Source organism: Engystomops pustulosus, chromosome 4, assembly GCF_040894005.1.
Source record: "Engystomops pustulosus chromosome 4, aEngPut4.maternal, whole genome shotgun sequence".
Classification (NCBI taxonomy): domain Eukaryota; kingdom Metazoa; phylum Chordata; class Amphibia; order Anura; family Leptodactylidae; genus Engystomops; species Engystomops pustulosus.
Genome location: NC_092414.1, coordinates 183,935,265 through 184,184,353, shown reverse-complemented (window position 1 = coordinate 184,184,353; position 249,089 = coordinate 183,935,265). Strand labels below are relative to the sequence as shown.

Sequence of the window (249,089 nt, the reverse complement as noted above, 5' to 3'; positions counted from 1 at the left end):
GAGGGGACGGGGCCTCGTGTGATAACGTCAGGGTAGTGGGTAGCCAGGTAAGTATTGAGAGGTGCTCACCTGGTGGCCACTTGTAAGGTTGCAGAATCAAATATGGGGATGTCAATCATCCTTTATGATGACTCCTCCTTCAGGTTACCTCAGCAGTTCCCAAGTGCTCCAGTGACCGGTATCCAACGGAACCGTAAGCATATAGGTATAGGCAGAAGGAAAAAATGGGGCTATGAATGGGTGTGCTTGTAACCAAGAGTAAATTACCAAAACACATTTATTAGAAACGTCTAAAATGAATTCAAAAAGTCTTTTTTTGTAGACAGGGCTAGATTAAGGGTCCCAGTGGTATGGAGCACCTCATTTAGGATGGGACCCCCCAGCTCGGCAGCGGATGCTCCCCCCTCCCAAAACAATACATGTAACAAGGTACCACAAACTTAGGCTACAGTCACATATGTCCGGTGCGCAGGAGAAGAGGAAGGGTGACCCCTCCCCTCTCTATAGGGATGTACACGGCACCACCGCATAATCGGGGGAAGATAGGACACGTTCGATCTTTTCCCTGTGCACGGAGCGGTATGATGCCAAACATGTGCAGCACCATATCACACCATGCACCATTTGCCATCCAGGGAGACGTCTATGGCTGCAAGCTCTTGGCCTCATATACTTCCCATGTACAGACATGGGAATACGGCCTTAGGCTACATTCACATTGCCGTATGGGGGACTTATATACGGCCGACGTATATACGACCAATATACGCCCCTCATTGACGGCAATGTGTGCACGGTGCCCAATGGGAGCGGTATGGTGCAGCACACGTGCGGCACCGTATCGCTCTGTATCCCGTAGAAAGATACAACATGTCCTATCCTTCTCCGGAATATGGCTCCGTGCACCATATATTACTATGGAGAGGGGCGGGGGTGAGCAGCGCTTTGCTCTGGTACGGCGGGCAACGGCAGTGTGAATGTAGCCTTATACTGTTTGAAATATCAGGCCGAGCTCTAGAGATTTTAGAAACAATTGTTCTGGATGCTTGGTATATTGAGCAGACGGCAATCACAAATAACATCACCGCACTGCAATTGTCCGTGACTTTTTGATTTCAGGGGAAGCCAATTTATCTCCATTAAAGATGTGGACAAACATTTCTTTTCTGCTATTGTTTTATAAAAAACAATGTAAGTTCTAAAATTCCTCTGAAATATTAATTGCTTGCAGTATAGAAATTCTAAAAATGAAATTGAAGAAGTTTACCATAATAATATTTATGTGTGTAGCACTATACAAATCATAGGGGACAAATACAAATATAATATTACATTACAGATTAATATCAGTCATATGGAACGATAGGAGTGAGGGCCCTGATCACAAGAGCTTACAATCTATGAGGATGAGGGGGTGACACAAGAGCTTACAGTCTATGAGGATGAGGGGGGACACAAGAGCTTACAGTCTATAAGGATGAAGGGGTGACACAAGAACTTACAGTCTATGAGGATGAGGGGGTGACACAAGAGCTTACAGTCTATGAGGATGAGGGGGTGACACAACAGCTTACAGTCTATGAGGAAGAGGGGGTGACACGAGCTTACAGTCTATGAGGATGAGGGGTGACACAAGAGCTTACAGTCTATAAGGATGAAGGGGTGACACAAGAACTTACAGTCTATGAGGATGAGGGGGTGACACAAGAGCTTACAGTCTATGAGGATGAGGGGGTGACACAACAGCTTACAGTCTATGAGGAAGAGGGGGTGACACAACAGCTTACAGTCTATGAGGAAGAGGGGGTGACACAACAGCTTACAGACTATGAGGATGAGGGGGTGACACAAGAGCTTACAGTACATTAGGATGAGGGGGGACACAATAGCTAACAGTCTATAAGGATTAGGGGTGACACAAGAGCTTACAGTCTATGAGGATGAGGGGGGACACAAGAGCTTACAGTCTATCAGGATGAGGTGGTGACACAAGAGCTCACAGTCTATAAGGGATGAGGGGTGACACAAGAGCTTACAGTCTATGAGGATGAGGGGGTGACACAAGAGCTTACAGTATATGAGGATGAGGGGGGACACAAGAGCTTACAGTCTATGAGGATGAAGGGGGCACAAGAGTTTAAAGTCTATGAGGATGAGGGGGTTACACAAGAGCTTACTGTCTATGGGGATGAGGGGGAGACACAAGAGCTTACAGTCTATGAGGATGAGGGGGTGACGCAAGAGCTTACAGTCTATGAGAATGAGGGGCGACACAAGAGCTTACATTCTATAAGGGATGAGGGGGTGACACAAGAGCTTACTGTCTATGAGGATGAGGGGTGACACAAGAGCTTACAGTCTATGAGGATGAGGGGTGACACAAGAGCTTACAGTCTTTGAGGATGAGGAGTGACACAAGAGCTTACAGTCTATGAGGATGAGGGGGTGACACAAAAGCTTCCAGTATATGAGGATGAGGGGGTGACACAAGAGCTTACAGTCTATGAGGATGAGGAGGTGAGACAAGAGCTTACAGTCTATGAGGATGAGGGGGTGACACAAAAGCTTCCAGTATATGAGGATGAGGGGGTGACACAAGAGCTTGCAGTCTATGAGGATGAGGAGGTGAGACAAGAGCTTACAGTCTATGAGGATGAGGGGTGTGACACAAGATCTTACAGTCTATGAGGATGAGGGGGTGACATAAGAGCTTACAGTCTATGAGGATGAGGAGGTGACACAAGAGCTTACACTCTATGAGGATGAGTGTTGACACAAGAGCTTACAGTCTATGAGGATGAGGGGGTGACACAAGAGCTTCTAGTCTATGAGGATGAGAAGGGTGACCCAAGAGCTTACAGTCTATGAGGATGAGGGGGTGACTCAAGAGCTTACAGTCCATGAGGATGAGGGGTGTGACAGAAGATCTTACAGTCTATGAGGATGAGGGGGTGACACAAGATCTTACAGTCTAAGAGGATGAGGGGGTGACACAAGAGCTTACAGTCTATGAGGATGAGGGGGTGACACAAGAGCTTACAGTCTATGAGGATGAGGGGGTGACACAAGCTTACAGTCTATGAGGATGGAGGGGGTGACACAAGAGCTTACAGCCTATGAGGATGAGATGGTGACACAAGAGCTTACAGTCTATGAGGATGAGGGGGTGACACAAGAGCTTACAGTCTATGAGGATGAGGGATGACACGAGAGCTTACAGTCTATGAGGATGAGGGGGAGACACAAGAGCTTACAGTCTATGAGGATGAGGGGGAGACACAAGAGCTTACAGTCTATGAGGATGAGGGGGTGACACAAGAGCTTACAGTCTATGAGGATGAAGGGGTGACACAAGAGCTTACAGTCTATGAGGATGAGGAGGTGACACAAGAGCTTACAGTCTATGAGGATGAGGGGTGACACAAGAGCTTACAGTCTATGAGGATGAGGGGGTGACACAAGAGCTTACAGTCTATGAGGATGAGGAGGTGACACAAGAGCTTACAGTCTATGAGGATGAGGGGTGACACAAGAGCTTACAGTCTATGAGGATGAGGGGTGACACAAGAGCTTACTGTCTATGAGGATGAGGGGGTGACACAAGAGCTTATAGTATATGAGGATGAGGGGGTGACACAAGAGCTTACAGTCTTTGAGGATGAGGGGGTGACACAAGAGCTTACAGTCTATGAGGATGAGGGTTGACACAAGAGCTTACAGTCTATGAGGATGAAGGGGTGACACAAGAGCTTACAGTCTATGAGGATGAGGAGGTGACACAAGAGCTAACAGTCTATGAGGATGAGGGGTGACACAAGAGCTTACAGTCTATGAGGATGAGGGGGTGACACAAGAGCTTACAGTCTATGAGGATGAGGAGGTGACACAAGAGCTAACAGTCTATGCGGATGAGGGGTGACACAAGAGCTTACAGTCTATGAGGATGAGGGGGTAACACAAGAGCTTATAGTATATGAGGATGAGGGGGTGACACAAGAGCTTACAGTCTATGAGGATGAGGAGTGACACAAGAGCTTACAGTCTATGAGGATGAGGGGGTGACACAAGAGCTTATAGTCTATGAGGATGAGGAGGTGACACAAGAGCTTACAGTCTATGAGGATGAGGGGTGACACAAGATCTTACAGTCTAAGAGGATGAGGGGGTGACACAAGATCTTACAGTCTATGAGGATGAGGGGGTGACACAAGAGCTTACAGTCTATGAGGATGAAGGGGGTGACACAAGCTTACAGTCTATGAGGATGGAGGGGGTGACACAAGAGCTTACAGCCTATGAGGATGAGATGGTGACACAAGAGCTTACAGTCTATGAGGATGAGGGGGTGACACAAGAGCTTACAGTCTATGAGGGGGTGACACAAGAGCTTACAGTCTATGAGGATGAGGGGGAGACACAAGAGCTTACAGTCTATGAGGGGGTGACACAAGAGCTTACAGTCTATGAGGATGAGGGATGACACAAGAGCTTACAGTCTATGAGGATGAGGAGGTGACACAAGAGCTTACAGTCTATGAGGATGAGGGGTGACACAAGAGCTTACAGTCTATGAGGATGAGGGGTGTGACACAAGAGCTTACAGTCTATGAGGATGAGGGGGTGACACAAGAGCTTACAGTCTATGAGGATGAGCGGTGTGACACAAGATCTTACAGTCTATGACAGCGATGGCGAACCTATGGCACGCGTGCCAGAGAGGGCACGCAGAGCCCTCACTGCTGGCACGCGCCCCATCCTCCCAACCACTGCCAGGTGCGGACAACCACTGTCCACACCTGGTTGTCATGGCTGTTAGCAGTATCGGAGCTGCGCTCCGATACTGCTAACAGCCATGACAGAGCAGGGCGCTGACACTGCCTGCTGTCACTCTGATCACTGCAGCGCACAGGACGGTAAGCATCCCCGCGCTGGCAGCGAAATGATGTCATTACGCTGCCAGCGCTGGGCACCTTACTCCGTGTGCGCTGCAGTGATCAGCCGGAGGAACGAGTCTGAGGTGAGTGTATTTATTTTTTTAATTCAGCGCATCCATCCTGCCCGCTCCCGCACCTCCCATAAAACTCCGCCCGCAACCGGGCCGAAACTCACGGCCCAAACTGCGCCCGCTACCACAAGACCCCCCCCCCCCCCGCGCGCGCGCCCGAACCCCAGCCTGTTATGCCCGCTACCGCAACCCGCCGCCCCCCCCCCCCCGCAAGGATTCTGGCCGTTCTCACTCCCCCCCCCCTTCCCCCGCTCAACTCCGGTCACTGCCCCCCATCACCCCCTCCCCTGGAACTCATGCCTCATAACCACACTGAACCGAACTCCAGATGCTGCACCCCGACCCCCCCCCTGGAACAACAGACACCTGAGCAAGAGTAAGTAACATATGTATTTTTATGTATGTAATTATGTATATGCATATTATATTATATATTTATATGTGCATTTATATATACCTGTGTGAGGGATTATTTTTTGCATAACATATTTTACTTTTAATTTATTATTCCATGTCGTGTACTGGGAAGCTGGATTTTAATACTTTCGCTGTGCGCTCCAAATCATTTGTCTCCTTTATTCTTTGGTTCGGTCCTATCACAGTGATACCAGATTTGTAGGTTTTATTGTGTTTTAATGCTTTTTCTATAATTAAAACAGTGTACGAAAAAGAAAATAGTTTCGCCATCTTGTGACGCTAATAACGTTAGTGCACGGAGCTGGGGAGATTTGGGTTTTTTTGCTTAATGAGCCGTTGTTTTCATTGCTACCATTTTGAGGACTGTGTGACCTTTTGATAACTTTTTATTACTCTTTTATGTGATGTAAAATGGTGTAAAAGTGGCGTTTCAGTGTGTATAGGACTGCTGGAATCCGAGCTCAGGCAGTCCTGTGTAAATTGATTCTAAACTAAACCGTCAGTTTTATGGTTAAATTGCCGTACTGGCACTTTGCGATAAGTAATAAGGTTTTGGGTTGCAGTTTGGGCACTCGGTCTCTAAAAGGTTCGCCATCACTGGTCTATGAGGATGAGGGGGTGACACAAGAGCTTACAGTCTATGAGGATGAGGAGTCGACACAAGAGCTTACACTCTATGAGGATGAGGGGGTGACACAAAAGCTTACAGTCTATGAGGATGAGGGGGTGACACAAGAGCTTACAGTCTATGAGTATGAGGGGGTGACACAAGAGCTTACAGTCTATGAGGATGAGGGGGTGACACAAGAGCTTACAGACTATGAGGATGAGGGGGTGACACAAGAGCTTACACTCTATGAGGATGAGTGGTGACACAAGAGCTTACAGTCTATGAGGATGAGGGGGGAACACAAGAGCTTACAGTCTATGAGGATGAGGGGGTGACACAAGAGCTTACAGTATATGAGGATGAGGAGGTGACACAAGAGCTTACAGTCTATGAGGATGAGGGGGTGACACAAGCTTACAGTCTATGAGGATGGAGGGGGTGACACAAGAGCTTACAGCCTATGAGGATGAGATGGTGACACAAGAGCTTACAATCTATGAGGATGAGGGGGTGACACAAGAGCTTACAGTCTATGAGGATGAGGGATGACACAAGAGCTTACAGTCTATGAGGATGAGGGGGAGACACAAGAGCTTACAGTCTATGAGGATGAGGGGGAGACACAAGAGCTTACAGTCTATGAGGATGAGGGGGTGACACAAGAGCTTACAGTCTATGAGGATGAAGGGGTGACACAAGAGCTTACAGTCTATGAGGATGAGGAGGTGACACAAGAGCTTACAGTCTATGAGGATGAGGGGTGACACAAGAGCTTACAGTCTATGAGGATGAGGGGGTGACACAAGAGCTTACAGTCTATGAGGATGAGGAGGTGACACAAGAGCTTACAGTCTATGAGGATGAGGGGTGACACAAGAGCTTACAGTCTATGAGGATGAGGGGTGACACAAGAGCTTACAGTCTATGAGGATGAGGGGGTGACACAAGAGCTTATAGTATATGAGGATGAGTGGGTGACACAAGAGCTTACAGTCTATGAGGATGAGGGTTGACACAAGAGCTTACAGTCTATGAGGATGAAGTGGTGACACAAGAGCTTACAGTCTATGAGGATGAGGAGGTGACACAAGAGCTAACAGTCTATGAAGATGAGGGGTGACACAAGAGCTTACAGTCTATGAGGATGAGGAGGTGACACAAGAGCTAACAGTCTATGCGGATGAGGGGTGACACAAGAGCTTACAGTCTATGAGGATGAGGGGGTGACACAAGAGCTTATAGTATATGAGGATGAGGGGGTGACACAAGAGCTTACAGTCTATGAGGATGAGGAGGTGACACAAGAGCTAACAGTCTATGCGGATGAGGGGTGACACAAGAGCTTACAGTCTATGAGGATGAGGGGGTGACACAAGAGCTTATAGTATATGAGGATGAGGGGGTGACTCAAGAGCTTACAGTCTATGAGGATGAGGAGGTGACATAAGAGCTTACAGTCTATGAGGATGAGGAGTGACACAAGAGCTTACAGTCTATGAGGATGAGGGGGTGACACAAGAGCTTATAGTCTATGAGGATGAGGAGGTGACACAAGAGCTTACAGTCTATGAGGATGAGGGGTGACACAAGATCTTACAGTCTAAGAGGATGAGGGGGTGACACAAGATCTTACAGTCTATGAGGATGAGGGGGTGACACAAGAGCTTACAGTCTATGAGGATGAGGGGGTGACACAAGCTTACAGTCTATGAGGATGGAGGGGGTGACACAAGAGCTTACAGCCTATGAGGATGAGATGGTGACACAAGAGCTTACAGTCTATGAGGATGAGGGGGTGACACAAGAGCTTACAGTCTATGAGGATGAGGGATGACACAAGAGCTTACAGTCTATGAGGATGAGGGGGAGACACAAGAGCTTACAGTCTATGAGGGGGTGACACAAGAGCTTACAGTCTATGAGGATGAAGGGGTGACACAAGAGCTTACAGTCTATGAGGATGAGGAGGTGACACAAGAGCTTACAGTCTATGAGGATGAGGGGTGACACAAGAGCTTACAGTCTATGAGGATGAGGGGGTGACACAAGAGCTTACAGTCTATGAGGATGAGGAGGTGACACAAGAGCTTACAGTCTATGAGGGGTGACACAAGAGCTTACAGTCTATGAGGATGAGGGGTGTGACACAAGAGCTTACAGTCTATGAGGATGAGGGGGTGACACAAGAGCTTACAGTCTATGAGGATGAGCGGTGTGACACAAGATCTTACAGTCTATGAGGATGAGGGGGTGACACAAGAGCTTACAGTCTATGAGGATGAGGAGGTGACACAAGAGCTTACACTCTATGAGGATGAGGGGGTGACACAAAAGCTTACAGTCTATGAGGATGAGGGGGTGACACAAGAGCTTACAGTCTATGAGTATGAGGGGGTGACACAAGAGCTTACAGTCTATGAGGATGAGGGGGTGACACAAGAGCTTACAGACTATGAGGATGAGTGGTGACACAAGAGCTTACAGTCTATGAGGATGAGGGGGGAACACAAGAGCTTACAGTCTATGAGGATGAGGGGGTGACACAAGAGCTTACAGTATATGAGGATGAGGAGGTGACACAAGAGCTTACAGTCTATGAGGATGAGGGGGTGACACAAGAGCTTACAGTCTATGAGGATGAGGAGGTAACACAAGAGGTATAAGAGCTTCTATAATGGTCCAGCCATTCTTTATAAGGGAGGAGATTATACACTGATTTGTAAAGCGCTGCAGAATTTGTTGGCACTATATAAATTAAGATTATTGTCATAATTACACTGGATTAGAAACTATTTGACATGCAAAGAAAGACATTGACATGAAATACAATAAAAATATTTATATAACAACTTTTTATTGGGTCCAAATGTACAAGTAAAACATGGTAGCGTATATGTCTTATCGACACAATGTACATCAAAGATAGGATCCATTTTTTTTTTCTTTATACAATCATAACTGTTTGAAAACTGTTTTTATTGAAGCACAAATAAAAGTACATTACATTATATTGTATGTCGTGTGCCTCTTTTTCTTTTTTTTTTTTTTTTTTTAACATATAACATTGTTACATTACAGTGCTTCTTTTGTCCGAGTCTCCTGTGCTGCTCAAGCGCAGTACCCAGAAAACCGCGGTTACATCAGTGTTATTGCATAACATTTTAACAATAAAACCAATAACTAGTAAGGCCTTAACTCGGATACCTGCCATTAGGGAGATGGATCATGACAGGATGGTGGAGGGGGGGGGGATAGAGGAGGGGTGGGTTATTTGTTGGAAAGGGGAGGGGGAGAAGCGTAAAAGTGCAAGATAATGTAATAATAGTCTCCGGCTGATCTATACCTATTGTTTTGTGTTCCCATTGTCTTGTTCTCTATGAATTTTCCATGGTGCCCAAGTTTTCAAGAATTTACTTCTTGTGCCGTTTTCCCAATGTGCCAGTTCCTCAAACCTATGTATTTCCTCTACTTTTTCTTCCCACAGTAGCATTGTGGGTGGATAGTCTTTTTTCCACAGTACAGGAACTAATAGCTTGGCTGCTGCCAATAAAAGTGCAGGTAAAGAGTGTTTCCTCCACGTAAATGTTGTACTCGGGGCATGTAATAAAACTACTGTAGGCGACATTGGTATGTTCGATGAGCATATTTTATTGATCTTCCCAATTAATTCCGACCAAAAGGGTTGTAATTTGGGGCATGACCACCAAATATGTGCCATATTCCCAGAAGTTTTCCCACATCTCCAGCAATGGTCAGGAATCTCGGGATTAACCATATGTAACCAGGTTGGGGTTTTATACCATCGGGAGATGATTTTATATGCATTCTCCTGAATCCTTACGCATCGTGAGAAACCCCTGGAGTTCTTTAGTATCGCCTTACATTCCTCTGGTGTGAAATGTTCCCCTAATTCCATTTCCCATGCCATTAGGAATGAGGGTTTCTGTATCTCCTGTATTTTCAAAATTGCGTCATGTGCCAAAGAAAACCCTCCTTTACCTTCCCCCTGGCTGGTGCTTAATGTTTCCAACCAAGTAGGGTCTCCTCGATCGCCTAATTGTGATAGGTATGTTTCACAGGTATTAAGGAAATCTTGTTTATGAATGAAGTTAGTGAGAGATAACCCTGTTTTCCTTAACAAATCTGCTTCTGTTACGTTACTCAGTCCCTCAAAGAAGGTTTGTAACGTGTACCCCTTGAGGTGTGTCCAGAAGGAGTTTATATTTTCCCTATTTGGCTTTAGCAGAAATGGGAGTAGGTCCAACGGCAATAGTGGGCTAGATGGGGAAAAGAGTTTCTCTACTTCATTCAGCGTTCTTAATGTGGATATTATACCTTTATGGAGTACACTGTTCTCTCTTTGGATGTCCCTACCGCTGTTGAATATCCACATTTTTGCCCTGTCCCTTTCTGAGAAAAGATGGTTTTCCAATTGCGTGTATAGAGAATGGTTTGGTTTCTGCGTAATCTGGAGCCATCCAGCTAGATGATTAGCTTGGTAATAGCGCCAAGGATCTGGCAGCCCAATGCCTCCCCTAGTAGATTGCTAACATAAAATATCTCTTCTCAGCCGAGCTCTTTTCCCTTTCCATAAGAAATTGGAAAAAAGTTTATTAATCTTATTGAAGAAGTGTTTGGGAAGCCAAATAGGCACTGTTTGTAGCATATATAGTATTTGCGGCAATATGAAAGTTTTTAAGAGGTTCTTCCTACCCCACCATGACATAAAAGGCACTTTCAATTCAGCTAGGTGTTTCTGAATACGTGTGAGTAAGGGGTTGTAATTTAATTCCGCTAATTTCTTTGGGTCCGCGGCTAGTTGAATGCCGAGATATTTAATACTTTTAGAGGTCCATTTGTATGGATACATTTGCTGTAGCGGTACTGCAACTTTTGTTGGGGCTGACACATTCAATACCTCTGATTTGGACGCATTTATTTTATAGTTGGATAATGATCCATATTCCTCGAATATTTCTCCTAATCTTTTAAAGGAAGTCTGAGGATTGGTAGTGATTACTAACAGATCGTCAGCGAAAGCTGCTGTTTTGTGTTCGAACTCTCCAGTATTAAGACCTTCTACCAAAGGGTCTAAGCGAATTTTCCTCAACAGAGTCTCCATTACTAAGACAAAGAGTGTGGGCGATAGGGGACACCCTTGTCTTGTACCGTTAGATATGTTAAAGTACGCTGATAGGGTTCCATTCACTCTAATCCTTGCCCTAGGAGAAGAGTACAGTGAAAGAATTGCTTTTACAAATTGGTCTGGTATCCCAAAGTGTAGTAGGCTTGCTGAAAGGAAATTCCAGTTAACCCTGTCAAAGGCCTTCTCGGCATCAGTGCCGAGAAGGACCAATGGCAAGTGTCTTTTTTTTGCTATTTCTATCAGCTTGATCAGACGACAAGTATTGTCTTTGCCCTGTCTTCCGGTGACAAACCCCGTTTGCTCTGGGCCTACCAGAGATGGTACTAACGGTGAAAGTCGTGCTGCCATCGCTTTTGCCCACCATTTTAAATCCGTATTTAGCAACGATATGGGCCTGTAACTGCCGCATATTAAGGGGTCTTTCCCTTCTTTTGGTAGGATTGTTATGTGTGCTTCCAGTGATTGGCGTGGTAATGGGAGTCCTGATAATGTAGCATTACACATATTGGTGAAATGTGGAAGGAGGGTGTTCTTAAACTGTTTATAGTAAGATATTGGTATTCCATCTGGCCCTGGGCTTTTCCCTGATACTATAGAAGAGAGGACCGTTTCTAATTCTTTCTCAGTGAATGGGTCTATAAGTTTAATCGCTTTTTCTTTAGGAAGTACTGGGAGCTGACAGTTAGTCAAGAAGTTGTTTATTCTTCTACCCCATTCGGCATCTCCTATTTGATCTGGTGTATCTCTTTTTATATTATAGAGTGAATTATAGAATTCCCTGAAAGCTTCCGCTATTTTGTCTGTTGTCATGTGAAGTGTCCCATCTTCCCCTTTAATTTTATGGATGTATGTTTTTTCTCTTTCCTTTTTAATTAGGGCAGCCATCAATTTGTTTCCCTTCTCTCCATGTGCGTATTGTTTATAGCGCGCTCTTTGAAAGTTTTTAGCTATTTTCACATTTAGAATGTTCTTTATAGCGTTTCGTAGCACAGTTATTTCCTTGAGCGTATCGTCATTTGCCCTATTTTTATGATCTTTTTCTAGAGCAGAAATTTTATTGAACAGGGTGTCAAGTTGGGCATCCCTGCTGCGTTTAACATGGGCCCCTAGTGATATCATCTCACCCCTTAATATTAATTTATGAGCTTCCCATAAATATGGTATGGATATATCTGAGTCTTTATTCTCATCAAAATGGGTTTTTATTTTATTTTCTATCTGTGCTGCGTATTTAGGCTCAGTTATTATAGTTTCATTCAACCTCCAGTTCCATTCTCCTCTTGGAAGATCCATAATTTGTAGTTTCAGTATAATAGGTGAGTGGTCAGACAACACCATTGGGTCTATGTCCGCATTGATTACCATTGAACTATGTGCAGAGGAAAGAAAGAGATAGTCCAGTCTATGGTACGTATGATGCGTTGCTGAGTAATAAGTGTAATTTTTACTTGATGGGTGTAGTGTTCTCCATATATCTGTTAGTCGCAAATTTTCAAGGGCTCTAAATACCTTAGTTAGTTTCCTATCTGGTAGAGGTCTACTGCTTGTGGTGTCTAGCTGTTTTTGCATAACTATATTCAGATCCCCTCCTGCTATTACTATGCCTTCAGAAAACATTTGTAGCGAATTTAAGGTTTGGGCAATCCACTTGTGTTGCCCAGTATTCGGGGCGTAAAAATTTGCTATTGTTACTAGCGTGTTACCAATTGTACCTTTGACAAATAAGAAACGGCCTTCAGGATCTGTCACCTCAGCCCGGAAGGTAAAGGGTGTATTCCTTGCTATGCCAATACTGACTCCTCTAGCCGATTTGGTGTATGGGCTGTGGAACCACCACTTAAAATCCCTGGTACCCATACGTGGGGTGTTAGATTTCCGGAAGTGTGTCTCTTGTAATAGTATTATGCTAGCTTGCCGCCTTTTAAGCAGTTTAATCACTTGGTTGCGTTTTTGTGGAGTGCCCAATCCCCTTACATTATGTGAAATAACAGTGACATCCGCCATCATATGGTATATCCTACCTTGTACTGCCTGCTCTTGCCCCCTCTATAATCTAGAGTATATTCAGTTTGACAATAGATATAATAGGTTTGCCGGTTTAAGAAGTACAATAAAAGGTTGGGAATATTGGGTTGGGAGTGCCTTACAACTGGGTACAACAATTTATAGACTCCTATCAAGAGGAGTGTTTTTGGAAGATAGTGTGCATGCCTTTTCCATTTCTTTTTAAAGACTTTTAACTTGAGCAATAACCAGGGGTCAGGTCTCATATCAGTTTCCTCTAAAAGGGAAACTAATGGGGGGGGAGAACCAACCAACATTCTTGGCTTGTATGTGTAACAAAGAGTTCCACCTCGGAACCTCCTTCTTTTTTTTTTTTTTTTTTCCTTACTAGGTTCAACATATATGCAAAAACAACTAGAATTTCTTAATTGCAGACTCTGAGAAGATCGTTTTTCAGACCTGTTAATTCAAATAAAGATTATCTTATCTCTCACCACCTGTCAGTCTATATTCATGTGGGAGCTTTCTTTGCCGACTTCCGCGGGGTGGCGTTGCTCTTTTTCCCCACCGTTATCCAGGATAATGACTCGGGGATTGCCGGTATCTGGATATCTTGAGAGTATGGTAGCCATGAAGGTATCTCCATTTGCGTGATTCCCAGCAGGGGCCAAGCTGACGATAAGTCCGATGGTGTTCGTATTATGATGTTTCTTCCATTCTTTGTTATCGACAGCCCAAACGGAAACATCCAGCGAAAAGGTATGTTTGCTGCTCTTAATGCATCTAACAGAGGTTTCAAGATTCTTCGTTTAGCCAGTGTGGCTGGAGCTAGATCCTGGAAAAAGAGAATTGAAGTCCCTTCATATTGGAAGTCACCTCGTTCTCTGCTCGCTTTCAGGACCGCCGCTGCATCTGTATAGCTTAGGAAGCCACAGATAATGTCCCTGGGTGGCTCTCCAGGTTTCGGTTTAGCTCGTAGCGCCCTATGGATCCTCTCAATTCTCAGTGCTTGCGCACGCTCTGGGCCTAGCAATGTTGCAAACATGGCGCCTGCTGTATCCTGCAATGCCTCATGGGTGATGGATTCTTGCAGACCTCTTATTCTTACATTATTCCTGCGGCTGCGATTGTCCTGGTCTTCAGCACGCAGTAAAGCATCATTAATAAGCTCATAATGTACACTAAGTGTTTCTTTCACTTTTGAGTCAAAATGAAGCATTTCTGTTTGCAGGTTCTCAACTTGCTCCAATCTATGCCCCATGTGCTTAATGTCCGTTTTTATTTCTGCCAGGTCTTGGGCAATCGGACTCAGGGCTTGAAAGATTATCTTTTTAATAAAACTTCTCGAGGCTGGTACCTGGGTAGTTTCAGCTCCTGCGTCAGAGAAACCGCCAGCACTCTCCGCTTCGGATTCATCCTCAGCCTCATGGCTCTGCGATGTTCCGGGCGCCATCTTGGGTGCTCGCGCTGGTGAGGTTAGCTTTTTCCTCAGATATTTTTCTATATCTGCTGGTTGCCGTTGCCCTTTCCAGGGTCCAGTGGTCTCTAGGGTCTTAGATTTGTCCGACTTGCCCATTTTGAGTCAAGTCTGGTGCCTGAAACAGGTCCCGAGGTGGAATAGCAGCGAGGAGCTCACAACTACGTGTCCATCTCCGCTGCGGCCAAGCTCCGCCCCCCAATAAAAATATTTATATATCTTCAAAACCCTTCTGTCTCAGAGAAGATTTTGTTCCCATAAAACATGGAGCTTACTTTGTGCAAGAGGCTGATATGTCCATATTGTGTTCAAAACAATTTTCCGGAATAATCTGCCATAAAACCTTCTACCTCTGTGGTCTTTTTAACACCTTTTTGACAACATGTAGAGGAGGGTGAGGACTCACCAGGGATGATGATGAAGTGCGGGTCCAGAGGGGTTTCAGCCTATGCTGATGATGTTGACAAGTTTGATGGACATCCCTTCCATAGAGGCCTCCCCATTCTTAAAGGGGCCGTTTACCTCCCTCTAGCCCGCAATCGGCTCTGATAGCTTTGTTTTTCTTCAAGTCTTGACCTGAGCAGACGGGAAGTCCTCTTCCTGACCTTTCCAGAATATTGTCCCTCTCACTTGCAAGGTCTAGGTAGCAGTGAGCATTGTTTGGGAAACTGCAGATATTCTCACCATTTCATGTACCCCAATGGGTTACAGAACAAGGGGGTAATAAGTTGAGATGCACCGGGTAAGTTTGGTTCTGTCTATGCAGAACACAAAACCTTGTCCTGTTACCTTGAATTGTCAGAAGTCTCCCAGTCTCTTTGTATCTGAGGTCAGTTACAAGTTTAGCTGCCAAAATATAATCGACTGTCATCCATCATTCACTGGATATTTTTCCAAAGATAGATGTGGAATTGTATCTGCTAATGGGATCCTCAGCTTTTATTTGTCTATGAAATATTTCTCAAAAGATATTATGAAGGGGAAAAAAGTACAAAAAAGCAATAAAGCAATGCCATCATGGCTGATGCTTTACTCAGGTCCCAAGGTTCTTATGTCACCTTCGTGTGGTGTAATATATAGGGGCTTATTTACTAAGGGTCCGAATGCAGCACTTTCGTCGGGTTTCCCGAAAATTTCAGTTTTGCGCCAAATTGCCCCGGGATTTTGGTGCACACGATCGGATTTTGGCGCATCGGTGCCGGCTTGCCTGTGACAGAAATCGGGGGGCGGGCCGTCGGACAACCCGATGGATTCGGACAAACCGCGGAATTTAAAAAAGGATTTGTGTCGCCAGATCAAGCACTCACATGCACCAGGAAGAAGAAGGTGAACTCCGGAGGACCTCTGCACACCAGCAACACAGGGATGAACTTGGACGCACGATGTTAGTGAATCACACCAGACCCAAATCCATGTCGGACAATGCACCGCGGGATCACAACGGGACCAGGTATATAAATGTGCCCCATAGTGTCTCACTGATTTTCCTAAAAAAACATTTTAGCTTTTATTTTATCCATGCCCTTTATATGTGTATTGTCCAGCAGCCCCCCTTATATGTGTACTGTCCAGCAGTCCCCCTTATATGTTTACTGTCCCAGCAGCTCATCCTCATATATATGTATTGTCCAGCAGCCCACCCTTATATGTGTACTATTCAGCAGCCTCCCTTATATATTTATTGTCGAGCAGCCTCCCCCTTATATGTGTACTATCCAGCAGCCTCCCTTATATATTTATTGTCCAGCAGCCTCCACCTTATATGTGTACTGTCCAGCAGTCCCCCTTATATGTGTACTGTCCCAGCAGCTCATCCTCATATATATGTATTGTCCAGCAGCCCACCCTTATATGTGTACTATCCAGCAGCCTCCCTTATATATTTATTGTCCAGCAGCCTCCCCCTTATATGTGTACTGTCCAGCAGTCCCCCTTATATGTGTACTGTCCCAGCAGCTCATCCTCATATATATGTATTGTCCAGCAGCCCACCCTTATATATGTACTATCCAGCAGCCCCCCTTATATATGTATTGTCCAGCAGCCTCCCCCTTATATGTGTACTGTCCAGCAGCCCCCCTTATATGTGTACTGTCCCAGCAGCCTCCCCCTTATATGTGTACTGTCCAGCAGCCCACCCTTATATGTGTACTGTTCAGCAGGCCCCTTCATATGTGTACTGTCCCAGCAACTCTCACCCTCATGTATGTATTGTCCAGCAGCCGACCCTTATATGTGTACTATCCAGCTGCCCCCCTTATATATGTATTGTCCAGCAAAGGCCCCTCTTATGTGTGTACTGTGCAGCAGGCCCCCCTTATATATGTATTGTCCAGCAATGCCCCCCTCTAATATATGTACTGCCCAGCAGCCCCCCTCTTATATGTGTACTTCCCAGCAGCCCACCCTTATATGTGTATTGTCCAGCAATGCCCCCCTCTTTTATATGTACTGTCCATAATACATAATCCACTTTCACTAATGTAAACCCTTGGCATATGTGTCCGTGTGCCTGAGACTATAACAATTGTATCAGAATAGGGAACCATTTTTAACTCTATTTAAAAAAAGAATCATTTCAAGCGATTCTGTAAACTTTTAAGGATGCGCACCTTGATTTTATTACTTGATCATGAGATTTTGATAATGAAGGAATCCATCATTACCTGCTGAACAAAACGAGGAACAGTGTCACAGTGTCTGCTGACCGATCCTAAATAATAATCTGGGAACACATTAGACAGATTTATGGCATTCATTTAATTGCAATTATCCGCTAGAGAGACTAGGACCCGCTTCTGACTGCTTTGTTTTCCTATTTTTAAAAAAGTTTTATTAAGATCCCTACTGCACGTTTGTTGTCCTTGCTATTGTGCTTATAAAAAATATATAAAAAAACTGTACAAAAAAAACTTGAAAAAAAAAAAAAGCTCTCTACCGCACAATCCTGTCTCTCGTTAATACGATACACAGTACAAATGACACATTTAAAGGGAACCTGTCACCAGGAGACCCATTTTTAGCACTCCCCCAGTCCCCACAGAGCATAGTACATACACTGCCAAAGTGTTTTTGTATTAAAAATAGGTTTTACAGAAAAAAAGATATTTTATATTGTACCTTTCATTAGCATGTGCTGTGTGACTAGGCAGTTGCCAAAAAGGAGGGACTGGAAAGGAGCAGTCCCCCCCCCCACCCGTGGGAAACAGCTTCTCCATGTGACCTTTTCAAATATATGAAAACACCCATCACTGGGCTTAGCGACGCCCCCTGCTTCTCTACAGCCAATCCCGAGTGTGGGGAGTTATTCATATATTTGAAATGGTCACATGTTTCCCAAGGGTGGGGGGGACTGCTCCTTTCCAGCCCCTCCCATTGGGCAACTGCCTAGTCACACAGCAGATGCTAATGAAAGGTACAATATAACATATCTTTTTTTCTGTAAAACCAATTTTTTATACAAAAACACTTTGGCAGTGTATGTACTATGCTCTGTGGGGACTGGGGGAGTGCTAAAAATGGGTCTCCTGGTGACAGGTTCCCTTTAAGCTTTGTCTGCAGTATCAGGCATGAATTATGAAATAATGCTTAGATTTAGTGGTGAGTCCCTCTTTTCTCCATTTACTTTGGTTTTCACCTTGAAGTTTCTGCTGAATTCCATCTTGCTAGCAAGTAACACCTAAGTGAGGAAGCCAATTATATAGAAACTGATATAGAAGCAGAGAGAGGGAATCAAACAAAAGACAATGGGCAACACAGTGGCTCAGCGGTTAGCACTACAACCTTGCAGCACTGGGGTCCTCGGTTCAAGTCCCATGCAGGTCAACATCTACAAAGAGTGTGTATGTTCTCTCCGTGTTTGTGTAGGAGTCCTCTGGTTTCCTCCCACACTCCAAAACATATTGGTAGGTTGATTAGATTTTGAGCCCCATGGGGACAGGGACTGATTTGGCAAACTCTGCGTAATCTGTGTGCGCTATTAAAATAAAGGAATTATGATTATAATTAAAAGACACAGACCACAGAGTTAAGAGTTTTTGGTAAACACATAAAGAAAACAAGTCAATTAATAACCAGAAATAGTGAGGGAGATCTGTGCCAGAATTCTGGAGTAATTTGCACCTGAAATGTTGTGCTCCACATTTATTGAAGGTTTCAGACCCCATGGATTCCTGATGTGGGTCCCACAGCAGCTATGGGGGGCATGGCACTTGCTCTGGTATGCCCAGTGGTGGCCCCAGCCCTAATTGTGGAGCAACAAACTAGACCAACTAATAGGAGATACAGAGTATAACTCGCCAGTCTTATACTGCTCCAGATTAAGCATCAGACAATATGGCGCAGAAGAGAAATGTCTAAAAGCTGACACATTAATACACTTCCCCCAATGTTAGTTTTCATGCACACCCCTCCCAGCTCCTTAGTGTGCATGGAGCCTTACTCCTAACTACATACAATAACCCACTGCAACAAGCGCGTAACTAGGAGATTTTTTTCCTTCCCCCCCTCCCCCTTCACCAGATAAAAAAAAAAAAATAATTCAAAATTGTTAAGGCACGTTTAACAATCACACACATTTACGCACTCATGAACACACATTTCTATTATATACACACATAAAGTTTTAAACTCACGCACTCATTTTTATATACTCATTTACACTTACGGTTTACGCATTTATGCACTCATTTATACACCAATACATACAGCATATACAAACTAATACAGAATATACACACATACAGTATTTACAGATCCATACATATATACACACTGCCGTATATACACATCAAATTTGCATATCTACTGTATTCATACATATAGTGTATATATACTAATATATACAGTATACACTCACCATTTATATACATGCATGCAGTATAAAAGACACTATATACACACACAGAGGGTCATTTATCATATGTCGGTGCTCGTGCGCCAGCATATGACAGACATGCCGCTGCCGGATACATCAAGAGGCCAAGTCCTGGGCAGGGCCTGGCATAGAAATAAACACAGCCAGTAAATTTTCACATCTGAAAAGCCACCGGCTGCAGGGATTGCGCAGGTGCTGGGAAAGGAATGCCCCGAGCCAGCCCACTCCTCGTTGTCCGCACCCCAGTAGCGTGAAGGAGGGGATTGGGGAAATTAATTGCACATGCTAGCTATAAGCCAGCATTTGCAATTATTTTAGGGCTTCTACACCACTAATACTGCATATACATACACACACCATATACACATATTAATATACATACACACACACCATATACACACATATTAATATACATACACACACACCATATACACACATATTAATATACATACACACACACATCATATACACACATATTAATATACATACACACACCATATACACACATATTAATATGCATACACACACCATATACACACATACACACATATATATATATATATATATATATATATATATATATATATATATACATACACACACCATATACACACACACACACACATATATATATATATATATATATATATATATATGTGTGTGTATGGTGTGTATATATATATTACATATATATATATATATATATATATATATATATATATATATATATATATATATATATATATATACTCACCGGCCACTTTATTAGGTACACCATGCTAGTAACGGGTTGGACCCCCTTTTGCCTTCAGAACTGCCTCAATTCTTCGTGGCATAGATTTAACAAGGTGCTGGAAGCATTCCTCAGAGATTTTGGTCCATATTGACATGATGGCATCACACAGTAGCCGCAGATTTGTCAGCTGCACATCTGTGATGCGAATCTCCCGTTACACCACATCCCAAAGATGCTCTATTGGATTGAGATCTGGTGACTGTGGAGGCCATTTGAGTACAGTGACCTCATTGTCATGTTCAAGAAACCAGTCTGAGATGATTCCAGCTTTATGACATGGCGCATTATCCTGCTGAAAGTAGCCATCAGATGTTGGGCACATTGTGGTCATAAAGGGATGGACGTGGTCAGCAACAATACTCAGGTAGGCTGTGGCTTTGCAACGATGCTCAATTGGTACCAAGGGGCCCAAAGAGTGGCAAGAAAATATTCCCCCCACCATGACACCACCACCACCAGCCTGAACCATTGATACAAGGCAGGATGGATCCATGCTTTCATGTTGTTGACGCCAAATTCTGACCCTACCATCTGAATGTCGCAGCAGAAATCATCCCAGTAGATCAGCAGTTTCTGAAATACTCAGACCAGACCTTCTGGCACCAACAACCATGCCACGTTCAAATGCACTCAAATCACCTTTCTTCCCCATACTGATGCTCGGTTTGAACTGCAGGAGATTGTCTTGACCATGTCTACATGCCTAAATGCACTGAGTTGCCGCCATGTGATTGGCTGATTAGAAATTAAGTGTTAACGAGCACTTGGACAGGTGTACCAAATAAAGTGGCCGGTGAGTGTATATACACATACACACACACCATATAAACACACATATATATATATATATATATATATATATATATACACACCATATACACATATATATATATATATATATATCATGAGTTTGGGGTGGGTAGGAGAGTGCGGGCCAGCATAGGTGGGCAGCTCTGCGTACAGCACAGCAGACGGGGCCCGGGAGAATGGCACTAATAAATCTTGGTATCGCCGTTCATCCTGGGCCCCATAGCAGCATGGGCCCCGTAGCAGCCGTAGTGGTTGTTACGCCACTGCACTGCAAAGTTTGTTTAAGTGTGAAGTACACTTTGATACACTTGTGGAAATGAATGGAAATAGTATAGGAATACCTAAAATACCTGAAATAATATTCCTCTATGTAAGAACCTTAAAGGGAACCTGCCACCGCTCTTTCATAAAAATTGATCTAAGATAGGTTCCCATAAAACCCTTGGCCCAATGGCACCCGTTTTTCCACTATCTGGTAACTATGCAGCGAGTCGAGTTTGGCAGATCACCTCGGCTCAAGTCCATGACCTTCCTCCCTGCATGTCACCAAGCACGTGCCTCTCTCTTTCCTGTGACACACATGGGAACCTGCCTAAGATGAATTTTTATGAAACAGTGGTGACAGGCTCCCTTTAAAGGGGTTTTCCATCAATATTGAAACCCCCAGGAGTCAGGGTAAAAAATAGAACACATTTTTAGCCCGGTCCGATTCCCGGTTTCCGGGTCGCTCCTAGTACTTCCCATTTTGGGCCCGTGCTTGAAGGGTAAGTTTGTCCATAAATATCGAAATCCCACAACTGGTTTTGGAAAATAAAATTTGGCATGTTAAATTTGACTTTCCCAATCCTTTTGTTTTCAAGTATAGTAAGTTGCTCTAAGATGTGTATTGACAGTATGTGGGGCCAAACTTTAAACATGTATATAGGGTGTGAGACACTGAAGGGGTTAACTGTGGATGGGCGGTATGTTTCCCCTAGGTTTTGCTTCTATGCAAGGCCTTAGTGCTGAGGTGGGTTTGTCCAGCACCTTGGACACAGGTGATGGGTGCAGACTAATGAGGCTACATAAAATGACAGCACCCCGCTACCACGGTCTCTACCGGGCCAAATCTTCCACATATGGTGGAGGATGCGGGCAGTTCAAAAAGACATACACCTGAAAGGCTTGCTACATCCTGGAACATTGCATGGCCTGGGTGAAAGTGCAGGATAAAGCCAAGATGGAGGACTTTATTAAATACCTGCAAGAGGAGGCCAGAGCTAATCGGCAGCAACAGCAGGAAGAGTCCCTGGCTAATCGGCAGCTGCAGCAAGCCATGCTCCAGCAGCAGGAGGAGAGGTCCCGCCAGCAGCAAGCCATGTTCCAGCTGCAGGAGGAGAGGTCCCGCCAGCAGCAGGAAGAGTCCCGAGCCATGTTCCAGCTGATGATGGAGAAGTTTTCTGGCATTATGGCAGCACAGCAAGCGACGACTACTGAGGGGTCCCATACTGGTCTACAAGGGTACCCGGTTGTCCAGCGTTCCGCACGGGCTGCAGTACAAAAGGCTTTACAAAAAATGGCGACGACCGACGACGTGGAGGCGTATCTCACAGTGTTCGAGCGAGTAGCTGAGCGAGAGGAGTTACCGGCTGAGCAGTGGGCAGATGTCCTGGCACCGTTCCTGACCGGCGAGTCGCAGAAGGCTTACTACGACCTGAGTGAAACGGAGGCCCGTGAGTACCCCCAGCTAAAGGCGGAGATTCTGGCTCGTCTTGGGGTCACCATTCAAGTTCGCTCCAGCCGGGTCCACCAGTGGGCTTACTCAGAAAAATTACCCCCACGCTCCCAAATGCATGACCTGATCCATCTTGTCCGGAAGTGGCTACAACCAGAGGACTGCACCCCAGCACAGATGGTAGAGAGAGTGGTCCTCGACAAATTCACCCGTTCTCTGCCCTCTCGGCTCCAGCGGTGGGTTGGACAGGCCGGTCCCACAAAAGCTGAGGAGCTTGTGTCCCTAGTAGAGAGGTATCGGGCTACGGAGGACCTTCTACTTACCTCTCCGACACGAAGCAGTGCCAGTGACAGGGTCACCAAACCAGCTGGTAAGACTGCTACTGTGGAAAAGGGGAGACATGTCAGGTTGGGAGGGGGTTCATTGGGGGGCGTGGATACCCAGAAACCCTGTGAGGCTCGTGACAGAGGTCATGGCCGTATCCAGTGCTGGCGGTGCCATGAAATGGGCCATATTGCTGCCAACTGTCCACTGTCAGTGGAGCCAATGGACTGCAACCAGACCCGGCGAGTGTCACTGTTTGCCCGGCCAGTTCTGGCGGCTGAGTCAGTCACGGATGCAGAACCCCAAGTATGCATGGTCACAATCGGTGGTCACACAGTGGAAGCCTTGCTAGACTCGGGGAGTCTGGTCACCCTGGTGTGGGGAACTTTGGTTGATCCGGGACTATACAGTGGGCGGAGAGTGGGAGTGTTGTGTATACATGGGGACACTCGCGAATATCCCACTGCTGTCATCAACCTACATACCCCTTGTGGTACTGTTACCCATGAAGTGGGGGTGGTGGGGACCCTTTTTCATGAGGCTATTATCGGCAGAGACTTACCGGTGTTTTGGGACCTCTGGAGACGAAGACCCACCTCAGGTGCTGTTGCAGATAATGGACATCAGGTATGTCCGGCCTTGGCCCCTGAACCCTTTGAGGCCGATGTACCCACACCAGCAGTAGGGGTGACCCCATGTGATGAATTCTCTCCCCTAGAGGTCCTAGCTGGTGAGGTCGAGGGCCACGAGGAGGTGGCCGACATGCTGGACCTTGAGATTTCCCATGAAAATTTTGGGGCTGCACAGCTACAGGACCCTACCTTGGTTAAGGCACGGGAGAATGTTAAGGTGATAAATGGGGTACTCCAAATACCAGGGGCTGATAAAATATACCCCCGAATGGTGATTATTGGGGAACAGTTGTACAGGGTCGACCAGATACGGGGTGAGGAGGTTGAGCAACTGGTAGTACCCCAATCTCACCGTAGGCTGGTGCTAGAGTTGGCACACAAACATGTGCTGGGAGGGCACTTAGGTGCTGAGAAGACCCGAGAGAGGATCCTGCAGCGATTTTTCTGGCCCGGGGTGTGGGAGGAGGTAAACCGGTATTGTAGCTCCTGCCCTGAGTGTCAACTTACTGCCCCGGTCTCCCACTTCAGGAGTCCTTTGGTCCCCCTACCAATCATAGAAGTGCCCTTTGAACAGATTGCAATGGATCTGGTTGGCCCCATAGTCAAATCCTCCAGGGGGCACCAATACATCCTAGTTATCCTGGACTACGCTACGCGGTATCCCGAGGCGATTCCATTAAGGAACACCTCCTCCAAAAATATTGCTAGGGAGCTGTTCCAGGTGTTCTCCCGCACAGGCCTCCCCAAGGAAATCTTGACTGACCAGGGTACCCCATTCATGTCTAGGGTAATGAAGGAGATGTGCAAGTTACTACAGGTAAAACAGCTCCGCACCTCTGTGTATCATCCTCAGACAGATGGCCTGGTCGAGAGGTTTAATAAGACCTTGAAGGGGATGCTTAAGAGGGTGGTCAGCAAAGATGGGAAGGACTGGGATTGTTTGTTGCCCTATTTGATGTTTGCCATACGGGAAGTTCCCCAGTCCTCCACGGGTTTCTCACCCTTTGAGCTGTTATATGGCCGTTCCCCACGTGGGCTTTTGGATGTAGCCAAGGAGACCTGGGAACAGGAGAGGACTCCCCACCGTAGTGTGATAGAACACGTCTCCCTTATCCCTTATGCAGGACCGCATAGCGGCGGTAATGCCCCTTGTAAAGGAGCACATGACAAGGGCACAAGAGGCCCAGTCTAGGGTCTACAATAGGTCAGCCAGACTCAGGACCTTTAACCCAGGCGACAGAGTGCTAGTTCTGGTGCCCACCGTGGAGAGCAAGTTCCTGGCCAAATGGCAAGGACCATATGAGGTCATGGAGAGAGTGGGGAAGGTAACCTACAGGGTATCTCAGCCAGGGAGGAGGAAACCCGAACAAATATACCATGTGAACCTCCTAAAGCCATGGAGGGAAAGAGAGTCCCTGATGGCCATGGGAGTAGAGAAGGCGTCTGTCTCCAAGAAGGGGACACCAGAGGTAGGTGTACCCGATGCCAAGGTGCCTGAAGTACGGATCTCGGAGTCCCTCTCCAGGGCCCAGATTCAGGAAGCGAAGGAGTTTGTGCTCCGAAATGTGGATGTGTTCTCTAAGTTACCGGGACGTACTTCAGTCATCAAGCATGACATCATAACCGAACCCCACATCCGGGTACACCAAAAACCCTACCGGGTCCCTGAAGCGCGCCAGCTTGCCATATGTTAGACCTGGGGGTTATCGAGGAATCTAAAAGTGACTGGTCGAGTCCTATTGTGTTGATTCCCAAACCTGATGGTTCCCTACGGTTCTGCAATGATTTTAGGAAGTTGAACGAGGTGTCCAAATTTGACTCCTATCCCATGCCCAGGGTTGACGAGTTGATAGAACGACTTGGACAGGCTAGGTTCTTCTCCACCCTTGACCTGACGAAAGGGTATTGGCAGGTACCCCTGACTGACAGGGCTAAAGAGAAGACCGCTTTTGTTACCCCTGATGGGCTTTTTCAGTACGTGGTACTCCCCTTTGGGCTACATGGGGCTCCCGCCACATTCCAGAGGTTAATGGATCTCGTGCTAAAACCTCACCGGAGTTATGCCTCGGCCTACTTGGATGACATCATAGTCTATAGTAACGACTGGGAGAGTCATCTAGCCAAAGTACAAGCAGTGGTAGACTCCCTGAGGGCAGCAGGGCTGACAGCGAACCCCCAAAAGTGTGCACTGGGTCTGGAAGAGGCCCGTTACCTGGGGTACCGTATTGGGCGAGGGGTCATCAAACCCCAAGTAAATAAAGTAGAGGCGATCCAGCAGTGGCCACGACCTTTGAGCAAGAAGCAAGTGAGGGCTTTTCTGGGCATAGTGGGCTATTATCGCCGATTTATCACCGATTTTGCGACAATAGCGGCACCCCTGACTGACCTGACTAAGGGTAGCAGGGCGGTGATGGTAAAGTGTAGTGAAGAGGCTGAGGGGGCGTTTCAGCGACTTAAGACGGTTTTGTGCGAGGGACCGGTACTGATCACCCCTAACTTCACCAAGACCTTTATTGTGCAGACTGACGCTTCTGACGTGGGCTTGGGGGCTGTCCTGTCCCAAGTAGTGGGGGGTGAGGAACATCCTGTAACATTCCTGAGCCGCAAGCTCACACCTCCTGAAAAGAACTACAGTATAGTTGAGAGGGAGTGCTTGGCGATCAAATGGGCTCTGGAATCCCTGAGGTATTATTTGGTAGGGCGGCAGTTTACACTAGTGACTGATCACTCTCCCCTAACCTGGATGAGTCAGGCCAAGGAGAGGAACGCCAGGGTCACAAGGTGGTTCCTCATGCTCCAGAATTTTAAATTCACGGTGGAACATCGAGCAGGAAAGCTGCATGGGAATGCCGATGCCCTATCCCGTACCCACTGTCTGATGGCCAAAAGTGTTCGTCCCCACAGGGTCAAACAGAGGGGGAGGGTATGTGAGACACTGAAGGGGTTAACTGTGGATGGGCGGTATGTTTCCCCTAGGTTTTGCTTCTATGCAAGGCCTTAGTGCTGAGGTGGGTTTGTCCAGCACCTTGGACACAGGTGATGGGTGCAGACTAATGAGGCTACATAAAATGACTCAGCAGAGTTGAGTGTGTTGTCTCTCTGTGGAAGGAGGCTGAGAGGACACAGCCCTGACCTCTGTGTCTGGAGCAGCCACGTGATCTTTGTAAAGTGTGAGTTAGTGGACTACTTGTATAGTTAGCACCCTGACGGGTAGGTTTTTGTTTGTTTATTCAAATACCTGAATGTAAAGGCTGGTTTATTTTGCTGCAATAAACGCAGGCAAGACCTGTTTGGACTGTATCCTGGTGTCACTGTCTTGAACTGCATCACAGCACCCCGCTACCACGGTCTCTACCGGGCCAAATCTTCCACAAGGGGATTGGAAGAAGTACCTGGGTAAGTGGTGGTGAACTAACCCTGTAACGTCTCTGCGGGCTAAGGCCATGCCTACAGCAGATAAGACAATCTAGAACCTAACTAACGGACCCTCAGAGACCCTACAAGGTGACAGCAAAGACTTACTTTGTCTGGAAGCTGCTGGATGGTGTAACGGATGTTTAACGGGAGGTCAGAGACAGACCAGTGTTCACACTAGTACACATAACAGTGTCAAGTCAATAACAAACGTCTGAAACAGGGAAAGTGAGATCACACCAAGAAATACACAACACTGATTGACAACAAATACAGACAAGCAGAGTCAGACAGAACCGGGTCAAAACCAAGATTTACTAAAGGCACAGAATCGAAAAAAGCATTAGAATGGTTGACTAAAAATAGCTGAAGTCAGATACACAGAATAGCAAAGATAGCAATAGCACAAGCAAAGGCAAGGAGAAGGACTGCAATAACCCACACCCTCTAAAAGAACTGGGCAGAATATAAAGGGAGTAATGGACATTGCCCCCAGCACTGACTGGTTCAGGCGTCCATCACTCAAGCCACAGCTGCAGACAAAATGAGTTAAAACTCAAACCCAGCTTTCCCTAAGGAAAGATCCTGAAAGGGAGCTGTCAATAACAGTCAGCTCTGGGTATGGTTTTCAAGCACAGTAACCTGAATTCTGATCCCATTCAGAGCAATTAGCGAGTTCTGACACTACATTAATGGGTACAATAATCACTGAATCCCCCTCCCATCTTAGTTGCCCTCCTGGATAATTTCTACCTTACTTCTCATTACTCATGGTGTAGGTAAAGTTCCTAGGACGATCTGGATTCCATCCTAGGAGTCTTTGTTTGCACACTTTATCGTAAATGTTGTAGACAAGCTGCCAACTACTGCGTTACACAAAGTAATCCACCATCGGTTTGATCGCCTTCCAACAACTAACCATGGCACTTAAGTCACTCTCCGCATTCTACTAGAAGTAGGAATGGGTTGTGAATTATTAATTTTTTTGCTGATTGTGGGGGGATGCTTTTTGCAAAGTTGCTCGGAATATTCTGGTCATTGAGCTAAGAGAGAAGTTCTCGTAATTTACTTCCTATTCAGATTTGTTCTTTTTACCTTCTATGTATCTAATTATAGAGGGAGGAGAAATGAGTCAGCAGAATATTTCTAAGCTGCGGTTCACTGCAGACAACCCAAAGATACATTATATACTATGTATACTCTTCCGGTACGAGCAAGATGGAGCAGAAATAATAAAATCTCACGTATCCATTGTAACTATAAACCATGAATCCCCTTTCAGGAGAATCAACCCATGTGATAAAAAGCAGATTCCCACTTGGAAATAATTGTCATTTCATCTGAGGCTTATAATGAGGTTGCATTCTGCTAATTAATATTATTGATCTGCACAAAGAGGAAGACCTAGGAAATTGACAGAAAAACATTGAATTGCGTGAAGGGTTGCGCTATTTAACCCCTTGTTGAAACAAACTGTGAGACCACATACGGATAAATATTTACTTTCCATTGTGCCCTGAATACATAATAGGAACAATATTAGGAAAAAGGGGACATGAGGAGGCAGGGCACCACTTTATTCTTGTACATTAGGACACATCTAGTTTTCCGCACTGGTCGAGACTATTGGCCTTTGGAATAACCCGCAGATATATATTAGATTGTCATTCAATCTTGTTCAAAATAATGCCAAAAGGGTAGGCCTCTTGTAAGTGTGTTATTGTGTTAGTAGGAGGAGTGACCAAAATCTTGGACTTCCCCCAATATCGATCTGGTGCAATTCCATGAATACTAGGAACATTATCTATAATTACTATGATCCAGTACTATAAGAATCCAACTTTACTTTTAACCATTGCAATAATCCATTATATTGGAGGGAAAATTAAAATATAGTAAGAACTGCAGGGCATGTTAAATAGTAGGATGAGCTGAGTGTGGGGTGACCATATCACTTATTGACAGTTATCTTTGTATAAAGTTAGATATTTAGGGGTGAATCACTCATAGAATCACCCCTTTTAATCCAGGATGGCTTCTACTTTGCTCCTCCTGCTCTATAACATGCTGCTCGCAAATAGGAAACTATGTACAACCTGCTCATTCTCTCATGCTCTATAACAGGCTGCCTGCAGACACTATGTACAATCTGTTCATTCTCTCCTGCTCTATAACAGGCTGCCTGCAGACACTATGTACAATCTGTTCATTCTCTCCTGCTCTATAACAGGCTGCCTGCAGACACTATGTACAATCTGTTCATTCTCTCCTGCTCTATAACATTCTGCCAACATCTCCAGTTCATTCTTCTGTATATAATTCTCCCTGTAGATAACCCAATTTGTTACAATTTGCTTAGCACTTGCTGCTCTATATACAGTAATACATATAATGCTTGCTTTGGGACATTTTGTATTATCAGCTCAACTCCGCTTGCTCTATAACATGCTGCCTACAGATAGGAGACTTTTTACAATCTTCTCAGCTGTTCCTGCTCTATAACTTGCTGCTGGCAGATAGGACACTTTTTACAATTCGCTGCCAGTAAACAAGACAATGGGGGAGGTTAATGGTAAAAAATGCTTTGCACCACATTTAGCAATGCGATTGTATTAGACAGTTTATTTCTTAGACATTTGCGATAAGTACCTCAAAGGGGCGTGGTCTCTTAAAATTGGGCGTGGTCTCCAGGAAAATAAATTATTTGTTGCACCAAGGTTTGGTACAGTCAACTAGTCTAATGGATGGTGCAATTTACAACTCAAAAATTTTGAACTACGCCACATTTATCATTCAGCGTCAGACATGGTGATAAATCTAGCCCAGCAGAATATTGATCTAATCCTTTCTGCACTAGTCTTATGTGCGACAGATGAATAAATATCCCCAAAATGTAAAACCAGCTACAAAAATTATGCCTACAGATAGTGATCTGTATACAATTCTAAGCTCTTCCTGCTCTATAACATGCTGCCAACTGATAGACAAATCTGTTCATCTCCTACTGCTCTGTAACATGCCGTCTACAGATTTCACTGCATTTCAATGGTAATATTGAATTTTTGGTAAAAAAAGGGCAAACACCTCCATGAGATGGACACCACATACCCCATGTATTGGAAGCATCCTGTCCCAGAAATGTTAGCGTTTTCATACATACCAGTAAGTATTCTAGTTTCAGTATGACGCCTGTATGTCAGCATATTTAAATGACTTAAGGCATCAGAACCGATAATTAAGTCTTAATTATTTGCAAACGCAACGCAGAGAACAAGCCCCGCTGAGTCCAAATCTGAATCCAGAATGCAGGGGGAGAGAGGGAGAACAATCATTATGGGGCCAGAACGGGACATCCATCCTTATAAATAAGGAACGAGGTACAGGGAGACTTCATCAGTGTGAGCAATGCCGCCTCACGCAGGGAACATACACTTTCCATTAATGACTGCTAATTAACAGCTGCTATTAAATCATTAATGCAGGAGATAGGAGAAAACATCGACTTCTTATCCACAAACTGGGAATTTAACTATTTTTCTATGTGTCTTTTATTAGAGCCAGTGGAATGAGTCTCGCGGTGACGGCCGCATTGAAATTAATTTGCCTCAGCTTTGTAGAAATCAATAGCGAGAAGTTATTAATTACAGATGGAGAACGTAATAAAAGCGAGCGGAGTAGAGAGTGAGCAGAACCTGGAGGAGAAACTGCATGATTGCCGGATGATGGTTTCACAGGTTGGTGAATATTCACACCTTCATTTGTTGCAGAAACTTCTTCACCTAAAAGTCTGTTACCTCCTTTGCCAGGATCTAGACCGCATTTGTTTAATTACCGAGGCCCCAGGAGGTTGAATGAAGTCAGACAGGTACAGGAGATGAAAAGATACAGGAGATGAACTGAAGAAGGTGGTAACAGAATAGTCTCAGAGCAAGTATCCACCTTGTACAGAGAAGAAGCAAGAGATCTGGAAACATACAAGAAAAGGCAAAGGAGACATCAGGAGGCTCAGTCTACACTTTCTATAGCAGTAGCCCCTAGACAGCAGGCAAGTTACATAGCTGCTGCTCCAATGCATGTTTTAAGGTAAAGTGACCTGTAGTAACTCATAGGTGATGTTCTGCCTTGTTGGGTACAGAACTTCAAGGTGTCTTTTCCCATCCATGACTTACACCCTCATGTGTCTTCAACTCCTTGTCGCTCATCTCTGCACAGTACAACTAAAAACTCCACAGTCACTTACAGTTTCCCCTCGATAACAGGATTACAACATTCTTCTTCACAATGTGTGCTCCACACAACTTAACTGACGACACTGTGCCCCCATAGAAATAAATTACAATAAATATTATGTCCCCTTGTAACACCTTCAGTACCATCTGTCAACCAGAAAACAATGTTTAGCCAAAACAAGGGTGTCAGCTAGTTATTTGGGCTATATAGAAACCTGCCACTGGCTCTATTTGTAAAAAAGAGGTGACAGGTTTTCTTTAAAACCAGTTGACACCCTACTGGACACCCTACTGGACAGTGCTTGTCATCTAAAAATCACAGATTTCAATCTTGCTGTGATGAACATCTCTGGGGATCAGAAGACCTCAGGATTTGCTGAGACTCCTGAGTAAGGAATCATCTTCATGTTATTAAGCTATCACTGTGTCCAGGGCTGAGCATCTCCATGACTTATGGTGTCTGAACAATGTTGTAACCCTTAATGTTTCCTCAGATTTTTCTAGAGTTACCCTACAACATGGCAGTGGACTGGTTCTCAGTCAGTGGGGTGTTCCATCTGTTGGTTACTAGGCAATACGCATTCTATATTGGTCCAGTTGATGGCACAAAGAGGAACAGTTCATATCTGGCACACATGGCACCTGGCAGAAAAAAAACAAGGAATAAAAATAATAAAAAAGACATTTAATCTTCAGGAACAGTTCATAGTTACTTATAGTTAGCCCTCTATAACATTTTTTTTGGGGGGGGGGGGGGGGGGGGCAGAAAATACCCTTTCTCCACCAGGGCTAAGGTATTTAAAAAGAACTTTTATTGCATTTATTTTAAGAATGCCTACAATGGAACATGTTTAAAATATACAAGCAGTATTTTCCGACCCTGTACAGCTACGACTAAGGACCATACTGGGTCAGACTATGTGACTTTTGAATATGTTTTTACTTCTTTTTTTCTAACAAAATTCTAGATTTTGTATATATGAATTTTCCCTGGATGCAATCGAGAGGTGGGGCATATTGACCAAGCAGTCAGGCAACTCCGCCTCCTGACCGCCTTTTGTTCTGCACTTCCCACATTTGCCTCCTCTTGCTGTCATCAATCTCTAGTTGTTCGGATATATCTTGTGCAGTGTGCACTAGCAAAGCACAAATATTAACACAATATTAACCCCTTACCGACCCCTTACGTATGATGTATCTGTATGTCACAAGTCGGCTGCAGGTGTATGGAGTGGGCTCACAGGCTGAGCCCTTTCCATACGAGGTGGGTATTTGCTGCATGTTGCAGCAAAACCCCATTGGTAACACCTGCAGTCGGTGCTGGTACCGATTGTGGGTCACAGTGAAAATGCAAAGCTGCCAGAGGCATTTAAAACCCAGCGGCGCGTGGGCCCAGCCATGTTGGATTCGATCATCGCTCCTGTGAAGTCATCGGGGGGGTGGTGATAATTTACCATAACAGGCTCAGATCATACTAAGATCTGAGACTGTCTAATTTTAACTAATCAATTACAATGTACGATTTGCACATTGTAATAGATGATGTGTAAAATCCCCATATAACGCCATACTGTAGTATGGCAGTATATGGTAGGATCAATCAGACAACCTAGGGTTAAAGTACCCTACGGGGTCTGAAAAATAGTAAAAAAATGTAAAAGAATTAAATTTAAAAAACCTTAAAATTCAAATCACTCCCCTTTCCCTAAAACTGATATAAATATAAATAAACAGTAAAAATTATAAATATGTTAGGTATTACCACATTTCAAAATGTCCAATTTTTTCGTGGTGTTTCGCCCAAAATAAAAAATTCCAGTTTTTTCCTATTTTAAAAAAGAATTAAAAAAGTAATCAAAAGGTTGCACAGTCCTCAAAATGGAAGCATTGAAAACATCATCAAAAGTCGCAAAAAATTACACCACACACCGCTTTGAACACCAAAGCATATAAACGTTATTAGTGCCAGAAGATGGCAAAATGAAGATTTTTTTTTTTGTACAGCAGGTCTTAATTTTTGTAAATTTATGAAAACATTATAAAACCTAATGCAAATTTGTTATCCCCATGATCGCACCGACCCAAAGAATAAATTGACATGTCATTTGGGGCGCACAGTGAAACCCGTAAAATCCAAGACTACAAGAAAACAGAGCAAATGCGTTTTTTCACCAATTTCACTGCATTTGAAGTTTTCTTTCCAGCTTCCCAGTACAGGGCATGGAATATTTAATACTGTCACTATGAAGTGCAATTTGTTATGCAGAAAACAAGCCCTTACAATGCTCTCTACATGGAATTTTTGAAGATAAGGAGTGAAAAAGTAAAATGCAAAAACAAATAAAAGGGCCTGGTCGTTAAGGGCTTTTCCTATGTGGTAACATTTAATTAACATTGCGCTTTTTTTAATGCAGATGTCAACAGCAGTGTAATTAACTCCTTTCTGACCAGGCATTAAATGCTTTAATGGTCAGGGCATTCTTAGCGAGTTTTCATACGTATAAGGGCCATAACTTTTCTTTTTGGTGTAATACCTTAAAAATGTTTGCAGCTTTTTTCGCGTGACACATAGGGATAGTTAAAAAAAAAAAAAAAAAACTGTTTACAGACCTTTTTTTCATTTTTCAAAATGACCATTATAGATGTATTCCCTAGTGTGTGACAGTCGTTTTTATATACCATATGTAAAGTCTCTGGCAACCAGGCGACTATGGGGATCAAACCTTGGAAACCACTTTACATAGAGTGCCCTCTGCTTAAATATTGAAATGTCTGCAGTGTGGCCTCATTTATTATGCAATAGTCAGTGACTATTACCACTATGACCATGGCCTCACTGTGCCCTTACATGCTCATTTGTATGTTCTCTCTGTGTTTGTGTGGGTTTCCTCCGGGTCCTCCCGTTTCCTCCCACCCTCCAAAACATACTGGTAGGCTGATTAGATTGTGAGCCCCATTGGGGACAGGGACCAATTTGACAAACTCTGTGCGGCGCTGTGTAATGTGTGTGTGCTATATAAATAAAGGAATTATTATTATTATTACCAAACCAGATCTAGCTTGCCAAAGGTCGAGATGACCGAAGCATCATAATTTTTGATCTGTACCATACATATATATCTTCTTATGATTTGTGTATTAGGGGAAAGTCTATAACTTGTGAAAAATATCTTCATCTTTGTGTGCCATGTCTACTTACTGTTGTCATCCTCCTAGGCCTTGTAAGGAGCTAGTTTTCTACATTCCCTAACATTTGTTCCCTTTCACCGCAAAGGTATAATTTAGGAGGTTGCTAAATTCTCTTACTAGGAGACCCCAGGGAGTCATGTAATGTAGTAGGATATACTCACTGTGGCCTCAGGCTTCCAGCATGTAACCTCAGGATTTCTCCTAATATGGTGAGAATTTGTACAAAATTCTTCTTGTTGGTCATTGTCTTCATAGTAGGTATTTTGCTGTTATTACATTACAAGTAACTGAATATGAGGTCATATGATCCTGTGAGTCCAGCAGACGGGTTCATCGTATTCTGCAGATGCTATCAGAAATTATATTTAATCAAAACAACATTTCCTCTGGATTTCTCTGTGAATCTGTTATTGGCTTTCCTTCTAGTTATTAGAAGCAATGAAGAATTTGTCTCTCGTATGACGGTTAACCCGGTGAACATTCAGCCTCTAGAAGTGGCCACTTTTAAGCTCCTTTACAAACAATGGGGGGAGGGAGTTTCATTATTGACTTTCAGATGGAAAACTGGCATATTTTATTTCCTTTCTGCGCCTTTTGCACCATATTTAATAAATATTGGCACCACAAAATTGGTGCTTTTCCGACACTCACAAATTGTTCTTTTTTTGGGCGCAATTAAGGCACCGCTTGGGAATCTGAGGTCCGAGTTTTATATTTCTATTTCACCTTCATGAATGTGGAGACAGTTCTAACACTTTTTACATTTACAATTTCTTTTCAAATTTCCTAAATTTTTGGTTGTGCCATATGCATAAGTAAGACACCCGGGTCAAACAGGTGTAAATGCCTGAACCAGGGTCTAGAACAGGGGCCAGGAACCTTTTTGGCTGAGAGAGCCATAAGCGTCACATATTTTAAAATCTAATTCTGCGAGAGCCGTACAATGGGGCTTATTTACTGAGGGTCCCGTGGCCGCATTTTTGTCGGGGATCACGCCACCCCCCGCAGAACATTATTATACACACGCCACCCCCCGCAGAACATTATAATACACACGCCACCCCCCGCAGAACATCCCAATACACACGCCACCCCCCGCAGAACATTATTATACACACGCCACCCCCCGCAGAACATTATAATACACACGCCACCCCCCGCAGAACATTATAATACACACGCCACCCCCCGCAGAACATTATAATACACACGCCACCCCCCGCAGAACATTATTATACACACGCCACCCCCCGCAGAACATTATAATACACACGCCACCCCCCGCAGAACATTATTATACACACGCCACCCCCCGCAGAACATTATTATACACACGCCACCCCCCGCAGAACATTATAATACACACGCCACCCCCCGCAGAACATTATAATACACCCGCCACCCCCCGCAGAACATTATTATACACACGCCACCCCCCGCAGAACATTATTATACACACGCCACCCCCCGCAGAACATTATTATACACACGCCACCCCCTGCAGAACATTATAATACACACGCCACCCCCCGCAGAACATTATAATACACACGCCACCCCCCGCAGAACATTATTATACACACGCCACCCCCCGCAGAACATTATAATACACACGCCACCCCCCGCAGAACATTATAATACACACGCCACCCCCCGCAGAACATTATAATACACACGCCACCCCCCGCAGAACATCCCAATACACACGCCACCCCCCGCAGAACATTATTATACACACGCCACCCCCCGCAGAACATTATAATACACACGCCACCCCCCGCAGAACATTATAATACACACGCCACCCCCCGCAGAACATTATTATACACACGCCACCCCCCGCAGAACATTATAATACACACGCCACCCCCCGCAGAACATCCCAATACACACGCCACCCCCCGCAGAACATTATTATACACACGCCACCCCCCGCAGAACATTATAATACACACGCCACCCCCCGCAGAACATTATAATACACACGCCACCCCCCGCAGAACATTATTATACACACGGCACCCCCCGCAGAACATTATTATACACACGCCACCCCCCGCAGAACATCCCAATACACACGCCACCCCCCGCAGAACATTATAATACACACGCCACCCCCCGCAGAACATCCCAATACACACGCCACCCCCCGCAGAACATTATTATACACACGCCACCCCCCGCAGAACATTATAATACACACGCCACCCCCCGCAGAACATTATAATACACACGCCACCCCCCGCAGAACATTATAATACACACGCCACCCCCCGCAGAACATTATTATACACACGCCACCCCCCGCAGAACATTATAATACACACGCCACCCCCCGCAGAGCATTATTATACACACGCCACCCCCCGCAGAACATTATTATACACACGCCACCCCCCGCAGAACATTATAATACACACGCCACCCCCCGCAGAACATTATAATACACCCGCCACCCCCCGCAGAACATTATTATACACCCGCCACCCCCCGCAGAACATTATTATACACACGCCACCCCCCGCAGAACATTATTATACACACGCCACCCCCCGCAGAACATTATAATACACACGCCACCCCCCGCAGAACATTATAATACACACGCCACCCCCGCAGAACATTATTATACACACGCCACCCCCCGCAGAACATTATAATACACACGCCACCCCCCGCAGAACATTATAATACACACGCCACCCCCCGCAGAACATTATAATACACACGCCACCCCCCGCAGAACATCCCAATACACACGCCACCCCCCGCAGAACATTATTATACACACGCCACCCCCCGCAGAACATTATAATACACACGCCACCCCCCGCAGAACATTATTATACACACGCCACCCCCCGCAGAACATTATAATACACACGCCACCCCCCGCAGAACATCCCAATACACACGCCACCCCCCGCAGAACATTATTATACACACGCCACCCCCCGCAGAACATTATAATACACACGCCACCCCCCGCAGAACATTATAATACACACGCCACCCCCCGCAGAACATTATAATACACACGCCACCCCCCGCAGAACATTATTATACACACGGCACCCCCCGCAGAACATTATTATACACACGCCACCCCCCGCAGAACATTATAATACACACGCCACCCCCCGCAGAACATTATAATACACACGCCACCCCCCGCAGAACATTATAATACACACGCCACCCCCCGCAGAACATTATAATACACACGCCACCCCCCGCAGAACATTATAATACACACGCCACCCCCCGCAGAACATCCCAATACACACGCCACCCCCCGCAGAACATTATTATACACACGCCACCCCCCGCAGAACATTATAATACACACGCCACCCCCCGCAGAACATTATTATACACACGCCACCCCCCGCAGAACATTATAATACACACGCCACCCCCCGCAGAACATTATTATACACACGCCACCCGCCGCAGAACATTATTATACACACGCCACCCCCCGCAGAACATCCCAATACACACGCCACCCCCCGCAGAACATTATTATACACACGCCACCCCCCGCAGAACATTATTATACACACGCCACCCCCCGCAGAACATTATTATACACACGCCACCCCCCGCAGAACATTATTATACACACGCCACCCCCCGCAGAACATTATTATACACACGCCACCCCCCGCAGTACATTATTATACACACGCCACCCCCCGCAGAACATTATTATACACCCGCCACCCCCCGCAGAACATCCCAATACACGCGCCACCCCCCGCAGAACATCCCAATACACACGCCACCCCCCGCAGAACATTATTATACACACGCCACCCCCCGCAGAACATTATTATACACACGCCACCCCCCGCAGAACATCCCAATACACACGCCACCCCCCGCAGAACATCCCAATACACACGCCACCCCCCGCAGAACATCCCAATACACACGCCACCCCCCGCAGAACATCCCAATACACACGCCACCCCCCACAGAACATTATTATACACACGCCCCCCGCCACAGAACATTATTATACACACGTCACCCCCCCGCAGTACATTATTATACACACGCCACCCCCCCGCAGAACATTATAATACACACGCCACCCCCCGCAGAACATTATAATACACCCGCCACCCCCCGCAGAACATCCCAATACACACGCCACCCCCCGCAGAACATTATAATACACACGCCACCCCCCACAGAACATTATAATACACACGCCACCCCCTGCAGAACATTATAATACACACGCCACCCCCCACAGAACATTATTATACACACGCCACCCCCCGCAGAACATTATTATACACACGCCACCCCCCCGCAGTACATTATTATACACACGCCACCCCCCGCAGAACATTATTATACACACGCCACCCCCCGCAGAACATTATTATACACACGCCACCCCCCGCAGAACATTATTATACACACGCCACCCCCCGCAGAACATTATTATACACACGCCACCCCCCGCAGAACATTATAATACACACGCCACCCCCGCAGAACATTATAATACACACGCCACCCCCCGCAGAACATTATTATACACACGCCACCCCCCGCAGAACATTATTATACACACGCCACCCCCCGCAGAACATTATTATACACACGCCACCCCCCCGCAGAACATTATTATACACACGCCACCCCCCGCAGAACATCCCAATACACACGCCACCCCCCGCAGAACATTATTATACACACGCCCCCCCCCACAGAACATTATTATACACACGCCACCCCCCCGCAGTACATTATTATACACACGCCACCCCCCGCAGAACATTATAATACACCCGCCACCCCCCGCAGAACATTATAATACACCCGCCACCCCCCGCAGAACATTATAATACACACGCCACCCCCCGCAGAACATTATAATACACACGCCACCCCCCGCAGAACATTATAATACACACGCCACCCCCTGCAGAACATTATAATACACACGCCACCCCCCACAGAACATTATTATACACACGCCACCCCCCGCAGAACATTATTATACACACGCCACCCCCCGCAGAACATTATTATACACACGCCACCCCCCGCAGAACATTATTATACACACGCCACCCCCCGCAGAACATTATAATACACACGCCACCCCCCGCAGAACATTCTAATACACACGCCACCCCCCGCAGAACATTATTATACACACGCCACCCCCCGCAGAACATTATTATACACACGCCACCCCCCGCAGAACATTATTATACACACGCCACCCCCCCCGCAGAACATTATTATACACACGCCACCCCCCGCAGAACATCCAAATACACACGCCACCCCCCGCAGAACATTATTATACACACGCCCCCCCCCACAGAACATTATTATACACACGCCACCCCCCCGCAGTACATTATTATACACACGCCACCCCCCGCAGAACATTATAATACACCCGCCACCCCCCGCAGAACATTATAATACACCCGCCACCCCCCGCAGAACATTATAATACACACGCCACCCCCCGCAGAACATTATAATACACACGCCACCCCCCGCAGAACATTATAATACACACGCCACCCCCTGCAGAACATTATAATACACACGCCACCCCCCACAGAACATTATTATACACACGCCACCCCCCGCAGAACATTATTATACACACGCCACCCCCCCGCAGTACATTATTATACACACGCCACCCCCCGCAGAACATTATAATACACCCGCCACCTCCCGCAGAACATTATTATACACACGCCACCCCCCCGCAGTACATTATTATACACACGCCACCCCCCGCAGAACATTATAATACACACGCCACCCCCCGCAGAACATTATTATACACACGCCACCCCCCGCAGAACATTATTATACACACGCCATCCCCCGCAGAACATTATTATACACACGCCACCCCCCCGCAGAACATTATTATACACACGCCACCCCCCCGCAGAACATTATTATACACACGCCACCCCCCCGCAGAACATTATTATACACACGCCACCCCCCCGCAGAACATTATTATACACACGCCATCCCCCGCAGTACATTATTATACACACGCCACCCCCCGCAGTACATTATTATACACACGCCACCCCCCGCAGTACATTATTATACACACGCCACCCCCCGCAGAACATTATTATACACACGCCACCCCCCGTAGAACATTATTATACACACGCCACCCCCCGCAGAACATTATAATACACACGCCACCCCCCGCAGAACATTATAATACACACGCCACCCCCCGCAGAACATTATTATACACACGCCACCCCCCGCAGAACATTATTATACACACGCCACCCCCCGCAGAACATTATTATACACACGCCACCCCCCGCAGAACATCCCAATACACATTTGTTAAAGTGTCTGCGCCAGTTTTATGTGGCGGCTGCTCTGTGTCCCACAAGACTGCTAGACTGCTGTTACTGCTAAGCCGGACCATGCGCCACATTTATTACTGACGTGCACCACAATTTTGTCTTAGGTCCTAGCTATTATGTATCTCAGCTGCTGCAGAACCTCACATTAATGTAGAAATGCAGTGGTTGGGGAAGATATGAGGGGATGATGCAGAGGGGTGTGTAAGGTACACTTAGGAGCTTCATAGCTGCTCCTGCACACAGGACACTAAGGGGTTAGTGCAGAGTGTGAGGAGACACTGGGGGGAGGGAGCACTTATCTCTGGCTGATTCCCGGCTGCTAACTCCTTCTCCTCAGGTGCTGGATGTCTCTGAAGTATGCAGCTCTCTGGTCTCCTGTGTCTGAATCTCCCGCGCTGCTACATCCAGCCCCGGGATTGGCTCCATACAGACAGTCTCCTCCCCTCCCTCTCTCACACACGGAGGAGACTGCTGCAGGGAGGGAGAGAGAGGCGCCGCCCCTGAATTAACCCCGCGGACCCTGCGCTGCTCTGCCGATTACATCCAGGGGCATTACTACAGCCAGGGGCACAACAGGAGCCAGATATGGGCCCCTGGTCTTGACAGGCAGCGCAGCAGATGCCACGGCTGTAGTAATGCGGCCATCAAAAGAGCCACATCTGGCTCGCGAGCCATAGGTTCCCGACCCCTGGTCTAGAAGAAGAGAGCAGAGAATACTTTTTTTTTTTTTTGCAAGTAGAAAAGCTTTATTAAATACATACAATCCCATTTCAAATTACAGACATTAAATCTTTATACCTAATTTGCATTGTTTATCATACGCGTAAGAATACAAAAGAAAAAGACAAAGATATCTATGTACATATCGTTTAGCCTACGTATAGGGATCCAGAAAAGAGGAAATTATCTAAGTACCCATTTTGCGTCATTTAACATACGCTTAAAAGTAAGAAGAGAGCAAAATATTTATGTACATATTTTACATCATTTATCCTACACGTGCAAATACAAAAAACAATATTTCCCATGCTATACCAATCTCCCCCACACATCCCCTTTCCCCGCTGGCAGAAAAAAAAAACAAAAAAAAAAAACAAAAAAAAAAACAAAAAACAAAAAAAAAACACATACCCCAAAACAAAAATAACCCGCAAACTACCATTTGTCCCATATTGAAGCCCTCTGTCTCTCCGATGATCTATCACTAATCCAAATTTGTTCATATTTCTTAATTTGACCAGTGAGTTTAAACCAATTATCCATTTTAGGTTGGTCCTGGGATCCCCATTTCCGGGCAAGACATACTAAAGCTACGTTTAACAATTTTGTTATTAATTTTCCATATTGATTCTTAATCGGTTGGCTCCAGATTTATGTCAAGGGATATTGATATTTTCTTAAAAATCTCTTCCCAAAAAACCTGTATAACGGGACATAGCCAGATTACGTGAATAAAGTCTGCATTTGCTGCCTGACATTTCCAGCAATTTGCATTGTTCCCGATACCCATTTTAACCCCTTCCCGACGCGCGCCGTACTAGTACGGCGCGCGCCAGGTCCCGGTACATGGAGAGGGCTCGCGGGCCGAGCCCTCTCCATAGCCGGTAAGTCTTTGCTGCATATTGCAGCAAAGGCTTACCGGTAACACCTGCTAGCACCGATCGCGGGTGTTTTCTCCTCGATCGCCGCCGGCAATGCTGCCGGCGGCTTCAAAGAGATGGCGCCGCATGGGCCCCGCCATCTTGTTGTGGACCGCTGCTCCCCGATGACGTCACGGGAAGCGGCGATCCGTCGCCATGGTAACCTCGGGTGTTCCGAACACCCGAGGCTACTTCGTTTTAACCCATGTATTACAATGTGCTAATTGCACATTGTAATGCATGGGGAGTAAAATCCACATATACTACCATACTGTAGTATGGCAGTATATGATAGGATCGATCAGACAACCTAGGGTTAGAGCACCCTAGGGAGTCTGAAAAATAGTAAAAGTAAAAATAAAAAAAAAGTTAAAAAAAAAATATATAATAAAAAAACCTAAAAATTCAAATCACCCCCCTTTCCCTAGAACTGATATAAAAATAAATAAACAGTAAAAATCATAAACACATTAGGTATCGCCGCGTACGAAAATGCCCGATCTATCAAAATATGATAATGATTTTTCACTATGTTTAACCCCGTAACGGAAAATAGCGTCCAAAGTCGAAAATGGCATTTTTTTGCCATTTTGAAAAATATAAAAAAATTAATAAAAAGTGATCAAAAGGTCGCACAGTCCCAAAAATTATAGTAATGAAAACGGCATCAAAATTCGCAAAAAATGGCACTATCCACAGCTCCGTACACCAAAGTATGAAAAAGTTATTGGCCCCAGAAGATGGCAAAATAAAAAAAAAATATTTTGTACAGGAGGTTTTAATTTTTTTAAATGTATGAAAACATTATAAAACCTATACAAATTTGGTATCCCTGTGATCGTACCGACCCATAGAATAAAGTAGACATGTCATTTGGGACGCAGAGTGAAAGCTGTAAAATCCAAGCCCACAAGAAAACGTCACAAATGCGTTTTTTCACCATTTTCACTGCATTTGGAATTTTTTTCCCGCTTCCCAGTACACACCATAGAATATTAAATGAAGTGCGATTTGTTACGCAGAAAATAAGCCATAACACAGCTCTTTATGTGGAAAAATAAAAAAGTTATAGATTTTTGAAGGTGGTGAGTGAAAAATGGAAGTGAAAAAACTAAAAAAGGCCAAGTCGTTAAGGGGTTAAATAACTGTGCCGGTGTATAATATAATTGGTGAATAAAGAAAAATTTTATCAATCTATGATTCCAGTTAATGGAGCTTTTCTTCACATTTTTTTGGATCTCACTCCATTCTTTCTCATTCAGTGCCCCTATAACATTTTCCCACTTATTTCGTGCCTTATATTTCAAGTGGCTAGTGAAACTATTTCTTATATATTTATATATTTTTGATATGATTCTTTTCCTATTACTTGTACTTCTAATAAGTTCCAAGCATTCGTGTGTTTCTAAGTTTAACTTGTATTGGTGAGATTTACTCTTAATTATGTGATCTGTAATGTAACCAATCCCCTTCTTTCAAACCGTGTCTTATTTGTAGTGATGTGAAGGATAAAATGTGGCCGTCCTCAATAACCTGAGAGAGATATCGAACCCCGGCTTTCAACCAGAAACGTCTGTCTGAGATCCTCACCTCCTCTTTAGATTTTACAGTCGTCCAGAGAGGAGTTTCCTGTATATAACCTTGTATACTCAGGATTTTCTTAAAACTTTTCCAGGCTTTAACTAGCGTCTTCACCAATACCCAGCTCTTATATGGTTCCTCTTTCGTAAGGGGGCTCTCTAGTAGTAGTAGATCTATGTAGTTCCAACATAGATTCTGGTTTACTCTCAGACAGCTGAATCAACTTTTGGAACAAGTAGTTATCTTTCCATCCCACTAATCTTCCTATCTGTGCAGCTAAGTAATACCCTTGTAGAAATGGTATCCCAAGACCTCCTTCCCCTATTGGTTTATATAGCATCTCCAGCTTCATTCTTACTCGTTTTCTTCCCCAGATTAGCCCATTCAATATTGATTCAATTAACTTGAAGAAGGATTGATCTAACCATATAGGTGCGGCGGAAAGGGTGTATAGAATCTGGGGTAGGAGGACCATTTTTATCAGGCCGATCTTATCTGCTTTGGACAACATAAGTCCATTCCAGCACTGTATTCTATTCTTCAGATTTTTTACTAAAGGGACAAGGTTAAGATGATAGAATTCCTCTATGTTGTTGGAAACCTCTATACCTAGGTATTTAAATCTGTCAGTGCAAGTCAGATATCTCTCTTTACTCACCCAATCTTTCACTTTATTATCAAGGGGCATAATATTGGATTTGCCCCAATTTACCCTTAAACCAGAGGCCTCACCAAACCTTTCCACCATACTTATGACTTTTGGTATTGTTTCTGGGGAATCCTGAAGATATAATACTACATCGTCGGCGTAGAGGCAAATTTTGTCGCTAGGCCCTCCAGCTCCTCCACCTATTATGTCTCCCGATCTTCTAATTTTAGTCGCTAAGGGTTCGATGTACAGGGCAAACAAAAGGGGGGAGAGAGGACAACCCTGTCTCGTACCTCGTGACAATCTGAAGATTTCTGACTCTTTCTCTCCTACTCTAATTCTAGCTGTCGGGGCTTTATACATGATTTTAACCATATTAATAAATTTATCTCCTAGCCCAAATTTCCCCATAGTACCCCAAAGGAAGCTCCACTCCACCCTATCAAACGCTTTAATTGCGTCCATTGAGAGGATGGAGCGGAGACCCCCCTCTCCCATCTCAATGGCCGCCTGTAACCTATGTATGCAGTCCCATGTCTTACGACCCGGAACAAAGCCATTTTGGTCTCTGTGTACTATTTCAGATATCACTTTCTGCAACCTTAAAGCCAGCAGTTTTGAAAAGATTTTTAGGTCTGTATTTAACAATGAAATTGGCCTGTATGAGGCTGCATCCATAGGGCATTTATCTTTCTTTAAAATCAAGGCTATGCCAGCTTCTGCCATGGAGTATGTCGTATTTCCCTCTAGAATAAGTTCTTCAAAGACATTGGTTAAAATAGGTAAGAGTGTTTTACTGTACTTCTTATAGAGGCTAAATGGGATACCGTCAGGGCCCGGTGAGGTGTCCTTGCTAAAAGATTGTAAAGCCCGTCCAATTTCCTCCTGAGATATTGGCGCATTTAGTTCGTCTTTTTGTTGTGGAGTTACCACTGGAAGGGGGATCTCGTTGAGGTATTCCTCCAGTCGTTCTTCGCTAATACTGGTATCTTCTGATTTATATAGTTCCAAATAGAAACTACATAATACATCTAGGATTTTATTGGGGTCCCTGATAATACTTTCGTCTTCCCCTTTTATTGCAGTAATAAGATTTTTTTCCCCTTGATTTTGTATTTTTGCTGCTAAATACTTCCCAGATTTACCACCTTCAACAAAACGATTCTGTGCCTGGAAGAAGGATTTGTGCTGGGCTTTCTCTGTCAAAAAAGTGCATAGTCTGTTCCTTGTGCCCGTGACTATATCTCTATTTTCCTCTGATGGACAGTCAATAAAGGCATGTTCTGCCCTAGCCAGATCTCTATTTAAACGATTTTCCTCCTGGCCAAATTTGGCTCTAGCCTGTTTAATGTGTTGTCCATATAGCATTTTTATATGAAGTTTTAATGTATCCCATGCTATACTTAATTTTACTGACTTAGAGTTTATTTTCCAAAACCATTGTATCTCTTTCTCTAGATCCAACTTAGGGTACAAGATTGTAATCCAGTATGGATTCAACCTGAATCTTCTGTTACTATTCTCTTTTTCTTTCAATATTATCATTACCGGGGAATGGTCTGATATTGTAATGTTTTCATAATTCATTTTTCGGATCATATTGAAAAAGGAAATATTTGTCAAACATAAATCAATTCGAGAAAGAGTTTGGTGGGATCTACTGCTGCATGAGTAGGCTCTCCTGTGACCATATAATTTCCTCCATACGTCCACCCACCCTAAGTCTTCACATAAATGTGCTAGTCTACTCTTTCTTTCCATGTTTATACCAATATTCTGTGAGGCTCTTAGTCTATCCCGCCCTTCCTCCATAATCATATTAAAATCCCCCATAACCAACAGAGGACAGTTACCATGTTTTTCAACATGCTCCACTAATAGGCGTAGAACCTCGAATGTGGCCGGGGGGGGGTAAATAAACAAAAGCCAAAATAACATTTGATCCATTCAATTTTCCGTGGATAAAGATATATCTACCAATTTTATCTGCTGAGAAGTCGTTCACTCTCAAATCCACATCCCTATGTACAAGCACTGATATACCCTTAGAGAATATATTACCAAAAGAATGAAATTCTCTACTTATCCATTTTTTTTTAAATCTGTGGGCCGTGTCTGGGGTCAGATGGGTTTCAATTAAACACACTATTGCTGGTAAATACATACGAAAAGGAGGGTGGTGTATACCCCCTCCTAAACCCCACTTGGTAGGTATAACAAAGAGTACAAGGAAAGTGGAGGACCAATATAAAACTTAGCTTTTAATGCAAAATATCCTTAAAAATATTAAATACAAAAATAGATGTGTCAGTTACCAGTGTTCGTGAGGATGATGCCGTATAATGGGTGTAGGCACCGATGATGCAGAGTGGCACTCACAATTTTCTGGGTATATGTGGTTCTGCAGAGGTTATCCCATTGCGGGATGCCGAATGTCATGCAGAAAAGATACCGTCTGTGATAATGTATCGATGCTTAAAGAAGATGTGTGGTGCGGAAACTCCGAGAGAATGAGACAATGGTAAGAAGGGGTGGGGGTGGGGCACTCCAGGGTGTAGAGTGCGGGGTACCCTATAAGACCCTAGTATTAAAGATGAGTGGTCCCTGTCCAACCCTTCGAACCTCGCCACGGAGCCGCAGCCCTAGATGGCTGCCGCCCCGTCTGGAGCCTATCCCTACCAACGGCCCTCTGACCCTAATACAGGGGAGGGGGGAGGAGGGGGGGAAGGAGGTGTCCAGAAAAGAGTCTCTTGTGATGCAACAAGTACCCGACCTATCTAGAGGGGAAAGATAGATGTGTCCTCTATTGTGAAAATGGTGGGTATTAATGGCAATAGGCAGGTAAAAAATGTGTAGCTGCAGGGTCACATCTGGTCTTGAGACCAGATGTGACCCTGCAGCTACACATTTTTTACCTGCCTATTGCCATTAATACCCACCATTTTCACAATAGAGGACACATCTATCTTTCCCCTCTAGATAGGTCGGGTACTTGTTGCATCACAAGAGACTCTTTTCTGGACACCTCCTTCCCCCCCTCCTCCCCCCTCCCCTGTATTAGGGTCAGAGGGCCGTTGGTAGGGATAGGCTCCAGACGGGGCGGCAGCCATCTAGGGCTGCGGCTCCGTGGCGAGGTTCGAAGGGTTGGACAGGGACCACTCATCTTTAATACTAGGGTCTTATAGGGTACCCCGCACTCTACACCCTGGAGTGCCCCACCCCCACCCCTTCTTACCATTGTCTCATTCTCTCGGAGTTTCCGCACCACACATCTTCTTTAAGCATCGATACATTATCACAGACGGTATCTTTTCTGCATGACATTCGGCATCCCGCAATGGGATAACCTCTGCAGAACCACATATACCCAGAAAATTGTGAGTGCCACTCTGCATCATCGGTGCCTACACCCATTATACGGCATCATCCTCACGAACACTGGTAACTGACACATCTATTTTTGTATTTAATATTTTTAAGGATATTTTGCATTAAAAGCTAAGTTTTATATTGGTCCTCCACTTTCCTTGTACTCTTTACACTATTGCTGGTAGATGTTTGTTAATAACATCGAACATTTGTATGCGTTTCAGTGCGGCTCCAGTGATAGGCCGGAGAGCAGAGAATACTTTAGGGAAGCGACGGCAAACCTTTACGCAACCGAGTGCCCAAACTAGAATGGAAACCCATTTATTTATTGCAACGCTGCAAACTTATTTCTAACTGTACTGCCACAACTTATAATCATATTGTTATCTTCAGGATACCAATACCATTGATAAAAGAAGGACAAAGTGGTATTATTATTGTGACCAGTGGTGGATAATAATACCGGTGGTTTGGGCAGTAGCCCAGGGCCAAAGCCTTCTAGAAAGCCAATGGCCACCAAACAACCCACCAAATGTTAAACTAAGAAAGACCTCTCCCCATGTAATTCTCATATATCTATTCCTGCTCTCAATACACAAGTACACAAGAGCCATTTCAGTACTTTCAAGGTCCTCAAAAGGTCATGAAACCAAGAAGTTGATTCTTGCACCATATGTAGGATATGAATTCCGGAACTGTAGGGGGATATAATATTTATACGACCCAGGGCCCTTGGCAGTCTTAATCTGCCCGATTGTGGCATCCATCCAGGGTCCACTGAACAGGAAGGGTTGCAGAGCCCAGAGCGTAAACTCCATTCATAATCCAGCTCTGTCGACTTCTACATTTCTCTTGCTGTCCCAGGTATCCTAGGATGTGGTGCTTTAAAATAAGGCTGCCTGAGTCTCCAAGAAGATCCCTTAAGTCTTGGCTGGCAAACTATGTGCTGGGGCTAAGGCCTGGGTTCCCGAAAGAGAAGACTCTGAGAGCCATGGGTTCACCACCACTTCCTTAGGGTATATGAAAATGGTATTTTTAATTTAGATGCCAATTGGAAGATGCATCCAAGCCAGAAGACATCAATATTTCAAATCTTATGTCTTGGAGCAGACGTGTTAGGGTTTCCAGCTGCTGAATGTATAGTATATATAAATAATTGTGACATGACCTTGTGTTCAATATATGAACTGCTTTACCCCATAACCCACCAGTTGAAAGAAAATGTGAATTGATTGTAATCTTAGCTAAGAATATGGAGAACGTTTGGATAACTCCCGGGATGGTAACATACATCTCACTTGAGATCTTACATTCCTATGTCATGGTAGGACTCACCCATTGAAGAGTATTTACCAAAACTGAGGATACCTTGTTTACAGTTCATTGAACCGGCAGGGACAATGTAAACTTTCCAAGCTTTAATTTTTGTTATTTGCATGCAACTTATGCCTGAGCCTATGATACAAGGTATGCTCCTTTAGGCCATGAGTTCTGTGGAATGTTTCATCTTTAACGCCCTTGCTAATGATAGGAGGTTTGCACTAACGATACATGGCCCTATCATATGGCCCTAGCCTTATCGTTCTTCCATGTACACGGATCAGTCGTTTTGGATACTTTCCAGAGAAACAGGTTGTGTTTCTACCAAACATTTCTACTCTGGTTTCATCTGACCATATGACATTCTCCCAATACTCTATACTCTTCTGGAACACCCAAATGTTCTCCAGTAAACTTCAGATGGGCCGGGATATGTACTGGCATAAGCAGGGGGACACATCTGGCACTACAGGATCTGAGTCCATTGTGGCATAGTTTGTTACTGACGGTAGCCTTTGTTACTTTGGTCCCAGTTTTCTGCTGGTCATTCACTAGCCCCCCTCCCCCTCGTGATTTTCGATCACCATTCTTGTGATAATTTTGACCCCACAGGGTGAGATCTTGCCAGGAGATTCTGATCGAGGAAGATTATCAGTGGTTGAGCAACACGGTGGATGAGTGGGTAGCACTTCCTGCAGCGCTGGAGTCCTGGACAACATCTGCAAAGAGTTTGTATGTTCTCTCCGTGTTTGCGTGGGTTTCCTCCGGGTTCTCTGGTTCCTCCCACACTCCAAAACATACTGGTAGGTTGTTTAGATAGTGAGCCCCACGGAGACAGGGACCAATTTGTCATGCTTTGTGCAGTCCTGCTAAATATGTAGACACTATATAAATTAATTATTATTATTATTATGTCTTCCATTTTCTAATTATTGCTTCCATAGTTGATTTCTTCACACCAAGCTGCTGCCTATTGCAGATTCAGTCTTCCCAGCCTGGTGAAGGTCTACAATTTTGCTTCTGGTGTCCTTCGACAGCTCTTTGGTGTTCACTGTAGTGGAGTTTAGAGTGTGACTGTTTAAAGTTTTGGAAAGGTGTTTTTTATACTGATAGCAAGTTCAAACAAGAGCCATTACTACAGGTAATGAGTGGTGGACAGATGAGCCTCTTAAAGAAGAAGTTACTAGTCTGTGAGAGCCAGAAATCTTCCTTGTTTGTAGCTGATCAAATACTTATTTTCCCTCATAATTTGCAAATAAATTCTTTAAAAACCAGACAATGTGATTTTCTGGATTTGTTTTCTCACTTTGATTCTGTTAGTTGAGGTTCTACCTATGATGTCAATTCTAGGCCTCTCATCTTTGAGAGTATGGGAGAACTTGCACAATTGTTGGCTGACTACATTTTTTTTTTCCATTGCATATACGCCCTAGTTGCACAGAAATTAAGTTTATAAACGTTATGATGGTGGACAACTTCAGACGGGACATATCCACCACATATGCAAGAGATTAGCATGTGTGCCCCATCAGCTCCAACATCTATTTGATTTTTATGGATACATCTTAGCAATTTTGTTCTAATTTTGTACCATCCCTATTGAATTATGAAAAGTTTGACTTGGTGGTCTGTGCATAATGGGGCACATTTACTAAGGGCTTTGCGCCAGTTTTCTGGTGGACACTGCACATTCTTTCTAGTGGAAACTGGTTGCATAGGTATATAAAAGTGTCTGCACCACATTTATGTTGCACACGACAATTTGGGCTGCTCTAGGTACCATGCAACAAAAATTAGGGGGTGTTCCAGTACTCCGTCGGGTCATGGTTTAACATGCAAAGTCTGTTGCGCGCCCTATGTTAAAGGTGCACCACAAAAAAAGTTGGTGAACTCTGTTGGGCCAGTGCAGGGAAGCGACAGATTCATGATTTCTGGCGCACGATGTTAATGAAACTGTTAATGGAGCACTTTTAGTGCAGTTTCCTACATTCTTAGTGAATGTGCCCCATTTAGTTGCAAAGTGAATGTCTCCACATTGTGAGGGGATATGAAACATTTAATTTGTTCTTCCAGCAAGTCATGTATTGCTGTTTCCCTGTGCCAAATCTGCTAATAAGATCTGAACATACTACAGATATTCCTCCCTTATGTTTATCTGATCTTAAAGAAAATCTACCTTCAAAATCAGGCATGGATAAACCAGGGACACCTACTTATACATCCAGGCACCGTGACTGTGGTAATCTTCTTATATTCGTCATCCATGGCCGCCTCCATTCTAAAATAAACTTTTAAAATTATGCTAATCAGCCTGAGTAGGAATTACCAGAGGCTGTTTAGCTTCACAGGCGGTTAATTTTTATGGACCATCTATCTATTGTTGGATAGTCAGAAAATTTGATACAAACATCCCCATCCTGGTTGTGCTGAATGGTGAAACACTTGCTGTGGTGCGCCTGCTGTTGGTGGTGAAAGTGAGAGAGTTCCCAGAGAGTCCAACTCATCCTTCTTCTCCTTCAGCAAAGCGTCATCTGATTAAAGGTTAGGAAAGACCTTCAGGTTTAAGACACTTTTCCGCTGATTCCATTTCTGGATTAGGCTATAAGAAAACCTACAATTAATCAAGCTTTTCAATTTGTAAAGAATCAAGTTTAACCAAGATGGAAATTCTGACTAATTTTGGCCACTATAATCCGAAAAATTGGAGGCTCATAGCCACCAATCATATTGTCCTGCGGTGCACAGGGGACGTAACTAAAAAAACCGTCATAACCAGCGATCATTTCATTCAACCTGTGCCCTCATAGACTATGAGATTAGGGATTATAATACCTGCTACCCTCAAAGTACATCCTGTGAGAAGAGATGTCTCCTCTGCTCGAAAGATAAAATAAATAATAGGAAATCTATAATTTGTGAGATATTCTGGAGGGAGTTACAACTATTGTTAGCTGTATCGTAGAATTGTTGCCAAGGGCCAAAATCCATTGTAGTTTGCTGAACCAGCCTGGTGCAGGGCTAAGTGGCATTTTGTTACCCCTGATTATGCTTGTCAGGCTTAGAGGTTGTGGATCCTCTGAACCACTGCGGACGATGGCACAAGCCACTACCTGGGACCGGAGTCTAAGTGGCACCCGGTTTTCACCAGAGCCCGCCGCAAAGCGGGTTGGACTTGCTGCGACGTGGTACCACCAGGCCGTTCCACAGGCGTGACTTGTCCGCAGTGGCAGCCAAGGTCGAGGTACAGAATCGGCAGGCAATCTCGTAGTCGGGGTCAGGCAGGAGGTCAGGACGGGCAGCACAGGTTCGTAGTCAGAGTCGTAGCAACAGGTCAGGGCAGGCGGCAAAGGAGCGTAGTCAGAAACGGAACCGGGGTCACAACAGGAAATCTCAAGAACAGCACAAGGCATCAAATACAGCTTTCTCTAGGGCGCAAGGCACAAAGATCCGGCAAGGGTAACAGGAAGAGGCAGGGTTAAATAGTTTAAGGGGGAAAGACCAGCGCCAATTAGTGGCGCGCTGGCCCTTTAAATTTGCAGAACTTGCCGCGCGCGCCATAGCTGTTGGGGACGCGCGCGCACAGCCGAAGGGGACGGAGCTGCCGCAGACGGAGCCGATGCCGGCGGGACAGGAGCCGGGACCCGTGAGTAGCGCTTGCGCTGCGCTGGCGGGGGACCAAAGGCACGGGTGAGCCCGCGACCCGCGACGGGGATCGCGGGACCACCCATGACAATGCTGAAGTTGGGGGTATATGATTAGCCACCCCACATCCCGAGCTTTTTTTAATTTTTGGTTTATTAAAGAGGACAAAATACTGAATGATGCACACTGTTGTACAACTAAATACACACACACACACACACAAAAATAAATAAATATACACACACATGCACATAAACAGAACGAACACCAAGCTCAGTATTGTGTAGCGAGTGCAGAATTGTGAGCTAATTTGGCTTATTTACGAAGGGTGGTTCTGCGGATCACATTTTCGTCGGCTTTTAGAAATTTTCGGGATTTGCGCCTCTGTGACAGCTATTTAGAAGGGGATTGTGTCGCGACTGGATTTTGGCGCAAAAATCCCGGACTGAGCTCGAGATTTAACTTCTAAATTGTGTTGCAAGCCGTGCACTTACATACAACGGGAACAAGAACGTGAACTCCAGCGGACCTGAAGCGACAGGGAAGCGACAGATGCAGGAAAATCATGTGCCCAATCTTTGTTAATTGTGCCAAAGTTCAGTCTTGTCTGACAACGCATAGCGGGGATAGTGCAGGAACGGGTATGTAAATGTGCCCCAATGTGTAATACCAGCAGTTACTCTAAATCCAGCATCTCATACGTGACGTCTTTAGTCAGAATTATTTTTCATCCTCTTCTTCTATATGGAGGATGCGTCTGCTTCTTCCCGCTAAAATTTTGCTCTGAAGATTTAGAAACACAAAAATTTTGGTTCCATATTTTACCGTCATCTCCTATACCTTCTTATGACAAATTTAAGTGTTCTGTTGTTTCTAGAGTTATGTCCTACGGTAGCCATTAGTCACTGTGCCTCCCTCTACTAGCTACTGGGCTGTCGCTAGTAACCACTGGGTTGCCCCGAGTAGTTACAATGCTGCCCCCAGTAGCCACAGTGCTGGCCCCCGTAGTTCTTTAATTATTAGCCACATTACTGTCCCCAGTAGTCACAGGGCTGCCCTCAGTAGTCACAAGGCTGTCGCCAGTAGCCAGCAGTCACAGGGTCACCCCCAGTAGTCAGAGTAGCCACAATTAGTTACAGAGCTGCCCCCAGTAGACAAAGTGTCGCCCCCAGTATCCAGTGCAGTCCACATTAGCCAGTGCTGCCCCTATTAGCCAATGCAGCCCCCAGTAGCCAATGCTGGCCCCAGTGGATACAGGACTGCCCACAGTGGCCATCAGTCACAGGGTTGCACCCCAGTACCAACAGTGCTGTCCCCAATAGTCACAGGGCTGTCCTCCAGTAGTCACACTGCTACCCCCCAGTATCCACACTACTGTGCCCAGTAGTCACAGGGCTGCCCTAGTAATCAGTACTGCCTCCAGTAGAACAGAGAAGGTTGACGTCAGGAATGTAGATTATTCCTATGGTCATGGTCAAATTGAATGTTTCGGTTGGAGGGTCACTTGAATAATGCGCCTATAATTAGTGATTTCCCAGCTTTAGTCTACATATGATGAACCTTCGTGATTTGTATTCAGCGCAGGTCCCGTTTTCTCTTTGTCTGCAGGTTTCATGCTGAACATGTTTTACCCTGATTGGTAATGGCACAGTAATTTCTTAGAAATGCAAAATATTGAGTTTCCTACTAATTTAAAGCTCAGGCTTTTTAATCAAATCTAATTACCAGAAAACGAAAAAAATAAATACAAAGGATAAACAAAAATAGGGACAAGGGAGAAAGAGCAACTTGTGTGAGCACTCAGCTCCATTGTTTTGCTTGATGTGTCTATGTGCGGGCACCCATTGCTTGTTTTTATATATTCTCCGCTTTCCAAGAGTTATATCGGCAATATTGTATGAATTGGTTTCTTAGAAATTGGAGTTCTTAACCAAGGCACATTTCTAGGGTTGTAATAATAATTCTTTCATTTATCCAGCTCACACAGATTACGCAGCGCTGTACAGATGTTGTCACATTGGTCTGATCCAGGGCTTGGCCCAATGCATATGTAACATCTGTATCTGGGCAACACGGTGGCTTAGTGGTTAGCACTACAGCCTTGCAGCGCTGGGCCCTGGGTCCAAGTCCCATCCTGGTCAACATCTGCAAAGAGTTTGTATGTTCTCTCTCTCTCTATGTGTTTGCGTGGGCTTCCTCCAGGTCCTCCAGTTTCCTCCCACACTCCAAAACATACTGGTCAGAGTTGCTGATTTCAGATCTTTATTTTATTGTATTTGCTTGGGTAAACATGAAGTTAGATTGCTGTCTGGTTTGAAATTGATTGCAGTGTATCACACTCTTGTTCTCCTGCAGTATGCTCTGGTCCAGCAATGGTGGTGGTAAACAGGGCCGCATCTACCATGAGGCGAGATGAAAATCTCACCTCAGGCGGCAGAATGCTGAGCCCTTTTGGGAGTGGCGAAATATGGCCCGTTGCTGCCCGAATCGTTCACCAGATAAATAAATCGCACTTGTCTCTTTAAGAAACAGGTGTGATTTACACACGCCTTTCCGGCTGCTTACGTCACTCCTTTCTTTGCAGCATTACAGGCGGGAAGATTATGCTGCCTGGAGCATTGCTGGTGTAACGGGTCATTGTGGCCCAGTGTCACACACTGGATCAGCACCAGCCACTACATAGACTTCACTGTCAGCCGCTCTCCACGTCCTCCCTGAAGCTGCCTGAGCCGCTGGGGATCCTGGAGCTGGACGAGGGGCAGCAGAGAGTACACCCGGAGGCTCTGGGAGGACCGGCGCTGCTCTCTGTCATCTGTCAGGAATGAGATCTGCTGCTGGAGCGGAGCCCACAGAGAAGATGGATAGGGAGCTGACAATGGCTGGTGGTCAGAGCTGCTCTATAAGTCATGTTTTATAAACATGTGTGCCCAGTGTCTGTATATACCTTCCAGACTCTGTATATACTCCCAATGTCTGTATATACCCCCAGTGTATGTTTATACCCCCCAGTGTCTGTATAGAGCCCCCAGTGTCTGTATATACCCGCCGTGTACCCTGTTTCTGTATAAACTCACCGTGTGCCCAGTGAGGTCAGTTGTGTTCTGAGGGGTATATAATATTTATTATAATATAATATATATAATACAAGTATATAGCCAGCCAGTCCCCCCAGTATATAGCCAGCCCACCCAGTATATAGCCTCCCCAATATACATCCAGCCAGTCCCCTCAGTATATAACCAGCCAGCCTCTTCCCAGCATGCAGCCAGCACCCCTGTATATTGCCAGCCAGTCCCCCCAGTATACAGCCAGCCCCCCTGTATATAGCCAAACAGCCATCCCTGCGTACAGCCAGCCAGTCCCCCCAGTATATAACCATCCAGTACCCCCCAATATACAGCCAGCCAGTCCCCCCTGTATATCGCCGGCCAGTCCTCCAGTATATAGCCAGACAGTCCCCCCCCCCCCCAGTATATCGCCAGCACATCCCCCCTGTATACAGCCAGTCAGCTGCCCAGTACAAAAAAATACGACGCTCCCCCACAGCTCCGCTACTTGATGCGGTCAGTCCAGCTCACAGACTATGACGTCATAATTTGTGCGATGCCGGCGCACGGGGATATTACTACTGGCCGGACTGGATAAAGTAGCGGAGCTGTTGGGAAGCATCGGAAAGGTGAATACATGTTTGTTTTTTTTTAATTTTTACACCAGCCCCACCAGTCCCAGACCAGCCCCTGACTAGTCAGCTCACCGGGATTTCCCCTGGTGGGTCAAATGGCCAGTCTGCTCCTAAAGCTCATGCTGGCCCCATGGAAACCTACAATGATAGTTCAAAGTTCCCTTCCTTCTTTCAACTGTATTGATGTCCTCAAGACACCAATATGAGTAAAAGCTTTGGCAGTCGAGGGAGCAATAAGTTGCTGATGACATTGCTGCGTCAGCACTTTGCCATAAACAAGAGTGATTTTGGCTGTAGTATGGGCACTCGGCCTCTACAAGTTGGCCATCACTTCCCTAGTTTATCGTCGATGTTGTCTAGTCTCCAGTGTATCACCTGCAGCATATATCACAGTTAGATTTTCCTATGTTTGTTGCTATTATCCAATACATTATTTTGGTTTTGGTTACTTAGCTTGGAAGAAATGCTATTTATATCAGTAGATGATTGGATTGTCTATTATTTTATTAACAAGCAAGTTTAGTAAGTTTTTGTTTTGCACTCTACAACTTTGCTCATTATGTAGAGTTAACACATTTCTGAACAAACTTTAATTGCTTCTTTTATACCGAATAATCATTTTATCAAAATCCCTAAACAACCTTTACCGGACCTCATGCTGGAGATTTGTGTATTAATTTAATGCAGCTGCTTGTCCAGTATTGCAAAGTAAAAAGGATCAGCATTTTTCCTATTGTTCTTCTCTTTATACCAAGCTTTTCCATGTATTCTGTATTGTACCTTATGCTCATTCAACCCTTAGCCATAAAACCACCAACAAAATCAATAAAGACACCCACTGGACTGAGACCAGAAGGGGCAAAACTAATAAAAATAGTCATGTCCTCTGTTGCCGGATGCTCACGTAGATACATATGAAAGCCCTTTCTACTCATACATTGATAAGGGAGTCTGCAAAATCTGTACTCCAGCATTTGTGGTCACATGACTGCAAATACGGTAGTCAGTAAATAGCAGGTAAGGGCTCATTCAGACGGGTCCATTGAGCATCTGCAAAAAAAAGCGGATTCATAATGTCCACATTCAGTCCATATTAAATCCGCATCCATTTTTACACATCCGCAGAAAAAAAACTGATGGGTTTCTAATCAACATTTTTTTTTTATCCCACTTGGTTTCCTTGCAACAGTTCAGAAAAAAATGGACCACATACAGATGTCATTCATGTGCCCTAATTTTTTTGTGGCTCCATTAACCTCTATTGGGGACCCTCATCCGCATGTGAGAGAAAATATGCTGCAATTTTTTCTCATTGTCTACACATCCTTAAAAAAAAATTGATTTTTGAACAGACCTATAGGAATCAGTGGGTTAACAGGTTAACATGCCAACCACAAAAAATAAACGGATAGCATATATATCTCAAAAACGCTCAAATGAGTCCTAAGCTCATAAATATTTCTCATCACATCTGGGGTTTGACATTACAAGTCACATTACTGCCAGGGGAGGGGGATCCTGGCAATTACAATGTAACCAGCCCCCCACCAGTGATGTGACTGTAAGTATCTGACACTGGGAGGAGTAAACAAGTCCCTCCCTGTCTTGTGGTCATATGATATTGGGATAGGATGTCACAGGAAGTGATCCAATGATGCAACTTCCTGCATCACATAAATATGGTCTCTATTTAAGAAACTTGAAGCGGGGAGACATATATTAGAAGGTTACACACTAAAAATGGGCTTGTAAATGCACCAAAAATGCACTTGTGAACAAGAATTTGTGTGGCTTCCACTTTGACACAGTTGCCCCTTGTCCTACCTCTCCACTGCTCAATAGATTGCATTTTTAAAAACTGTTTATTTTTATGATTCATTACAGTATGACCTTTACCTGATGTGAAATTTGGCACCATAGTTGGCATCATCCTCTTTAAATTTATAGCACTGCTGCTTAGAAGTTAGGGTTAGGGTAAAACCAGTTAGTTAGGCTAATACCAGTTAGTTAGGATTAGGGTAATACCAAGTTATGAAACTATATAGTGTAATGATGGTATAGACACAGGAACTGCCATGCAATGAGTTTTATCTGCTGGCGTGTCCAGGCTTGGCTGTAATTTGAGCCACCTAATGTCCATTCTTGCAAAATATAAGTAGTTAGACCAATGGTAGGGGCTTCTTCTGCCAAACTAACCTAAACCAGGATAGTATATGAAAAAAGTCTATACAGGCGGTCCCCTACTTAAGGACACCCGACTTACAGACAACCCATAGTTACAGACAGACCCCTCTGACCTCTGGTGAACCTTTCTGAATGCTTTACTATAGTCCCAGACTGCAATGATCAGCTGTAAGGTGTCTGTAATGAAGCTTTATTGATAATCCTTGGTCCCATTACAGCAAAAAATGTTTAAACTCCAATTGTCACTGGGGCCAAAATTTTTTCGTCTGGATCTACAATTATAAAATATACAGTTTCGACTTACATACAAATTCAACTTAAGTACAAACCTCCAGACCCTATCTTGTACGTAACCCGGGGACTGCCTGTATATCAGAAACAGTATTGTATAGTATTAGACCAGAGAGTGATCACATGGCCATGTCCCCTATTGTAAGAAAAGTAAAAAATACCTTTAAAAAATTGAAATGTAAAATTTTCACCTTTTGGAGGCGTGGCTTTAAATATCTGTCCAATATTTGCTAAAATAGTATGAAGTTGTAGGACACATCCTTTTAAAGAGAAGTGGTCCAAATCTATTGTGAATTTATTCAGACATTTTTAGAAGGAATAACAGGAACAGCAAAACAGAATAAAAATGAAAAAAAATATTTTAAAAACACTTTTTTAGTACACATAAGATGTATTTCAAAATTCTGCCTCAAAAAAAGTTCCAAAATTCATGTGTCTTGATAATAAACAGGCACATCCCTTTTTATTATTTAAATTTTGGTATATTTTACATTTTTAAATAGAAAACCCTAATTAATCCAGTACAGTGGATCCCAAAACATTAATATTTTAAAAGAAAACCTGAAATGCAGAATTGAAAAAAAAAAGAGTAAAAAACATATGTTACCATTTGGGAAACAAGATGAACTAATAGAGAACATTCTCAGAAATACTTAAAATAGGTGTTTATGGGTAAAAAATATCTAATAAAATATTCAGTAGAGTTTTCACACATGATGAGACTTCAGGCCCAGGATAGATAGCGAGGAAGATACATGAAAGGGCCTCAGCACATATGTTATTTAAAATCATGTAATGCTGTGACCCATATATGAAGCCCCAGTGGCCCCAATAATTCTGGAGTTATAGGGACAAGGGACTTTGTTTTTTTCGAAGATTCATAAGATTTTTTTTTATGTACCAATGTAATAAAACTTTAATTTTTAAACATAATCTTCACAGTAAGTTACTATGAAAAAGTGGAAGTCAAAAGTGAACTGTGCCATCATGTATGTGTATGTCAGCAAAGATTATAAAATACATCATTGCTAATGTGTCTCTTAAAGGGATTTTACAAGCTCCCATTAAGATGAATGACCTATCCAATGGATATTAGTGACTGTAGAGGATTTGTGGCACCAATACCCATGCTGATTTATACAATGGGGCACATTTACTTACCCAGTCCCTCAAAGTTCCCAAAAGTGCATTGTCCATCCGGAATGCACTTAGATCATGCGCCCGATTTCCTGCATGTGTTGCTTCCCAGATCAGGTCCACCGGAGTTCACCATCTTCCTCTCAGTGCAAGTAAGTGCTTGGCTTGCAACACAATTTTGAAGTTAAATCCCACGGTTTGTCTGAATCCGTCTGATCGTCCGATGACCCGCCCCGATTTGTGTTGCATGAAAGCTGGCGTGATCTTGCCAAAATCTGTGTGTGCCAAAAACCCCTTTAAAAACCCTGTCCCAGCAGCGCAAATCGGAAATCTTCGGGATGTCCAAAGAAAGTGTGGTCCGCGGGGCCCTTAGTAATGAGCCCCAATGTTGTTAAGCCGGAGGAACACAGTTCTTCCTGTAGTGTATTGGTGGTCCGGCTTCACACCTTGGGCGCACCAACTGGCTCATTAATTTAGGGATTAAAATGGACAGAAATAATGAAAGTTGGTTGGAAGTCACAGGGCATTTCTCTACACCATGCTGCCAGAAGATTAAAACACTTGGTGCAGGCGGTAGATTCACTTTAATGTTACGGGGTCACAGCGGCGGACCTTAGCGAGGAAGTGACACATGCAGGAAATTGGACGCACAAATCTTAGTGAATCGGGGCAGTGAATCGCACCTCGGGGATAGCGACGGGATGGGTAAGTAAATGTGCCCCATTGTATTGATTATAGAACTAGTCACCTCATTGGAGAATGAACACATTTGTGAACCCTTAAAGGGGTTGTCCGGACTTTACAAAAATGTATTGCAGGCCTGGGAAGGCTATAAAACACTAAAAATCTTATCCTTACCTCCCCCAGCACCCCCGTTGTTCTGCCGTGACCGCTCGTTTACAGAAGAAGGCGCTCGATGAAGCACGCCTCAAACAGCATCACTTTTAATGTGTTTCAGCCATGCGGAAGTAGTCAGAAGGGAGCGCCTGCCTCTGGGAACAAACGGGAGCACAGTAGTGATGGACGGTGAGCACCACAGGAGGTACAGATAATATTTTACAGTTTTATAGACCCCCCTCCCAGGCCTTCGATACATTTTTGAATAGTAGCCCGCACAACCCGTTTAAGGCTCCTGTGTCTGGCTGCATTCGGACCCTCTGCGATCTCTCACGTCACATCCCTAAACATATTGTAACAGTTAATGTTAATGTAATGTTAAATTTAGTCCTGCGCATCTGTGTCATCTTTGCATTGTCAGCAATATTTCAGTATACAGTGTGAATCCTCTCATCCATCTGCTCCTACAGTATCAAGCAGTTTGCCCTATGTACTGTAGACAGAGATACCGTAGGATAAAATAGAATGAATTATTTAATTAGCTATTTTGTCAGTCAATGAATATTTATCTATTTTTTTTTACTGAGGAGATTTATCAGAAATGTCTGAGGTAAAAGTCTTCTAGTTGCCAATGGACACCAATTAGAGCTCATCTTTAATTATATAAACAGCTGAGGGAAAATGAAAGCTGATCTCTGATTGGTTGAAATGGGAAACTAGAAAAGTTCTGCTCTCAGACTCTTCTGATAAAACTCTCAGACACCTGGAGATCCTGGGGAGAAGGGAGATGCAATTGGTCACTGCTTCTCTCTTCTTCGCTCCTCACAGCATCGAGCTGAAGGAACGTGATGCATGGAGGAGCAGAGATGGCGTTGCCCCCAGCTCTATAGACATGGTAGTCATGTGACCGCCGGGTCTGAAGGGGTTAACAGAGCTGCTGGGTCTAATTAGATCTAGTACAGCTCTGATCAGAATCCCCATTAACAGGTGGTGGTTTTCCCCTGTAACTATTGCTCTTATAGATGCTTCAGTTACAGGGGAAAACTTGTAAAACCAAAAGAATAAAGTAAAATTAGAAAAAAAAGGGAAAATGTCCCCCAGGGGTCTTTTATGACCTCATGGGGGACATATAAAGTAAAAACATGCACACACAAAATATTAATAAATATTCCTAAATTATACAATGACATTTCCCCATATAATATAAAAAAATCCCCCGCTACACTGCCATAGTTGCCCTGTTTGCCCAAGACAATACATATTATATATCGAAATGACCAAAACAAAATATGAAATTCATAAATAATGTTCATTTCGAGTTAATTTTAAAATAAAAAAAAAACATGTGCTATAAATGAGAAGAAAATACTAAGAATATAAATGAAAAATAAAATGTAAACTATTATGACATTTCAACTAGCTCTTTGTGTCCCAAAACAAACATCACAAAAATTTTGTAGGTAGCACACAAAAAAAAAAAATGATGGGCCTCAAACCGCCACTAACGAATATTCGCTAAAAATGCCCGATCACTAGAGCCTTTTCAGGCTGTGTCATTGAGGGGTTAAAGTGGCTTTGGCCCTTTATTAAATGTTTTTATGGTCTACTTTCAGTCTTGGTTTCTTTTTCAAAATTCTTCAAAAAAGTCTCAAAATGCATAAAAAGTCCCAGCACAAACACCAGCAGGGAACTGGAGTATCGTAACTGGGCTTTCTAATTTGGTGTTCTAGTCATTTTTAAGAGAAGTGTTACGCGCGTTTTAATGTACCTTTGTGAGTATATACAATGAATCTTTTTACCCCTTACCTTGGTGATCTGCACAATCTGTCCATAATTTCCAATAAACAGTCGACGATGAACCTCGGGCACGGGGTCCATTTTTCGATCAAGTGAGTGGAAACGGAGAGAAGAGCAGTGAATCAAGGGGAACCTTTATTTCTAACCAAATAAGAGGTGTAGAGATTTCCCATCAATGTGTAGATGAAAATCGGATATGGAGTAGAGCACTGGCACTTTTGACTTCGTTTATGGGACTTCTTACTAAAGTTCTCTATCATAAATCTGGCTTTGTGTGGTGTTGCACGGTGTTGGACTAGCAGTAGTTCTATGCCTATCCCACATTACAGAAGAGGTGGAAATAGTCCTGTGAAAAGTGGCTACTTTGAGACTTTTTTACTCCAAAAAAGCCCAGGGAAACCAAAGATAAATAACCCCCATTGCCTTGGCATTGTACTTTGTGTCTTCAAAAACCATGAATTCTCCATATCACAGTTTTAAGAAAGGAGAAAAGGTCAATGGTGATGTGAAGGAAGATGTGTGTGACCTCGTGTGCCGGGTGACATGGCTACGGGCGTACATGGAGGTTATGCATGGCTGATTCTGTGAAGTGTTAGCACATACTATTTTAGATTGATGCCCCGAGCTACAGCAGACATTTTCCTGTTTCCAGTTTCATTTAGACGCTCGGTGCTGATTCTGCACCATGTGAGCCGAGACAGCAGGGAGTTAAGGACTCTTTTTTTTCTGTTCAAACTATCCAGAAGGTTTGTTCTTTGTCATCCTGAAAATCCAAACAAACCTATAAATTTAGCCAAAATTGTAAATTTGATAAAACTGACAAAACCTCATTGATCGAGGCTTCCAAACAAAGTTTACATTGGGGAATTGTAATATTGTATTTTCTATCCCAAGTCCTCTTAGCACAGCAGATATGTTTTTGCTGCTGGCCTACAGAACCAGGGGGTCAATTAATGAATTCTGAATATGTTCTCCTCATAAGTTGTGTTACTTTGAAGGGGGGTATAGATAATAGAACCAGCCAATACTCTCTCCACAGAGAAGTTGGAGTAAAGAAATGTTTAAATTGTTGGATTTTAACTCTCATCCTCAAGGGAGATAATCCACCATGGATGTCTGGTAATTGCTTATTCCCCTCTCCATTTGATAATGCTACATTTAAATGGAGGTTGGGAAGAAAAGCTGTTGGCCAAATGAGTACTCAGAAGTGTTAAGTGGACACAAACCTCAAATTTCGTCTCAACTCCCCTAGGCATTTACTCTTTAAATGCTGCTGGCAAAATTTAAATTACCCAGGGCATCGCCATATTGGGGGTATGATCGCTCCCCGATGATGTCAGGTTAGCGGTGGATAGCGTGGCACCCAAAATTGGTGCCAGCACTGATCACTGTTGTAACTGGTTGATGTCCACGTTCAGTACCTGAACCAAAACAGCCATTTCCAATTCGGGTTTGGCCGAACTCAGATGAACCTGAATTTCAACGGGTCTCCTCGTCACAAGTGCTCAGCATCAGTTTCTAAAGTGTGTTGTAGTTGTTATGTTCTCAATGTCAAAAACTGGGCTCTCTAGTGAATGATCCTAATGAGTCCTCTCTCAGATATAATATAGCAGTCTGCAGTTACTGGGAAAACCCTCTGTGCAGAAGGGTAAAATGAAGGATGGAGAAAATTAAAGTTTACAGGAGATGTACCAAGTTTAATTGTTACAATATGTCAAGGTCCTACTGCTGGGACAACAACCAATTACAAGAATAAACCCTTGCTAATCTCATTAAAGGACATCCACCACCAGGATGAAGGATTTCAATCCATCTTATTGGATGGAGTTGCAGCACACATGTTCCACCTGCTTCAATAAATTAAAGGACATTAACCAGGATGAAGGATTGTAAAACAAGTACACTGACATACTGGTGTGTGGCCCCTCTGACAGGATCCACTCTTCTTTTATCTTCTTATGCCTTTGATTTTAAGAAAAAAAAGGGGCTTTTAAAATTAAACAAATAAGCTTGAGGGGCTCCAGGCTCCATTAAAAAACTATTGAGATTGGAGCCTCTCAAGCTCCTCTGCATAATTTTAAAAGCCTTTTTTGTAAAAACCAGGGAATAAGAAGACAAAAGAAGAGAGGATCTTGCCAGGGGGGCACACACCAGTATGTCAGTGTGCTTGTTTTACAATCCTTCATCCTGGTTAATGTCCTTTAATTTATTGAAGCAGGTGGAACATGTGTGCTGCAACTCCATCCAATAAGATGGATTGTTGGACATTGTGGAGCACAGCACTCGGCTATCATCAGCACATTTCATAGACAGTGAATGGAAGTTACGGAGATAGCAGATTCATGTGTTGGAAATTTCAAGTGCTCCATACGAAAGGAACATCAAGAGGCTTATCTGCCCCTTCATTTATTTAGTAGGAATGGGATCCCCGTTCTCACGTCAGACCCCCAGGATGAGATTGTTATCTCCTATTTTGTGAAACTGGCATGGGCTTTAAAGTTGGGAAATAGGAAATAGGTTTCTCTGTGTAAAATAGAACAACACCTAACAATTATAATGTATTTGTCAGTATACGTGTTGAGCGGACCCGCACCTTCTGTGGACGGTGCTGGCAAGGGCCCACCCCAAAATGGGGGCTTGCAGCGCTGTCGGTGAGTAATTACTGGCATGTGTGTGTGTCATCAGTAGTTAAAATGCCAGATTTGATAGATTTATTTGACATATAAAGTGAATGTAAAAATACTGCCATTGACATTGTATAACTTTTTTTCATAACTGTTGAAAAAGACCAAGGAACTTCATTGATTACTGTATATTCTTCAGTCTTGGAGGATGCATGTGACATTCTTATTCTCTGTTTGCCTTTGTCTTGTGCCTTTTCCTTTTCTTCTGTTTAGGTCTACTTACCGAAAGTGTATATATGGACTCTCTCTTCTGTGATGGAATGTCCTTAGGTTCCCTGAGCCCCATGGGTAGAGCCTGGTATCGTATACAGGCAGTCCCCGGGTTACATACAAGATAGGGTCTGGAGGTTTGTTCTTAAGTTGAATTTGTATGTAAGTCGAAACTGTATATTTTATAATGGAAGTTCTAGACAATTTTTTTTCTTTTGCCCCAGTGACAATTGGAGTTTCAAAATTTTTGGTGTAATTGGACCAAGAATTATCAATAAAGCTTCATTACAGACATCTTACAGCTGATCATTGCAGTCTGGGACTATAGTAAAGCATCCAGAGAGCTTCACCAGAGGTCACATGGGGCAGAGGGGTCCGTCTGTAACTATGGGTTGTCTGTAAGTCGGGTGTCCTTAAGTAGGGGACCGCCTGTACTATTATGCTGCAGTCATGGTGTTATGGATGTTAATCCCACCGTGGTATCTATGTGTGTATTTCTTTGGAATTTGATGTTGAATCCGACTGGGACTTATTCAATACTCACTCTTCACTCTTTCTGGTTAGTAATCGATCCTCTCCAGACTACAAATGCAGCTGCACAGAATTTTATAGATTTACAATGTTTGGATTAATCCCTCCAAATAGATAACACAACATAGTGTAGTTGAAATAATTCACCTTTACTTCTCACAAAATAAACCACACAAATGTCACTCGGCATAGAATAAAAAAGTCCCATCTCGGCAGCCTACAGAGCGTACAAAACACAGAGAAGTACCTTCTAGCCTATTCCGCTTCTGTAAACCTATTGATTTGTCAGAAAAAGCTTTTGATTTGTAAGAGGTAGATCCCATTTTTACAGTAGATGAAAGTATTGAACACAAGAGCGCAGTGTAAACAGTTGCCAGTTTTGGTATTTGCAAAGTGGTGTTTTTACTAAAGCATCATGAATACATCATGACCATCACTGGCCATTGAAATATCATCATGGGGGGAAAACTTTTTGTATACGCTCAGCATATACGTAGGGAAAGCTCCCTGCATATACTCTGAGTGTACACATTGACATATACTGGCAGATGGAGGTGTAGTTGTTGCCTACGTCTCACCAATATACATTGCATCCGCTGGAAAAGGCAGCAAGCTACGTCTTTAGCAATTGTAGCCTATGGGGAGTGGATTTCACCCCTCCTCTAGGCTAGCTCAGCAGGAAGGGGGGACCCGGTGATGTCACTGTCCATATAAGGACAGTGACATCACTGGGGAAACACCCCATAAATCAGAAGTAGCCAATCTTTGGTTGCTGCCATGTATACTCCGTCCCCTGCATCAGACGGGAGGAGGAGTCCCCTGGCGACGTATCCTGGTGTATAAGCATACAGTGGGATACGTCTGTGCCAACTTCTGTATGGACAATTGGGAGTCCCCCGGACGTGTCCTTACAACATATGGCACAAAACATGACGTGAACCCAGCCATAACTGTGTGATGCTACTAGTATAGGAGTTTGTATTATCCCTGTGGAGTTTCTGTGTAGTATAGTCTGGGCTTCATCCAAAAAGATTAGTGAATAATGGTGATCCAATAAGAAAACAAAAACACATGTAATTCATAAATTTCAGTAAGGAATATTGCTTCGTAGCAATGGCAACCGGTTGCCATATTTAGCTAAATCCCATTGATTCAAATCGGAACTTGGGTCCAGGCTTCCTGGATCGAAGCCAGAAAACTTGGTGAGCAAATTGAAAAACATTGGCCCTCAGCTCCGTAATCAAAAATACTAACCTCCTTTATTAAGACATATTAAAAGCGACTATCTGTGATGCGTTTTGGGCAAACGAAAAATCCCATGCTCTGAGTCTTGCTGTTTAGTATCGATAGTCATGTCGCTGTATTTTAATTAAGGAAGTTACTATTTTGATTTACGGAGCTGGGACCAATCTTTTTCAATTCGTTTACCTAATTCATTAAGTGGCCACTATGAGATCCAACTGAATAGAAGGATGCCAGGAATTTTCAGAAGTAAAAAAAATCTAAAATAAGATAAAACTGTCTGAAATATATATTTTGGGACTGAATTACTGGAGTGCAACTTTAGATTGGTATAGGCAATTGGATTTTAAATACTTTCAATGTATTATGCTTTACATCGGCTACATTCCTACGGTATTGTCTTCAACTTCAAAAAGATTAAACAGTAATTTATCAAAGTACCCTTCTTGTGCCATTTCTGAATGATATATTTGACTTTTTACACTATGTACATGCTGCATATAAAATGATGTAGAACTTCTAGTAAAAACAGTTTTTGATATAGACACTCTATTTTTTGGGACATAATTACTAGAGTGCAACTTGGCATTGGATTTTAGATTCTTTAAATGTATTGTAGTTTACATTGTAGATGATATTAGGACCCATCAAGATCCATCTGAAATATGTGTGATTGTCATCCTCGCTTTTGTTATATAGTAATGGCCATCTAGTGCTCAATGGGCCGACAAAGCCTGCAATGGAATCATTTGCAACTGAATTATTCACCAGATAATTAGGGCTATTATCGGCCAAGAGGTGCTTTTATACCACTGGTGAACATATCAAGTGGTCAATGATGCTTTCCTAATATTCCTAAATACATTTCACAGTGCTGCTTGAATCTACATTTAGATTGCAACCACAAAGTGGCCAATCCTGATCTAACAAATAATACATGGTCTCCATTTAGAAAGAACAAGGCATCTATGTTGAATGTATCATATTTACATCTCATCCGAACCACGTCTATAATTAATTCCAAAAAGTTTGGAAACCACAAAATATGTAACACAAAAAATGAGAAAAGTAAAGAAAGAACAAATTGTGCTTTGGTTTTCATTCTATCGTGTTCTCAAGTGCTCAAGGGGTCTCCTCTTTTGCTCCTGGTAGGGTGCCATTGGGTGCCATTGTGCTTTTCCCTTGACCATTCATGTTTTCCATTCGCTTAGACTCGGAGGGCCTTCTTGTTCTCATCTTATCAAGCTCTTTGAGGTCCTCTCCTGTCACGACAATATGAGGAGGTTGTCACTCTTCACCCATAAATATTAAAGCTATGACTAGAATGGATACATATATAGCTTCATTATTGAAAATTGAGCTGGGAATTATTGGGAATCATATCTGTTCCTGACCAACGCAGCATTTTTCAGCCTGTACAAAAGTGGCCCTGGTTAGCCACCTAAGCTACACCTTAAAACATCTAACAAAAAGCACACACAACATATCAAGGACTACAAACATATTATATTTGACAAGTAATATAATATTATCAGGAAAAAAAAGAAAATCTATCACTTAAACCCCCCCCCCCTGTCCCAAAACTGAGATTACTTTTTTGCGGATCTTAAATCCACTAATCCGATCATCAAATATGCAAATTAATCCAAAGTGCTTTGGGGTGAGCACTTCAGATGCTTCCTCTGACCTGCTTGTTCTTCGGAGGTTGGCCACTATGGTGTAAAAATAAAAGAAATATCCACTCATCTCTAGTTGTGGGCTCTCCTCTCAGGTCTGTGATGTCATATATTTTGGTCACATGACTTGATTGAAGCTTAAAACCATTTGAGTAGAAGGGGCTAAGCCACGATACCAAGCACGGTCACTACACAATGTACTGCACTGTTCTTAGTGAGCAGCGATGACACTGCAGTAACCTACTCGTTAAACAGCTCATTGGTGGGGTGTTGGGTGTAGGACTACCACCAATTGGATAGTGGCGTCTATCCCTTTTAAAGACTACTGCTGCTACTATTGGTAACTTTATAGTCTTTATTAGGAATGACATATTCAGGAACACTTACAGCTCCTCTCCCTTATGAAGGTTTACATCATAGAAGCAGTTAATGGACACTAATGCTTATTTTCTGAACTGGACAGAAAGTGCACATGCAAACCCCAGGGGGGTCGTTAAACAGGATTTTTGATTTTTCTAATTTCAGTCCAGTATCCATATGCTTAGCATTTAGCCAGGCATCCTTACATATCAATTAGGAGTGATAAATAATAATAGATTGGACAAATTCACCTGGTATTTCTTTTAAATGGGCTGTCTACAAGGCTTGACCCTAGGAAAGTCAAAATCCAATCAGGTCAATGAGTCAATGAGTCCATTTTAATTTCACGGAAAGAACTATTGATCCATCCATTTGACATTTGGCCTGTTTCATTTGCTTTTGATGGGCTACAGTCTAAACATTCTCACTCTCTGATACGTTCCTTTGATATCTCATTTGTTTCAAGTGGGCACTCCTGTAGTTAGCATTACTGCTGGCTGCCATTGCTTTCAATAATTATCTAGGTCATCTCTTTTACACAATCTATTTTAAATGGTTCATCTTCAAGACAAAACTATAAACACTTTAGCAAAATTGTACTTGTGCTACCTTGACTGCTCTTTACTGCATATCAGGAGATCACCTGCTTTCAATGCAGCTGCCTGACACTGAGTGTATTTAACACACATTGAGGGATAAACAGTGATGTGGAATATGTTGGAGCCATATAAATAAAGATGTGTTATGGTATTATTATTGTCTCGTAAATAGGTCTAGTAAAGCCAAATAGGTAATAGATTCCTGACAAAGTGTGAATGGTCTTTCCTCTTCTTTAGGAGATCAGAACAACTGAACCTTTCTGGGTGACTGGGACACTAAACCAACTACAGGTGTTTGTGGACCTTTGGTTTAGTAGCCCAATCTGCCCTGTTATGTTGCTCTCCCTAATAAATCTTCATACTAACCTAGAGATGAGAGCAATGAGGTGCATCTGACTCATATCTTGTGATGTATTGAAGCCGATGTAGTACCTTCAGCAGATGGGCAGTGTAGCTGTACAACATCAATTTCATTGGATCACTGCCCAGGTGCTGACTAGTGATTAGTTGACCCAAGGTTTGGCTGTACTTAAAATTTGAGCACCCACCAGTAACACCCATCATGAAAGAAGGTGGCACCATTTAAATCATAGCAGTGCGTGTGCGAGGATTGACGGTCCATGTGTCATCATCAGGGAGTGACAATCCTTTACAAAATAGTGGCGAATGCGCACCACCGAGACATAAGTCCAGGCACACACTATATTGATTAGAATGTAGCCGCCAGCATTGATGGCAGGTGTTTTTGGTGAGAGGGTTGAGCGAAACCAGGACTGGACCCAAACGGGTCAAGTGCGGGTTTGGGGTCTACTTGACACTACTCCTGACATGGGGGAGCACATAGTAAGTAGTTTGTTTTTGTTGCTGGCATGGAACACCAAATTAGAGAAATTTGGGAGACTAATCCATGGGTCCATAAGGTTCAGTGTCCAAAATGACCCTGACAGGTTCCTGTCCCCTGTATTGTCCCCTTACCCAGAAACAGTATTAATGTAATGCAGACTCTCTGTAGACATGATCCATGACTTGTGGACCTGTCATCCCAGTCACATTGTGTGAATGCTGGCAGACAGTAATCCCAGGCCGCAGTTCCCTATAAATATCACTTATAAATACATTTGCTTCAGCAGGGTCACATTAATACACATGTGTTAAACGCTATGTCAACCTGCATTAAGGATCTGAACAACTATGGTTGGCCGCGGTGTGACACAGAGACTGCATGGAACGTTACTTGACAGTATATTGTGACAGTATAAATAACTCCCACGTCTCCTGAGATCTCTGCACCCATTTCATTTCTGCTGTCAGATACTGTATATTTGTTTAATCGGTTGGCTGCAGCTTTTTACAGTAAGATTCATCCGACCAGGTAAAACCAAAAGGCTTGAAATTGTTCCTACACATATAGTCAGGCACAAGTGCTAATAGGATGGCGGCTTTATTTCGCTCAAGGCTGCTATGTGGAAACAGCTAGGCAGGAGATATATCTGCTCTAGTTTACCTTCAGGCTATTCCAGAGATGTTAAAAAGAAGCTACACATATCCCATATATAATTCATCACAGAAATGCTCATGTAGATGATGCTGTTGGTAAAGGAAGGTGAAGCAGATTTGTGTTGTTCAGATGCTTTCTGTTATAGAACATTTGTGCCACCCTTATGGACCCAAGCAAATAGATAATCACATTCACAGGACCTGAGCTGGTTTCATATTTTGGACCAATGGACACTCCTTTAGATAATTGGGTCCTGAATTGCTTTTTAAATAAAATTAAATTTGTATAAATAATGTAAAATGTGTTCATCTGGTTAATTTAATTCTATTTTAGATACATAGAGAAACAAAGTGGGGGACATGTATTATCGAATCTGCTTGTTTGTTTTGGGCACAGAATTGTTGCGGATCATTTATAATGAGTTTGCGCCAGAAAGAACAGATGTTTCCGACTATCCCGACTCCTCCGTCTTTTTTGGTGCAAGTGGGCGTGGCCTAACTTTTCCATATTATCCGTCACATTTATGTGTATTTTGTTGCCACTTTTAGGCACAATTTTTGGCACAGAATGGACCAGGAAAAAAATGGTCAGAGAGCAAAATTAAGGCGGAGTCCATGTAAGATTTTGGCGCATATCTCATTGATGTCAGCATTTTTATGGCGCACAACAGATAATTACCGTCTACCCATTAATTACTTACAGCCATGCGCCACTTTAAAACATCGGACTGTGCTTTCCGGAGACTGATCTCTGATGCCGACAGTCATGCTTGCGCCAGAATTAGTAAATCCCCCCCACTGTGTTTCATATGTTATATTATTTTTATTTTAGGATGCATGACACCTTATTACAATATATTACAATATTATTTTTCATTAAGTAGAATGATTGATTTCTAATTACTGATATATTTCCACTGGTGTCATGACTTTCCATGGCTTTTCCCCTATCCCCTCATCTATATTTAAACTGTTCTCACCATTCTCTGGCCCAGATTTATTAAAGTCCCTGCGCCAGTTTTCTGTCAGACTTTGCACATTCTTTTCAGGGCAAACTTCTTGCACATGTATTTAAGAAGTGTCCGAGACAGAAATGTGATGTGTGCATTTGTGTCGCGGCTGCTCTGTACACGACGCAACACAGTATTCTGCACATAAAGGAGCATTCCGGTAAACAGTCGCAAGCCCCATGTTAAAGGTGCACCAACCAAAAGTTGGTGTACTCTGTCGGAATAGTGCAGGGGGCACCAGATTCATGAATCAGGCATACTTCACAAACACGGTTTTTGATAAATGTGGGCCTCCATATAGCATTGTTAGATTATCCATATTTTAATCATCTCCCCAACATCCACCTGTACCACCGGCCCATACATATACAAAGTAAAGCTAATAAATAAAGCAAACAAAGTTTCGGATCCACATGACCTTAACTAAATGTCTGACAGAATTTCTATGCATGGTTTCTAAGAATGGTTCACAAATAAATGTAGCAACTTTTGCCATAAATTAGTCAAGTTTTGCCACATTTTTACAACAGATTATCGCAAATGAGTAAATCTGCCATAACCTACTAAGAAGTATGGGAGTATTGGTAAGGTGAGAAGGAGTCAGGAAATAATCATGTAGGTATCAAGCACCAACTTAGTTTATTATTTTTGGAGATGCTTTTTGACTACCACATCATTAGGCCAGAAGTAGTAAGCGTAGTGGTGTTGAGCTGATGCTGTATCTGTTACCCATCTCTGCCATAACTCCCTCTAGCCTGGTAAAGATGCCTTATGTTGATACCTTATAGCTATGTGATTATTTCCTGACTCCTTCTCCATTGGGGTTCCTTATGTTACCCTGTTTTTTACCAATACATCCAAACTGTGATCACATCTGGCCAACATCTGACTGCAAGCCCAAGGGATGATGTAGCAACCAACGTCCAACCTATTCCACACGAGGCCTTCAGCTTGCTAAGGGAGAAGGTTCCTATTTCTTCTCCATCCCTTTCAGGGCAACAGGCTCATAATACTCTATAAGGGACCATTGTTTTCCTTTTTAAATTATTTATTATAACCTACAACATGAAGTCCAGGGCTCCTAGTTACAGACGGACATCTCTGCCCAGTGTGACCACTGATATCTTACTGTACTTTAGTCCTGGCTGCAATGGTTTGAGTTATCAAAATTGTGTACAATGAAGCTTTATTGTTGATCCTTGTTCCAACAACAAAATTCTATTGTCCCTGGGACAATAACAGTAGTAGCACAATATTACCGTTCCAGAGAACAAACCTACTGAACCCTCATACCTGCTTGTATTTGCTGAAATGGTTTAAAATATTTCAAATTTCATGTCATTTGTCTGTTTTCGCAGTTATACAACCTTGGAAATTTCCTTTCCCGTTTTTTTCTTCCCTGACAATACAACATTATCATTCTCTAGACCACGTCATGAAACAACATGTTTATTTGTGAAAATACTGCTTTTGTCTGAACAGTGAAAACATTTACAGCGTTTTACAGATATAACAAAAGGCAGATCATACTCATATACAGCACATCTATATGAAAGCTCATGGAGCACAACTTACAGAGTTATATACTGTGTTTAGCAGGAAGGCTGCACAACATTTTAAGCCTGGTTACTAGGCTGCAAAAAATACACTCCCCTCCCCCCCAAAAAAATCCCTTAAATTCTAAGGGTATAAACACACTAAAAATGAAAGCAGTCACCATCTGATGGCCTCGTTCTGTGCTATATACATTCCCTTTAGAATGGGACTTTCCACCACGGAACACTGGATTCATCCCATCACCCGAACAAACCAACCCTGATGAGAATGTTCCATTGCACCATAATACAGAAGGTAAGGGGTGGCTCAAGATGGATTTTATTCACATAGTTTTTTCACATTCATATTCAGTAAAATACCCTGTTAAAATGTTTAACACTAGAATCATCTGAAGACATTGAAGAAACATAGGTTTCACGTCCACCAAATATTCAAAAAAGTTTTGAAAAAAAAAAAAGGTTTTAGAACCACAGTGTGAAGAACAAAAGCCGCAGCGTAGCATTTGCAAAGAGTCGTAACAAAACGCAGTGTCCTCTGAATACAAAATATACATCTATAAAGAATATATGCCACTTGGATCAATCCTTGGGTTTGGCCATGATGGTGTCTCATGTATATGGAAGCAGCAGGAATGTGTGTAAATACAGGTGTGTTTTTTTTTTTTTTTTGTGTGTGTAAATTATAAGCTTTTGGCACTAATAATAAGGTAAAAAAGAGACACGGAGCATTGATAAATCCCATCACAATATACATGTCAAGTAACTTAATATATACATTAAAATTATAACAGTAGCAGTGGTTCATATAACTATATCTTATTATATTAAGTGTAACTCTGCCTGAAACCCGAGAGTTCAGGTCACCTGAATATCTTTTATCGTAATCCCACTGCTCTGAGAAGCGGAGATGTGAAAATAATGCTAGAATAGCAACTCAATGGGCAGCGAGTACATTTTGACTCCGTAACCTCACAATGTGGTGAGTTCATTAAGGGAACTTGTCAGAAGAAACTGGCCTAATAAACTACTACCACTACTACTGGCAGCTTTGCATCTTACAGATCATGTTTTTTTTTTATAGCCCAGCATAGTTACATTGCCCAGAAAATCAACTTTAAGGTGAAATGTAAAGTGGTTGTATAAAGTGAAGAAAGCGGAGAGTTAACACTGAGGTCAAGCTCTCCCTGCCTTTGAACACATCCTCCCATGAATTACATCATCAGTAGATATGGATAGTGACGTCTCTGGGTGCATGATCATCAATTACAATGAAGGAGGCATTCTGAGACAGGGAAAGCTTGAATTAAGTGTTAAACTCTCCTCCTCCTTGACTTCATTCCAAAAATGTATATTCACTTCAAAGTAAATTTTCTGGATGATGCCACCACAATGGACCACGCAAGAAATATGACCTTGAAGGTGTTCAGCTGCTTGACAACATACTGGTAGTGGTTTATTAGGTATATTGATGCTGACAGGTTCTATATAAAGTTCCCCCTGGCTCCCATGCTCGTATCCACTAATAGGTTCAGCCTCTTAGTGGATAAGGTGCAAACTCTGCCAGTTTAGACCATGTCTGATCTGGAAGAGTTTTATATAAAATGTGGCTTGTCGGGCGTTCACACCGCTGCCCATTCTCCGCCCACAGCACTCCCCACCCTGAAACCCTCAAAGGGAGAATGCAGTTTGCAGAAGCCCAAAAACTAGTGGGTATCGGGAGATTCATGTGATTTCTCCGATAGAAAACTGATGGAGAAGTATGATGAGTCCCCCCCCAAAGAGTCATAATGTACACAAATAACTCCCCATATCTCAGCTTCATGGACTGCCAATGGGATAAGAGCAAAGGATACCAGAGTTAAGCGTTAATATATATTAATATATAAGTGAATATATTAAAATAAAATATTTATATATTCTGTATCATACGGTATATTGCACATTTGTTTTTTCTTATTTCTATTTATTTTTTGTATAAGAAGACAAATTCTAATTTCAGGGATTTTCCTCCTTTGGTAACAATACCGATGTGAAGTGGAAATAGGTAAATCCACCCACAAAGTAGTGGTCCATACTTTTACCATCACCATGGATATGTTGGCATTGACCAGATTGTGCTATCGGTTGTTTGTTATTTATTATGGTTAATGGGGATACAAATGCCAAAATGATATGTTATTATACAGCACTTGTTATTTTATAGAACTTATTAAGATCTTATTAAGATTTTTGAAATTTGGATCAGTAAGTTTATGGATGTGGAGTCCCTCACCTACAGTATTCCTAAATGAAAGAGGCAAGAATGATAAGCTGGATGGCGTGCCACTGTTTTTATGGACCCTTGTCTGTTCTTCAAGTGGAGAGTGAGAAGTAAAAGAACATCAAGGAGGGAAAGTATCACTATTTTACTCCATATTGTTTTTGGGATCATTTGTGACCATTCTGCTCCATTAATCTCTATGGAGCTGATGGAGAACGCTGAGTGCATCGAGATTAATGGAGCAGAATGGTCATGTGAGGCCGTCTGCTCAGAAGGACCCCTTGTTCTTGCGATCAGCACTGATCAGCAAGTTAGGCCCTATCCACAACTTTAGTTAGTGGGAAAACACCTTTAAGACTGGGTGCATCCTGGTATAGAATTGCGCAATAACCTGTGTTAGGAACTGGCATGGGCTATAGCTAATGCACTGGCCGGGGTGTCAGCGACCGGGCACAAACCCATTCCGCTCCCCTACTCACTTGGCATAAAGGGGGAAGGTGGAGTCGCAATTGTGGCCTTGTGAACTTTCCAAGGTGTATACACCACTACAGGCCTTGATAGATCCCCTCCAATTGAGTAATTACACAAGACCAATAGCCAAAAACGCACCATTTTTTTTTTTACAAAAGTTCTTAAATTTGTGCATCATGAAGTCAAAAATTGCTGGATGATAAATTCCTCCCATAGACTTTTTTAGCGCAAGAGAGCAGCTAAAGGCTGGTCTAGGGAGTTCTAAACCTTTCAGTCCATGCACCGATTCCTTAATCCCTTGTGCCACAAACTTACATCCCACTGAAAAATATAGAACTGTCCCAGCACCGACCTCCACCAAAAAAATGAATGCCCCTCTCTATGTTTCAAATGGACTTATTCATTAAATGTAACGAGTACGTACTGTATGTACAGTAATCGACTTATGACCGGCTCCTGAGCTTAGGCCTTTTGGCATTGATAGTCCAAATGGGGTCACAAAAACTCCAGGTTTCCCATTTATGCAATAATAGGCCACGGTCTCTTGTTTTCTACTTGACGAATGCCGTTTTATAAGGTCCAGCATTACAAGCTATGAGCAAAACTGAAACGTTTAGTTAAAAAAAGTCAGTAACCCTTGGAGCCTCTAGATATCACTGTAGTTTCTACAGACAAAATAATAATATGCCACCAATAAACAAGCCGAATTATGTAAATGATGTGAAGAGTTCAATTATATTACATTTTATTTTTCTTAGCTTGGGTACTTGTTGAGTGACACTAAAAGTATCTTCTAGGCGTTTTTATTTTTCTTCTTCAGATATACTGAAAAAGTCATCTACAGAGAGAAACAGGTCGGTCTATCTGAAGAAAGTGATTAGTATCCGGACTGAAGTTCTTGTTTAAACAGTGCGGAACATCGGTCATTAAAGTGTTTATACACAACTTGGGCTGACCCCACATGTGTCACCGGAGATGAATGATCCCAACACTTCATTGGATAAGAATATTTATAGAATCTGGCACACAGGTAGCTTGGCATGGTCTGTTGTTTAGTTAGCACTTTGAAAATTTTGGATGAAATTTCCAAGCCTACAAGGTGTAGAATTACATGTTGTGTATTTAGCCACCTACAGGTGAAAAAACTCTTATTTTCACAACTCAAATCCCAAGTGATAAGGATCCAAGAGCTAAACACTGTCATAGAGAGACAAACCTCAAGTGAGCTTCTTGTAGGGAGCTCTAGGCATGCTGCGGTCCTGTCTACTCTATATAGTGACACATATGGATTTGCTGTATATACCATATGTACTATACTTTGTATGATTTGTGTTCTGTAATAAGTCTTCCCTTATAAAATTGATGAAAATTTAATAAAAACTGTATTCGGAAAGGAAAACTGTCATAGATAAATAGATGATACGCTGATATATGGCTCATATCCGTGTAGGTGACTTATACTTTATGGAATAGTTATTGGTCTTTAGTATCTATGTCCAAAATGCTGCAGTTGAATGGAGAGTGGAACTTTAACCACCTGCACCAACTCCAACTCTTTGAATAGTTTACGAGATGTTATTCCACTGATTCCAAAGACGTTGTGAACACTAATGTCTCCTAATTGCTCAGGAACGGTTGGTCCTCTTATCTCTAGTCTTTAACATTGGGACTGACACTATGAAAGTACTTTCTCATCTACATGTTCTAGGCTGTAGGGTAGGATTAACTGAGGCGAGTGTTATATGGCTCTGTGGGAAAATATTTGGCTCAATTTATAATTTTTTTATAGACAATATTCTATCACAATTAATTAGACCCTATCATAGGTACTAGGAATACATAATTCTTGCCCCGGGAGCATCTAAATACTTTAGGTGGCCTCACTGACAATCTTTTCTATATACAGTAAGCGTGCATACAGAGATTTTAGTAAATCGCTGATTAGAACCTCCCATTGGACCCATGAATCAAGAGAAATAAATAATAACATTATCCCTCAAAAGTCTATTTCAACCTACACAGCAATTCTTTCTTACTGCCTGCAGTGGCCAAGGGATAATCAAAGAACATCCTAGAAGAACCTTCGTGATCTCAACAATGTGGGATTTAGGGTAAGTAGGTGATCAATTATATTTAATACGAGAACTAAAATTTTAGTTTTAAGCTCTAAATTTCCATTTAAAGTTTGATTTATACCATATCATACCCCTTTCTTAGGTTTAGCCTCAATTACAATATTTGCATCCTTCGGTTAAAAGACAAAAATAGTTGTCTACATAAGAAAATCGAGTAAGAAAAAAGGGCAAAAAGCATTTCGTAGCTGTAATATTTATAATATATTGAAAGAGAACTGACCACTCCCTGAGGTGCAAAGATTTTTTAGATTTCCTAAGGGGATTATATAATATAGCTGGGTGGTAAATGTAAACAGGTTACAAGTGGCTGCAAAGGGTTCAGTGTCTTCTAGACCTAAAAGATTTTACATAGGATAAACCTAAAAAAATATCCTGTGGGATGTAAACATCTCTCAGTAACAAAATGAACAATGAAAAAAGGCTGAAATTGTAAACAAAATCTATTTCACTTTGTAACCAGGGCAAAGATGGAAAAAACATGATAGTACCCCATAGTAGGGGTTAAGCAGCCTAGCAGAGGTTCGAACCACGGAATGAACACCTAGGGATACCCTGGTGTGGGCAGGACATAACTTATGATAAATTATTGGAATAGAAGCTGGATGAGTCAGACATGGTCTTACAGACACTGCGAGAAGAACCATTGGAAGTGAGGTCCAATGACAGACGTTTGCTGCTCTTCCCATTCTCTTCTGCTTCTTCGTCGTTGGCACTTAGGACGGACGATACGGTGGTTTCGATACGACTTATTTTGTACATGCTGCTCTGGGTCTGAAGGTAGCGTGTAGATTTCATTTCCAGACCTTCATACTCACCCGCATGGATGAACGGGCACCATCGAAAGACGTGCTTAAAGCCTATACGGAACCTTGGGATAGAGAAAGGTGGATGTTATTTCTATGTGCATTTCCTGGGTCATAGAGTGTTCCCAATTATTCATAGAACTATTGATGCGAATGTGTTCTCTGTGCTTACTGGGGATAGGGTAATAGTTTATCGAAATGTATTCTGTAGAAAAACAAATGATAATAACACTGAGATGATGATGTTTCCTCTTCGGTTAGCATCATGCAAATCCAACCATCAACAATTTAAGACCAGTAGGCCCATAGGTTATATTCCTAGCAACCAGTCTGCCATGGATTACTTAGCTACTTTTCTCTTTTTATAACTCATCTATGAATGTCATAGATTGGAAGAGAATAGGGTGGTTCTTGACAGATTCTTTAAATAGAACCCGTCACCGGGATCGTACCCAAACTTCTATCAGTACTTCATGGTGCTCCACCCTGTTTATGCCCAAATGTCATCCCATGAAAGTAAAAATTAAAGTTTAAACCAAAATCTCATTGGTTATCAATATCTGATCTAACCTAGTACCCCCACAGATCAGCAGTCCTTAATAAAGGGGTATTCCCATCTGGGCATTTACATTTAATTAAATTCATTTGCCTTATGTAAACATTTCTTCAATTGGATGTTATTAAAAAAAATGTTCCTGTGTGAAGATAATTTCTCATAAATGTAACCATGTTGTCCCTTAGAAACGAGATGGCTTCCTCGGATACGACCACCTCACACACCACATTTTGGCAGCGGTGACCAGACATGCGCTATTGAGCCCTACCTGACCTCCTCGCTTCAGCCATCATTACCACAGGATGGCTGTAGGACCTGCAGTAACTCCCGGACATTTCATATACAAAAACCTTTTGTGTCTCTGTGCAATCCCTCCAGCAGAGGTGGTTGTATCCAAGGACACAGTCTTGTTGCTAAGGGACCATATGACTACATTTATGAGAAATTATCTTCATATAGGAACATTAATTTTTAATAGAATCTAATTGAAAAAATGTATATATATGGCAGTTTAATGAAATTGGATGTGAATGCCCAGACGAGAATACCCCTAACTGATACACAGAGAATGGAAAAGGAAGCAGACAGCGCTGAAAGTTGTTTGAATGAAGGTGGAAATTTCCGGCACTGGCTTTGGTGAATGACTCATTATGATTAAGAGCTGATGTCTACGGCTCGAAACGCGTCGACTTTATGCCATTTTTTCATCATGATGAACATGTACTTTTTCATACAAGAATAAAGATTTTTGATTTTTAACTATTAATTAGAGTCATTCACCGAAGCCAGTGCCAGAAGCTTTTATCTTCATTCATGCAACTTATAGCCATGGGACTGGACCAGTTATAGGTCCACACTAGGGAAGAAGCAATTACTGGATTGCAACATTGGATCTTAATACCTTTTTCTCTTATTCAAGACAGTCCTGATCTTTATGTAGTGAACGTTAACCGATCTGCAGTAACCTGGATTGACCACTGCACTGAGAACAGCACTGTCTGTGTCCTGTTCTATTCTCTCTTTATCAGCTGGGGGTGTGGGTGCTGGGTGTTGTTCCCCTACTAATCTGACATTAAGGATATTTGGATATTTCATCAATATTTTTTGCACAGAAAACCCATTCACCAGATTTTACTCCATTAAACTTAAGATCCATTATGCATGAAATGTCCTTTCTAGAATGCTCTCTCTTTCTCTCATGAGAAATCTTGCCCATTTACCTATTAAAAAAATGACTTCCATGAGAAAATGAGCAGTCATATTTTATCTGAGATAAGTCCATTTTAGAGGCTACAGAGGGAGTGTCACTTTAGATGCCTCTATCTATACAGTAGCTGGAAATTTGACCTTTAGATAAAGAAGCAGTTTAAGATTATTCCGTTAACCATCTTTGATGGTTCTTAAATATTAGATCCTAGATTCTGTAGAAGGGAAGATAGAGGCAACCTGCAGCCTCTAAAGTTGACTCATCTCAGGCAAAGTCTCCCCATTTTCACATGACTTTGGAGGTGAATTTTTATATACAAAGAGGGAATTCTAGAAAGGACATTTCATACCCTTCATGAGGGCGGTAGCAGTTTAATGGGTTAAAATCTAGTGACATACAGGCGGTCCCCTACTTAAGGACACCCGACTTACAGACAACCCATAGTTACAGACGGACCCCTCCGCCCACTGTGACCTCTGGTAAAGCTCTCTGGATGCTTTACTTTAGTCCCAGACTGCAATGATCATCTGTAAGGTGTTTGTAATGAAGCTTTATTGATAATCCTTGGTCCAATTACAGCAAAAATTTTGAAACTTAAATTGTCATTGGGACAAAAGAAAAAAATGTGTCTAGAACTTCAATTATAAAATATACAGTTTCGACTTACATACAAATTCAACTTAAGAACAAACCTCCAGACCCTATCTTGTATGTAACCCGGGGACTGCCTGTAGTCCCTTTAACTCATATAGGGACATTTGGGACCCTAATCGACAAGAGCTTTGTGTAACTTAGCTGTAGCCCAGACCATCACTACAAGAAGCCTTACAATACATCAAAAAGTTTTATCTATAAAGTGAAAATTGCAAAGACAAAAGGAGTTTTATTTCCGTGTTGATTTGACAATACCCAGGGAACATTGGTTGCATTGAAAAGGAAAATGAAAACCTGGGGTAGGTATCAGGTTAGAAAATGACTTTCAGAATGGGCCTGAAGTTTTACAGAAACGATAATGTGAGAACAACTGCTCCTGTAACAAAACATCATTGTGGCCTGCAGTAATGGATGGCACAAAGCAAAATGCATTTTCTCTATGGCAGGTACCTGGCAGGACCAATTACTTTTTTATATCCCTGGACTTACAAAGAAATAGTTTATATGGCATATAAAATGCCCATGTAATACCATCTCTGTTATTTATTACCTTACCATATAACGGCTATCTGCTCCCTCTATAGACCAGGCCAGTATTGTGCTGAGACTGATGATAAATTGTCTAACATTTATTCCCCGCTACATGCTATATGTTCCCTATGTTTTTTATGAGTCCCTTCTACTTAAATTGTCTTTATTATGCCTCCTAATGTTGTAGTATTATATTAGATTCACCTACAGAAACAGCACCACTCTTAGGGTTATGTCTGCTTTTACCATTCAATCCTATGGCATAGTCAGGGGCGTAACTACAGTGGTATTAGCCATAGCAGCCACTACGGGGCCCGCAGTGTCAGTGGGCCCTGGTATCTGGGGTATTGGATGTCTATATGCTGTGTGTTTGATGTGTATATATGCTATATGGCTATATATGGTACAGTATGTATGTGTGTATGTGCTGTATGTGTGTATGTGTGATGTATAAGTGTGTATACGCTGCAATATGTGTCTATACAGTACTGTGTGTATGTGCTGTATGTGTGTATATGTGATGTATATGCAATATGTGCAATATGTGTCTATACAGTACTGTATGTATGTGATGTATGTGTGTATACACTGCAATATGTGTCTATACAGTACTGTATGTATGTGTGTATGTGCTGTTTGTGTGTATATGTGATGTATAAGTGTGTATATGCTGCAATATGTGTCTATACAGTACTGTATGTATTTGCTGTATCTGTGCATATGTAATGTATAAGTGGGTATATGCTGCAATATATCTCTATATGGTACTGTATGTATGTGTTTATATTCTATATGTATATGTGAGTTTTGTATACTACATGTATATATATGCTGTCTGTGTGCATGTGGTGTGTATATGCTGTATGTATGTGTATATAAGTATACACGTGTGTGTATATATATATGAGGGTATAAATGTGTGTGATTGTAACTCACATTTGTGTGTACACAAAGATGCATATTTTTTTAAAGGGGGTTCCACGTAGACGACTGTTATGGGGCCCAGCCTCTCCTAGTTACACCCCTGGGTATAATGGAACTGTTAACATCATATTTGGTCCCTTTATATGGCTATCCTGGAAAGTTTTGCTTATGTATATAACTAACATACTGGGGCAGATTTACTTACCCGGTCCATTCGCGATCCAGCGGCGTGTTCTCTGCGGTGGATTCGGGTCTGGCCGGGATTCACTAAGGCAGTTCCTCCGACGTCCACCAGGTGGCGCTGCTGCGCTGATGTTCCCCGAGGCCCGCCGGAATGCACTGATCTACACCGGCCTATTCCTAGTGAAGGTAAGCGCGAGTCCCGCGACCCTTTTTTTTTTTTTTTTAAATGCAGCGGTTTTTCGGAATCCGTTGGGTTTTCGTTCGGCCACGCCCCCCGATTTCCGTCGCGTGCATGCCAGCGCCGATGTGCCACAATCCGATTGCGTGCGCCAAAATCCTGGGGTAATACAGGGAAAATCTGCGCAAATCGGAAATATTCGGGTAACACGTCGGGAAAACGCGAATCGGGTCCTTAGTAAATGACCCCCACTGAGTGGAGCGCAGATGCAAGTGATCCACATGTGCTTCATTCACTTCTTTGGGACCTCTGGAACAGCCGATCCATTAACCATGCGAGAGGTCCACCAAAAATAAGGTGGAAAAATGTTAAATAAATATTTCTCCATACAGTGAAACCAAAATTCACCAATGAAACCATCTTCACACTTATGTGCATGGACCTGATGTTTAGCCCATTATATAGAAATTCTAATACTATACAATACATCGATAAGATATAGACTACACCCACCTGTCATTCAGACAACAATAGATGATGGGGTTGTACATGGTGGAGCTCATGGCGAGCCACATAATGGCCAGGTAGAGTTGCTGGTAGAACTTCTGGTTTGTGTGGCTGAGGGTTTGCAGCAGGAAGTAGATATGATACGGCAGCCAGCAAACTGCAAATGTGCAAACCACCACAATCATCATCTTCACTACCTGCGGATCATAGAACAAAGCAGTTGTTACCGGATAAGCCTACATGACTTTTCATGTGTATTCATAAGGCGTAAGACAATTTCTGGTCAATATATGAATTGTGTTACCAGTTTTACACTTTACAGGTTCTGTCTATCAATTCTCACTTCTACCTGAGCTGGTGAGTGGAGACTACAGTAGTTTTGATGTCTCCCATACACAGCATATGGTTTTTGTGAAAACCAGGGCATAAAAAACAAAGTGAAGAGCAGATCATGCCAGAGGGGCACACATCAGTATGTAAGTCTGTTTAGTTTACAATCCTTAATCCTGGTGGTAGATTTCCTTTAAGCCAGGGTTCCCCAAACTACGGCCCGCGGGCCACATACGGCCCGCAGACCGTTTTGATCTGGCCCCCGATGCTTGCCGCGCCAATGCCGGGCCCCCACGGCGTTCCACAGTCGGGCAGGAGCCTCCGTCCGTCCGGACAGGAGGCTCCTGCCCGTCACTGTATAGTGCTCGGTGCAGCCGGAAACGGCCGCTCGAGCACTATTACTGGAGCGATGTGGCCGGAAGACAACCCCGGCGCACATCGCTCCATGAACTAGGCTGCGCGGCTGCGCGATGACGTCATCACGCGGCCGCGCACCCCTTCCTGCCCGGACGCGGCAACAAGATAGAAGACTTAGGTGAGTACAGGGTTTTTAATTTTTTTATCAAAAAGGGCAGTAAAAAGATTGTGGTGGCCGGGGGCCAATAGTTAGTTATGAGGGGCAGCTTAGGAAATAATTAATTATGAGGGGCAGCATAGGAAATAATTAATTATGAGGGGCAGCATAGGAAATAATTAATTATGAGGGGCAGCATAGAAAATAATTAATTATGAGGGGCAGCATAGGAAATAATTAATTATGAGGGGCAGCATAGGAAATAATTATGAGGGGCAGGATAGGAAATAATTAATTATGAGGGGCAGCATAGGAAACAATTAATGGTGGGAGGCAGCATAGGAAATAATTATGAGGGGCAGCATAGGAAATAATTAATTATGAGGGGCAGCATAGGAAACAATTAATGGTGGGGGGCAGCATAGGAAATAATTAATTATGAGGGGCAGCATAGGAAATAATTAATTATGAGGGGCAGCATAGGAAATAATTAATTATGAGGGGCAGTATAGGAAATAATTAATTATGAGGGGCAGCATAGGAAACAATGGTGAAGGGCAGTATAGGAAATAATTAATTATGAGGGGCAGTATAGGAAATAATTAATTATGAGGGGCAGCATAGGAAATAATTAATTATGAGGGGCAGTATAGGAAATAATTAATTATGAGGGGCAGTATAGGAAATAATTAATTATGAGGGGCAGCATAGGAAATAATTAATTATGAGGGGCAGCATAGGAAATAATTAATTATGAGGGGCAGCATAGGAAATAATTAATTATGAGGGGCAGCATAGGAAATAATTAATTATGAGGGGCAGTATAGGAAATAATTAATTATGAGGGGCAGCATAGGAAACAATTAATAGTGGGGGGCAGCATAGGAAATAATTAATTATGAGGGGCAGCATAGGAAATAATTAATTATGAGGGGCAGCATAGGAAATAATTAATTATGAGGGGCAGCATAGGAAATAATTAATTATGAGGGGCAGTATAGGAAATAATTAATTATGAGGGGCAGCATAGGAAACAATTAATAGTGGGGGGCAGCATAGGAAATAATTAATTATGAGGGGCAGCATAGGAAATAATTAATTATGAGGGGCAGCATAGGAAATAATTAATTATGAGGGGCAGCATAGGAAACAATTAATGGTGGGGGGCAGCATAGGAAATAATTATGAGGGGCAGTCTAGTAATTAATGGGGGGAGGCATATTCAATAATTAATGAAGAGGGGTCCCAGCTTATTTAATAATTAATTAGCCCAATTAATTAATTGGGTCAATATATAAAATAGTTCACAAGGGGGTGCAGTATATTAAATAATTAATTGAGGGGGGGTACCAGTGTATTATGGATGCGGTCACATGTACCGCTATTTATTTTTAAACTTTAGTCCGGCCCTCCAACGGTCTGAGGGGGGAGTGAACGGCCCCCTATGTAAAAAGTTTGGGGACGCCTGCTTTAAGCAAATGTGTATTTAAAGCGTAACTAAACCATGAAACATTATTTATATGAATATTGAATAATGAATAGTGAAGATGATAATAATTAACTTTGTAATAAAAGAAGAAAACAAATCTTCTCTGTTCCTTTTTCTGCTTCTTCTTTCTCCTGTATTGAGCAGTGTATTTAAAAGCCTTACCAGGCCCATACATCTCAGACAGATAAGGACTGAAGGTTAATTATTAACTCTTACCTGGCCTATTTCAATCAATGATTCACCTCTGTAAGGAGATAAAGGGGCTGTCCACTTTCAGCAAATAATTGATACTGTTTGTGTAATGAAAAGTTTTACAATATTCCAGTATAGTGTCTGAAAGTGGACAACTCCTTTAAGTCATAAGAAAGTTTATCAGGTGTCAGTTTGAGAATAGGAGTAAAGGCAGATTTACAAAAATTGCTTAAATAAAGAAGAAAAAAGGGGAAGAAGTAGGACACAGGAACAGGAGCTTTAATAAAGTTTATAGCAGAGTTTAATATCATCTTCTGCACCTTTTGATTTATGCAAATTTTGCTAAAAGTTTAGTTAAACTTTTGGTGGCAAAAAAAGCTTTAGTTTATATTTATACATTTTTTTTTACAAAATCTTAAGCATCACGAAACTGAAAACCACATGAACATTAAAAAGGGGTTAATTGAAAGCAGCAGTGGAACATATGGCTATCTGGTTGATGTCTGTATTGCGGTGACCATGTGTGTCGTCAGCGTTACTGTATTGCTTACCTTGCGTTTGGCAACCACCTGCTCATGGTATCGGTCTGATGAATCTCCAGGGATCTCACTGGCCCAAAGAGTCATGCCAATGAAGGTGTACGCACACCCTATTACCAGCAAAGGCAGCACGTAGATGAGGCAAAACACAGACACCTGGTACCTATAGAGAAGACAATATATCAGCAGGTAAAAGGATGATGTTTCTAAGATGATACATATGCACAATATCATAGACTTTTATGAATAGTGCACATTGCGTAGATGTATATATAGAAGTATAAGAGGGTTGAATCATTTTTGCCACAATTTCACAAAAAGTACAGTCAAAATTGCCATCGGACTGCAGTGTGTAATCTTACCATGAGGGTCCGTTCACACGTTCAGTTTTTCAGATTCTGTTCTGAAGCCGGAAGAAGGTGCAAATCATAATGGGTGACATATCAGTGAGTGAAGCGGTTCCACCTATTTTTTCACCTCATTCCTGGTTTGGACAAAAACTGCATCGGAAAACCTGAACGCGTGAACGCACCCTGACACCGTAACCTAAGAGAAACTGCAGCAGAAAATTTGCTTTGTATAAACAACAGGATGTAATTCCAATGAAATCAAGGGGAGATCTTGGATATCTGGATATATGTATGTCATAATTAAGAGCGGGCGTTCGGCTCGAAACGCGTTGACGCTTATACTTGCTTCTACGGATTGGTTATGATGTAACCCAAATAAAGCTAATTGATGTCGGGAACCTGGCTGGACCGCGATTATATTCTTCAGATCTGGATTTTTCACAAGTTCTAGCACTGAATTTATAATTTATATTGGACTCCTCGTGACCGGAGGACATGAACTGAGGACAAAGATTTGAAAGTCAACTTATAAAATCTTGATGGTCTTTACTAAGGATTACAATGTATCTGCCATTTCACTTCCATAGTTTATATCAGAAGGCATCTGAGTACTAAGACCACCATCAAATACCTACCTTCGCCAACCAAAACTTCTGTGATATCAGAGTTCTGAGAAACATTTACCCCATTGATCCACGTATTACACCCATTGCACATTGTTTACACAGTGAGTAGTCATACACAGACAATAACATCACAGTAATTGAGTATAAATCCATGTGTCCAGCACATTCCTTGAGTTGGCAAGCGACTTCAGACGCTGCTTGTGTGGCAACCTCTAAGAGCTTTTACTGACTGATTATGTTACTGGAAGGGGCGACACACATCCGAGCAGACACTTCTGATAAATATACAGTCTTATTTTCTACCCGGCAGACACAAGGCAGGTCCCAATCTGTTGGATGCATTGACAATATGTTATTGCAAGAGATAAACAATTTAGAAATTGAATTTTTTTTTTAAGAGCCAAAAAAACAGGATTGGATGATTTAATGGTGGTGTGTCCAACTATGTGGAAATGGCGCCCACATCAACACATCATTGTGTGCCAACAGCTAACGATACACAAGGTACACACAGAGCTGCCAAAGGATGCTGCCTACAAACACCATACAACAAATATGTGTAATGGATAATATTTCTGTCATGCTCCCTATGGTAACAAGACAATGATCAGTACACAAGGCTTCACTTCATACGCTGTGGACACCATGTGCAATGGACCATGAGCTTAATAATTCATACCCCAGATACTAGGGGTGATGGCTTCAAGAGTAACCCTCATTTCAGATGATGTTTGATATTGTGTGGGGGTGAGTTTTTTTGAAAATCTTTCTATCACACCTTATTAAGAAATTCTCCCTAGTTTGTAAAGAAACAGACTACAATAGGCCCCTTAGTTACTCCTACGTTGTTATCTGTCTACAGGAGTGAAGACAGGTCTCTCTCTCCTCTCTTCTGTTGTTTACAAAGCTGTGAGTGAGTGGTAACCCTTGCTGCTCTCTCCCTGGCTCTAGTATGCTATGGGCACTTTATTCAAGCTGAAAATAAAGGGGTTAATCCTCCCATCTCAGAGCTGTTTAAATAAACTCAGGGAGATTAGATGTGATCAGACAAAAGTGTCTGAGGGCAGAAATGTTCTAGTTGCTCATGGAAACGAATCAGATCTCAGCTTTCATTTCCCCACAGCTGTTTATAAAATTAAAGCTGATCTCTGATTGGTTTCCACGGGCAACTAGAACATCATTAACATTTTTATGTATTTGCTTTTATGTATTGTGAACCAAACATACCTTGAGAATGCTGTAGCTACACTGATGCAGAAACATATCTGGTTTTTGGTTTTGTTTTTTCTCAATAAACAATTGCGCCGTCATCTTTTTGAAGCCGCCGACATCTTTGATCTATGCTAGCACCGGTTGCGGTTGTTACTGGTAAGTATTTGCTGCAATATGCAGCAAAGTCTTACTGGCTATGGAGAGGGCTCAGACCGTGAGCCCTCTCCATTCACCTGCAGTCGACCCATGACTGTCGGTAAGGGGTTAAACAAGATATGTTTCTGCATCAGTGTGGTTACAGCATTCTCAAGGTATGTTTGGTTCATTATGCATGAAAACAAATGGTAGATTTACCTTAAGTTAATTTCTGGCATCAAAGGAGAAGATGGGGAAATAAAACAAAGGAATGGGTGACATTTGTGGACAAAGCCTTACATAGCAGTTCAGGTAGGTAGATTGTGGTGACTCTGCACTAAAGCTATAGTGCTAAAGGTGGGACAAACTTAGACTAGACAATCTAAAGATGCAAAAACATACAAAAGAAAGCCAGACTTCAGTACTGCTTCAGAGCAGATACACACATTTTATTCAATATAGCATTAAAATGGGAAAAGCCATATAAATAATGAGTAGACTGTACTGGAGAGACACATTAACATCAGAGGAGCATGAGTAATCCAAAAGATGTGCATTATTTTGATTAATGCAAAATGATGGGCTACTAGAATGTTACATTCAATGAGTATTTGTCATATCAAAGGCAAAGAGTAAAGTGCAAATACAATAATTATACATCGTGGGGGATATTTATCAGGACCTCTGCGCACCGCCAGTGGCGCAGAGGCCCTGAAATAATTGCAAATGCTAGCTTATTGCTAGCTTTTGCGATTATTTTCCCCAATCCGCCACCTTCACGCCAGTGGGGCGTGAAGGGGAGTGAAGGGGGGGCGCGGCCGACCAAGCGGGGGGTGCGGCCGGACGGGAGCCTCTTGATGTATCGGGCTGCGAATTTGCAGCGGCGGGGCGATCATACGCTGGCGCACGAGCACCAGCGTATGATAAATATCCCCCCAGTCCCTTATAGGGGACGTAGCCTGGACAGGACAATTGCATAAACATTAAAATGCCATGTGCAAAAACTTAAAGTTCTGGGAGCCTGTGTCCTCTCAGATGACACCCCGATGCGTGTTTCGGCACAATGCCTTTGTCAAGGGGTAATGTCAGCCAGACAGGGGTAATCTAAAGATGCACTACATGTACCATCCAGCATCATTCACTATGATAAATTTATCACATGTAAGATACCGGCAGAAGTGCAACAGGTGCAGTAATTATTTTTCATCAGCATTATTCTAAATGTTTAGAGCACCATCTATTCCATGGTTCTGTACATTCAAGGTTGATATACATTACATTAACACCTTTAGGTCGCAGCTTAAAATGGCTTTCAGGAAACAGCACTTTTTTTGTTTTTCCATGCTCAAAATTCAAAAGACATATTGGGGGTCATTTACAAAGGGCCCGATTCGCGTTTTCCCGACGTGTTACCCGAATATTTCCGATTTGCGCCGATTTTCCCTGCATTGCCCCGGGATTGTGGTGCACGCGATGGGATTGTGGCGCATTGGCGCCGGCATGCACGCACCAGAAATCGGGGACGTGGCCGAACGAAAACCCGACGGATTCGGAAAAACCGCCGCATTTTTTTAAAAAAACTGTCGTGTGAAGCAATGTGAGCTATGACCCAGAAACCTCTGTCCTTGACTGTCCTTGAATGCACTGTGTATAGCAACAGTAATGAACCCAAATAGATACAGAAAACAAATAAAGTGGTCCCCTACTTAAGGACATCCGACTGAAAAATCTTCTATGTAACCTGGGGACTGCCTGTAAACACAGAGAGATAACAAAAAAGTTGATCAAACTGGGTCAGAACCAAGATGGCAGCAAGGTACAAAAACATTAGGCAAGAGAATCATCAGAGAACAGGCAGAAGTCAAGGAAACCATAAATAGTAGTTCCTTTTAAAATGGTTTTCAATCATTTTTGTTGAAACCTTCTTGAGATGTATTTCTTTTTTCAGATCTTCACCAAGATGAGATGAAACATAACTGGACTCCAGTAGAGCCCGTGTTCAATCTGCACACGGGCTCTACAGGGATGTGAGTGACCGCTACCTGTGCAACTAGTATACCCTAAACATAAACTCTAATGCATAGCAATGTATTGTGTATGTACCTTTTAATTGTTATATTGTTTAATAAAGAAGGGGGCCAGCTTACCAAAGTGAGAGAGCAGCACAGGCGGATAACGGGATGAAGAAAGGAGGAGTTAGAAGTCAGTGAGCGATTTTCTGTGATGAGTGCTGCAGAGTGCTCAGTGGAGCCAAGCAGAGGCAGAGTGATTCAGCACAGCTAGCAAAGTGCTGTGTCTGGGCGGAGCACATTGAGGAGAATAGCTCACCAAGGTGGTTGGTGTCCCTGCAGTTAAAGTTCAAGTATAAAGTGTGAGAGTCATGTCTTTGGGCGCCGCCATCACCACAAGACAAATTACCTCCTCCTCTATCCATCCCCTTGTTGGGAAGGGTTAAACATTACAATGACCACACCCCCTATCTCCCAGGGGCCCAAGTCAGCGTTTATCCCTACCAGTCCTTTCCCCCTTTTTAGTGAGCACTGTAGTGGCGGCCCCTGGTGCCCCTGCTTGTAGACAACCTTGGCCTAGTGCAGTGGTGGCAAACCTATAGCACGGGTGCCAGAGGTGGCACTCAGAGCCCTTTCTGTTGACACTCAGGCCTTTACCCCAACACAGAGTTTGCCATACAGGACTCAAGGTTTCCTCCTGCAGTCCAATGCTGCAGTTTAAAGTGACATCCTTGGCTGCAGGAGGAACGAGAAGGTGTGGAAAGAGAGAGAGTATTTTTGGAGCTCCTGCCACGGGAACCCGGACTGTATCTTTTCAGGGAGCCCTGGAGGGAAGCTACAATCCATATTTCTATTATATTGGTGAACTCAGGACGCCAATACGATTGAAATCTGTGATAGCGCAGGGATAAATAAGTTACTGCGTAAATTGTCATGTTGGCACTATGTTACATATAAGTGGGTTTTGGTTGAAGTTTCGGCACTCTGTCTCCAAAAGGTTCGCCATCACTGGCCTAGTGTGTCTTAAAATCTAGACATTTTCCAACATATCACACCATATCATGTCTAGTGGTGATAGGCTTTATATATTGTATTTCTGTATGAATTCAAGGGCTTTCTGCTTTGCTTTAAACGTTTTTTTCTTCACGTGTCAATTCTATGAGGGCTTCTACATTCAATAAAATTTTGTGTAAGAACTATTAGAAATTCATGAATCAAATAAAACACATTCCAAGAACCAAATTTGACCCTGGAGACATAGATGTATTGGCAGAATACGGTGCGGTACCATATATTGTATTGCTATAAATATGCAGTCATTTCCACCCACCACCAGTCTCAGAAGATGAATGGACCTCTGGAGGCTATAGAGGCAAGGACATAGCAACTATCTGGAGAGAACACGGCCTCGACTGCTACAGCCAACTGCTTCCTTCACACATTTTACTATCCATCCTTTATGTGATGGAACTAGAAGGAGGTAAATCGATGTCTTACTACAAATATGTCCTACCTCAGATTTCCCAAGATGAGTTGTAAAAGATGACAGCCATTTCAGAACAAGCCCAAAATAGTAAACAGTTTAGCTTTTACTCGAGTCTCAGATGTTATCCTAAGTTTTATTCAACAAAGCTGCCCCCCTCAGAACTCTCATCTGGGGACATCTCGATTAAATGGGGAAATTACAGAAGTGAATGTTCTCATTACTCAAGGAAGTCTCAATATACTTATTTCGATATTGAAGTCACCAGGAATTGGTTGATAGAGGGAGTATTAATGGGAAAAATGCTACTCTAATCTTGTCTCACCTAAAGAACGCATCAATCCTATGGATCATGGACTGTTGGCCATGTAGGCATGGGGGAGGGAAGAGGACGGAGGGCGATGAGTGAGGAGCTGGGGGGAGGACTCCATATGACAGGTACTCGGTCCATTGCAGCTGACACCCCCATTACTCGCTCAAACTTACTGGCAGAGAACCAGATACATTTTGATATACTATTATTAGTTACAAGAAAGGGGCAGCAAGACTATAAAAACATTATTAGAATCTTTATTAAAATGGCTATTGGGACCTGTCATCAGGATGTCATATCCTGAGGACGGGTTCCCTATAACATAAAACATTTCTGGTCAGATATTGAGGTCATTTGCCTAATTTCCTTAAAATTACCCAGAATTCACATCTATGGCTTAAGCAGCCTCCTTAATGCAAAAAGAGTGTTGGATTCTTCATGTAAATCCCAAGCACCCAGCTGTCTTTGCTTTCTGGATACAGCCACCGGGAACGGCTGTGAAGTTTTCATGGGTGATTTAAACATTTACTGATCAGCTTTCCTGCAGTTTCTTGAGAGGTCTCTGGCTTCCTGCACAATAGAGGGAACATACACGGGAGGCTGAGCGCCCGCCGCCCCGGGCACCACTGTCTTCACCCGTCATTAGCACAGAGACTGTGGAAATGTATACAGAGCTGATAAATATTCCAGCTTTGCTACGGCGGCAACTCTCAGGAGGACCGATAGCTTTGCATTCCATTATCATCGATTAAAGGCCCCCAAATTTCTGATGAGGATGTGAAAAAACATCATTAACATTAATTATCTATATCTGCCCTGCGAAGACGAATGAATCACCGATTGAATCAGTTGTCTGATCGGGCTGTGAGAAAAAGCCCAGGAAATAGTGGAACACATGTGGAAATTTACTTTCATTGTAATTTATAATGATCAGATTCAGGTATAATATATAATCCTATCTCAATTTAGAAATTTGCTGAAAATAACTGAATTTAAAGGGGATGGACACTATTATAAAAACTTTACAAGGGTAAGTACAAGACCCTATTAGGGTCACCCATGTAGTGCTTACCCTGGTAAAAAGCCTTTGTTAAAAGCCTCCAGGGTTGACAAGTCAGGTGACTAAGCTTGCAGCATGACTTCCTGTGACATCCTGTGTCCTGCTGGGTTCGGACGGAAAAAGGGGCCCTTGCGGTGATTACTGCAACTCCATTATACCATTACTCCATTATAACCATTCCCATAGCAGTGGTTGGCGGGCGTGCAATGGACATCCACATTACCTTCTGCTATGATAGTGGCTATGATGGAGGGAGGTGTGCATACCCCTATGACTACACAGACCCCTCCATCCACTGGAAACCAGTAGTTGCAGACATTAATCACTGTACAGCCCCCTCCATCTGCCAGAAGGCAGCAGGACATGGTCTCAGCTGCTTTACAGTAACTTTACCAGGGTAAGTACTATAGGAGTGACCCTATTAGAGTATTGTACTTACCCTTGTAAAGCTTTGTAACAGTGACCAACCCCTTTAAAGTGGTCAAGAAATCTACATGGTTTTTCTTCAAGGAAAGGGCTTGTTTTAAGAGTGAAAGACATAGTGATCATCTCCTGATCGTAAGGCCTGGCACTTGTGACCACCAAGAATGACTGCCAATACATTTTAATACCATCTATTCCCAATGAACCTCTAAGCTCATATACACACAGACAAACATGCATGCTTGCACAACCATTAGACATGTGGCTGCGGCTTTTCTTGAGAATAAAAACTTGTTGAAAAATGTTGAATGTTGTCCTGCCCGATCTTTTCTTCCCTCAAATGAACCAAATATAATATCAGAATTTGTTTTCAAAAGGGAAGACCCATAAATTACTCTCATTCCCAAAATACTATAGTAGTAGTTTTCTGATCGATAAGGTTCAAACTAAAGTAGGGTCAATTACATGGACCCTGCTGGACAGGACATGGATTTCTGATGGATTTGTATTAGAGGGAATCTGTCAGGTAGTTTACCGCCCTGAACTGGTCCCACCAAGAGCAACATTGAGTACTCACAGATCCTACAGTGTCCAACCCTAGGAATTCTCTTGATGATAAGTCAAGTTATAAGTTTTAAAACCTTACATTGGAATTTGCGAATTCACCGTAACTAGTTATAGGGATCGGGGGCAGCTTCATCAAAACTTGGCTGGAAGTTCTGGAGAGCATCAGGTTAACATCAGACAATGAGAGAGCTGTCAATTTTCTCTTGCAAACTCTCACCTCTATTTGTGTACTCTGGACCCAACAGTACTGAAGCATGGAGCTGTTAGTGTTTTTAAGTATACATTGTGACGGGGGAGCACATTACTGGGGGGCTGTGGGGGACATCACTAGCCCCAAATCAAATAGAGAAGGGGCGGGGGACTGTAGGGGGATTTTATTTCATTTTTAAAGGATGCAGAAGGAGGCGATTGGCCCCTCTTTTTTGGGCAGTTACTAAAGGAGGTGGGGGGCCGGCTTGCAGAGCCCACCCCGTGGTTTTAAAAGCATTGGGGGCACGTGGGGCGGTCCTCTTTCTATCTGCCTGGACCATGCGGCGAGAAGTCACCCACCCACCCTGCCCTCAGGTTATATTTCTTTTCATTTTTTCTCGGCATTCCGGTTTCTGGCTGTTTTCTCTGTCTTTACAGATGTCACAGCATTGGCGGAGTTTCACATGCCCGTAGGCAAAAGGAAGGCCCCCACATGACGTCTGCCGTCCAGCAGCCGACATTTCGGGCGAAGGTTTTTTCTACGAAGAATTGTTTTTTCTTGTTTTCAACTGTTTTGCACTTTAAATGTTTTGTTATTTATTAACTAAGTTTTTTTCCAAAAAAAATAAATGCTGTGGCCTACCCACATACCCACAACAATTTGATGGTCCTTGTCGTTAAATATCAGTTTATTTTGGGGGCATGGCAAATCCCCGGGTCAACAGCCTCAGTTTTTATGGTGCTGGTCTACAGGTCCCTACAGTCTTACTGGGTCATGATTGGTTCAGGCTTCTGCTTTCTCCTCCCTCAGCAGCTTAGCTTGCTCTGATTGGCCCCTGTGCTCTGGTTATTGTACTATTTGATTGGATTTCTTGCTCTCAAACTATACAGCCAGTAAACCAATACAACTTTTAGTGTAATAAAACTAATTTTTTATGACACCTGCCTGTGTGGGGTTATTTCTATGTTCCTTAATAACATTATATTACAATAATCAGAGACTGTTTGTAATTTATGCAAAATAAGATGGAAAAGTATACAAATCTTAAGCAGCGGATGTGACTGTTCAAGGGCCTGAGATTTGGCAGGATCAGATTAGTTTGGGGTTATCTATTAACTCTCAATCTTGAACTGTCAACTTCTTATGAAGGAGCAAACCCAAAGGTAATGCAGTCCTCCTCACCTACAGCCAATTGGACGGGACCATGGGCAACTACCATCCTCCATAAGACTTAAGACTTGCATATGACAGAAGACTTGTTTTGACCATACTCACCCTAAGTCAAACCATCATTTTTATCAACTGAACCGTGCTGGTCGCCCTAACCAGAAGTGCCACGTGTCTGATGCTGCAATCATGAGGAGGGCAATTCAGCATCAGAAATGTGGTACTTCTGGAAATGACGTTCCTGAAATAATACTGCTACCAGTATGTCATCATGATGTGGAAACAAAACAACTGCATATGGTCACATGAGGATGGAAGGCAAGAAGTGTATGTTTTATATGTTTTATTGGTTATCCATATGGTCCAACTGGTAATGAGAAGAAATACCATACAAACTGCCGTATAACCACTGAATAATACAGAAACACCATCACTCAAAGAACTGAGCTAGTCAAAAAGTTACAAGAGTACATCGCTACTGACAAGTGTGGTTGTACCATAGGTAACCCAACAATTATATCTCCTGCAAAAGGTTGCCACAAATGCAAAGAATTGTATATAGTGTGGAAAAGACGAACAATCAATGAACCAAAAAACAAAGATTCCACCACATTGCAATCATGAAAGAATTAAAAGATTCAATTTTATTTTGTTTTACATATATCAAAAAGACATGAATACACTTAGACATATGCTCAGGGGGTCATAACCCTGGCTAAACACGGCAGGGGTTAGGGTCCGGCAGCCGAAAACCGGAAGTGCCGCATGGGTCCGAGATCTCGCGAGCACGGAGGGTTTCCATGGTCGCGAGATGCCGGCCCTGTTGCGGCCATTCCGGTCCGGCCAACGCTCCGCCCGCACATGCGCACTCAGCGGACCGGAATGGCCGCAACAGGGCCGGCATCTCGCGACCATGGAAACCCTCCGTGCTCGCGAGATCTCGGACCCATGCGGCACTTCCGGTTTTCGGCTGCCGGACCCTAACCCGTGCGCATGCGCCAAAATCAGTGACGGCGTTTTTTAATCACATAATGAACGACACATGGTAGGTACCTTTTTGATTGGCTAGGACATATCTTATATACTGCCACCGGGTCAGCCTTTTCATCACCCCCAGATGAAGGCTTGACGGCTGAAACGTACGTCGTTGTCGGCGTGGGGCTTCTCTACTTATGGGTAAGGTCTGATATACTCAGTCTTCATATTTCATTTTTCACTGATAATTGCAGTATTAGGACAATTTTCCTGGTCCTTCCCATACAACACTTTAATGTATGACATTTCACTTGAATAATACAATTATACATGGTTTTATCCATACCCCTGCCGTGTTTAGCCAGGGTTATGACCCCCTGAGAATATGTCTAAGTGTACTCATGTCTTTTTGATATATGTAAAACAAAATAAAATTGAATCTTTTAATTCTTTCATGATTGCAATGTGGTGGAATCTTTGTTTTTTGGTTCATTGTACCATAGGTAGTATAGGAAAAAAGTGAATTTTTGTTTCCCACTTTATTTTTTTGAACTCAAAGATCTAATACTTTTTCTATGTAAACAAAAGACATCCGGGGGCATTCATTAATAGTGTTGCAGGATCTGTTATTTTGGCGCGTGAATTTTACAGGAATTTAGACTGGGATCTTAGATTTTGGTGCATGGGCTTCATGATTAGGCGCACGGCCGAAAAGGTTCTAAACTGACTTGGTAGAGCAGTCTTAATTTGTCTAATTGTGCACCAAAAAATGTGGCAAAAAATGTGTTGGGAACCTATAAGCACAGGAAAAGTGTTGAAATTTCCTAATTGAGCAACCAAAAAAAAAGGCATTAGTGTCGGCAAAGGAGAAATATTGTGGAACCAACACTTCATAAATATGGTGCACAAGGCGGAGCAAGATCTACCAAAAAATCCACAAAAAACTGTCAGAAAGCCAATAATAAATGCCCCTCCAGTGATGGCAATGTTTTTAAAAAATCTGTGTTAGGCTATATTCACACTGCCGCATGGGGGACGTATATACGGTTGACGTATATACGACCGATATACGTCCCCCATAGACGGCAATGGGTACTGTGGGGCAGTGTACAGACCTCTGTAAGGTGTAATTTTTTTTGCCGGATGAGCTGTGATTTAAATTTCTACCATTTTCAGGACTGTATGAACTTTGATCACTTTTTATTCAAATTGACATGCATAATGCAGCTTTTACCCGCTGTGTATGGCGCGGGCTTAGCCCCATGCAGCCTTAACCGACGTGTGATGTACATATACGTCACGTCATGAAAGGTGTTAGAGGTTTGCAGCTGTCATTACACTTTTTGTAAAAAAAAGATTTTTTTGATGTCTCATTGCTATACTGGCCCATATTTATCAAAAATAATGCTCTGGAAATGTGTGCCATTTGATTTTTGGTGCACTGTGTTCATAATGCAGAATTGTAGCGCACGTCAGCAATAAATGTGGCGCACGGTGCTACTTAGCAGTAACATGTCCCTTTTGGTGCCAATTTTTCAGTATTGTTGGACACAGTGCAGCCGCAACACAAAACAGGCGCAGACACTTTATGCAAGCAGTTTGTGCGTTAATCAGACAGAAAACTGCCACAAAACGTAATAAATATGGGCTACTGCATGTTATTTTATGCTATTGCAGTATAAAATATATTTTGCCCGTTTACCGATAAGCAAAGAAGGAAAAGGCTGCAAATAAAATGAATAACTACTACGTGTCCTGAACAAGATCTCGGACAGATAATCAAATGATAGAAGGAGATTTGGAACAGTGTAGAGATGGGATTATTCCAGGTCTGTGGAATAGAATAAGAAGTCTTCGCAGCTTTACCCACACGCCATGCTGTGTCGCACACTCTGAGTCTTGTGCACATTATCGGATTAGCAAAAGATTACAGTAATTAACAGAAGGACCAAATTAACCACGCTTCCAGCTGTTTGGAAAAAGAGAACAGGGCATTGAAGGGAGTAATGTGTCACTTGGATATTAGGATGCACAGTAACTTCTATTAGGGGCATGTTCGATATTACAGGCACTCTAAATAGACTTTGTGAATAGACTTTAGCTGAGCTTATAGGGGGAGATTTATCATAAATTCCTTAGAATAGAACTGTTCTAGGTGCCCACAGCAACCAATCAGAGCCCAGCTTTTCCCATAGCAGATTATAAAATTGAAGCTGTGCTCTGATTGGTTTACATGGGCAACTAGAACAGTTTTACCTCAGACACTTCTGATCAATCTCCCCCATAGAGTTTGTGTCATAAGAAGTCGCTTTGTGTCACCTTATAAGCAGGATTTCACTTGCCATTTTATGTGCAAAATTGGGGTTATTGCATAAGGTGATTGCCAACTGCATAACTCCACTTACTGTGCACCTATTTATCTCAATTTTACATGTAGACACCAATAGGGGCATTTAATGTATTGGTGCACGGACTAAAAGGTTTACAACTTGTTTTTAGCCACTCTAATTTTGCCCCACAAATTGTGCCAGAAAACGAGTCGGAAAATATAAGCGCCAGAAAACTTTGATTCAAAAGTGGTGCCACAATTTTGTGCTAAAAAAAAGTCTAGAATGTCGTAAAAAATTAACATTGTGGCAGCGACACTTCATAAAGTAAGGCGCAAGAGTAGAAGAAAGTTAAAAACAAAAAGACACTGCCAGTTTTCCGTTTGAAAGGCGATAATGGACACTGTGGATGAGATTGTGCTACATCTTCCACTAATTGCGGTTTAGTAAATCTTCTCACCTTCCCTTTCTGTATGGATAGTGATATGTATTTATATACCTAAATTTTATCTTTTTAAATGAGGCAGAAGTGCATTGGAGGCCTTACTAGAGCCCAGAGAGACTCTGGGATCACATCCCTTGGGCCTCCTCCGACTCTTCTCTCGGATGACATCATCCAGCTCTAGGGACCTCCTGCGCATGTGCGCTACCCTATTCCTTGCTGTCTTCTACTCACTGCTGCTACAGCTTTGCACAGTGCTTAGCAGACAGCAGGAGGAGTGAGATGGAGAAGGAAGTAATAGAATTGCTGCAGCTAGCCATAGAGGGGCTTTGGTAACACCTCCCATTTACTTAAAGATAAAATTAAGTTTTAGAACAAAGGAAACTTTTGATCACTTTAGTAAAGGTATGGCTGCAATGTAAATATTTACCTCTATAAAGCAGTGGTGGAGCTTTGTAGGGGTGAAATTAATTTTTAAGGGGTTTTCCCACAAAATAAGTTAAGCCCTATCCACAGGATAGGACCTAACTTGCAGATCGGTGGGGGTCTCAGTGATGACACGCCCAGAGAGCACAAGAACGCTCCCCAAGATGAATGGAGGAGGTGGCCGCACATGTCCGTTCCGCTCCATTCATCTCTATGAAGCTGATGGAGATTGCTGAGCGATGCGGACATGCGCCTCCTCCTGCTTAATTTGTCTAAGGGAGGTATGAGGGGTCTGACGGCGGTACCTTGGACCCCATCGTCCCCTGCGTTCTTATGATCTGTGGTGATCCTTAACTGATTAGCAACTTGTTTGGTGGGAAAACCCCTTTAAGTTGTAGTTTACCAATAAAAATCAATTTAATGTAATGCTACATAGAATATAATAAACACTAACAAACTGACTGAGCTCCTAAAGTCTATATAGTGCGGAGGGGGGGGGGGGGGTAACCAGTGCTGAACAAAGAATGTTTCTTATTTGTATTGCACAAATGTATTTGTAGTAGCCCCTGGTAGGCAGAGAGTAGAAGAGTGGTCTAACTTGTATCACCTGCAAGCTAATGGATACCCCTCACTAGCAGATGGGATCCTTTTTCCACTTTAAACATCTTGGCACAGCCACATCAAATTACAGAAATATTAGATTGGTGAGGGTCCTCTTCCAAGGAAAATTGTATCCATTGTTTCCAGCGACCTAAGATTGCAAAACGCGGATTGGATACCCTCCTAAGGTATGTCATAAATTTTGGGGAAAAATGTAAAGTCCCAAAAGTGAGTAGGTTAAGCATAAGACCTTATAGTATAATAGTAATAGGGTCAATAGTAATCCAGACAAAAATAATCAGGATAGACACAGAGAATAGGCATGCAGCATGCACTTGCCTATATGAGATCTTTATTGTGGCAGTGAAGTAGTTAATCTTATTATAGAGAAGGCTTCCTTACTGCACTGCTCTCCCCAGGCTGCACTAAAGTGAAATCTATCTACCAACCCCATGTGACAGATATTGTACAAGAAACAGAAAATGCAATTTATATCTAATGTGTGAGGATCTCCGCTGCAACAAGGAAACTCGAATATTCTGATGGGGCCACTTGCAAACCTTCCTGTTCTACTCTTCTACAGTCTTCTGAGAAGGTGGTTCAGTACAAAGAACAAATGGTTCATCTTACAGTCAAAGATATAACAACATTTCAGATTTCTGAGGACAGAGATACTGATGACCATTCCATAGTATAGGTCAGTGGTGGCGAACCTATGGCACGGGTGCCAGAGGTGGCACTCGGAGCCCTCTCTGTGGGCACCCAGGCCAACACCTAGCCACCATTCAGGACTCAAGACTTCCTCCTGCAATCAAGAGCAGCCCAGGACATGCCACGTTCAACGTAATTATAAAGTGACTTGAAGTGCAGGAGGAGCTAGGAGGTTTGGACATAGCTAGATTATCATTGTAGTCCATTTTCCAGACCTGTGATTCATCCTGTTAAGGGAACCGTAGAGGGAAACAATAATAATCCAAATTGCTCCTTCTTTCTACTGTATTTGTGTTAGGATGCTAATACATTTGAAACCTGTACGTTACTTTAATTTGGCACTTTGTGAAAAATATGTAACATCTGCTTGTAGTTTCGGCACTCGGTTCCTAAAAGGTTCGCCATCACTGGTATAGGTGATCTATATATCCGATTGGTGGAGGTCCAATTCATCAGAACACTGCCATCTCTTTACTGTAGACCACATATGATGCCATACATTGCACAGTGGCTGTTCTTAGTATTGCACCTCAGCCCCATTCACAGGAACTAGGCCATGGGGCCAATGTAGGTGATGTAACAGGATTGGGAAGTGAAAGTGGTACTTTGCCGAGGCATTGTAACCACTGACAGTGATCAAGCAGCTATTGAAGGTGTGGACTATTAGATCACCCTGATTTAATATTGATGCAGGATCAGTATCTGTAAAAATATATGCTGAAAGTTGCCCATACAACTACATCAGTGTAGACTGCCATGCGGAAGTACCAAAACCCCCGCTCTAAAATTTGGTTGTCCATGGATCTGACCGTAAATCTTCTTATTATGGTTGGACTCTTCTCTTGAATAGCTTCTCTTATCTGCACACAGCAGTACTCTCTGCCTCCTGCCACTCCCCCTGCATTATAAGACCAGTTCAGACACACTACAGACACAGGCACTTCCTACCGGCAAGTAGCATCTTGCAGAGACTGGCAACAGACATGTAGAGGGGAATTTATTACTGCTTCTATGCCAGTTTTCTTGCATAGAAGCAGTGAAAGAATGACATGTAGGTGAGCATGTAGGTGGCATGGAGAGGTATAGCGGCCGTCCGGCAGAGTAAGCGAGCACGGGACAGGTTTCACAGGTTTTTTTTGCGCAAATTTACGCTAGGTCGGACCTGACGTAGTTTTGCCAGATGCTAGTAAAATGTTCAGAAGCTAAATAAAAGTGTAGATAAACCTGTACCCTGATAATCAAAGCACATTGTAAGCACACAACATCTCATAGTACTAGAGGAATCATGAAGTGTCTGCTTAGCGAGTCCCTTTCCATACTCTGGAATCTTACACTGGCCATCACTGAGTGATAGGAGCTAAAACAGCAAAAAATCTGAGTAAAAAAAAATAAGGGGGTTAAAAATGATCTTTATTGTGTAAACATCACTAGGGGATTAAAATGTGAGAGCTTTCTTTCATGGGCAAAACCCTTTAACTCCCATATCTAATAAGATCAATGTCCTCCAGCAGGTGATGGTTATCCAACATAGAGAGTGGAGACAATTATACCAGTCTAGTTGTGACAACATCTATACATTAAAGCACCCCACCCCAGGCACCTAAAACTAACTCCATGAAGACACACAGTGATTGTATATACATGATAAGTTCCTGCAATATACCAGTACCTGTAACTCTCTTCTCTGATGGTAAAACTACATCCCTAGGCTCATAGTAGGGAGAGCCTTGGCATTCATCATATGGCAGAAAGGTGGCCACACAACATAGATATGCTCATATACTTTCCCACCAGGAAGGTTCCCACTTCTTCCTAATATAAAAGCATCCATCAGATAAGGGACACAATAACTGGAGAGATATGAAAATCTGTCTTTATTTTAATTTATTTTTCTCATTTTTGTTTCAATCTGATTAAGATTTAACATTCAAGATGCATTCAATTTCGAGCTCCCCGCAACGTGAGTCAAATAAAAAGTCTCATCTTGTTGTTTGTATCTATGAAGTCATTGTTTTTGCTGAAAGAATAGGAAAATTAAAATATTTTAGTTGAGGTAAAATTGTTCCATGTTGTGTGTGAAGGTGCATCTATCCATGGGATGGGTAATAAATGTATATACAATGTAGATCTTACTACTGATTCCTCTATGGATCCCCTATGTAAATGATGGAATGATCCTTGTTCCATTTATATTGACTTACAGGAATAGGTGTGTGCTGCTTCGTAACGTAACACTTTACCCCAGGCTTGTCTCTCAGACCAAACGCTACACAGATGCCTCCAGTTTGTGCCAATCACTGCACTGGTTGCCATTCTACTTCTGAATACAGTTTAAAATAATAATCCTCATCCACAAAGTTCTGCACAATGCTGCACCACCCTCTCTCTGTTCTCTCATCTCAGTCTATCACCCAACCCATGCTCTTCGATCTGCCAGTGACCTTAGCTTATTCTCTTCCTCAATTTGTACCTCTTACTCCCATCTCCAGGACTTCTCCTGAGCTGCACCAATTTTCTGGAATGCCCTACACCGGCTATGAGACTAATACTGAACCTCCAAAGCTTCGAATGGGCTCTTAAAACCCATCTCTTTAGGCAGGCCTATCACGTTGCATGCAACTTCAACTATCTTCACTAACCCATCCTGCATCCTTCTTCCATTTGTTAACTGTTACACACCAGTAGTCTCTTGGACCCTGGACTTTGTATATAAGACGGTGGCTGATGGTTGGTTCAAGCAGTAGAATTTGTATTTATTAATTTATTTTATTCTGTTCCCTTATAAAGAATGTCTGGACCATTATACAAGCTCTTATGCCTCTTGTGTCACCCCCTTCACACTCATGGACTGTAAGCTCTTGTGTCACCCCCTTCACACTCATGGACTGTAAGCTCTTGTGTAATCCCCCTCATAGACCGTAAGCTCTTGTGTCACCCCCTCATCCTCATAGACCGTAAGCTCTTGTGTCACCCCCTCATCCTCATAGACTGTAAGCTCTTGTGTCACCTCCTCATCCTCATAGACTGTAAGCTCTTGTGTAACCCCCTCATCCTCATAGACTGTAAGCTCTTGTGTCACCCCTCATCCTCATAGACTGTAAGATCTTGTGTCACCCCCTCACCCTTATAGACTGTAAGCTCTTGTGTCACCCCCTCATCCTCATAGACTGTAAGCTCTTGTGTCACCCCCTCATCCTCATAGACTGTAAGCTCTTGTGTCACCCCCTCATCCTCATAGACTTTAAGCTCTTGTGTCACCCCCTTATCCTCATAGACTGTAAGCTCTTGTGTAACCCCCTCATCCTCATAGACTGTAAGCACTTGTGTCACCCCCTCATCCTCATAGACTGTAAGCTCTTGTGTCACCCCCTCATCCTCATAGACTGTAAGCTCTTGTGTCACCCCCTCATCCTCATAGACTGTAAGCTCTTGTGTCACCCCCTCATCCTCATAGACTGTAAGCTCTTGTGTCACCCCCTCATCCTCATAGACTGTAAGCTCTTGTGTCACCCCCTCATAGACTATAAGCTCTTGTGTCACCCCCTCATCCTCATAGACTGTAAGCTCTTGTGTCACCTCCTCATCCTCATAGACTGTAAGCTCTTGTGTCACCCCCTCATAGACTATAAGCTCTTGTGTCACCCCTCATCCTCATAGACTGTAAGCTCTTGTGTCACCTCCTCACCCTCATAGACTGTAAGCTCTTGTGTCACCCCCTCATCCTCATAGACTGTAAGCTCTTGTGTCACCCCCTTATCCTCATTGATTATTTTAATGAAATTTGACTTCTGAATGGTAGCATTGAATACCAAAGGAAGTCTTAAGCCGTTCGCCCACGAGGGAGTTTGGTCTGAGATATGCTCCCAATGTGCCTATGGGATTTCCTGGTCTCTACCTTGTACTAGACGGAACGCATATGTTCACATCAGTTCAATGGTTCGAGGTTTGTTCCGTCTAATCCCAGATGACGAAGGAGCGAGTTTCTCGGACCGAATTCACTCGTGGGTAACAGGTTTTACAGTTAGTTAGTTATGTGTGAAGAGGGAAAAAGTGAATATAATCAGTTAAATCTGGTTTTGAGATAAAGAACTTTGGGGGATGTAGGAAAAAAAGTAGAAAATCACATTCATTTTTCATGTGGCTAAAACTGTTATGACATTTATACAAAGTTACCTTGCTGAGCTTTATACTGGAAGCCGGTGTACTACTGAATGTATACAGCCATTACATTCAGTGTATCATATACATCCCTAGACAGACTAAACATTATTAGCCGTGATGACCATCTGAGATTAGATGGCCCTCAAAAGAAAATGGAATATGAATGGAGCCACATTCACATGACATGAAATGCACAATCCATATTAATACAGGCTTCAGGAAATTTATCGGGAAGGAGAAGTGCTGCAATCTTCATTCTGATAGGTAAGTACTAAGATACTCCGACCTCTCAGTAGATCTGAAAGTGTGCTCCACCAATCCGTCTCCATATGGTTGGACCAGGTCAGACCTGGCAGAGATATCAGCTATCTTCTCGAGAGAGACTATAGTAGATATGCGGTACAACTTAGGCCATGCCCGCTTATCCAAGACCACACCCTTTTATTGAAGGCACACCCTTTTTGGTGCAACATTACCAAAAGTGGCAGTTTGTGACGAAATTACGCAGAATTCTGAGAGATAAATCTGCCCAACTTTCTTTGTTCCCCATTTGATGTCTGTTCGGGCAATTTACCACACTGCTTAGAAGGCACAGTTTGTCTTTGATTGGAAGCACATGGGTTTTAATGAAACCTCTTTTTTTATTTTTCATTAAAAGGGAAAATAAAGATTTTCAGTTTTACAAGATGGGGACAGATAAATGTATTTTTTTCATATCACTATAATGTAATCTCACTGACAGGTCTGTCATGATGTGCTTCTGTCTCTAGTTGGTGCTCTTGTGTCTCTAGTTGGCACTCTTGTTGGTGCTTTTCTGTCTCTAGTTGGCACTCTTCTGTCTCTAGTTGGCGCTCTTCTGTCTCTAGTTGGCGCTCTAGTTGGCGCTATTCTGTCTCTAGTTGGCACTCTAGTTGGCGCTCTTCCGTCTCTAGTTGGCACTCTAGTTGGCGCTCTTCTGTCTCTAGTTGGCACTCTAGTTGGTGCCCTTCTGTCTCTAGTTGGCACTCTTGTTGGCGCTTTTCTGTCTCTAGTTGGCACTCTTCTGTCTCTAGTTGGCGCTCTTCTGTCTCTAGTTGGCGCTCTTCTGTCTCTAGTTGGCACTCTAGTTGGCACTCTTCTGTCTCTAGTTGGCGCTCTTCTGTCTCTAGTTGGCACTCTAGTTGGCGCCCTTCTGTCTCTAGTTGGCGCTCTTCTGTCTCGAGTTGGTGCTCTTCTGTCTCCAGTTGGCACTCTAATTGGCACTCTTCTGTCTCTAGTTGGTGCTCTTCTCTCTCTTGTTGGCGCTCTTCTGTCTCGAGTTGGTGCTCTAGTTGGCGCTCTTCTGTCTCGAGTTGGCACTTTAGCTGGCACTCCTCTGTCTCGAGTTGGTGCTCTTCTGTCTCAAGTTGGCGCTCTTCTGTCTCTAGTTGGCGCTCTACTGTTTTGACCACACATATTTGCAGCTCTCGGCATCTTAAAGGACCAGTGTGCCCCTTTCTCACAGGGACACAAGTTCTATTGTCAGTCTCTACGTTTGGCGTTTCGTATTGTCAAGGTGCCCAAGTTATATCACACTGACATTTGGTGTCCAGTGACGGCTATGAATAGTAGTTCCAATACAGGTTGTTGTTCTACAAATGCTCTATAACATGCTGCCTGCTGATAGGACAGTATGAGCAATATGCTCCGTTCCTCCTGCTCTATAATATGTTGCATGCAGATTGGAAACTATGTACAATTTGCTCAGCTTTTTCTGCTTTATAACATGCTGCCTGAAGATAGGATACTATGTCCAATCTGCTCAGCTTCTCCTGCTCTATAACATGCTGCCTCCAGATAGGACACTATGTACAATCTGCTCAGCTTCTCCTGCTCTATAACATGCTGCCTCCAGATAGGACACTATGTACAATCTGCTCAGCTTCTCCTGCTCTATAACATGCTGCCTCCAGATAGGACACTATGTACAATCTGATCAGCTCCTCCTGCTGTATAACATGCTGCCTGCAGGTAGGACACAATGGGGGTCATTTACTAAGGGCTAATAGTTTTTTTTTCGTTGTGTCTCCCAAATTTTTCTGATTTGCACGAAATTGCCCCGGGTTTTGGCGCACGCGATCGGATTGTGCCGCTTCGGCACCGGCATGCATGCAACGGAAATCGGGGGCGTGGCCGCCGGAAAACCCGACGGATTCGGAAAAAATGCGTTTTTAAAAAAAAAAAAGTGTCGCTTGACACGCACTTACTTGCACCAAGAAATAGAAGGTGAACTCTGGTGAACTCCAGCGGACCTCGGCGCAGCAGCGACACCTAGTGGATATCAGCGCACGGACTTTAGTGAATCCCGGCCGGACCCGAATCAGCGTCGAAGAACCCGCTGCTGGATCGCGACTGGACCGGGTAAGTAAATCTACCCCAATGTACACTCTGCTCAGTGCCTCCTGCTCTGTAATATGCTGCCTGCAGATAGGACACTATTCACAATCTGCTCAGCTTCTCCTGCTCTATAACATGCTCCCTCCTTGTAGGACATTGGGAGTCATTTACTAAGTGCCCAAATCGCGTTTTCCCGACGTGTTACCCGAATATTTCCGATTTGCGCCGATGTTCCCTGAATTGCCCCGGGATTTTGGCGCACTCGATCGGATTGTGGCGCATCGGCGCCGGCATGCATGCGACGGAAATCGGGGTGTGTGGCCGAACGAAAAAATGTGTCACGAAAATTGTACTTACCTTCACTCAGCCCGGCTCGGTGTATTCCAGTGCGTTTTGATGCTCTTCAGCGCAGCAGCGTCAACTGGTGGACGTCGGAGGTACTACCTTAATAAATCCCGGCCGGACCCGAATCCAGCGCAGAGAACGCACTGCTGGATCGCGAATGGGCCGGGTAAGTAAATCTGCCCCAATATGAACAATCTGCTCCATTCCTCCTGCTCTATAACATGCTGTCTGCAGATAGGACACTATGTACATTTTGCGCAGCTTCTCCTGCTCTGTAACATGCTGCCTCTAGATAGGACACTATATAACATCTGCTCATCTCTTCTGCTCTATAACATGCTGCCTGCAGATAGGACACTAAGTACACTCTGCTCAGCGCCTCCTGCTCTGTAACACAATATTGCTATGGGTCACAAGCTTTCCTAGTTATGCCCCTGAAGTTCTCACGCTCTTAGTTTTGACAATAAGCCCGTTTCTTGGAGACACTAGTATTTAGTGGTTTGCATGTTGTGTTGTACTGCTTCCTATTGTGCAGGGACTTCACAGGACAGGAAGGTGGGTGGTTGCTAGGCAACATGACCTACAACAACCAGCAGAATAGAATAAAAGTGTCAAATGAGTAGCAGAATATACACACTTATAATTTAATATTTCCATTTCATTGATTTCTACCGGCGCTCTTCCATGTGCACCAAAAGGCTCCTTTCTATATATATACTATAGTTAGGAAACAAACTGGTTCTATGTTATCAGGAAACTGGCGGCTGCAGAGATTTGCAGCTGATCCGTATATCCTGTAACACAGGAGCGAGGATACAATGAAGGAATAAAGTAGAGCCATTTTTTCTAGTGTTAGACAACCCTATAGGTGTAAGCCTCTCTAGCCTAGCTGTATTTCTGACAATGCCACCTCCCCGCTACCCCATGGGTTTGGCCATAGCAGAGAGAACATTCCCTTCTCTCCCTCGTCTGTTCTAACATTTCACTCCTTTGTGAGCAGCAGTCTGTGCTCTTGGCGCCCAACATTTCTTTCTTGCTTGGATCACAAAAGTTCAGGATGAAGAACGGCTGAAGGTGATTAATGGAAACGCAAAACCTGCAAGATCATGGATAGCTCAGCCAGGCGTCTACCAGCTTCAAGTATGAAAATTATTTCTTTATAGAGGATTAACTTCTGTTGTGTGAGCGCTGAGACCCCCACTGATCACCAAGTTAGGCCTGATCCCGTGGGGGGATCTCTACCTGAAGAGGTCGATATTCTACTTTTGAGTAGAATGATAAATAATACTCAATGGGCGGTCATTTACTAAGGGCCTGAATACCGTTTTTCCGCCGGGTTACCCGAATTTTACCGTTTTGCGCCTATTTTTTCCTGAATTGCCCCAGGTTTTTGGCGCAGATGATCGGATTGTGCATGCAACGGGGGGCGTGGCCGTAAGAGAAACCAACGGATTCAGAAAAAACGCTGTATTTAAAAAAAAAAAAAAAGCGACACGCACTTACCTGCATCCACTGGTGAACTCCAGTGAACTCCGACAAACTTCATCGCAGCAGCGACACCTGGTGGACATCGGGCGCTTACCTTAGTGAATCGCCGAAAGACCCGAATCCTCCACAGAGAATGCGCCGCTGGATCGCGAATGGGGTAAGTAAATCTGCCCCATTATCTCACACCATACAATTATACTAGCTCCAGGAGACAACCCAATGATATAGTCATGGCGACAATCCCAATGCCATGATCCCCCGATGGCTGCATGCCACAATTTATGGTTGCTCATTCCATCTTATCCATATCGTGTTATCTTGATTGAATAGGAAAGGTATGAAAGAACATATCTATACTTTCAATATAGCCTTTTATAAGTATTTTTTTTCCACTTAGGTATAAAAAATGTAGAAGGCACTTGCACCATTACCCGCCCTTGGCACTACCAATTACAAAATGGCAGCATTTATTCACACCACAGCAGTTAAGGAATTGAGTTGCCTTACTTACTGTATCACTGGGACGATGCACCATTAAAGGTTTTTTTCCACTAAAACAAATCTGAGATCTCCACAGATCACCAAAACGAGGGGTCCGTCAGACTAATGGAGCAGACGGCTGCGCATGACAGTTCTGCTCCATTAATCTCTATGGAGCTGATGGAGATCGCTGAGCACAGCTCGGCAATTTTCGTCAGCTCCATAGAGGTTTATTGGAGCAGAACGGTCATGCGCAACCGTCTGCTCCATTAATCTGACGGAGCGACGAGGTGTCCGAAGGAGGTACGTGGGACCCAATTAGACGCCTCTTTTTTTGTAATCTGTGGGGGTCTCAGCACTGATCAGCAATTTTGGCCCTATTCCATGGATAGGGCCTAACTTTTCTTTGTGGGAAAACTTGTATAAATGACATCTACCCTCAGATGGAAGATGCTTACAACTCACCTACCCGCCCACATCGCCAGTCGCTAGTCAACTTTGTTTTGCATCTTTAAAAAGTGCCGGATTTCATAGAAATATAGTCTTTTTTAACAATGGGATGTAGCCTGTGACGCTCTACTGAGTGCCTCTTGTCTCTGCCGATAAGTCATTTACACAAAAATGCATCTTAAATATATTAAAATGACCATGTGGGCAATTTTTAACAACAGTTTTTGACCTCTTTAATCAACATTTCAGGTTGTGAATGAAGCAGCTATCTTTTCTTCTTTCCCGCTTTCACAGCAGGACGTCCCAGCACAATCTGATGCCCAACTATAGAGGAATTACTGTGTGAATGTAGCATATATACTCTTCTTAAATGTGTTATCCATAGCCTCCTTCCTTCTAAAATCAACTTTGAAAATTATGCTAATGAGTCTAAAGGGCTCTTGGGGTTGTTACCTGAGCTCTACAGTGCTCTGTCTTCACAGGCGGTCTCCCCCTCCTCCTCTGCTCCCTCAGCACTTCCCCCTTCCTCTGCGTCAGAGTATGTTTCAGCAAACAGTGGGAGGAGGAAGGTAATCCTACACAGGGTAGCAGAATAGAGGGGCTCTGGTAACAACCCCCCAGAGCTATTTTGGCTCATTAGCATCATTTTCAAAGTTGATGTAAAAAGGAAGGTGGCCACGGATAACAAATATATGAAGATTACCACAGTCACGGTGCCCGGATCTATGGTTCAGGTAATGTTCTATGAATCCTCAGTGATAGCTTTTACAAAGTATAGAACAGAATGAATTTGCAATTACATTACTCCATCACTAGATGGCAAATATGCTTCAGAGGCAGGGTTCTGGAATTGTACATTGATGTACCATGTGCCCGTCACAGCAAATCAAATTTATGATAGAAGGACCTTTGCCCATTGAATCCCATATGTTTCATCCTAATCTTGCATACAATCTGTAAAGCCTGCTCTGAAAAAATTACTGATCTGCTGACGTGTTGCTATATGCTACATGATATGTAATTTTAAGGGAATGTGTCACCAGTTTTACCATAAAAACTGGTGACACATTCCCAGCACTAAGGCTACATTCACACGAACGTATGGGGGACGTATATACGGCCGACGTATATACGGCCGATATACGTCCCCCATACACTCCTATGAGCGCACGGCACCCTACGGGAGCGGTACGGTGCAGCACACGTGCGGCACCGTACCGTTCCGTACCCGGGAAAAAGATAGGACATGTCCTATCTTTTCCCGTAATACGGGGCCGTGCGCTATAGGTTGCTATGGAGAGGGGCGGGGGTGAGCTGCGCTCACCTCCTCCTCCTCTCCCCGTACACTGCCGTTGCCCGCTACGGTACGGTACGGGCGGGCAACGGCAGTGTGAATGTAGCCTTAGGCTTTTCCTCACACTGCAGTGCTCTTAGCTCTCTACATTGTACTGCCCCAAGCTCCTCCCTTCAATTCAAAAGGTTGTTACTTTTACCTAGAACAGAAGGAGAGGGCTCTGTAGCAGTAAGCTGAGCACAGCAGTGTGAGGAAACTTCAACAGTTTGCCAAGTCCAGCTGCAAGCCTGGAATATAAATGTGCTTTTCACAGTTCTGCTGCTACTAACACACACACACACACACAAACGTATAGTTACAAAGATCTCCAGGTCCAATACCTAACACTTTCCACAGCTATGTGTGGTCAAAACTACTGTACCAGCTCTTCAGGGATGTTCACCGTGTGTTGTTTTGCATGATCATATCTATGGACAGATTTGTTTAATTTACAATATGATAGTAATACTACTACTTATAATAATAATAATTATAATAATAATAATTTGTAGCATATATAGTGGAAATATTGTGAGAAATGAGTAAGATTAGGAGAGAACTTGCAATGTACTTGGTTACTGGTGACAAAGGGATTCCAGTCACCTGCTAATAGACGTAACTTCCATACACACATTACATCTAGTGTTTGGGTAATAGGGTAAATACTGACATCACCTGCTGTGGTAGTGCAAAGGTTAAGTGGTGAAGGCTGCCTGGAGTCTATTCTGGGCTTGTTCCTCCAGTCACACTCCAGTGGCCACCTGTCCTTTATCCGCTATTCCTGGACTTCGCAGGAACATCCTCAACCGGCATGAAATGTGTTCATAGACGGCTTTGCCAAGTGGTAAATGGGATTGTGCCGTATAAGTAACTCTTTTTCTTATGACCTTTATGACCCCTAGGATATCGTTTCCAGCAGATAATGGTCACACAGAGGTTCCTACAATGAAAACTGGTGATTGTTCACAGATGCCACTATAGTAGAGAGTATTAATATGGAGGATTACGCCTGTGATTAGCGGCTATGCCCAGAAGGAGGGCAGGTTTAGCTATGACTCCCATAACATTGCACAAGAAATGTAAATTAATCTTTCCCCTTATTTCAGTAGAATACAGTCAAGATCAACACAAAATAAAGCCTCTTCTCTGCAGTCACACCAATGGCAACCAATTTAACTTGTGATATTCCTAGTTTATACAATGGAAACAGTGGTGTAACTATAGAGGTCACAGACCCATAAGCCAGAGGGCCCCCACTTCTGTACAGTACTTTAATCTTCTTTGACATGTAGCAATTTAAGCAATGTAAATCCTTGAACCCTGCTTTGTGGACTCTTACAAGCCACCAGGTCTCTGTCTCTCCCTATGAGAATATTAAAGGGGTTGAGCCATTGATCATACTTATTCCCTATCCACAGAACAAGGAGAACTTGCCATCTCCAGTTCTACTGGCTGCAGAGGAATCTGACAGCCGAGACCTCCTGAAATCATCTGAATGTGACATTGTAAGTACGGTACTCCTTAACAAACTGTCCATCCTCTTCTCCATTGACTTTCAGTTCGGTGTACAGAGCAAACAAAACTCGTTAGTCCATAGCAAACAAGGAGAATTTGTGTCTGTTCTGTTGATTGAGGGCAATCAACTCCCTAGGAATCATATATTTATTACTAGAGATGAGCGAGTATACTCGTCCGAGCTTGATGCTCGTTCGAGTATTAAGGTACTCGAAACGGCTCGTTGCTCGGACGAGTATTTCCCCTGCTCGAGATCGAGCATTTAATTAAAAAAACACAGTGAAGAACAGTGAAGAATAGAATAAAAACAGTGAACACAGTGAACACAGGATCATTTAAGTGAAAAAGACAGTGAAGAACACAGTGAAGAATAGATTACAGATGTTCGGCACATCTGCTTACTTGTCGGCAGCAGGGAGACATCGGGCAGCGCTGGGAGAGACATCGGGCAGCGCTGGGAGAGACATCGGGCAGCGCTGGGAGAGACATCGGGCAGCGCTGGGAGAGACATCGGGCAGCGCTGGGAGAGACATCGGGCAGCGCTGGGAGAGACATCGGGCAGCGCTGGGGGAGACATCGGGCAGCGCTGGGGGAGACATCGGGCAGCGCAGGGGGAGACATCGGGCAGCGCTGGGGGAGACATCGGGCAGCGCTGGGAGAGACATCGGGCAGCGCTGGGGGAGACATCGGGCAGCGCTGGGGGAGACATCGGGCAGCGCTGGGGGAGACATCGGGCAGCGCTGGGAGAGACATCGTGCAGCGCTGGGAGGGACATCGGGCAGCGCTGGGAGAGACATCGGGCAGCGCTGGGGGAGACATCGGGCAGCGCTGGGAGGGACATCGGGCAGCGCTGGGAGAGACATCGGGCAGTGCTGGGGGAGACATCGGGCAGCGCTGGGAGAGACATCAGTGGAAGAAGAGGAGCGGATCCCGGGACAGCGTATCACCCCGACAAGTAAGCAGATGTGCCAAACATCTGTAATCTATTCTTCACTGTGTTTTTCACTGCGTTTTTCACTTAAATGATCCTGTGTTCACTGTTTTTATTCTATTCTTCACTGTTCTTCACATCTGCTAACTTGTCGGGAGATAATATACGCACGGAACAGTGAAGAATAGATTGCAGATGTTTCCATACATCTGCTAACTTATCAGAAGACATTCTTTTTCAATTAAATAACACATTTTATTCCCGAACCATGGTCCCTTTGAAAAATGCTCGGGTCTCCCATTGACTTCAATGGGGTTCGTTATTCGAGACGAGCACTCGAGCATCTGGAAAAGTTTGTCTCGAATAACGAGCACCCGAGCATCTTAGTGCTCGCTCATCTCTATTTATTAGTCTATTCTGTGGATACGGGCTATATATGTTTAATGGAACAACATCTTAACCTTTTTATGTCAGAGGAATCAGAAGATCAGTACAGAGTTAAGTAACAGAGGCTAAAGAGAAACATGCAGCAGCAAGAGTTTCAGTGTTCCCCTTTTACTCCATTCACACGAATTCAGAGAGTGTAGTGTTATATAATAAATGACCTATAATTTACAATATCCGGAAGAGAATACGTATAGGATAATAATTCGGCGAAAGTTTAAAGATTGGGTCAAAAATTCACTGTAGAGTAAATAATGTAAATGTATCTGTCACTTGAAGTACTGTAAAAAATATCAAAAATATCCACGGAGTAATTATTTTAAAACTGCCCTAGTGCAAAGCTCTATGTCCTATAACCAATGCACCAATACCGTGCTACTACTCATGTAGCACTATACAAAATAGGGTCGATAGCTGTTTTTACAAAGGGCATGTGTCCTCCTAAGTCTAGACATTCTTCAGAAGTAGTAGCCAAAATTAAATGAGGAGATAAGGTCACATATCGCATTATCATAACTGCAAATACAAAAAATAATCCAAATCTGACTCTGACATTTCCTATGCAAACATTCAGGTAGCAAAAATGTTTAATAAAAAATGTAGATAGACGGGAAAAATAGCAAAGGAAAAGGCTATAAGATGGAAGGTAAACAAGGGGAATGGACGGTGGGATTTATTAGACTCAGGAAGGGAGGGACCTTCCTCGCTGCAGAAGTGTTTGGAGAAAAGTCTGATGTAAACCATACGTTATACTGAATATAGGGAGGAAATCATTACTCAGTATGGGAAACTCACTGTATATAAGACTGCTCCTTATATATGCATCCTATTTACAGAAAACCTTGTCACCTAATAAATTGCAACGTTAAAGGGGTTTTCTGTGATTTACTCTTTATTGATCACCGATCCAGGCGAGGAGTATAAGCTCTTCAACGTAAACCAAGCTCATAGCCAAGAACGGGACCATAAGTTTATTCCTGTTTACCTTAGATGACCTGAAGACAGGAAATATCCCTTTAATGTCTGAATTAAAGGAGAACTTTCAGTGTAATAAAAAATGCTGTGATGTTTATCTTGGTGCTTATCCAAGTCAGATCACAAATTGTCTCCTGTGTACTCCTGACACCTGTGTACTACGCATTGTATGCTAATGTATACTCTACGTTTGACTCTACGTTTTACTTAGGTAAGATGTGTTTTAGGCCGCATTGTAGACCAAGCAATTATACACTGGTGTGTGTGTGTCCTGAAACATGGTCCATTCTTCCTTTACGCTTCTTATCTTCTTTTAAAATTATGCAAATTAGGCAAATAAGTTGTTATTACCAATTGCTCTCCGGTATGGGGTGTGTTTTACACAAAGTTTGGAATCGGTCAGTGTCATACTGTGTAGGACTCACTCCTAAAAGTGTAAGCCCTCAGTTATATGGAAACCTATACATTTCTAGGAGGAATAACAGAGGAATAGTATAATGCAGAGCTATCGTTATAAATCCATGTAATTGCTACTAACTTTTCGACAAAGGTTCTATAAATGAACAGTGAATATACTTATCAGAGTGTTTCCTTCTCCACTTACTTTGGCTTTTAGCATCATCAATTTCAGAAATTAGAAAGAAGCTCCATGATGGAGGAGGAGGGAGCGGTCTCCACCCAATAGATCAGAGTGCATAGCAAATTTGCAGACAAAGACAAAACTATTAAGAATCAAATATTGACCAGAAATAGAGTTATTCCTCATGTACATACACAGCAATACTAATTTCTGCAAAATTTGTTGAAAGATGAGCTACACTAAAACATTTTTTAGCTCTAGTGTCCCTTTTAGTAAAGAATAGGATACATCTATCAGTCCTGTAGCAGGGACAGGCTTTGGCGCAGTACATGGGATGATGTTTTTTAAAATGTCACCCGGCTTATGATAAATGTCTCTAGGACCGTGTTCAGACAGCTGCAATATGGTTCTGTCTTTAGGAAACGTTTCCTTGCCTTGTCCTGATGAAAATCAATCCTGTGCTTGGCAGAAAAGATCCTGTCCTGTCTGAACGGGGCCAAATATTAAAGAAGGTTTGGATAGAGGCACACACTCTACGCCAGGTCTGGAGACAGGTCTGACATTGATAAATACACACACAGCTGCGGGTAACCAGCCATGCTTCTGGTTGACATTTTGACAGACAAAATGCCCATTTTGACAGATAAAATTAAATGTAATTTGTGCCACAGCTTGATAAATATTGTGCACCCAGCCCGCCGCAGCTGTGACACTTTAATAGATTCGCTCTATTATTTCTCCACTTTGCCCGAACTTAAGACTCATTCATTTTTTTAGGCCTGGCATCAATATCCATCTTCTTCTGTTCCCAACCTGGCATTTCACACCTGGTAAGTGTCATGTCATTTAATCCCAGCTCCGGTGCCAGGGCCGTGACAGACGATTGTTGTTCAGAGACGGAGTGTAATGATCTTTGTTGTACGGCAAGTTCACAGCACATCGGAGGATATATATAAAAAAGAGACCCAAGTTCTTGGCAGTGCTACAATACAACCTGCTGCCTATGGGGAGCGAACACCTTATATATACACAACTTTTGTACTACAGACATACACAAGCCTAATATACAGTGGGGTAAATACAATGCATACACCCAGTAGTGGATTATAACATAGGTGGTTTGGGCGGTAGCTCAGGGTCCCTGTATTCTAGGGGGCCCATGGCCACCCAAACCACCCACCAAATTTAATGCTACCTACTCCCATGAAATCCTCATATATCTGTTCCTCCTCTTGTTACAGTACACAAGAGCCATTTCAGGACCTTTGAAGCCCCCTCATAGATCCTGTAACTGCGTACTGAAAGTGGGCAGAAGGGACGCATCCTCCATTCCCCAAGAAGCTGATCCTAGTACCATATGTAGAAAGTGATTCCAGACTTGTAGGTGCTATAATATTCATACAGCCCAGGGCCCATTCTGTCCTATTCTGCCCCTGTATACGCCCAATAACATCCATCCATTAGATACTGACTACTGTTACTCTAATGAAATGTAACGTGCAGAATGGTTGTAACTGGCACTGGGTTGTGGACTGACGGTGCTACTTTGACTGAAGACTAACCCCAAAGGAGTTGTATAAGTAACCCTGTAAATTTATCCGGTTTAACCCCCATTCAGGAACCTGTCCTTTACTGCTATGAGGTCACCAGGTCTCTATTCTTCGGGTTAGTCCCAGTATGGATGACAGGTGACCTGGGAGAACAGAAATCAGAGGTAGAGTCATATACAGGCCAGGGTCAGGAACATAGTGATAAGCTGAACAGGAATGGAGGTCAGAGGCAGAGTCATATACAGGCCAGGGTCAGGAACATAGATCAGCTGAACTGGAACGCAGGTCAGAGCTGAGGTTCAGGAACATGGAGATCAGATAACAGACTAGGTCTGAATAAGGGGACCTAAAAGTGGTCCACAGAACAGGTTTTGCAGCATAACACAATAGTGCTTCTGCAACTGTGAGGCTCAGTTCTCGTCTTCCCCCTTAGGTCTGGTTCACATCAGCCATGAAAAAGTGTAAGTATTGCGCTCATATAAAATACGATAACTGTTATATGCATCTACAAAGCCAGTCTTTTCTCACCTTACACAACGGCAAGTTTGGTACATTTTTTGGACGTTTATAAAGGGTGGTAATTTTGACTACTGTATCTTGGCATGTGCCATCTCTTTTTTCAGTGTCGCTAAAAACGCACATTGTTAGTCTGGCGTCCTCTAGGAGCTCATCCATGCTGTAAAGGAGCTCTCTCCGTTATTCATATAGATTGTGTGCCGTCACAGCCAGGATACTCCTCCCACTTGTCTCCTGATCACTGTATTTTTGTAATTGTACTTCCATTTAATCTCATTGTAATGTATGTGAACCCCTTACTGACTGTACAGCAGCATGGAATTAATGGGGCTCTATGAATAAATTACAATATTCTGCAGCATGGTGGCTGTTCCTGTCTATATAATTGCTCTGTAATAAATCTCTCACCCCGCCGTAGCCCACCTGCCACATGACAATGGTCCACTTCTCACACACTGAAAGGTATTTTCCCAGATGGTCCAGGGAGAAGCACTACATGAGGCCAATAAATAATTTCTGAGTGTCAGCTGTTGCGCCAATGTGACCCAGTTTGCTGTAGAAATCGTATACTCAGAACTAAAACAAGAATATCCCTTTAAGTAACGTAACACATATAATGATCTGGTGTTCGTTCCCAGGTCTGTGTGAGATGATCCTCTGCCGCATCCTCCACCTCCACTTGAAGACATGACTCTATCTGAGCCTCTTTCTGTGTGGGATCCTGTCCAAACCTAAACAGAGCAGATCACAACTTATCTAATGGGGACAGAGCTGTTTTATGTCCCGCAGTATTGCAATGGAACAAATGTCATTGTAATTGTTCCTCTGGTGTTCTGCTCCATATCTCCCATAAGTATTCCAGTGATCTATGTACAGGCAGTCCCGTGTTACGTACAGGATAGGTTCTGTAGGTTGGTTCTTAAGCTGAATTTGTATGTAAGTCAGAACTGTATATTTTATAATTGTAACCCCAGCCCAATTTTTTTTGGTCTCTGTGAAAATTGGATTTTAAAAATGTTGGATTGTCATAAGAACCAGGATTAATAATAAAGCTTCATTACAGACGCCTGTGATAACTCTTACAGCTGATCAATGTAGCCTGGGGCTAAAGTACAGTAAATAACCAACATCCAGAGGTCTGTTTGTAACCAGGGGTCGTCTTTAAGTTGGGTGTTCTTAAGTAGGGGACCGCCTGTATTTAGTGGACAATTTATATTTACTGTGCATCCGTGATGCTCCATTCCCAGTGATCTCTATCCTGAAATCGATTAAGACCTGGATTCATTGACTACCGTCAGACTACCGCAGAGATGTTGCAATGTGAAGGACTATAATGCTACATATCGGGGCAGACTTTGCTCAGATGGGCATTTAAGATCCAGGTTGAACCCTATGGTAAACTGTACATAACATAGGCCAGATTCACCCGCAGAATACTCATGAAAATCCTCCCTCCACTTTAAGCACATCTCAGCAAATAATTAATATTGTTTTTTGTAATGTAAAGTTATTCAATTTTCCAATATACTTTCTGTATCAATTCTTCATGGTTTTATAGATCTCCGTTTGCTTTCATTCTACAGGAAGCTTCATGGACACCGGGCCGTGATCATGTGATGTCACACAGGTGCATGGCTTATTATATCACAGAGTAATCAAAGCTATGTGTTATGACGAGCTGTGCACCTGTGTGACATCTGTGTAGGTTGGACTTGGGGGATCTGCATCTCTTTCCAGACTTATGTACTATGATACTATGATATCACATGACCGGTGTTTAGTGAACAATGAAGCTTCCTGTTGAATGACTGCAAGCAGAGATCTATAAGACTGTGAAGAATTGATACAGAAAATATATTGGAAGATTTTCTAACTTTTAATTACACAACTAATATTAATTATTTGCTGGAATTTGCTTAAAGTGGACAACCCTTGTTTTGGTCTGTGAATCCTGGACTGTGAACTGTCTTCTCCAACCACAGTGGAGAAGACAAGATTCCTAACCTTACAAACTTTCAAATGTAACCTGAATACCCTGAGTACTCTGTCTAGCATTGCCTACAATATGCAATAACTGAACTGCTCTGCTTCCTCACTTCCCATATAGATTGTGAGCCATCACCTTGCAACTTGTCCTCCTTCCACTTGTTTCAGATTTCTGTAGTTTTGTTATTTGTACTTGTATTTGTTCTTGTCTCAATGTAATGTATGTGAACCCCTTATTAATTGTATAACACCATGAAAATAATAGAGCTCTATAAATAAATTAGAATAGTAATAATGATATATAGGATTCCCTTCTTCACTGCAAAACAACAGCGCCAAATTGTAATCCTGTTAAGGGAAGAAGGGACTCCTTGTACCATATATCACTATGATGCACGTTGTCCCATCCTCTGCACTGTGGTCAGTCCATGAAATACACTGCAAGGTCTGGGATACATAAACCAGTCATGGTCATCTGAAAGAGCCTTGAGACAGGAGCAGAATTATTAATTAATTATTAAAAATTATTAGCAGCATCCGATGTGGAACTACAGTACATTGTTCTGGAATTGAAATCATATTGAATACTGTCTAAATAGATTGATTGTGGATCCTGGATGTGCATATGGGTGTGTAGTTACAATGGGTTAGCAGCTATTGTCTACTCAACAAGTGATCTTCTGTAATATACTACACTATAATTGCAGTGTAAGTTTTTTACTCCCAAAATGTTAATTTTTAATGCAAATTTGATCTACGAAATTCAACATTTACATTGCAACAGTAGTGAATAACCCTTTGGGTTACAATTGAGAAGGCTGCAACAAAAACCATCCTACAAGCTTTTAAAGGACATCTATCACCAGATCAAGGATTGTAAACCAAACATAATGGGGCAGATTTACTTACCCAATCCTGTCACGATCCAGCGGCACGTTCTCATTCGAGGATTCGGGTCTTCCAGCGATTCACTAAGGTAGTGCGCCCGATGTCCACCAGGTGTCGCTGCTGCGCTGAAGTCCGTTGGAGTTCACCATCCGTTGCTGGGTGCAGGTAAGCGCGTGTCAAGCGACACTTTTTCGGTTTTTCCTAATCCGTTGTGTTTTCCGTTGCGTGCATGCTGGCACCGATGCGCCACAATCCGATCGCATGCGCCAATTCGGGGCAACTCGGCGCAGATTGGAAAAATTCGGGAAACCCAATGAAAAAGCGATTCGGGCCCTTAGTAAATGACCCCCAATGTGATACTGGTGTGTGCTCCCTCTGGCAGTATCTGCTCTTCTATTAGCTTCTTATGCCCTGATTTAAAAAAAAAAAAGGCTTTTAAAATTATGCAAATAAAACTGAGGGGCTCCCAGCTCCATATGAGTTAATGGACCCTGGAGCCCCTCAGGTTTATTTGCATAATTTTTACACTTTTAGCACTTTTTTCTTAAAAAACATAGCATAAGAAACTAAAAGAATAGCAGATCCTGAATGGGCACACACCAGTATGACAGTATGTTTGGTTTACAATCCTTGATCCGATGATAGATGCCATTTAAACCAAACCTACAACTGAATTCCTATCATAGAGAATCTGGAGCCACATTTGGAGCCCCAACTATGAAGACGGTGGATCCACTCTAGTGAAGATAGTCTCCCATCATTAACATTTTACCGTCATTTCAGCATATTTATATCCATATCATGTCTTAGTAGTGTTATTTCTATGGGAAGATGAATAGTAGAGCAGTGAAGCATTGGTAATGTGCCCGGTGCAATATACAGAAACGCTCCATGAGTCACTTTGCATCCGGAATAAGGTGCAGCTATCCAGACAATATATGAGCGGTTCACAATGGCGGCATAAATCACCGCTCAGATGACAGGGTGTACAGATGACATGGGTCACTGAGAATTTACAGGTTTGTTTTTTATCAACGGTGTGGATGAGAAACACAGGGGAGTGTGAAGATGTATGGGGGAGTGTGATGGAAGATCAATTATTCAAAATCTATCAATCTGATAAATTCCCAGAACAAGTTATAAAATCATATGACAAAGAAATACAAGGTTATAGTAAGATAAGACAATACAGATGTATAAGAAGGTCACAAGTCGTTGGTGTCTTGCTGTTTTCCCCATTCATAATGTACAATGATTTACCATTGACAAGTGTTTCTGATGGTTGAGTTACTGTAATGTGCTGCCCATGGACAAGTCCTTTGTAGTCTACAGGACGGAGCTGTTCAAGGTCACATAGAGCATAAAGACATATTAATATGGTGCAAGATGTACACTAATGGTGGGAGATGAAATCCAAAGATTGTACACCCCACTTTCAGTAAGTTGTAACATACACTCACCGGCCACTTTATTAGGTACACCTGTCTAACTGCTCGTTAACACTTAATTTCTAATCAGCCAATCACATGGCGGCAACTCAGTGCATTTAGGCATGTAAACATGGTCAAGACAATCTCCTGCAGTTCAAACCGAAAGAAGAAAGGGGATTTGATGCCTTTGAACGTGGCATGGTTGTTGGTACCAGAAGGGCTGGTCTGGGTATTTCAGAAACTGCTGATCTACTGGGATTTTCAGGCACAACCATCTCTACGGTTTACAGAGAATGGTCCGAAAAAGAAAAAACATCCAGTGAGCAGCAGTTCTGTGGGCGGAAATGCCTTGTTGATGGCAGAGGTCATAGGAGAATGGGCAGACTGGTTCGAGCTGATAGAAAGGCAACAGTGACTCAAATCGCCACCCGTTACAACCAAGGCAGGCAGAAGAGCATCTCTGAATGCACAGTACGTCGAACTTTGAGGCAGATGGGCTACAGCAGCAGAAGACCACACCGGGTGCCACTCCTTTCAGCTAAGAACAGGAAACTGAGGCTACAATTTGCACAAGCTCATCGAAATTGGACAGTAGAAGATTGGAAAAACGTTGCCTGGTCTGATGAGTCTCAATTTCTGCTGCGACATTCGGATGGTAGGGTCAGAATTTGGCGTCATCCTGCCTTGTATCAACGGTTCAGGCTGGTGGTGGTGGTGTCATGGTGTGGGGAATATTTTCTTGGCACTCTTTGGGCCCCTTGGTACCACCTGAGCATCGTTGCAACGCCACAGCCTACCTGAGTATTGTTGCTGACCTTGTCTATCCCTTTATGACCACAATGTACCCAGTATCTGATGGCTACTTTCAGCAGGATAATGCGCCATGTCATAAAGCTGGAATCATCTCAGACTGGTTTCTTGAACATGACAATGAGGTCACTGTACTCAAATGGCCTCTACAGTCACCAGATCTCAATCCAATAGAGCATCTTTGGGATGTGGTGGAACGGGAGATTCGCATCATGGATGTGCAGCCGACAAATCTGCGGCAACTGTGTGATGCCATCATGTCAATATGGACCAAAATCTCTGAGGAATGCTTCCAGCACCTTGTTGAATCTATGCCACGAAGAATTGAGGCAGTTCTGAAGGCAAAAGGGGGTCCAACCCGTTACTAGCATGGTGTACCTAATAAAGTGGCCGGTGAGTGTACGTCCATGGGTGATGGATGGGGAGCCCGTGGTGGTACAGCCTTATCCAGGGATCAGATAGAGGCAACGTTGTGCCAATCAACTCAAGGTTCTTTATTAGAGCAACTGCAGGCAAACGGCAAAAACGATCCTGGTTCATATTCCAGATTACTGGAGATTCCGGATTACTGGAGTGGTCATGGAGAGTGGTCCTCGGGAATGGTTCACAAGCCTGGTAGAAGATACTGGCTGGGATGGAGCTGTGTCCAGTTGTGGATGCTGCAGCTCTTGTCCTGGGATTAGCTGAGTGCCAGTGCTGATGCACAGACACTATTTCTGTCTGTGACAGGATGTGCTCTCTAGTGAGAGCTGGGGCCTAAGAGGCCTAAGAGCTTGTGCGGGCTCCTGAGAAGTAGCATGAGGTCCAAGAGGCCTGCGCTCCCACTGCACAGGGGTTTTTATCAGTCCCCCTGGTCCGGTGGTAGCACCTCTCCAATCACACTCCAGGTTACAATTCAGCCAATCTCATTGGTTAATAACTTATACATAGTTAACTGTTGCCTTCCCAGGCAACATTCCCAGGCTGTAATTACTAAGTCTCTCCTGTCACAGCTCACACCTATTTAACTCTTTGCATCTGCAGGGGTGTTGCAACTGTAACATTTCATTATTTTGAGAAATTTTTTGGGAAGGAAAACAAAAACTCTTAATACCAAGTTAACACCATATTATAACTATAAGGATTGGGAAGTGACGAGCAATACAATATAATATGATATGCCTGGACACCCTTGCAGAGCAGTGGGGTCCCTAGAAATTCGATTGGTTCTTGCTGTTCTGTGTGAATGATGCCAGCTGTCTCCTGCGGTGCACAGGGACCCTCCATGCCGACATCTGCTGATCTATACTTCTATGGAAGCCATGAATCCTATTTTTGAGGTTTGCAACTTCTAAAAACTGGCACACTAGATATTCCCAAAGAAGTAAAGTCTATACAAGATAACAAATAGCAACCCCGAGAGTAAACAAAGTATACAAACTGTATTCAAATTAACCACAGAAAATCATATATATATATATATATATATATATATATATATATATATATTTATATATATGTAACATACAACCAAAAGTCTCCACATCAAACAGGTGGGAACCTGAAAGCTACTTCAAGGTGTACAAGACTCCCAGCCCCATATTCAGTAATTAGGTTATCCGGTATTTTTACATTGACTGAACCCTGTGCATCCGCTCAAGTTACATTTCTGGTCATTGATGCATTCAATCTAATTCTGGGTTTAGGATTAGTTGGTCATAACTAATGATTGTCTGCCTTTCCTGTATAAGAGCTAAAAAAAACAATAGCTGTGATTTGTTATTTAGAGCCACCCACTGGACTAAACATAGAACTAGCAAAAGTTTAGAGTAACAAATACAATTCATACATGCAGATAGGTCACTAAGTCTAATGTATTCAGCTCCTACTGCTCTGTAACATGCTACCTGCATTTGGGAAAATGTGTACAATATTCTCTGCTCCTCCTACTCTGTAACATGCTGCCTGCAGATAGGGCTCTGTATATAATCTGCTCTGCTCCTCCTGCTCTATAACATGCTGCCTGTAGATAGGGCACTACATAGAAACTGCTTATCTTTTCCAGTTCTATAACATGCTGCCTGCAAATAGGATAGTAAGTTTAATCTACTCTACGTGCAGATAGGACACTATCTACTACCTTCTCAGCTCCTCCTGCTCTATAACATGTTGCCTGCAGATAGGACACTATGTACAATCTGCTCAGTTCCCTCTTCTCTATAACATGCTGCCTGCAGATACAAAAGTATGTACAATCTTCTCAGCTCCTCCTGTTCTACATAATGCTGCCTGCAGATAGGACACTATGTACTCTGCTTTATAACTTGATATCTGCAGAAAAGAAACTATAATATGTTGGTGCATACCCCACACTGGATTCACCGGATATATTGGGGTGCTCCGTCCTCCTGATATATCCAGAGAGCGGCTGTACCTGTCGTACAATTTCATGCCAAGTCCTGTCCGGAAAGTGGCGTAGAAACCTTAATAAATACCCCCTTGTGTATAATTATCTCCGCTCCCTCTGCTACCTCATGCTTCTTGATATTACATCATTTTTAGCATGACAGACTTATCATTATACTTGTTCTATTAGCATTGTCGCTCTACAATACTGTAGGTGAATAAGGACCCGGTCGCCCCTTCAGTACAAACTCCTGGACGATTAATATCTATAATGATTACTTTCCATAACAATATCGGGTAACAGTAATAACGGGTATTACGGCTTTTTGGGGGTCATTACTGATCATCTAGTATAACCTTTGTACAATGTAAATGACATAGTATACAGCAGGTTCTAAAGATGACATTTGGGTTTTCTTCATAGCAGAACCAAGAGCCTCATATTGATAAACTTCTTGTGAACTTGCGCCTAATCCCGGCTTGTTATTGGCCCTGTAACCAAAGCTTTTAGAGAAAGTTCCACACAATCCATAGTGTTACATCTATTCTATTGAACAGCTTTTAACATTAAAAATCCGTAGAGCCATAAACATTTACTTTGTACTTTAAAATCAATCCCCGGGGCTGCCGCCATATTCATTGGCCTGTGTAATGTATTATCGCTCTTCACTTGAAAGAGAGTAGTAGGTGACGGGTGACGAACAGACGGGAAGGAAATTTAATTTATGGCTTTAATATCTCGGTACAATAAGCGAACCTGCCTTACAATGAGACGCAGGCCTGGACAATGGGCAGAGACAGAGGGGCCGCTGGGTAATTGCAGATAAGAGGATTGGGGTAAAGCTAATAAGCCTCACACATGTGAACACATCTGCACGTTCTCCTCATTCTTATACAGATGACCGACAATATCGAATAAGAATATATCAATACCACAGGTTATAGTAACTAGATTTCTGGTGATCAATGATCTAGAAATGCCTGATTACTGATATTCCGGATATCCTAATTTCCAGATTTGGAGTCCAAAAGTCTTTGGATATTTTATTGAAGATGAGGAAATTTAGCTCCTGCTTCAAGTTTTTTCCCCTCTGGATCAATATTGCTGAATAAATTTCGGTTTCCTTTTTGAGTTTTTACATTACATATGCCTTTTGATTTGCGTTGTGTATCAATTAACTTTCTTCATTGTAATGACAAGGGAATGCAGAGGTTTTGGTAAAAAAAATTGCTCTGTTGCTTCAAAGAACCCAATATATTCATTGCTATATTCATTGCAATGTGGTGTAGGCAGATTTTCTCACACCTTGTATGCCCAACCATGTGATCAGATACATACATGGGGTATATTTTGCAAATGTTACTAGGTAAAAGCCCTTACATGACATCACCTGGGTCACATGACATGAAGTGCTGGATGGTGAGCAGTCATATAGCATGGGGAGGAGTAGATGGGAGGGGCCAGCCTAACAAGCAAGCCCCCTCTGGTGCCAGGTAAGATAATATGTAGTAGATTTTATGGGGATGTTAAGGTAACAATTTTTAGCTAAAAGAATGGTGTATTTTACTTTAAGGAAATATATAATTTTATTTCATCCATTATGAGGCAAACATACCTTGAGGATGCTGTAGCTATACTGAAGCAGAAAGATATGGTGTTTAATCCCTTAGCTGAGTGGTTTTGCTGAAAAAACAATTATAACATTCAGGGCCTCGGGAAAGCTGGGTGCCCTGGCTGCCAAACATAAGCACAATACTTTCAGATAGACCGAGCTGCCTAAACTATCCAGACAGGACTAATCAACCTGAGCTGGATTACTAATACACAGCAGCTGTGGGATGGTGCAGTGATTGATTAATTCTGCCTGTCAGGTGCAACGTAGTGATTACATCATTCTCTGAAGCAGTGCATACTCAATGTAAAAGGAGAAGGACCAAACCGCATAAGAAACCGAGCTTCATTATTATCATTTTATAATTGTTTTTTTTTTAGCAAAAACACTCAGTTCAGGGATTAAACAAGATATGTTTCTGCATCTGTGTAGCTACAGAATTTTCAAGCTATGTTTGATTCGTAATGTATACAATCAAATGGTAAATTTTCTTTAATATGGGTCTATGGGAACAAGTCACTAGCTGTATTTGTGGTTCCCTTTAAGTTTGCTTGTTTGCCTTTAACAAGCAAAGGTATGGAATACAATATATGCCTATCTGGGGACATTATCGATGGACCAAAAAGTACAGTGTTATGTTTTTTCTCTGAGTACATGCCATGTTCCCTTGTAGTGATAAGAGCCATGAAGCCAGTAATGTAGTATATGTCCACAAAATAGAGAAAAATATTTTCACTATGACCGGAGCTCAAAGGATTCTAAAACTTCGATGAACAGCACCAATCTTCAATTTCTCCTGCTGAAAGTTTGTCACCATTCAGACTAGCACCATCGCACTCTCATTCTCCTCCTTTATTATATTGTAACTGGAAGAAAATATGCAGGCAGATGGTGTGGTACGTTCCAGCAAGGCTAAAATTTATTCCAATTCATTATACTCACAAAAATCCAATAAAAATGCGCATATCACAAATTCACATAACGGGACGCTAGCTTTCTATCCGCCCGACCCAGGGTTTCGCCGGCAAGGCTTCTTCCGGGGCTTCTTCCAGCAACGCCCCGGAAGAAGCCTTGCCGGCAAAACCCTGGGTCGGGCGGATAGAAAGCTAGCGTCCCGTTATGTGAATTTGTGATATGCGCATTTTTATTGGATTTTTGTAAGTGTTATCTTCATTCTGGGCTGTGGGAGAAGCAGAGAGGAGCTTGTAGCAGGATCACATGTAAGTGCCCGAATCTAACATTGCGCCTAAACTGCGCCTAAACTGTGGTAAAGTAAAGTGATTAATAAGAGGCAGAAAATATACTTATCACAGATGGTTGTAGCTTGTGATAATTCTGGCAAAACAGTGCGCCAGAATTTAGGCGCAACTACTACACTTAGGCGCACAAAAGTGATAAATGTGGCCCTATGTATTCTATGTTGTATTGTTTAATATGAACTTAAAAATATACATTTCATGATAAAAAAAAGTGAAAAAAAAATTTAACTTACATTTTTTCATACTTCCGATTCAATTCGTATCCTGGCCAGTCCAAGTAGCACACATCCCGGTGCTGCATGTAGCCCACATCCGCGTAGTAGCCTAATGGGAAGGCCATGCAAAACGAGAACCCCCAGATGACACAAATGACAATCTTAGTGGCGGTTGCAGAAAGTCTCGGCTTGAGTGGATGGATAATTGCCATATACCTAGGGAAACAATGATAGAAATATGTAAGATGAAGTGTCCCTGTTTCTGATCACAGTATAATGTATCGTGGGCAGATGTTGTATCGACATCTGGAGGAGATCCACATGACAGCCTGTGAGCTCGTGTGCACCTCGCTGTAGCTGCTTCTAGCATTCAGCAGGTGTGTAATCTTCTCTATCCGCTGATACAATATTAACTAATGTTTACACTTGAAAATAATCCAAGGAACAAACACTTCACCGCGGTTCAGTGTTCATTGGCTTTCAGCCATTTGTGACTCTGCGCCAATTCCTAATTAAAAAATATGGAGTTGGTGTTAGGTAATTAATACATAGAACTATTACATACATTGGTTTCATTTACTATTGTCCATACCTGCTCATTGGTTTAGTAACCTAGTTGGGAACCAATATGCAGCTCCCTTAATCTTTCCAAACCACCAACCGTTTGCCCAGTATCGCCAAATGTTACTGGCCCCGTGGCTAAATCACATAACTTCACATAATCGCATTGCCAAGGACTGCCAGTTTAAAGGGGTTGTATTTAACCATATCTTTCTGTGCAGAAGGTAAAAAATGCATTCATATTCCAGGATTGTAGCTGGACTTAAAAACTGCAATAAAAATCTGCAGTCTCAAAACAGCTTCCCTGCCAATTCCCTTTTAAGTAATATCTGACCAGCTCTTACTCATAGCAGAGAGGAAGAGCTGGATAGCAGTTCAGTGAAGATCTCACCAGTGCAACAGAGTGTTCCAAGTCCAGCTACAATCCCAGAATAAAGATTTTCTTTTCTTAGTCCTATTTTACTCTTGAAGAATAATATATAAAACATGAAAAATGTTTCTTCATAAGCCAAGATACACACATATAGCACAATGACAGTAATATCAGGGGATTCTATTTATCTCTGCATGTGAGGGATATAAATAACTGACATGAACCTTTACGTGATAATATGAAGGACGCATTCTTTTGTGACTGCATATTAGCTGTTGTAACTGAATGATTATAGGACGACACATTCATTAAAATTCATGACAAGACTTTCATACCCATCATCTCAATTAATGGTCGGCAATTATGTAAATTGGATTAAATAGAAATCTTTTAGAAGGCTCGGAACACAGCGTCCAATAATAAACACTGAAAAAAAAAAACCAAGGCTAACATTACACTCTATGGACTCACTTCCACTTAAAAGACCATTGGTTTAATGGTTTTGGGAACAGAGCACATTACACCTTAGAACCTGCACTGAAATAATAGAGAAAGGACTGACAAACAAAAGCCCTGAAACGGAAAAAAAGCAGACGATGATGACAGGAGATAGATTATAAGAGAAAAGCAAGCAGAAATTGGCTTAAACATCATGTAACGATGAATTATACCCACAGGAGGTAAAAACAAATGATATTTTACAAAAGCTCTAAAACACTACATAAAAGTACAAAAGCTCTAAAACACTACATAGAAGTACAAAAGCTCTAAAACACTACACAAAGTACAGAAGCTCTAAAACACTACATAGAAGTACAAAAGCTCTAAAACACTACATAAAAGTACAGAAGCTTTAAAACACTACATAGAAGTACAGAAGCTCTAAAACACTACATAGAAGTACAAAAGCTCTAAAACACTACATAGAAGTACAAAAGCTCTAAAACACTACATAAAAGTACGGAAGCTCTAAAACACTACAAAAAAGTACAGAAGCTTTAAAACACTACATAAAAGTACAGAAGCTCTAAAACACTAAAAAGAAGTACAGAAGCTCTAAAACACTACACAAAGTACAGAAGCTCTAAAACACTAAATAAAAGTACAGAAGCTCTAAAACACTACAAAAAAGTACAGAAGCTTTAAAACACTACATAATAGTACAGAAGCTCTAAAACACTACACAAAGTACAGAAGCTCTAAAACACTACACAAAGTACAGAAGCTCTAAAACACTAAATAAAAGTACAGAAGCTCTAAAACACTACAAAAAAGTACAGAAGCTTTAAAACACTAAATAAAAGTACAGAAGCTCTAAAACACTACATAGAAGTACAGAAGCTCTAAAACACTACATAGAAGTACAGAAGCTCTAAAACACTACATAGAAGTACAGAAGCTCTGAAACACTACATAAAAGTACAGAAGCTCTAAAACACTACAAAAAAGTACAGAAGCTTTAAAACACTACATAAAAGTACAGAAGCTTTAAAACACTACAAAGAAGTACAGAAGCTCTAAAACACTACAAAAAAGTACAGAAGCTCTAAAACACTGCATAGAAGTACATGGAGATGTAGGTAGAATTGAGTAAAAGTGCAGAAAATCAAACTAAAATCAGCAGCAGAAATAAGAGATATTGAGGAAACTGTTTACTATTGGACCTCTTAATAATATGTAAAATACAAAAAAGAAAAAAAAAATGCAAGTACAATTCCTCAAATTTGTAGTTTTTAAAGATTGACTTCTTGGTTTACTCATCTCGAGATATCTGAAGCAAACAAAAAAACAATTGCAAAAGGACATATCTGTAGGGTGCATCGATGGATTGCCCCTGTTCCAAACAAGAAATATCGAATTGTTTCCGAATACAAGCTTTAGTCAGTGGTGTAAGTTTTAGGATGTTGTGGAGAAAGGGGGTGTGTTTTTGATGCAGTTTTTGATTCATTGGGGCACATTTACTAAGGGCCGTGCACCAGTTTTCTGTTGGACTTTGCAAGTTCTTTTAGGTGTAAACTGCTTGGGCAGGTATTTAAGAAGTGTCTGTGCCATGTTTTTGTCACACGTGACCAGGGCCGCCGATAGGGCAGTACAACTGGTACTGCCCTATGGGGCCCGGACTCTAAGACACTAGGGGGGGGCCCGCAGGGCCGCATCTGCCATGAGCAGAGCCGGATCATCATTGGCGCTATTGGAGCGCTAGCGCCGGGCCCCCGGATCCGGATTTATTGGTTGGGGGCCCCCGGCCTGGCGCTCCAATAGCGCCGATATTCATGCTCCTGCTGGGGCCCCGGCAGGCCCCGACACTCTCCACGGTAGACGGGCAGGGACCTCCGTCCGTCCGGACCGGAAGCTCCTGCCCGTCACTGTATAGTGCTCGATGCGGCCGGAAACGGCCGCTCGAGCACTATTACTGGAGCGATGTGCGCCGGGGTTGTCTTCCGGCCACATCGCTCCATGAATTAGGATGCGCGGCCGCGCGATGACGTCATCACGCGGCCGCGCACCCTTTCCTGCCTGGCCGCGGGCTGAAGAAAGAAGATGTGGGAGCCTGAGGTGAGTACGAGTTTTTTTTTTTTTTAAATCAAATAGCAGTAAAAACATGGTGGGGGCTTATTAAAATATGGGGGCAGAACATTATATAATTCATGGTGGGGGAGGAGGCAGCATATTAAATAATTCAGTGTGGAGGGGCAGCACATCATTTAATTCCTTGTGGGGGGGCAGCACATCATTTATTCCATTGTGGGGGGGCAGCACATCATTTTATTCCATTGGGGGGGGGCAGCATATCATTTATTCTATTGTGGGGGGGGGGCAGCATATCATTTATTCCATTGTGGGGGGGGCAGCATATCATTTAATTCATTGTGGGGGGGGGGGCAGCATATCATTTAATCCATTGTGGGGGGGGGCAGCATATCATTTAATCCATTGTGGGGGGCAGCATATCATTTAATTCATTGTGGGGGGGCAGCATATCATTTAATCCATTGTGGGGGGGGGCAGCATATCATTTAATTCATTGTGGGGGGGGGCAGCATATCATTTAATTCATTGTGGGGGGGGCAGCATATCATTTAATTCATTGTGGGGGGCAGCATATCATTTAATCCATTGTGGGGGGGGGCAGCATATCATTTAATCCATTGTGGGGGGGGGGGGCAGCATATCATTTAATCCATTGTGGGGGGCAGCATATCATTTAATCCATTGTGGGGGGGGCAGCATATCATTTAATCCATTGTGGGGGGCAGCATATCATTTAATTCATTGTGGGGGGGCAGCATATCATTTAATCCATTGTGGGGGGGGGCAGCATATCATTTAATTCATTGTGGGGGGGGCAGCATATCATTTAATTCATTGTGGGGGGCAGCATATCATTTAATCCATTGTGGGGGGGGCAGCATATTATTTAATCCATTGTGGGGGGGGGCGGCATATCATTTATTCCATTGTGGGGGGGCAGCACATCATTTAATCCATTGTGGGGGGCAGCATATTATTTAATCCATTGTGGGGGGGGGGCAGCATATTATTTAATCCATTGTGGGGGGGGGGCAGCATATTATTTAATCCATTGTGGGGGGGGGGCGGCATATCATTTAATTCATTGTGGGGGGCAGCATATCATTTAATCCATTGTGGGGGGGGGCAGCATATTATTTAATCCATTGTGGGGGGGGGGCGGCATATCATTTATTCCATTGTGGGGGGGCAGCACATCATTTAATCCATTGTGGGGGGCAGCATATTATTTAATCCATTGTGGGGGGGGGGCAGCATATTATTTAATCCATTGTGGGGGGGGGGGCGGCATATCATTTAATTCATTGTGGGGGGCAGCATATTTATTCCAGCATATCATTTAATCCATTGTGGGGGGGGGGGGCAGCATATCATTTAATTCATTGTGGGGGGGCAGCATATCATTTAATTCATTGTGGGGGGGGGCAGCATATCATTTAATTCATTGTGGGGGGCAGAATATCATTTAATTCATTGTGGGGGGCAGCATATCATTTAATCCATTGTGGGGGGGGGCAGCATATTATTTAATCTATTGTGGGGGGGGGGCGGCATATCATTTAATCCATTGTGGGGGGCAGCATATTATTTAATCCATTGTGGGGGGGGGGGGCGGCATATCATTTAATTCATTGTGGGGGGCAGCATATTTATTCCATTGTGGGGGGGGGGCAGCATATCATTTATTCCATTGTGGGGGGGCAGCATATCATTTAATCCATTGTGGGGGGGGACGGCATATCAATTAATTCATTGTGGGGGGCGGCATATCATTTAATTTATTGTGGGGGGCGGCATATCATTTCATTCCTTGTGGGGGAGGGGGCGGCATATCATTTTATTCATTGTGGGGGGGCAGCATATCATTTCATTCCTTGTGGGGGGCAGCATATCAAATAAATCATTGTGGGGGGGGGCAGCATATCAATAATGAGGGGATGTGTTCTATGTGGGGTAGCGTGCGGTCACTTGTGTTGTGAGGGTTATTTAGGAGCGCAGTGTTGTTATCCAGGAGACTTTATACTGTAAGTGACTGTGGTATTTTTAGGGATGCCGGGTGGAGATGCTGCATGAAGCTGAAGATATCCAGCTGTGAATTCACCTGTGATACGTCATGGATTGGAGAACCCGGAATAAAGTCCTCCTGATGGAAGAGATTGTCATCTATAAGGTACTAGATGCCACTAATGTCTCTCAGATCCTGTAGTCAGTCACACAGTGTCAGGGAGCTGTCTGTAGGGATGTTAATTGTTAGTAAAGTTTTCAGCATTTTCTGAACAGGTAGCGGAATTTGATAAAAGATTTTGCAAATCTGAAAGTAAGAAGACTGATTGCTCCGTGAATCTGAATTTGCGGTTACTTTGCCAAGATCTAGCTGATGTGGCTTCAGGCCAGAGTATAGTTTGTAGAACATGGTCCTTGCTGACCGCGTCACAAGGACTGCACCCTAAGCCAGTTATAATGCAAGGAATTCCACAGTGCTTGGAGTGGCAGTGCACTGTAAAGACAAACGATGTCATTACAGTTCACTGCAGCTCCAAGTGCTCAGAGCTCCCTGCATCATATATGGGTTATGATGTGAGAAGTGCAGTCCTTGTGATGCAGTCAGCACAAGGACCATGTTGCACCAACTGTACACTTTTTTGGAGCTGCTGGGACCAACTGTTTGTTGCAATAGAGGCTCAAAGTGATTTGAGTTGGTTTAATTTTTTGTTTACACCTATGGTGAAGTTTACATATATTTATAAACATTGTTGCATTTACTTTATCCATTGAATGCTGATGCTTATTTATTGGCATTCTTGTGACTACACACTTATAGATGCATGCATCTAATAAAGTTATTTTTATAGTGTGGTACATGAGTATTTTGTCTTTATATATATCCCTTGTTTAAAGGGAATCGAGCACCAGGTGCACAGCATAGTACCTGAAGGTATCATGCTATGCACCTGATGACCCTGACTTCAGCACTGTAAGTTCCATCAAAATGGCCTCTATGGTTATCCTTTAATGCTTTTATAAAGAATTATGTTAATTACCAGCTTAGGAGCAGTGGGAGTGCTCCAGTGCACCTAAGGGCTCCTTATGTCACCCAGCGGCCAGTCCTGCGGTGATCCGAAATCCCGATACCTGTGCCTGCTCAGCAGCCTCTGTGAATCAGTGTGCAGGTGCTGGGACTTTAGGTTTCCTTGGGGCATGCAATGAACGCTCCTTCTTTTCCTTCCCATTGGTTCTGAGGAAATATGAAGTCCTGACCCTTATGCAGTGATTCACAGAGGTTGCTGAGCAGGCACAGGTACCAGGACTTCAGATTACCTCAGGACTGGTGGCAGGGTGACGTAAAGAGCCCTTAGGTGCACTGGAGCACCCCCACTGGTAATTAACACAATTCTTTATTAAAACATTAAAAGATAGTGGCGGCCCTAGCAATTGCACTTTATAATGTTATATTTGTTATATGTTGTCTGTTAAACACTTTTATATGTTTACTGTTCACCATGCTTTAGTTTTTGATGCCATATTTGCACTATAATAAATATACTTGACCAAAAGTATGACTCCTATTGGCAATCTACCAGAAGAGTGTGCCTTGTCGTAGCAACAGGCCTCAAACCCTGTTTGTGAAAGGTCACTGCGGGGGGCAGGAGGCTTGTTCGGTTTTGGGGTGTGTTGGGGCCCAGACACTTTTGCTGTATGGGGCCCCGAATTTCCTGATGGCTGCCCTGCACGTGACCCTTTTGTGGTGCGTCCGCACCAGGCACCATGCAACACAAATTAGGGGGCGTTTCGGTGCTCAGTAGGACCATGCGCCAGATTTATCATGCAAAGTCCAACAGAAGTGTGTTAAAGGGGCACTAAAAAAAAGCTTGTGCACTCTGTCGGAGCAGTGCAGGGGGCGCCAGATTCATGAAGAACGGTAGCCAGAAATCCTTAATCTGGCGCCCCCTGCACACTACACAGAAAAACTGCATATAGTACAGACTGTACTGTTCTAAGTAAATGTGCACCTATGGGTCAAAAATAGGGCTAAAACTTCATGGATTTATTTATCTTTTACAAGTTTTTTTTTTTTACAACAAATGTCCAAATCATCAAAGAATTTTGCAGAGGTACGCAGCAGTTTCATGCATTTTTTTTCTAGCTTGTTTCAATTGAGTAAAATAGTTTTGCACAAAAAAATAGCTCAATTTTCCAAAGGTGCATATAATAAATGTAAGAATTTCAAAGAAGAAATTGAAATACAAGAAAACTGATTAAAGTACATCTACCGTCAGATTTACTGATGGTAGACTGTCCTAACTTACTTGCTCGTCTAGGTTCCTAGTGGATGGAGCAGTTAAGAAATGGTTAGATTGGAATGGACGACTTTATAAAAAAATGCAAATGAGGAGATGCTCCGACCTACGTTAAAAGAGCGACTCTTGGCTATACCGTTTTATAATGTATGCAAACCCCTCTACTCTCTTTATATCCTCCCGGTCCAATCCCCCTATCCACAGGAAGCTGTCTGCAAGTCTCGAATCATTCCTAGAAGTGTCTTCATTGGAGGAATGGTGTCCAGTAGGCTTCAATGAAACAATGGGGGCCGGACCAGGAGAATATTAAGAGACTGGGGGGGTTGCATACATTATGAGACCACAGAGTAAAGAGGTGCCCCAGTGATGTAGACCAGAACACCTCCAGCTCATTTGCATTTTTTTTTAGAAGAATACGGTTGTTTCTGGACTAAACAAAAACTGTGTCATCCAACAAAGAACCTAGACAAGGAAGTACATTTGGGCAGTCTACCTTCAAATCAGCACAAAGACCTCTATAAAAAGGTGCAGGTAGCTCATATTAAGCTGTGGGCACATCCCATCAAAATGGCACAAATACCTCCAATTTCCATTTCCACTACTTGTACAAAAAATGCAATTGTAATAAAATGCAGGAGTATTTTTTATAATATGATTTCATTTGGTATTCACTCTTCTCAACTTTGCCAACTGATTACACATTAAGGTATCATGCGCCCGCCGTGTGTGCACACATCGGCCACAATCTACAGGGTCATGTGTTGTTGTTTGTAGCCCAACTGACATCAGTGGGATGAGTGTCTGTATGTGGACTATTCCTTGATCAGAGGAAGGGTTTCTCATCCAAAACACAGTATTGCCACTTTTTTTTGCATTATCTACTGTAATTTTCCTTTTTCCTCTTTTTAATAAAATAGTCAGATTTGATTTTTGGCTTTAAATCATCATGCCGTCTTGTGTAAATACTCCATAGAAGTGCACCTATAGTGCCCCCTGTTTTTGCTCTGTCCTTTAGCCATCTCTTTTACAGACCGCTTTGGACGGATGGCTCTAGCAGGACACTGTCTACTACTACCATAGGACTATCATATCTATTGGAGAGCAGAGTCACTTACTGACCCCTCTGGGGATTCATGCATAAAATCAAGTGGTCTCCAGGCAAGCACCTGGCATTCGGGGGTCCAGTCTAAAATAAAACTTTCCTTGACGGTGGTAAAACATCCACCGTCCTCTGTTTGGTCATTTTTATATCCTCTTTTTAAAGATGGCAACGGAAAATAGCTAAGGCGCCTTTCACACAACCGTTTATGGTGGTCAAATGTTAGCTGTGCAAACATCATCTTGCATACGGCCGTCATAGAAGTGCATTGTTCTTGGACATGGTAGGATGAGCACGCACGTATGTCACCGTACCATTCCCCAGCCATAAAAAACATAGAGCATTCTCTATCTTTTGCCATACATATGGCGCAGCTACGCGGATTCCCATTGAACACTTACCCCTCCCCTCCCCTCCTCCAGCCGACTCTATGCTTGTATACATTTGTGTGAAAGGGGCCTAAAACAGCAGGTGGCATAATCACTACATAGTACATACAAATATCTTACAAAAAAGCAATTTTACTAAAGCAGTTAATAAAGAAATATTAGCAAATATGAATTCGGAAGGAAACAACAATCATCAGTAAATATGCAATGACATCTGGAAACATGACGAAGGGTGGAAGGAAGAAGTGTAGAGGAGGAAGGAGGTATTAAGATGTAAAATATAAAGTAAACACACGATTCAATGACAGCAAGCTGATGATCTGTTAATCATAAAGTGTATGTATCACGAATATGCTAATTTTTTTGTACAATCAAGAAACAGTTTTGCCATGTTCCAATGATATGAAAAAGAGTCAACAAGTGCGGAACTCATATTTCAAAACTATGCAGAATATGATGATGTAGACAAACACAAGGACTGGGGTCGCATTTTATATATATATTTTGGGACACATCCTTTTTGTGTAAACTTTTATCCTAAATGAATGCAGTAAGGAATACAATACGAGAAGATGTAAAGGCACGTCCAACCCGCCTCTAACAACACACTTAGGATTTTATGAGTTGCAAACTCAAGAACAAATCCTCTTAGTTCTTCACGTAATCGTTTCATTTGCTAGCAATTGCCTTTAGATTCTAAAACGTTCAATCGCAGCAAAGCAGAGGAGACATAAAAAGCCATTTAAAGTCAGAGACATGAGAGCAATCATTAAAGGGATGAGCTCAGCTTTGTGTTTGATCGAGGACAGGGCAGAAAAATGAAGGGAGAAAGCCGAAGCTGTCAACAAGCTCTTGAGTTGACTTGAAAAATGAATCCTTTTAGGGTCAGAATGCATTGTTCCTTTGGCACGCTCTCTCACCGTAAAGTCACAATATCATCAGTCGAAGATTGTCAAACCGATTGTACATAGCTGGTCTGGGATGATGTATATATAAGCTGAATGTTAAGAATTGAGAATAACATGTAATGAAAATTGGGTGATATTTGCGTTCAAACTGCAATGACCATACATGAGGTTATGAATCATAAAGTATTGATATACCTTTTTGACTGGGGAGAATGTGTTCTCAATTGGGAAGTAGAATCCTATGAGATAACATCTATTTTAACTCCTTAAAAGGAAATCTACTGTCAGGAATCTACTTATTTTCCAGATCCTGACGGATGTATGAAAAGGACTTATGGATTGTAAAATGACCATTTAAATGAAGTGATCAGAACCCCAATGTGAAATGCAAAAGCAGAAATTATTTTTAAAAATAAAATAATAAATAATAAATAAACAAACCTAAACAAACCTAAACATGTAGACAATGTTCACATCCTAAAATGCTTCTTCTATCAAAATATGAAAATGTTAATTCCCAGCTGTGAACCTTGTAACATCCAAATATTCAAGTCATCACTTTTTTTTATCATATCGCAACTCATAAAAATGGAATAAAAAGTGATAAAAAGGTCTTCAAAATGACAGCAGTGAAAACTTCAGCTCATCGCACAAAATTGACACCTTACACAGGTCTGTGCACCAAAGTACAAAAAAGTTCTGGGCGTCAAAATATGGTGAAACAATTTTTTTTTTTGTATAGGAGATTTAGATTTAAAAACCCATATAAATGTGGTATCTCAATGGACCTCCTGACCCAAACAATCAAGAGGAAGTGCCGTTTGGTGTGCACAGTGAAAGCTGTAAACACAAAATACTCAAGGAAATGGTACAAATGCATATTTTCATCAATTTCATTGTACAGGCGGTCCCCTACTTAAGGACACCCGACTTACAGATGACCCCTAGTTAAAGACAGACCTCCTTGCCCACTGTGACCTCTGGTTAAGTCTCTGAATGCTATTACTATAGTACCAGGCTGCAATAATCAGCTGTAAAGTGTCTGTAATGAAGCTTTATTGATAACATTTGGTCCAATTACAGAAAAAATGTTGAAACTCCAATTGTCCCTGGGGCAAAAATATTTTTTTATCTGGATCTACAATGATAAAATATACAGTTTCTGTAACTTAAGTACAAACCTATGGACCCTATCTTTCAATATTTTTTTCCAGCTTTTCACTACATTACATTGAATATTGAAAAGGTGCCAAAGCAAAAAAAAAAACCTCAAATGGTAAATGAAAAAATTAAAAGTAGGGAAGCAAAAAACTGAAGCCTGAAGAGCAAAATGGAAAAATCGGTAGCAAGGGGTTAAAAAAGGACCACACTGATCATCTCTCAAATCATCTCTTCTGTTCCCCCTAAAATTTTCAGGTTTGGTGGGCTTTGTGGTTATCCGTATGGGACTTTTAATCTGACAAAGGACCTACTGATGACTCTAAAGACCAAAAGTCAGATAATACTCAAAGTGATGTTTTATGGATCGTCTTGTCAATCATTCCTCCTTTGGAATATTTTTGCTTGCTGGATATAAAGGAGATCAAAATAGGGATTTGACTCGAGAAACATATCTATAAAGATTTAAGTGGCCATAAAAGTGTCCTTGTAGCGGATCATTCCAAAATAAAAATTAAAAAAACCTTGGCGTTCACCACTGAGTGGGATAGACACTTCTGTTACAATTCTAGACATTGTTTAGAACAAGCACAGTTGGAATCTGAAGAACTTATGCACAGTATGTGACATTTAGCGGTTACTATCGGGAACCTTATACTTAGCACAGAATGACAGTCATTCTAAGAATGACACAATTCCCACATAGGATTAGATCTTCTCTCAAGAGGAAGGGTCACCAGAGAGAATAGATTAACATTATGTTCCAGTTCACAAAGTGCCCACAGGCAGAGTTTACATAGTGTATGAGAATTTTCAATACCTACATTTATAGAAATACATCACAAGGCGGTCTACCAGCCGCCATAATAACAGCATTTCTACATGTTTCATTATATTTGAGTAATGAATAGTGATAAAATCCGATCCCTGTTATCTAAATATTTATATTGTATTTATACTTTATCCCTTTGGTCCCGAATGTAAAATATCCCAAAGCCGGCACTGTAAGCAAGAAAAATAATGAAGAACATTGCACTATACCGGATGTAAGAAGAAATTGCTATTTTATCTCTTTTAATACCAGACTTATAGATCCATGATTTACCAGCATTGCTATGGGGAAAAATACATAAATGATGAATAAAACAATAATACAATGAATAATACACCAGTAATGCCCTTCCATACCGCAAACGTACTATGAGCTGAACAAAAAAAGATCTAATGCTATGCTAGAAGCAAATATATAAGTGTATGTAAGAAGAACTCAAATTTACTCAATCTGCTTTAGCTCCATGTTCCTTCGCCTCATTGGTCTCAGGAGAAAGAATGGTGATATCAAAATAATACTCTTCATAGAATGACCATCGAAGCCAGTATTGGCAGCAGTCACGCGGCCCCCAGGTCTTCAGGTCCGAGCATAAGAGTAAACACAGGATGGAAGCTGTACAGCTGGAACAGGGAGCTGAAGCCCATCCATGGGTTTTTGTTGAGCCCAGATTGTCCTTATTGTAGTCCTTAAAGGAAATCAACCATGAGGAATCTATTATCAGAATTGATGGTGGATTCCTCCTCTGGCCTCTGCCTTAATCTGTAATAAAATTATCCTGGAACCGAGCATGTTAAAAACTTTATTTGAGTAATATGTAAATTAACTGCAGAGGCTACTTGGGCGTGGAGAAACCTTAGCTCCCAGTGCCCGGCCAGGCTAGTACACACCCCAGTAGCCTCTGCAGTTAATTTACATATTACTTAAATAAAATTTTTAACAAGTTAGTTTATGTTCCAGGATTATTACATTACAGATTAGGGCAGAGGCAGCAGGAGGAATCTACCATCACATCTACTTCTGATAACAGCACGGTCTAGGACACTTTCTAGCTTTCAAAAGATACTTGTCTTGTTTTTCAGCGGCATAATATATATTTTGAGTCTATAAGTATTTTTATGCAAATTATCTTATCATTTCACAAGAAAAGTTGCCATGCTGGGGCTTCTGGCGCACCAATTGGTTTTGTTGTTGAAAGTGGAGTTTCTTCAAAGCATTGAAACAAAAAACAGGTGCACCTACAAACATGGTCTTGTTCCTCTTGTACTGAGAAGCTAATTTTGCATAAAGATAAAACTAAAAATACACTTTCTCTAAAATGGAAATAGAAAAAGATATGTCTGGAAAACTTTTACAGTGCTTCACACTGTTCTAAATGTATTGGTGGATGGGTTGTGAGGTGGTAGACCCCCTTTAAAACTCTGGTTATTAGAGCAAACTCAGTACTTTAGGGAGTCTATCCCCTAAACAAACACTGCTCCTATGGAAAAATACAAAATAATACATTTCAATATAGAGGCAAGCAAAAGAGCAGCACTCCGTAACGTTCAGTATTTATTGATTCACAAGTGGTAAATACAGTGCAAAGTTTCGGCTAACTCAGTTGGGCAGATTTACTAAGGGTCTTGTGGCCGTGATTCCGTAGGGTTTTCCCAAATATTTCCGATTTGCGCCGTTTTGCGCTGAATTAACCCGGGTTTTGGCGCACGCGATGGGATTGTGGTGCAGCGACGCCGCAACAGAAATGGGGGGGCGGGGCGTTGCTGTTGGAAAACCCGACGGATTCGGATGAACCGCAGAATTTAAAAAAAGAATCCTCGTCGGACAACACGCCGTGGGATCGCAACTGGACCGGGTAAGTTAATCTGCCCCAGTGAAGCCATTTTCAAGTAGCCATCTTTTGCTTGTAAATTCTGGATACCCTTGGGGCTTGGAGTCGAACCCCCTGAGCTTGCACCCACATTGGATTATAAATCCTGTTGACTTCACTGTGCCGCCTTCATCTCTATCTTGATTTCAATATAGAGGCAACATGTAGCAGAACACTTATAGTATGTTTTCAAAGTATGGACCAATAAAAGTCCCTAAGATCTTTTGGGCCTAAAGACTATAGCTGATAGAAATGAAAGTTTAATCTGGATAAAAAATACTGTCAGATCCAGTCTGGGACTTATCACTTGTCGTGGCATATTGAGCTTTACAAAAGTCCTATAAATGTATCTAGTCCTGAATAGTTAGTCAGACTGGACTTTTAAGCCAAAATTTTCCATGAATCCACAGTTACCTGACTGATGATTGTATAATCTCCGAAGTAATGAGCAATCTATATTCTTATACCTGATTAGCCCAGATATAAGGGCTTGGGCTTTATACATCTTTGCTGCAATGGAAACGCTCACCTTGTCTATCCACATCTTAATAAGCGATGACATTACTTGGCAAAGTCTGGAGATGCAGATCCCTCTATTTATAGCTTTATTCTGTAAGTCGCTGATGATATAAACTGGGCAACGTCTCTCTGTAATTGTAATTTGCTGCAATGTAATGCACCATGTAGATCTGAACAGTCAGCAAAGCCTGGACGTGGAACAGTAAATCCTAACAATGTTAAGTTTCAATTGTCACTCGCTGTGCTTCCAAAATGTTCCGGAGGTAGGAATTTATTGTACCTTACTGTATCCTTTGTACTACACAAGTAGTAGCTGTAGAAACTTTAGCAGCTATTGTCTTGTGTCTTTCATATGTGGTTAATTCAATGTTGTACATGTCAAATATTTGTTTTTCGCAGATTTTGTAAATGACCAAAAGTTTTGTTAAAATCCAAAAGTTTCCTTTTTTTAATCTCAAGAAAATTTAAATAGCACCAGTTCTACATTTATGTCATTTGCAAAAAGTACCTGCTATAAATTTACAATAAATGTATGAGAATAATTTACAGCTAACGAGAGATAAGCAGATACGTAGTTTAAGCTTGGGTTTGGCGTTTAGGTTGAGCCAAGAGACCCAGACGTATTGCCGTTTGGCGACTGAACAGCCAATCTGCCAAATTGACCCTCCTTGCTACTAGCCATGACCATGATTGGCCAGGGGGACAGCAATCATGGCCATGGGTAGTAGAAATAGCCATCAATTTGCTGGATTGGCTGTTGTGTCGCCAATTTGGAAGACCTGAAACTACAGGTCCACTGATCTCTACAGCTAACACATCCTAATCATGTTATCTGGAATAGGATGTGAATCCTTTCAGATGCAATATAAGAAAAAAGTCACTTCACATAATATTTTTTTCTGGTTTTAAAGGTGCACATAATAATATCTATGTGGATGTGATGTGAATAAGACTCTTTGGGGCACATTTACTAAGGGTCTGTCGGACGCATTTCCTTTGGGGTTCGCAATTTTTTCCCATTTGCCCTGATTTGCCCCTGGATTTTTGGCGTAGGCAATCGGATTATGGCGCATCGGCACCGGCTTTCATGCGACACAAATCGTGGGCGTTGCCGTCGGATAACCCGACTGATTCAGACAAACCAAGGAATTTAACTTTTAAAATTGTATCGCAAGATCAGCACTTGAGAAAATGGTGAACTGTGGTGGACCTCAGCGGGGAAGCGACACATGCAGGTTATTGGACGCACGATCTTCGGCAGCTCCGAATCCTCGTCGAACATTCTGGATCAGCGACGTCAACGGGAAGGGTAAGTAAATGTGCCCCTTTGTATCTCAAAAAACTATTATGAAAATATAGAACAAAATCTGTAACACTGCTCCCACTGTACAGTACCAGCTTTGTAAATAAAGATGTGGTCCCCTAGTGGTGGCTGCAGGCCCCAGTATTATAGGCTATGCACATATCTGCATCGTAGGGCCTCTAAGGAGCCTCCATTATGGAGTCCGTAAAATTACAGATGATGAAATCCATAATGAAAGACTTTTTTCCAGTAAAAATGACAAAATGCCCTAACAAATTTCATTGCCTAAAAATACTCATATCTGTAGCGCAAAGCCTTGGTTAAAGCATAACAAAACTTTTAATGAAATTACATTAATCAATAGTGCAGATAGTAATAATAAACTTTTTAATATATTTTATTTCCTTCTTTTCCCTATGCACAGACAGCTGAGAGATAAGGAGAAGCTGATGAAGTGACTTAAAGGGATATTCCCATGAAGACGAGATACTTAAATATAGTCTGGATAACAAAATCACACATTCTGTAATTTACTGTTATTAACAAAAATACAGCACTGCACAGATATAATTACAACCTGTCTCATCAGTTCTGGTGTTTACAATGTTAGTTCCCCCAGGATCCAACCATAAATCTGACTATGGTTTCTCATGAATAGCTTTTCTTGTCTGCACACCGCAGTGCTCTCTGCCTTCTGCCACTCCATTTTCATTACAAGACCAGCTCAGACGCAGGCACTTCCTGCCAGCAAGCAGCAGCGTACTTACTCGACTAGCTAAAGACAAGATAAGGGGAGGAGGGAAGCATATAGCAGAGCTAACTCTGTGTTTTATTGAATAGGTGAGGGAGCAGAGCTGACACTGTGACTTACTGATTAGGTTAGTTAGAAGAGCTGAGAGTGTCATTGGGTTTTATATCCATCTCATGGATCTCATCATCCCTCAACTTTGATCTGTCTCATCTCATTTTCTATGTGTCAAATGCTAGTAGGATGTTATGAAGTTCAATAAAAGTGTAGATAAACTAAGTACATTGTCAGCACACAGCATCTCATAGCACTGGAGGAATCATGAAGTGTCTGCTTAGAGTTAGAGAGTCCCTGCACGCACTCTGCTTTCTGACCTGTCAAAGGAGTGATAGGACCAAAAACAACAACAAAACTGACTAAAATTGCAAAGTAATGGGTTAAAAATTATCTTTACTGTGTAAACATCACTAGGGGATTAAAAATTGAGAAATCTCTTCCATGGAAAAACCCCTGTAACTCTTTACAGACCGTTTTGTACTTCCAAGGTTCATGTTGGTTCTTTTACTCAATCTGTCTGGACCATGACCTCATTTTGTGGACTCTTTACAGACAGCCCTTGGAAAGTCTAATCAGAGAGCTGAAACATTGGGGGTCATTAACTAAGGGCCCGATTTGCGTTTTCCAGACGTGTTACCTGAATATTTCTGATTTGCGACGATTTTCCCTGTATTGCCCCGGGTTTTTGGCGCACGCGATCGGATTGTGGTGCAACGGCGCTGGCATGCATGCGACGGAAATCAGGGGCGTGGCCAAACGAAAACCCGACGGATTCGGAAAAACTGCCGCATTTAAAAAAAAAAAAGTGTCGTGGGATACGTGCTTACCTTCACCCACGATGGCTCGGTGAACTCCAGTGCGTTCCGATGCTCTTCAGCGCAGCAGCGCCACCTGGTGGACGTCAGAGGAACTGCCTGGCCGGACCCGAATCCACCGCAGAGAATGCGCCGCTGGATCGCGAATGGACCGGGTAAGTAAATCTGCCCCATTATTCTCTGACTCATGTCTTTATCCCTATGTTATGTGTGAAGAACACAATGCAGATGTATGGAAACACCTGCAATGTGTTCTTCACACATATTGTTCTTCACTTACTATTGTGAAGAACACCGTTCGGCACTCGTCTCTTCGGATTAGTTAGCAGATGTACGGAAACATCTGCAATGTGTTCTTCACTGTGTTCTTCACTTAAATGATCCTGTGTTCGCTGTGTTCACTGTTTTCATTGTGTTCTTCACAGTTCTTCACTGTGTTTCGTTAAGTAAATGCTCGATATCGAGCCGGCGAGATACTCGTCCAAGCAAAGAGCCATTTCGAGTATGCTAATACTCGAACGAGCATCAAGCTCAGACGAGTATACTCGCTCATCTCTAGTCATGAATCTTTAGAACTTTGTTAAACCCATTAATTTGTAAGTTTCAAGAAACTCAGAGACGACAGCTGTAAAAAACCTCCTGAGGTGAGGATGACTTGTACATAAAATGCCTAGGTAATACCTCCTGCTTGTTTCCTCAGTATAATGATGATGGTGATATACCCTGACAACACATCTCAGTAAATAAGGTGGCCTGTATATTAAAATAAGTTGCAAAAATCTGGTTATGGAACGGTACTCCCGCCTCCAAATTCTTTGATGTGCTTAAGATCTTCAAACATCTGGTTCTTTTTCCACAGTTAACTTTATCTAATGGAAATTTTCGATTCAGCTTTTCTCATTATGAAGTTTCCCTGTCCAATTCACTCTCACCTGTCAGTAAAAGTCTCTGCCCGTGTAATTCAATTGTATCTCTTCCGTATAGTTGAAGAATCTTTTGCTTTTTGATCATGTACTTGTTCCCATCTTTTGTGTTCTCCTAGAGTTCATGTTCCTTTCAATGTCGACCAGGGACTGGCTAGGGTATTGTCAAGAAATAGCAATCATAGACTCCATGGTTTATTGGCCACCTCTAGACTCGTTCATGTCATATTTCTCTCATTCCTCTGAAAAGGTTAACTTAAAGCATTCTCCAAAAAAATCTATTGAGCTTTGTGGAACATATTCAGCACATGATGCGTGACTCGGCTTAGACAGCTACTCCGTAATGATGTCTTGAGGACTGACTTGGCCGAAAGTAAATATATAATTTAGTGTTCCTGCAAATAATGTTTGTACTTTGCTTATACTTTATCTAAATGGCCATTGATATGGCCAGTTTAAGGAGATCCTATCATGAAGCCCACAAACCATTAACGACCTACCAGCCAGGACAGAGACAGAGTCTATTCTATATTCAGGGAGATTAAGCAATTTCATGTTGTAAAGGAACATAAAATTCATTGGGACGGAGAAGATGTCTGAGATATGCTAGGATACCATCTCTAGTCTTGTCTTGAATAATATCCCATAGGCCAGGTACTTCATCAGAAGTCATGGTAGCAATTGAAGACAACCTTTTAGCAAGGAGGTGTCAGACAAGTGTGACTGGGCTCAAAGCTCGGCATCAAGTTGGGTAAAAGTTACAGAAAAGGGCGATCAATGGATCAGGTACCATCAAGTTGGTTGGATAAACTTTCAAGCTATCAACAGTTTGACCGTTGCCAACCCCAAACCTTGGCACAGACTATGACCTCTAGCTGACATTGTTGCTTTGTTGCATCACTGAATGTCAAGGTCTTCTGCCAAAACTTTATGGTCTTCACACCCACATTGCATGTCTAAGATTTTGATATATGGGTCATGCTCTGGAAGTCCAAGAAATAGACTTCATCCATCTATGTCATCACAAGACACCTGCGAGCGGCAAGAAGCAGTTTACTGAAGGCAATGTTCCTGTCTATCCTGCTGCCCGTATTTGTTTTGGAACGGTACAAATCACTTGGAATACAAATAAAGCTGTAAACATTGTCATTGAATCCTCTAGTGACGCAGAACAAATGACAAAGTGTAGATTAAAAAATTAAATGGGGAGAGGAGGAAATACTATTACAATAAAATGGTTCTTGAAGTCATCTTCTGATTCACACCGAGGATCGTTATATCATTTTCACTGACTCTTAAGCAATATGCATCTCGGATCTTTAATTAATCCTATCCACAAGAGATTAGATACTGTATAATCCACATAAAGTAATCAACATTTCACCACAAGTGAAATTTAGAAATATCTTACGCTTATAGCCATGTATAGGACTGATTTAGAAATAAGGGGTTGTCCTACCAAGATTGCTTCTTCAAAAATTGAGTTTGGCCAAGGGATCAACTAAAGTCCTACTTTAGCAATTCACCACAAGCGAATGTAGCCTAAGGTGATGATTTACTCCAGTGTCAGGGCCATTGGATAGCATCACTTAGACTGTGTGAGATTGTCACAGTGGCCCACATTTATCAAAAACACTAAAAACTTATATAATGATAAATATTTCCTAAACCTTGGGGGTTCCAGAAATACATGTATTGTGCCCCAGCATTCAACCTAGGGACTGCAGAATAATATGTTAGAGCACACCGGTATACTGTGACCTGATATAATATATAAACTGCAAGTGCCATATATCAGTAAAATATCATAAGCCCACAGAAATACTCGAACCGCAAATCATATTACTGATAAAAAGTCTTAACCACAGCATGCTGTCTCCTATGATGAAGGCGAGGTTCCCCAACACACTTTTTGCGTGCTCATGCTTCCTCAGGGGTTATACAAACAGATTCACTTGTCTCTAATAGTACAATTGGACCTTACCCACTTTAGATTTACCTAAGAGAAGGAGAGAAGGAGAGAGGAAACAACAACTAAAATACATGAAAATCCTTTCAAAAAGACAATATACACAGAAAAGGTCAAAATAGCTAAATATATATAACAGATAGATCTCAGTAAGCTTGTGAAACACGTTTCGGGTGGTGTCCACCATTGGCCTGTGTATACCTGTATATGTGTAAATAGCAACGAGTCCAGCTCACCTCAAGCCCTTATGGGGAGCCTGACAAGCCACAGAACACCCTTCTGTGGGGGCAGCAGCATTTTTGCACAGGGAAAACAAATTCCATATCCAGCCATGTCCAAGGCAACTCCAGCTTTATTTAGCCATAAGGTTAAAATACAAGTGTGTTATTGGCCAACGCATTTCAAATGGTAACCCCGTTCTTAGTCATGGCTGACTATACCTGTATATGTGTCCCTTGTTCTCTGTTATGCCTCTGGGTAACCATTCGACCAACGCATTTCACCCTCAAGTCTTGAGTACGAAACGCGTTGCTCAATTGATGTTGTCTTTATGGTTTTTTTATGCCCATGCTGGTTTTTATGATGACAAAAAAAAGGAAAAGAGTTTTTAAAAACACCTTCCGTGGGCGTGCTGGAGTTAGTTGTTCCTTGTAGTGCTACTTAGTGAGGGCTTACACGTCATCTCCGTGCACCTGGAAGATTGTGAAGTGGATCTCTATGGTGAGTTGGCTTTCTGCTGTTTCTTCATGTAGACATGGTTAGCGCCATAATCTCGCTGGGGGCTCATTCTAAATGATACTATGGTGCCCTATTAACTTTGCATGGATTTGGGGTTAGGACTGGTTACTCCTAGATTAGGTCACTTTAGTTGACGCTTTGGATCCAGTTAATGTATCGTCTTGCGTTCACACTGTTCCGGTAAAAAGTATGATGAGTATAAAACACTACTCGGCAGTACTCTCTGTATTATGGCGCACTGCTGGGCAACAATATACAACTTTGGTCCTAATTATGTGGATTCTTCTCATCACTCTGTCACAGTCGAGTGTGATAATTCTTATCTTTTTCATATACAATGCAAAGAAATCTACAAGCTTCATGCTGTTATACCCTGACTGCAAATCCCTTAGAAGAAGCATTATATAAGAATTGTTCTACATGTGATTGGCGCTTATTATGTCGGCAATTTATGTGGTATGATCATTTTTTTTCCTACAAGAAATGATAACATCTGGAAGTACTGACTGATCGGTAACACGCTGGGATTTGAGAACAAACATATTCGTAGTTTTGGATCTTTACATCAAATGTATTTACTTCCAGCTTGTACTACAAGGGAACATATTGTTAATCTTCTGGTTGATTTTCATTGTGAAAGCCTTAGATACAAAGGCTACATGCACACAATCATTTTTAGAAGTTACGTGTGGAATTGCATGCGGTTTTTGATTAGATTTTATTATGAACCATGGATCCTATGCAAATCCTTTTGTTAATTTTGTTGCAGTTTTGCCCCAAATTTGCCCCATGCATTTCAAACCGAGTGACACACGGTACAACCATAACACACGTCCCTTTAAGGGGGTATGCAACAAGTTTAGTGCGGTCTGGAGTATATTTGCTAAAGAATAAAATGTACACGGCCTCTTGATCATAAGAGACTGTTGAGCTGAATACTTTCACCTATCATGTGCCATTTGTCATGGTGGTGTCTAATAAAGTGAGACTAAACTGCTATCTAAGTCATTTTTTATGTTTGAGGCTTGAAGTTTTTCCTTCACAGGGTTTACCCAGGAAACAAAATTTCTCAAATTTCAACCCCCTAGCGATGTTTACACAATAAATATAATTTTTAACCTCTTACTTTACAATTTTACTCAGTGTTATCGCTGTTTTAGCTCCTATCACTCAGAGACCGTCAGTATAAGATTCCAGAGTGTGGGTGGGGACTCTCTAAGCAGACACATTGGGGGTCATTTACAAAGGGCTCGAATTGCGTTTTTACGTCAGGTTGGCCGAAAATTACCGTTTTGCGCCGAATTGCCCCCGGTTTTTGGCGCACGCGATCGGATTGTGGCGCATCGGCGCCGGCATGCACGTGACGGAAATAGGGGGGGGAGGGGTGGCTGTCGGAAAACCCGCTGGATTCGTAAAAAGCGCCATTTTTTGTTTTTTAAATTTGTTGCTTGACACGCACTTACCTGCACCCAGCATAGCTTGGTGAACTCCGGCGGACCTTGGCGGACTTCAGCGCAGCAGCGACACCTGGTGGACAACAGGTGCACTACCTTAGTGAATTTCCAGAAGACACGAATCAGAATCCGGAAGAATACTAGGGAACAGGTTTATACACACTTTTATTTACCTTCTGAACAATGTACCAGTATCTGACCCATGGATATTACACATGACATTCTCAGCTCTACTATAACAACTATAACATACACAGCGCTGCTGAATGTGTCCCTTCCTCTCCCCTCCCCTGGATAAAGACCTTATCTGCCTGTAGCTTGTAGCTTTACTTTCCTCACAATGGGGCTCATTTACTTACCCTGTCGCGATCCAGTGGTGCGTTCTCCGATGAGGATTCGGGTTCTGCCGAGATTTACTAAGGTCCGTGCGCCCGATGTCCACTAGATGTCGCTGCTGTGCTGAGGTCCGCCGAAGTTCACCTTCTTCTCTTCGGTGCATGTAAATGCATGTCAAGCGACACAAATTCTTTTTTAAATACCGCGTTTTTTCCGAATTCGTCAGGTTTTCCAACAGCCATGCCCCCCCCCGATTTCCGTCGCGTGCAAGCCGGCGCAGATGCGACACAATCCGATTGCATGCGCCAAAAACCCTGGCCAATTCAGGGAAAAACTGTGCAAATCGGTAATAGGCGATGCGGCCCCTTAGTAAATGAGCCCCAATGTATTGTTTGTCAGTGTGTATGAGTGTGTGAGCTCATTCTGGAATGCAAGGGTGGGGGCTGGAGGCAGAGAGGAATCCAGTGCAGCGTCAGACAGAAGAACAAGATGTCTGCCGACCCTAAAGTCAGAAGATCCAGGGTTGGGTCCAGGGGAAACCAAAATTGTGTGCACCAGGACTGATAGAGACATGTTGGAATTATATCTGTGTAATGCAGTATTTTTGTTGATAACACTGAATTTGAGAATGTGTGTTATTTTGTATCCTGAGTTAAGAATCTTGTCTTCGTCTGAATACCTCTTTAACTTTATCTACAGTACTAAAAACTGCTTTACAATGAATCTGCATGCCTCTTTAAGATTCCCTACACAAACTGGTACCACAAGGTCTATATCAAAGACTTCTCACCCAGCCAACTAATATTCTGGCAATCTCTTCATTTTGGAGAAAAGTTAATCTTGGTCTTCAACCCTTAGGCTATGTTCACATCTAGGTTTGTCCATACTTTGTAAGGACACACCTGGACATGTCCTTACAACGTATGGCACAGATGCATCCCATCTTATACAGTATGATGTTTCGACCAGTGCCTTTTCCTTAGTAAGCATTCAGTGGAGGCCAGGAGTGGATACCATACTGCTGCATCCGCCCCCCCCCCATTCAATGGCCTGTGCTGAGTGTATAAGTTGCTCAGCAGGAGGCAGCTTTTTGCACAGTTTTTGATGTATACTGTGCAGATGGAAGGAAAACTGCCTTCATCTGCCAGTATAAGCTAAGTATATATGTTGAGAGCCATCCTAGTACATACGATCAGCGTATATACATATAACATGGTGTTACCATTGCTTGTCAAGTTTCTTTAAAGCGTCCAACAGTGACCAGGGGGTCTTAGACAGTTTTCTTTCTCCTGAATGTGCATATAATTTTCTCAGAGAACACTCCCTCTAAGACTTCCGATAGCAGCTGACGACCCCACAATCAGAAACTGTATGCCTCAAAAACATTAAAACAGATTATCCGAGGCTAGATTTTGTTTTTCATAAATTTATTCTAACATTTTATGAATATTCTAAAAAAAATTATGTGTTTAAAACGTTTTAATTGAAAAAGTTTGTTTTCTTTGTGATGAGAGCCAAGCAGGAAGGATTGTCGAGAACAGGTTATATGACTTTCTTGACATTGAAACCTAGATAGCAGGATGCTACTGCATAATATACTTGCATAATGTATGAAACATGGGGCAGCTAGTGGAGTATAACATTGAATGTGATAATCTGCATGACAATTCCGTATACAAAGCCCCTAAAGGGACAAATGAGCAGTTGTCTCACATCTTCAGTCAGTCATCTTCAGTGGTGTCTACATAAATGAGAAGTCGTGCAGTGTAATAAATACTGCAAACCAGGGGTGAACCTCAACTTTCTGCTGCCTCAGATAAGCTATCGAATGGCGACCCCTCAACCCCATTTAGTAGTAATATATCAAGTTATTTTTTTTAGTATCATGTTCTGCTTTGTTGCAGGTGACTGCTCCCCCCTCTTTCTGTAGATGGTGCTGCTTGAGGCAAGAGGCTCAATGTTCTTCACCCCTGCTTCTTACCAATGGTGCTCATGATAATTTCAAGGAAACCTGTCACCAAAAAAGGGTATGTTACACAGATGCTAACAATATCAAACTAGGGGGTGCACTAAATGACTAATGTCCCTTAAAGAACTTATCATCCTTCCCTTTGTAAATATTCTTAATGGGGTTTTCCACTTTCAGCAAATAATTGATATTGTTTGTGTAATGAAAAGTTATACAATTTTCCAGTATACTTTCTGTATCAATTCCTCACCGTTTTCTAGATCTCTGCTTGCTGTCATATAACAGGAAGCTTCAATGTTAGCTACCAGAGAGGTCTGACCGATGTACATAAAGGGGTTGGTTCATGGATATATGTGAACAAGACATTCTTGATGATACTACCTGCATATCCCTCATCCCATATAGTTGTCTTTTATATGTTTTAATGCCTTTTAGAGGCTTTCATTGACCCCTATCGACAACACAAATACATTAAAGCATGAAATAACTTTATCCAGCTGCTCTCCAAGAATAAGCCAAATGCTGTTCATCCCTCAAAGGGTTAAATCTGGTGAAAAGATTAGCGCGAGAACATCCCAGCTGATTGTTACCCAATACATACATTTCCCTTAATTGCTCTGACACTTCATCAGACACATCCCTGAATTAGGCTCAGATCTCACACTGTAAAATGACATGTTTTATTACTCCAAAAATTAATAATTACTGCTCCGAGTCATTCCGATTCTCCGCCGAGCACCACCAGAGCAGGCAGAGTTATATTTAGAAAATTATCTTTTCTCTTTCGACTTGGCAAACGGAGATGTAAGGTTTGTTATGGCTTGGGTGAGATCCGTGATAAGCGTTTTATTACTTGATATCAGTGAGTTTTTTATTTGCTGAGGAGTTTAGAGCAAATTCAATATGGGACAATGATAAAATAGGAAATATGGCCGGCCTTTTGGCTGATCGTATCGAAGACGGACATAGTTGAGTTACGGAACTCAATAAGAGTTGTTTTACTCTAAGGAATAGAGTTATTACGGAATTTCTTGAATCCTTACCACAGACAGATATTGTAGGGTCACGAACAAATGATAATTGGGTACGGTCGGAGAATTGCCCCCGTTGTGTAATATTTTTATTTTTGTTTAACCCAAGGCAACTGTATTGGATAGGCACACAGACTGTCAGGCAGACTTATCAACCTGGCTGTCCATACCCACACCGGTACACACTTGGGGCAGTTAGGCCCCTGTACTTAAGTGGCGATTTCTTACCATCCACCCATGGAGCTGGAGTGAGAAGTTGGAAAGAACAGGCAGGACGTCGTTTGGATGGAGTGTGATAAGGTTCTTTGATTGCCTTGTAACATTGTAGCTGAAGTCAGTCTTGCAGAGAATCAAGTTAAAACTATTCTATGACAACCCTAGAAATGGGAAAGCTCTTAGGGAACAACTAGCTGACTTTTTTTTAACACTTCCCCACCTCCTACAACAAGGGTTGGAACCTCTGGGTCCCGATCCAGATGTGGTTCTTTTGAGGAGACTTAGGTAAACACAGGCTGCAGTTGCCCCTCCCTGGGATTCACCACATACTGCTGGCAGGGAGACAGGTAATACAAATTAAACTAATATAAACTACTGGAGTGATTCAGAATGCTGACATTTTAAAATCAGTATAGCACAGGATATTGGAACCTGTCACCAGCTAAAAATCACATTCCTGGTGACAGGTTCACTTTAAGGGTGTTTTACAAAAATTCTTGAATACTTCTTGTGTGACAGCTGCAGGGCAGAAAAAAAAAAACAAACAATTGTGGTGATCCTGCTCCATCTTACAGTTAACTCTCATTCTCCTTCCTGTTTCCATTTGGTGGCTCAGCCAATCAGCCGCCTCCTTGGACCACGGGATGTCACTTCCTCTCACTTCACTTCTTCTCATTCCACAAGTGACATCCCAAGGTACAAGAAGGCTACTGATTGGCCAAAGTGGGTCCCGTGGTTACCAGTTCATTCATTTAAGTCGTAAGTGCCACAGACCAGCACAATGCAGGAGTTTGTGGAGGGTAGTACAAGTATAATTTGTTGGTGCTTTCCCCTCTCCACCCCACCCTCCTTCACCCCATTACAGGATACCTGGAAAACCCCTTCTAAGGGTTAATATTTATTGATATACATATTGGAATTAATTATTTAATTTAGAGAAAAAAATAATTTTTGCTTGATGTTTTTGGCACTTGCTAACAATGAAGACATATTATCCTTCCATGACTGCAGGCAATGCCCCAGAAATCCTGCCCTGTGATGTTGGTGCTTGTCACCACTGGTATAAATAAAGGACCTTTGTAAAGTTTCGATGGTTGAAGCCGAATCATTGAAAAATTACAAAGATTTACAAAATTCCCACTTGAACATTGGAGGCCGAAACACAGATGGAGGATCGGAGGCCCAGACACAGATGGAGGATCGGAGGCCCAGACACAGATGGAGGATCGGAGGCCCAGACACAGATGGAGGATCGGAGGCCCAGACACAGATGGAGGATCGGAGGCCCAGACACAGATGGAGGATCGGAGGCCCAGACACAGATGGAGGGTTATGAGAGGCGGTGAAGTGAGAGAAGCGCTTTTTATTACTGTTCTCAAGTCACTCAGCGATACAAATGTACAGAATAAAAATATACTTGACATCTGTAAACTCTGAAGGATTTGGTGAAATGATGAAGGATGAAAATACAGATATCTGTTCCCAGAATAGTCACTTATCTCTTCATTAGGATATCAGATATGTAGTAGTGCTGAATATGTCATCTAACACCTAATTTGTGTATCCTGATAACTTTCTCTAAAACACAAATCACAGGATTTGTTATTTTTTGGGACTCCAAGCATAAAATGGGGACCTAACCCCTTAGAATCCCTTATATATTTTTCACGTTAATTTCCAGGCCGTTTTTCTATTTCTCTTTTGTCATTGTCTTCAACAATCACATAAAGAGCAAGGTAAACCCATAACCGAAAGGTAAACAAAATTCTTTATTAAATTAAACAAGACACACATCTAATATAACAACACTTAAAAAACGTAAACTCATGTAACGTCCCCTCTGGACACCTGGGAGTAGAATGCAGGGTCCCAAGAGGCACTCACCTGCATCCTGCCTACAAAAGTGTAAATGCTGAGCCCACAAATGGGTAATATATAAAAATAGCCATGTAAGCCAAGTAGGAGTTGAAGGAGTTACAGCTATCTAACTAACAAAAATCTTGAATTATTTTTTGTTTTATTAGGTTACATTAAAAGACTGACTACATACATACAGACAAGCTGAGTTTTGGGTTAAAAAAAGCCCTTTGTCATAGCATGCATTTTTGTGCCCGAAACACTTACCATCCCCCACACAACATCAAACATCATCTGAAGTGACGGTTATGCTATAAAAGGGGTTTTCCCAAAAAGCAAGTTAGGGCCTAACTTTCTGATCGGTGGAAGTCTCAGTGATAGGACCCCCATGGATCACAAGTCAAATGTACCCCTATTGCACCTCTCCCACAAAGCAGGCTGATTGTTGGGGGTCTCAGTGAAGGGACCCCCACAGATCACTAAAAAGGGGGTGCGATGGGGTCCGATGTACCTACAAGATGGCTGATGGAGATGGCAGAGTACAGTGTTTGGAAATCTCTATCAGCTCCATCCCCGGTTGCTCCAGCCGTCTCGGTGGTGCTACGATGGGTGTGATGGAGATACATCAGACCCTATCGCACCCCCTTTCTAGTGATCTGTGGGGGTCCCATCACTGAGATTCCCACCAATAATCCTGCTTTGTGGGAAGACCCCTTTGATGACTGCTGTAAAAAGCTGATACAGCAGTCTTTAAAGGGAACATGTCATCACGAAGGGCATTTTTCAAGTTTGACAGGTTCCAGAACGGCATGTAATGCTGAATAGATAAGGCCAATGGATATCCTCTACATTTCTTTAATAATAGCTAAAACCATAAAAAATATATATTAACTATATGAATATAAAAATGACCTTAAAACCTAAGTGTTTGTCACATGCTGTGAATACCAAACACTAATGGCTGGATGCATGCTGCACTATATCCAAGTTCATTGTCCTGAGATTCATTGAACTGAAGGAAAGATGAAGCAGCTAAATCACCACTCAAATTAATTTTCATCATTTTCATGTTCTTCACTCAGACTCCTCTTGTTTGGCATCAATCATTGTCAGTGTCATTGTTTTCTACATGGCTGAATGCACATCTATGCCATGAGACATCAGCCCTTCTGTTCATAGATCCTGATGATGACAATAGAGTTTAGATCTCTCTGCTGTGAACAGACTATCAGTGGCGCCCCCTGTGTCCAGTATTAGGCCTGCATTCAGGATACCTGCTTTCTGATTACAGCTACCACATGAGTTGTCACCCAACAACCAAAGTGTCTCTCTAGTTGTACAAGAAAATCAGAGTTTCCTACTGTACAATGGTCAGAGGTGTCATGCACCAGGGGTAGCGGACCCACAGAACCACCGCGGACGATGACGTAAGCCGACACCTTGGAGTGGATTCTAAGTGGTACCCGGTTTTTACAAAGCGAGTTGGACTTGCTGCAGTGTGATACCACCAGGTCACTCCACAGACGTGATTGGCAGCCAAGGCAAAGGACAAAATTGTATAGCAGAATCGTAGTCGGGGACAGGCAGGTGGTCAGGACAGGCAGCACAGGATCAGAGTCAATAACGGAACCAGGGTCACAATGGTAATTCACAACACGAGCACAGGGCATTAGGAAGAAGCTTTCTCTAAGGCTATGAGGCACAAAGATTCGCCAGGGTACACAGGAAGGGGCTGGACATTTAACAGAAAGAGCGGCCCGCCACCGCCGGCCACATTAAAAAATTAAAACCTTCCTTATGAATAAAAAATCTTATTAATGTTATATTAATAATAATATAGTGTCATCATATTCCGTAGCACTTTACAATGGGCCCATGGCAGACAGCATATTCTAGCAGACAGCCACCAGTAACACCTGCTATTGGTGCTGGCACCAATTGCGGGGGTTAACCCTTTGACTGCCACTGGCAGCTATACCGGTGTGTGTGTGCTGTAATATGCAGGCTGCCATGCTACCTTTAAATGATTTCATGGGGTCTCTTCTGTTAGTTTTCAGATAACTTAGGCTGTTGACTGTATGTGCCCTTTTGCACCTTTTACTGAATAAATTCTTTTTACCTTTCCTTTTTGGCACCTTTATAACAAGGAAATTGCATGTTACATCAGCCCCATAATGTGGAGAAATGCCAGAACTCCTGCACTGCTCTCCATACGTTTCCTGTGTTTACAGAAGTTATTATATTAATCTGTCACTAGATTGGTTTATAAACTTTGATATTAAAGGGAAATAAACAGCACAACGTTCCTGTACAATACATTGATAATGTCTTCTGCAATTCTGGTATTGCAGCTGAGGACCATCACTCGAATGGCACTGACCAGCAAGGAATGAGAGGAATGAACGTGACTAGAGATGAGCGAGTATACTCGTCCGAGCTTGATGCTCGTTCGAGTATTAAGGTACTCGAAACGGCTCGTTGCTCGGACGAGTATTTCCCCTGCTCGAGATCGAGCATTTAATTTAAAAAACACAGTGAAGAACAATGAAGAATAGAATAAAAACAGTGAACACAGTGAACACAGGATCATTTAAGTGAAAAACACAGTGAAAAACACAGTGAAGAATAGATTACAGATGTTCGGCACATCTGCTTACTTGTCGGAAGATACGCGCGGAACGGTGCGAACAAAATAGTATGTGAAGAACAATATATATGTGTGAAGAACACATTGAAGAACACGGTGAGCAGGACAGAGACAACGGGGAACAGCACAGAGACACCGGGGAGCAGCACAGAGACACCGGGGAGCAGCACGGAGACATCGGGCAGCGGCACGGAGACATTGTGGAGCGGCACGGAGACATGGGGGCACGGAGACATCGGGGAGCGGCACGGAGACATCGGGGAGCGGCACGGAGACATCGGGGAGCGGCACGGAGACATCGGGCAGCGGCACGGAGCGGCGCGGAGACATCGGGGCACGGAGACATCGGGGCACGGAGACATCGGGGACCGGCACGGAGACATCGGGGAGCAGCACGGAGACATCAGGGCATGGAGACATCGGGGAGCGGCACGGAGACATCGGGGCACGGAGACATCGGGGAGCAGCACGGAGACATCGGGCAGCGGCACGGAGCGGCACGGAGACATCGGGGCACGGAGACATCGGGGAGCGGCACGGAGACATCGTGGAGCGGCACGGAGACATCGGGGAGCGGCACGGAGACATCGGGGAGACTTCAGTGGAAGAAGAGCAGCGTATCCCGGGACAGCGTATCTCCCGACAAGTAAGCAGATGTGCCGAACATCTGTAATCTATTCTTCACTGTGTTTTTCACTTAAATGATCCTGTGTTCACTGTTTTTATTCTATTCTTCACTGTTCTTCACATCTGCTAACTTGTCGGGAGATAATATACGCGCGGAACAGTGAAGAATAGATTGCAGATGTTTGCATACATCTGCTAACTTATCAGAAGACATTCTTTTTCAATTAATTAACACATTTTATTCCCGAACCATGGTCCCTTTGAAAAATGCTCGAGTCTCCCATTGACTTCAATGGGGCTCGTTATTCGAGACGAGCACTCGAGCATCTGGAAAAGTTCGTCTCGAATAACGAGCACTCGAGCATTTTAGTGCTCGCTCATCTCTAAACGTGACATTACCGGCCTGTGAAGTGAAAGCAGCACCCATTGGAGCTCTGCAGAACCCTTAACATCCTTAACCTGCTCTGCGTTTCAAACACTGCACTTAGCCAAAAGTTGGGGATGGGGGGCTCAAGAAACAGGGCAAGGTAAGTATGCAGTTTTCACCACTTCACCACTGCACTTTGCCAAAGGTTCAGGCTGTTCATAGGACCTGCTTCAGCCAATGTATGGTCTCCATGGTAAACGGAAATGAGTCCTGTGATCCGAGGAGGGTACTCATTGTGCAAAATGAGTCCCAGGATAGGCCCAAAACTGCTGGCTCAACACATTACTAAAAACTGGAAGTACCAGAGTGATGAAGATATAAAGAACCAGAGCAGGGTAAGTATGTGCAGGGCCGGCGCCAGCAGTGGGTATATCAGGCAAATGCCAGGGCTCATAGCTGCTGGGGGGGAGCCCACATAAGGCTGTACATAAGGAATCCCTAGGGGTAAGGGGGGCTGTATTTAATGAATCTATAGGGGGTGAGGGGCGCTTTATACAAAATAACCATGAGGGGGCTGTTTGGGATGATGAACTAGGGGATATTTTAGGGAACTGTATTAGTTTCTGAATTTTTAATGCCGCCAAGTGAGTTCACTGCAAAGGGCCCCAATGAGGCTCTGTCACTCAGGGACCTACTGAAACCTGGAGCCGACCCTGCGTATGTGGTGTCCAACACTGGGCTCTGCCAAATGTTGAGGGAAGGTTACAGGACCTGCTTCAGCCAATGAGTGGCCTCCTCAGACTATGGGGAAAAAAAAAGAAGTGACTTCCCATGGTTAATGGAAGCGATGTCCTGTGCTCCAAGGAGGATACTCATTGTTCAAAATGAGTCCCATGATCCCCTCCCTCGAATCTGCTGTCTGGGCACATTGCTGAAAACTGGAGATCAGGAGACAGGGTGAGTATGCTTTTCTTTTATTTCCATCCTGGATCCTTAATTTTTTTTTTTTTTCTGTTATCAAAACATTTTGAAGACCCCAACATTTTGTGATAAAACTCTTAATAATTTGAAGGGTTTGTGCAACTTTAAACATGTTTTAGTTTTATTATGTCAGGAGCTCGATTGTATGGCCTGAAGCATTAGGTAAGTACCATGTGCCTAAAGCTTCTATGTGCTTCACGCTCTGATTTACAAGACGGAAGACTGCAGAGTGTTAAAGTGCCATTGATTTCAACGTGGTCGCCATCAGCTTTGCTTGAGGATAAGGAAATCACAGAGAGAAACTGACTTAAGCTGATGGGCCATGGAATTTGAAGATCTCTGCGGCTTCTTATTCTAGCAATTGTTGTCAGTCTAAGCTCATACTAACGGTATTTTCAAGTTGCACATACTGCGCCCTGTATACTTTATGCTCCAGCGTGCTTAACTTTAATTTTGTGGTTGTATTGTGGCCATTAACTAGTTATGTATACAAGTAATTTTGTTACCTCCAAAGGACATCACAATGGAAGTGACCAGTTGAAGCTGATGGGCCCCAGTGCAAAGTCTGTGCCAGGCCCCTAACTATAATGTACGGTTTATAGTAATAGTCTTCTCATATAAGAAAGTTCCACCTTATGGGCCCCTAAGCCTTCTAGGTCCAGTTGTGACTGAAGCGTCTGCACCCCCTCAAGTTACGACCCTAGATGTGACATTAATGATTAACAATGAAATGCTACAGAAACCAGACACTGGGGGTGGTCAAATAAAATTTTAAGATATCAGAAATGATATGACTGACTGCCTTCAAATGTTTCTAGTGTAAGGATTTTTTCTGTTCCTGGCTTCCAATCTTGCTGTATTGTATCGTAAAAGATAGATCACTTAGCTCAAACCCCTGTGGCACCGCTCCTTTTCCATCGACAGAAATACAGTAGTTGGAGAAAAGATTCAGTGTAAAATATGAAAGTCAGCTTTACGAGGATGTGTTCTTCAATATAGTGAGACCACCATACGGCCATATCGTTACGTTCAAGTCAAAAGAAACGGCACCAGAAAGGAAGAGGCATGAGCAAGGGACAGTTCAAGGTCGAGGTAAATGGTTAAGAGTCAACAGGGTAATCAGGCAAAGGTCAGGACAAACAGAATAGGGTCAGGTAACACAAGCGGAGGTACAGGTAATATGGACAAAACTACGGTGAACGCCTTTGCAAGCCATAAGGTAACTCACTAGTCAGGAGACTTGCCATGGGCATGAAGCCTCATATAACAAGAGGTATGTAGTGAATGGTGATTATAATGTTTAGGGTACACACAGGCTTATTGAGAAGGAGGTAGGGGGTACATAGGTAAAGCCTCCAAGCTGGTAAGCTGTTAGATTGCTTACTTTTCTTACCCATTTATTAAAGAGGTACTGCAGGATCAGCACAATGACAGACAAGTGATGTGGTCCATTTACTTCCTACCAAGTACACCTAGCATATAGTACAATGGTTGGAATTACTGTTCATCCCAATTCACCTTAATAAGACTGATATCAACGAGGCCACATAACAAATGAATGTGATGTCACCGGCCTACTGAGAAGAGGTGGCCCCCAAAGAACGATAGAACCACTCCAAACAGCGGATTAGAGGGGGCGCTTAGACCTCTGCCATCTGATTGATCACTTATCATGTTGTTGGTTTGTCTTCGCATACGTAGACAATATTTTATGGTGCGACTTGTTCCCAACCTCATAATATATCATTCTGACAACTACGGTACTTAATTATTATAGTACAAGTAAATTTCTGAGCGGTTCTGTTACCTGTTCTAAGAACTCAGATATCCAATGATTCCCCAGATTGACCAAGACGCCCTTGAAAGTATTACAACATTTAGTTGCCTCTATTCAACCTCTCTACCCCAGAACTCCAAACTGTATGTGTCTCTATTTACCTACCTGTCCCGTGGGTATGTTGCTATTGAACTGAGAATACACAGTGTTCTTTTCTCCTTTCCAATGCTCTGTATCAGCGCCGCGCTGACGTCTCTGCTGTCCCTAGACTATGCATTTCCTTGTCGGCTCCTACCTGAAATCTAGTTTCTTAAAACCCTCAGGCAAGACTGTGTTACTGTTTACTCTTCATCCTATCTCACACAGAAGGAAGATGGATTCAGAATAAGAATATTATTGTGTAATAAAGAACAATGAACATATAAAAATCCCTGCTCCGCATATCACTATGTGTTGCAGTGTCTCCTAGAGTGTTCCATCACCAGGGATCTTCTACTTCCTGCAGCATCTACTGGTTTACCTTGTCCAATTGGTTCAATATAGTTTGGAAAAAATGATGGTTAATTATGAATTATTTTCACTGAAATATAGAATATTGCAAAAGAACAATGAAGATATAAAATCTGTGTATAAAATATCACTATGTGTTGTAGTGTCACCTAGAGTGTTCCATCACCAGGGACCTTCTACTGGTTGACCTTGTCCAATTGGTTCAATATATTTTGGAAAATATATTTTTTGATGGTTAATTATGAATTATTTTCACTGAACCAAAGAACATTGCAAAAGAACAATGAACATATAAAAATCTGTGTTCCGCAAATCACTATGGGGTAGATTTACTTACCCAGTCCATTCGCGATCCAGCGGCGCGTTCTCAGTGGAGGATTCAGGTCTTCCGGTGATTCACTAAGGTAGTTCCCCCGATGTCCACCAGGTGTTGCTGCTGCGCTGAATTACATCGTAATGCACTGGAGTTCACCAAGCCAGACTGGGTGCAGGTAAGCGCGTGTCAAGCGACACTTTTTTTTTTAAATGCAGCGGTTTTTCCGAATCCGTCATGTTTTTTTATGGTCACGCCCCCCGATTTTCCGTCACGTGCACGCCGGCGCAGATGCGCCACAATCCGATTGCGTGCGCCAAAACCCCGGGGCGATTCAGGTAAAATCGGCACAAAACTGAAAAATTCGGGTAAACCGCCAGAAAAACCCGATTCGGGCCCTTAGTAAATGACCCCCTATGTGTTGCAGTGTCACCTAGAGTGTTCCATTACCTGGGATCATCTACTAGTTTGTCCAATCGGTTCAATATATTTTGGAAAATTTGATGGTTACGTATGAATAATTTGCACTCAAATCTAGAATATTGTGAAAGAACAATGGGGGATATTTATCAGGACCTCTGCGCACCGCCAGTGGCGCAGAGACCCTGAAATAATCGCAAATGCTAGCTTATTGCTAGCTTTTGTGATAATTTGCCCCGATCCGCCACCTTCACGCCAGTGCGGCGTGAAGGGGCATGAAGGGGGAGCACGGCCGGCCGAGAGGAGGGCGCGGCCGGACGGGAGTGGGGCGGCGTGGGGCATTACTGTCCCCGTGCCTGCGCACTTGCTGCTGCCGGCGACTTTTCATACGTAAAAAGTCGCCGGCTGTGTTCTTTAACCCTGAGCTGCAATCAGACCCGATACATCAAGAGGCAGAAGCCTCTTGATGTATCGGGCTGCGAATTTGCAGCGGTGGGGCTATCATACGCTGGCGCACGAGCGCCAGCGTATGATAAATATCCCCCAATGAGCATATAAAATATGTGTATAAAATATCACTATGTGTCGTAGTGTCACCTAAAGTGTTCCATCGCCAAGGGTTAATCTACTTCCGGCAGCATCTACCGGGTGACTTTGTCCAATGTGTTTGCTATCTTTTTGGTACCTTGAGGGTTATCTATAAATTATTTCCACCAAAATGTAGAATATTAATGAATAAGAACCTGGCGAATAACACAGACTAAATATAGTATAGCTATGATGTTATCTAGAAGAATTTGGTTTAGCTCCTAAACTTCATTTATTGAATTTTTGGCCTAAAATCCATTGAGGTCAAGTTCTGTCACAGAATTAATGCATTTCCAAGAATACTGCAAAAATCCCTGAGACATGGTCAGAAACAGCGGGTCAGCCTCAAATTCTGAAATGAGCATATGTTATCCCAGCGCTGGTAATGGAGCCTCAGCGACTGACTGCACAGCAGACCTATTGGCACCATACCAATACGTTTTACAGCAAGATGAGTCTCTGCATAGTTCACTTCTTTTTTTGGCATATAGAAGTCCTGAAAGCAAAGAAGAAATGAACTGCAGTCCAGTAGTATAATACATAATAGTATAACAGTATAATACCCATAATAAACCATTGATACCTATGGGAAATAGGAAAGAATTGCCTTATGTTAAAAAAAAGTCATTTTTTAATCTTGTTTTATTGCTGCTTCAATCTCATTTGTATATTGTAAAGTGAAGGAGCAGCTGGATAATGAAAACAAAGGAATGGGCGGCATGTGTGGGCATAGCCCTAAGTAACTAAGCAGTTAGTTTGGATTGGCAAATTGTGGGGATGGCTTCCATTTAAAAAGTCAGTGATAAACTGAAACAACTGTCCTAAAAGATAACTTCTCTGAAATTCAGCTCCAAACCTGTCCTGGTGACTATTATCAAAATCCATCATGATAAACCAGGGACACTTACTCATAGATCCAGGTACCGGGACTGTGGGAATCTTCTTATATTTCTTATCCATGGCCTCCTTCCTGATAAAATGATCTTTTAAAATTATGCTAATGAGCCAGAAAGGCTCTCTATGCTCTGGCTTCACAGGCTGTTAACCTGTCCGACATCCCCCTGTTCCCTCAGAACTTCCTGCTTCCTCTCCCTGTTGCAATCTCATAGGGTCGGAAGGGGGAGTGCTCCTGTACAGTATAACAGCCTGTAAAGCTTCAGCTCAGAGGGGCTCTGGTAATACCCCCAAGAACCATTCAGACTCATTAGCATTATTTTAAAAGCTGATGCCATTGATAACAGATATTAGAAGATTGCAGTCCTGGAGTCTGGATCTATGAGTACATTTCCCAGGTTTATCATGATGGATTTTGATGATTCTTTTGCTTCATTCTTTACAGTAGAACTTTATAATGCCTGTAAGGTGATAATAAAACTTCTATGCAAGTCGTACTCTGTAATGTAATATTATATTTGTATATGTCCCCTATGATTTGTAAAGCGCTACAGAATTTGATGCCGCTATAGAAATAAAGATTATTATTATTAAGTTTAAGAGTGCGAAAAGGAGATTTTGTCATTTCCGTGGATTTAAAAAAATTAGCCTCCACCCAGTGCTCTGAAGCAACTGCAAATTACAGAACATCATAAGGTTCTGTTAACATAAAGATGTGTAAATCTTAACTCATCTGGAATTTTGTTCACATGGTGTTACTTGTATAGGAGTTTCAGGTATCTGCCTATATAGAATCATAGGGGGAGATTTATCATAAGTCTCTTCGAGCAGAACTGTTCTAGTTGCCCATGGCAACCAATCAGAACTCAGCTTTTATTTTCCCACACTTGCCTATAAAATAAAAACTGAGCTCTGATTGGTTTCCATGGGCAACTAGAACAGTTTTACCTCAAAAACCTAATGATTAATAGGGTGGACAGCTGTAGAGAAATAACCTCCATTGTATGTGATTAATCTGGCTTAACCTTGCCTTTAATGAGGCTTGACCTTTCCCTTTTATTGCCTGTCCACAGGGTACGGTATGTCCATGTGAACTTTTGACACAAAAGTTTGCTATGGTGCTTGTGCCAGTTTTCTGTTCAACTGCTGGCGCAGGTATTTAAGAATTGTCCAAAACACATTTGTGTCGCAGCTGCTCTATACCAGACGCAACACAAATTTCTGCCCTAAAATGGGCTTTCCGTTGTACTGTCGGACCGTGCGCCACATTTATCGTGCAGTGTCCGACAGAAGTGTGTCACATGCCCCAGGTTAAAGGTGCACTCTGCCGCGGTAGTGCAGGGGGCCCCAGATTCATGAAAAATGGGCGCCACAAAGCATGAATCTGGCGCCCCCTACACACTACACAGGCAAACTGCACATAGTACAGACTGCACTGTTTTAAGTAAATGCAAGCCAAAGTCCTAAAAATAGGATTACAAAGGAGAAAAAATAGTTGTTTTTAGTTAAAAAGGATATTTTATAGGAATAAGGAATAAAGAATCGTCTTTTTGGCTCAATGAGGAAATAAAAAACGCAGAGTATTTGGATTTGACAGTGAAGTTGACAGAGCTGTAAGGCTGGGGCCTCAATTACATTCATGACTAAATCCTAGTGAATAACACAATTCACACATGACCACACTAACTGTAATACAATTCTGCTGGTAAGTATTTCACTACCTTTCCTTTAAAACCCTGCAATACTTTCCCAGTTTTCCCCGGAGCCTGTCACTTGTCAGCCATGACCCCGTGTTCCAGCACTTTCCTCCTGTACATTTTTAATCCCTTAATGTATGTGAACATCTCTCTTACAAGCGACTATCTCTATTTGACTACTTATTTCTCTAATCCTTCAATCACCTCTTTGGAGATGAGAATTATGGGAGGCGGTGACCTTCAGGGGGACCTAGTTCAGCATATCTTTAATCTTTTAGAGGATTTCTTATTTTATTGCAATTATATTTTGTGGATTTATGTCGAGCAGCTTGTGTCGAGCTTTGGATAAACCAGAGATGGCGCTGTAGCCTGCTTTCTGAAGTGATTACATCCCATTCATCCATTTACCCCTGGGATTTTCTTACTAGTGTTGAACTCGCAATAAAATCCAATCTTTTTTCACCTCTACTCCCCTCCCAACATCCAACATACATAAGTGATCAACAGCAGGTTCTGTGTGCTCTTACCATGAGAGAACATAATAATAATCTCTATTTTCAGCAGTATTTACATTCAAGGACAGTCTGGATTAGCAATAGGACTTCTAAAAATCTTCTCCAAATGTATCACCTATTGAAACTGTGATAAATTTGCCTCCTCTAATCTGCTTCTAAGTTGTCTAAATTTAAAGCAGTTTTTCAGAATTCCTGGAAAACCTATGGGGGGACTGAAAAAGGTAGACCAAAAATAAGGAAGTGTAGTTACCCTGCACCAGCTCCCGAGTCCGACTTTGTGCTGGTACTTCTGGTCTTCAGCACTTTGGGCCCACTTTTTGACCATGTGACTTTACTTGTGGGTTTTGCAACTATAGATGCTCTCGCCTGGGCCAGATATGCCATAGCCCAGAAGTACCAAACACAGGAATCGGGATCCAGAGCAGGATAGGTATAGTTTTTTTATTTGACACTATTGGCTCAGAATTCCTTGAAAACCCCTTTAAAGGACACCTGTCAGCTATAAAAATCAGGACATCTTTCAGCGATCCGGCGTATTCATGAGGGGGGCGTCCAGGGGATGGTGACCACCGGCATGTAGTGTGGGATCGCGCAGAGAGACAAAAGATGGGAGTGCCTTGACGGCCCCTTCGTGAATACGCCTGACCACAGCAAGATATGGCCTGCGATCGGACCGCTAAGTGCCATAGTGTGGCAGCGCTTATTGCTATGTTCTGCTACCTCAATGATTTTGACAGTGGCATTAATGGAAGAGGGCTAGGGACAGATTTTCATTAGTATGTAAAACTAATCTCATTTTTTTAGCTGACCGGTTCCCTTTTAAAATTTTTAATTAATTAACTTTTAATTAATCTGCTGCATTGCACCTTGTACTTTGATTCAAAACTGCATTCAAGATTTGTAACATAGTCTAAATATACCCCTGGGGAGTATTTTCACATAGTGGATTCAATGAAAAAAATTCAATTCCGGAAAGCGGAATTTTAACCCTATTTTGGCGTTGATTTCACAATTTACATTAATCAATCAGAGTTTCTGCACGGTATCCTAATTTATATACGTCACTATTTCAGCTTTCCACTGAAATACATGGAAGGCATATTCTGGGTGGTTCCTTTCACATCAAAATCTGCCATGAATACTTACCCTTAGATAAAACAAAAAGGTTGCCTTCTAATACCAGCATGTTACACAATATATATCCTATATTGTTTATCATTATATAGCATGTATTTGACCCTTCTGGTATCAAGAAGATGGGCCTCAGGTATTAATTATCGTTGGCATCCATTACCGACTAAGGGCTAAAGCCATTGGGGCAGATTTACTTTACTGTCGCGATCCCGACTGTGCGTTGTCCGACATGTCCTTTGTTCACAGGCATGATATTTTTTGGACACTTTGATTCAGTCTCTTTCTAGAAAATAGACTAATTCAGAAATGTCCTAGTCTGCGATAAGAGCAGTATAATATTGTGAACCCATTGATGGATGATTTACACAATGCGAGCGCTGGGCAAGGACGTGTGTTTATCCAGCATATCTCAGCTGGCATGTGTAATGTCAAACACAGAGAATGTGAGAAGGAGAAGAGAATGGCGCAGTAACGTTCTAGGAGGTGCTGCCCTCTCTGGCCTACGTCCATGGCTGGATCCTAAACATTCATAAACACCGGATAATCCCAGAGTCCGATTGTTTATGTAAATAATAATCCTATTCTTTTTATTTCTGAAAGCACAAGAATAATCCAAGCAGAACCGCATGAATCACAGAATTGGCTGCATGTAACATAATAAAAAGTGCTCTCATACCTATTGTGTTCTATTCTGTAACCAAATGTAATTTCAGGATATTGTTTTATGCCTCCAAAAGCTTTAAGAAGAAATCAACAAACCAAATTCAATTTGAGACTGAGGATAAAAAATTTGAGAAAAATTACAGTCATTCAGAACGCAGAGTAAACAGAAGGCAGCGCGTCGATGGGGGAGGGCTGTGGATATTGGCTGCAGCTGGATGGTAGAGGGTTGATAACAAGCTAAGTTGCTTGGCTCGATTATTTTTTTGTACAGAGTTTTTTGTACTTAGTTTAGTTAGTCAGGAATTCATCTGAGAGATTGAATTCTTCCTTTAGTCAGTCCTTGTGGCATTTCTTCCACCACGCACAAAATTGTGATCCATGAGAACTGACCCCATAGATAAAACCTCAAAACTGCAACTTGACTCCTGGTGACATAACGTCTCACTCTTTCACCAACTTGGATTTGGCAAAAAGTTCTTCTTGTAGCATCTAACTTCAGATTAGTAGATTTCTAGGGTATCAAAGAGCAGCGGGCGCACAACAAGACCAGGTATTGTTCTCCAAAGGGTTTTAATATTTGTTTTTGCAATATTAAAACCCTTTGGAGAACAATATCTGGTCTTGTTGTGCGACTGCTGCTCTTTGATACCCTAGAAATTTACTTCCTGACTCCTACCGACCTAGCGATCTGTGTTTGGAGAACCCCAAAGATACCGGCTGCACCTCTGACCATTACTTTATATACGATCACTAGAGTTGTGCCTTAAGTTGAGCACAACTCGATAAGGTGAGCAACCACCAACTACTCCACACATCTGTAGTCAGGCTTTTTTACCCTCTAAGCGCTGTTCTGTTTTGTCTTGTCTTTGCTAGATTCTTATAACTTCAGATTAGACAATGCTGCCATGCATTTTTCTTTTTTATTCTTCCATTATTTACTATTTTTCAAGAATAAAATTTCGTAAAATGCATGAAACGCATTAGCACACATCAAAACCCCCCGATGGATTACGCACAACCACTTGTGCTCTTGTATGCCCTAGCAATGAAACACAGAAGATCATTGATCAAATAATGTTTGGAGGTATAAAAGAGAAAACGCATTGGCTGGATTGTCTGAATTGTGGCCTATTTTCCTAATCTGAAGTTTGAAGCTACAATTTGCTGAATCCAAGTTGGTAAAAGAAAGAGCTTTTTTCACCAGGTGTTGAGCTACATTTTTGAGGTTTTATCCTCATCTATAGTGGACTTTTAGGATTGGTCTGTAAACAGTTTCAAGCTCCACCGAGATGTAAAGATGTATATACCGTATAATCGTTTAATTAGAGCACACCAACTTTTATTGCTCCATGTTTCAGTCCTGATACCTTGACCTTTAAACTGCCACATACTCAGCAAATATAAATGTGTAATTTGACATCTATTTATCAAAGGCAAAAGTTGTGGGCATTGGTCCAACATCCCCCACTTTTCTACTTGGAGGAAGCTCCGGAGCCCCCGATGGTGGACCCAGGAGTGATATTGTCTAGCCCCATCCTACAGTAATCCTAGATGTGAATGTTGTTTTTACAACTCAGTTCATGTAAATGGTAAAAATCCTGTGTGGATTTTTGACTTGGCAGAATAGTATACCCGGAAAAATACTGTAAATTTAAGGCTAATAATTTTGCCAGAAGAATACACAAGTTACCAGTATGATATAAAACATTGGATGTAAACCTTGTAGCGTAAAGTTTCAGATGTTAAATTTCAAAAATTGGTGGAAAGTTCCTACAATTTATTTCCTTTAAATACTGATGTGATTTAGTGTAGAAATGACAAGTTCCCTTTAATACTCCTGCTGGATTTACAATCTGTGTGAAGCAGCTGAGAAGGATCTGAAAACAGAAGAACATTCCACATATCAACTAGGCAGAAAGTAAGACAACGGCTGAGATGTTCTCGCCAGATCAGACAGCTCTAAAGTAAAAATCACTTACTTAAATGGACAGTTGTGAGACAAGAAAACAAGGTCCCATGGCTCGGGGTTCATGTATGTTTACTGTTAGATGAAAGTTCTGGCTCTACTTAGAGAAAGATTAGCCCAAGGACAGAACACAAGGTGCCAGCTCCATTGTGTTGGGCCTGGTCGGGCTGACATTGTTCAGGACTATTGAACACTTTGCTTGTAGTGTTGATAAGATTGTCTGGGTAGCGTGAAGTTTGGCACTCTGACAGGCGAGAAAGTGAGATGTAGGAAGTGGAGGGTAAGGGTTGGTGCTCGTATCTTCTACTGTGTAGGCAGGAAAACTTGTACAAAGGCCCCAATGATTCCAGTTACTCAATTACTGCTGGAGAGAACATTGTTGATACTGTCAAAAGTAAAGTGATTCATCTTGGTAGTCAGCAGTACATTACAATAAGTAGAGGTGCTGGTTTTAAAGGTTAACTTCACCGAAAATTAATTTACTTTAATGAAACCTCAGCATAATTTTGAATAGTTGGACTCGCTGAAGAAAAGATTCTTTGACCTTATGGACCTTTTGTCACAAAAATCACATAGGGCAGGTCTTCAGTGTGAAGTCCCTTTAAGCAGCTCTTCATGTCTCATTTTTGCAGGTTGAAGGTTACAGGATTAGGTTCTTGAATTGTTTGCACATTGAGGATCTGGAGAAAGCAATGCATAACATGGTAACTGGTAGCACACTTCGCACATATTGCAGGACTATATTTTAAGAAGTGACTTCTCTATTCATACTGACCCCATGGCAATGGAGAGGATTTGAAGACCTAACCTTTCAGATAAGACTTTTTCTGACCATTTTAATAACTATAGTGTTTACCGTCCTGTTGCTCCTGTCATGTCTGGTGCTGGAAGTACAAGGTGGTGGGGTAGGCAGTGGATAAAACCCTGAGATCAGTCTACACTTGTCTTCAGCTGATAACTGATCAGATATTTGCCCTCTAGACCTGATTTAGGTGCCACTTACTTTCCTGATTCTTGGCTGTGGGTTTGCATGCTGTTGGACTGATCTCTGTTTGGACCTTTGGCTATTCCATTATTTGGACTTCTGACATATTGTTCTAGTTGTGACTTTTGGTATGGACTTGGATTATCTCTTGGCTAATGCTTTTGATCTTGGTGTACAATCCCGGTACTCTTACTCTTGTAGCATTCCTTTCCCCTTCACCTGCACTTTACCTAGTGTGGGGAACGTCACCCAGTTGTGAGACACATTTAGGGATGTCAAGTAGGCAGGGAAAGCCCTACAGAGTGTGGATACTATTTGCTAAAATGTCTCCTGTATACAACACGTGGAGAAAAAAGGAAATCTGCTCCTTAACTCTTTAAAAATCACTTGGAAGTTAGTGGAAAATTCCATGTACATTTAAAAGGTGGAATGGGTGGAGAAAGGAACATTTCTTTTGGATATATTGCAATTCCACGAAGAAAAGAGTTTAACTATCGTATTTTCTTACATCCTTTTATTAGTACATGGGTTTTCATTTCAGACTCCAGGTAATCACTTTGCATTATGTAATAAAAGGTCGGCTAAGTGAAATGACTGACATTTGACATTAAATAATCAATACTAGAATTCACTGTAGAATTCTTGGACTGAAAAAGCAATAAGCTTCAGGGCAAGATACAGAGTTCACCAACCTTTAACTATTCCCATATAACTTTTACTGGATGTGATGGCAAGGATACATACTGTATTATCTACAGTATTTGAAATGAACATGTACTGTATTACCCCAAGTTGATCCAACTACAGGCAGTTAACTTAAGAATACTCAACTTACAGACTACCCCTAGTTACAAATGGCCCTCTGTGCCCGCTTCGATCTGTGGTAAAGCTCTTAGGATACTGGTAATTTATGCCAGGTTGCAGTGGTCAACAGTAAGGTGTCTGCAGTGAAGCTTTATTGCTTATCTTGCTCCCTTGTCAACCCAAAATTTTCAAAATCAGATTGTCACATGAAGCAAAAAATAATTTGACTGGAGTTCACTTACAATATAAACCTGTTCTGACTTACATACAAATTCAAATTACAAATTAAGAACAAACCTATAGAACCTATCTTGCATGTAACGCGGGGACTGCCTGTATTCGAATATAATTTTCTGTATGAAGTTCTTAGCTCTGGATGCTTTACTTTGAATGCATTTGTCAGGATTGGTGCAAAGCCTAGAAAAGTAATGTAAAAATTTATGACTTGTACTCTTTAGAAGGACTATTATCTTTGAACAGACATGCCACACACCACCGGGGACTCTTCCATATTTACGAACAGTCTACATTCAGCAGTCAGCATTACTAATGAATGAGTTCTAATTTGGCAACCAGTCGAAGAAAATGTTGAGGTTTGTCTTCAGAGTAGCCAAAAGTCTATTGATTTCTTTTACTGCTTAAAATTCAGGTCAATGCATGGCTTTTGCAATCATCATTACGGCAATCAATCATTCCAATTAGGATAGAGACCTTGTTTTTGCACCATATTAGTGTTAGTTATAGAAGGTCAATCCCTATCTAAATATCTTATCAGAAAATTATTTTGTAGAAAACAGACAGAGAACGGAAAAATCATAGGCTGACTGCTGCCAAGTTGCCATCCACCATCTCCGGAGTCAGCACGGTGCCAGTCATAGCTTCAAGCTGAACAGTGGACTTATGTGAGCCAGTCTGGATACTTGAGATAAACAGCTTACCAGCCAGTTATGTGGAGTTGTAGGCAAGGCGCCTCTAGAAACCAGTCTCGCTCAGATGCTTATCTGAAGGGTATACTGGCACTGAGCTGCGCACTGACATGCAACATTGAGTCCTCAAGGGCTCATCATTGGTGGATGATGAAAGTGTAAATGTTTCTCCTATTACATTTTAGACTGTATTGGAGACCACAAGAGTAAGTACTCAGGCACACTCACATATATATTGTGGCTGTGTGCTAGCTGTTGTTTGTCCTGTAACTGCTAGCCGTTACAATGTTCTGTAACTTGTTAGAACATGCCTCTTGTAGTGTATGTATGCAACTGTAATGTTAAATCTATCTCTAACTGTGTGTAATAATTGCCAGGAAACTACGTACTAAAGAATTTCACCCCAGGGGATCAATAAAGTACTATAGTATTGGGGCTTATTTACTAAGGGTCGCAGATCGCACCTTGGTTTTCTGAAATCTGAAATTTCAATGTATGTAGGGTTATTGAACCATAAGACAATATTTATCACATGGTGATATGAGTAAGGCCTCACATCTAATATATAAAGTATAATGTATGTACTGAACTTGCACTCACTTAAATCAAAAAATTTTGCATACACACCTCAAAAGAGTACACATTTACTTACCCGATTCTGTCGCGATCCCCGATCCGGACGGTGTGACGAAGATGAAGTCGGACGATCCGACGGCCCGCCCCCCCATTTGTGTCGCGTGAAAGTCGGCGCAGAAGAGCCAAAATCTGATTGCATGCTCCAAAACCCCTGCTAAATGTGGCACAACATGGAAATCATCGGGAAACCTGACGAAAATGCTCTCCGCAGACCCTTAGTAAATGATCCCCTATGTTTTGAGTCAAACGAGGATTCGGGTCTGCTGGGATTCACTAAGGTCGTGCGCCCGATATCCACCAGGTGTTGCTGCTGCGCCGAGGTCCGCCGGAGTTCACCTGCTTCTTCCTGGTGCATGTGAGTGCTTGATCTTGTGACACAAATTCTTTTTTAAATTCCGCAGTTTTTCCGAATCTGTCTGACGGCCACGGCCCCCGATTTCTGTCGCGTGAAAGCCGACACCGATGCGCCAAAATCTGATTGCGTGCGCCAAAATCCTGGGGTAATTCGAAGCAAATCGGAAATGGTCGGGAAAACCGACAAAAGTGCGCGATTCGGACCTTTAGTAAATGAGCCCCAGTGTCTTTAATTCAGTGTATAAAACCCCACAGAATTAGTATACACTGAAAGAGAACCTGTCAGAAAATTTAAACCCCCCCCTAACCAAACATATTTTTTAAAAAAGGTAACAACAGTTATGTACTATCCCGGCAATGCTGAGTACTACAGCTAGTAATTACATAATTTGACACCCTAATACATAATTCTAGAGAGTCTTTTCTTACAGCCCTGTGTTGTCCCATTTTTATCTATTGTAAGGCTATCTGCACATAAATATGTGCAATACTGGGCTACCAACAACATAACTGTGTGTCATTGGCATGTGAGGTCTGTTCATGTGTAGACGACAGTAGAAAAGGACCAGCAGAACCGTAAACATGGGCTCCAAAATTTTTGGCTAGGGCAAGCCACTCACACACCTGGTGTTGGGGACCACAGCTGTGTGTATAAGCCCTTGAAAACACATGGGTTCATAATAACGGCTGGAACACAGCGAAAATATATGTCTGTGTGCATGTATCCCCTTATACTGTCCAATTAGCAAAAACTCTGTAGAGACAAGTTCTTTTGATAAGGCGAATGGTAACACCCGGTTGTCAATTAATTGGCAGATTTATTAAACCAAAACTCTCCCGATTTTTTATTCCATGGGGAATGCAAGTACTTACTAAAACAATCATGTCCGGATCGGTGACAGGTAATCTGTAAACCATCAATCTTCTTAAATACCATTAAAAAAAATCAATATTCATGAAAGCTGCACTTTCAAGGAAGGAAATCTTATACAAATTTGGGAATTTACACTTTTGTTAGAAATGGAGAACTAAGTTTCCATCACGTTCTTCAAAGATGGAAGAATATTTTGTAGAATTTGTCGATGTCTTCAACTTTATATAATATCTTTCTTGAAAAAAAGAAAATTGTATGTACCGGTATATATATATATATATATATATATATATATATATATATATATATATAGTAATATTTATAGAAAATCTCCCAGGATTCTGGTCACTGTCAAGTTTTCCTGTATATTCTTATAACAATTCATCTTGTTACCTGCTTTAGATTCCAAAGTAAGACAACTCTGTCATAGAGAGACGGAGGAATCACTCTCCTCGGAGTCTGTGGAGGAGCGCGGCTTCTCAATTTAAGTGGCATAAGGAACCATCATCACTCTCATACACACAGGATGGAAAAAATACCTCTGCGAGGGAGATTAATGAGAAGCCGACCATAATGTATATTGCTGCCTAAACACAGGGACTACTTCCCTTTTTTCACTAATGGCGACAGAAACACAATGAGCAGCAAGTGTTTAACATAGTCCTATTCAAACAGCATTATGCCGAAAAGAAATGTTTAAGTTGGAGGTATCTTTTATATACAGAACTAAAAGCATATTTGAAATTGAGATCTCTGAATAGTTTCCCCTGTCTCATATGATGAGCGAGACTGTATATACCCTGAGGATACAATGGTGGTCTGCATACACTTACAGCAAGATGAGAAAGAAGTCTACGAAATGATGGATTCACTATGAATTATGACATACAGGAGTTTTTTTACATTATCTTCATATACAGATCAGTCAACTCTTAGCTCGGATGTGAATCCATATAAAATTGCCACATAAGATCAAAATGGTGGGGGCCCTTCCAACAATGTTTTTGGAGGTATATAGCCTGCTAGCCCCCTGTAGTATATAGCCTGCCAGACCCCTGTAGTATATAGCCTGCCAGACCCCTGTAGTATATAGCCTGCCCGCCCCCTGTAGTATGTAGCCTGCCAGCCCCCTGTGGTATGTAGCCTGCCAGCCCCCTGTAGAATATAGTCTGTCAGACCCCTGTAGTATAAAGCCACCAGCCCGATGTAGAAAATGGCGATCTCAGCGATGTCCCCTCAGCGAAGGCAGCTGTGTCTCACTGACACAGCTGACATCCTAGACCAGTATGTTTGTTGCGGGCGGCCACGGGCCGCTGCGCATTACACATAGAGACAGTCAGCGACTCAGCTGAGCTGGTAGGGGCCCCTTAAAAAGTGAAAGTGGTGGGGGCCCCGGGGCTCGAGCCCCAGGAGCCTCTCCTTTAATCCGGCCCTGCATAAGATGTTTATATAACAACCACTGGATGACCACATACATAGCACATGACCGGATAACCATATGTATAGTACATGACTGGTTGACCACATATATAGCGCATCACTGGATGACCGATTATATAAAACACATAACTGGATGACCGATTATATAAAACACATAGCTGGATGACCACATATATAGCACATGACTGGATGACCATATATATAGCCCATTACTGGATGACCATACATATAGCCCATTACTGGATGACCATACATATAGCACATAATTGGATGACCACATATATAGCACATGACTGGATGACCACATATATAACACATCACTGGATGACCACATATATAGCACATCACTGGATGGACCACATATATAACACATCAATGGATGACCATACATATAGGACATCACTCAATGACGACATATATAACACATCACTGGATGATCATACATATAGGACATCACTCAATGACCACATATGAGATTAATTGGGGTCCATTTGTGACTTGCCAATAATTGAAGGGGTCACTGCAGGAAATAGCACTCCTAAATGGAAAAAAAATTAGGTAAAACCTACCAGTACAGAGATAAATGTCTCTCTAGGGATCTGACAGGGACGGAGCAGGGAGAGAATCCCTACATACGTACATAACAATGAAGGCTGTTATAGACAGAATGACACATGACAAAGACCCGGATAAGAAAAAAAAATCTACAACAATTAGCTTCAGAAATCCCCAGTGGTGAAGTGTCCTGATCCCCTGTTATTTATAAGGACTATATGATTAAATACTTTAATCAATCTGTCTGCTTGATGAATCACTTCTTTATAGCGTCGCCTCAGACCTGAAGATTCTCTCGGTTTTAGAAAACTATGCAATGGAGATAGGAAGACGGCTGGTGTCGGGATATACAAAATGGGCCAGAATTCCAGAGCAGATTGTGCCAAAACACTCCCGTCCTCTGCCAGATTTATTATACATTTCAGAAACGTTTTGTTCTTTACTAGACGGTTTTTAACAGACCAATGTGAAGTAAACATCTGTCCGATTTATCATGGACATGTGCAAGAATATTGGCACCAATTACCTGTCTGAGGAATCCGTCCAAGAGGTGACATCATGGAGAGAGAGCGGTCTACATGTCTATCACCATGCACGAGCCATGACAGATTTGGCTCGTCTTCTGCTTGCCTGTTTTTTTTTTTTGTTTTTCTCCTTGAATATTTTCATAAATTGATATAAAAATGATTATCCTTAATGTGTATATTTTATTTAACCTACGTCCAAGTATTTGAACTTTTCTTCACATTGGAAGGATGTAGAAACCCTCTAGATTTAGCATTTGATACTTATTTGAAGATTCCTGCTATCGAAATCTTTTGGATCGTTGTGATTAGGTTTAATGTTTGGTTATTAGTAGTCTAAATTGAAGCAAGCTAGCCTTTACCCTTCTTCCGCAAACCAACGCAGAAGCTTTTCTCTTCTACCTCCTTACGTAAGGACACCTGACTTACAGACCTAAAGTTACACAGATGGACCTCTCTAGTCACTGTGACCTCTGGTGAAGCTCTCTGGATGCTATTACTATAGTCCCAGACTGCAATGATCATCTGTAAGATCTCTGCAATGAAGCTTTTGTCACAAAAACCCCACAGACTCAGCTGCTTAATACATAAACCTCTAGGATAAATCCAACAAATCCAAAACCTGGAAAAACCAAAAGAAAAAGACTTGCATAAATGTCCAGACTAAAGACCTCCATAGTTTTGAAAAGTTTATGATCTTACTGGGAAGTGCCATGGAAAGCAAAACAACTTCTAAGTACAAAAGTCTTACAATTACAGGGAACCCGTCAGGGCAATTTGGTGGTTAGTGTCCCAAATCACCCATTAGTTTTTCCCTCTGTGTCAGCTTAAAAAACAAAACGCTTGCGAGATTACACCATGAAGCCGATGGCGCTTGCGCAATGAAGCCGGAGTAGTACGGGGTCCAGGATATCATCGGACTTATCTCTAAATAAATATATAGGTTTCGTTTTTTTTAAGTGCCCATGTAGAGACGTCAAACAGGGCAATTTGGGACACTAACCCTGACAGGTTCTTTTTAAAACACACCCAATTAATCAAAAGGTGTTAATCATTAAACAATTTGGAGCAAATTATGGCAAAACTGACTTTATAATAAATTTCCACTTGAGTTAGGACATTACAAGTTCCTTATAAAGTGGTCCTTGTGGACCATAAACTAAGATGAGATCCTCAGATGTAAGGATGTAAAGATGTTTCGATTATGATGGACATAAACTCCATTATAGGGTCTGTGTATTCATAGTTTTCAGTTCAGAGGTCCTCCAATGGCAGATGAAAATGAGGGTCAGACATCTTGGTGATTATCTAGCATGGGACCACCAAAACTAGCTAGCCTGTCCTAATTATTCCAAAGGTGTACAAGTGTGGGGAATTGAGAAAACTTTACTGTAGTCTGATCGATTGCGATGGATAACGCTTCCATTTGAGATTTACCTGGCTGGTTTTTAATCTGACAAGGTGTTGGCAACATAATCCCTGCCAATTTTACCAACTTCCCTCTTAAAACACGGATGTGTAGTCAAAGGATTAAGAAAGAATATTAGAATTTAAACCTGCACATCAAACAATGGAGAAATTAAAATGTGCCACAGAATATTTTACTTGGCATGTTTTGTTAAAAATAATAGTATCCAGTAGGAGCAGAATTATAATATTATATATATATATATATATGAAATATTATAATATTAATATATAATAATAATGTAGTCAGAACAGACTTAGGTCTCCAAATTCAACCCATAAAATATGGATAGTTTGACAATCCCTGTTTTCAAGACTGTACATTGATGATTGTTACCTGGACTCCAGACATCAGATTTTTGTATGATGCTAGGACCCCTATTTCCTCTTGCTATAGGAGTGTCACAGGAACAGTAAGTTTATGGTTCTAGAAACTGAGGTGGACAAAAGCCTGACTGCCATATAACAAAGCAGTAGTATAATGAAGAGCACATATTAGCCTAGGAGGCCATAGAAAAAACATTGCTAAACTGATGCTTTGGATAACAGTTTATGTTTTACGTGCACTTGTTTTTATGTAACTGTACAATTGAGATTGTGAACTAGTTTTTATTAGAGATGAGCGAGCACTAAAATGCTCGGGTGCTCGTTATTCGGTACAAACTTTTCCTGATGCTCGAGTGCTCGTACCGAATAACGAGCCCCATTAAAGTCAATGGGAGACCCGAGCATTTTTTCACTAACACAACACATTAAAAGAACAGTAAATAATAATACATTCCACATGTTTCCAGATGTTTTAATTGTAAGAATACATTAAAAAAAACCCCACTATTCTTCACTTTACAGGTGTTCGCGCCTGTCTCCCGCTAAGTTAAGATGTGCACCGAACATCTGGAAGTGAAGAATAGTGTTCTTTCAATGTGTTCTGCACTTAAATGGTCCTGTATTCACTGTTTTCACTGTTTTAACTGTTTTTATTCTATTCTTCACTTTGCAGATGTTAGCGCAAGTCTTCCGATAATGTCGGAGATGTGCACGAACATCTGGAATGTGAAGAATAGTGTTATTTGAATGTGTTCTGCACTTAAATGCTTGTGTTTTCACTGTTTGCACTGTTTTTATTCTATTCTTCACTTTGCAGATGTGCACGCATGTCTCCCGCTAAGTTCGGAGATACGCGCTAACATCAGCAATGTGAAGAATAGAATAAAAACAGTGAAAACATGAGCATTTAAGTGCAGAACACATTGAAAGAACACTATTCTTTACATTGCTGATGTTCGGCGCACATCTCCGAACTTAGCGGGAGACACGCGCAAACACCTGTAAAGTGAAGAATAGTGTTATTTTAGTGTATTCTTACAATTAAAACATCTGGAAACATGTGTTATGTGTTGAAGAACTGCACTAATACAATAACAACTTAGATACAGTAACTCAGCTCTATATAAGGCTGTATGTGTGCCTATATAAGGGCAGGTTAGATGCAGTTGCTCAGCTCTATACATAGTAGGGACCCTTATAATATTGCATGATTAGAAGCTGTACACAGTGAAGAGTTATTTTGCTCCATTGTTATCCATTGTGGTAATTTCTCAATGTAATGAGAATGGAGTAAAATTGAGTATTATGCTAAATGCACACGAACTTGTGGCGGGCACACGTTGGCGCCAGGATCAGGCGCTCACCCCCGGCCATCTCCATAAAGAAGCATGGCGCACGGCGCCATTTTCCATGGAAAGATAGGGCATGTCCTATCTTTTCCCCGGGTACCCAATTGGTACGGTGCCGCACCGTACCGCTCCATACGGAACCGTGCGGCCATTGCCGGCCTATGAGGAATGTATATGCAACATATATACGTCCCACAACAGCCGTGTGAATGAGGCCTTAAAGGAAAATTTTATGGACTGCATGTTCCTGTGTGAAGAGGGAATTTTGAACAATAACCAATCTGAGCAGGCAGAACAGCAGGGGAGGAAGAGACAAGGCTGAACCAATCAGAAGACAAGGGGGCGTGTATTAGACTGTAGGCACTGCAGATTAGTTATGGTCACAGATCTTCTCCGTACTAATGCATGAAGATACTGTATATAAAGACCGCTTCATGGTATCACTAGTTATAATGAATCCTAAATTTATGTTATTCGTAGCAAACTTGGGAATATGTTTTTCCTCTAGTAATGCATAATTGTTTCTGTCCTATAGGGGGTTTGCCTTGTTATTTTTTGTCTTGTTATCTATGTAATTATATCTTTGATATTGTAGTACTGGATAAAAAGTGAATTAGCTTTTGAGTATGTATTTCCAAACCCCCCCAAAAAATAAATCTCTAATAATAGTATAATGAGCCGAGTGCAGAGATTTCTGTCTTAACCAGACAGACAGGATCCTGGCTGTCAGCATCACTATACGGCATGGGGCCTGTGTGCCTATGACACGCCGGATCCATAGAAAGGATAATGCGTCTGCCATCATATCGACTTACACGGTTAATACGCTGAATGCTAGATCTTTTCTGACTCTGTCCTAACAAGATCCATATTTCTGGTTCTGTAAATTGGTGTGTGCATTTCATATTCATGAATATGTCATTTTACTGAGAACTCAAATACTCACAACTACTTCAGAGCCCAATCAAGCAGTTATCACAGTATAGAGTGTTCTAGAAAGAGACATCATCTGCATCTCATCATAAAAAGATATTCCATTTCCAATTAATGTCTCTTACAGATCATGAGGGACTCCTGCATATGGCAGGGCAGTATAGAAAGTCTATATGGAGAGAACCTTATTATAGGGTTACCTTAGCATGATAAGAGGTTGAGAATAATCTTCCCATAAGAATATATATAAAAACTGGAATGATCAAGTAGACCAACCACCGGGGTGCGGACAAAGACCGGGGCATGGAACACCCAATCCTGGACCATGGCCAAAAATGTTTTTAAAAAAATTTAGAAAAACTGTATACTTGCCTTAGAAACTACACTTCTCCCCTTGGCTCCAGGTTCTTCTTTGCCCTGCGGTTTCCCGGCAGGTGGCCATAGGCAATTCTATGCCTGTGTGCACTCCTTTTTAAGGAGGCTGGGCAGGGGGCATTACTATTGGGGACTGCGCAGGGTTCATTACTATGGGGTCTGGGCAGGGGACATAAAGGGGGGCTACAGAAAAGAGGGCATTTTAGATGGGGGGGCTGCAGAAAATACACTTTATATAGGTTAGGACATGGAATTTTTTTTCCATGGACCATGGATTTGGTCCTTGGAGAATAAATTTGGGTGCATCCGGTCCCCAAATACAAAAAGGTTGGGGACCACTGAACTAGACCATGAAATATATTTTAAATGAACCCAGACTTTCTATTCAAAGGGATAATTCTGGTTCTGACACCACTGGTACAAGACAGTAGGGATTGTAAATACCACTCTAGATGTGTTCCTGTTCAAATTGGGTACAAAAATGTCCAAACTTATAGCACTACAATCCACATATAGTCAAGTGGACAATGCTTCAATTGTGAACCGTCATGGCTGTAATCAAGCTCTTCCATGGTCAATGTTCTTAGTTTATTCTCAAACTTTTCACATTCTAAAAAGAATTATTAATCTGGTATCCAAGGTGCCATTCTTACTCCAACACTGTGACGCTTAGACCCACAATATATAAAGTTGCTGCAATGGTACACATACATTTTAGAGGTTGTTTGTGTGGTCGGGTGGCCCAAAATAGAAGCTTTGCTCTGGTTCAGGCCATTTAGCATTTTCATGTAGTTTGTTCATGGAATCCACTTCATCTCTTATTACTCGGTTACTGTACATCACAATCGGAATGCCATTTACTACTGATAAACTATTCCAACCCACGTTTCCCAGACCCATATGTACAAAAAATTTTGTCCATATACATTCAATATATACATATATATGTATCAATATATGTGTGGATAGTACACAGGAAAATTCATTTTTAAGGGGTTCATATACACGGTTCCTACTGCCCAGTGTAAGAGCCAACTGCCTGAGCCACAAAACTTAGAGCAGATCCTACTCCTGCAGAAATAGATCAGCGGATCCAAAATTTAGGTTCGTCGTCTTCAACTCGCTCCAACTGAACCGGACATGTGGATAAAGGACAGCAAAGCAGCTAATCAGGCAGCTTAACGCCAACTAGACATGGCTGTGACTGGCCATGTAGGCACAGCCATGCCTAGTTGCTAGGGTCGTAAAGCTGTCCAATTGGCTGGTCTGCAGCCCATCAAGCAACATGGAGGAGAGCCAAACCTAAACTTGGAATTCCGCTCATCTGTAGTCTTTAATGAAGTCAATGGCATGTTACCTGCTGATGACCACATTGTTTCCGGCCTGTGAAATGCATACGTCCGAGTGCTGGAATCCTTAGTGGACAATATATTACGGAAGGCTTACATAGAGTCATTTCCACAAAGCTTTCCAGAATTTCATCTTTTTCCATATATATTTCAGATAAATCAGTTTCATTCAATATTGCCTAAACACAATACTGCAATTACATCTCTACCTGAGAGAAATGAACAATCTGTCTGTTCACACATAGAAAGTCTCTAACCTGGTGCCAGCTGGTGCCACGTTACAACCTCAGGCCGCTGTGTAATGCTTCCCATTCATCAATCTTTGTTTTTCTTTATTAATAAAAATCTAGCAAATGAAGCAACTCCATTGTGATACATTAAGATGGGACGACTACATCCTTGCCTGGCTGCAGACACAGGCTGGATAAAATTAGAATCCTCCGAAGGCTACGGCAATGGATGTTCAGCGTCAAAATAAAGATTACAAATCCTTTCATGGGTCTAAGAAGGCGATTAAATGAAATGAAAAGCTAAATTATATTTATGAGAGTGGGGCAGGATTATGAGACACAGCCAGTACACGGACAAGCAAAAAACCTTTTCTTTCTTATAGGGCAACTTCTTTAAAAGTGAAATTCACATACAATATAGTTTTTTTAATGAGGGTTTTTTTTAGATAAAAGTAGAAAGGGAATCAAACTATAAAGACTTAGGGTATGTCTGCATTTGTTCAGTAGTGGGTTTGCTTGTGTCTAATGTTTTTGTCTTGGTAGCAAGTCTGACCCAGCTTTCATAAGGTCTTGAATGTTATAATTGTTTTTTCATCAAAACCACTCAGCACATGAATTAACCAAGATATGATCCTGCATCAGTGCACCTACAGCATTCTTAAGGTATGTTTGTTTCATAATGCATCAAATCAAATGGTAGGTTTCCTTTAAGGCTCATATATTGGTGGTCAGTGCCGGACTGAGGTTCCTTTGGCCCACTAGATAAATTATTTTAGGGTCTACCTAGATCATACTCTAAGAAATAGACCAAGTAGCCTTCAAATTAGTTTTTCTTCTACTGTTGTCCATTGGGATAGAACAAGTTTATGGAAATGGTCCAAGAACCATTTCTGGTGACTCCAACGACTTTACCAGAGACTAAAAATAAGTCCAGAAAATACAATTTCATGTGACATGATATACAAGTGCCAGGCACCAAATGGTTGAAGTTACCCGAATACGCACCCAAAGACAGAACATAGGCACTTACTGGGATTCGTATACGTGCATCCAGTGGATTGTGTAGTGGGAAGTGGCAAAGGTCATACCATACTAATATTTATTTATTTTTTTACTAATCTATGTTAATTTACTGTTTTACTTGTCCACCAGGTTACATCAGAGCGTAGTGTAAAACAACTGCATCTTAGCAGCCAACATAACAATAGTTTTCTGTGTAGAAGGGGATCGATACAGAACATCAGCAGGCGGCGTAGTAATGTACCGGTAGTTAGGATGCTTTGTTGTTTGACAGCTTTCAGAGCAGAACGAGATCAAGTTTAACAACCTGAAGACGTAAGGAGAAGATAAAGCAGAGTTTTGCTGTCCTATAAGGAAGACATAGCAGTGGTATAATGCACATATCTATAGAATGTGGAAAGGCAGAACATACATCTGAGCCCTAATATCAGAGGACATCGACAGGCCCTTCTGCCACATAAGCAAACACAGTAATATGAATGGAACACGGTGGGGAGATGTGTCCACATATGTGTATCATGAGATGATCAGCTTTTTATAACAATATTGTTTGATGATATAGTGTCACAAAACAATAGGTTTGGTTGGAATATGCTGCATCTTGTATTAAAATGGCTTGGAGTCAGCGGTGTGGACACATCTGTAAGTAGGGAACCAGTGTCAGACTGGGTCTCCTTAAGCCCACCAGAGAAAATCAATCTGGGGGCCCACTCTTCATTATCCCCAGGAAATATACTCTAGCAGCCTTCAAACTGTGTTTTCTGATGGACCTCTGGGGTTCAGTATTGGGTTGAGCCTGGGCCTACCAGAGGATCCTCTGGTACTCAGGTGGGCCAGTCCGACACTGTAGAGAACAATAAACTCTCAAAATAAAATAGTCACAAAGTGAATGTAAAAAACTGTGTACTACATCTTATCAGAGTTATTTTTCCTCTTACTGTCCCATAGCATAATCGATAATCCACCCACCAGCATAGAGATAACGGCAAATTCACAGGCTGAGCATAGACAGGGGAAAACTGCTGGAAAATGAAACAGTGTTTACATACCAGACTACAGCTCTTTGGGTTTGTTCTTAAGTTGAATTTGTATGCAAGTTGGAATTTTTTTTGTCCCAGTGATGAATGGATTTTCAAAACTTCATTACAGACATCTTTCATCTGATCATTGCAGTCTGGGACTAAAGGAAAGCATCCAGAGAGCTTTACCAGAGGTCACAGTGGGCAGAGGAGTCTGTCTATAACTAGGGGTCTTCTGTAAGTCTACGTCGCTTTGAGGACCTCATTCCATGACTATTCCATGATATTTTAATCTTTTGGTGCACAATTCTGCATAGTAATATGAGATGATATAACCATGTCTATTCCTTTGAAGCACAAAACTAACTCTTAACCTAATGATAAATGAATGAATCAGTGTTAGGGGGTTATAATGGTATTTCAATTTCCTGGACAACTGGATGAATGACGTTCGTCCAAAGCAAATGAGAAAAAGTTTTATTCAGTGGCGCAAATATTGGCAGATTCATATCGAATCGACAAATAGATTTGCACATTGGCATTACTCTCTTCTCGGTGTTTGGCTGCACGGTGATGTATGTGTTAACACTTTTGTAAGCATTGTACCAGTATACATCAAGTCACAGAGGGCTGGGGACTTATAAGGGAGGCAGATAATCCTATTGCGCTCCTGTATAATGTGCACAGCTGTGAATGGCGACATACCTGCCAAATGTGGGCTAATCAGGCGCTTTGTCTCGCGCAAGCGGCTGCCTTTATTCTCTAAGCACTTCCATTCCCAATTCCAAACTGATTACAGCCACAGAAGCCAATTAGCACCTCATGGGAGAATACATATTTATCTCGGGCGCCTCCTGCATGAACTATGCACTTTCTATCCACATATTATATGCAGCACCAAAAAAAATGGGAAAAAATATTTTGATTAACTAAGCCATTACTGAAATTTTTACAACAACAGCGTTGGAAGCCTGATGCCCATTACTGTCATACCCCTCATCATACATCACAGCCATGTACAATCTGCACACTCTCAGATAGGATAGGTAATTGGTTTTGGACAGTTCCGGAGTAAATGAGATGTAACATCTGCAAACCACATGAAATATTCAGGAATATCCTGTGTGGTGAAATCCTCTCTGGATGGATTTCTATCTATCCACGCGTACTTTGGCGCATCAATAACGCATGGCGCTAGCAGCGAGCAATCAGAGTAAAAGTGGTTTCTGCCCACTCAGAAATCACAGCACAACTATGTTTTATAGTTCACAAAATCAAAATTCTTGATTCTGTTAGGATGGCACATCAAGGGAAGAGCCAACGTAGTCCGAGATTATAAGTTGGACAATTGGATGATATGGATCAAAATTGTCATGGAAGTCCGGGGACAGGTTTTTTAAAAATTGCATTAATGTGTGCATTGTACTTTTCGTTCTTGCAACCAGAACATAGGGAACTTACATCCAGAGCTGTGTTTCTTAGAGCTACCAAGCCAAGAGATATCTACACAAAATATCTACAACTACCTACCTTTAATCAGGGGGGTTAACATAGCCACTGGGTCCCAACCAACTCAAAACTATCCCAGTCCCCTCCAACCCTAATGTATAGCTTAAAGCCTGTGAGGGATCCCACAGCATAGGGTTCAACAAATGTAGACCATGATTCTGGAAAAGAATAAACATTTTGGCAAACTGACTGGAACAACCCTTTTTGAGGGGTTTATCGGGCCATGATTTTTTTTGTAACCCATCCATAGAATAAACCATTCATATATCAGTGGGGGTATGACATCAGTCCCTCCACTGATCAGCTGACACAGAGGACAGAGCATACACCTCCACGGTTGTGTAGTGGGGGGCAGGTTTGGTGCAGCCATGGTTCTCTTTAATGTAAAGTAGTTTTCCAAAAATTTGTTATAATTCTCTAGGGGCTTGGGGCTGGTATAAGACAGTGAAACAAACAAACAACTAAGGATCCCTGAGATGTCCTTTGTTTCACATCAAGGCGACCTCTGAGGCCACGGATTAGGCACAAGTTGCTGGAGCTGCTGTTAGTTCTGGCCCAGCTCAGAGTGTCACGGGACCAATCAGAACCACGACATTTAAATGGGTAGCTCACTGTAATCCCCCACTACTGCTACATATATAACATACAATATAAAACATTGTTAGCCTCTAGCTCTACCTGGAATGTAGCAGCACCCCAAGTGAAGGTGCTATCTAATGAGTAGCCGGGTGTTCTCCCACCCAACAATCTCATTTATGTAAATGAAAACCTAGAATCCCCCCCCCCCCCACACACACTAAAGGAGTTGCCAGGTCATTGACTTGGCATGGATGCCCCTGCCAGATTAGCAAAGTGTTCTGAAATTTTACATAGCTGTATGAATCTTGTACGCTTAATATCTTTAAAACTTTCTAGAAAGTCACGCCACCCATCACAAAAAGCCCATTATGTGCAGAAGTCAAAAGAGGACCCGCAACACTTTAGTCCCTCATATTAACCAATCCAGGTCCTGACATTGTTATGCAAAAGTATGGCATTATTTCCGAAAATTGGCAGCTATGAATCCATTGAAAGCCAGGCTTGGGTGGACAAGAGGCTTTTATCTCCCTCATTGCCTCGTGCGCTCTGCTTACACAGAATTACCAGGGAAGAGCCGCACTTATATTCAGCAGACTATAAAAATTCTTCACAGACAGGATGGCTTTTGTCAGTAGCCAGTTTATTTTTTCAATGAAGTTGTACGAGCGGAGACTGATTAAACATGTGATTTATTAGCTGAAATCCTCTGTAATGAACGTCTTGCGTTTGTAGAGCCACTAAGACAAAAGTACACTGCAGCTTAAGGGAAGTGGAAATAGTCAGCACTTAGCTCCTCTACTGTCTGATCTCAGCAAAATAGCCAAGAAAAAAATAAAAACATTACCACTTTTGTTTTACTAACAATGTAAAGGGGATGTTGCTAATTAGACCTGTCATAAGAGGTCCTTTGATGACCAATCAAGATCCTACAAATGTCAGAGGAAGACAAACTCATGGAAATCTGTGCCAAATTGTTGTGAAATCTCCCTTTCCCTCAATGACTCTTGAGCAAGTCTCAAAGTGTGATATAATACATAGCCAATCTCACTGTTACACATTGGGGCAGATTTACTTACCCGGTCCATTCGCAATCCAGCGGCGTGTTCGCTGCGGTGGATTCGGGTCCGGCCGCGATTTATTAAGGTAGTTCCTCCGTCGTCCACCAGGTGGCGCTGCTGCGCTGAAAAGCATCGGAATGCTCTGGGGTTCACCGAGCCAGGCTGAGTGAAGGTAAGTGCAAGCTCCGCGACAGATTTTTTTTTTAAATGCGGCGTTTTTTCCCGAATCCGTCGGGTTTTCGTTCGGCCACGCCCCCCCGATTTCCGTTGCGTGCATGCCAGCGCCAAAATGCGCCAAAATCCGATCACGTGCGCCAAATCCCGGGGCAATTCAGGGAGAATCGGAACAAATCGGAAATATTCGGGTAACACGTCGGGAAAACGTGAATCGGGCCCTTAGTAAATGACCCCCATTATGTGTAGGGTGTGCCAGGCTTCAGAGGTGCCTGAGCATTGAGATACCTTAGGAGCTTGAGCAAAGTTGTTTCACATAACTTTGTCCATGTTACTCTGTTGACATCTGCTTGTATTATCCAACTCGGCTTCACCTGTCTTGACCCGTGTTTCACGTTTTAATGTAGATATTGCTGTTCGTGCTTCTGCACCTTATTATGCCCTTTATCCCCTCGTTATCAATACACTCGTTTCGCCAACCAGGATTACGATCTACTCAAGTTATCTCAAAAAAGTAGGTACGTCTCCCCCCCCCCCCCCCAATAGTTGTGCATCTAGTCTTTAAACATGTCTAAATAAAATGTTAGAAAATAACATTAGTTATAAGTTATTAAATAAAATAACTCATCTGGAGTTCTGGACGAATTCCTTGCGATATTTCCATTTGTCTTGACCTCTGTTTGATTACCATAGTGACTGTCTGCACTTGCCCTGACTGCTACCTGGAATACTCCACTACCACAAACTCTGCCTGCACTGACCCCGGCCTCTCCCTCTGGTGCTGACCCTCCCATGTGAACTGTACATAGACTACTACAACAGGTAGTGAGCTGGTGGTTTCTCTGCAGTGAATTCCAGATCCCTGTAAATGGAATAAAGAATAAAAAATACGGAAACATTTAGACCCCTTACACACTAGCAAGTGTGATGCTTCCAACTCTCATCATATTATCAGGGTGTGCTGGCTGGAACGTCCGGCTGACAATCGGAACGGAACTGACATTCTTAGTTCAGTTCCGGTTGCGCAGTATTCATGCCGGACATTCCAGCCAGGAAACGTTGCACACGTTGGATGCATCACACTCGCTAGTGTATAAGGGGCCTTAGACAATGCCCTCAGGATTTGCCCCCGGTGAAAAGTGTTTGATGACACAGTACAGCATAACACTAAATCAAATCAAATCATAAACCAAATTTTAATTGCAAGAGGTTTGTACGACACATTTGTTATTCATAAAGTTGTTCAAGATTTAGAAGAATGTTAATGTATGTAACAACAGGGAATGTAATAAAGCAAAAAAAATAATAATGTCATCCTCCGATAAGCCCCTTAAAGTAGTATTCTAATTATTTAAACTTGCCCCCCTATGAAAAAAGTGAGGCTATAAATTCTTGATTAGCTAAGTCCAACTAATCTTAAGAACAAGGGACCTCAATGATTGGTCACACATGCCGGAGATAGCCGGTACTCCGCTCAGCTAAATTAAGAGAATACAGGAACACTTGACTTTGCTTGGACCAACACATCTATCTGCCGTCACATTGACATATAAATGAGAAGTGAAGGCTTGTTTTTTTTTTTTATCGCCCGCTTTCAAAAGTCAATATTTGCAGGGACGACTTAATGCACAATTTGTACTAAAACATTTTCTAGTAAAACTTTGTCTCTAAAATATTATTCCCCAAACAGTCTCCTGTTGGTTTCTCAGCAGTAGAATTGCTACAGAACAACAGATGGTAAAGGCACAGATACAATCTTGGTTTGTGTACTGCGGGTTTTCGGCAGCAGCAGACAGTGCGCTTTCACCCCCACTGGGTGCACACTTAACTTTCAGTATATATTACTCTGCCGGTTCCGTGCTGCTCCTGAGCGATAGAAAATAATAATAACCTCACTCTGCTTTCATAATAACACAGCGGAGGAGAGAGGACATTTTCCAGGTGCTGCTGTTGGTGCTGGGAATTGACGAGTTATAGAGTAATGTCTGCACTAACATATAATCTACACGGTGTAATAACACGCTATGTATTCTGCACACACACCGCTAATGGGGAGGGATTTTATAGCTGCTCTGCTAGAAACAGCTTAATTTCTGCCATTACAACTATCGTACACTGTTCAGTAATAGGCAATGGCAAAGGATGAGGGTGACTGCAGAAACAGATAGACGGATAGATGATAGAAAGACGTAAAGGCATGTTTCAAGGCCTGTTAAAGGGTCGGATATTGACTCAAAGACTAAATACCTTACAGTAGGTGGCGCTAGAGACACAGCTTTTTTTCAACAGCTAATCTTCATTCCATTTTTCCCAAAGGAACACTACTGCATGACTCTAAGGCTACATTCACACTACAGTATGGGGGACGTATATACGGCCGACGTATATGCGGCCGATATACGTCCCCCATACACTTCTATGGGCTCACGGCCCTGTACGGGAGCGGTACGATGCAGCACACGTGCGGCACCGTACCGCTCCGTAGCCCGGGGAAAGATAGGACATGTCCTATCTTTCCCCGTATTACGGCGCCGTGTGCCATTACTTTCTATGGAGAGGGGCGGGGGTGAGCTGCACTCACCTCCTCCTCCTCTCCCCGCGCCGCTGTGTGCCCACCGTGCTACAGTACTGCGGGCTCACGGCAGTGTGAATTTAGCCTAAGACTTCTTACTTCTGTGGAACTCCAAAAAACCCCTTGGGGGCCAGGCTCAGTACCTGAAACTGGTCAGAAGTACCGAGTGGCCCCGAGGACACGTTTTGGACATTCTGGGGTACATTTACTAAGGGTCCGCGGACCGCATTTCCAATGGATTTCCCGACTATTTTTAATTTGGCGCACACGATCGGATTTCATGCGACACAAATTAGGGGAGTGGCCGTCGGGCAACCCTACTGATTCGGAGTAAGTGCGCGATTTAAAATTCAAATTGTGTCGCAAGGCAACCACTTACATGCACCGGGAAGAAGAAGGTGAACTCCGGTGGACCTGAGCGGGGAAACGACACATGCAGGATCTCGGGCGCACGATCTTGTTGAATCGCGGAAGACTTCATCCTCATCGGACAACGCACCTCAGGGATCGCGACAGGGTGGGGGAACGATGAGCCAGAGAAGAGTGAAGGCTTCTTTTTTTCAACACTCCTGCCCCGGTCTGGCCTACAGCAGTTACCTAGAGCAGAGGTCAGGTTCGCAAAGCAGTGCAGAGAGCTCAGAGCACAGCAAAGTTCCTGATGGATAGGAAGTTACATACATGATATATAGAGGCAATTTGTGACTAAACTATTTAGTTTATGCATCTTCATTAGTGATTTATAAATGGAATATATGAGACAGAAACATTGTTTATAATAGAAGCCATATACAGTCAGTCATTATGTACAGGATAGGTTTTATGTTGAATTTGTATGTAAGTTAGAACTGTATGTTTTATAATTGTAGCTATAGTACGTAGTAGTAAAGTATGTAGCTGATAATTGGATTTAAAAATTTCCTGCTGTCATGGGAACAAGGATTATTAATAAAAGTTCATTACATCTTACAGTTGACCATTAGAGTCTGGGACTAAAGTAAAGCCTCCGGAAAGCTTCACCAGAGGTCACAGTGGGCGGAGAGGTCTGTAACGAGGGGCAGTCTGTAAGTTACGTGACTTTAAAGGGAACCTATCATCAGAAATTAGCCTAGTAAACCACTAGCAGTATGTTGACAAGCAGCTGAACAGCTTCTAGATGATGTTTCTTTCATGGTCTGGTGTGGTGGCATCATCCAGAAAATCAACTGTGAAGTGAGATGTAAATTGGTTTTATGAAGTCAAGGAGGCGGAGAGTTTAACACTGAAGTTAAACTTTCCCTGCTTTAAAATGCCCCATTCACTGTAATTGATGGTCCTATGTCCAGGGACATCATTGATCAGATCCAGCGCATGATGTCAATCACAGGGGAGGAGGTGCCCAGAGGCAGAGAGAGCTTGGCTTCAAAGTTAAAATCTCCGCCTCCCTGACCTTATACAACTGACTTCAAAGTTGATTTTCTAGATGATGCCACCAAGCTGGGTCATGAAAGAAACATGATATAGAAGCTTTTCAACTGCTTGTCAACATACTGGTAGTGTTTATTAGGACAATTTCTGATAACAGGTTTAAAGGAAATCTACCGTCAGGATCAAGGATTATAACTAAGCACACTTATTTACTGGAGTGTGCCCCTTCTTGCAGGATCCATTCTTCTTTTAGTTTCTTATGTCCTTAATTTTACAGAAACTGGCTTTGAAAATGATGCAAATGAGCCTGAGGGTCTCCGGGTTCCATAGATGTTAATGGAGTACATCATAATAGTCATTCGCATAATTTCTATAGCCTTTTTTTAAGTAAACACAAGGGCATAAGAAGCTAAAAGAAGAGCGGATCCTGCCAGGGGGGCACACACCAGTATGTCAGTGTACTTGGTTTACAATCCTTCATCCTGGTCGTAGATGTTGAGGCGGCAACTGCCTCTATAGACAAATTCACCTCTACTGCACTGACAAAGTCCGCTCTGCCATATATTTCTTTTATGCTTCTGTACAGCTTGCATTGAGTTTCCAGCTCAGCCGTTCACTTTTATCCCAGAAACGTAGTTATCCTTTCAGTTTATCTTAGGACACTGAGCAACATGAACAGTATAGACTTCAACAAACTTTTAACAAGGAGTCATGTGCCACTGAAATAGAAATCTACAATTGAGTCTGATTGTTGAGGCTGTAACAAGAAAATCAAAATGGTAAGTGCCTTAGGGTTTCCATCCACTGCGCTGCAGAACGACTCAGTGATTAAGTGACACGGACATGTCCCTACACAGATAACCCTCATCGCACCACAAAAGGAAGAAGCCAATGAAAGCTATATGAAGCAAAATAGAAACACTTGATATGATTCTGGTGAAAGTCAACAAATTTATAGGGGCATCCAGAAGCATGGATGACAGATATAAAGTATGACTTGGTAGGGAGGGTGGTTTGGTGGGGATCACTAACTCTGAAAACTCCCAATATTAACTAATCCTTGGCTTTTGGGAAATTTCAAGATGCAATAGCCTGGAGGTTGTGGAGCTTCCCTCGAGGTTTTATAGTTCTTCTTGGTGTTTGCAAGGTCTCTTCTTTTTTGGGGGGTCAGTTCACACATACTTTGGTTGAGGTTCAATTATGAGCTCGTACGAAGGATTTTAGTTTCCTTCATGTGTGTTGTGTAAACTAGAGAAAGGCATTGGACAGTTTTCACATTTGGTGACAGTAGAAAGATGCTTAAACATTGGCCACTTGTTACACGTATTTAACTGATGAGACTCAATTAGCTAAATGCGCCAAAATTCTGGAGTCATATGTTCCAAAAGAAAGCTCTAAGATTCCTTGTGGGACACTGTGGGGCTCATTTACTAAAGGCTCCGTGGCCACACTTAGGTCCAGTTTCCCAGAATTTTTCCGTTTTGCGCCGAATTCCACTGGCATTTTGGCACAAGCGATCGGATTTTGGTGCAATCGCGGCGGCTTTCACTCGTGAGAAATCATGTGTTGCAAGATCAAGCACTTACATGCACCAGGGAGAAGAAGGTGAACTCCGGCGGACCTCGGCGCAGCAGCGACACCTACTGGATTTCGGGCGCACAACCTTAGTGAATCCCGGCAGAACCCGAATCCACGTCGGTCAATGCGCCGCAGGATCGCGACAGGACCAGGTAAGTAAATGAGCCAGTGTATGTGTGTATTAAACACTTTTATAACCTTTACATGAAGGGTATGTATTTTGAAGATGGGGACCACCAATGAAAAAACTAGAATGGCGCTCACATCACGTAGCCTTTAAGGTGGTTAGTAACCCAGTCTGTATTTTTAATTGGTAGATGTGTTGGGTGCGCACTGGCCAATCATAAGGGAATGTGGTTTATTGGGAAAGTTGGTGGGAAGTTGTACCAAGTTTGATTGTTATCCCCAGTTGGAGGTCACAAGTCTGGACAGTGCTGTTCAAGTGGTTTCTTCATTCAATACCATGGGTGTGTCCGAAATTGCAGAGCACACCCTTCAGTTACTTCTGACACTCTCATACATAGTAAATGGGGGTTCCAGAGACACCTGAGTGCCGTGCTCAGCAATTTCCATCTCCCCGATAGAACTGAATAGATCAACAGGTCACTTGCTCAATGTGCTGCTCCATCGATACCTGATAATAGGATTCCTGTTCTCCTCATTATGTGGGTCCCAGCAGTCGAACCCTCACGAATCAGATTTTAATTTCCAAGCCTGCAGGTAAAAGATTACAATCAAACTTGGCACAACTCTAACTTTTCTCTCTAACTTTTGGACACTATTAGTAAACCTGCATTACATGCCAAGAGCTTGCATTGACAGATGATCGCATGCTGCCCAATACGTCTACTTCATCGCCTCTTCTTTTACGTTTTTTGTTTTCTAATAAGATACAGATGGTATTTGTTCTCTCCTATTCAGGAATGTATTCTAACATATTCCTCCTGCCCACAACACACTGCCATGTGCGAAAAAGATTGAATTGAAGACATAATTCCCTGCACGTTTTCACAGACAACATTGTAATTAGTCACATCTCGCAATTAAACTAGAAAAAAACTGGATAACTTCATCTGTAAACTGCTGTCAATGCGGCGCCATTACGCCAAATAAAGACTGATGGTACAAAAAAACAGGCGAGGTAAAAACATGAATCTCCATTCAGAAATGTCCAGGTTTGGGTAATGCAGGCAGGACGGAAACGGAAACTGAATGGCGCTGGAAAAATGGCATAAAATCCAATTCTGTCTGTAAATACGTTAACATGTCAAACTGATCAGATTGCATCACAAAAGGCTGCACACGTAAGATCACTGGGCGTCTGTAAACGTTATGGCGCCTCAGCCTTAAAGAGACGCTCCAGCAGCAACGCCATTTATCAGGCAGAAAAACAATAAGATATCCAAAATATCCTTCTATATATTAAAGGGATTTTCAGAGTAAAGACATTTGTAGCAGTGAACTCCATCCTGCAATACATTCCATTCTATGCGACTTCTGGGACACTAAACAGGACGCGGATCCTGGAAATCCCAGTCTTTTTAGGCAAAGTCAAAGGGGGTTTCTGCTGATTACCAGGGGTCCAAGTCCTGACAATCTGACTCAACAGTTGGACTCTCTTTCATCATAAGATCCCTTTAACTAGATGCATTTAAATTGCCCAAAACATATATTACAGAACACACTGGCCCACAGTTATTAAAGCGTTTGCGCCAGTTTTCTTTTCGACTTTGCACTGAAAAGAACGTGAAAACTGCTTGTGCATGTATTGTTTGTGCCAGTTTTGTGTCATGTCTGCACTGTGCCTGACGGGACACACATTTCTGTACATAAAGGGGAGTTCCAGTGCAGAGACAGATTGTGCGCCACATTTGTTGACGCAATTGGACAGAATTGTGCTGCACGTTTCATGATTTATTAAAGGAAATGTACCACCAGGATGAAGGATTGTAAACCAAGCACACTGACATACTGGTGTGCGCCCCCTCTGGCAGGATCTTTTGTTCTTTTAACTTCTTATGCCCTTGTTATTAAGAAAAAAGGGCTTTAAAAATTATCTAAATGAGCCTGAGGGGCTTTAGGCTCCATTAACTCCTATGGAGCCTGGAGCCCCTAAGGCTTATTTGCATTATTTTAAAAGTCTTTTTTTGTAAAAACCAGGGCATAAGAAGCTAAAAGATGAGTGGATCCTGCCAGAGGGGACACACACCAGTATGTCAGTGTGCTTGGTTTACAATCCTTGATCTGACGATAGCTGTTTAAAGATGCACCAAAAAAACTGGTGCTAAAGCAGCGCAGGAGCCCCAGATTCATGAAGAACAGGTGACAATTCCTGAATCTGATGCCCCCTGCACACTTCACAGGCAACTTCTTTTTTGGGGGCCAATGAGGCAGAATTACAGCTATAACAGACAAAAAAACTGGGTAAATCCTTTCTATCTCCTGATAAAACCTAAACTCTGCTGTGGCGGAAGGGCAGTTCTACCCCGTGATGCACATTGTAGGCAGTGCCACTCTGCCACCAGCTGTGCCCCACCTTCATGCCCCTTTGGTGTGGAGGTGACAGAAGGGGGTAATAGGCACTAAATGCACACTCAGCGTTTCACTGTCTAGGGTGCAGAGATTTACAGTGACACTATAGTGGATTGGCTTTACATAAATCCCATCCATAACCATGTCACTGTAAATCACTGTGTAAAATAACCTAATTTATGCTATGGATTTTTCTTTGCCCCTCTACGGCTAGAAGACATTGTTTTTTTCTATAGAGATTTGGTAATATATTATGTCTACCCAGCCTAAAACTACTGTAAATCCACTTAAAGAGAATCTGTAATCAGCTCTGACCACACAAATCAGCACCCAGTGTTCATATTGTCGCTGGAGATCTATGTAATCATACCTTTGTGCGTGTTGTTAGTAGTATCAGGACTGTGTATCAGGATTGTAGCTGGACTTGATACTCTCTGGTGCACTGGTTTGTGAGATCTTTTCTTTGCACACAGCATAATATCTCCCCCTAGTAACTGCCAAAATATTTGCACAAAAACTTTCTACAGCAAAGGGAAGGGACTGTACTGTGTACAGTAAAGGGATCTCAACATCAGTGCACCAAATTCAGCTACAATCCTGGAATATGAGTGCATTCTCCTAGTCCTTCTGCTACTGACAACAGAAGTAATTCTGTTGAGTAACAGAAACCTTGTTGGCCACTGAATGCCCTTGGGGCACGTAAAATTACGCCCCTGAGTACATCATCTGCCCCCTATCTATTGGATTTTGCAGCCACTCTCACCAGTGGATACAGATCCCCCACCAATGTAGCGCTGACATAACAGTAATTTCAGTGATAAAGTCGGAGCATGTTAAAGCAGCTCTCATTATGGCTGACTGCTTATGAAAATTAAATATTAATAAACCCTATTGCTATACATATAATATTAGGAAGAACAAACAGACAAAAAAAACTGTGTCAACTCTTCTAGGCAGCGACACATTATACATCTCCTGCTAACAGGGAGCAGATGTGTTTACATTGCTCTACATAGAGACCCCCCCTTATTACACAGCACCCCCAGAAATACAGGAATCCCCCACATCCACACTAATAAATGAGACATAGGATAATTATATATTGATGAAGGAAACTGTTTTAGAGATTTGTTTTCTGCTCCGTTGCCCGGCTGAATAGCTGCTCCCCTGGGTCCAGGGGTTAAACCATCGATCCTCTAGGGACCGGTTCGTGTAAAAAGACCAATTTCATTAGTTAAAGAGATTAAGTGATGAACAGAAGTGCAGAGAATATTGTATCAGACAGCCTGTCCTGTGTGTTAATATAGACGCGCTTCTGTGTCTGTGCATACATTGCAGCAATGAGTATACAAGATACGGAGATCTTACTGATTTCATTACAGAACTGCCTGCTACCTGTCTACATCCATATACACAATACAGCAGTATGCACTGTAATGGGGGAATATGTGAGTAATCTCTGATTGGTAGACCCCTGCCTTGATCACAAAGCGATCACTGATCAGCTGTAAATTGGGATAAAACTTGCTAAAAAGTGTTGATTTTTCCTGCACTGCCCCTACAGGGGTAACCAAGTATTACAGAGCATATATTCTGTGCAATGCAAGAGACCCTAATCAATAAAATCCCCTATATTTAAACCAAAATTTTGTAATTGTGTAAATTAAATCAATCTAGGCAACCCATGTAAGGAGTTGTGTAGGGGAGATGAACCCGTAAGAAAATATGGGAAAAAAGTTGATATCCAAGCACACAGACATGCAGGTGTATGCCTCCTTTGGCAGGATTCACTCTTCTTTTAGCTTTGTATTCCCTTGTTTTTTAAGAAACAAAGGCTTTAAAATAATGTAAATAACCCAGTGGGGCTCCAAACTCCACTAACACCTATGGAACCCGGAGCCCTTCAGCCTCATTTACATAAATGTAAAAATTATAATTTTTAAAAACCAGGGCATAAGAAGCTAAAAGAAGAACAGATCCTGCCAGCGGGTACACACCAGTATGTTAGTGTGCTTGGTTTACAATCCTTCCTCCTGGTAGTAGATTTCCTTTAATGCATAATCATTTATTTAATTTTATTCTGGTGAATCTCCAAAACCAATGGTCAAGATGAACACAAAATAATCCAAAAACCCAGGCAAAACAGTTCATCTACACTTTGGTACTTGTAAAAACTGGGATTGGATGACCCCTGCTAAGTGTGTAAACAACAGCGCCCTCTCCTATCACAACTCAGGGAGTGCCCACCATTTACATGTTGATAGAGCTCCACCTAGTGGTGGCAGTGCAAAGTCAAACTATTATCCTGCAACTATTCAGCTGTGTGAAGAATTTGGGTTTGAGTACTCTATTAGATGTAACAGGGGCACTCTGCTAGCTACGAGTGTAGTTTCTGCTGCTTATAGCAACATTATTGGATTATTATTGAGTTTTCTGTATTTTGGCATTAGCTTTGTTTACAGTATAGTGGCATATGCCAAGTACAATACATCATATAGTGCTATACACTGTACAATGATTGTATTAGGTGTGGCTATATAGTATATGCATGCCTGTGTGTATAGCATATCAGCCAGTACATATATTATAATGTATTTTTGGTTGAATATTAGTATTCTGCAGCGCTACATAACGTGTTACAGCTCTAATAAGCCAATGACAGGGATCCAGTAAAATCCATCTTACATCATCGTCCTGACATGATACATAACAAGACGCGTCTTATCTTCTGTGCACACTAGAAGACACTACGACGTGCCGCTCACTGATACTGCACATTTGCACATTTTTTTCCCATTCAGATTAGATGACACCATTCGCCTGCCCGTTATCACTTTAATACTCCCATTAAATGCCACTTATTATGAGAACGGACGACTCTCTCAGTTCTCCAGAATGTTAAAAATCATCCAAACACAGACGATTAAATATGATAGATCCTGACAAAATGGTCCATGTTTTAAAGGAATCCCAACAGGAGACATCAGAGGGGGGAGGGGGTAAGGATTATGGGGGTCATTTATCTTATTTTCCCGCTTCTATGTGCTTTTTTTGCTTCTGTTGTGAGTCTACTTTTTGCACCTTATTTGTCTATGTCGCAATTTGTTGCGCAAATCATACCATTGCCTTTCCTAAGCCTGCTCAGGACTGGCGTGTTATCGCACAATTATTTACATCCATATAGGGGCAATAGTATAATAAATCCGGCACAGATATTTGTAAAAAGGCGCAATGTAATGGCAAATATGGCGCAACAACACAAGGCGAATTGAGTAGTAACATTCAAAAAAACCCGCAAAATAGGCGCAAAACAGCCATTGTGCAGCAAAAAGGTGCAAAAACACCAACGGAGGGAAAAGATAAATGACCCCCTAAGTATGTTGTAGTTTTGAAGGATGAAGTAGGCATGTGTCTTCTTCTTCTCTCTGAAAGGAACATGCATGCTCAGCCAGTTTAAGGTGGGAGATAAGTTTGTCATATTTTTTGAAGATCCACCAGATTGACAATTTTCTATCTATAGTGAGGACAATACTGAGAATACAGCTAAATCCTGGCATTGTACATGGAAACCATCAGCAAGAGCAAATTTTATGTGGTTATGCTGTGCACATCATACATTGTAGACATAATCTAACAAATTTACATCAAACGCTCATTTATATCATTCTACACAAAATTCTGAACTCTAAAATGGTCACAGCCACACCGTACACACAGATGATGTGATCGTATTGTGAGTAATTACCTAATACAAAGTCCCAGTCCCAGGTGTGCAGGTGCCCTAAGAGAGGGGGGGTAATACCTATGAATTTCATGGACTTGTTAGTAGGGCTACGGTGAATTGTGAATAGATAGAGTAGAGGTTTTGTTACAATGTGCTGGAAATCCCTGCAGAATTCTCTGTTTTAGCGTCGTAAACAGCAAAATGTCCAATTCCCTACTGATCCCTACCACAGTGATAGTAGCAGTGAAGCTTACAGTAGAGCTCACGGTGTTTCCATGCAGAATACTGGTACATCTGACAAGTGCCAGAAATGTCTTAAAGACACAGACATATCTTGCTATACCCAGGTCCATGTCCCCCATGATTAATAGAACTTTACATTCTAAGACAGGACACATAATGATACACATGTTACATGCCAGCCAACAGCTGCAGCCACACACTGACAGCTTGTTACCTGATATAAACCCTATGCAATCCTTCACGCCTGAGAGGCATATGTCTGTCTATGCCCAATTCCCTTACCCTTCTCTCCCACCTCTCATGGGTCCATATCAAGAATTTCCAAACAATCTCCTGCCAACTGCTGTGCCCTCCATCTGGCACATTCACAATCCTGTATGAGATATGTGTTGGCCATGCAAAGAATATAGAAGTATAGATATGAGATAGATAGATAGATAGATAGATAGATAGATAGATAGATAGATAGATAGATAGATATGAGATAGATAGATAGATAGATAGATAGATAGATAGATGATAGAGAGATAGATAGATAGATAGATGTATGATAAAGTAAAGATAGATGGATATATGTTAGATAGATAGTTGGGATAGATAGACAGATAGAGAGAGAGAGAGAGAGAGAGAGAGAGAGAAAGCGAGAGAGAGAGAGGAGATAGATAGATAGATAGATAGATAGATAGATAGATAGATAGATAGATAGATAGATAGATGGATGGATGGATGGATGGATGGATGGATGGATAGATAGATAGATATCGGATACATAGATAGATGATAAATAGATAGATAGATAGATACATAGATAGATGATAAATAGATAGATAGGAGATAGATAGATAGATAGATAGATAGATAGATAGATAGATAGATAGATAGATAGATAGATAGATAGATATTGGATACATAGATAGATAGATAGATAGATAGATAGATAGATAGATATTAGATAGATAGATAGATAGATAGATAGATAGATAGATAGATAGATATTGGATACATAGATAGATAGATATTGGATACATAGATAGATAGATAGATAGATAGATAGATAGATAGATAGATAGGTTACATTTTGGATAGATAGATCTGAGATACTTACATTTCCAAAAAAAGATAGATTAAATGTAAGTCTCTAATCTAGCATTATCTATAAATCTATTAGATCTATAGATAGATCTATAGATAGATCTGAGATTCTTAGATGTCAAGATGATAGATACATAAATGTATAGATAATCAATAAAGTAGATGAAGGATGGATGGCTATAGCTGTCCATACATTTTCTGTCGGCCAAAGCCACCAATTTTAATGGGATCTGCTGACCATCTAATGTGTATGAGAAACCCCTGATGGTGGAATAAGGGGGGCTGATATAAATATTAGGTTGATTGTTTGTCCTCAGGGAGATGTTCTGTTGGAAAAAGAGTGTGACAGTGTATTTCTCCTCTATCCCAAGAGTGCATGTGTACAAGGGAGTCATGCCAGACCCAGTATAATGCCAGAATATAGCACAGCTGTACATGTCATTCAGTGTAAATGGTAGTATAGCATTTATAATATTCTTTACATAGGACTGCTAACATTCCCCATTATCATAACCTTGTCAACAATGTTCACAAACACACCAATCCCAAAAAGTTATATGAGATATTCAGCTATGCTAGATCTGAATATAATATATATATATATATATATATATATATATATATATATATATATGATACACTTGATTACATTGCTATACTAATAATGAGTATAGAGTTTAGGTCTCACCTGTCCAGAGCTATGGCGGTCATGGAGTAAATGCTGGTGAACACAGCGGATATTGGGAAGAAGTTATGGAATTTGCAGTAGATCAGTCCATAGTACCAGTGGTTGTGGATGGCATAGGTGAAGTTCACCACTGTGTTGAAAGCCGACATGGAAGCTTCAGCAAAAGCCAAGTTTACCAAGAAATAGTTGGTGACAGTCCTCATTCTTTTATGAGCTAAGATGATCCACATGACAATAATATTCCCGACTACAGAGATAATGACAATGACTGAGTATGCTACAGCCCAGAGGGCTATCTGCCAGGGCGGCTGCAGGAAGGGGTTAATGGCACTGTCAGTGTCATTTGTAGAATTAAAGGCAGAGTCATTCTCTATTGAGATATTCATGGTTAAAAGTCTATCAGAAGACCTCCAAATGTGACCCAAAAAAACTTACAGTCCAGGTGCAGTCAGCTGGAGGTGGGCATTGCACTGGGCAGGACAACTTCCATGGGCAGGCTGCTCCTAGGCATTCAGAGGAATCCTTCTAGGATATGACACAGCTGGGAGGAGAGGGCTCAGGTGCTGCTGCCAGGATCTGCTGCAGGGTGCCCCCGACTACAGAGCCCTGCTGCTGCTGCTGCTGGTGCCCCTTCTTCTGCCAGTGTCTTCTGTGTAATTCATGTTTCCAGAGTTGCTACTACTATGAGAGGCTGAGATGGGATTTAAAGTCCGTGTCACTGAGAGGGGAGGGCACTAGTGACTGTGGGCAAGGCAGGAGGAGGCAGCTGAGAGGAGACGGAGGTAAGACCTGCTCCTACACACAGATGCTGAGGGCTCCCTATGGGGTGCACATGCTTATGCCCCTACATGTGTAATAGGGCAGGGGTTCCCCTCATCACTGTGTATGGTCAGGGTGCATGTGATAAGCACTGGGATTAGATTGTAAGCTCCTAAGAGCAGGAGTTGTGCTCTATTTGTATCGTAGTGTTGTGTTTCCTATATATTGTATCTCTTGTCTGATGTATAGGTTGAGGATATAGATATGTGAATACATCAAGGCATCCTGCTGTCTAAGGAGTATTCACATGAGCAGGTTTTCTTAGGTCTTTATTGGAAAACTGCTACATCTTTACCATATACTGTTCTATGTCTGAACTAATATGTGATATAATAAAATAATAATAATATGTGTAAATAATTCTATTTTTATCAGATACTATGTGAATGTCGTATATAAAGTAGTATGCTTATATGTATGTAGTGTGTATAATACTATGTAGTGTATTTCTATATGTATGCAATGTATCTAGTACTATGTGTAAGCAGTGTATAGAATAGTAAGTGTATATGTATAAAAAGCATATGATACTTAGTTATATGTGTAAGTAGTTTATATAATACAATGTTTTATGTTTTCTAAAGCATTGTAGTATGTGTGTAGTGTATATGATACTCTGCTTGTGTGTATGTAATATAAATAATATAGTGTTTTATTTATTTCCTACTTTGTTCTATGTAAATGCAGTATATCTGATACTAAATCACATGTGCATGTTGTGTATATAGTAATAGTTTGCTTATGTATGTAATGTATATTATACTATGTGTTATGAGTATGTAGAATATAATAGCATGATTACACGTATGTAATGTATATAACACTATATGTTATGTGTATGTAATGTATATAATACTAGATGTTATGTGACTGTAATGTGCGTAATAACGTGTTATGTGTATGGAATGTATATAAAACTATCTATATATGTAGAATATAACAGCATGATTACAGGTATGAATTGTATATACTATATGTTACGTGTATATAAAACTATGTTATGTGTATATATAGTATATTATACTATATGTTATGAGTATGTGGCATATAATAGCATAATTACAGGTATGTAATGTATATACTTTATGTTATGTGTATATAATGTATATAATACTATGTGTAAGTAACTTGTATGGTACTATGTTTATATGAATGTAGTGTGCATAATACTTTATGTGTATATGTATCTAATGTATATGATACAATATTTTATGCGCATATGTGTTATGTATATGTAATGTATAGGATACTTTATTTCTTTATGCTAAAACTCAATAAAGAGACTTTTCTATAATGTCCCAGGCTGGTAACATATGTGAGCAGAGGTCCAGTTCATACAAGGGATAGTATAGACCCCTTGACCACATGTACACAGGGTGGCTGGGGAGGGGGCATAGTGTGTATGAGCTAGTAGCCAATTATAACCTCAGACACTACACCCTGTCAGCTGCACCTGGTGCTATTTAATCACTGGGCACAGGCAGGCGGGCACACAATACTACACACACAGGGGGGCATGGAGAACCCCCTGCACTGGCTACATACTGCTCCTTATCTATAGCAGAGATAATCATATCTGATGGGGCCAAAGTTTTAACTAGTTCCTGTACATGAGTAACCTTCATGAATGTGTCTGTCGTGGTTCACATCAGGTCCACTTGTTCTGGCAGATGCCCCTTATGACAGCAGCATGCCCTGCACACAGATAGCAGGAGGGTGTGTGTCTGTGGTCAGAAAATGAGACTGCAAACTGCACTGAGGCCTTGGTGATGTGATGGAGAATAATCCCTGTGTTATGTTGTGGCTTTTCTTACGTCTATGTCAATATTATCTTTAAAAAAAAAGTTGTTCAGGAACAGCGCCACTCTTGTCCATAGGCTGTATATGGTATTGCAGCTGACATAGAACAGGCCCTGTGAAGATTGGCGACCAACAAACACGTGTTTTGGAAATGTTTTCTGAATCACAAAAATTATTTATTATGCAACATTACAAAATCTGCAGCGCTGCTATATCATCACTTACTGATTCATGAGGGCCAGATTGGCAGGACACCAGAGACCCCAAGGGACCCCAATTTTTCTGTTTTCAGAAGTGAACATGTGCTCTTACCCGTTTGTCTATAAGTCAAAAAGTAACCATATTTTGTAGTGACATTGTTAATGTGTATGATGGGGAAAACCATATTAAAGAGAACCTGTCATCAGAATTGTCAATTTTAGCTGGTGACGGGTTCCAATGGCCTCTGATATGCTGATTTAAAAATGCCTTTGTCAGTATTCTGAATAATTTCAGTAGTTTATAATAGTTTCTTTTACATTACCTGGCTCCCTGCCAGCAGCGTGTGGTGAGTCCTGGGAAAGGAGCAGTTACAGCCTGTGTGTGCTAGTGATGGGAATTCTGGCTCTTCTTAGTGAGCTGGCTCATTAGGCTCCGCTCACTAAGAAGAGCTGGCTCTTCTGGCTCATGAATGGCTCCCTATTACATGTATATTAGGGAGCTGCAGTGCAGCCAGACACCCCACTTGTTTAATTGTGGTGATTCGGTTAGTGACGGGGTTAAGTCAGCCACCAGCTCATTGAGGGGAGCCCACTCCCGTCGTTCGCGTAAAAGAGTCAGCTCTTTTTCATGAACGCCACATCACTAGTGTGTGCCTGTGTCTCAGTCTCCTCATGCATTCTTCCTCTACCCCACACTATCCCCCTCCCTCTCCTGCCTGCTCAATGCAAAGGAAGTAGGGAGGAAGTGGATGGGCGAGAGGAGACTGAGACACACACAGGCTGCAGCTCTCCAGCGTTAGGGTTTGAAATCTTGTATTCAGAATTCCCTCTTTTATGTGAATTCTCTCATTTTACCTGTAAAAAATCTCCCTAGTTTTCACATGGGACGAGTCAAGTTTAATGGTTGCAGGAGTATTGTCAGTTCAGAAGCCCCTATCTTCTGTTATGTAGCACTTAAAAAACATAATTTTGTGCCATATTAAAGATAAGGGTCTCATATTCCAGAATCGGAGATAAAGGCAGACAAAGAAACACTTGGAAATGCAAGCTGAGGATAAAGAGCTTGTGTGTCCAGTTTTGGAGCTCAGAGAATCATAAGCCTGATGTGATCTGAAAGATGAAATTCTTATCTTTAATATGACACAAAAAGCTTGTTTTTCGGTCCTATAGAATAGAAGATTCTTTTGAAGTGACACATGAAAATGGGGGCAGAAGAGTCACATTTGCCTTACTTTGGGAGAGAAATATGTGTAGCCATTCACATGGTCTGTGGTTAATTTCCATTAGTGGCTCTAAAGGTTTTTTTCCTATGGAGATTGAATTGTCATTTTTTGGGGGGAACCAGTAGGTTGAGAATATATTGTGTAGATACAGTAGACACTTAATGGAGACTTGAGGGTTAATTTGTAAGAAAACTTTCATGGTCTTGCAAACACTAGAGAGAGACATCTTGTGGGCAGAAGTGAAATGAGAATGTAGGTGTCAATACACTAGAATGATACCAGATTTTCCGAGCCCAAGGGGATCCATTGCTAATTTGTTGTCAATAACCTAGTGAATTTATTCTTCCGGGCGGGTCAGAGGTGATGTAAAGGGCAGTGACACGGACATGCTTATACAGCAGTTTCCTAAATGTGTTTCTAAAGCCTCACAGCAAGTCTGATTCTACACGAGCGAGTGTGTTCTAACTCTGTGTACTCTCTGAATATACTGGACTGAACCTAGAACTTACATGTTGAGTTCACTTTAGCAGTTTTAGGTTCAGTCCGGTACAGACCTTTTGTGCCCTCCTGTATTCCATCCTCCCTCATATTGTGGCCTCCTGTCCTCCATCACCCCTCATATTGTGGCCTCCTGTCCCCAATACTCCCTCATATTGTGGCCTCATTTACTCCATCCTCCCTCATTTTGCAGCCTCCTGTTCTCCACCTTCCTTAATATTGTGGCCTCCTGTCCCAATACTTTCTCATATTGTGGCCTCCTTTTCTCTATCCTCCCTCATATTGTAGCCTCCTGTCCCCAATACTCCTTCATATTATGGCCTCCTGTCCCAATACTCCCTTCAAATTGTGGCCTCCTTATCTCTATCCTCCTTCATATTGTGGCATCCTGTCTTCCATTCTCCCTCATATTGTGACCTCCTCTCCCCAATACTCCCTCATATTGTGGTCTTCTTTCCTCTATCCTCCCTTATATGTGTCCCCCTGTCCTGCCCTGTTATTGGGTATTAAACAAAAAACTTTACTTACCTTTCCTTTGTTCCCCCTTAGGAGTCCTGATTCCTCTTCTGGGGGGCTATGATATGACTCAGAGGAGGGGGCGGGGCCATCCAGGGGAGGAGCTACCCCCACACATCTCTCTAAAGGAGCTGCTCTCTATGTGTAGTCATCCCAATTGGCATGTATGGGACCGTACTACAAATAAATCTGCTGCTCCTGGTCCTTTTCTGAAAGTATAAACTAAATGTAATAAATGTTTGCATCCTAGGACCAGAAATGGTGGTCACCATATGCGATGATAGAATAAGTAATACCCCTTTATTTCTGCCAGTGAATCTTGTTGGGATGATTCGGTTTAATTCTGAATGGTGAAGCATAATATTCTGATAATAAAAGCTTCCTCATACATTTTACATGATCCTGCTACGGTTTTTATTGAATATTTGCTGTGGACAGAAGCCAAGAGAGTGAATGAACAGAATACTGCACTGTTCCTATCATCCCCTTATTAATATGACTTATGGTGGATAATGTGCGCTTGTATATTTAGCATCCTAACATGAGAGATAAACGGATTAGGGGAATTTTGCTGAAGATTGCACAGTGGGGCACATTTCTTGATGTGTGGTGTTAGGTGCTACATCCCCCACCGGGGCCTATCCTTCTCTTGGGGCCTGCAGGCAGCCTGGGCCCAGAATACCAGAGTGGCTGGCGATTGCGGCCTAGGGCACGCTGATGTCACGGTGCTTGGTATGGGGACCGGAGAGCTGTGGAAGCTGCAGCTCTGGATTAGAGTCTCTTGACTCAGTTCCTGGGATTAGGTTCTGTGACAGCAATAAAGGTGTGCTGCACACACTGGCTCTCTGTTCACTTAGACTCTGGAGACTAAGATTGGCATAAGACCCTATGTACAGGGGTTTTTATACTCCCCCTGGTCAGGTGGTAGCACCTCTCCAATCACACTCCAGTAGAGATGAGCGAACATACTCGTCCGAGCTTGATGCTCGTTCGAGCATTAGCGTACTCGAAACTGCTCGTTGCTCGGACGAATACTTCGCCCGCTCGAGAAAATGGCAGCTCCCGCCGTTTCGCTTTTTGGCGGCCAGAAACAGAGCCAATCACAAGCCAGGAGACTCTGCACTCCACCCAGCATGACGTGGTACCCTTACACGTCGATAGCAGTGGTTGGCTGGCCAGATCAGGTGACCCTGGGATAGACTAGCCGCTGCCCGCGCTGCTCGGATCATTCTGTGTCTGGATGCCGCTAGGGAGAGAGCTGCTGCTGGTCAGGGAAAGCGTTAGGGTGTTCTATTAGAATATTGTTAGGCAGGAGTGATTCTACAAGAACCCAACAGCCCTTCTTAGGGCTACAATAACGTTTTATTTTACTTTTTTTGTTTGCTTGTGGCTGGGCTTGCTGGCACTAGTAGTGCAGCTAGTACCATATTGTGAGGAATTTGCAGGGGGACTTGCGACCGTTGTGTTTAGCTCTTAGTGACACGCATATCCACCTCAAACACCAAAGTGGGACAATTTATTAGGGGTTTGATTAGAATTAGGCAGAGTCTGCTGATTTATTATTTTTTTTACCTTTATTTCATTTTATAGCTCAAACTCATCTTGCAAAGCAGTGTGCTTTCAGTGTAGGCTACAAAATAGCCATAGGAGAACCCCAACGGCTTACTTAGGCCTACAATAGCGTTATATTTTCCTTTTTTTTGTTTGCTTGTGGCTGGGCTTGCTGGCATTAGTAGTGCAGCTAGTACCATATTGTGAGGAATTTGCTGGGAGACCTGCGACCGTTGTGTTTAGCTCTTAGTGACACGCATATCCACCTCAAACACCAAAGAGCGACAATTTATTAGGGGTTTGATTAGAATTAGGCAGAGTCTGCTGATTTTTTTTTTTTTTACCTTTATTTCATTTTATAGCTCAAAGTCATCAGGCACAGCACAAAATCCAGTTGTGTGCTGTCAGTGTAGGTTAAAAACTAGCCATAGCAATAGGATAGCATCGTTTTGTTAAAAAAATAAATAAATAAAAAAAAAATAAACACAAAAAAAAAATTTAAAGTTTACACTTTAATTTGGAAAATGTTTAACCCGAGGGCTAGGGGTAGAGAACGAGGGCGTGGACGTGGGCGTCCAACTACTGCAGGGGTCAGAGGCCGTGGTCCTGGGCGGGGTGAGACACCACCTGCTGATGAGGGAGCAGGGGAACGCCGCAGAGCTACACTCCCATGGTTCATCATGTCTCAAGTTCCTGGGACTCGTGGTAGAGCTCTGTTGAGGCCAGAACAGTGCGAAGAGGTGATGTCGTGGATTGCGGACAATGCTTCTAGCCATTTGTCCACCAGTCAGTCTTCCACGCAGTCCACCCATGTCACCGAAATCGGCACTCCTCCAGCTCCTCCACCTCAGCCTCCTTCCCCCCAGTCTGACCCCTCCCACCAAAATTTGGCATTTGAACCGGCATACTCTGAGGAACTGTTTTCTGAGACGGAGGCGAGTCCTATAGCAGAACAGGTTGGAAGAGGCAGTGGTGGGGCCAGACGGAGAGGCAGGGCCAGAGCTGGTGCATCAGCGCCAATGTTGCCCGTAGTCAAGCTCCCGTGGCGAGGGCTAGATTTTCAGAAGTCTGGAGGTTCTTTAAAGAAACACCGGATGACCGATGGACTGTGGTGTGCAACCTTTGCCAAACCAGGATCAGCAGGGGTTCCACCACTACTAGCTTAACTACCACCAGTATGCGCAGGCATATGAATGCTAAACACCCCACTCAATGGCACCAAGCCCGTTCACCCCCGGCCGGGCACACCACTGCTCCTTCCCCTGTGTCATCTGCTAGTCAGCCCCCTGCCCAGGACCACGGCCCAAACACCTCCCGTGCGAAAACCCCATCTTCGCCTCCACAATCCTCCACAGCATCCACCAGCATTCAGCTCTCCATACCCCAGACGCTGGAGCGCAAAAGGAAGTATAGCGCAACCCACCCACACGCCCAAGCCCTCAACGTCCACATCTCCAAGTTGCTTAGCCTGGAGATGCTGCCCTATAGGCTGGTAGAGATCGAGGCCTTTTGAAACCTCATGGCGGCGGCAGCCCCTCGGTATTCGGTCCCCAGCCGCCACTACTTTTCCCGATGTGCCGTCCCAGCCCTGCACAAGCACGTGTCAGAGAACATCATCCGTGCCCTGACCAATGCCGTTTCTGACAAGGTCCACCTGACCACGGACACGTGGACGAGTGCTGCCGGGCAGGGCCACTATATATCGCTGACGGCACATTGGGTTAACTTGGTGGAGGCTGGGACCGAGTCTGACCCTGGGGCTGCTCATATACTGCCGACGCCGAGGATTGCGGGGCCTACCTCGGTCCAGGTCTCAAAGGCCTACTATGCCTCATCCTCCTCCCACCCCTCCTCCACCTCCTCCTCCTCCGAATTACCATCCGTGGGCATGGCGCCATCAGTCGGTAGCTCTAGGCACAGCAGCAGTGCCATCGCTAAGCGACAGCAGGCGGTGCTCAAACTGCTGAGCCTAGGCGATAAAAGGCACACCGCCCAAGAGCTATTACAGGGCATCACGGCGCAGACTGATCTGTGGCTGGCACCGCTGAACCTGAAGCCTGGCATGGTTGTGTGTGACAACGGCCGTAACCTGGTGGCAGCTCTGCAACTCGGCAGACTGACACATCTGCCATGCCTGGCCCATGTGTTAAATCTCATAGTTCAGCGTTTCCTCAAGACATACCCCAATCTGTCTGATTTGCTCACGAAGGTGCGCCGCATCTGTGCGCATTTCAGGAAGTCCAGCACAGATGCTGCCACTCTCAGGGCAGCGCAGCGCCGCCTCCAACTGCCCGCTCACCGACTGTTGTGCGACGTGCCCACGAGGTGGAATTCAACATTAACCATGTTATCCAGAGTTTACCAGCAGCGCAGAGCGTTTGTAGACTGCCAGATGTCAACTTCCACCAGAACTGGTAGTCAGGTCAGTCAGCTTCCTCAAGTCTACAATGAGGAGTGAACGTGGATGTCTGATATCTGTCAGGTGCTGAGTAACTTTGAGGAGTAAACACAGATGGTCAGTGGCGATGCTGCCATCATCAGCCTCACCATCCCGCTGCTTGGCCTGTTGAAAAACTCTCTGGTCAGCATGAAGTCGGAAGCTTTGCGCTCATCACAAGAGACGGGGGAAGAAGATTCCCTTGTTGATAGCCAAAGCACCCTTAGGTCTGTTTCTCAGCGCATATCGGAGGAGGTGGAGGAGGATGAGGAGGAAGAGGAGGAGAATGTTGGCGAGACAGAAGAGGGGACCATTGTTCAGTCCTTCACTGTTCAGCGTGTATGGGCAGAAAAAGAGGAGTTGGAGGAGTTGGAGGAGGAGGAAATGGGCAGTCAGGCCAGTGAGGGGAGTGAATTCTTGCGCGTTGGGACTCTGGCACATATGGCAGATTTCATGCTAGGCTGCCTATCCCGTGACCCTCGCGTTCAAAGAATTTATTCCAGCACCGATTACTGGGTATTCACTCCCCTGGACCCACGGTACAACCAAAATCTTTCCACTCTCATCCCTGTATAGGAAAGGAGTGTGAGAATGCATGAATACCAGCAGGCCCTGGTGCACAAGCTGAAACAGTATTTCCCTTCTGACAGCGCTAGCGGCAGAGGGCGTACTTCTGCGGGACAAGTAGCGAGGGAGAGTAGGCGAGCAGGCAGCTTTTCCAGCACTGGCAGGGGTACGCTTTACAAGGCCATTGCCAGTTTTATGTCACCCCAGCAAGACACTGTCACCTGTCCCCAGTCTCGGCAGAGTAGGGCTGATCTTTACAGAAAGATGGTGAGGGAGTACGTAGCTGACCATACCATCGTCCTAAATGATCATACAGCTCCCTACAACTACTGGGTTTCAAAGCTGGACATGTGGCACGAACTGGCGCTGTACGCCTTGGAGGTTCTTGCCTGCCCTGCCGCTAGCGTGTTGTCCGAGCGGGTTTTCAGTGCAGCTGGTGGCATCATCACCGATAAGCGTACATGCCTGTCGACTGACAGCGCTGACAGGCTGACGCTTATCAAGATGAATAAAGCCTGGATTTCTCCGGATTTTCATTCTCCACCAGGTGAAAGAAGCTCAACCTGAATAATGTATGCACTCCTCCTCCTCATTGTCCTCCTTCTCCTCCTCTTTGTACACTAAAGCATAGGAAACTGGCTATTTTTTGCCAGGGCCAACTGGCTTTAGCTATAGTACTCTATGTATTTAATTTTTCTGGAGGGCCGCCTACCCGGTCCTCTGTTTTAAGCAATTTTTGGGAGTGCCACATACAGGAACTCAATCTATTTAATTTTTCTGGAGGACCACCTACCTGCTCCTCTGGTTTGAAAACTTTTTTGGACTGCCACATACAGGCACTCAATTTATTTAATTTTTCTGGAGGACCACCTACCTGCTCCTCTGGTATGAAAACTTTTTTGGACTGCCACATACAGGCACTATCCAAATTAAATTGTCTCCATAGCAGCCTCCACATGTCGTCTTTTTAGCTGGCTTCACACGTTGTCTCCATTGCTACCTCCACACGTCATCGCCATAGCTGCCTCCAAAAGTCGTCCATATAGCTGCCTCCATACATTGTCTCCTTATCAAACGAACTGTGTCGGGCAGAAATTTGGGTTGTTTTCATGGCTTCCACATCAAACTTGTTAACTTTGTCGCCACCCTGCTGTGTAATCCACAAAATATACTGGCAAACTTTTATCATTTACCAATATTATTTCAGCGCTTCTTGCGCATCTGTTTACATTCCCCTCACCCGCCATATCCCAAACTTATAAGAACGCTACTACACTTGATCTTATACAAAAGGTTCTTAGAAGTGCTGTTTGGGGAGTAGCCTAGAGACAGGGGCTTGGATTGGCGAAAGCTCGCCTGGCAGCGGAGCGCCAGCGCCATCTCAAGATCCAACTAACATAGTTTTAACTGCAGCACCTTTAATCTACTACTAGTTCACTGCCTCCATACATGGTCCCCTTATCAAACTTTTCAGGTGTTTCACCAGATACATAGTGGAACGCGGCCCATCTGTCGCCGCCATGCTGGAGACCTGAAGTTGCAATCATAGCAGCACAATATGGATGCCCCATACTGTCGCTCTTAATCATGGAACCATTTCCGTAAAAACAATTAAAAATAGAACCACTATGCTATTCCATTATTCCTAGGTGAAATATTCAAACGACCTGGCCTGATTTGAAAATTATAATTTTTTCAAAGTAAACGCTTCTGGCCCCCAGGCCCATTTTGGGTGGGGAGGAGCCGAGAGACAGGGGCTTGGACAGGCGAAAGCTCGCCTGGCAGTGGACCGCCAGCTCCATCCCAAGATTAGGCAGCCTCAGAGGCATCCATGCATGCTGCCCCTGCTGTTTCCTGTCCATTTTGCCTCCACGATCCTCCACAGCGTCCACCAATGTCTCATTTCAACTCTCTATACCCCAGACGCTGGAGCACGAGAGGATATACAGCACATCATCCCCGTTATCAAACGAGCTGTGTCAGGCAGAATTTTCAGGTGTTTCACCAGATACATAGTGGAACGCGGCCCATCTGTCGCCGCCATGCTGGAGACCTGAAGTTGCAATCATAGCAGCACAATATGGATGCCCCATACTGTCGCTCTTAATCATGGAACCATTTCCGTAAAAACAATTAAAAATAGAACCACTATGCTATTCCATTATTCCTAGGTGAAATATTCAAACGACCTGGCCTGATTTGAAAATTATAATTTTTTCAAAGTAAACGCTTCTGGCCCCCAGGCCCATTTTGGGTGGGGAGGAGCCGAGAGACAGGGGCTTGGACAGGCGAAAGCTCGCCTGGCAGTGGACCGCCAGCTCCATCCCAAGATTAGGCAGCCTCAGAGGCATCCATGCATGCTGCCCCTGCTGTTTCCTGTCCATTTTGCCTCCACGATCCTCCACAGCGTCCACCAATGTCTCATTTCAACTCTCTATACCCCAGACGCTGGAGCACGAGAGGATATACAGCACATCATCCCCGTTATCAAACGAGCTGTGTCAGGCAGAATTTTCAGGTGTTTCACCAGATACATAGTGGAACTCGGCCCCTCTGTCGCCGCCATGCTGGAGACCTGAAGTTGCAATCATAGCAGCGCAATATGAATGCCCCATACTGTCGCTCTTAATCATGGAAGTCGTCTCCATGGCTGCCTCCACATGTCGTCCCCTTATCAAAAGAGCTGTGTCAGGCTCATTTTTCGGGTGTTTCACCAGATACGTTATGGAACTTGGTCACTATGTCGCCACCATGCTGTGTTATCAACTAAATATACCGTCAACCTTTTGTTCACATAGGAAATCATTTCACCTCCTTTGGTGAAACCTGAGTCCATTTAGGGTATGTCGCCATGAGACTCTCTAGCCTGCCACTGCTGCCGCTGCCTCTGCATGCCGTCCCCTATAGTGTCAGGGTCAATTATTGGATGTTTTACATGCTATCTAGCCTCATTCTGTCACTCTGTCATGGCCATGCTGTTGCCCATAATTTTGGCATAATGGTGCGATTAAGCAGCCTCAGAGGCATCCATGCATGCTGCCCCTGCTGTTTCCTGTCCATTTCCGTGGTGTTTCCATCCTTTTCTGAGGTTCCCAGGTGTTTGGCCAAGCTTCCCTGTGCAGAGCCTTGGTCCCCTTGAAAAATGCTCGAGTCTCCCATTGACTTCAATGGGGCTCGTTATTCGAGACGAGCACTCGAGCATCGGGAAAAGTTCGTCTCGAATAACGAGTACCCGAGCATTTTAGTGCTCGCTCATCTCTACACTCCAGTTTACAATACAGCCACATAATTGGATAACATCTTACACCCATTTAACTATCTATTGCCTTTCCAGAGTGAGGTTAAATCTGCAGATTACCTGAGTTCTCCCTGCAGTGAGTTGCGCAGGCTAACCAGATGGATCCTGACAGGTAGAGGGCCCTATTCACAACTATCCCCTTGCCTATACGTTGGCAGGGGTGTTGCACTCGGTGTTGCTTTCTGATTTCTCCAGTCCTGTATTTCCAGAATGCACTTCCCACTGGTTCTTGATACCGCATTTATATACGGCAGCGTACGGTACGGTGCGCTGTTTATTCATATGGAGAGGGGCGGGGATGAATTTTGATGAGTATTGTGAAAACCAGTCTATGCATATAATAAATTTGGCACATTTTGAAGTGACTTGCACTTTCCTATTTTAATTATTTGGCGCAATGCAAAGTGGCAAAACAGCATTTATACTATGACTGCGTCCAAATAATGCCAAACATAGACAAAAAAGACAATGATGAATTCCCCCCAATGTATGTGGTGCAAGCAGGGTCTGTTACAGAGCGACTTCGCCTTGTCCGATGTTCATTTGATGCAATGGGAAGTTGCAACTGCCCCAAAACAATGGCACACATAGACAAAAAAAACAAAGATGCCCACTATATTTTCAAAAGTGAAAAGTACATCTTTATTTAATCACAAAAGTTGTTTAAAAACATTTAAAAAAGCACAACTGAGTGCTCGACAAGCCCCACTGTCCAGATAATGAGTAGATCCACTAGAGGTATAATAGAAACATAGCAACATAAATCACTTAGACTATAACAGGGATAATCACAAATAACCATAAGGAGTACTAGAAAGGGTAATCAGTGTATAGTCTTAAAGATCTAAAATATCCAACTTGGGGATAGAAGGGGCAGGAAGCAATCCCATTTTTTCTTTAAACTTGAATATGATACGAATTTGGGTGTCTTAATTTTTTCCTAATTTAGACCCGCTTATACAAAATATTACTCAAAAAACAAAGATGCATCACCTCCAGTGAATCCTAATACCTTGACTCCAGTTCATATCAATATTACGTCTTCAGTTATTACGTTCCAGAAGCACGAATAATAAAAGACATGGAATACGCGCAAGTCTTTCCATTGCACCTGATCTGTAGGTTTTGGCTAGAAATAACTGAAGATCTGGTCCTCACACGGTCATAAAATATTATGGATAGTTCAGGTGAATTCTCTCCTGAACACAGCACCACACCTGTAGTATGGGGGAATGCGGCTCAGTCTTCTGGTGAGCTAAGCTGCAATACCAAACACAACCAGTGGAGTAGAGTGGCGCTGTTGTTGTAAGAAAACAGCAACATTTTTCTTATACTGTGTAATTTATGTTAATAAATGTTTTCTTTTATGCTTTCTTTTAATGGCATTGTTTTAAGTTTATAAAGAAATTGTACACCTATGTTCTAGTAGGAGCTCGAGCCAACCAGCCTTTGTTATCCATGGAGATTCCTGGCCAGAACCTATCGGTCTTTTGGCTCTCATGTACCCTGCAATGGAAAGTCTTGTGCAGTGAGTGTAAGTCCTCAGCAGATAACAAGGTCAGGAAATATAGTTCTGCTGGAACCTTTCCCGGTTTGGCTATTGATTGTCTGTTACTAAGTGATAATAAAAAGCAATTTTTGTGATTAACTTTTTATCGTCAGAATCTGTAGATAAGTCGTTAAATTGCTCAGGTATTTACTTTTCAGTTTGAGCGTTTGGCTTTCGGCAAGACACAAAGCCGATGACAGAAAAGAAACAAGGCCGGCGACACACGAGATGCCGATGGGGGATTTTTTTTTTGTCAAATACCAGAGGTGAATTTATTTGTGAGGTTACAAATTGCGCTTCTATCGGATTCCAATTGTCTCCAATTCAGATGTTTTTTTCATAAAGAAAAGCTTTTACCCCTAGGTGCTACCCACTGCACCTAAAACTGTCTAGCATTTTCTTATCATCCCTTATTAGTCAGGAAAGACGGTGTTTGGCTAAATATTAAAGTAATAAATACAAAATACCCCTTAACGACTGGGCCCTTTTTAGTTTATTTGCGTTTCCATTTTTCTTTCCCACTTTCAAAAATGTTTGATTTTTCTGTGTACAGAGCTGTAAGGGCTTGTTTTCTACATGACAAATTACACTTCTTAGCCTCCTGCTCCCTCTGCGACCGCAATTGTTACGCCTCTGGTAAGGTGGCATCTGCAGAGAGACCACTGAAACCCTAACCACACCAAAGACCATCTGTAGTGGGAGGAAACACTGGAGCACAATTACTTACCCGTCCTGTAGACGACGCCGATCCGGAATGTCCGACGAGGATTCGGAGCTTCCGCGGTTCACTGAGATCGTGCGTCCAATCTCCTGCATGTGTTGCTTCCCCTGCTGCGGTCCGCCAGAGTTCACCTTCTTCTTCCCGGTGCATGTGAGTGCTGTTCTTGCGACACAATTTGGTTTTTAAATTCCTCGGTTTGTCCGAATCAGTCTGGTTGTCCGGCCTCCACGCCCCCCGATTTTGTGCAAGCCGGCGTCGATGCGCCACTATCAGTTCGCGTTTGCCAAAAACCTTTGTGTTCGGACCTTTAGTAAATGTGCCCCACTGTGTTGTTTAATGTGATACATGTGGGAACATGTTTAGAGCCTGGGATATATAGGACTTTATTGAAACATTGGGCATTTAAGTTAAAGGAGACACTGTACACAGCACACATTGATATGTAGAATAATTTTATATGGGACAATTTGTAGACATTATTTTGTATGAGATACTTTGAAAGAGACTGCTTCTTAATTTGGAGCACATTGGTTAGTATTTTATGGAGCTATTGACTGTATTTTATGGGGATAAAAGATTTATTTAATTCTTAAAGGTTGGACTTGATGGACTTGCTTCTTTTTCCACCCTTATTTACTATGATAAGGCTTTATATCAGCTGAATGACATAATCTGAATGACATTTAGTACTTAGTATTGAAATCACTTATGTTGAGAGGACTACATTGAGCAGAACACCAGACATAATAGGGGTCATTTACTAAGGGCCCAATTCGCGTGTTACCCGAAAATTTCCGATTTGCGTCGATTGTACCTGAATTGCCCCGGGATTTTGGCCCACGCGATCGGATTGTGGCGCACAGACGGATTCGGGAAAAACCGCCGCATTTAATAACCGAAAATGTGTCGCTTGGGAAGCGCTTACCTTCACCTGGTCCTGCTCGGTGTATTCCGGCGCGTTCCGATGCTGGTGGACGGCGGAGGATCTACCTTCATAAATCCCGTCCGGACCCGAATCCTGTTCAGAGAACGCGCCGCTGGATCACGAATGGGCCGGGTAAGTAAATCTGCCCCATTATTATAGGTATCAGCAGGAGGGAAGGGTTCGTGAAGAAGGGACATGGGTGCATTAACATTGCCTGGAGCCATAAAGGTCTGTCCAGCAAATCCTGCAGGAATGAAGTGCAGCTGTTATGGTCATTATGGGGATCTGGAGAAGGTATATTGAAGCTTATATTCCTGGGCAGCATAAGCTCTAATAAAATATATTTATGACCTACAATCTTTCAATGCTTCACTCTTTGCCTGTTGTATGTGTCCCCTCCATCACCTCTGTATGAGCTTCTTTGACTCTACCTAATATGTGGGCCCTATATGATACTATTCTTTGTCACTTTGGGGGCTGATATGATTTTGGCATAGTATGGTAGCATTATTTTGGTTACTATGCCGGAGTATTATTCTACTTTTCTATTACGTCCTTTCATCCAAGAATATACTGGGGACTGTATATGTTTAATTTACTTTACCTTTCCCTTTTTTAATAACCACATAAAGGCAAGTTGGAATCGTCCAGTGAAGTTTTAACAATTTGATACACCCCATGCAAAGCATGAAGGAGTTGTTGCCAACTATTATTAATGCTCCACTAGGGGATTCTGGGAAATATGCTAATTCGTTTAACAGGATGGGACAAGATGGGACAAGAAAAACATGGCCTTTTTTGCTACCTTGTAAGGCAGCCCCCCTTACCATCAAGCATGACTTTCAAGAAGCCTAATCACATGACGTGGGATTAAAGCCAAACCAGTATATGTATTCCACGAGGAGCAGATTCCCAACTGTAGACAGCGCTTTTTCCATGTGGTTTTGTCTCTTCAGTTCTGGTGAGCAGATTGAGAGGCTTTTGACTAGGATTAAGGAGTAAGAGTTCTCGTTATGGACACTTCTACCACTTAAAGGACATCTACGACCAGGATGAAGGATTGTAAACCAAGTACACTGCCATACTGGTGGGTGAACCCTCTGGGAGGATCTGCTCTTCTTATAGCTCCTTATTCCCTAGTTTGTACAAAAAAGGATTTTAAAATCATGCAAACAAGCCTAAGGCTCCATAGGTGGGGTACACACCAGTATGTCAGTGTGATTGGTTTACAATCCTTCATCCCAGTGGTAGATGACCTTTAAGGTCGCCTTACATTCTGTGTACAGTAGGGAATCAGTTCCTTCTGGAATAGATAAACTGGTTTGGCTTACATCACATCATGTTATTAGGCTTCCTGAAAGTCATGCTTGATGCTGCCTCAATGAGTAGTAAATGAGGCTATGTTTACCTTATCTCATTCTGGACAATGTATTTGCATATTTTCCATGCTGTATAGGAAGGATATGAGCAGACAAACACAAAACCAAGAAGCACATGGACAGAGGGTTATTGTCACTGTACTCACTTCTATAGAGGATATTTGAGAGTGCAGCCCCTGCTGCTATACGTCCTGGTGCAGCTGCACCCTTTGCTCTGGTGCACAAGGGGCTTTCTCCAATGAATCATCCACAATCGCTTATTGTTTCTTTACTGCCAGTAAGGCAAGAAATAAAGTGCAGGCTCCTTTAATTGAGTGCATGCTTTTAATAGAATATTCATTATGCTTAACAATTTCCCTCACTAATAGGTATGTGTTATGAAGGAAAACTCCTACCCTATACTTCTGCCTCCTTATATGATAAATACATCCCTGTCTGTTTTACATTAGGTACTAATTTAAATGACAGCAGCCATCTTAATACATTTTAATCTCCGCTTTCTGTAAATTAAGCCTCCGCTTCCTATATTATATATATAGCAGCTGTCACTAAATGTATTAGCTCCTCTATACCAGTACATTTCCATTTCATTGACATCGAGTATTCATTAGTAGAATTATTGAAGAGAGAAAGAAAGCACTTCAGGTCATGGTGTCCGGCCTGAAGGGTTTACATGATAAAGTGTCCAGCCCTAAAGAGGTCACATGATAAAGTGTCCAGCTCTAAAAAGGTCACATGATAAAGTGTCCAACTCTGAAGAGGTCACATGATAAAGTGTCCAGCCCTAAAGAGGTCACACAGTAAGTGTCCAGCCATGAAATGGTCTCATGGTAAAATAGCCAGTCCTGAAGAGGTCACATGATAAAGTGCCCATCCCTAAAGAGGTCACCTGATAAAGTGTCCAGCTCTAAAGAGGTCACATGATAAAGTGTCCAGCTCTAAAGAGGTCACATGATAAAGTGCCCAGCCCTAAAAAGGTCACATGATAAAGTGTCCAACTCTGAAGAGGACACATGGTAAAGTTACCAGTTCTAAAGAGGTCACACAGTAAGTGTCCAGCCATGAAATGGTCTCAGGGTAAAGTGGCCAGCCCTGAAGAGGTCATACGGTAAAATGATCAGCCCAGAAGAGAAGAGGTCACATGGTAAAGTAGCCAGCCGTGAAGAGGTCTTCTGGTACAGTGGCCAGCCGTGAAGAGGTCACCTGGTAAAGTGGCCAGCCCTGAAAAGGTCACATGGTAAAGTGACTAGCCTGAAAAAGTCACATGGTAAAGTGGCTAGCCATGAAGAGGTCACGGAGTAAAGTGGCCGGCCTGAAGAGATCACATGGTAAAGTGGCCAGCCGTGAAGAGGTCTTCTGGTACAGTGGCCAGCCGTGAAGAGGTCACCTGGTAAAGTGGCCAGCCCTGAAAAGGTCACATGGTAAAGTGACTAGCCTGAAAAAGTCACATGGTAAAGTGGCTAGCCCTGAAGAGGTCACGGAGTAAAGTGGCCGGCCTGAAGAGATCACATGGTAAAGTGGCTAGCCTGAAGAGGTCACATGGTAAAGTGGCTGGCCCTGAAGAGGTCACGTAGTAAAGTGGCTTGCCCTAAAGAGGTCACATGGTAAAGTGGCTAGCCTGGAAGAGGTCACATGGTAAAGTTGGCCAGCCCTGAAGAGGTCACATAATAAAGTAACCAGCCCTGAGGAAGTCACATGGTAAAGTGGCCAGCCCTGAAAGGGTTACAGGGTAAGCGTACATTATCATGGATTTTCTGTGCACATTTTGATTCATTTCTGTCAGGAAATAAGGTTCAGTCACTTTAAGTGATAAGCCATTGATTGTGAATACAAAAAAAAAAAAGAAAATAAAAACATCCACTCGCCTTTTGCTTTGTGCGGTATTATTCGGCAGAATTCGGATAATAGTTGGTTACTAAGCAGCTGAGCTTTACTCGGTGTTGGAGGGTAATCATGTTTTAATTGTAGGATTACATTTGTAGTGCCATTAATGGAAGCTGTGAACTGAACACTGAATGAGGCCACTCATGTCCTGAGCACAGCGTTTAGTCTCTAACCTATCATTTGGGCACATCATTACCATCATAAAATATATCCCTGCACCCGGGGAGTATATAACATCCACTCCCAGAATCCTCTTCACATCTTGTCTGTAGGGAGTGATTTCAGCTTCAGAAAGGAATATAATATCACGTCCGAAAAATTCATATAAATACAGCAATAAGCAGAGATGTGATTTCCTAATATTCCTACTTTAGTAAAATTTTAATTAAAAATTTATCCTAGGTAAATTTGCACTTATTATTACTTATTACATTACCCTATTAGTCCAGGATAATCAGTCCTTGAAATACTGAACATAGCCCAAAAATCTGAATCGTAGTAATCTATAAGGCTCGATATCTCTGCCTTCATGTGGGACTACTTATACTGAAAGCATGATTACTATATGCAGCTGTAATCCAGGAGGAAGGCTGGGTCTTGTACTCATGATTCTCTGGCGCATGCACAGTGCTCACATAACACACACATATAGTATATACATCATATACATGCACATACAGCATGTAAACATATATACAGCACATGTACAGCATATATACAGCATATACACAGACAGCATCATACACACATATGCACACATACTTACAGTATATACACACCACACAACATATACACACACGTACATACAGCAGATACACACATATACAGCACATACACACACATATAGTCAGGGCCGATTCTAGCATATTTGCTGCCTGAGGCGAATATTAAAATGCTGAAGCCCCCCTCCCCGCTCCCTGTTCATTAAATGCTGAAAACTTTACTAACAAGTAACATCCCCACAGGCAGCTCCCTGACACTGTGTGACTGACTACAGGTTCTGGGAGTCATTAGTGGCATCTAGTACCTTATAGATGACAATCTCTTCCATCAGGAGGACTTTATTCCGGGTTCTCCAATCCATGACGTATCACAGGTGAATTCGCGGCCGGATGTCTTCAGCTCTGTGCAGCATCTCCACCCGGCGTCCCTAAAAATACCACAGTCACTTACAGTATAAAGTCTCCTGGATAACAACACTGTGCTCCTAAATAATATATACCCCTCACAACACAACTGACCGCACGCTACCCCACATATAAAACATCCCTTCATTATATATATATTAGTCTACTGGAATTATAGCATGCTAAGCACCAATCAATATACAACACCCCTAATTTATTATATATACAGACCCCCCCAACATTTGTTTTACATGATGCAAAGTAATCTGTATCCTATAACTAATATATCCCACCCTGTCATTATGTTACATGTGACAGTATAAACAGTATCCGGACCCATATAAATATATACAACCCCCCCCACCAGGAAAATAAGAATGTGGCCCCATATAAATATATACAGCCCCCCCAGAATAAACAGAATCTGGCCCCATATAAATATATACAGCCCCCCAGAATAAACAGAGTATGGTCCCCCATATAAATATATACAGCCCCCCCAGAATAAACAGAATATGGCCCCCCATATAAATATATACAGCCCCCCAGAATAAACAGAATACGGTCCCCCATATAAATATATACAGCCCCCCAGAATAAACAGAATACGGTCCCCCATATAAATATATACAGCCCCCCTAGAATAAATAGAATCTGGCCCCCCATATAAATATATACAGCCCCCCCATGAAAAATGGGATCTGGCCCCTTATAAATGTACACAGCCTCCCCAGTAAAAAAAAAAAAGAAAATCTGGCCTCATAGAATCTGGCCCCCCGTTACAGCAGAAATCGCCACCCTAATATATGTATGGCCACATTTGATTAATTGATTGGAAAGTAAAAATAATAAAGCTTATACTTACCCCTCGCGGCAGGGTGCTCCCATGGCACGCGGCTCCCGTCTCCCCGCGGCTCTTCTGTCAGCTGCGGCTCCGCTGAGTGACACAGGCGGCGTGACGCCATCATCCGGCGCCTGTGTCACTGCATTGTACGGAGCAACGCCAGCAGCTGGAAAGGAGCTGTGTCGCTCCGCATGTAAATCGCACCTGTTTCTTAAAGAGACAGTTGCAATTTATCTGGAGGGCGATTCGGGCGCCGACGTGCGCCCGAATCACCCACATTGGAGCGGCAAAATGCCGCTTTTAAAGAGGCCCGCATTCTGCCGCCCAAGGCGAGATTTTGATCTCGCCTCATGGCAGATGCGGCCCTGCATATAGTATATATATCATATACACACACATACAGCATGTAAACATATATACAGCAAATGTACAGCATATATACAGCATATACACAGACAGCATATAGACATCATACACACATATGCACACATACTTACAGTATATACACACCATACAACATATACAGACACGTACATGCAGCATATACACATATACAGCACATACACACACATACAGCATACACACACACACACATACATTTATACACTCATACACAACTTGAAGCAGTCGGGCCCCAGTGCAAAATGTGTGTCAGGCCCCCAATTATAATGTATTGTTTATAGTGCTAGTCTCATATTGGAAAGGTGCACCATACAGGCCCCCTAGGCCTTCTGGATCCAGTTGGGCACCCTATGCACCCCCCTCAAGTTACTCCCATTCATACACACAAGTATATACTCACTGCCAGGCAGTCTTCCAATCCTGGGGCCCAATAGGGAGAAGTAGATGGCAGGAAGTAGAGATGAGTCATTCCAAGTCCTGCCATTCTGGTGTCCCGTCTGCCAAATTTCTTACCTGAGCTGCCAACTCACGATGTGCAGCATAATATGCAGGGGTGTAACTTGAGGGGGTGCAGAGGTTGCGGTCGCACCAGGGCCCATGAGGTTTAGGGGGCCCTTATGGTGTCATTTTCCCATATGAGAAAACTATAAACCATACATTATAGTTGGGGGGCTTGGCACAGACTTTGCACTGGGGCCCATCAGCTTCTAGTTACGCCGCTGATGATATGTATATAACAGTACACCTCATCCATTCTTTAATAGTGTAGGTCAGGTGTCGGGCCCCTAGCAGCTGCTCTGGCTGCTACTCCTGTTGTTACGCCCCTGCTCTTGCCTTCACTAGACATGCACTGGATGCTCTTGGGAATTATCTCATCAGACCTGCTGCTACTTGCCATCCAGGTTGCACTTCAGAATAGCAAAGGGAAGAGGTGAGCTGAATAATTTAGGTCCCTAATCCCCATATATAAAAGCATGCCAGAGGTATAGTGGTCACACACTTTTACAAATCTGGCCAAGGTAATAAAAAATGTTGTTGCACCTCCCTCATGTGCCTCGCCGGCACTACCTCCCATCCCTCTAAGGCTACCATATGTTTTTATCTGACTTAAGCTGTATATGCCATGGAGGAAAAAGACCGGCTATTAGTGCCGAGTACCCAGAATGTGGTCTATGAACAATATACACTCACCGGCCACTTTATTGTCCCATATATTTTACACCTGTCCAACTGCTCGTTAACACTTAATTTCTAATCAGCCAATCACATGGCGGCAACTCAGTGCATTTAGGCATGTAGACATGGTCAAGCCAATCTCCTGCAGTTCAAACCGAGCATCAGTATGGGGAAGAAAGGTGATTTGAGTGCCTTTGAACGTGGCATGGTTGTTGGTGCCAGAAGGGCTGGTCTGAGTATTTCAGAAACTGCTGATCTACTGGGATTTTCACGCACAACCATCTCTAGGGTTTACAGAGAATGGTCCGAAAAAGAAAAAACTTCCAGTGAGCGGCAGTTCTGTGGGCGGAAATGCCTTGTTGATGCCAGAGGTCAGAGGAGAATGGGCAGACTGGTTCGAGCTGATAGAAAGGCAACAGTGACTCAAATCGCCACTTGTTACAACCAAGGTAGGCAGAAGAGCATCTCTGAATGCACAGTACGTCGAACTTTGAGGCAGATGGGCTACAGCAGCAGAAGACCACACCGGGTGCCACTCCTTTCAGCTAAGAACAGGAAACTGAGGCTACAATTTGCACAAGCGCATCGAAATTGGACAGTAGAAGATTGGAAAAACGTTGCCTGGTCTGATGAGTCTCGATTTCTGCTGCGACATTCGGATGGTAGGGTCAGAATTTGGCATCAACAACATGAAAGCATGGATCCATCCTGCCTTGTATCAACGGTTCAGGCTGGTGGTGGTGGTGTCATGGTGTGGGGAATATTTTCTTGGCACTCTTTGGGCCCCTTGGTACCAATTGAGCATCGTTGCAATGCCACAGCCTACCTGAGTATTGTTGCTGACCATGTCCATCCCTTTATGACCACAATGTACCCAACATCTGATGGCTACTTTCAGGGATGTTGAATCTATGCGACGAAGAATTGAGGCAGTTCTGAAGGCAAAAGGGGGTCCAACCCTTTACTAGCATGGTGTACCTAATAAAGTGGCCGGTGAGTGTATATACTTTAGGGGTTTACCTTGTAAAAAGGGGCTGTCCCAAAAAAGACAAATATCTCTTATCCACAGGGGATGACCAACTTCTTTTGCTATGGCTGATAGAGTCACCCCTTTGGCCTTCATCTAGACATTGTGTTAGTAGACAGTTTCAGGCATTGTGGAGCGGCACAACATTTTTGCAAAGTCAGTGTAACTGGCGTCAGTTACATGGGGTTTGTCAGATAATTGGGGAAATTAGCACCAGGAGCCAGATTAACACCAATAACTTGCAGATATCCAAACTATTCTCTAATTTTTGATAAGTGTCTCTTACAACTATCTAATTGACATTTTTATTCTGTGCTCTAGAACATTTTTGAAATATGAAATAAGCTTAACTGGTGTTAGGATATATATACACATAGGAATTGTTTGTTTTTCTCTAATTTTGCTCTCTGTCCCATATATTTTAAGTGGAGCCACAGTGCGCATGCACATCTGACACCATTTTAATGTAGGACTATGGACCCCTTGCTTGTACAAGGGTTGTAACTATCAAAAAACCTTTGTTTTACAATAATTAGGCTTTTATTGAAAGTAAAAATTCTTTTAAAATATTAGGAGACCCCATATGTTGCAGGTGACAAAATATGTCTTTTTGTAATATACAGAAAATGATCTGCATGCACAGAACAATGTGAATAGGGATCAAACTCTGGATACCATGTATGTGCTACCTGCTTTACTGCAAACCCTCAAGCATACACTGGGGGGAATTTATCATTGGGTTTTTTAATCTATGTTTGGCATTGTTTTGGCGCAGTTGTGGTACAAGTGCTGTTTTGCGACTTTCCAAACAAAGGACAGTGCAAAGTCACTTTAAAATAGACCCAGCTTGCGCCAAATTCAGTATTTGCATAGATTAGTTCACAATACTGAACTAAATTCATGATTTGCATTTGGTGCTAAATTTTGTTTAGGCGTATGTTTTGGTGCAAGTCACCCCCTGGCGTAGAAAGAGGACAAAAACCACTACCGAATTTATCAAGACATCAAGAGACATGTGCACCAAAAAAGAACATTTTGCCACAAACGCAAAAAAAAAACAAATACAACAACATACATAGACTCATAGACTCATTCATAGGTATATTTATCAGGACCTCTGCGCCACACTATATTGCTAGCACTTGCGACTATTTTACCCTCTCCGCTGCCTTCACGTTAGTGGGTCGTAAAGAGGCGTGAGTGAGGGGGGCGCAGCCGGCTGAGCGGAAGGCGCGGCCGGGAGTGGGCCGGCGTGGGGCGTTGCTGTCTCTGCCTCGCGTAGAATAAACGCTGTGTAGCTGCCTGCCCCAATACATTAAGAGTTGCAAGAAAGCTCATGCGCCAGCGTATAATAAATATGCCTCAGTTGATGAATTCAGATAAAACAAAAATGGAATTGAACAAAGACAACAAAGTCATAGTCACATTGTAATGGTAACCATTACAACCTCACTGTGGTGTTAACTGCAGCAAATCCCAGGAGGCTGAGGGTGACTTCTAACATGGCAGTAACTCATGAGTTTTCAAACGCATCACAACAGCTGAGAGGAGGAGATCTGCCTAATTACATAGCCATTACCAAAACTCATGTGTTCCTACCACACGAGAACGCACCTTCAGGGTTTATAATTCACTTTGTCACAAGGTGGCGAAGGATTTCCAACCACAGATAACTTTACACATTGTAACCAGAAATAATTGTGATCCTTCACTTGTATCAAGCAACTAAATGTCCTTCAGTTTAGGGTGAATGTAGTGAATTTTGGGGAAGTGACAGCTCCCCTCATGTTGTATGAATGTCACTGACTAAAATGCAAGGTGTAGGATGAATTATTCAGAAGGTGCAGTAGTAGTCAGGGCTGATAGCTCGGGGAATGGAGGAGGCCATTGCTGCTGTGTCCACAGTACTGAAAGGAGAAATCCACCTTGTAACCAATTTCTTTTTATAGGTCTAATCCATCTACAGGGGAAATGAAGCAAGTCTGCAAAGTCAATTAAAAATCCATTGTTTTGTTTCTACAGCTCCCGCGGTTCGTACTAGCACGTATTCTATAAGCAGCAGTAAGACGTCTGTAGCGAGGCTTTCCTTTACCCAGGACAAAGATTCACTGTCCTTATTTTACATCTAAATAATGAAAAGGTGACAACTCCACCCAAATACCTGCACTCTGGTACCCCCATACTCCAAACTGAGAAAGGGTAGAGCCTCTGCTAGTACATTGTTGCTATGAGGGCACATAGGTCTGAATAGGACCGAAGGACACAAACTGATCAGAGGATTATTGCATCGGTTGTTTAAAGGTAATCTACCCTGGGGTCTTGTGTAACCATACCTTTATGTCTGTTGTTAGTAGCAGCAGGACTGTACAAAATTGGTTACTGTTCCAGGTTTATAGATCCACCATACACACTGGAGGCATGTCCTCACACTGCTGTGTTCTGTGCTTTGAAGAACTCTACAATCCTCCCCTCTCCACTGGTGCTGAGAAGGATTCTGGTTTAATACTATGACAGTAGAGGGAAAAGACTGTGAAACAGCTAAATGCACAGAGCGCAGCAGTGTGAGGACACCCCCCAACTTTATTATTCACTTCATTCCTACCCTAGATCCCCATGGATGTAACTGGTAACCTCTTTACTATTATGAATCCCTTGGGAATAACAAATAACCCCTTTACTACTCTGTACTATCAGGGATCTTCTGTCTGATCCCCCAAGTGGAGAAAATTATTAAGATAGAACAGGATGAGTTATAATTTTCAGAAATCCTGTCAAATCCTAGACGGGTCCGTCCCATACAGGATCCATTAGTCCTCTGGTCAGTTCAATCCTATGTGCATTGTTTTAAAGTGGTTGGTCATTTACCTTATGTTTTTTTGCAGTGTTTGTGTAAGTGTGGGGGGCAGGATATTAGGTAATTTACCAATATTTACCACTATTAAAATTTCTATCAAAATGTTCTGCTCCACTTTCTTCATATGTAAAGTGAAGTCTCCTGTCTTTTAACTCATCAGCCAAACATTCCTGTTCATAAAATGGCTGCAGATGGAGGGTCATGTGATCTCTAATTGGCAATTGCTCATGGACATATAGAGAACACATGACCCTCCATCTGCTGCCATTTTATGGACAGGAATGTCTCGCTGATGAGTTAAAAGACATCTGCCCCTCTACACTTACACACACATTACAAATAACCTGGCCGACCCCGTTAAGCACTGTTCACATCAGCATTGTGGGTCTAGCAATGCCGAATGTACTCCATTTATTATATAGGGTTTTGCCAACTAGTCTGCCTTACATTGCACAGGTCCTTAGTTTTTAATCTGAGGGAAATAAATGGGCAATTCTCTACCCACGGTCCCTCTTTCTGCTCTACTTGACAAAAACCCGTGTAGATGCTCAACCTCTTTGAGCATTTTCCAGTTGTCATCTTAATGTCATTCTATGTCGGCTCAAGTTTACGTCACTCATCTGTTTCCTGGAATGTGTGTTCCAATTGATGGTGTATACAGTATTTTCTGATATATATATTTATTTTGAGATCCAGGTTTTCCATTTGATGTGATTTTTCCCAAGACTTTCCCTTTTTTCCAACTGAAACAAAACTTTTTCCACACTCCTTATTACATCCGTACTCCCATAATTCTAGACATGTGGTAATTATGAACATTATCCTGGATTATTTCAATGTAAAAGGAAGCAGAAGTTGATGTATAGCTGATGTTATACAAACAGGAACATCAGATTATTACAGAGATGTCTTCTTTAAACACTTCTCCATGTAATGTACCATTGGTTTATGCATCATCCTTGTAACTTCCTGGTTTCTTTAGATAAGACCCCTTACTTTTACCAAGTTTACATAAAGTGTAATATTTAGTTGTAGTGTATCTAGAGTTAGGTAGCTGTAGGCAGGGCCGACAAGGAGAACCAGGGCCGGCGGTAGGGGGAGGCAAACTGGGCACTGGCCCAGGGCCCCCTCTCCTAAAGGTGCCCCCTGCATGTGGACTTTTGTGGGCAGAGGATGTATTGCTCTTTTAATTCCCCTTGGGTGATTGCCCGGTGAAGATGCTTATCACCGATCTCTTGTCTATTTATCTATCTGTCTAGGTTTAAATCTCCTATAATTTGTCTATTTCCTATCTATATATCTGTCTAATCATTTTTCTATCTAGATTTATCTATATATCTCCTATCTCCTATCTATTAACTATCCATCAACTGATCTTCTATTTCTTTTCTACTGTGTCTATCTCTATATATTCTACTTCATATTTGAATCTATCATCTATCTATAAATTTATATCATCTTTCATATTTATCTTCTATCATCCATCATCTGTCTCTCTCCTATAACATTCTCCTACAGCCCCATATTACAGATACTTACCTACTACTGGGTGTAACTACAAAGTGTTATTATTGTGCAGGAATAAAGGAGCCTCTAACTGACTGTAACTTCTCATAAAATAGTTTTATTTTAGAGACCCCAAATTTAGCTGTGCCCAGGGTACCACCTTGACTAAAACCGGCACCACATTTGTTTGTTCTATAAAACTCTGACAATAGCCAGAACAAAATAACCTTCATGTATTACTGGACAGTCTATTCTTGTTCTTAGAAATGAAGGACATTCCATGCGACAAATTGCCAAGAAACTGAAGATTTCCTACAACGGTGTGTACCACTCCCTTCAGAGGAGAGCACAAATGGGTTCTAACAAGCCGATCCAACTTGTGGGAGGGGCTTCTGGAAGCACATGGTAACATTTCTCCAGATTATCTCAGCAAATTAACCTAGAATGCCTACAGTCTGCAGCTCATTTGAACAATAAAAGTATGAGTTTTTGTATGTGCAAAAGTTTGGGGCCCCCTATATATGCACTGTAAAAAAAAAAAAAACTTCATATTCTACAATTTTGTTTAACAGACATATTCCGGTTGTGTCAACATGCATATAATATTTATAGGAAACCCTAAACTTGCATAGAACAGAGGGGTTCATCTGATTATGTGCTCCATCTACATTTAGAGTCTGACCGGGGGACAGAATTCATAAGAAGTGTTGGGTATTTATAGAATTATCAATCTTTTTCAGTCCTCATGCAGGAAGACCACAAAACAGAGGCTCCTCCTCCTGCCTGCTCCTGCCAGTTATCTTACAGTCTGTTATAGAAGCGGGTCCAGAGACACACAATGGTATAATACTCAGGTATAACTGTAATAACTACTTCCTGTTATAATCGCTGTAATAACTAAGACCAACAGAAATAAATGAAGGATGTGCTGAGAAATTTTTGGTTAATCTGCTGTGGAAGGCCATTTTTTTCCATTGCCCCTGCAGGGATAATGTATGAAAAGAAAACTGTCGCCTAAATTTTAAACAATAAACACCAGAAGCTCCTCCTCCTAGGACACGCCCATCTCCCCCATGAAGATGTATAACTAGGCTACTGGAAAGTTAATTTGGTTTGGTGTCCTTGTACAGGACCGCCATCATAGGGGGTTTAGTTTGACTGTGTTCAAGGGGCTCTGGGGAGGAGAAGGGGCCCAAAGTCACAGAAAACCCTCAACCCTTCCCAGGTGCAAGGAACTCACTGTACACACAGGGATTGGATCTTACTGTGTGTGGGGGCCTAAAAACTTTGCCAATCAGGGGTCCCAAACTTCCTAGTGGCCGCCCTACTCCTGTATGTAGGAGAAAGGCTCCCTTTAAATAATTAGGTTACCTTGTAACATAAGACCTGGCTTATACATGAGTCTGCCAAGGCAGGCAACACTTTTATTTCCTTGGAGCTAACATACTGTATCATATATTATGATAGGCTGCACCTCGACTCCATGTAAGTCAATGTAAGAAGGAATGTCCCTTTCTTATAGGGATCCAGAATAGGGATACCTGAACTCTGATCTTGTGGACCAGATTTCTAATAAATGGTATACGGGGTATGCTATAGATCAAGTGAACATCTGTACTACAAATTATTTTTTATCCCTCAAAAATGTCCAGAATCCCAAATCGTCCAAATATCTCAAATTACTAAAAAAAAACTTAATTGAAGTAGAGATCCCAAAACTAACTAAAACACCCCAATTTCTTCTCCGCACAGATGTGTCTTCAGTGAGGGTGATGTGCTGACTGATCACATTTTAACAGCTCTGACCTGTAATTTTCCTAACAGCGTCTAATGAGGTCCTGTCAAGTTTGCCGATGATGAGATATTTACATGCCAGTCACTGCATTGCCTGCGCTGTCTGTTATCCAGAAGAAATTAATTGCTATCCTTTGTTATAGCTTCTCCATTGCTTCCCACTCAGGGAGTCCTTGCTAATAACATAAGTTTTTAATTATATGCTTGGCGTACATACGGTGATTGGCAAGGCTACTGTACTTTTACAGATTGCCTTGTAAGTTTTATGGAATTACAAAACATTATTATCTCTCATTAGCGGAGAACAACTAGACAGTCTTGACTCTCGAAAAGACATTAGCTGGATGACGAATAGAGGCATTGGGAACCAGGTTAAAGGAAATCTGTCATAAGGTTTTGACATAACGACCTAATTGATATAATGTGACCTGTAACATATACCTATTTTTCTCAAAAGCAAAGTTTCAAAATATAGCTGGTACCTGGCAAGAGAAGCCCCCCAAGTCATGGGGGTGGGTTCACCAAGCCGTCCAAGTCATGAGGGTGGGTTCACCAAGCCGTCCAAATCATGGATTCATCATCAGGATCATTACTTTTTCCACCCTTTTGCCCCCTCCCTTCTAGACACGTAGACTTCTCCTAGCTCTAGACTTGTGCAGTGAGCAGTGGAGTCTTCAATTCAGCGTCAGTATCTCACTATGTATGTGCCGTTTCCTGTGAGACTTCCCCATGCAGTGCGCTAGGTACCTGCAATGAGGCAGTGTCATAAAACTTTGTCTGCTTTACAAATAAGGCCCCAGGATGCCATCAGAGATTATTGTCATAGAGAAGTGTCAATAGTTTTGTCTCCATGGCCTCATCGGTTACATTTGGGTCAATAACCCCCTTGTTGGTTAAATTGTAGCCCCCGTCTTTAGAGTGGAATCAAACGTGTTTATCCAATCCAAATGGATTGGTTTTACAGTATATACCCAAAGTTATTTTTAAAAATAGTATTTGTGCCATATTTGCAGTAATTCCAGTTGACTTAAGATCTACCACAAGTCGACCGGTCTAATATAAGTTAATGTGAAATTGTTGTTGCTTCCCCATATATAGACAGTTGCCTATACTGATGCAGAATCAAAGGCTTTGACCGCTGAAAGTAGCATTGCCATGCAGACTGGGATTTCCTGAATCCATTAAAGGATATGATCCTTAGGAAGCCTAACATCTACCAGCATGTCGTAATGGCCCATGTACTAATTGGCTCCTCTCTGCTGGATTATTGGGCCCCATTACTTTGTTGCCACATTAGCAGTGTGAGGAATCTGGGCACTGCTGTTCTACTGAAGAGAGACAGAGAAAGCGCCGATCCTGGCTGTTTAGTCAATAGAACCTACTGAACAGCCGGGAGTCAAACCTGTCTGTTTATCCAATAGATCCTGCATTTAATACCAACAACAGCACTTAGTTTCCACAGATTGAGAGGTTGGTGTTCTGGAAACCCTGCAACTGATCTGAAATTGCAGGAGTTTATCCAAAGTGCATTGTTCCGACGTTCATGCACTCTGCTGTGATTCACTAAGATTGTGCACCCGATATCCTGCATGTGTTGCTTCCCTGCTCAGGTCCACCAGCGTTCACTTTCTTCTTCTTGGTGTATGTGAGTGCATTGTCTTGCGACACAAATTGAAAGTTAAATCCCGTGCTCAATCTGAATCCGTCAGATTGTCCGACGGCATGGCCCCCGATTTCTGTGGCACTGAAGCAAGCGCAGCTGCGCCAAAATTTGAGTGTGTGCAACACAATCCCCTGCTAAATTCTGGCACCAGCGGCGCCAATTCCGTAAACCATGAACTGTCCGACGAAAGTGGGATCTGCGACCTTATGTAAATGTGCCCCTATGTGATCAGTGATATGTGCTGGACCCCCACCATCTCCAATTAATGTCCTTTCCTAAGTTGAGGCCATTAATTGTCATTCATGGAAAAAATAACATTCACCCTAAATAGAGAAATAAGAGTTGATACATAGCAGTGAAAAAACTAAAGCAAAATATCACCTTGAAGGCCGTAATAGGTAATTCTTTCAAACTTAAGGCATCTAAAAATAGAGCCCTTCTTCTACCCTAATACATTGCAGCTATTACTAGGTAATTTTTTCTGTTTAGAGAGGAAGTTTGAGAGTGAAGGCCAAAACACTGAGATAAATCCTTGTCCCAAAGTTTGTTGAAAAAGATTTTTGCAACGCACCCAAATACAAAAAAGTGTCACTTCTTCTGTAAGGCAAAGGCCGGGTAACAGCTACAGGTCCATTATCATATTTTCGTCCTTCTCTGGAATGGTGAAAATTGAATGTGAAAATATTTACTGCTAGTTCTGAGGACATTTTCTGCCTTACATATTGCACTTCTTGGTGACGGTATTTTATATTCCATGGTGGTTACTGGGAAGTTGGTAAATAATTTCAAATGCGATTAAATTGTAGAAAAAACGCCTTTACTTGTGGACACGGTTTTACAGCTTTCAGTGTCCACTCCAAATGACACATCTACTTTATTCTTTTGATTTTATTCATATTCACATTAGTCCTAGGCAAAGGGGTGAGAGGGGGTGATTTTAATTTTAATGTTTTCTTACATTTTTTATTTAACTTTTTTTTTTTTTACTGCTTTTTAGAAACACAAGGGTGCTTTAACCCAAAGGAGGTCTGAATGTTCCTTCCATATACTGCACTATTTGGGATTGCACTGTGGTGTAATTTTGGGGATGACATTTTCAATACTGTGGTTTAGTTCTGTGTTTTTTGGTGCTGCTTGGGTGCTAAATGGCTCCTGTAAGTGGAATGGAAGAGACAGCAAAGGACATTTATTATTAGTGTCGCGAGGTCAGTTTTGTTGGCCCACAAATCGTTTTGTTATTTAGACTTATGTTGCAAGAGGTAAATGTTATAAAAAACTACATTCACGGTGTCATAGAACTTGGTAGACTTGCTTTTTATGGGTCTAATTGTGTGACCCAAAAAAAGGTGTTGGTATACAAGAAGTGCAGGAAAAGTGTCAGGGAAAAAGCTCTGCCCAAATGCAGAGACTACCATATGTTCTGGCGAATAAGATGACTTTTTAACCCCCGAATTTATTTTTAAGAATTCAGGGCTTGTCGTATATGCTTGGCACCCCTTCAGCAAACCTGACGTCAACAGGGACCAACAAAGTGTCGCCATGAAAGCCTTGCATCTTTGTAAGACATGACCCAACTGAATTTGGGTAGAAAGAAACAACTAAACTGGAAAATATTGAGTTATAGATAATGGGATTTTATTTTTATGCTGGGTCATTTGGATACATTTCATACCACCTTTAAAGGTTCATCTTTGTGCCAAAGGACTGAACTTATACAGCCAGCGATTAGCTGTAAGATGTTTTCTGGCTGGACAACCCCTTTAGTTACCGTGATTTTGCATGAAAAATACAATGAGCTCATCTAGGTAAAATGGTCAGGAGCTTTTTGGCACACAGTTTCTGTCTCTGACTATAAAACAATGCATATTCATAGTGACACATATACAAGGGCTACTTATGATGTATAATTCATGTTGTCACACTCCGCTTCTGCATTTCTCCTGATAATTGTTGTTTGTTCCCTGCCCGGGTGTTTAGGGGATAGCGGCTGCTGCTGGCATGAATCTGGTTTTAATTCCAGTCATTTGTAGAAATCACACTTTCCTCCAGAACATCATCGGCCGCCTGCTGCTTTCCCGCTGCCCTTTTATTTGACAGCCTGCGATTCATCGTAACACACAGCCCAGAGCCGTGTGAATTTCCAAAATCGTAAAGTAGAGTCCAAAGGTCAGTGTTGAGCAGGCTGTCTTGTAGAGACCTGGTGGTACCACTGACCTGCAGTCACCCCAGCCTGCTTAATAAATGAACTACTTAACCAAAATTATGAGTTTGCAAGTTTGTCTACATAATGACAAATGTACTGCATCAAATCAGGATGAAAGGAGATTGGAAGAGAAAGGCAGGGGCAGATTAATATTGCCATGATAATTGTCTCTTTTTTTAATGGTTTGACACCGACTGCCTACAAACAGTGCCAAAAACAAAATTCTTGGAAAGGAGGGGTGGTCCTCCTGCCCGTCAATCTGCAGGCAGCCGGTGATGTCGTTTGGGCTAGGCCAAAATTTCGAGATTGGTGGCGCACACATATTATCAGATGGTGGAGCAAATAGGTGCTCCAGTGACTTTTGCAGATTTTTATAAAGTCTTTTTCAGAATAATCCAGCCATTCCCGGACATAAAAATGGCACCATCCCCTAGGAAACCGAATGAGAAAGTAATTTGCTATGTTTTGCCATTAGGGAGTTATAAAAATAATTTTGGATAACTTACCTAGCTTGGGTTCCTCCTCGATCCCCTCAGAAATGACCTGTAGTTTCTTCTTTGTCGCCCATGCGCAGTGCACTTCTGTTTGACAGCGGGCCACACAATCACTTATTACAATTGAACGTGCTCGCACACTGGCAATGGCAGAGAGCGCATGCGCAGTGTGCTGGGAGCGCGTGGAAAGGCGCAACGAATGGTGGGTTTTGAAGTCCTTAGGAGTGTGCGGTGGCCATCTTGTCCTGGACACCAGCATGATGCTCGATATAAGGTACTGGGGGGCTTGAAATATAAGGAAATAGGGAGGATTAGGGACAAATATGTGTTGTAAAAAATAAAACACCAAGAAAAGGAATATTTAAAAGAAAAAATGCCATGGATCCGCTGGAGAACCCCCTTTAAGGCAGTCTACCATCAGTAAATCTTATATTGGAGGACCTATAAAGGTGTAAACAAATATACATAAACAAATGTATGAGATATTAAAAGTCTTCCTGCACCTCTTAGACACATGGAGCTCCAGAGTCCTGGACCGGTCCAAATGTCACTTAAATACTGCATATGCAGTACAAACAAAGATAAATCTCCGACTGGAGCTCAACATCACATGATATATGGGAAGTGACTACAGATTGAGCTCCAGTGGGAGATTTATCTCTGTTTGTACTTTACAAATGTATGAGGATTTCAGGGCCTGAGGTTCCTCTATTTTGTATCTCCACTGGGCAATATCAACCTTAATGGGGGGTCAGGGTGTCCATGGACAAGAGGCTATGGATTGCCACCCAAACCCCCTGCAATAATCCACTAGTGGAGATAGAAGACTCAATGATGTTTGCACTGTCCATCCATTTTCAGGATGAAGGTCAATGTTATACAGGCGGTCCTCTACTTAAGAACACCTGACTTACAGATGACCCCTAGTTACAAACGGACCTCTAGTAATTGGTAATTTACTGCACTTTAGCCCCAGGCTACAATAAATAGCTATAACAGTCATCAGAGGTATCTGTTATCAAGATTTATTGTTAATCCTGGTTCTTATGACGATCCAACATTTTAAAATCCAATAGTCACAGAGACCAAAAATAAATTTGCCTGGGGCTACAATAATAAAGTATACAGTTCCGACTTAAATACAAATTCAACTTAAGAACAAACCTACAGAACCAATCCTGTACGTAACCCGGGGACTGTCTATATATCAAACATCACATTATGGTTTAACCTATTGAATGCCCGTTTATTTTTTATGTTACCTTTCTTTTTTTACCCTCAGATGTTCTTGTTTCCAGGAGAAATCATCCAAAACAATGCACATTTTACAAATCCTCCCGGCACATGAACCCTTCATCATGTAGAATTATCTGGTAGAAAGGATTGGAGTCCAGCCAGTGTGAGAGCTGATGATTTTATCCCACAGGGATTGTCTATGAGCAATATAACAAATGCTGGTTATATTGGGCTGAACAAGGCTCCAAATAAATGTTTGCGAGATTCTGACAAAATTATAGGTTTTAATTAGAGATGAGCGAACATGCTCGTCCGAGCTTGATGCTCGTTCGAGCATTAAGGTACTCGAGACGGCTCGTTGCTCGGACGAGTATTTCCCCTGCTCGAGATCGAGCATTTAATTAAAAAAACACAGTGAAGAACAATGAAGAATAGAATAAAAACAGTGACCACAGTGAACACAGGATCATTTAAGTGAAAAACACAGTAAAGAACACAGTGAAGAATAGATTACAGATGTTCGGCACATCTGCTTACTTGTCGGGAGATACGCGCGGAACCGTGCGAACAAAATAGTATGTGAAGAACAATATATATGTGTGAAGAAGACATTGCAGAACACGGTGAGCAGGACAGAGACAACGAGGAGCAGCACAGAGACACCGGGGAGCAGCACAGAGACACCGGGGAGCAGCACGAAGACATGGGGCAGCGGCAGCACGAAGACATGGGGCAGCGGCAGCACGGAGACATGGGGCAGCGGCAGCACGAAGACATGGGGCAGCGGCAGCACGAAGACATGGGGCAGCGGCAGCACGGAGACATGGGGCAGCGGCAGCACGGAGACATGGGGCACAGAGACAGCGGGGCACGGAGAGAGCGGGGCACGGAGAGAGCGGGGCACGGAGAGAGCGGGGCACGGAAACAGCTGGGCACGGAAACAGCTGGGCACGGAGACAGCGGGGCACAGAGACAGCGGGGCACGGATACAGTGGGGCACGGAGACAGCGGGGCACGGAGACAGCGGGGCATGGAGACAGCGGGGCACGGAGACAGCGTATCTCCCGACAAGTAAGCAGATGTGCCGAACATCTGCAATCTATTCTTCACTGCGTTTTTCACTTAAATCATCCTGTGTTCACTGTTTTTATTCTATTCTTCACTGTTCTTCACATCTGCTAACTTGTCGGGAGATAATATACGCACGGAACAGTGAAGAATAGATTGCAGATGTTTGCATACATCTGCTAACTTATTAGAAGACATTCTTTTTCAATTAAATAACACATTTTATTCCCGAACCATGGTCCCTTTGAAAAATGCTCGGGTCTCCCATTGACTTCAATGGGGCTCGTTACTCGAAACGAGCACTCGAACATCTGGAAATGTTCGGCTCGAGTAACGAGCACCCGAGCATTTTAGTGCTCGCTCATCTCTAGTTTTAATGCAATTTCTCATTTTACATTTCACTGAATTTATGGGTATCTTCTCTTACATCAAAGATGCTTCAGTGTAGAGAATGGTCATAGAGAATGGTAGAGAATGGTCAGGTACTGGCTTAGATTAATTTGCCAGAGATAAATCGGGAGAATTATTAGTTAGAATATTGATCCTACATAGGTGATTGTATCTAATTCTAATTATTCCAATCAAAATAAATTCAATCCCATCATTGCCACATATAGAAGATGATAATACATGGCCTTCCTCACTGAAGTCTTCAGAACTAAGGTAGACAATTATTTGGCTCCCCACAGGTGGAAATACACTTAGATGAATTTTGGCCAAAAGAGCTGTTTTAGCAAGACCAACCAACAATTGTGTATCAGGGTATACAAACCTCCATCTTCTGAAGATCTTGGGTAGAATAAGGCCTCTCCTGTAGGTGTATAGGATGCCCCCTGTCCATGAGGATGATAGATCTGCCTCTCCTCTAGGTGTAGAGGATGTTCCCTGTCTATGGTGATGGTAGAACCTCCTCTAGGTGTAGAGGATGCCCCCTGTCCATGGGGATGATAGATCTGCCTCTCCTCTAGGTGTAGATGATGCCCCCTGTCTATGGTGATGGTAGAACCTGATCTCCTCCAGGTGTAGAGGATGCCCGTCGTCTATGGTGATGGTAGAGCTGCCTCTTCTCTAGGGGTAGAGGATGCCCCCTGTCTATGGTGATGGTAGAACCTCCTCTCCTCTAGGTGTAGAGGATGCCCCCTGTCTATGGTGATGGTAGAACCTCCTCTAGGTGTAGAGGATGCCCCCTGTCTATGGTGATGGTAGAGACGCCTCTCCTCTAGGTGTAGAGGATGCCCCCTGTCTATGGTGATGGGAGAACCGCCTCTCCTCTAGGTGTAGAGGATGCCCCACGTCTATGGTCATGGTAGAACCACCTCTCCTGTATCCGTAGAGGATGCCTCCTGTCTATGATGATGGATGCCCCTATCTATGGTGATGGTAGAATCACCTCTCCTCTGGGTATATAGGATGCCCCCTGTCTATGGTGATGGTCCGATCTTAATCAGACACGGATTGCGAGCAGAGAAGTAGTGTGAAGGTGAGACGAAATACTGTTGTAGCACAGGCAGGGAGAAGAGATGCGGACATGCCACACAAGAGAAGCCGTCCAAAGGTGCATGTGGAAAGGATGCCCCCTTGTCCTTGTCCCAGGCCTAAGTATAAAAAAAGATATTTGGAAAAATCCCTATATTGCCTATTCAGATTGTGGGAGATTTGGCCCAGTAGAGACCGTGGTAGCGGGGTGCTGTGATGCAGTTCAAGACAGTGACACCAAAGTACAGTCCAAAACAGGTCTCGCCTGCGTTTATTGTAGCAGCAAAATAAAACAGCCTTCACATTCAGGCATTAAATAAACAAAAAATCCTACCCGTCAGGGTGCTAACTATACAGGTGTTCACTAACTCACCACTATACAAAATCACTTGGCTGCTCCAGGCACAGAGGTCAGGGCTGTGTGCTCTCCAGCCTCCTTCCAGAGAGAGACAACACACTCAACTCTGCTGAGCGGTTTAAAAAAAAAGACTGATTGGGCTGCTCCCATCACCTGTGTCCAAGGTGCTGGACACCCAACCTCAGCACTAAGGCCTTGCATAATAGCAAAACCTAGGGGAAACATACCGCCCATCCACAGTTAACCCCTTCAGTGTCTCACATACCCTCCCCCTCTGTTTGACCCTGTGGGGGCGAACACTTTTGGCCATCAGACAGTGGGTACGAGACAGGGCATCGGCATTCCCATGCAGCTTTCCTGCTCGATGTTCTACCGTGAATTTGAAATTCTGTAACATTAGGAACCACCTTGTGACCCTGGCGTTCCTCTCTTTGGCCTGACTCATCCAGGTGAGGGGAGAGTGATCGGTCACTAGTGTAAACTGTCGCCTTATCAAGTAATATCTCAGGGATTCCAGAGCCCATTTAATCGCCAAGCACTCCCTCTCAACTATACTATAGTTCTTCTCAGGGGGTGTGAGCTTGCGGCTCAGGAATGTCACGGGATGTTCCTCACCCTCCACTACTTGGGACAGGACAGCCCCTAAGCCCACGTCAGAAGCGTCAGTCTGCACAATAAAGGTCTTGGTGAAGTCAGGGGTGATCAGTACCGGTCCCTCGCACAAAACAGTCTTAAGTCGCTGAAACGCCCCCTCAGCCTCTTCACTCCACTTTACCATCACCGCCCTGCTACCCTTGGTCAGGTCAGTCAGGGGTGCCGCTATGGTAGCAAAATCGGGGATAAATCGGCGATAATAGCCCACTATGCCTAGGAAAGCCCTCACTTGCTTCTTGCTCATAGGTCGTGGCCACTGCTGGATCGCCTCCACTTTATTTACTTGGGGTTTGATGACACCTCGCCCAATACGGTACCCCAGGTAACGGGCCTCTTCCAGACCCAGAGCACATTTTTGGGGGTTCGCTGTCAACCCTGCGGCCCTCAGGGAGTCTACCACTGCTTGCACCTTGGCCAGGTGACTCTCCCAATCGTTACTATAAACTATGATGTCATCCAGATAGGCCGAGGCATATCTCCGGTGAGGTTTTAGCACGAGATCCATTAACCTCTGGAATGTGGCGGGAGCCCCATGTAGCCCAAAGGGGAGTACCACATACTGAAATAGCCCATCAGGAGTAACAAAAGCGGTCTTCTCTTTGGCCCTGTCAGTAAGGGGTACCTGCCAATACCCTTTCGTCAGGTCAAGGGTGGAGAAGAACCTAGCCTGTCCAAGTCGTTCTATCAACTCGTCAACCCTGGGCATGGGATAAGAATCAAATTTGGACACCTCGTTCAACTTCCTAAAGTCATTGCAGAACCGTAGGGAACCATCAGGTTTGGGAATCAACACAATAGGACTCGACCAGTCACTTTTAGACTCCTCGATAACCCCCAGGTCTAACATCTGCCTGACTTCTTTGGATATGGCAAGCCGGCGCGCTTCAGGGACCCGGTAGGGTTTTTGGTGTACCCGGATGTGGGGTTCGGTTATGATATCATGCTTGATGACTGAAGTACGTCCCGGTAACTTAGAGAACACATCCACATTTCGGAGCACAAACTCCTTTGCTTCCTGAATCTGGGCCCTGGAGAGGGACTCCGAGATCCGTACTTCAGGCACCTTGGCATCGGGTACACCTACCTCCTGTGTCCCCTTCTTGGGGACAGACGCTTTTTCTACTCCCACGGCCATCAGGGACTCCCTTTCCCTCCATGGCTTTAGGAGGTTCACGTGGTATATCTGTTCGGGTTTCCTCCTCCCCGGCTGAGATACCTTGTAGGTTACCTCCCCTACTTTCTCCATGACCTCATATGGTCCTTGCCATTTTGCCAAGAACTTGCTCTCAACGGTGGGCACCAGAACTAGCACTCTGTCGCCTGGGTTAAAGGTCCTGAGTCTGGCTGACCTATTGTAGACCCTAGACTGGGCCTCTTGTGCCCTTGTCATGTGCTCCTTTACAAGGGGCATTACCGCCGCTATGCGGTCCTGCATAAGGGAGACGTGTTCTATCACACTACGGTGGGGGGTCCTCTCCTGTTCCCAGGTCTCCTTGGCTATATCCAAAAGCCCACGTGGGGAACGGCTATATAACAGCTCAAAGGGTGAGAAACCCGTGGAGGACTGGGGAACTTCACGTATGGCAAACATCAAATAGGGCAACAAACAATCCCAGTCCTTCCCATCCTTGCTGACCACCCTCTTTAGCATCCCCTTCAAGGTCTTGTTAAACCTCTCGACTAGGCCATCTGTCTGAGGATGATACACAGAGGTGCGGAGCTGTTTAACCTGCAGTAACTTACACATCTCCTTCATTACCCTAGACATGAATGGGGTACCCTGGTCAGTCAAGATTTCCTTGGGGAGGCCTGTGCGTGAGAATACCTGGAACAGCTCCCTAGCAATATTTTTGGAGGAGGTGTTCCTTAATGGAATCGCCTCGGGATACCGCGTAGCGTAGTCCAGGATAACCAGGATGTATTGGTGCCCCCTTGAGGATTTGACTATGGGGCCAACCAGATCCATTGCAATCCGTTCAAATGGCACCTCTATGATTGGTAGCGGGACCAAAGGACTCCTGAAGTGGGACACCGGGGCAGTAAGTTGACACTCAGGGCAGGAGCTACAATACCGGTTTACCTCCTCCCACACCCCGGGCCAGAAAAATCTCTGCAGGATCCTCTCCCGGGTCTTCTCAGCACCTAAGTGCCCTCCCAGCACATGTTTGTGTGCCAACTCTAGCACCAGCCTACGGTGAGATTGGGGTACTACAAGTTGCTCAACCTCCTCACCCCGTATCTGGTCGACCCTGTACAACAGCTCCCCAACAATCACCATTCGGGGGTATATTTTGTCAGCCCCTGGTATTTGGAGTACCCCATTTATCACCTTAACATTCTCCCGTGCTTTAAACAAGGTAGGGTCCTGTAGCTGTGCAGCCCCAAAATTCTCACGGGAAAACTCAAGGTCCGGCATGTCGGCCACCTCCTCGTGGCCCTCGACCTCACCAGCTAGGACCTCTAGGGGAGAGAATTCATCACATGGGGTCACCCCTACTGCTGGTGTGGGTACATCGGCCTCAAAGGGTTCAGGGGCCAAGGCCGGACATACCTGACGTCCATTATCTGCAACAGCACCTGAGGTGGGTCTTCGTCTCCAGAGGTCCCAAAACACCGGTAAGTCTCTGCCGATAATAGCCTCATGAAACAGGGTCCCCACCACCCCCACTTCATGGGTAATAGTACCACAAGGTGTATGTAGGTTGATGACAGCAGTGGGATATTCGCGAGTGTCCCCATGTATACACAACACTCCCACTTTACGCCCACTGTACAGTCCAGGATCAACCAAAGTTCCTCGCACCAGGGTAACCAGACTCCCTGAGTCTAGCAAGGCTTCCACCGTGTGACCACCGATTGTGACCATACACACTTGGGGTTCTGCATCCGTGACAGACTCGGCAGCCAGAACCGGCCGGGCAAACAGTGACATTCGCCGGGTCTGGTTGCAGTCCATTGGCTCCACTGACAGTGGACAGTTGGCAGCAATATGGCCCATTTCATGGCATCGCCAGCACTGGATACGGCTATGACCTCTGTCACGAGCCTCACTGGGTTTCTGTGTATCCAAGCCCCCCAGTGTACCCCCTCCCAACCTGACCTGTTTCCCTTTTTCTGCAGTAGCAGTCCTACCAGATGGTTTAATGGCCTTGTCACTGGCACTGCTTCGTGTGGGAGGGATAAGTAGAAGATCCTCCGTAGCCCGATATCTCTCTACTAGGGACACGAGTTCCTCAGCATTTGTGGGACCGGCCTGTCCAACCCACCGCTGGAGCCGAGAGGGCAGAGAACGGATGAACTTGTCAAGAACCACTCTCTCGACCATCTGTGCTGGGGTGCAGTCATCGGGTTGTAGCCACTTCCGGACAAGATGGATCAGGTCATGCATTTGGGAGCGCGGGGGTAGTTTTTCAGAGTATGCCCACTGGTGGACCCGGCTGGAACGAACTTGAACGGTGACCCCAAGACGAGCCAGAATCTCCGCCTTTAGCTGGGGGTACTCACGGGCCTCCGTTTCACTCAGGTCGTAGTAGGCCTTCTGCGATTCGCCTGTCAGGAACGGCGCCAGGACATCTGCCCACTGCTCCGCTGGTAACTCCTCTCGCTCAGCTACTCGCTCGAACACAGTGAGATAAGCCTCCACGTCGTCGGTCGCCGTCATCTTTTGTAAAGCCTTCTGCACTGCAGCCCGTGCGGAATGCTGGACAACCGGGTACCCTTGCAAACCAGTATGGGACCC

The 249,089-nt window shown here is 42.8% G+C and overlaps 1 protein-coding gene across 3 annotated transcripts; it reads right to left on the bottom strand.

Moving 5' to 3' along the window:
- Positions 1–66,720: 66,720 nt before the first annotated feature.
- LOC140127768 (substance-P receptor) lies at positions 66,721–206,830 on the bottom strand. Of its 3 annotated transcripts, none has more exons than XM_072148838.1 (6): positions 206,102–206,830; positions 130,749–130,946; positions 88,018–88,168; positions 84,948–85,138; positions 80,214–80,266; positions 66,721–69,096 (listed from the first exon to the last, which is right to left on the bottom strand). In XM_072148838.1, the coding sequence occupies exons 1-6, from the start codon at positions 206,485–206,487 to the stop codon at positions 68,957–68,959; spliced, it is 1,119 nt and encodes a 372-aa protein (XP_072004939.1). In that variant the 5' UTR covers positions 206,488–206,830; the 3' UTR covers positions 66,721–68,956. The 3 variants fall into 3 exon arrangements, with proteins under 3 accessions (XP_072004939.1, XP_072004938.1, XP_072004937.1); XM_072148837.1 differs by having other exon boundaries at positions 68,977–69,096; positions 80,022–80,266; positions 206,102–206,828; XM_072148836.1 differs by lacking the exon at positions 66,721–69,096 and having other exon boundaries at positions 74,410–80,266; positions 206,102–206,827.
- Positions 206,831–249,089: the final 42,259 nt, after the last annotated feature.

Excerpts from the sequence above, each read along its gene's own strand:
- LOC140127768 (XM_072148836.1), bottom strand. The coding sequence starts at position 206,487 with ATGAATATCTCAATAGAGAATGACTCTGCCTTTAATTCTACAAATGAC. Across the intron at positions 130,947-206,101 it reads ACCGCCATAGCTCTGGACAG|GTATATGGCAATTATCCATC; the intron begins GTGAGACCTAAA and ends TTGTTTCCCTAG. Across the intron at positions 88,169-130,748 it reads AATCGGAAGTATGAAAAAAT|GTACCAGGTGTCTGTGTTTT; the intron begins GTAAGTTAAATT and ends TCTTCTCTATAG.